Source organism: Ahaetulla prasina, chromosome 3 (genome assembly GCF_028640845.1).
Source record: "Ahaetulla prasina isolate Xishuangbanna chromosome 3, ASM2864084v1, whole genome shotgun sequence".
Taxonomy (NCBI): domain Eukaryota; kingdom Metazoa; phylum Chordata; class Lepidosauria; order Squamata; family Colubridae; genus Ahaetulla; species Ahaetulla prasina.
In genome coordinates this window covers 106,399,873-106,688,230 of record NC_080541.1, presented here as the reverse complement: position 1 = coordinate 106,688,230, position 288,358 = coordinate 106,399,873, and the positions used below count along the sequence as shown (strand labels likewise).

Here is a 288,358-nt window from a genome sequence, read left to right as displayed (position 1 = left end):
CCAAGGGCTCTGCATGCCACCTTTGGCATGCATGCCATAGGTTCACCATCATGGCTCTAGGGTGATACTGTTTCAGAAATTAGATGTCATTGTTTAATATATAGGATTCCGAGTTCATCCACTCTGCTCGATTGTATCAATGGGGCAGAAGCAGTTTGAATTGAGGGATCCCTCAAACAGCCAGGTCCTGTGCCATGAAAGGTTTTGTTTTTTTTATTGAAAAAGTTTTTACAAAATTTCCCCCCCTTTTTTTCCCCTCCCCCACTCCACCCCCTCCCCCCTCCCTCCAAAACCACCCTCCTGCCCCGACTTCCCAGAACAAACACAAGGTATAGTTCAAAAAACAATCATTCACTAAATTGTCCCTTTCCCAGAACACCCATAAGGTATAGTTCAAAAACAAACATAAGCTAAATTATTCCAAAACAATTATACAAATTTTTCCTCTCTGGCTCTGACTTCCCCCTTACATAACCAAAATCCTTCAAGAAATAACAATTAACATCGATAAAATATATTCAATACAGCAGATGAATCCTAAAGTATTTAAAACCAGATAATGCTTAAAAATCCAATCCAATTCAGAGAATATCTCCCTTGTAACTTCTATAAACCATATAATCAACCCATTTTTCCCCCAAATCTTTCTTACATAAAGTCTTTCGAAAGTATTCTATTTACAATTCAGTAAAACACATTACATAATTTCAGTACAGCAAATTACAATCTCTATTCAACTTTAGTCCTTCCTCCTCTGACCATCGCCATTTTTCTTAGTACACAAGCTTAAAAGAAAAGAAAAAAAAATCCAATATAATTCCAAATATCTAATCTTTTGTGATATATATCAAACATATAATCAACCCATTTCTTCCAGATCTTTCTTGCATATAGTCTTTCAGGAACACTGATATTTTTATCTGTTAATATTTCAAGAAAAACTTCTTTCAAGAATAATACTTTTGTCTCTTGCCGGTTTTGATGCATTAGTCTCTGTCTTTCCTTCATTACTCCTTTTAAAAAGTCAATCACAATATCTCCTAATGGTTCCTTTTGTCCAGCAATCCACAAATTACTACCATATATTCCATCAATCCGGAAGGAAAACTCTTGTAAAGCATTAGCCCTGTGTATTTTGTCGGTTCGGGAAACAACCTCTTGTAACGCAAATTCAGGTGTTTCATCCAAATCTTTTAAAGAAAGCCATTTTACATCATCTTGTTTATTCACGATCATATTTTCATTTTTATCCACTTTTGCTTGTATCTCCTCCATTCCATTTTCGAACTACTGATTGGATTGATTAGTTTCCTCCAAACTCTCATCCAAAACATCCCAATTTTTTATCAATTCATATTTTTGGATAATTACATTTTTTTTTAAATTTGCATTTATATCCCGCCCTTCTCCAAAGACTCAGGGCGGCTTACACTATGTCAAGCAATAGTCTTCATCCATTTGTATATTATATACAAAGTCAACTTATTGCCCCCAACGATCTGGGTCCTCATTTTACCTACCTTATAAAGGATGGAACCTTGGACCTGGTGGGACTTGAACCTGCAGTAATTGCAAGCAGCTGCTGTTAATAACAGACTGTCTTAGCAGTCTGAGCCACTCAAGGACCCTATATTTCTCTCTATATTCCTGTATAAAGTCACAAATCCATTCCTCTGAAAGAAACTTCATGGCCAAATTCTTACTGAGAGTCCTGTTCTCAAATACCTAAACAAACTGAAGTAATCCAGCAGTCTGTTTAAATCCAAATAAAAAAAGAAGAAATTAAAAATAAGCAAAATTCCAGTCTGCTCTGCTTACAGTCCAGCACGATACGATAGTTTCCATTCACTTTCACTTTCTCAACAACTAACGAGGCCATTTTGTTTCAATGTTGATTGTAAGCGGAAAAAAGTTTTAAAGAAAAAATAGAAATCAGATTTAATACTTGCAGTTTAAATGACTGATCTCTTGTGTTTATTCCGTCTGCTTATTAAAATCCATAACAATCATTTGAAGCAGAGATGGTCGCTTTCTTCTCTTTCTGCCGAAGCAGAGACACGCTGGGTCTGGAGCTGCTGCAGAGGCATTTCCAGGGAACTTTCCCCTTTGAGTTCCCCGCTTTCAAATCAAGAAAGCGGGGCCTCTAGGGAGTTCTTCCTATCCCTCCTCTGCTCTTTCCTTTACCCAAGGAAAGTACTTTCAGCTGGCGAACAGCTGATATTCGCTGTTTTCGCCGGCTTTTTAAAGAATCCCAACGCGGGCACCTTTCAGGCATCCGTTGAAGAGAGCGGAGCCACCAGAAGTCCCAAAGGTTTTAAATGTGATAGCTAGCATCGAGAATTGCATCTAATAATCTGTGCAGCTCAGTTTTTAAATTGATTTTTTTTTATTTAACTTTCAGATTTTACAAAAATATTCCAGAAGCTTCATAGGCAAAATGGCACCCACTTGGTGTTTTGTATTGTTTGACTTTATGACATTTGCTGCAACCCTATATTGAAAAATCTGCAGGCTCATCATGGCTACTGATGACTCTCTAGCTCTCTTGCTCATAAGACTTTCTTGTGCTATACATAAACCTATCATTAGAATTATAATCATGCTACAGTTTGTAAAAAAAGTTTTAAAACTTTGTATGCATTTTTTCTGATCAGGAGGAGAGCTTGCTTATTTACTAAATGATTATTCATTAATCCTGTTCTTCACTTTATGTCCTGCAGTAGTGAAATGCTCCCAGATCGGACCGGATTGCGCAATCCGGTAGCGATCGTGGCCGGTGATTCAGTGATCCTGTAGCGATGATAGAGCAAAGCTCTGCCCACCCGCCCGGGTGTCATTACTTCCTGTTTTTGACATACATGATATTTTATACACTTTTAATAATACCATTATTCAACCATATCATTCTAATTTTAATATAATTATTACCATATAATCATGACTTTAACTCTTTTTCTCCCCTTAACCATTATCTCTTATCCACATCCCTTTCTTTAAACCTACCTTTTTTTAACTTGTCTACCCTGTTTTCCTCTTAAGTCTTTAGTTCCATCTACTTCAAGTTTATATTCTGAATCCATAATTTAATTTTTCCTCCTTGCCCTGTCTTTCCCTATTGTTTAATTTGAGAGCTTTCCTATTATTTTCCCCCAAGCCTCTTCTTGTTCCTCCCATTTCTTTTTTAAATCTTTTAAAATGTTTCCCCCCATTTTAATTCCTCCATCCTATTAATTTTAATACTGTCTCCTCCTTGTTATCTTCTGTTTGCTGGTTTCTTAGTTCTAATTCTCCTTCTATTCCAGTTGATAATTCCATTTTTTCCTTCTTATCCTGATCTTTGCTCTTCATCTCTTGTATACAGTTTTCAGTCTTCTATCTATATGATCCAATATTTCCACCATCTTTTTGTGCAGTTCCAGGATAAGGTCCTTAATATCTTTGTTATTTTGAGTTATTAACACCATTTCATTTAGGTCTCCTCAATCATCCATTCAGAAACCAGACCTCCTAATCAAGTTTAAATATCTCATCAGTGTCCAATCAAACCAGTTAGTTACTTCAGGGATCCTTCACTCCTCAAGTCGTTTTTGTATTCTCAATAGTATTTAGGGGTCCAGATACCAATTCTTTTTTAATATTCCAGTCTCCACTGTTTAGAAAGTAAATATACATCGTTCAACAATTATTTCCCTCCATTTCAATATTTGCTCCCAAGTCACAAAAATTTACTATCATCATCAGATGACACTCTTTACTTCATTCTGCTTCATCTCTGCTTTTATTGTGACTCTGCTGCTGTTCTACTTTTATTTTGACATACCCAGTTTATTTCTCTTGCTTGATTTATCTTGTAGCTCCATTATTTGAAGAAAAGGTAGGTCTATAGTTCCAGCATCTTAACATGCCTTTTTAATATCATGCCTTTTATTTTGGGGATTCCATCTCCCACATAATTTTCTTTTTAAACAGTTAGTTACTTCTTTAAATTTCCAATATGCTTTTTTTCCACAATAGTTGTACGCCGTTGTAGCAAATTGTTCTAAAAGGTATTCCCCTTAAATTTTTTGTGGGGTCCAACTTCAGCTGTAAATCTTTTCTTACCCAGATGACACACCATTCAGCATTTCTCTACTCCTGCACAAACTTATGGTTCTGGCTGTTCCCTGGCTTTATGGCAGCCATTTTTGATGAGGGGATTTTCTGAGTCAGGGAGGGAAGATTTGGCTCCCCTTGCCTTGCAAGGCAGTCCCCCTTTGCTTCACCACCCCTCCAAAGTGGCTATGGCTTCTAGTGAAGCCCCCCGACAGGGAGAGCTTTGAATGGACTCACAGAGGTCACAGATCTTGCACCCAAAGTGTTGGAAGTTCAACCAGGGAAGCCACTCCTATCATTTCTAAGGTGATAGACTATTCTTCTATGTATTTAGAGAGAGTATCAAACACCAAAACAATACTGTATGCATAAATATACTGTAAACATGTGTGAGACTTTGTGGCATAGTTTTATGACTCTCCTGTTTAAAATATGTTTTCTTAAACAAATACTTTCAGGAAAAGAAAACAAAAATAAATAGAAGGAAAAAATGTCTGAACACTCTTAAATAAAACTTGCCTGCAGAAGTTGTAAATGCTCCAACACTGGAAATTTTAAAGAAAATGTTGGATAGCCATTTGTCTGAAATGGTGTAGGGTTTCCTGCCTGGGCAGGGGGTTGGACTAGAAGACCTCCAAGGTCCCTTCCAACTCTGTTGTTGTTGTTGTTGTTATTATTATTATTATTATTATTGTTATTATAAAAAATAGGGAAGTAAATAGACAGATGTTAGCTCCCTGCTTTTGTTTTTGTTTTCATTCCATTTAGGAGTTTATATAAAAGGAAAAAAAATAAGAATATTATCCAGTATAATGTAAAAAATATTTTCATTAAATGGTTTTATAAACAGGATATTCAAGGATATTCTGAACATTACAATGTTCATATAAATATATTTACGTAAAATATCTTTATAAACAGGATATTCAAACAAAATAAAACCTGGATGAATGTTGACTATGAAGTCTAAACATATTTTCAAAATGTCAAGGCCACTTTAATCGCCGTACACAAGTCGGTGAAATATAGTCCTGTAGTATTTTTGTGTGCACACATTCAAAAGGGTTATGGCTTCATAGTCCAGTTTTTCTTGCAAATTTCTTTAAGTCTGTCATCAGTTTTCTTTTCTGACAAAAACAAAAAAGGATGTGAGCATGACTAGATGTGTCTAATGCTACTCAGTAGACTTTGAACTCTAATTAGGATAACGAGATGTTCATTTTGAAGAAAAAAGCCAGAATAAAAAGAATATATAAAAGCTATAAGAGCTTTCCTTTTCTGGACAAATCAAATGCCAACCTTGAAATGTATTATTAAAAGTAGACTTCTATAATAGATCAATATAAATAGCAAAGAAACACTAACAAGCATTAGAGATATCACTCTTATATTACATTACTGGATTTTTAAATGAACAACTATACTCCTAATGAGCAATAGCTCAGTTTAGAAATCAGGGGATTAAAAAGCAGCTGTGTGGCTTTCTTATGTTGAAAATGGATTATACTTCATTCAATAAAGTTTTGAAAATGACTAAGACTTGAGGCACAGTCATGAGCAAAAAGCTGTAGGGCAGAAGTAGTAGGTTCAATTTTGATAAAGTTAATCATTCTTTCCCCCACTGATTAGAGTGACATTTCAATTAGCCATGACTAACTAGTCTTAATGATTTAGGTAGGACCAAAGCATGACTAACTGAATTTAGAGCCAAATCATAATTTACCAAATAAATTTTCTTTAGAGATTTTTGCATAATAATTAGTTTTGCTGGTTTTTATAATATGCATGCTGGAATTTTAAGGGCTTAACTTTAGCTTGATTGTGTCTATTAAACAAAATATTTCACAACTATATCAACGTACTGTATAGAGGTGCTTCAAAATTTTAAACTCTAATTCTTGCATCTCTAAAAATCAATATAACTCATGTTGTTTGATGTAATAATACAATACATATAGAAGCAGTCATTCACATAAGGAGATGGAAGCTCTACAGATAGTTCTCAATTAATGATATCTTGTTCAATAACTATTTGGACTTATGATGGCACCAAGTGATTATTACTTTTGACTGACTGGTTCCCAAAGTTCTGGCAATCACAGCAACTCCATCAACATATGATCGGCAACTGGCTTATATTTCTGACTATCACCGAGTCTGCAGTTCCGTGATCACAATTTGCAACCTTCACTACTTGTTTCCCATAAGCAAAATCAATGGGGAAGCTAGTAGGAAGTCAAAAGTCAGTCATATAAAGTACACACTTGGTGACCTGTGGTGATTCGCTTAAACCCAGTAGCCAGAGACTGCTGGAACTGCCATTGCTAAACAGCATGGTTACTTGAAATTATGCTTTACAATTGTATCACTTAGCAACCAAAATCCAAATTACAGCTGTTAAGTGAGGACTACCTGTATCACTATCCCCCATTTTTATTAATACAAAAGAGAATTCTGCTGTGAGATCTACTAATATGTGTTCCATTCCCATTGGACCTTCCTTGCCGTTAATGTCAGCATCAAAGAAAATATACCAGTACTTTTATCTCTTCAAAAATAAACAAAAAACTAAGGAAATGAAACTGCTGAAAATTGTAAATCATCAATAATAATTACAATTTTTATTTTAAAATTCACATTTCAAAGCCCCGTATGATAGCTTACCTGTTAATGACTGAAAATCAGGTGTGTTATAATTTTTAAAGGGTTGAAGCAAGTCCTTCCATAACTTTCAGTGGTTTACAATATAACTTTAATACTAGAGAAGAGATTACAAGATAATATAAAAGGGATAAGCAAGAGAGTAAGCTTGACCTTGTCATTATTAGACTTTTGCATACATCATTAAATTTCCCAACAATCAGCTGTCAACCAGGGTGGCTGATCAAATCCCTATTTTAAATACTATAAATTTGTTGTTAGTTGCGAAGTCATGTCTGACCCATCACAACGCCATAGACAACGTTCCTCCAGGCCTTCCTATCCTCTACCATCCTCTGGAGTCCATTTAAGCTCATGCCTACTGCTTCAGTGACTCCATCCAGCCACCTCAGTCTCTGTTGTCCCTTTCTTCTTTTGCCCTCAATCTTTCCCAGCATTAGGCTCTTCTCCAGTGAGTCCTTCCTTCTCATTAGATGGCCAAAGTATTTCAGTTTCATCTTCAGGATCTGGCCTTCTAAAGAGCAGTCAGGGTTGATCTCCTCTAGGACTGACTTGTTTGTTCACCTTGCAGTCCAAGGGACTCGCAGGAGTTTTCTCCAGCACCAGAGTTCAAAGGCCTCAATTCTTTGGCGCTCAGCCTTTCTTATGGTCCAACTTTCACAGCCATACATTGTAACTGGGAAAACCATAGCCTTGACTATACGCACTTTTGTTGGCAGGGTGATGTCTCTGCTTTTTAGTACGCTGTCTAGATTTGCCATAGCTTTTCTCCCCAGGAGAAAGTGTCTTTTAATTTCTTGACTGCAGTCCCCATCTGCGGTGATCTTGGAGCCCAGGAAAATAAAATCTGTCACTACCTCCATTTCTTCCCCTTCTATCTGCCAGGAATTGAGAGGGCCAGATGCCATGATCTTAGTTTTCTTAATGTTGAGTTTCAAGTCTGAATACTGGAATGGATTACCATTTCCTTCTCCAGTGGATCATGTTTTGTCAGAACTCTCTGCTATGACCTATCCGTCTTGGGTGTCCCTGCATGGTATAGCTCATAGCATCATTGAGCTACGCAAGCCCCTTCGCCACGACAAGGCAGTAATCCATGAAGGGAATATTGTAAATACTGTAAGTTCTCTGTGGGGATTTTGAAGTTATTTGAATTCTTGCCTTCTGCATTTCAGTTCTTCTCATTTTTTATTGCAAAATCAGCAGATTGGATTGTTAATTCACCTTCAGTTGGGTTTCCATAGCTTCGTTTTATTGATACAATCTATGATTTTTATTTAACTTTGGAATTTCATTAAAAGTATACAATACTTCTTTATTGAATCACATTATTATAGAATAGAATAGAATTTTTTATCGGCCAAGTGTGATTAAACACACAAGGAATTTGTCTTGGTGCATATGCTCTCAGTGTACATAAAAGAAAAGATACCTTCATCACTTATAACACTTAATGATAGTCATAGCATACAAATTTAACACTTACTGATACAACCCTTAGTGATAGTCATAGGCTACAATTAAGCAATCAGGAAACAATCACTTACAGTAAAAATCATAAGGCTACAAGCAACAAAGTTACAGTCATAAGTGGAAGGAGATGGGTGATGGGAATGATGAGAAGATTAATAGTAGTGCAGATTTAGTAAATAGTTTGATAGTGTTAAGGGAATTATTTGTTTAGCAGAGTGATGGCATTTAGGAAAAAACTGTTCTGGTGTCTAGTTGTTCTGGTGTGCAGTGCTCTATAAGCGTCATTTTGAGGGTAGAAGTTGAAACAGTTTATGTCCAGGATGTGAGGGATCTGTAAGTATTTTCACAGCCCTCTTTTTGATTCGTGCAGTATACAGGTCCTCAATGGAAGGCAGGTTGGTAGCAATTGCTTTTTCTACAGTTCTAATTATCCTCTGAAGCCTGTGTCTGTCTTGTTGAGTTGCAGAACCAAACCAGACAGTTATAGAGGTGCAGGTGACAGATTCAATAATTCCTCTGTAGAACATGAAGTTGGGTTTAATAATAATCTTATTTCTAAGTCTTCTATCAAGCATTATTTTAAATGTACCAACTAATAAAGAATAAAAGACAATAACTGATAAAACAGCTTATTTTAGAAAAGTGTGCCAGAATCCATAATTTACATGCTTGTATACTTTATATGCTTTCAAAAGGTTTCTAAAGCTGGTTCTATTGTTGAACTGCTGTTATCATTAGGATTTTTTTTCTGTTTTTTGAAACCAACATTCCTATAATTTAAGATTATTATTGTTTCCTACACACCTTATTCTCTTTTTTGTCATCTTTTTGATAAATGGAATTGAAGCCCATTTTCTGTTTTATAAGGACATAATTTATCTCACTGCATTTATTTTCAAAATATTAATCTAGTAAAATATTATTTTTAATTTAAACTGTGTACTTCAGGGAATTAGCTGTCCACATCTCCGTCAGAAAGTACAGAGAATGATAATAAGCTTTCAAATCATTTTCATTATCAGTATCATAAGCATATTGGCAGATTATTGATGTTTTTTCCCTCAATTTTACTGATACTCATATTCTTGTAAGTTTCCCCCAGTATTTGTTCATCATATAGGTTAATTAAACAACATTAGCCTTGTTTCTCCCATTCGTCAATTTGAAGCCAGTTTTGTTATGCTATATGTGGGCTATGGCTGCCTGTCCTGAATGTAAGTTTCCTAAGAGCACAATTCTGGAACTGGTATTTTCCTAAGTGTATTTCACAGCTTAGCACAACCAACAGAATTGAAGGCCTTTCTATAATTAATGAAGCAACAGATTTCATCTTCTAGACATCTTCTAGTGTCAGATATTCTTTTTTTAATTTTCTATTTTTATTTTATTCAAAAGAAAGTTAAATACAAAACTCCCCCAAAAAATTAAAAACAAACAAACCACAAAACAATCAAGACATTAAAAATGTAACACATATGCACATATTATCCCCTAGTTGAATATGAATTAATATATTACTATAATATTGGTTTCTACCCAGGGGTGAAATCTAAAAATTTTCCCCACTGGTTCTGTGGGCATGGCTTAATTGGTGGGTATGGCTTGGTGGTCAGGTGACCTGGTGGGCATGGCCAATTAATAATAATAATGATGATGATGATGATGTACACAAAACATTAAGAGGTACCAAAAATCAACTTTCACACTTTACACACAAACAACACAACACAATTGACTCACACACAATGTAAAAGCAGCTGCACTTGACCCAAAATGGCTCCTGTAACAAGCAGGAACCTCACAGAGGCACAAAAAGCTCAAAAACCAACTTTCACACTTTACACACACACAACACAACACAATTGACTTACACACAATGTAAAAGCAGCTGCACTTGACCCAAAATGGCCCCTGCAACAAGCAGGAACCTCACACAGCCACAAAAAACTCAAAAACCAACTTTCACACTTTTTTCTCGCAAAATGCCACATACAGCTTTGTGAGATTTTGTGTGTTTGTGTAGTTAGAGTGAAACACTACAGAAACACACCAAATCTTAGAAAGCTGCATAAATATTTTATTTTATTATTTTATTTTATTTATATTTTTAGATAAAAGCAGCTAAATTTAAAACTTCCTTAACTTTAAATTGCTATGTCTAAAAAAAAAAACTCCTAAAAAAAGCCCCAATTAACTATTTTTTTAAAGTCACCCCCCCAAAAAACCCCCAGTTATTTACCAAATTAAAGACACAAGGCACGCAGGCAGGCAGATTCAGTTGCTCACTGAAGAGATTGATTGCAGGCAGACAGATTCAGTTGCTAGCTGATGCAATTGATTGCAGGGATTGCAGCAGGCAAAGCAAGGCAGAAAAGCGAGCGAGCCGGAAAGAAGCAGCAAGTGGGCGACCGGGCGATTGGGTGGGCAAGGGCAAGGGGGCCAGGGATTTTTGCTACTGGTTCTCCGAACCACCTGCCGTCATTGCTACTGGATCGACTGATCCAGTCCAAACCAGGAGCATTTCACCCCTGTTCCTACCTCTTGCAAAACAGCCCTCCCCCAAATTTTTAAACTTATAAATCTGTTTGCAAATTATTGACCTGTCATATATATTAATGACAAAATAGTTCACAGGAAGAACAATGTTAATAAAAACACAAAGTTAAAGTTTCAAAATGCTCTGTTAATAAATTGTTATTGTAATCAACCCATAGAACTCATAAAATCATAGAAAATTTGCCATGGAATCTTATCTATCCCAAATTCTCCCAAAAGCTAAGTGTAATTCATCCTGGATCAAATATCTATATCTGTTTCTTAATTATCAATTGTTGTCTAATTAAATATAATAAATTCAACCCCCACAATCTATCTATCTTTCCAACAAAGTCCAAATAGAAGTGGTTTCTAGTTAAGCGTAATCAATCCATTCTCCAATATCCTCAATCCTCATAGGGGGAAAAATGTCACTTTTCCATTCAGGCTGGTTTCTATTATTGTAAAAGAATGCAGGCTTGAACTTCAAAGAGATGTATGTGATCAGCTCAGTTAGTTCTCCATCTTAGAGTTCATACTTCTTTGGTCTGCAACTTTCAAATCAGATTCCTTTTGTGAATCTAACTTATCCAAAGCCTACATGCCTCTGAATATTTTACACGGCTATTATCAACTCATCAAACTTAAAAAAAAACTTTCAAAATTGCATGTTACCAAAAAGTCTTTTCTCAGATTTCAGCCCCCCCACCCGTTGCTTATCTGTAACCTAACACATTATTGCTCTGTGTAACTTAATCAGGGAACAAAGCAGAAACAGGAAATATATTTTCTGGATATTTCTATTGAAATTATTTCTTTATTTCAAAAGAAATAAATTCCAAATATTTTGCAAAGACAAAAAATGCCATAACCCTGCGATAAGAGTCCAATATTAATGTAAATCAAATGAAAGCATTTCACCATTAAAAAACACACCATGTTTCCTTGCAGGGAAAATGAAAGTTATTCAAAATAACAACAGAAATGAAATGGGAAAAGAAAAAAAGAGCAGCCAGATAGGTTCACGTCTGTCCAAAAGTTGTCTGGGGACATTCCTAAGTATTCCCATTCAAATCCAGTGAATAGCACTGCTAGAGAACCAGCTTTGGCAGCAAGATCAACAGATCGTTAGCAAGAGAGAAAAAAGCCTCTTATTGAAGAGTTTCTTAGATATTCTTATAAATAAGGAATATTTTCTAAAATGCAATTCTACTGTACAGAATTTCAGACTATTCCTTCCAACTTGGTTTGGTTTTTTTCCCCTCCCCCTCCACTAGGGTTCTTTAGCGTAACAGTTTGGATTTGGAACTTCCTTCTGAGGTTGAAAATCTTTTGAAAGATTTTCCTTGTTTTACCATGTCTCTTTTCATCTATAATGTTTTTGCAATCTTATATAATTCTTTTTTACACCTTTCTGAAATTCTTCCTAAGATCTTTGTCTTTCTTGGCTTCTCTTCTTTTTGCCATTTTCCACACTTTATTCTTACATCCAAATTGCTTTTTTCTATATCTTTTTTCTTTACCTCTTCATATGCATTCCTAACATGTCAATGATTTCATTTCATTGTTCCTCTGGTTTGCTATCACTGAGGTTTAGGACTTAAAGTGATTCCTGATATTCTCCTTATGCATGATGGATATTTGTTTGAGATTACATCAATGGTTGGCTTTGTTCTTCTCTAGTTTGATTATAAACTTGCACATGAACAGTTTTTGAGCTGATCCACAGTCAGTCTTTAGATATCTGCTATCATAACTGAGCTCTTCCATCTCCCTCTACCATTAATATAATTAATTTGGTTTCTGTGGACTCCAACTTTTCTTCTTCTCATCGTTTGAAGCATAAACTTGGATAAACCTCATGCTAAAAAGTTGTCTGCAAAGACTATTTGGTATTGACTTCCCTATACCCAAATATTCTCTTTACCATATTTTTAGTGACTATGAAAACAGCACCATATCCTCTTTGTTTTTCATGACATGTTTTACCTTGATGAAGGTATCTTTTCTTTTATGTACACTGAGAGCATATGCACCAAGACAATTTTCTTGTGTGTCCAACCACACTTGGCCAATAAAAATTCTATTCTATTCTATTCTATTCTATTCTAGTCTAGTCTAGTCTAGTCTAGTCTAGTCTAGTCTAGTCTAGTCTAGTCTAGTCTAGTCTAGTCTAGTCTATGTCCTTAATGGTATAAATAGTATAATCTTCTAAGCAAAAGTCTCCTATTCCAGTCTCTTACAAATCACTGATATCCAAGATTCAATGCATAGTCAATTCATTTCATATTTCTCTGCCTTGTTCATGCTTCTTGTTGTACATATTCCTACTGTAATTCAGTGATTGAAGGTTTGGATTTTCTTTTCCTGCATCATCAGCAACTAAGTGTCCCAAAAGCTTTAATCTAGCCATTAATAAACACCATTAGTACTTCAAAAGATTCTCAGCACTTTCTCAATAGCATGTTGATTACCTTCTGACCTGAGAGGCCCATTATCTGACACTGTATCATCAGTCACTTTATAATATAGATGCCTGCTCTGTTTAGCTGGCAGTTGAAATGATTTTTACTCTGTGAGTGACTCTGCTGCACCCTGCTAGGACTGTATACTTTTGTGATATACTCCTGACATTTTTTGCTCATCTCTACCAAGAACTCCATGTGACATAGCAAGACTTGATATATAACTGTTATATAATTCAAAATTAAAATTAATAAAACTAGTCTGACATTAATTAAACTTAACAAATTTATGTTGTCACTAAATAATTGGTGCATTCTTTTTAAGGTGTTTCACATACTGAATTTTATTATCTGTCCCAATGGACAATCACTTAAATATGAGTCAGCAGTGTGCTGCAGCTGCCAAAAAAACCAATGCACTCCTAGGCTGCATTAACAGAGGGATAGGATCAAGATCACATGAAGTGTTAATACCACTTTATAATGCCTTGGTAAGACCACACTTGCATCCAGTTTTGGTCGCCATGATATAGAAAAAATGTTGAGACTCTAGAAAGAGTGTAGAGAAGAGCAACAATTAGGGGATTAGGATTAGGGGAATAGAAGCTAAAACATTTGAAGAACAGTTGCAAGAATAAGGTATGTCTAGTTTAAGGTATGAGTCCTTCGGGAGAAGGGCGGTATAGAAATCTAATAAATAATAATAATAATAATGAAAAGAAGGACAAGGGGTAATATAATAGCAATGTTCTAGGGCAGTGATGGCTAACCTTTTTGCCGTCACGTGCCCGGAGGGGGGGTTCGCATGCGCGCATGTCCGCATCCATAATTTTATGTGTCCCGCGCATGCACACACACACCCGCTCCTTGCATGTGAGGGCCTGGTAGGCCCGTTTTTCTTTCTCACCTGGCTCTAGGGCCTCTCTAGGACTTTGGGGAGGGCGAAAATAGCTTTCCCCCCCCGGAGGTCTTCTGGAGGCCAAAAATGGCCCATTTAACAACTTCCGGTGGGACCAGAAGCCCATTTTTTGCTGTCCCCATCCTCCAGGGCCTCTCTAGAAATCTGGGGAGGGCAAAAACGGCCTTCCCTACCCACCAGAAGTTGCCGAAAGGGCCATTTTCAGCCTCTGGAGAACCTCCGGGGAGAGGGAAGGCCGTTTTTGCCCTCCCCAGACTCCTAGAGAGGCCCTGGAGCCAGGTGAGAGAGAAAACTGGGTTTTACTCACCCACCCACCCACCCACCCAGGCCCTCCAGAGGCAGGAAACATCCTGTTTCCCTACTTCTGGTGGGCCCAGAAGACCTGAAAATCAGCTGGCGGAGCTGAGGCTGTATGCCCACTGATATGGCTATGTGTGCCACCTGTGGCACGAGTGCCATAGGTTCGCCATCACGGTTCTAGGGGCTGTCAGAATGAAGAGGGAGTCAACATATTTTACAAAGCATCTGAAGGCAGGACAAGAAGCAATAGATGGGATCTAATCAAGGAAAGAAGCAACCTAGAACTAAGGAGAAATTTCCTGACAATGAGAACAATTAACCAGTGGAATGACTTGCCTCCAGAAGTTGTGGGTGCTCCAACATTGGAGGCTTTTAAGAAGAGATTGGACAGCCATTTGTCTGAAATGGCATGAGATCTCGTGGGGGTTGGACTAGAAGACCTACAGTGAGCCTTTCCAACTCTGTTATTTTTTTATTTTGTTATTGAATATAGATAATAGATTGACTGGATACACCTGGTAATTTCCTGGATCCTTCATGTTTAATTTTTTGTGAATAAAATGTTTATCCTCAGTTAGCAAGAACACCTATACTATATTTTAGAAGTTAAAATAATACAGAAGCAAATTCTTTTAGCAGACTGAGAAATTGCTCATCAGCATCTGGAGTAAAGTAACTTCAACTTCAAAGCACTCTATAACCATCTTTCCATCCACTTTAACTGCATTCATGTCTCTTCAACTCATTATATTTGCTTTCTGAGAAAAGGGTGATCAAAAATAGGAACTGAGCAGCTCCGCCTTTGTTTCCAAACATTGACCAATTTCTCTAAATTGTAATAATTATCCTCTTTTTAAAAAAAAACTATCATAGCATTTATAACATCTCACACCATCCTCAGTTCCTCTTGAGGTTTAGCTTTCTTCATAATTTCTTGATTATTTTCTTGTCCTCATTCTTAGTGGCTGGTGTCACCTCCTTTAATTGTCCTTTTTATTTTCAAATTGTCGCATACTTTTTTTTTGTAACAAATTGGCTGTATTTGTGTGTTATAAATTACCCAACCATCTCTACTCACTCCATCATTAGCCTCACCTTTCTATACCCAAAGTACGTAATACAGATTGGCTGTCATTTTTAATTCATCCACCACATTTTTGTAAGGCCTCGCTACAATGTTGTTTAAATCTATCAATTCATTTCCAAGTAAGTAATTTGCATGACATGGGTGGATCCAGTTGATTGTGAAAGTTAGGTTGGCTCCAAATATACATGAGGTTTTTGGAGGCTAATCTGTCATTCACAGTATGAGTCAAGTGGGTCATCTGTACATCTTGTTCTGGAACATTAAGCTTTTTTTAACTCCTTTTCTGTAAAATGTTAATTGTAAAGTTATGCTCCATTGCTATCTTCACAATCAATTCAGGTAGCTGCTGTAGCACTGTTAACCCTTCCAGCCATGACCTATCATTAATAGGTTGTCAAATGCCAAATTCTGATGTCCACACACAAGATGATTATCCAATGTCACTGAAGGGAGAATAAAAATAGCTTTCTCAGAATAACAGAATAACAGAGTTGGAAGGGACCTTGTAGGTCATCCCGTCCAAACAGGAGACCCTACCCCATTTCTGACAGATGGCAGTCCAGTCTCTTCTTGAAAGTTTCCAGTGATGAAGTTCCCACAACTTCTGAGGGCAAGCTGTTCCATTGGTTAATTGTTCTGTCAGAAAATTTCTCCTAATTTCTAGATTGAATCTCTCCTTGATCAGTTTCCATCTATTATTCCTTGTCTGGTCTTCAGGTGCTTTGTAAAATAGGTTGACCCTCTCATGTGACAGTCCCTCAAATATTGGAACACTGCTATCTTGTCTCTCCGGTCCTTCTCTTCATTAGACTATCCATGCCCGGTTCCTGTAATTGTTCTTCATATATTTTAGTCCCCTAATCATCTTTGCTGCTCTTCTCTACACTCTTTCTAGAGTCTCAACATCTTTTTTATAGTGTGGTGACCAAAACTAGATGCAGTATTGTAGATATGGTCTTGCTAAGGCTTGCTAAGAGTGGTATTAGTACCTCACTTGATTTTGATTGTATCCCTCTGTTAATGCAATTTAGGATTGCATTGGCTTTTTTGGCTGCCACTGCACACTGCTGGCTCATATTTAGTTGGTTTTCCACTAAGACTCCAAGATCCCTCTCACAGTTGCTGCTATTAAGCCTGGTTTCTCCCAATCTATATATATGCTTTTGGTATTTCTTGACTAAATGTAAGATTTTACTTTTCTCTATATTGAATTTCATCTTGTTAGTTAGGGCCCGGTGTTCAAAACTGATCCATCTAGGATGTTGGCTATTCCTGCCAGCTTAATATCATCTGCAAATTAGATAAGTTCCCCTTCTATTCCCTCATCTAAGTCATTTATGAAGATATTGAAAAGTATTGGGCCTAAGATGGAACCTTGTGGCACTGCACTGCTTATTTCCCTGCATGTAGATGTAGTACCATTAAGGACTATTCACTGAATACGTTTGTCAGCCAGTTACAAATCTATCTGATGGTGATGCTATTTCTCCCACTTTTTTCTAGCTTACCAAGAAGTAGGTTGTGTTCTACCTTGTCAAATGCCTTGCTGAAATCTTAGTATACTATAGCCACAGCATATCACTAGTCTACTAATTTAGTCACTATGTCACAGAATAAAATAAGATTGGTTTGGCATGATCCATTTTTAATAAACATGTGCTGACTTCTAGTTATTACTTTACTCGTTTCTAGATATAAATAAATAAGATCCAAATAAACTGATCCAAACTAGACTGCAGAAAATATGACTTCAGTAACAGAGTTGTCAATGCCTGGAATGCACTACCGGACGCTGTGGTTTCTTCCCCAAATCCCCAAAACTTTAACCTTAGACTATTTACTGTAGACCTCACCAGTGTTCTAACTGGTGTTACCAACGGTTCACTTCCCGCGCACGCGTTGTGCACAATCGAGTGCACGTGCTTGTGTCACCTGCCCGTGCTCATGTTGCCTGCACATGCCAAACTTGTGCTTCGCGCAAGCGCATTGACTGGCTGAACAGCTCAGGCTGTTCATATTTTTCAGAATTTCCCAAGCTTCTTGTGTTTGTTTTCCACCTTTAGGAATTTCATCTAAGGAATCTTTCCCAAATGCTCTGAGTTTGTTAAAAGCAGCTCTTTTTAAATCTAAAGACTCTGGTATCATAGTGTTCTATTGCTTATGTTTGCATTAGGTTGAATTCCAGTATGACATAGTCACTCTCACCCAAGGTTCCTGTAGTTTCAACTCCCTCTATCACTTCTCTATTCGCGAGAATTAAGTCCACTATGGCTGTCCCTCTAGTTCCCTCCTCTACCTCCTCAGACCAAGTCTGAGGTGAAATCAGAATGAAGGAAGGAAGGAATGGACAAATCCACAAGAGTGCACCTAATGATCAAACTATGATTTAATAATGTTTCTATATTTGAAAAACTACAAAAATGTTTTGTATAGAGAATTGACATCTGACAGGTCAGCAAGACAGAAAAAAATGTAACATTGTAGATTGAATACTGAATTAAAAACTCAAATGGATTTGAGAAACAAGTAGAAAAAAGATTAAAATTAAAATCAAGCTAACAATATCAATAAAAACAATAATGTTAATGACAACCACCATACATGGAACAAATATGTGTTTTCTAGCAACTAATAAAATAACATTTGATTATTTCATCATATATAAAAAGTAGGGGACCTAGATAAACAAACTAAACACAAAATTGGGGGGGAAAACCTATTTCTTTTTTTAATCTCCAAATCCCATATTTTCCTCATGCTTCTCATTTTGGAACTATCAGTTTGAAGCAACAGTATTGAATCTTTCCTAGCCTGAGGACTGAAAACTAGAACTAATTAAAGCTAATTAAGTACAAGAATGGCCTACATGGCAGAATGAAGCGAGCAAACCTAACCCTCACAGATACAGTATCTGTCCATAAATTACATACTATTGAACCATGAAGAAAATCTAAAGTTGCTGATTCTTGTTAAATAATTGGCTTTTTTTTTTTTAGCCCTATCTAGTTATGCTTCCATTATCAAGTCCTTTTTAGGATTTATAACTTTAGCTGCAGCATTTTTGCTTTTCATTATGTAAGTTATTTAAAACAACAATTGCCAGTTCTACAAAAAAATCAAAGTCACTTATTTACCATGATGCTATTAGGTTTTCAAAGGCAACTATTTCATCCTGAGTAACTCAGTGGTCTATATTTTTAAATTTGTATCATTTAGGTGTATAATGGAACTTACTGTTGTAGAAGGGCTTCTCAAGAATCAAAATTTAAATTATCTGTTATTTTAAAAATGTATTCAGTTTTAGTCTTTGCCTTATCATACAATGTAGGGTCATTTACATAAATATCTATCTGCACATTATTGTTTTCCATAAGTTTTTTTTTAAATTTTGAGACTAGACCTACTGAGGATTTCCTTGTTTGACAGATTAATTTAGCTGCAGTGCACTAGTGCAAGGAACATATTGCAACATGATTATGGCCTGTTTTCTGGCTTTATTAATCCAGAAACCTAAATGATAAACAACACTTGTGTCATTGTCTACACAAATGTAATTTGTTTATGCAGAAGTTCAGTTAATCCTACCATCTGCTTTTCTCAAATGAGAACAGATAATGGAGACACAGCTCCTCACAGGTCTTCAGGCTTTTAAATTCTGATAAAATCAGGATTCTTCACTGGCTCTTGCCACAGCTCTGAATTAAGCCACTTTAAATGTAATTACTGAAGCTGGCTGTACATCAGGAACATCCATTAAAAGAATTGATTGACCATGCTGTTATGGCAGGCATTTTATGAACAAACTATCATGATGGGTCCAGAACTGTAATTTATGAAAGCAAAAAAGCAGGTAAACACTTTATTAGCCGTTAATGAGAGGCACATTGGGTAACTAAATTTTGTCTTTTTTAACCAGCTACTTTAAGGAACCTTGGGCCTTGGCCATCTATCACGATCGTTTTAGTGATCTGAAGAAGGAACTACGTCAGATCTTAGTATCTGCCCAGGTAAAAAAAATCCCTCCTATATGCATTTAATACTAGCATTTGTTATTGCTGATTATTTGCTTTCGTATTTCAACAAACTGGAAGTTTGTTGTTTCTTCTTTACTCTTAAACTATAAAGATTCAGAATATTATCAGAGCCAGGTTGGTCTAGTAGTTAAGGCACCAGGCTAAAAAGCAGGAGACCGTGAGTTCTAGCCATGATAGCCAGATGAGCACCTTGGGCAAGTCACTCTGTTTCAGCCCAATTCACCTCACCGGGTTGTTGTTGTGGGAAAAATAGGATGAGGGTTTTGGATATTTCTGCCACTTTGAGTTATTTGTTAAAATAATAAAGGTGGTATACAAGCAAACAAACAAACAATTAATTATGAACTTTAGGAAAAGTTTTATACACAGTTCATATCAATTTCAGTGCCCTGATGTTTCTGTTCCTGTACGTGCATTGCATTCTTTTGAATGGATTAATTGCTTTAATTTTCTTAGAGTAATTACTTAAGAACATAAGAGGCCTACAGGATCAGTTCAACAGTTTATTAATGCAAAGTCCTGTTTCCATAGCTGGCACCTAGAAAGCCCATAGCCAAGCTGTGAAGGTAATTGTTAATAGAGCTGCGTAAAGCATTCAAATGAGGTACTTCTCCACGCATGGGAACAAGAAGGAAACAGGAAACATATCTTATTAACTCACAAAGTAGTGTCTCATAGTCTAGTGTGATTGTTTGGAAAGTTGCTCCCACATGCCTCTACCTGAATGTCCATGCATAGTTATACCTGCTTTTCAGCAACTACTCATTATATTTGATATACACTCCCCAGAGTCACTTGTTCAGATGTACAGCTATAGAAATAAAATAAAAATGGTTTTTGCATTTACTGAATTTTACAAGAAGTAGAGTTATTTTGCTTGCAGGTGTTTCATTACCTGACTAGGTAACATCATCGGTGCTTGTAAGTGTGGGGTTTGCTCTCTGTTTATATACAGTAGCTTGCTCTACCAGTGTTGGTGGGGATGCCGTTTTCTCCTTCGTGGTTCCTTGATTATTGATTACCCCTCCCCTGGATCCCTGCAGGCCTTTTCTCCCCCATGCCAGGTCCCCTCAGGCAGAGGTGGGATTCAGCCAGTTCGCACCACTTCAGGAGAACCGGTTGTTAACTTTCTGAGCAATTTGGCAAACTGGTTGTTGGAAGAAATCATTAGGGCAGAGAACTGGTTGCTAAATTACTTGAATCCCAGCACTGCCCTCAGGCCTTTTCACCCTTACTTGGTCCCCACAGGGTTTGGGCCTCCATCCCACCCTCATTACCCATAGCGCACTTACCTTTTGAAGATCTCTGGAACTCCAGACCTTTCTGCAGCGCTGCATAAAGTGGTTTAGGAAAATAGAATGGAGTGGCCCATCCTAGAAGTGGCCACCATTTCAGCATAATCACAAGTAATTGTGGGCACACTAAAAATGGTGGCTACTTCCAGTAGTCAGCCATGTGGCCTGGAAAAAGTAGTCTGCTCTCCTTTCCCAATGTGAGGTTCTGTGATCTTCAAAAGATAAGTGTGCAATGGGTGATGGGAGGTGGGGAGCAGGCCTGGTAAATTGGGATGAGGGTGAGAGAGATGGGGGTGCTGCAACATTCCTGCAGTTAGTTGTAAAGGCGAATGACTACTGGGGCATTGCAGAAGCTGTAACTTCAAAACAATATCATAAGTAGTTTTTGAGGGGCCCCGTTTTTAAGAGAGGATAATCTGTGCTTGTTTATACAAAGTCTACATCTACAGGCAATATGCTTATAAGTGGCAAGTGCAATCAGATCTTCAATCCATTGAATAAATGGAACCATGCATTTATTCTCCCAATACTACAATATCAGTCTTTTAGTCATAAAAGGAAATGGAGAATCCATTTACATCCGAGTCTCAAATATCATGTATTAGGTACAGATAGTCCTAGACTTATAACAGTTCATTCAGTGACCATTTAAAGTTACCGTGGTACTGAAAAAAGTTACTTATGACCATTTTTCACACTTATGACTGTTGCAGCATCACCAAGGTCATATGATCAAAATTTGAATGCTTGGCAACTGACAGTTGCAGTGTCCTGGAGTCATGTGATCACCTTTTGCAACTTTCTGACAAGCAAGGTCAATGGGGAAGCGAGATTCACTTAACAAACGTGTTAATAACAATTGCATTGAATCACTTAACTATGGCAAGAAAAGTAATAAAATGGGGCAAATTTCACTTAATATCTTGTTTAACAATATAAATTTTGGGCTCAAATGTAAGTCGAGGACTACCTGTATATAGTTCAAAAGAATATTATCCTCTGAAAATGTCCAATAAGTTTTAAATATTGTTTTTTGTTGTGCAAGTAATAATTTGAAATCCATTGACACTTGCTATAAAAGTTAAACACCCTTGTCTAGGCAATATTGGAACCACTAATACTTTATTTCACTCACTACTAAACATCTGTATATCACATTAATTTCTTGATAACAAATATATATATAAACTAATAGGTATTTTAGTTTTAAAGGATTTAATAGTTGTTCTAGTATCCCAAGTATTTCAGAAGCTATAATGCTACTGGTCCAAACAATGTGGCTAATAAATGTTGTCATTGTAAATATTGCTATTGGGTTATATCTGATAGATCAGGAGTGTTAAACTGGTGGCCCGCGGGCCAGATGTGTCACATCTGTCTGAGATGGTGTAGGGTTTCCTGCTTGGGCAGAGGGTTGGACTAGAAGGCCTCCAAGGTCCTCTGTTGTAATTACTATTTTTACATGCAGGCCACGCCCACCCCAGCTCCACAAAGGCAAAAAACATTGTGATACATTGCAATATGTCACAGGATGCGATCAAGTTTGGCACCCGTGTGATAGATGATATTTGTCTCTTAACACAGAGTATTTTGTGGTGGCACAGTGGTTAGAATGCAGTACTGCAGGCTAATTCTGCTGACTGTCAGCTGCCAGCACTTTGGCAGTTTGAGTCTCACTGGCTCAAGGCTCCCGTCCTTACGAGGTTGGAAAAATGAGGACCCAGATTGTTGGGGGCAATATGCTGACTCTGTAAACCGCTTAGAGAAGGCTATAAAGCACTGTGAAGCGGTATATAAGTCTAAAGGCTATTGCTACTGCTATGTTCAAAATTATTTTTCAATATCTATCAGTTGCTCTAAAGACAGTATCACAGTTTCTATTCAATTTTTCTAAACCACCATCTTTTTCCTAATTTTTGAAGTTCGATTTTCCCATAAAGTCAAATTGGTATGAGAAAAAGGGTCAGATATTTTTTATTACACATTCATAGTTTTCTAATTGACATAATCGTTTCCAGAGATAGTAGATTTTTAGTATATTTAGATGCTAATACTATCCATCCAACCAAAGGTGTTATATGTGTATGTTCCAAAGTTGTCCCAATTGGAAAATTAACACTGATTATTGACTTCCAATATTTAATACTTGACAATAGGTAATATAGCTCCAGATTTGGAAAGCTGAACCCTTTCTCATTAACTGGTAACTGCATTTTCTATTAAGTTATTCTCTGAATTGAAAAATTGATAAAAAAATTTCTAAACAGGAAATATGATTTCTCAAAATGTTTTCCAGGTATATAAACTGGAATTTCTTTCAGTATATAATTAATCTGTGAATAATATTTATTTTGACAGCATTTACCTTTCCCCCGAAAGGATTTAATTACTTCTGTCGATCAATTTCTGAAGAAACCTCTTTATATATTTTATTTATTTAACGGTAAAAATGCAGATTAATATTCCTTAAATGGATGGGTAACTTAACTTATTGGCATCAATTCTGATTTGTAGAGTAGAGTAATCTGTTATTTTGCTAAAAGCATATATCTTTTGCATCAACACTGGGATAGTAGAGTGAGGTTTAGAAAATGGGTGTTCTAGATTAAGAGAAATTTAAAAAAAATGCAATTCAGTGTTTGCCTTCTTTAATTAATCATGATTTTTTTTAAAAAGGAGGCAATATAAAATCATAAATACAGATGAAAATAACTGATATCTGGACCACTCTCCATGAAACTTCTAATTTCAAAATATTTGTGAAGTTTCTGAATCTGAAAGCTCCTGGTAGCTTTCATGACTAATAATTCTGAATAAATCCATCTGTATTGCAGTCCTAGTTCAAAGTACACAAATGTAATCTAAAACAGTGGTCACCAACTGGTGGTCTGTAGACCACTAGTGGTCCATGAGAAAATTTTGGTGGTCCCCAGAAAAATTATTTGCATTTTTTTATATTGCACTAAATCAGGGTTCCTCAAACTAAGGCCCCTGGGCTGGATACATGCAATGAACATTTGTATTGCTGCAAAGAGTCTCCCCCTTTGGGGTCTTTTTGTGCGGGTCAGAGGGGGGGAGAAATTCTGACTTGGGGTCTGCTTCAGCCTCCTAGTGCGGGGCTTTGAGCAGAGGCTGGAGGGAAGCACCGTTGGTGGCGAAGAGCCAGAGGGCTTGTTCCAGTGGGACTTGCATCGTGGCCTGGAACTGGCTGACCATCTCAGCCCACTGAGCCGCCAGGTGCTGGTACCTGGCCTTGCACTCTCGCAGGTCTTCCCTCTGCTTGGAAAGCCTATGCTCATAGTCCTCAGTGAGGTGCTTTCCTGAGCTCCTTCTCAGTCAGATCAAATTTGAACTGAGCTGTTTTTCCAACTCTTTCTCGTGGTGACTGCTTTCCGTTAGGGCCCTAAAGAGCCCAGGCGGGCAGGCAAGGAGTGGCGAGTAGAGGCTGGCAAGGTGCCACTTGACATAAGTTGGCCACACCCACCCAGTCACATGACCATCTTGCCACGCCCACCCAGCCGGTCATTAGGCAGATTATATTAGTGGTCCACAGGATTTGAAATTATGTATTTAGTGGTCCCTGAGGTCTGAAAGGTTGGTGACCCCTGATCTAAAATATACTTAGTACAGCATCTCTGTCATACTTTGAAGAGCAGTGATGGGTTTCTAACAGTTCACCTTGGTTCGGTCAAACCAGTAGTGGCGGGAGGCTCCACCCACCCACCCAGATGTCATCATGGATGCTCTGCACATGCACAGAGGGTTCTGCGCATGTGCAGAAGTGCCACCCACTCGCACTCACAGTTCCAAACCAGTAGCGAAGATAAATAGAACCCACTATTGGGGAACAGGGATTTCTGTGCTAATCATTTTTAGCAAAAGCAGCAATAGAAATTTGGATAAAGATTAATAAATTGTTTTCTAATGGGTAGTTTGGCTATAATGGAATAACCTCTACATTTTGAGGCAAAAATTCTGTAAGTAAATTAAAGGTTCCATTAATAATTTTTTTTCTGTTGATCTTGAATTGACTGTCTTATCAGTTTTATAGTATAAGACAAAGTTCTGGTCTCCGTTCTTTCAAAGTAGGGGACAGGAGCTAATACGTTATTTTTAAACGTGCACATATTCTAGATTAAACCAAGATTTAGATCTTGGTTGCCTGGGTCCTAGGATGTGAGCTCTTTACTCTAACTTCCAGCAGGGGGCTCTACAGACTTCAAGTCAAAAATTTAAACTTTGGTAAATTAGTGTTCCCTCATTCATTACAATAGTTTAAATGAAATTTGTTATATCTGGTGTGAATAGAACAAATGCATAACTTTTATTCAACCTATTAATTTATTTGATCCTCATTGCAATGCATCCCTTCTGAATGGTGAAATTTGTCAAGATGTATGCAGATGTGAGAAAACTATAAATCCAGGGTCAATGGAAGGTGACCACCATCTGGCCTGTTCATTATCACCTAAAATGAGTCCAATAAGTTAAACTCATTGGTTGAAATTATGATGTAATCAATTGTGTTGATACCCAATTCCCAAAAAGTGTTATATAACTATTACAATTAACAATTAATTTAGGCCCAGTATTCTTCAATATCTTCATAAATTATTTAGATGAGGGAATAGAAGGGAAACTCATCAAATTTGCAGAAGACACTAAGCTGGCAGGAATAGCCAACAGCCCAGAACAGCGGTCACCAACTGGTAGTCCTGGACCACTGGTGGTGCGTGAGAAAATTTTGGTGGTCTGCAGAAAAATTATTTGCATTTTTTATATTGCACTAAATCAGGGGTCCTCAAACTACGGCCACTGAGCCAGATACATGCAGTGAACGTTTGTGTTGCTACAGAGAGTCTCCCCCTTTGGGGTCTTTTTGCACGGGTCGGAGTGGGGGAGAAATTCCGACTTGGGGTCTGCTTCAGCCACCTGGTGCAGGGCTTTGGGCGAAGGCTGGAGGGAAGTGCCTCTGGTGGCGAAGAACCAGTGGGACTACATCATGGCCTGGAACTGGCTGACCATCTCAGCCCGCTAAGCCTCCAAGCGCCGATACCTGGCTTTGCACTCCCTCTGCTTAGAAAGCCTATGCTCATAGTCCTCAGTGAGGTGCTTCTGCTGAGCCCCCTTCTCGGTCAGATCCAATTTGAACTCTTTCTCATGGTGGCTGCTTAGCTCCAACAACTGCTTTTCGTTGGCACCCTAAAGAGCCCAGTCAGCCAGGCGAGGAGTGGTTGGAAGGGGAGGGGCAAGTAGACCTGGTGAGGCTCCCCTTGACGTGAGTGACATTGAGTTGGCCATGCCCATGCAGTCACATGACCACCTAGCCACGCCCACCCAGCTAGTCATTAGGCAGATCATATTAGTGGTCCATGGGATTTAAAATTATGAATTTAGTGGTCCCTGAGGTCCGAAAGGTTGGAGACCCCTGCCCCAGAAGACAGGCTCAGGATCAAAAAGATCTTGACATACTTGAACAATAGGCTCTATCCAACAAAATGAAATTCAGTGGTGAGGGGGGGAAAGCAAGATTTTACACCTGGGCAGGAAAAAAACAAAGGTACAAGTACAGACTAGGTAAAACCTGGCTCAAAAACAGTAACTGTGAGAGGGACCTTGGAGTCCTAGTGGATGATCACTTAAATATGAGACAGCAGTGTGCAGCAGCTGCCAAAAAAAAAATTAATACAATCCTTGGTTGTATAAACAGAGGCATAGAATCAAAATCACGTGAAGTACACCACTGCTTTATAAATCCTTAGTAAGACCACACCTGGAATACTTATTTTATTTATTTATTTATTTATTTTGTCACACAGTATATATAAGCATAAGCATGAAATAACTATACAATATATAAGCATATATATAAGCATGAGTATGTAATAACTATATTAATTGGATATAATGAAAGAAAACAATAGGACAGGAACGGTAGGCACACTTGTGCTCTTATGCACGCCCCTTACAGACCTCTTAGGAATGGGGCGAGGTCAATAGTAGACAGTTTTTGGTTGAAGCTTTGGGATTTTGGAAAGAGGCCACAGAGTCAGGTAGTGTATTCCAAGTATTAACAGCTCTGTTACTGAAGTCATATTTTCTGCAATCAAGATTGGAGCAGTTAACATTAAGCTTAAATCTATTGTGTGCTTGTGTATTGTTGCAATTGAAGCTGAAGTAGTCTTTGACAGGAAGGACATTGTAATAGATGATTCTATGAGTTAAACTCAGGTCGTCACCACATTACAAAAAAGATGTTGAGACTTTGGAAAAAGTGCAAAGAAGATCAACTAAGATGATTAAAGGCCTGGGGGCAAAAACATATGAAGAACAATTGCAGGATTTGGATATGGCTAGTCTAGAAAAAAGGACTAGGGGGTAACATGATAGCACTATTCCAGTATTTGAGAGGCTACCACAAAGAGGGGGGGCAAATTATTTTCCAAGCATCAGAAGGCAAGACAAGAAACAGTGGATAGAAACTAATCAAGGAGAGAACCAACTTGGAATTAAGGAGAAACTTCCATATAATGACAACAATTAACCAGTGAAACAGCTTGCCTTCAGAAGTTGTACAGTAGGTGCTTCATCTCTGGAGGTTTTTAAGAAAAGATTGGACCTGTCTGAAATGATATAGGGTCTCCCCAGGGGTGGGTTCTACTTACCTTTACTACTGGTTCACAACAGGAGGGTGTGCGTGCGCTTGCTTTGCTCGCATGCATTTCTGCACAGGTGCAGATCATCACATATGATATCAGGGCAGTTGGGCAGAACCTCCCACCGCTTTTACTACTGATTCGTCAGAACCGGAGAGAACCAGGAGCAACCCATCACTGGGTCTCCTGCTTGAGCAGGGTGTCAAACTAGAAGATCTCCAAGGTCCCTTTCCAGCTCTATTCTGATTGAACTTCTAACCCCCCCACCACCACCCCTGCATATTACCAAATTTCTCTAACTTTTACTATCCAACCCAACAGGAGGCTGATAACAACATTGGGACTGCTCTTTACTTTTATTTATCCATCCATCAATTGACATAGCAATTCTGGCCTGGCAAAATCTATTGTTTGCTCTTACTTTTTCTCTCTTTGCATGTTTGAGATAAACACACATACATACATTGATAGATTTAATCTGCATGTATTAGCAAGATAACTGTTCAAAACATCTTTTAAAAATGTAAAAATCAAATTAGAAATAAGCTTTATGAAATGATATAAGCTTTTGCCTTTATTATTTCCTTCCTTTTTTCTTGTTTCATTTTTTTAAGTTTAGTGGTGCTCAGTCATAGCTACTGTTTATAGAGAAAACTTGGATTTCTGAGTGGTTTTAAATGGGGAGCTCACATTTTCTAACTTGGAAGATTACCAAAGTAAATAAATGGTAATTTTTAAAATAATCCTAGAATTTCTTTCTCCAGACAATACAGGTAGTCCTCAAGTTACAAAAATTTGTTTAGTGACCATTCAAATTCAAATGGCACTTGAAAAAATGACTTAACACAATTTTTCAGACTTACAATTGTTGCAGCCTCCTCATGGCCATATGATCGCAATTCAGATACTTGGCAACTGACTCATATTTATGATGGTTGCAGTGTCCCAAGATCGTGTTATCCCCTTTTGCAACCTTCTGACAAGAAAAATCAATGGGGAAGCCAGATTCACTTAACAACTGTTTGACTAACTTAACACCAGTAGTAATTCACTTAAAACTGTGGCACGAAATGTAATTAAATGGGACAAAATTCCTTAACAAATGTCTCATTTACCAACAGAAATTTTGGGCTCAGTTGTGGTTGTAAGTCGAGGACTACTTGTATGTAGGTCAATTATTGGGACTGTTCATTTGTTAGCTAAAAATACTGAAAATTTGGTATCAGCCTTGCAGAACACTACGCTTAGCTGACGACCTAAAAACCAAACTACACACTCTCACTAACGTACTAACATCCAATGGATTCCAAAGAAATAAAATTACCAAATTAATCCATAAAGAAACCCCCACTAAAATCCAAGACAGAGAACAAGAAAACAACAAAGCCGTCCTCCTATATATAAAAGGTACCACAGACAGAATCAGCAAGATCCTCCACAAAAACAACATCAAGACAGAATTCTGCACAAACCGAAAAATATCCACCATCCTAAGAAACCCCAAAGACAAAATTAAGTTAGAAAATCAAGGAGTATATGAAATCCCATGCACCGCCTGCAGCACCACATACATCGGACAAACCAACAGAAGAATAAGTGCACGCACTGAAGAACATAAGAACTCAATCAAAAAAGAGGAACCAAGTTCTTCCCTGATCCAACACCTTAAAGCCACAGGACATAAAATTGACTTTAAAAATACCAGAACTATCGCCAAAACTGAACACTTTAACAAGAAAATAATCAGAAAAGCCATCGAGATAGAAAAACGCCCACACAGCATGAATAAACGAGATGATACCTCCCGCCTACCAGCCATTTGGAAACCCGTCCTTATCGACAAACAAGTCCCTAACATGAAGAATGACACAAGACCCACACTCACGAGTGCCACACAGCATGTCACCACCACACATCCACACGGAAAGCAAACTCAAACCCACACCGATGATGAAGCACGACCATGGACCAGAAGCCAGACCGTAGCTGCATCATTAGCCATTTCAAAACCCTCCAATCCATACATGCAGCAGACTGACACCCACCATGAAGATGTAGCACGACCACGAAGCCAAACAAAAGCAATGCAGCTCACCAACTCAAATCCCCCTGCATCTCAGACCAACCTGAGCACAACCAAGCTCCCCCCCAAACAGAACACACCCCCATCCAATCAGAGCACAGCCAACCCCACCATCCAATCAGAGCACAGCCAAACTCCCAACCAATCAGAACACACCTCCACCCAATCAGAACACAGCCAAGCTCCCAACCAAACAGTTCAAACCCCCACTAGCAGTTAAAAGGAAGAAACAACTGCGATCACACATTTCTCCTAGAAGCACGAAGCTGTAAACACCCAGCCTGAAGATGACGAATGGGATTTCGTCGAAACGTTGCCAAGACACCTCCAATTTTACGCGGGAGAAAACCCGAATAACCAAAGACCTACACACAAACACCTGCGAAAACCTCAGAAAACACACACACACACATATATAGTTTTATGGGCTTTTCTCCAAATATTTTACTTAACATTCAAAACACAGGCTGCTTCATTTGTGTTGTCTGGAAAAGGTGCTACCTTTAATGTAAAATGGTTTGAGAGTTATCTGGAATATCTGGCCTTAACATATTCATACTTTTGTTTGGTAGCCTTAATTTACTTACTGAGGATTTTACTGCATATTGTCTTTACTCTTGATGCTTTGGTATTAGCAGCTTTCTCCAACTAAATATAATGCAGCAACTTAATCCATTTTCACAGAGTGCAATTTTATGAGATACCTTTATTACAACTCATCTGTAATATATATATATATATGATCTCTTTATCCTTGATAAATACATGTTTTATTTTCTGAGAAACTATTTTCTATGTCACTATTTTCTGAGTACTTTCTATACTATTCAATATAGTCTAGTGTTAATGTATGGTTATTAGGCATTTCATTTTATTTTCTCCTTACTCTTTGTACTTGAGAACTGCAATTTTTCTCTGTGTGTGAATTTTTCTACTAATATTAAATCCCATTGTGTTTATATTCTTAATCCTCCCATTAAACCCACTGGCGTTCCTGTTTCCTTAGTTTTCCTTAGTCTGGAAACTACTATACAATTATCATCATCATCATCATTTTCATCATCATGAGATTCAGCCTGATTGGCTGCTGTACCAATATTGCACCATCCAAGATGAAATGAAATGGAACCTGTGCCAACAAAGTTGCATTGCTGAACCTCACCTCCACTTATTTCCACAGCTTAGAGACAATATGAACTCTTGTCAGACAAACCCAAATCAATAATCTGGGCAAGTTTTGAGCCCCAGTACAAGGGTAGCCTAGAGGATTTTAACATATGTTAATGGTAAATAAAGCACTGTGAGCCCACTGTCAAACATAAGGTGAAATTCTGTCAGTGTAATTGCATTAGCTTCTGTGGATCAAATTCCTTTTCTATCTTGATCAGTGGATCAAGAGTGGATCAAGATAAAGGATATCAATACACTGGATGTTTTACAGAAGCATGTTGTTAGTCTCAATCATTCATATATATATATATATATATATATATATATATATATATATATATATATATATATATATATATATATATAAATAATTCATATATATATATGATATATATATCATTCATATATATATATATATATGATATATATATATCATTCATATATATATATATATATATATATATATATATATATATATATATGAATGATTGAGACTAACAACATGCTTCTGTAAAACATCCAGTGTATTGATATCCTTTAGCGTCATTATATATATAATATGTAATTATATATATATAATTAATTTCAATACAATGACACGTCTTTAATTTTTTCTCAGTTATAATTCAAATGGTTCTTTTGAAGAAAGCAAGTACATCTGGGCATTAATGCTATATGTGTGTGTGTGTGTGTATGTGTGTATATATATATATATATATATACACACTTCCAATTTTACGCGGGAGAAAACCCGAATAACCAAAGACCTACATACAAACACCCGCGAAAACCTCAGAAAACATATATATATATATATATGTAGGTCTTTGAAATGATATATATATAATTTCAGTCTGTCCTATTAATATGGTTTGAAACAGAAAATATTGATTTTTGGTGTATGTTATATGGTATTGGCATTGGCATCCTTCAGTCTCAAAAGACTATGGTATCGTGCTCTGGAAAGAGGTCCTAAAACAACATCTAGGATGACTAAAAAGGCCAATTCGAGAGTGGCAATCCCTTCCACACTGAGGGCAGATACATTCTGTCCCCTGCCCAGCCCCCAGATTTCATTGGTTCCGGGATTTCCTCTTTGCCTCAGCCGACCAAACAAGTGTCTCTTCAAATTGGAGAAGGCCATGCTGTGTCTTTAGCCTCCAAGCTGAACAATCAGAGGTCAAGGTTTCCCAGTTGCTAATGTCCATTCCCAAGGCCTTTAGATCCCTCTTGCAGATATCTTTATATCACAGCTGTGGTCTCCTTCTGAGGCGCTTTCCCTGAACTAATTCTTCATACAGGAGATCTTTCAGAATCCTACCATCAGCCATTCTCACAACATGCCCAAGCCAGCATAGACATCGCTATTTCAATAGTGTATACATGCTAGAAATTCCAGCACGTTCCAAGCTGCGCTATTTGGAACTCTGTCATGCCAGGTAATGCCAAAAATTAATCGGAGACAGTGCATATGAAAGGTGTTCAACTTTCTCTCCTGCCATACGTAAAGGGTCCAAGACTTTGCAGTTCAAGAGTGTGCTCAAGACGCAGGATCTATGGATCTTTGTATGTTTTGTCAGCTTCTTATTAAGCCATACTCTCTTTGTAAGTCTGGAAAATGTGGTGGCCACTTTACCAATACATTTATTCAGCTCAGTATCTAAGAGAGAGATTGTCAGAGATAGTTGAGCCGAGGTACACAAAGTCATGGACAACCTCCAGTTCTTTTGCAGAGATTGTAATAGAGGGAGGTGAATCCACGTCCTGACCCATGACTTGTTTTTTTTTCATGCTGATTGTTAGTCCAAAGTCTTGTCAGGCCTTGCTAAAACAGTCCATAAGTTGTTCCATGTCTTCGGCAGAGTGAGCAATAATGGCAGTACAGCCTTCATTAATGGTGCTTTACAAAATACCTTAAAAGTAAACCTTGTGATTTTGAATAGGTGATATAATTGATAAAGGATTGGGAAAGAAAATTGGGGATGGAAAAACAGTAATAAGAATGTAGTATGTGTACATTTTCCTTTCTCATTATAGATTAATGAGAAATTATCCTCTCACACTCACGGTTTATCACACACTTATGCGATAAACTCTGCACTTTCACTGGTGTCAGGCTTCCCTAAATGTGAGTAATAAAAGTGTTCTGTCAACAGCGATTCTATTGAAATGAACATGGCATGTGCTAGGCAGCACTTTGAGGATCAACTGGCATGTCTGCCTGCGTTCCGGGGAATGTGGTGAGCAGCTGCTTCTCTGAATTTGTTGTCAGGGCTTTGGGAATAAGTGATGGTGAAAGAGAGGCTTAAGAGGGAGCCTGTGGCTAAAGACACAAAGCAATAAATCCCAGGTTGACTTTGGTTTTAGATTAGAATTCTCTTTTTGGTGCAGCATTTTACTAATGTGTGCTAAATTTATTTATCTGTGGGTTATTTGGAAATCCTTGTGCATTACTCTTATTAGACTGATGGAAGATGGTGATGCTGCACTTCAATCCAGCTAATGATTATCTTCAGACATTTACTTTTCTCATTTGTTGCTTGTAGGAAGAAGATATACCTTCAATGCAAGAACTTGTGCGTCAAATAGTAGAAGGTGAAATTTCATTACTTGAAAGGCCAAAGACATACCTCAAACAATCCTTTAAACAAAGTATATGCAATAACATGGTACAAAAAAGCATTCTCAATTTTCTGAATTATAATAATTATCATTTACCAATGTTTGCCTGGCCAGGAATAGTTTAAGTATAAATGACTAAATATGACAATTGTTGCAATGAATATACAATTCAGCAAAGTGTTTAGAAGTGAAGTGTAAATAGTTAAGTGCTAACTTTATATGATTAGCCAATGAATAAGATAGATTCAAGTATCCATGCTATTTGTACATATTAATTAAAAATAAAAACAAAACCACCAAACTATACTGTTAGACAATGGTACATAACAATGCATGCAGATATATTAAAATAATAAAATCAAATATAATGCTATTTATGTGATCTGAGGTCAACAACATCAGTAAATAAGATATGTCTCAGTGCTACAGATTCAATGATAAAGTAAAATAAAGTATTTTATTTCATCAATCTGACTCTGTTTCTAAATTTTGCTGCTTTTAAATCCTGTAGCCTCCTGGGCAGTGCTGGGGACTCCCTCCCAAGCAAACTTGACAGATGGCTAGTGAGATTTGCATATTGCATTTTAGCTTTTTAATTGTTCATTCAAAATGCGAACTTTGTATCTCTCTGTCTTCCTGGACAGAAGGTACATTGTAGTAGGAGGAAGGTCAGTTTTCTAATGTACTGGTTAGTGACCTGGCAGCTGCAGGGTTAACTCTCTTTCAAGGGGCAGCTCAGAAACTCTGACCAATTGCAGCTTAGTTGCTGAAAGTAGTGGATTGTTTCAGCCAATAGGAAGGGAAAAACCACCAAAGTAAGGAAAATAAAGTGAATAAAGTGACGTCTATGTATACCAAATGGTGAAAATGAATTGGTATAGTCAAGTGCAGAACTAAAGAGTTATCAAGAATTCTGGCATAAACTAAAATCTTTTAAAAGAGATGGGGTAATAGTATGAAGAGATAATCAAAGACGGAAGGTGGAGATTATAAATCAAAGTCTATGAAGTATCTGCAGGCATTTTCCCATTAACTGCTGTATTCAGTTAGAAAGTATAATCTTATATATATCCAGTCACAAAGCAATCCCTTAACATCAGTGGGGTTTATGAGGAATAGGATTATTTCTTGAATTATCTGAGGTCATATCATGTAATGTGAAAAGGTGTGTATTGTCTCATTTTAGCACTAAAACAAAAGTACACAGAAAGCTTTAGAGAAGTAAAAAAGGTTGCATATACTGTTTAACAAATTGTACAATTTATTTGTTTGATTTAAACAATTTCTCTGTACTTGCCATATCAGTGACATCACAAAGCAGTGTATAATAAATTTAAAAATGAAACTAGTCAAAACTATTAAAATAATAGTTAAATTTTTTATTTTTAAAAAATTACAAATAAAAAAATACCTCAGCCTTTGGAACTAAGTAAATTGGTTTAAAAAGCATGGATAACTTTCCTTGAATTAACACTCAGACACAGTACCCAATAGTTGCATCAAAACATTATACAAAACTCAACAAAAATTTAAATTCTGAGTTTGCACCTAAATCTGTCTTCATTAAAATTATTTACCAATACTTTTTTTAAAAAAATATTTTTTCATTTGAATTTTATTACAACATAAAATGTAAAAATGTAAACAAAAATAAAAAAAAGGGAAAGGGAAAAGAAAAAAAGAAGTGGAAAAAGAAAAAAACACAGAAAGTTGACTTCCACCCTTGAAAATTATGTACTAATTCCAAAGGATGGCTGCTAATGAGAGAGATATCTTATAATTTTGGGTATTGATTCAAACTACGCCAAGAAAAGTGAACTTCGGTTTAGTTACTCTCTGAAAAACTGATTGAAGGCAATGAGCTTAAGTGTTCCAAATTCTATGCAAGTCTATACAATTTATTCAATTCAGGTAAACATATTTAGTCTGATTCAGTGTGATTATGGTTGATATTAAATTATTTGAGAACCTGTTCTATTTGCTAGGAAGAAAATTAGTTTTCCTTGCCTAAGGTATTTTTCTGCTTAAACCTGGAGATGATTGAAAATGGATTACAAAATAGTTTTAATATTTTTTTCAAAATTATATACATTTAAATAAAAAGTAATGGGTCTGTGCTTGAAAATAAATCAAGAAGTAAATGACATAAAAGAAAGGTTTTATCAATATAGTTAAGTTTTAGCTTTTAGAAGTCCATAAAATAATTAAATAATAAAAATAAAAATAAAACTTTGGAAATTATAAGAAATTGATAGTATTAGATCAAGAAAAACTTATTTTACATGACATCTGCATTTTGAGCTTTCCGTGATCTTATTTCTGAAATTATAACTTATATTTGTAAAAGGCATATTGTCTTCATTTTAACACTATATTGATGTCTTCTTTTGTTTTCTATATTTGCCTATCTATTTTTCCTAAATTGGCAAAAATAAAGAGATGCTAATTCCTTAGAGTTCAATAGCTTTTGTTCCTTTTGTAATAAAAATAAAAAATAATAAAGTCATTATTGTTTGAATAAACTATATTTACTAAAATGGGGTTTATTCTATCGCTTTAAATTTTTCAAGTGTTATATTCCTAGTCCAATTTCATTCAATAGAACATACTTGTCTATATTCAGCTGAGTTTGGGGAGGGCGTACAAAGAGAATTTCTGCTTGCATTACTTCAGTTTCTTAGACTTAGATCAGGGGTGTCCAACTCGATTTCATTGAGGGCCGCATCCGGGTTCTGTTTGATCTCAGAGGGCCAAGGTAGTGGTGTATGGCTGGGGGTGGTGTGGCCATGTGGAACATTTGACACAGGCTCAAGATGCATTTTTTCCCCTTCTCTTCTTTCTTTCCATAGTTCTTTACTATAACCATTTTCCTATCTCTTCTACCAGATATTACTGGCAAACATTTATCACTTATTCTTCATGCTCCACTAAACTTTTTATTTCCAAATTTATACCCCATTGTTTAATAGTAAATTATTTTTCCAGGCAGAAAAGGTATTTATATTATTGTATTTTTATTATTCAACTAATAATAAAAATACAATACCATAAATAACATAATACACGATCTAACAGCAGAGGTAAATTTCCAGGATAGTAAATAGAAATGGCTGTCAATTATAGATTATTGATGGTAGATTAAAAGGACCTACAGTATGTAAAATCTGGCATTAAACTGTAGTATTAATATAGGATGTTGCTTGTTTTCTATCCAGATCAGGCACTTACTTGAGGCCACATAATTGTATTCCAATCCAGTCCTCTTGCTGCACTCTGCCAGCCAAAATTGGGCTGCATGGGAGCCTCGCGGGACCTCCATATGGCCCGTTTTTGGCTGGCAGAGTGCTGCTGGAGGCTGGGGAGACCAAAAACAGGCCATGCTCTAGATGGCACTACAGACCGGTCCTTTGATATTTCCAGGCATCCCGCAAGCCAGATCCGGCCTTATCTGCAGTCCTTGTGTTTGACACCCCTGACTTAAATAATTATTATTTTGGTTTGGAGTGTTAGTAAAATGCTTATTATCTACTGAAAGAGCTTCAATTTCTTTCAGAAGAAAGAAATTTCTCTTGCTTATTGTTCCCTATTCTCTACAAGTTTTCTTATAATATGCTTTTTGGTCTTTGTGTACATAAAACCACTGTCTTCATTAGTAGTGTATGTTGACATAACTGTACATCATCTGGGTATGCATGCCATGAAGCTTCTGAGGTCTCCAGAGTGTGTTAAGGAATGCTTGGTGTGCTGATTTATCAGTCCTGCTACCATCACATTCTTCCTAGATTTAGTATCTTCTCCTTTTACCTACTCTTCAAATGCTTCTTGTCCATCAGTTCCAGTATTTTCAATACAGTGCCATAGGCGCCATTCTGCTCATGAACGTATTGAGGTTCCTGCTAAACTATTTATCTCATATATGTGGTCAAAGGAAAATATCCATTTATTTGAATGGAGAGGAAGCATCCCAATTAACTCTGGGAAGTTAGAATTCCACTGCAGCAAGGATTCTCCCTTAGTAGGAAGCAACCCTATGACACTCAGCTGTACTTTTCCACCCCAGGCCACCCCAACGAAGCTGTTGAAGTGATGTCCCGGTGTTTGGAAGCCGTACGGGTCTGGATGGGGAGGAACAGGCTCAAGCTCAATCCCTCCAAGACGGAGTGGCTGTGGATGCCGGCACCCCGATTCAGTCAGCTGCAGCCGCGGCTGACTGTGGGAGGCGAGTTATTGGCCCCAAAGGATAGGGTGCGCAACTTGGGTGTTCTCCTGGATGAACGGCTGTCGTTCGAAGATCATTTGACGGCCGTCTCCAGGAGAGCCTTTCACCAGTTGCACCCTTTCCTTGATCGGGATGCCCTGTGCACAGTCACTCATGCGCTCGTTACCTCCCGCTTGGATTATTGTAATGCTCTCTACATGGGGCTCCCCTTGAGGTGCACCCGGAGGCTTCAGTTAGCCCAGAACGCGGCTGCGCGGGTTATAGAGGGAGCTTCACGTAGCTCCCACGTAACACCACTCCTGCGCAGACTGCACTGGCTACCTGTGGTCTTTAGGGTGCACTTTAAGGTTTTGGTTACTACCTTTAAAGCGCTCCATGGCTTAGGGCCTGGGTACTTACGGGACCGCCTGCTGTTACCTCATGCCTCCCACCGACCCGTACGCTCTCACAGAGAGGGACTTCTCAGGGTGCCGTCCGCCAAACAATGTCGGCTAGCGGCCCCCAGGGGAAGAGCCTTCTGTGTGGGGGGCCCTACCCTCTGGAACGAGCTTCCCCCGGGTTTACGCCAAATACCTGACCTTCGGACCTTCCGCTGCGAACTGAAAACATACTTATTTATTCACGCAGGGCTGGCTTAAATTTTATTGGTTTTTTAAATTTTAAATTTTTATTATGAATTTTAATGGGTTTTAGTTTAATATATTTTAAATTTTTTAGGCCAATTATGTAATAAGTTTTTTAATTTGTTTTTAATTGTATATTGCACTGTTTGTTTTATTTTGGCTGTACACCACCCTGAGTCCTTCGGGAGAAGGGCGGTATAAAAATCAAATAAATAATAATAATAATAATAATAATAATAATAATAATAATAATAATAATAATAATAATAATAATAATAATAATAATAATAATAACCCTTTCCTACCAGACATCAACTGAGGAGTTAGTTGCATACACATGCTATCTTCAATGGGAGGCGGCTTTAAATTATAGAATTGTTAAATATAATAAGTAAAAGTGAATCAATGTGGTGTAGTGGTTAAGATTCTGGACTAAGACCATGGAGACCCAGACTCTAGTTCTCTTGTAGGTATGAAAGCCAACTGGGTGACCTTGAGCAAATCACTTCCTTTCATTCCAAATTAAGGTCAGTCTGCAAGAAACTAATTAATCACATCAAGAATAACATCAAGCAAAATCAAAATTCATTATAAGAAGTAGGCAAGCAAAATGCAAAAACATGTGAGATAGATACTAACAACAACAATATAAATAATTGTTTCTCAACCATGGCAATTTTAAGATGTGTGGACTTCAACTCTCAGAATTCCCCAGTCAACATGCAAGCTAGGAACTTCTGGGAATTGAAGTCTACACATCATAAAATTGCTAAAGTTGAGAAATACTGGTGTAAAGAAACAAAAATTATTGGGAAGCCAGAGATAATCTTGAAAGTATTATAAGAGAGCACTTACAAAAGCACATTAAGATCAAGAAATGAAGAGAACCCTAAACTATCCATCTTAACTATCTGGATATAAGAATGAGTGAAGGAAAAACAAAGTCAGGTTTTCAAGACTGAAGTTAGACCCATGATGGCGAACCTATAGCACAGGTGCCACAAGTGGCACGTGGAGCCACATCTGTGCGCACACGAGCATTGCCCTAGCTAATCTCCAGTGCACATGCGTGCACCGGCCAGCTGATTTTCGAGCATTCTGGACCCACTGGAAGTCAGGAAATGGGCTGTTTCTTGCCTCTGGAGGGCTTCTGGGGGTGTGGGGAAGGCCGTTTTTGCCCTCCCCAGGCCTTTGGAAAGCCTCTGGAGCCTGGGGAGAGCAAAAAACAGGCCTACTGGGCCCACTATGCCATCGCGTGCCAAAAGGGGAGAGAGCATAGGGAGGTCACGCGCAGATGTGTGGGGGCAGGTGGGGCACATTTAATTATGGGTGTGCGCACACACGTGACCCCCCTGCACTTCCCCCACTTTTGGCACGTGATGGCAAAAAGGTTAGCCATCACTGAGTTAGACCCTATCAGGAAACAGACTCCACAGGAATGCTGAAACTCTATTGATATAGGGCAAGCTATACTGTACATGAAACAGAATCTTGAAAGAGGATTTTAGGTTTTTTTAACCCTTCCCCGTGGATCCCAATCTATAAGTTTGTCTTTCTGAATGTATGTGTTTCACTGTGCTTGCTCTTCACTGGCTGGATTATAGAATAGAATAGAATAGAATAGAATAGAATACAAATAGAATAGAATAGAATAGAATAGAATAGAATAGAATAGAATAGAATAGAATAGAATTCTTTATTGGCCAAGTGTGATTGGACACACAAGGAATTTGTCTTGGTGCATACACTTTCATTGTACATAAAAGAAAAGATACATTCATCAAGAATCAAAATGAACTATTAAATTCTTAGCTACAAAAAAGACAAAACAAAGACCACAAGTTCAACTTTTTATTGACTTGTTCAATGCCATTTCGCAAACTAGCCTGTCATTCTTTTTCTCAATGTGTCCCTATTTGCCTATCTGATCTTTTATGTCTATGTGTGGCCCTTGGGCTCTTGCCATTATACGTAAAATAATTATACTTTTGTATTTCAGTCTGTTAGGCTTCCATAAAGGGAACTAAGTCTCATAGAGGTTACAAAGAGATCTTCCCTTGAATAATGCCCCTCAACCTCTAAGACTAAGAGGTATATAGCGAAAGCATTCTTCACTTTTAGTGGTTGACCATACTCCTGTCCATTATTTTATCAGCGGTGATGATCTTTCACATGGCCTTTTTAAAAAGTATCACATAGCAGACCGATGTCCACAATACAAACATAAAGACACCTTCACAATCACTCTTCAAAACAATTTCTACTGAGAATGCAACTGGCGGTAACACATATAGCTATTTTTAAAACTGCCTATTAACAATCTAATCCCCATAAATTATTCTAATAATCTTGCAAAGATAAGCAGATTTGTACTTTTGCTGTATCTAGTATATTTCACAGGATAACCACTATTAGAAAATATGTTATCTGAACTTAATTTCTCACAGAGTTTTATTTAAAGGTTCTATATTTTAATATTCAAGTCTTTTTTTCACTGCATTTTTAAAAGATTTTTTCTATGTTTTTTCTGTTTTTCCATTGTAAGCTTCCCAGAGTAATTTGGGAGTCAGTCGGCTCTAAATCCAAAAAATAAATGAATGTATAAATAAAATGCTTTAATATATGCAGAACATTTTCCATATCTACTTTCTCAGAGCATGCAGCTATTCTTTGTCCCTATTAGTTGCTTAATTATTTTGTGAAGGCAAAAATCGCAAATTTGCTGCTCAATTCTCACTCTAGAAAATTAACAAGCAGGTAAAATTATTAATTCCAATACAGAGCCTTATTCATTTATTTAATCAATTGATATAGCTGCTCAATTAACATGCAGGTCAGGACAGTTTACAGAATTGAAAAGAGCAAAGGCATTAAAATTCAGTAAAACACATTGCACAAAAAGCACTTTTAAGCAACCAAATACAATTAAAACCAATTAAAAATTAGTCAAGACCAACATAAAAACTCTCAACTTGGTGGAAAGAAAAAGGTCTTTGGGCCCCCATAAATCAGTCAGGCCTAATGCTTAAGTGGGCTGTGCATGCTTCAAATCTATTTTAGTTTTTAGATTTCACATGAGCACAGCACTTGGAAAAAGATGCATCTGGTTTAAGTAATCAAATCTATTAAAATTAGTGTGATTTTTTAAAGCAGCTATGTAGAAACCTGAAAAAATATGGATTGCTTTATTTAGTAGTAATGAGGCGCTGTGCACAAGAACAAAAGCATTTTTCCAAATCTTCATACTTAATCATTTGTTTTGCAGTAGCTTCACTAAACAACCACTACTAAGCTAACTATCTAGTAATTTCCTGGGTTCTGCGTTCACAAATTAATTTTCTGAACAAAAAAAGCATGTGTTTGTAATGTTCATTCTCTAAGAGTGTACATGAGACAATTCCCTTATGAGATGGGCAAGACTGAGGTCAGATTTAGCTACATTTAGTGAAAGAATCCTTCTTCACTGCTGAGTTAAAAGTTCTATCCACACATTCCTGAATCATTAGAAACTATTTTGGCATGTAATTTGCTGTTTTCATTGCTGATTTCAATTTTGGTCTGTTTCAAGTCAGCACAATAGATAGAATTTTATTGGCCAAGTGTGATTGGACACACAAGGAATTTGTCTTGGTGCATATGCTCTCAGTGTACATAAAAGAAAAGATACGTTCATCAAGGTACAACATTTACAACACAATTGATGATCAATATATCAATATAAATCAATATAAATCAATATAAATCAATATAAATATATCAATATAAATCAATATAAATAGCCAGACTTCCATCTAAGGAGGTCAATGACAAAACCAAAATGAAGGTTGCACATCTTCAAGCTGCCTATGGACAGTGCCAGAATGGGGGCACTAATACCAATACAGCTAAGGGTGACTTAAGCCTATCTTATTGATGAGCCAGCAGCAAAATTAAGATCAACCATGAGTGCATGGAGGAAGAAAGAAACATGTTGCCAATGCCAGGGCTTGTCTAATTGTATGTTGTACCAAAGAGCAAGACAGAAAAGGGCCCAGCAATTTGCATTTTGTAAGAAAAGCCTATTTTATATCACTTTCCCAACTGGAGTAGTGCAATGGATTGGATTTGGTTCTATGTTTGCCGGTATCTGCAAGGCCTGAATCTAAAGAGAGCCCAGCCTTAGAGTGATCCCCAGTAGATTGGGATTGTGGGGATATATGAAGCAGAACCACAAAATGCCTCTTTTCTGAAAAGCGGTCACAGGTCACAAACTTAGCCAATCTTTTCCAACTGTGAATCTCCAACCAGGAATCTTCTCCACCTCTGGCACAAAATCGGCGCCTGAGGTGCTTACAGCTCTTCCTTCCCAGCAAGTAAGAAGGAAAGTTCGGAAGAAGATGTAAACCTTGCTTACGTTATTTTCCGACTGGGGGGGGGGAGGCAAAACAAGAGAAAGGAGGCGGGATGAGGGCAGAGCTGGGAATGGGCTCAGTCATGTGTGAGAAGCTGTTGATTGTTCTAGATGAGGAAAGAGATGATAAGGCCGGATAAAGTGTGCTTCGCCCATAAGGGAGGAGGAGGAGGGACCGCAGCTGTATGCTAATGGAACACGAAGCGACGGCCTCCCTCATTAAGTAGAGACTAGGCAGGGAAGGCACACATCGCTGAGCAAACACATTTGCGCCGGACAAATGAAACACGCGCGCCCTTGACGCACCGCACTCCCGCACACGCCGCCACAGAGCAAAGGACAAAGAGCCCGCGAAGTAGAGGGCCAGAGATTTGGGAGGGGCGCCCAAAGCCTCGCTGCATCTCCTGCCGCGGGGGCGGGCAGCTGGCGCCTGACCTTTCCGCTGCAATTGCCTGTAACTGTCTGTCTTTAAGCAGCTTCACTCGAAAGTTAGCGCAGAGGTGGCTTGAGCTGCAACTCCACCAGCACCACCACCCCCCGCCCCTTCTGAGCGATTTTTTTCCAGGTTTCTCGAAATAGTTTCTTCAGGCTGAAAAGGGCGATGGAAATAAGGCTCCGCCTATCGGGAAAGTCTTTGGCTTCGTAGAGGTGGGAAATACGGCCCAATGTATTTGCCTGCGGCCAACTGGGCTGTTTCTTCTCCTTATCTTCAGGACGCTTGACTCTGGCCCTTCCCGGGGTGACGGGGCGGCTTCAACCTCATTTGCCACCAAAACAGTCAAATGTCTCCTCAGGGTCACCTAAATTAGAGTGGGACCCAAGCTGGCCCCGGCATTCAATGGGCGGACGTTAAGATGGAACAAGAAAAAACAGATCCCTTCCTCCCTCCCTTCCTCTGCGGGTTTTGTTTTTTCTTGTGTTCGTTCTTTCATATCTCCCCCTTCTTTACGGCGTAATTATTTAAACGGGAGATCCGTGGCAGCTTTATGCTAATAGCGGCGAACAAAGCGGGAGCGGGGGGGGAGGTTGACAAGGGAGGGAGGGCGCGCAGCTTAGAAGGAAAATAAAGGCCGAAGCCGGGCACGGGGAGGCGGGCGGAGGACGTTCGCGTGTCCCTCGCGTGTCCCTCGGGCTGGCACAACAATCGCTAATTCCTGTGAACACAAAGGCCTCTCTCCCGAGGCCCCGCTTGGCCCGGGTCAAATAGTACTCAGCAATGCCACCATTGTTTCTGCCGCGCAGGGAGTAAGAGCAGTGGTTCCAAAGCCGAAGAAGGTGCACGACTAGCCCGCCGAAGAACAGCAGGGAGGAGGGGGAGGACAGAAAAGATGCCGAAGGCTGCTCGGATCAAGGGGTAGGCAAATGCGGCCTTCCAAGTCTACCCAGCGAGGTGCTGTTTGCCCCTCAATCTGTACTGCATGGTTTCTTTCCAGAGCCGAAGGCTGCTCCCCAATACACATAGATGTTGCTTGCTTTTCTTTTTCTTTAGCACATCTAATACAAATATTAAGTGTGACTAACAAGGTAATGACTCTTTCGATTTCTGAGATTTATTGTAATTATACTAAAACATAGCAGCCCAACTGGCAGTCAACCGGCATGTAAGAGGAATTGTGAGGAGGGTTGGGAGAGCACCTTTCCATTTAATCACCCTCCATTCATTAGGCAACTTTTCAGAAAAGTTCTGTTCTTTCTACTTTAAATTATCCTCCTCCTGAACCCATATAAAGGAGAATGGTGGACGTCTTTCCATCCAGCAGGTGGATCTTGATGGAAGGAAAAACAAAGCCAGGGAATCAACAATCACTCTCCTTCAATTGCTTGGGCTACAACAATGAGTAAGGGGAAGACCATTTGCCAACCTCATTACTATGACAGAACAAGGTCTGGCAACATGAGGAAGCAAAATTTTTGCCAGCAAATATTCTGATCCTCATGTATTGGTGGAGAACAGTTTAACTTGGCTGTCAGGAACAATCCAGAGATAGAAGTCATTAGCAATGATTTGCACTATATTTTCAGGTGAATGAAAATACTAAGCTGAGCTTCTTGCAAAGCAAGAATTAGTGGGAATAATGAGCATTTTTGATAGTGATAGCATAGATTGATCCTCAGTCATTGAACAGAAGTTTCCCTTGACTTAAATGGAAGACTAGCTCAAATATGCTACTTTATATTAACTCTACTAAGTGCCTTCCTATCTAGTGATTGTCAGTCTCAGCTTCAGTTAAATTCTGAGTGTTAGCCTATGTGCATGAAACCTTTTGCACTTTTCAAGCTCCTTCATTGTGTACTATAATGGCCATTTCTTTTCTACTGATTTAACCAACTCTTATTGTAGCAATTTAATCCTGTCCTCATTACTGATGTAATCAACATAGTGATGAAGTCATAAAGCACTCAACATATGCCTGATGCTGGAAACAAGATAGGAACAGTGTGCTAGGCCAGAACATAGGAGATGCCAGGACATTCTGATGCTGATATCAGTTTTAAGTGAAAGTCTCAAAGGCATTACAGGGCCCTATACTTTGTTTATTGTGATCTTGCTGGAGGTGGCAGAGATATTTGTGATATGGTAGAGAATTCTGATCTACCCCATTTTCCCATTTTAATGTTTCTACCACATACCAGACTTGTTTTAGTCCTGTTTAACCAGTGCCTAAGAAAATTAAGCCTCAAGCATGAACATGGTGCATCCTATTACAACTCTAGTCATTCTTTCTCTGGTCACATCATGCTTCTTTTTGTGGCTGCAGAAAGTCTAGGCAACATTTTTTTCTGCTAAACCAAACACTTCCCATTTTGATAGGAAGTAATCATAAAATCTGCTGCAATAGGACCACAATCAGACCACAGGGACTCTTAGCTAGAGAGTTTATAGACTACAAATATTGTGTGTGCACTAAGGATGGAGCAAGAGTGGGCAAACTGAGAGAAAATGCCAAGAACCTAAACATTTACAGCCTCCTCTGTTGGAAAGGACTTCGTGGCATTAAATAATATTTTGACTTCTATTAGTTAGCAATGCCAGTTGGCCATAATGCTGGAAGGCAAGCATAACAGATCAGATTTATGCCTTGCTGAACATTCAGATGAAATACTGCCAGTCTGATTTCCTGGTACTTCTACAAATAAGAGAGCCAGAAGCCTTAAAAATGGCAATAATTCTGAAAAGGAGCTTGGAGTCCTGGAGTCTTATTGAACTCCAATACATGATTTGGTTTTATAAAGAGTATGATTTGTGCAAGTATGATTTTTTAAAGGCATATGATGTTAGTAAGGGGAAATTCATGTAAGACATGAGAGAGAAAGATCTAATCTGTTCTGCACCTTCAATGGAGTGCCTGAAGGAAGCCTTCAGGTGGCACCAATCTTTGTATTTACTCAGAGAGACAGTGTTTTCTGCTTTAAAGATCCCAAGTAGTCTTTTCCTGTTAATCCTCCTATTCCTATTTGAATAACATACAAGTAAGCAATTTAGCTAAAAGTTGTCAGTGACTCATTTAATAATATCTAGGTTCAAACAGCACACTGTTGAAATGGTGTTGGATAATGTTCAACATATTGCAAGAAATTATATGATTGTCTTAAGCATATTGAGCGATCCAGATTACTGTATTGAGCATAGCATGTGTTATAATCATAGCTATTGCATTTAGTTAACCTGGTTTAGGGCCAATTGTACTGTGTGAATCCAGCCAACCAATATTTCTTTTTAGCACTTGGTTTGCAAAGTATTGTAAATCTTCCATTAATGAGAGTGACTGAGTCACAATTCAAGCCAAGCTCAAAGCACTTCATGGTGCAATGCTGTACAAGTTTACTTAAGGCTGGCTGACTCCAAATGATGCTTAATTTCCAGGTAAATTGATTTAGAAAGTCTCATCTATTTTAGTGGGAGAAAGAGAAAATTTAGTATTTCTCATTGGAATCTTTTAGTGGTGGATTCTATTCTTTCTTAATCATGTATACATATGCTCAACCTGGTGCTTCTCATGTTTTAGCCTAAATTGATGGGATCTACATTCCAATAGACCAGACTGAAAATTCTCCAACAAGCTTTTTCCCATTAGAAATTAACTATCTTTAGCATTATTTCAAAGCACCACTGTGGCATTCTGAAGCCCATTCTCAGGATTATTGCATGGTTGGATGAGCTAGATGATGTCATAAATCACTACTGGGAATCACTCTGTTTGCATATTTTGGGGGCTTTGTGCTTGACTGTAATGGCACAGGAAACACCATTTTTCCTCCTCTAAGAGCCTTAAAATCCTTAGAAACCAACAGAATTTTACTTCATAAATAAACAATTTATGAAATACAACATCTCTAGCCCTAATCTCTGGTATTTGCATTAGAGGCATTCCTCACTGTTGTTGCTGTTCCACCTATTTTATAAGCTGCAGAAAAAATTGCTAATCCATCTGCTGCTCCTACTGCCAAGCTTCTGACTAGTGGCTGAGTAGTCTTGTTCTACATGGGCAGCATAGGAGAGGCAAAGCTGTTGGTTAAGATCTCTGAATCTACTGCCTCCTCTTTCAGTATAACACCATCCAGCAAGAAAAACAGTCAACCTAGCACAGGTGTCTACTTATGGATTCCTCTGTGCTGTTTGGGAGACAAGGATATCTGACCTTCGGACCTTTCGCCGGGAATTAAAAACTCACTTATTTATTCAAGCGGGACTGGACTGATTTTTTAAACTTTTAAATTTTTAATTTTTAATTTTTAATCCTTGTAATTTTACATGGGGTATTTTAGGTTAGGTCAATCTGACGGTTTTAATTCGGCCATTATTGAATAGGTATTTTAAATTATTTTAACTCTGTATACTTACTGTTTTTATTCTTGGCTGTACACCGCCCTGAGTCCTTCGGGAGAAGGGCGGTATAAAAATTTAATAAAATAAAAATAAATAAAAAATAAAAGGAGAGGGGGAGGGGTTGTACCATCCCATCAGTTTTATGCTATTACAATATTCTATTATACAATTTCACTGTTAGTCTACTTCAAGCCCAGACAGGTAGTTGTGTTTCATGTGCTGCAGTGTCCAGTTCCCTAGGAAGACAGCAGCAGAATGGTGGCTGGCAAGGTCAAGTAGGGACCAGGGAAGAGGGTGTGCCCTATTAGCCTGAAATGGCCAATAAGCACCTCTCTGGCCCCATTGGTTGCTGGTCACCTGACTTTGTCTTTGATGTAATGGGTGGAGCTTTGACTCACAAAGGGGGAAAAGGCAATTTTTAACAACAGTCCAGCTGAGTTCATCTTATCTTAGGGGAGCAGAGAGTTTCAGAGTATGTTCCCAAAAGGGTTACATGCAAGTGAAGGAAGGCCTTAGATTGCAAGGCATCCTAAGAAGCTTGCTTGCAAAAATGAGAGAAACTGGTTCTCACTGACTAGTTGCACACATTTCTGCGAGAGCTGCTTGCACTTGCTTTGAAAAATGGTGCTTCCCATGTTTCTACTTTTTCTCCCTTCTCATTGCAAAACAGACTATTCTTTTCAAATACTTTTGAAAGGACAAGATCTTAAACTAAGGGGATTCATGTTTACTTTCATGTGGCATTGAATAAAAGGCAAAAAATCCCAAGCGTAATCAAGAGTTAACACTGTGTGTGTGTGTGTGTGTGAAAACCTCTTAAATCTTTTGAGTCCCCAGTGATTTAAATTAAAATAACCCACTTTGTGTTTTAAATCCATCTAAAATTTAATGACAACTGTATAGTACAGTACAGGGATCAAATTTAATTGGGACAAATTACCAGTGCATTTAACCCTGGCAATTGGAAAGCTCCCTAAATCTAAATGAAGAGACTAATTATATTTATATTAGTGGTGTGTGTTGAGGGAGAAGAGAGAAAGTATCTGAGTCACTACGGAGAATGGTTGAGAGAATACTTGGAATCCATACCCAAACAACATACTGAACGTTGATAACTTGGGTTTAATATAGAAGAACAGAATACTTTTGAAGGACTTTCGATACTTTTTCCTGCTATACAATTAAAGAAGAGTTATTTCTCGTTTATTCTTTATTTTTTTTACCAGCTTTAAGTGAGTGAAAGGGTCCTTTTTGGGGAAACAAGATCTCCGAAAACGATTCTGTTCACCTCTTCGAGGTTTTGGGGAGAGATTGGGAAATTGACCTGCCTGCGTAGAGCTGAGAGAGATTTCGCAGCCAGTGTTTGAAGAGGTTGCTGATTGACTGATGAGCGGAGGGTGTCATTTATAGCGGGAAGTAGCGGGTTAGGTGGCTCTTATTCCTTTTCTTCGGCCTATTGCCCTAGTCGGCCCTGAACAAATCCATGTTCTGGTTAACTTCACAGCAGTCAGCAAAACGAAACACGCGGGCCTCGAATGCTGCTCATGAAAGCCCTTGAAAGGCTGCTTTTAGAGGATCGAGGCAGCATCGGTAAAGCGGGAAGAGACCGCGCTTCTACGCCCTCTCCCGCTCTTCTTTTCCCGATTACGCCGCCCGGTTTGCTTTATTTTTTTAAATAAACGGGCCAAGCATAATATCTGAAGGGAGAAACTTCTTGTTGCTAAGGCCTCCCAGCGCCGGAAGATCAGAACCGGCTAGTAGTGGGTTTGGGCTTGCCGTCCGCTGAGGAAGCTTAGCACGGAGTCTCTCCAGTCGCTGCACCACCACCACCCCCGCCGCCGCCCCCCAGCAGCACGCGCCTCTTGCTGCTCCAGATTGGCCGCGGTTCCCTTTCAATACCCAGAGGTTAATTTCCTTGACAAAGGTGGCGGGGCAGACAGAGGAAGACCTCCTTGGGCAGACAGACCCTTTCTCTCTCTCCCGCTTTGGCTACTTGATTAGACCCCTTGATTTAGCATCAGATGTCAAACAGCAAAATGCCCTCACTGGATTAAAATGCATGAGCCCCCTCCGGCTCCGTCCTTTCTCTCGCTCCCTCCCTGAGCCGCCAAGGGCGCCTTCATCAACTTTAAAGAGTCTGTATCAGAATGGCGACCCACCATCAGCCCACTTAAACCGAATGAATTCGGTTTTGAACCATCTGGTGCTTTGAGGAGGAGGGGGCGATTCTCTGCCCCTTTTGAAATGCAGCTCAGCTCCTCCTCGAAGATTGCTCAGGAGAATATCGGATCAAGGCCAGAAGGTGGAAAGAGACAATCCTATCTACCGACAGGAAGCCGAAATAAACGGGCACGGTTTCCAAAGAATTCGGCTCACTGTAATTACACGTTACAGGAGGGCAAAGCGGTTAGAAAATAGAATTTCGAACCTGGCAGGCAGAAGGCAGAAGAGTCCAGACGCGGCAGATGGGAGAGGTCCTCGGGTGTTGCTTGGGGGCCCCCGAGAGCCTCTGATTGCAAGAGTAGGGAAAATGGTGTCGCTGCTTCTCTAGCCTGGTGGAAAGCTGGCCAGGAGGGGAATTTAAGCCGCGGAGCTGCACAGTCGCTGTTGTTCCAGAAAGCCCCTAGGTTTTGAGTCGGACTTGTTGCAAAGACTTGTAGTCAGATCCTGTCCCTAACTAGGGTCCAAAGATGGCTGGAAGAGACGGAGCCCTCCTCCCACCCCCACCCCGATGGTCTTAGAAAAGCAAGTAAAACTTCATTGCTCAGGATACTCTTAGGCCCAAGGTGTTACCTGTATTTACAGCACAATTCTATATCAAAATGTCACCGAGTCAAGGCACAAAAGCTCATTCCACTCTGCTCGATATGGCCTTTACACGTTTATAAATAAATGCATTAATGCTTGAACGTGGTAAACAGTTGAAGCAGCAGTGACAGGACATGCGCACCCCTCAAGGCAGCGGCGGTTCCTTCCTGAGCTACAGCGCACATCTTAGCTGTCTGAAACAGCCACAGGTCTCCCCGGCTGTCCGGCAAGTGCTGCAATCCTCTGCTTGCGGTTCTTCGCCCGGGTTAGAACTGGAAAAGAAATCGCCTGTGAGCGCCTGGGATTTCGTTTCCTCACCACCAACACCAACACCATCCCGGTTGGCCTGATAAATTAAACATGGCAATACCGCACTGAACTTTATGGTTTACTGTTGAATAGGTTTGCACAGGATTAAGCTGGACAGCAGGGAAGAGAGTTGCGAGAGGAGGGGGATTTTTTTCCTCAAAAGCTCCAGCGCAGCCGCAGTGCTTTCTGCGGACAAAGCTCTTCGCCGCGAGCCTTTGCCTTGGCAAAGACAACAAGCGGCTGGAGGCGAGGCCGGGCTACCGCGCGTCGCCTTGTCCTTCTTTCCTCCCCTCCTCTCCTCTCCCCTCCCCACCTCCCTCCCAACCCCCGCCGCCCCCCATGTGTGGCGCTGGACTGCTTCTGTTCCGCCACTAGAAGCTCGCGCGCCCCACGATTTCTATAGCCGTCCCTTTCCTTAGGATTTTCCTGGCCCCGGAGGGCTTTTAAACAATTGCCGTCCTTCTCTTGCTCCGCACCGTTCGCGGCTCCCTCCTTTTCTCCCGCCTGCATTTTGCCCTCCTCGACATATTTCGACTCATTCTTCTCTTTTGTTGCTATTTTGCTCGCGGAGGTGTGGGCAGCTCTCTCTCTCCCCCCCCCAACTGCCAACACACTCGTCCTCCCCATCCGTTATTGTCATGCTGATGGATATTTCGATTTGGCAGCTCTTGTGCCCCGCCTGGAGAAAAGACACAAAAGGGAGGCACGTGCGCCTTCCCATAGAAAAGCAGCAGACCGTGAAAGGAGGCGGAGCTGGGCGTGTGCCTTTTGGGGGACGAGGAGGGGAGGGGGAAGCGAGGCCTAAGAAAAGAAAAGGAGGGGGAGGAAAAAGAAAAGAGAAGCGCCGAACCCCTCAGGTACATCTGCTGCGCTCTACCTAGCTCAGCCACTCGCTCGGCGGGCGCCTGCCCCCTTTCTGCCTCAAAGCCAATGGAGCAGCCGCGGGAAGCGCTGATTGGCTCCGGGGAGGAGCAGGAGGCCAGAACAATGCTATCCTCCCCCCTTAAAAAGCGGGCGGTGAGGCTGGGCGACTGGGGGGGCAACATCACCGAGACTCGGCGGCCGAGGCACTCTGGCGGGGACGCCCGGGGAGTCCGCCGCAGTACAGACTGCGAGCGTGCGAAGTGAGGAGGCGAAGCGAAGCCTCCTCCTCCTCCTCCTCCTCTGTTTCTCTCTCTCTCTTTCTCCGGTTTGACTCGGCTGACGAAGGGAAGGCGGGCTGGTCGAAGAAGGACCCAGCTGGATGCTAGCACCGCGCTTGCCGCTCAGAGACTGAGGCAGTAGCATCACCAGCCGCAGACGCCTTCCGGAGCTGCCCGAGGATGCCCCGGGGCTTTTTGGTGAAGAGGAGTCGCAGACCTACGCCCATCTCTTACCGGACGCGTTGCTCCTGCTACCCGGCCGCTGGGCTGGAAGGAGGCGATCCGGTGCAGCTCTTGGTTCCTCCACCTTTTCCCGCCCCTCAGTTCCCCAGCGCGGCTTCTGCCTCGGAATCCGTAGAAGCGGCGCTTCTGCCTGAGCCCGCGGTGCCGCAGTTTGGGACGCCGGAGGGCCCCTCTTCGCCGGCGCCGCTGCACAGTCCAGCGCGAGCGGTGAGCGAGGAGCGTAGCCTCCACCTGGCCTCGCCCGTCTCAGCCGAGTCTTTTCCGGCGCCGGAACCGTTACTCTTGGGCCCTGGAGGAGAGCTCAAGCTTTGGGCAGTCGCGGCCGCCGCCGCCGCCGCCCTCGCTTCTGGCCCGCAGCCTGCCCCTCAGCGCAGCCATGGGCCGAGCCCAGGAGTGTCGAAGCGGTCTCAGGGCAGAAAGGCCAAGGCGGCCCGCAAGTTGCACTTCGAGGACGAGGTGACCACGTCGCCGGTGCTGGGGCTGCGGATCAAAGAAGGGCCGCCGGAGCCTGCTCTAGCGACGCAGCAACTGCAGCAGCAGCAGCCGCCAACCGGCTCGGCCGCAGGGCTGAGAGCGGGGAGCGCGCAGCCTCTGGGCGAATTCATCTGCCAGCTGTGCAAGGAACGCTACCCGGACCCGCTGGCTCTGGCTCAGCACAAGTGCTCGCGTATCGTGCGCGTCGAGTACCGCTGTCCCGAGTGCGACAAGCTCTTCAGCTGTCCGGCCAACCTGGCCTCGCATCGCCGATGGCACAAACCGCGGCCAGTCAACGGCCCGCCGACCAAGGCCAAGCCTGTTCCGGAAGAGTCTGCCAAGGGAGGGGGCGGCGGCGGCGGCAACAGTAGTAGCAGCAGCGAGCGGGATACGCCGAGTCCCGGGAGCGGTGGGGGCGGCAGCAGCGGAGAACCGGAGGCCGGCGGAGCCGAGGAATTCGCCTGCCCGCGTTGCGCCAAGCGCTTCCGACGCCAGAGTGCCCTCCGTAAGCACCTGCCGCTCCACCACGAGCCCCTTGACGGCTTGTCCCAGGCTCGGCCTCCTCCCGAGGCCTGTCTGGAAGAGGCGGCGGCCAGCCACAGCCCTCTGAGTTTGTCCGGGGAATGCCACCTCTGCCCAGTGTGCGGGGAGACCTTTCCCAGTAAGAGCGGTCAGGAACGTCACCTCCGCGTGCTCCATGCTGCCCAGGCTTTCCCCTGCAAATACTGCCCAGCGACGTTTTACAGCTCGCCAGGCCTCACCCGACACATCAACAAATGCCATCCCTCGGAGAATCGACAGGTCATCTTGCTCCAGGTCCCCGTGCGCCCAGCCTGCTAGAGGGAGTCCCGCAGTGCCTTGCCTCCAGCACCAACACCGCCCCCCCTCTCCCCCCCAGCTCGCTAGCCCGACCTGCGCAACGGCAAGGACTGTTAGACTTGGCTGGCCCTTCCTGCGGGAATCTGGCCGGGTCAGTTTGCCAACCAGCGACGATCCTTCTTCAGCTGCTGCTGCTGTTTCGTAGGGCTTTCCCCCCCACCCGACCCCTGCCAGCCACTGAGCATCTGTGTGATGCTGGGGTTTAAAGCGTCTTTCTATGCCGCTCAGAGGGCGCGCTCTGGAGCAGCCCCTTCCCTCTTTTCCCTGCACCCGGGAGCTGCTCCAAGGTCCGAGCTATTTTAATGGGGAAAAAAATCCCCGTTCTCTCTCCCGCTGCCCCAAGTGAATCTTAAGGAATGATGATGGATGCCTTTACATTTCACAGGCTGTGAACTGAACATTTTACCTACTTGATTAGCTTTATTATGGCTTGTGAACTGCTGGGATCTGGCTTTATCTTTTCGTTGTTGTTGGTTGGTTCGTTTCCTTAAATTTTATTTTGTATGTGAACAAAATGAAACCGCTTAAAGATATAACTTTGGTTAGTATAGCCACAATTGCCTTGACTTTATTGTTGTTGAAAAATGTTGTAGACGCTGCCTTAATATTATAAAATGCCAACCGTTCCGGTTTCTTTCTTTTTTGAACTAGAGATATTTGTTGACACTCTGTGTATATGTTGATTTATGCGCAATGGTTATTTATTGGTTATTTATTAATTATGGTGTTTATATCATTTTTGATGTGCTTTGCCTTTCTCTTACCATTTCACTGTGCTCTTAAGTGCTGCAGTCCCAAACTCACTTCCCTGGACATAAGTCCTTCTGAAATCTGTGGGGCTCATTTCTAGGTAAATATACATGGGGTTGCACGATTACCTTCTTTTTTTAAAAAAAAATCTGCTGAAAGGGATTTAACTTTTATATCTAGAATAAACATACAACTGCAACTCTTATTCTTGCTTGGAGAGCTCTCAAACAGCTCAGCTTACTTTTAGATGCAATCTCTTTTCTACACACATTATTTTCTTAACTGTTAGCTATTTATAGAATGCTTCAATAGAACTGTTTTAACTGTATAATTATTTATTATTCAAATAAAATATTTTCAAATTCAGATGTACATTGTTTTTGTTTTTTCATTTTTCTGTGCTTTATCCATTCCTACAGAATGGCCATTAACCATTCTGGTTGGCCAAGTTTACTCCATTGGGATTGCTGAGGCTGCAATTGAAAAAGAAAAGTTTTGTGCTTTTTAGCAGTTAAATAAATCTGAGTTGGCAATCATGAATTATCTGCAATTTGAGGGGAGCATCTATTTCTTCGACCTAAGGGCAAATGCCTAATAAATATAAGAGCTCATCATGTTCATTCCCGATTTCTTATTTCAGTGTCTGAGCTCAGTCCCAGAAGCAGAAAGAGGAGGTAAAAAAATACTCTCGAAATAAATGCAGTGTGACCTTAATGACAGCACTACCCTGGTGGCCACCCTTTGAGTTAGAGACTAAGGAAGCATTTCTGTAATAATAATAATAATAATAATAATAATAATAATAATAATAATAATAATAATAATAATAATAATAATAATAATAATAATAATAATAATAATAATAATAATAATAATAAATTTTTATACCGCCCTTCTCCCGAAAGACACTAAAAACAATTAACAGGGTGCTTTTTAGAAAAGCCCTCTAGAGCCTTCAAGCTCTCTCTCCTGCTTCAGCTCACCATTCAGAGACCTTTTCCACCGGCACCTAGATTTCATTTTCCTCTTATCGCTTTATTGTACTGGATGCAAGAAACCACTCCAAAGCCCTGAATTTATTAGTATATTTTACTGCAGAAAAACTTATTTTCGGCAGGTTTTCCAAATGGTTTGGAAGTTCTTTGTTGGAAAACTAGGGGTTTTCTTCTGGATGCTGTGGAGCATGGAGGGAGAGGAAATGTCTTCCAGAACAATTTGTTGGGCACAACACTCTAGCGGGAGTCCACCAGTTCCAGGGAAAGAAAACCCGACCAGGCTCCATAGAATTCAATGGTGAGTACTGAACTACAGCCCAGTCCTTTGCCCAGTTGGTTCCAGGTGAGTCTCATTCGTTTTGATGGAGTTTCCTGGCTGGATGTGAGCGTCAGAGCAAACAAAGCAAGGGGAAAACTCCTTTTGGCTTGAACCTTCATTCATTCCCCCAAAAATACCCCCCTCCTTGCAGACGAGCCTCCCTTCCATGGAAGCCTGCAGAAAGCCGCCTTCTCTTAGCTGGTGCCCCTTCCAAAGCAAGGGACTGTAGTGGCCAGAGCCGGCGCCCAAGGAAGCCTTGCCTGTACAGGCATTGACCAGGGAGTTAAGGCTGCCCTCCAAAGAGCGAGGCGGGAACTGCGCGGAAGGGGACCCGCGCAGGTTGTGCCAGGCCAGGTGACCCCGAGGACCACGCTCTGGGTTTTCATACAGCGTCAACCATTTCCGGCCTGGCCACCGCCCCCTTCGCTACAGGCAGCTGCAGCTCCACAGCAGGGAGGCGCGTCGTGGAAGGCGCGCCTCAGAAGGAAGGCCACGCGCGAAGGGCGGGGACTCTTAGTAATTCCTCCCAGATATTTCAGAGGCAGGGGATGCTGGAGGCGCAACAGCAAAACGGCAGGGCTTGGCTTGTTCTAAGAAATACTTCCCCCCCCCCACTCCCCAACGCTCCTGCCCGACCTCCCCGCTTTGTCTGCGGCCTTCAGGAGCCCTTCCGCTTCCCTGAAGGCGAGGCCGGTCTCCAGGGCAGCAATTCTAGGAGTCCCATCCTGAGGCGCTCTCGAGCTCAGCGCGGGCTGCCTGGCTGTAAAATCTTTCCCGGGCGTTCTGACGTGAAAGGTGAGGATTGTTTCGTCATCCGACGCTGTCTCTGGCCTAGGGCTGCTTTCCTTGCTTGACGTTAAATTTCGGAGAAAAAAACAGAGAGGTCTACAACAGTTTTCTCTTGGAACTATTTTGTATTTTACCAATACTATGCCTTGTCCGAGAGGATTTTAGTTTTTTCAGCGGGCACTGAGTAATTTCTATGTCATCTCCAGACATTTCTCTCCTGGGCAGAGAGTTTAGAAATTCTGCTCCAGATGGCTGCTAGAATGCCAGCAGGTGTGCTTTTCTCACCTTGCACCCACAAGGGCGGGGGTGGGTGGGGAAGGTGTCTGAAAAGTCAAATGGGTGGCCACTGCTACACAACTGAAGCCTCACCCCTTTTCACAATTTATAATTTTTGATAATTATTTCTATGCCACTGACTTGGATGACTCCAAAAGACTTATAATTAGAATGAAAACTTTCATTAGGGTATTGGAATAGTTTGAGAGAAAGTGATAAATTACTGCATTAAAAGGAAAGGAATGTAAAACTGACTTTTTGGGTTAAGGTTAAAATATATAGGTTATTATATCTAGTAATGGACTTTTATTGATCAGATTGAATGATGAGGCTATTTCAAACATATTACTTGCACTCAAAATTATAATAAAAGAATGACTTCTGCTGTGACACCTTTAAGACAAACCTATTTAATGTTGCTTAAGTAACCATGGATCCATTTTAAGCAGGTGTATGTCATCCAGAGAATGAATTATATGTTATATATACAGTTTACATCAACTTGGGGATGAGAAAAGGAATGTTCTTGCATTGTTGATTCTTGTGTTGGGCAGAAATCCTTGCATTAATGAGCTGGTTAAATGTAAAAAAGAAGAACCAAGAGAAGTGTTAAATCTTCCAATATCTCTTTTGTAGTGACACCGGTCCTATAATTATTTTTCTCAAGGTTGGCTTCTTTGAGGTCAATAATGGATATGCAGGATTTTGTCTTCATTCAGAAAGAGGAAACAAACCAACCCGCAAATGGCAAAAAAGTTGGATTTTTTTTTTTTTAAATCCCTTTCCCCCCTAGAACTATGTTCCATTTTCTGAAAAGTTACAAAAATGGAAAGACTTGATACTCAAAATTCAGGCCATAGCAGCGAACCTATAGTCACGTGATATTAATTTGGGCCTACCCACATTTACAATAATGCTCATTAAAATGTACAAATATAAAGATAAAAACTAATACAAACTAAGAAGAATATAAAAAGTAAAAATAAAGTGCAGAAAAAGAAAATTATGAAGAAAAAAGATAAAGAAATTACTTCTTCCTCCACCAAAGCAAATATAAAATTCAGTAACTTACCTTCTCTGATATTTCAACAGAAAAGACCTTCTTTAATCTTTAAAGCCTCATCATTCAATCTGATCAATAAAAGTCCATTAAGAGTTACTAGATATAATAACCTATATATTTTAACCTTAACCCAAAAAGTCAGTTTTACATTCCTTTCCTTTTAATGCAGTAATTTATCACTTTCTCTCAAAAGATGGAAACCCCCCTCCTTCTTCCAATATTTTATCTATCTATTCACATACTACCAAAACTCTTGTGTTGGTAACGTAACCTTTAACTGGATGAAATGGGGCATCATAAGGCAAAACAGAAAAAAAAGCAGAGACATCAACCTGCCAACAAAAGTATGTATAGTCAAGGTTTTCCCAGTTGCAATGTATGACTGTGAAAGGTAGACCATAAGGAAGGCTGAGCACCAAAGAATTGAGGAACTATGGTGCTGGAGAAGACTCCTGCGAGTCCCTTGGACCGCAAGGCGATCAAACCAGTCAGTCCTAGAGGAGATCAATCCTGACTGCTCTTTAGAAGGCCAGATCCTGAAGATGAAATTTGAATACTTTGGCCACCTAATGAGAAGGAAGGACTCACTAGAGAAGTGCCTAATGCTGGAAAAGATTGAAGGCAAAAGAAGAAGGGAACAACAGAGAATGAGGTGGCTGGATGGAGTCACTGAAGCAGTCGGTGTAAGCTTAAATGGACTCCAGGGGATGGTAGAGGACAGGAAGGTCTGGAGGAACCTTGTCCACGGGGTCACGATGGGTCGAACACAACTTCATGACTAACAGCAACAACAAAAGCAAAATATTTTCAACCAAGGTATTTCAAATGGGGTATTACAGAATGCAACCAAAATCTGGGACCTATGATTCCTGTGGAATTGAAATTTGGCAAATTCTATAAAATATGACATAAAAATTATTGGAAAGCATTTTATTATTTCATACAAAATGCCATAAAACATTTCCTGTGGTCACCTCCTGAAGTTTGACTATACCAGTGGTAGTCAACCTGGTCCTTACCATCCACTAGTGGGCGTTCCAGCTTTCATGGTGGGCGGTAGGGGTCTTGTCCGATACTGAAGCACTTTCCTTTTTTTTTTATTTAATTGACTTCTTAAAAAATTTTCATAGCATTATTTAAAAACATTTTTATTAGGTTTCATAAAATTCCCCATGGCAATTTAAATTTCTGAAAATATGCCATTTGTATCGCCCGTGCATAAGTTTAGTTCATGTTACGTTAATGAAACTAAATGGTGCTATAGTGCGACCGCAAACAAAAGAGTCTCGTCCCAGAATAGCTCGCGCGTCTCCCCCCACACCACCTAGCTGTAACAGACAAGCAGAGCTGGTAGCCGGCACCCAACCCAACCCAATCCACGATGCGCGAGAGGCATGCACAGACAACGATACATGGTGCATTACTGTGGAACTGGTGAGCGGTTAGAAAATTTTACTACTAACAGAGATACAAAAGTGGGTGGTAGGTATAAAAAGGTTGACTACCCTTGGGCTATTCAACATGAGCTACTTTCAAGGTAGATACCTCTCTGAATATTTCACTGAATTTTTAAGAACTTCTCCAGTGAATGCAGTACATTAGAAGCCCTGAAAGCATCATTTTCTGTCTCCTCTCAGAAACTCCTTTACAAGTTTAACACCCCTCTTTTGTAAACGTAATATAAGAAAGCTATCCAAATCATTCTTCTAATGTATCACTTGTGGGTCCCCTTTAACTATTAAAGTATCAGCCGGCTTCATTTATAAATTTAGTGTAACATTGTTTTCCGTTTCATTCTTGTAGCCTGACATTTTAAAATCCATTTTCAGATCCACATTTTTTTTTAGTAAAAAAGTTTTATTTCCATTTTCCAACAACCTATTCAATATACAGTCTCTTATTCAACATTAGTCATTAACTTTCATTTGTTACTTATTCAGACCTGCCCAGCTACCACTTCCTTCCTTAACAAACCTTTCCTCCTCCCTTCTCTACTTTCTTCTACTTTCTTCATCCTTCCTCTCCTTCGCTTTTCTACATCCTCTCCTCCTTCCCTACTCTTCTCTTCCACCCTTTCTAACCCTCTTTCTTTCCCCTTTCTTCTTCCTCTCCTTTCCCCCTTTTCTACCTCTCTCTTTCCTACCTACTTTCTTCCTTCACTCTCCTCTCCTTTCCATTCCTTCTGAAATGGCAGCTGAGCAGCCCCGATTTCATTTCAAATTATTTCTATTTCTTAATTACATATCTTCAATCATTCCTTTACATTGATCCTTCATCTCCCCCCCTCTCCCCCCGTCCCCTCCCTCCCCCCTCCCACTCCCCGAGACTTTCCAGAACAAAGTACAGGGTATAAGATTAACAATCATAAATTAAAATACAACATAAGTCATAATCCATAGTCACTCCTCTCTCTAAGACCTTAACTCCCCTTGCAGAAACAAAAAAGTACATTCTTCTTCCAGTCCATTATATATCAGTCCATTCCACTCCTAAAATCTTCAGAATCTTCCAATTAAATTAGTATTTCCAGTTCATCAATAAAATACATAGTTTTTAATATCCAATCTTCATCAATTAACACCAAATATATATCAATCCATTCCACTCCTGAAGTCTTCAGAATCTTATAGTTTTTAATATCCAATCTTCATCGATCAAGACCAAGACGATATTCCATCTTCCAGTATTCATCAGAAATTCTTTTATAATATACGTTTCTTCCTTAAACAGTCTCCCAAATATAATTTATATTTCCAGCTTAAATTCTTAAATTTTTATCCAATCTCCAAAAATAAACAATATTCTATCTTCTCATATCTTTAATATCACTTACATAAATCAAATAACATTGCTAATATTAATATTTCTTCAATTTACCTTACATCTGTCAAATAACTTTATTAAAATTATAACTTATATCCAAAATATATCAATTATAACAATTAAATTCTATTTAATCAAATACCAACATTACATCCATAAATTTTTCTATCTGTCCTCCAAAAGTTAAACAATATTCCATCTTCCCATTCCTTTATACCTCACATATATCAAATAATAACACCTTATACCCAAAATAAGTCAGTTGTAAAAATTAAACCCTATATATATATATATATATAAAATACCATCATAATCGCATCTTAAGCATTCTCCTTCCCCTTGTCTTCTATCTTACACATTTTCACCATCTGCTCACCAATCAGCTTAACATCTAACAATAAAGAATTTCCAATCTTTAATATATTGGTGTAAAAATCTCTTGTTTAAAAACTTATTAAGAAAAGATAAGCCTCCAAAAGTTCCTATAAAAAAATAATAATTCCATATTTGAAGTGAAGAAGTTTCCAAGATTTTAGTAGTTAGTTCTGTTTGCTTAAGAGCCATTCTTAAACTGTAAAATCTGCCAAAAAGAGGGAAAAAAATTCAATAAACTTTTCTTCTTAAACATTGTGATAAAGAAAAAGGTAAAAAGAAAAAAAATCATTAACAGTTCTTATTCATTCCATTTAAAAAATAGCTTGTTATGTTCTTCTCTTCCTTTTATAGTTTCACTTTCCTTTGTATATTGCAAACGCCATTTTAAATCCACTCAAGTTGAAAGTTAGTTCAAAGGAAAGCTATTTAAGAGCTGAAGTTAAGATTTATTACTTGCAAATTCTTGCTAGTCCTCCTACTTTGTTCTGTCTGTGTTGAGTTCTCTTTAAAAATAAATCTTGGCACAGAGATGGTTGCGGCTTTTCGTTCTGTATAAACAGAAGCACCCTGGGCACGGAGCTTCGTCAGGCTAAAGGGGAGCTCTCACCCTTCGATCCCCTGGTTAAATTCCAGGGGTTCCCGGGGAGCTCTACCCAACCTGACCACTCTTCCCTCCCCCTTCTCCCGGGGGAGAGAATTCCAAACCGTTTGACAGCCCATTTACGCTGTCAGGGACGGTTTGACGAAACCCAGGGCAGACGATCCCAAAGGAACGTCCTCAAAGCCTGCGTTGCCAGCGGAAGTCTTCAGATCCACATTTAAACCAGTATCAATCTCTGTTTTATCCAGTAAAAGAGAACTCAACACAGACAGAACAAAGTAGGAGGTGTGTTGAAGCATTGGGTAAGTAGCTGTTTCTGTTGGTGTGGACGCAAGTCTTCTATCCATCCATAGTTCCCATATGTTTCATGTAACTCCCTTCATTAGATATGCTGTTATAGTAACATTACGTCACTACTAGGTTCTCTTATCCCCTCCATGAATGATTTGTTCCAGTAGCCTACTTACCATCAGGTTGTCTTAGTTCTTCAATATTTGATGCACGTATCTGAATTGGCATGACTCTCCTAGTTCATGTCACTCTCATACATTGAGGTAGGCAGGTGAAGCATTAGGGAGTCTTTGCTTAAGGTCTCAGGACCCCTACTAGGCAACATGATTCTCTCTCTGGCTCCAAGAGCTCTAATCCCTGCCAGAGACCACTGTTTTCCAGTCGCCTCATGGAGACCCTTGTGGGTGATCCTAGTTTTCTCCTTGTTCTGAAGAGGAGCTGAGGAGCTGATCCATTCACCAACTATTCTTTCTTTTAGTTAGTTCAACCTTCCACCTGTTATTTTCTTTAAATTCTTATTCCCAGTTCAATAATTGTTTTTTTCTTTCATTAGCATTCATCATTTACTAACATTTTGATTTTGTTCAATTTTATATCTCACTTTCAATTATTTTCACCTATAAACCATTCTATCTTTCACATTTCATCTGCTGGTCTATTTTTCTTAAACAGTATACTTCTTTTTTACTTCTTGCATATATTTCATTTCATCCTTACTTATATCATTTTCAGTTTTATATCTTAATTTCAATTAATTTCTTTGTTCTTTTCAATATTTAAAGAATATTTAATTTCTTTGTTCTTTTCAATATATTTATAACATATTTCTTTACCATCCACTATTGTTCTCTCCAATCCATACATCCTCAGGCAACAAGGATGTATCTTTCACATTTCATCTACTTCTCCATTTTACATTAAACAATATATTTCTTCTTATATACACTTCATTTCATCCTTGCTTATTTCCCTTTTACAATAATTTATGTATTTCTTCTAATTTACTTTTTACATAAGTTTCTACTACTAATATCCTTCCCTTAAATCAACCTATTGATTTTTTAATTTCCTTTCTGCTATCCATTTTTCTTCTCCTGTTAACCATTTTCTTTCGGTCTCTCCAAAATTCCATTTCTTAATGTTTTCGTCCCTTTCTCCCTTTCTCTTCTCTTTTTCTTTTTCTTGTGTGTTCTTTTCTGCCTCCTTTCTCTAATTTTTTACTCTTTTAATTTTTCCCCTCAATCTTTTCCCATTTCCTTCTCTTCTCTTCTTTTTTGAGCGATACTTCCCCCTATCCATTTTTATTCTGTCACTGTCAATCCCAGTGTAATCATCTATGTTTTTATCTTCAGTTATTTCCTTTTCAATATTGTATTCTTGCTCCTCTTGCTTCTCACTCATATTTTCTTTTTCCTTTTTTTGCATTCTAACCAGTTGTCCGCTTCTTTATTCCCCTTAAATACTTCTCGCTCCTTTTGAAACATCTCCCTTAGTTCCTCATACTCTCCATATTATCAATTTAAAGAGAAAGGATTTTTGAATTTATTATTTTAGCTTATGTATAATTCAAATTCAAGTCCATGTAATGTCTCTGTTTTCTTTTTTCTTTCCAAATAATGTCCAGTTCAAATGTTCATTTAAACCGTTCCAGTTTGAATCTTTATTCTTTTCACTCCATTTTGAAATCATGCTCCAGCTGTTTAAACAAATACTCCTCCAGTAGTTTCCCATGGTAGTCTGAGTAATGCAATGCTTCCTTTCCACTAGCAGATGTCTCTCTCCAATTCACAAATCCCCCGGCAACAAAATGTCAATTTTTTAATCCACAAAGATAATTACTTCCTCTTCAATTAAATCCTTTTGTTGTTAAAGAATGCTTTTCCTCAATTTTCTTTTTTTTAATTATTTTTAGTTTCTTTCAAGTCCAATTTTAAATTCAGATGAAAAGTTTCCCTTTAAGGGCTTTAATCTTAAAGTTCCTCTTTGTTTTTTGTTTTCCTTCACTTTGCATTCCCATGTGCCAATTAGCCACTAATTTCGGGTTGGGACTTCTTTAAAGCTTTAAATATGTTTCCTTCTTACCTGTGAATTGGCCAATCGCTCACCCGGTAACAATACTCCATTCAATCACTGCTCCTGCTCAAATTTTAGCCTGCTTGCCCCAGATTGTAGTGGCCATTTCAATGGCCGCTGCCCCTGCCGCCGGGTCAAAGAGCTGCCTCCTACCTATCGAGGAACTTGCCTGTTCCTCTTGGTCTTCCGAGGCACCTCTCTTTCTCCCCCGTCCCTCCAAGAAGGTTCTGGTCCGAAGACACCCCCCCCGACAGTGGTTTGTCTGGTTGCAAAGCTCATCAGAACTTCGCTATTTCCCAACCAGTATCGCCATGACGCTTCCGGTCAGATTTGTTACCGCCTGTTCCCTCCAACTACTCTTTCTGCTGTGGTCTTCAGTTTGCCATTGCTTCCTCAGAAGTGAGGAACACTCCCTGGTGCAGTGGTTGAGATGGCACTCTGGCTGGTGCTGGGCTTGAAGTAGAGGAGGAAGTGGCAGCAGGCTTAGATGTCACTCTCCCGAGGACTCCCGAGGACATGGACAGGTTGCTGTGGAGGTTGAATGCCACCACATGTTTACTGGACCCGTGCCCCTCCTGGTTGGTGCTGGCCATGCAGCAGGTGACACGAGGCTGGCTCCGGGGGATTACAAATGCTTCCTTGCGGGAGGGTGTCTTTCCTGCTGCCTTGAAAGAGGCGGTGGTGAGACCCCTCCTCAAGAAGCCTTCCCTGGACCCAGCTGTTTTAGGAAATTATTGTCCGGTCTCTAACCTTCACTTTACGGCGAAGGTTGTAGAGAGTGCGGAGGCATGTCAACTACCCCAGTACCTGGATGAAACTGTCTATCTAGACCCGTTCCAGTCTGGCTTCCGACCCGGTTATAGTACGGAGATGGCTTTGGTCGCGTTGGTGGATGATCTCTGGAGGGCCAGGGACAAGGGTTATTCATCTGCCCTGGTCCTATTCGACCTCTCAGTGGCTTTTGATACCATCGATCATGGTATCCTGCTGCGCCAGCTGGGGAGTTTGGGAGTGGGAGGCACTGTTTTTCGATGGTTCTCCTCCTATCTCTCTGGCCGGACGCAGACGGTGTTGGCAGGGGGGGCAGAGATCGACCCCGAGGCGCCTCATGTGTGGGGTGCCGCAAGGGTCGATTCTCTCGCCTCTCCTGTTCAACATCTATATGAAGCCGCTGGGTGAGATCATCAGTGGCTTTGGGGTGAGGTACCAATTGTATGCTGATGATACGCAGCTGTACTTTTCTACCCCAGGACACCCCAACGAAGCCGTCGAAGTACTATCTCGATGTCTTGAAGCCGTACGGGTCTGGATGGGGAGGAACAGGCTCAAGCTTAATCCCTCCAAGACGGAGTGGCTGTGGATGCCAGCACCCCAGTACAGTCAGCTGCAGCCGCGGCTGACTGTTGGGGGCAAATCATTGGCCCCGATGGAAAGGGTGCGCAACTTGGGCTTTCTCCTGGATGGGTGGCTGTCTTTCGAAGATCATTTGACGGCCGTCTCCAGGAGAGCTTTTTATCAGGTTCGCCTGATTCGCCAGTTGCGCCCCTTTCTGGACTGGGATGCCTTATGCACGGTCACTCATGCTCTTGTTACCTCTCGCTTGGACTACTGCAATGCTCTCTACATGGGGCTCCCCTTGAAGAGCACCCAGAGGCTCCAGTTGGTCCAGAATGCAGCTGCGCGGGTGATAGAAGGAGTGGTTCCACCCTGTGGAACGAACTTCCCTCTGGACTTTGACAACTACCTGACCTTCGGACCTTTCGCCGCAAACTTAAGACTTATTTATTGTGTCTTGCTGGACTGGCTTGATTTTTTAAAAAATTTTTTAGATGATTTTATGGATTTGTAATCTTTATTAATTTTAAAGGGTTGATCATATTTTAATATTCGGCCAAATTGAATAAGTTTTTTAATGTTTGTTTTTAATACTGTATGTGTTGTTGTTGTATTTTATTCTGGCTGTAAACCGCACTGAGTCCTTCGGGAGAAGGGCTGTATACAAATTAAAATATTATTATTATTATTATTGTTGTTGTTGTTGTTGTTGTTGTTGTTGAAGACTACCATTGCAGAGTGCTGCTTCAACCATCACACACCCATACGCTCTGGTGCTTGCCTACAGCACCCACCTTCCAGCCTGTAGCTGTCACCTGCCGGCTGGCCTGCTTGTCTTGGACTCTTGTCTTTTCCTCGAAGGAGTCACATGAGAGCCACATTTAACAACCCATGCAGTTCTGGGTTTAGGACAGCAACTGTCACTGCCAGCATTTCAACTGCTAAGTGATGTGGTTATGTGACATCACACTTTATGACCATATTGCTTAGCGACACATTGAGGAAATTAGCTAGGGCCTAGGTGTTGAGAGGTATCCTAGGGAAAAAAAGAATTTATCTGAAATTATTTTTTTTCTTTGTCTTGCAAACAATCCTTCAAAATCTGTCTCTAGTCAAGAGTAAAAATTCATATCAAATGAACATGTAAGTTTTCCAGTAAATTAGGATTATATTTTTTTCCAAGATGGAATGTTTCATTTTTGATTTGGTACTAAGATATTATCTAGCCTTTGATTTTTATCATTTTGAAGAGCTAATTTTTGTTGGAACCTATTGTTACCTTATTTATCTATTTAGATAAATACCAATGCTGGTATTATATGATATATAATCTAGGACTTGAAATAATAGATATTTATAAAGGTATTTTAGAAAGTGGGATGGGGGGGGGGAATCCAAAACAAGGACCCAACAAAGTAACTGTACACAGCTTGGTGGTAGATTTCATTTTAAATCTGTACTGTTGCGCCTGGAAAACATCAAAGTATGTTTTCCTGGTAAAATGTCATAGTAACAGCAACTATCCTATTTTCTTGCCTATTTAGTATGTAAATGGTACAGCAGTGGATCTGTCACTAACATTTGAGAAGTTCCTATTCATCAAAATCTATTATTAATATTCAAATTGTGTTTCACAACATTGAAGACTCCAAAGCCTGATATACCATACAATGTTAGTATTTAGAAGTACCCAAATTATGTTTGATATTCTGTTCCTGCATAATAAACCTACAGATCACAGACGCTGTATGTGGCCTTGAACACATAAGAGTGACTGATGATATTACAAATGTAACCCACAAAAGAAATTATTCATATGCTATAATTTCATATTATAAATTAATGCATACCTGGAAAGAATGCACTCATAGTAGTTACAAATCAAAGTGACATATAATTTGAACATGTATCCAGGAATTCCCATCTTCCCCACTGGGTCAAATGCAGGCTGCTCCCCAGCCCTTTTCCATTGTATGTCTCTGTTTTTCTTATTAAATGGCAAAAACCTATAGGTACGTATTTAGGATACTAGCTTCATAGAAATGAAGTCAGGGATATTTACTATTCTAGAATACTTCATTTCTCCATTGCAATCTAGAAGTATACTAGAGGAGCTTGCTCCTGACTGCTACCCATTGTCTCTTAGAAATTCTGGAGAAATTTTTAAACACCAGATGACAGAGAGTAGAAATACTGTCCCCTGTTTTCAGAACAGGAAAAAAAAGGTGTTAAGAAACTATAGACCAAACATGATACTTTCAAAGTCATTGGCTTCATTCTCAGACTGTCGGAAAATTTTTTGTGGTGCCCCTCAAACATCATCATCCTCAATGGGAAAATGAAGTTTCAGAATAACTGCATAGTTCTCCTAGACAAGCAATATACCTTGGATAAAAGAAATTCTTTTTACTCTTAAAATTGGCGAACGGCTTAGAATATTCTAATTCTAACAATTCTATAATGAGAGACTCGTTGTGGAAAAAAACAGATTTTCTTGATAGAGTTAAATTCAACAAATTCCAAAAGAGCAAAGATTGAAGTAATGGAAGAGGTCAATCTTGTAACAGGAGCAAATTTAGGGTAGCAGGTTGAAATGTAGCTCTGCCAGGGGAGCATTCTAATCACCTAGACAAGGAGAGTTCAGGAATCTTAGCGTGTAGATGAGTTGGTGATGCTAGCTGAAGAGCTCTGGATTTTTTGGACACGGGGAACTTTTTGGACAAGCCAAACCACTAACTGAGAGACAAGCTCCAGGTGTAATGAAACCGAATGAAATACTGGCATGTAATGTGGGAAAACATGTTCTAAACTAGTCTCTGAGGAAATCCAATAAATGCTGAACTAGCATAGGATAAGAGCAATGTTGAATTAATACACCAATAATCAGGAGATGGAAAGGAGATAATAAGATGACAAATGCTCATGTCAACAATATTGTTAACAATAATGGCCATGTTAATGTAATAAGAGGCAAGATGGGGTCATTGTAATAGTTAGATGGCCATATAAACTTGTTAAATAAACTAACTAACTAACTAACTAACTAACTAACTAACTAACTAACTAACTAACTAACTAACACATTAACACACACACTGGTGAATCTGGGTGACTTACAACATTAAAGACCCACAACATAAAACCCATAAAATTTCCCACACCTCATGGCATAGTTATTCTAAATAGCCTGTTTAGGGTTACCCAGACCCTTCCCAGTAAGGGGCAACATGAGGTTCATCTTCAGGCCTCTGCTGAGAAATTTTCAATACACCTGGCAAATAAAATTGCTCAGATCCATTCTCAGTTGGAGATCAAGCACGGTACAGGGGCTTTGTAGATGCCTGGGGTACAGAATTTCTCAAGCAGAGGTGTCAAACTCAAGGCCTGGAGGCCAGATCCGGCCCATGGGGTGTTTAAATCTGGCCCACGCGGCTGGCCCTGGAAACATCAAAGGACCAGCCTGTGGTGCCTCTACCAGCAAAAATGGAGCTCATGGGGGCTCAGTGAGGCCCTCACGAGCTCCATTTTTGCTGGCAGAGGGTTGCAGAAGGCCGTCGTAGCCAAAAAGGAGCTCAGGGGCCTGTTTTCACTGGCAGAGCACTCGAGGCTACCACAGGTGCCACCCACATGAGTGATGTCGAGCTGGCCATTCCCCCCCCCTGCGGTCAAACACAACCCTGATACGGCCCTCAATGAAATCGAGTTTGACACCCCTCGTGTAGATGAGACTAAACTATTGTGTGTAAAAAATGAAAATGATTATGAAAATCTCCAAAGGATCTCTTTAAATCAGAGGACCAACAAAATTTGAAATATAATTCAATTTAAATGTGTGCAAAGTACATTGGGGCACTTCCCTGACCTCCCCATCGTCTTATATATATATATGAAAAATGGCCAACATTGTAGTGCCCTTATATATATTTGTGGTATTTCCATATCTAGAATAGTATGTATAGTTCTTGTCAGCACAGGGATATAATAAAGTTTGAAAAATGCAGAGGAGGGCAACCAAGTGATCAGTGAGAATGAACTTTTTAATAGAAAGAACTAAACAATCTAGCACTGCTCAGCTTGGTAAAGAGAAGACAGAAAGGTGACAGGATTGAAATATATAAAAGAAAAAGAGTAAGAAATGAACACAGAGAATGTCCCTCTCCCTCCCATTTTATAAAACACTAAGAACCAGAGGACAGCCAATGAAGCTGATTGGATGAGGATTTAGACCAGACATAAAGAAATACTTCTTTACACATTGCATTCTTAATTTCAGATAATAGCCATCAACCTGAATAGCATTAAAAGTAATTTGCTACAGCCACCAAAAGAGCTACTTTTACTAGTACTTTCTTAGTTCGACGGTCAGTTAATTGGTATAAGTAAAGTTCTATAACCCTGCAAATTAACAGCATAACTTTCAATTAACCAAAATTAACAGAAATACCTATTCTTCTAACATCAGGGAATTGTATTGAAGTGTTCAGGTAGCCCTGTTCCTGGTCAGTGGAATTTCTTGAATGTCAGGCTTAGCAGTAAAACATAAATCTCTTGATTAACTACAGCTGAACTTGGCCCTTAGGCTAGAACTTGGCAGAAATCTCCAGACTGCACCTTGACTATGTAACAATCTCAATTGTAAAGAAGAATTAATAAAACAGTTGATTGCCTCTTGCCAGTATAAGGACACAGCATGATTTACACTCATTGCTTTTCTCTCTTGCTCTTTCCATGAATTAATAGCTACTTTACTTAGTCCTTGGTGGCCCTGAAGCTAATGGGTTATTGAATGTTTACATAATTGCAATTTTTGCCTAAGTATTTTTGTTTGTCTTTCTTTAACTCTTACAAATGACCATTTGTTCTGGCCTTCCACTGCCTACCTTACATTTCTTTGAAAGGAATGTCTCTGCAAAATTACATCAGGCTACTGGGACCCATGTAACATTATGTGGCCTCCTACACTTTCTAATTCCAACTAGAATTCTTCATGATTGCTGCCTGTATACTTCCAGGCAAACCTCTATCAATGTATCAGCATTCTTCATAGGTGAGCAACGTTCAGTTAGAATGTTATTAGATGTCCACTGGATTTAACCTCCGAATGAGAACAATCAATATTTCACTTCTGGCCATCTTATTTATTAATCAATGTGAGAGATGAACTGGACTGATCCAAAGGTATCTAAACTTTAATGCTCCATGTACTGTCTCATGTAAGGCAGGTAAAATTATAATAGTTTACAAGGTAGTTCCTAGATTAGAGGTCCTACCTTGCATAAATAGGATGCTTGTAGTAAATTTGTTGTACATAAAAGTATATTGTCCAAAACATGCCCCAGCTGCCTAGCATTCTCTTTACTATTAGCAGAAATACAAAGGGCACTTACTCTTTGGGGGAAAGTCCTTAAGATGTGGTTCTGTTCCAGGCCAGAGGTTAATATGAGCGTGATCTGTTGGTGGGGCCTCTCTTGTACTTTTTTTTAATTATGTGGTCTATGGTTGCTTTAGAAGGGACGTGGTGGCTGAGGGACTAGGCCGTTGAGCTTGTCGATCGAAAGGTCGGCAGTTCAGCGGTTCAAATCCCTAGTGCTGCCATGTAATGGGGTGAGCTCCCATTACTTGTCCCAGCTTCTGCCAACCTAGCAGTTTCGAAAGCACGTAAAAATGAAAGTTAAAAAAAAAATAGGGACCACCTTTGGTGGGAAGGTAACAGCGTTCCGTGCGCCTTTGGCGTTGAGTCATGCCGGCCACATGACCAGAAAGATGTCTTCGGACAGTGCTGGCTCGTCGGCTTTGAAACGGAGATGAGCACCGCCCCCTAGAGTCGGCAACGACTAGCACATATGTGCGAGGGGAACCTTTACCGTTACCTTTTATGGTTGCTTTAATTGGGGCTGCTGGTCTTTGTGGATTTTCATTGTTTTATCTATTTTAGTGTTTCTTATGGATTTTGTAGGCAGTCTTCTGAAGAAGGCTGCCATATCACTTTGAATAAATTAAATTAAAAACAGGGAATGCTGCATGTGGCATTAGTATGATTAAGGCTGACAACTTATGAATAAAAGAAAAATAGATATGATTTATGTCTATAAAACTAGGAGAAATGAGATGGTAGAATATATCTGAACATAGAATCATAGAACTAGAAGGGACCTTGGAAATCTTCTGATTCAACTCCTTGCTCAAGGCAAGAATCCTCATACCATATTGGATAAATCAAGGGTCTCCAACCTTGGTCCCTTTAAGATGTGTGGACTTCAACTCCCAGAGTCCCTCAGCCAGCAAAATTGGCTGAGGAACTCTGGGAGTTGAAGTCCACAAGTCTTAAAGGGACCAAGGTTGGAGACTCCTGGGATAAATGGTTGTCCAATCTTTTCTTGAAAACCTCCAGTAATGGAGCATTTTCAACTCCAGGAGGCAAGCTATTCCATTGCTTAATAGTTCTTACTGTCAGAAAATTCTTCCTTATTTCCAGATTGCATTTCCCCTTGATGAGGTTCCACCCATTGTTTCTTGTACTACCTTCAAGTGGTATGGAGAATAAATAGATGCCATCTCCCCTGTGGCAGCCCTTTAAGGATTGGGAAACTGCTATCATATTTCCCCTCAGTTTTCTATTTGTTAAGCTAAACATACTTAGTTCTTTTAGCCCTTCTTCATAAGATTTAGCCTCTAGGCTACTTATAATCTTTGTTGCTCCTCTCTGCACTCTTCCTAGGGCCTTTTGGTATTGTGGTGCCAGGACTGGATGGAGTCTTCCAAATATGGCTTTACTGGTGAGGTACAGAGCAGTACTATCATTTTATGTGCTCATGATGCTATCTCTCTGTTGATGTAACCTAGGACTGCATTGCCTCTTTTGGCAACTACAGAATATTAATGACTCATACTTACGTGGTGGTCCATTAGGACATCTAGAGCTCTCTTTGAGGGAGATAGAATAGAATATAATAGATTTTTTTTATTGGCCAAGTGTGATTGGACACACAAGGAATTTGTCTTGGTGCATATGCTTTCAGTGTACATAAAAGAAAAGATACCTTCATCAAGGTACAACACTTACAACACTTAATGATAATCATAGGGTACAAATAAGCAATCAGGAAACAATCAATATCAATATAAATCATAAGGATTACCAGCAACAAAGTTACAGTCATACAGTCATAAGTGGAAGGATATGGGTGATGGGAACGATGAGAAAATTAATAGTGCAGATTTAGTAAATAGTTTGACAGTGTTGAGGGAATTATTTGTTTAGCAGAGTGATGGCGTTCGGGAAAAAACTGTTCTTGTGTCTAGTTGTTCTGGTGTGCAGAGTTCTATAGTGTCGTTTTGAGGGTAGGAGTTGAAACAGTTTATGTCCAGGATGTGAGGGATCTGTAAATATTTTCACGGTCCTCTTCTTGATTCGTGCAGTATACAGGTCCTCAAATGGAAGGCAGGTTGGTAGCAATTATTTTTTCTGCAGTTCTAATTATCCTCTGAAGTCTGTGTCTGTCTTGTTGGGTTGCAGAACCAAACCAGACAGTTTTAGAGATGCAAATGACAGACCAATAATTCCTCTGTAGAACTGGATCAGCAGCTCCTTGGGCAATTTGAGCTTTCTGAGATGGGCAGTAAAGAAATGTGATTGATAAATAAATAGATGATAGATGATAGGTAGGTAGGTAGGTGGATAATTTCTGTTGAGCTAAGTAGCTGTATGACTGTTTTTTCTTGCCTAAGTATAGGACCATAATTTTCTCATCACTGAACTTATATCTGTTATCTATCAAGATCCTTCTGAATTTGAATCTATCTTCTAATACGTTAGAAATTCCTCCCAACTTTATGACAAATTTTATGAGCATCACTTCAGTCCATTAGGATCTATAATCTAGATAATTTATGAAGATGTTGAAGTACAGTGGGCTGAAGACGTACCTCACTGCATGCTTCTCTTCTCATAGAAGCAATTCCATTGAGGGCCACATTCTGAGTGTGATTGGTCAGACAACTGCAGATCTATTTTATCAAATGCCTTACTGATATAAAATACTATAAGATTTGTTATATTTGTTTATAATTATTTGTTATAATAAGATTTGTTTGGAATGACCTGTTCTTAATAAACCAGTCCTGGCCAATTATTAGTCATTTTGTTCTTTTCTAGGTGCTCACAAATCTGCTGCTGCCTTTGACAGGATTTTCCCAGGGATTGGTGTCAAAGTAGTTTCCTGGATCCATTCCCACCGTCCTTTTAAAAAAATTTGCAACCACATTATGGATGCCAGTTCCTTCCATCTCCAGGACATCTCAAAGATTTCATTCATTGATTTCAAAATCACATCTACCAGCTATCTCAGCAACCTGGGATATAAACCATCTGATCGAGGAAACTTGAACTCATTCAAAGCAACTACAGGTTCTCTTACCAATTGCTTACCTACAGTATATCTGACATAAAATGGTTTGATCTTGTAGAGCGCAATTGATGAATACTGACTGGGAAAGTAAGATGTAATTAGGAATGAAAGGCCCAAAATATAATTGCATATTATGAACTGGTGTTATCTAAATTTTTGTGACTGTATAAAACAGAAATTTATAGGTTGGTGATAGGTGCTTTTTACACTCAAGCGAATATTAACAATGATAGGACATGGAATGAGTTTTGGGAAAAGTTTTAGAATTTTTTGAATGAATGCAATTTGGGGAAATATTCTGTTATATGATATAAATGGGGAGAAATGAGATGAGAGAGTACAGAAAATGTTGGAGACCCCAGAATAAATAAAGAAGGCATCTGTTTAGGGAAAGATATTTGTTTCAACTATGTAGTTTAAATAAAAGTGTATTTGAATAGCTACAGAGACATGGCAAACAATGAACATTACTTCAAAAGTATTATTGATTTACTTATTTATGATGAAAGTTTGAAAAAATGTTGAAGGATACAAAGATGATGTGAGATTCATAATTTATTTATTTTTTATGGTATCAAAAATAGATCCTGGGAAAAACATAACATGGAATAAAAATGAGAGAAAGAAGAGTGGAAGAATTATTGGAGGAAGATAAAATATAAGCCCAATGGAAAAATGGTAGAAGATAATCTCCCAACATGAAAAAAAGGAAATTGGACATAAGGAAAGAGGATGTGGAAACAGTTTATTAGAATAATTTACTTTCCCACCCACATACACTTAAAGGTCAGGATGTTTTATATAAGTCATCAGTGATGCTTATTCTCTTATATTTAATTTGACTTTGAAACTTTACTTCTGTCTGATTTGAAATTTCAACTATACTTTTTATGTGAAAAAAGGCTGGTGTTGAACATTAATTATTGCAATAAGCTAGTGATGTTCTACTCTTTATTGGCAAATGTCTTAAGTTTTCTACTAAAATTTAAGAATAAAGTACAATAGATCGATAAACTATCAAATTATCCAGTTAACTGATTCAGTCACCCAGAGTCACCTTGTGTGGGAGATGGGTGGCATGAAAATTTAATAAAATAAAGTAAATTGGACTTGATGCTATATACTTTTCACAAAATATAAGGTATATATAGTAAAGTATAAAGATTGGAATGTTATATATTTGAATTCCATTCCATTTTAATTATTGTTATTGATATTAATGGATGGTAAAATGCTTCTGAGTTTATGATGGTCATGTGGTTAAAACAAATTTTACTCTAATATTGAAATATAAAGAATATATTCTCTCTGTATAATTTTAAGTATAACTTCCTTGTAAAGAAATTCTTATTTTATTTAGATTTGTTTTATGGCAGGACATGTTTTGATAGTTCCTTCTTTCCAGAATGTAACTGATTTAAAAAAAAATCTTTAGATGTATTTACAGTATCTGGTAGGGGATTGCCTTTGTTTTTACTAAAAAGCCCCAGTTGTTTAGGTATTTTCTCCAATAAAAATTGCAACCTATATTTGGAATATATTGGGAAGTTCAAATTTGATCTTTATTCCCATGGCAGATTCAAATTTGGGGACAATCTTCAGAATTATGCAAAATTGTCCAAAAGAAAAGAATAAATGCTTTAGAACAGGGGTGTCAAACTCAATTTCATTGAGGGCCGCATCAGGGTTGTATTTGACCTTGGAGGGCCGAGGAAGGGGCATGCCCAGGGGATATGGCCATGGTGGGTATGGCACAGGACTTGGAGGGACACCTGTGGCACCCAAGTGCTAAGGCGGGACTTCCCTGAGACCCTCCCTCACTCTCATTATACAGGTAAACCTCGAGTTACGAATGTAATAGAGCTGCTAATTACATTCGTAACCCAAGGATTTGTTTGAATCACGTTAAATGTACGTGATCACTCCCTGCTTTCCCCAATGCATTTGTTAATCGAATGCACAGTTCACTAAATGCACACAAGGTATCTCAGAGTGGGGAAGAGCATGCGGGGCCTAGTGCTGCAGCAGGCCATCCAAGGTCTCCCCCAATCCACTGAGATACCTCATGCTCCCCTGGGGTCCCCAAAATTGCTTTCCCCCCATCCTGCTCTGCCGGGTTCCACAGACTGGGCCTGCTTTGCTAGCATCCCAGATTCCACTTACTCCTCTCCACCCCATTTCTCATGGATTACTTATTTTTTGAAAATCTCCAGAGCTCCAGAAGAGGCTGACCCACTGGCAGAGAAGCCAAAGCGTTTTATTTGGATGATGGCAAAGCTGTAAGAACTTGAAATCTAAGGAAAACATTTTTACCAGCTTCTGAATTAAAGACTTCGGCTGGAGCAGGCTTAGGCCTGGACTGAGCCACAGCAGCTTCCTGCTTCAGGGATTGAGGCAGCAGCCAATCAACAAGGATTGGCTGTCTCATCTTCCTTTGTCTCATCGGGCTGAACTGCAAGCTCCTCATTGATTGGCTGCTGCTGCAGCCTCAATCCCTGAAGCTTCTCATTTGAAAATGCAAGTCAGCAGCAAGCAGGAGACTGCTCATCACCAGCCAGACTGGGCCCAAACTAAACCTGCAGGCCCTCATGGCAGAAAAGCCATTCTTTTATTTAGACGGGGAAGCTGTTTTCCTTACATCTCACCTTCTTTGCAGGGTCCTGCAGGGCTCGGTATTCCCTCTGCTCCTGTTCAACATTTATATGAAGCCGCTGGGTGAGATCATCCATCACCATGGACTGAGGTATCACCAATATGCTGATGAAACTCAGCTGTATGTCTTGGCCCATGGTAAGTTAAACGATGCTGTGTCCTCCCTCTCGCAGTGCCTGGAGGCTGTTAGGAGCTGGATGGGGAGCAACGGGTTGAACTAAACCCTTGCAAGACTGAGTGGCTCTGGGTTTGGGGTTCGTTGGCTCAGGGAGAATTGCCATCTCTTGTCCTGTATGGGGTGGCACTACCCCAAACAGACCCTGTGCATAATCTTGGAGTTCTCCTGGACTCATGACTCCTGCTCAAAGAGCAAGTGGCAGTCATGGCCAGGAGGGCCTTTGCGCAATTGTGGGTTATGTGCCAGTTACATCCTTTCCTGGACCAGCAATCCCTACTCAGTCACTCATGCCCTAGTCACTTCCTGTCTTTGACTATTGCAACACGTTCTACGTGGGGTTGCCCTTGAAGAGCATCCAGAAGTTCCAGGTGGTGCAAAATGCAGCAGCCTTTATGGTTTTATGCAGACCCCAGTGTCCTGTAGGAGCTACATTGGCTGCCGATTTGCTTCTGGGTGCAATTCAAGGTGCTAGTTACCACCTTTAAAGCCCTTCATGGCTTGGGACCAGGTTATCTTGCAGATCACATCTACCCAACCCATCAGAGCAGAAAGGCAGGGAATGCTGTGGGTCCCATCTCCAAGGGAGCTACACCTGGTGGGACCCAGAAGGGCTTTCTCTGTGATGGCTCCCTCTCTGGAACATCATCCTCCCAGAGATTAGAATGGCCCTCACTCTAGCACTCTTCTGGAAAGCACTGAAGACTTGGTTCTGCCAGCAGGCCTGGGGAACCCAGAGTGGGATGGAGCCCATTAAATGACTTGTGTGAGGTGCTTTTGCTGGGGTGCGGGGTTATTTTATTATATGACTCTTATTAGTTTTATTGTTTTTGTATGAGGTTTTATATTCTGTGTAAGCCCCCTTGAGTCACCATATGTGAATAGGTGGCAATATAAATTCAATAAAAAAATAAATAAAAAAACATGACCAGTGATGTAGCTGAGGCTAGATTTTTCAACCCATTTTTGAATTTCTGTATAGGTATTAAAAGCTTAAGACCCTAATTTAGCGCCCACAAAAGGAAAAATCTGGATTGAAGGTGTCTTGAAATATAACTGCCTCAAGCATTTTTCTTCACCACCCCAAAATGAAGGGATCCAAAATGTTCAGCCTCACTTGCTGTAGGGAGCTCGGTGGTGTTTGTGTCCATCTGGAATGCCTAGAGTTGGATGCCACTCACTGTCTCTGGCATATCTACTGTATCCCTGCCCTAAAGACAGACTTTGGAGCTAAAAGATTCCAGAAATGTTGATTGAAGAGTCACATGTCTTCTAAGAAAGATGCCCTACAGCAACCTGCTAACGAATGAGTCAGGTCAATACGACTGTGGGCAACTGTCAGGGAAGTGCACTCAAATAGATAAATTCAAATATCTGTAAACAAACTGGTTACGATTTGTCTTCCCAAATATCTACCGGTTTATTCAGAATAATAAAGGGATCATTTCCCTCCCAAAGTGAATCTTAACTTTTTACTCCACTAGCATCTTAACCCCAGTGAAAGCCATACAGTCCAAGTTATAAAGTTACCAGCTCAATACTGGATAGCTTTTGAAGACATTGGCAACTTTGCAAAATGGCAAAGTTGCCAATGTCTTCAAAAGCTATCCAGTATTGAGCTGGTAACTTTATAACTTGGACTCTATGGCCTTCACTGGGGTTAAGATGCTAGTGGAGTAAAAGTTAAGATGTTCCTCTATGGATTTAACTAAAAGAATTTTATAACTCTGTAAATACATATCATTGCTGTCATTTTAAAATGTATGAATGGACAGAATGTTTACAAATCAATTAATTTTAATATAAATATTTAAGGTATTATCTACCATGAGCTGCAAGGTGAAATAATTTATGATTGATAAGAGTAATAATTTCCTGCTTTAGTAGGGCAGATGAGTCAGTGTTTAAATGAGTTCAACAATACCGCACATTTCTTTCTTTCTTAAGCACTTTATTTTTTATGATTTTGTACTTTCTCATTTGTTGAGTCAAGTGGCATACAAATATAATAAAATATTACTTATTTGTAAATGGTTATTACTTGGAAAAAAGTTGAGTAGTTTGGAGAAAATATGTCTACAATCAGTGGCATCCCTTACAAGCTGCAGTGATGTCAATATGTGATGACGTATGTGTCATGATGAGATTGTGGAAGGAACTTGGAAGTAAATGCCAGTAAGTAAATTAAATAATTTTCATCATAAAATAATGCAGCTGCTGTGCTTTGCTCCCCTCCCCCAATCTCTTTAGGCATGTCTAAGGTTCAAGTCCTGCTAATGTCATTCTGGTCCGCTAAGTATTTGTAAACTGCCTAGTCACAGGTGAGATGGGTGGTGTAGAATTTTGATAAATAAATAGTACATGTAACTAATAATACTATATTGTGTTTTTGAAAACAATAATCTTATCTACTTGTAATTATAATTTATCACATTACTTTATTTATTAATTATATCAAAAATAAATTATTTTCTCAAGAAAAATTAATTCTAGGCTATTTTGTTTAGTAATGAAAGACTTTATTAATCATTAAACATATTTGGTTGCTTTTAAGTAACTTTGTCCCTGAAGCCAACCTATGATTTGCTTTTTATCCCCTTATGTAGTTATAGTCAGTAAGCTACAATGAACATATGAGAAGTTTTAGAGTATCCCAAATATCATTGCATGCCTACAGTTTGCTGGAAGGATGTTTCTTAACCAGTTAAACCTTAAACTGCTGTTAGTAGATTGTTGCAGTTTGATTCTTTGGTTTAACATATATGCAAAACAGTCACAATTCTACCTCTTCTTTTACATGCCAAGCAACTTTCATAATATGGTAATATATTTCAAAGATGCAATGCATAATTGAAAAAGTATTTTTGGAACAACCATGACCTGGATGACTGAGAATCTCCATAGATTATGTTATATTCATGATAATTGGCCCAATTCAAACCTCAGTCTATGACTACAACTTAGTACAGTAATGAATTAGGTTTGCTACATCCAGTTCTATGTCAGGAAAAGGGCTGCATTAATTGCAAATAGTACCAGAAATAAAATAAATTAAAGCTATACCTTCAAATAATTTTTTTTCCACTCGGCCCATTCCCACCAACATTGTTCCCAAATACTGTTGCTTCATTTATAAGCTTTTTTTGCCCGTTACCAATTATATAGATTAAAAACTACATGCTGGATTTTGATCTTATTGTAGATTTATCGAAATTAATGGGTATTTGGGTGACTCATGTTCCTTCTCCTATCTTTATGGTGTTTTCCTTAAATCTGCTCTGAAACTCATTTAAAGAAAGAGCAGAGAGAAACGATTTGGAGGGATCAAGAAAAGAAGTATCCATTCTATCAGATTCTGTGATATTGATATTGTGTAGACCCTTAAGAGGTAATCTGTAGCAAACAAACTGATAAAATGACTGAAAAAAAGAGAGTACAGTACCTTAAAAACTATTACTGCAGTCATAGGGAGCCTTTTCATGCGACTGCAGTGTTTTGAAAACAGGATTCTCATAAGTGAGACCAAAAGAAAAGATTTTACAGATAAATATTTGTAGCTCAGGGTTGAATTGTGGGGTTCTTGTGTTCTGCCCTCCAAATTGCTCTCTAAGCTTGTGATACTACCAAGTTCAGAAAACACCAAGACTCCACAGCACAAATTTTTGCTACTCTCTTGCATTTGTGTAATAAATCTAGCTGTCTTCATTGTAGCTATACATGGTTGGGACTGATTGCTATTTGAATAGGAAACAATCAAGAAGTCCTGGGTTTGTAAGCTCTGCTGGGAAGTCAAAAACCAGCCTGGCAGAAGGGAAGAGTCAGTTAACCTTCTAATCAGATAATAAAAAACAAATCCTGCATGGATGTTATCAGTAAAGTCCTCAGATTTCAAATTCAGTTTGGAGACTTTCTCTAGTTTGGCAACTATATCCAGCAAATTACTAACAGTGTCTATTGTGCAAGGGCTTCGTTAGTTTGCACCAATATCCCAAACAACACTTTGTATACAAACAGGCTTTGTATACCTGAATCAGATTGATTCCTCTTCATATAGAAATTATTCTGCTTGTAAATTCTGAACTGTTTCAAACAAGCTGCCAGGAAATGTGTCTTGCACAAACCCCAGACATATCATGAGTTTATGATTCAGTGTACTGCATGAATCCAGGCAGATGGATTGAGCAAATTTAAGTAGTGTGCAGTATGAAATGAATCATTATATTGATCCATATTTCCCCAGGTGATCAGTTAAGTAGCTGTTCTGTGTTGATAAAGTAGCCAGTATTCATAATAACAATGGATTAAAGGATTTACTTTGTAGTTTTGTTAAACAGAAATAGGAACCTTGAATTGGCACGAGACGCTAAACTACTCACTGTAAGATTTAAATGCCATAATAGGCTCACACTATACATCTTGCATATGAAATAGTATTTTACAAGGCAATTTAAGTGTAGGCTTTACTACTGTTGTATTTATTTAACTCTATAAATATTTAGAAGTGCTATTGATTGTTAAGTAGGCATTCTCGGTTATGTGCACAACAATAAAGTTTGGAAATAAGTAATATAAAATGATGGTATATTGGAAAAGATATTGTAAAGGCATAATCACTTTTCATCTATATACTATGTAGCTTGTATTTTACAGCATTTTTATTTAATATAAAAAAGAAGTTACTAGTCAAAAGTCCTTCATTTTGGCTAAATGTGGCTCTCCATCAATAAAATAAAACAGTATTTTCTTCTAGTAAATTTTAGGGGAACAATGGCTCAGTGGTTAACATTGCTGGAGCTGGCCAGCTTTACCTTTACACTAAGATTATTAACGTTACATTTAAGAGATTTTCGAGAGGAAGGGCTTTCAGTGACTGTTCTGAATCCTCCTTTAGATGACATATAATCAGCAAACTAAAATTAGATAAAGCAAGTATTTCAGCACAGAAAGATAGACTTCAATTTTTCATAGCAGCAAGTTATTAAGTGAGCGTCAAGAAATAATATAGGAAATTATGAAATATTTAACTTTGAAATTTAAGGAATAAAGATTTCATAGCAAAAACAGAAAATAAAAAAACCCTTCATTATCCAGTCTTCAAAATTACCACCTGGCAAGAGAGAGCAGATGAGTATGTAGGTTTCGTCTATTATTTCAAATTTCCAAAATGTTTATAACTTGAAGATTTACTGAGAGTACTGGTCAATGAGTACAACCTCCCAGAAACTATTTTTTTTTTTACAGTTGCTGGTATAGGTGAAATCTGCTTTGTTTATTCGGTCCTTACAGGTGCAGTAAAGTCATCAGTCAAACATGTAGTAATGTCTGCAAAAATGAAAAATATCATATTAAAATATTTGTTAAAGAACTTACAACATAGGCAACTATACATTTATTGGTCAAAAAGATTCTACAATGCATGGAAGTTCCAGGGGCTGAAATAGAAGCCACACAAGATTTAAAGCTGATCAGCTTGCTTTCATATACCACCTTTTATCTCCAGCTTCTCTCTCTACAAGCAGATGGAAAGGGCTTTCAGGGAAGTGGCATAAGACAAATCTGCACAAGCACTGCTCTTGTCAAATGATACCTAAACCTGTTGCCCAGCTGGCAGTGGTGGGATTCAGGTAATTTAACAACCGGTTCTCTGCCCTGATGATTTCTTCCAACAACCACTTTGCCAAACTGCTCAGAAATTTAACAACCGGCTCTCCCGAAGTGGTGCGAACTGGCTGAATCCCACCACTGCCAGCTGGCACATCACTTGCCCTCACTTTGCAGACTTTCAAACTGTCACCAAGGCTGCCAACTGAGGACATAAAAACTTGACGCCCCAATTGTACACCTCCATGGAGAAAATGCCAGATATTTTCTCTCCTACAGAGCCTTCACAAAAATAAGGTTTGTGCTTCCACTGGCAGTCCTAGAGGTCAGATTTCAAAACATCTTTTATAATAAATGAAATTATCCTAATGGATTAGGAATAATAGAAAATGCTATTTTATTCATAAGACTTTCTGTGAGGTTATGAGAGCCAATGCTTCCATTTTTTGCAGAGACATTATAGCTGAAATTGGCAGCTAAATGTGATATGAAGGAGATTGGCAAAATTCTCTCTGGAAGAAAGACAGACCTGGAAGTTGTCCATTTTTATTTTAGACAGCATTTTTGTGAGCAGACAGCAGAAACATTTATTTTGCACCCACTGGAAGTCGCAGTCCCATCATACTCTGAATTGTAAATGTAGCCTTTCAGGATTAAAGATTTGACAAAACTTCATCTTTTTATCTTTAAAAATTTGGAAATTTATCTTTCTTTAACATTGAAAAGCCTTCAGAACCACGAGTCTACCAATTGCTGGATGGAATTTTTCATCCCATCAGTTTAAAAAGAAAGAACATCAGCTTTGTAAGATGTTGATATTTTTAAATTTCGTCTAATATATAGCAAAAAGGTTCTATCAAGAGTTGTTCTTGGGAAGCTTTATAAATGCTAAGGCTTGTGAAACTGACTTAAAGACTATGTTAATTAGAAAATATATCTTGTTTACAAAACAAGATTTGAAAGTTGATTACTAGAGTGCAAGATGGCTTCATCTAAAGGAAATGTTTGATTTAAGGGCCTATGAAGTACCATATTTTTTGCACTATAATACGCACTGGATCATAAGATGCACATTAGCTTTAGAGGAGGAAAACAAGAAAAAAAAATCTGCCTCTGCCTCCCAGCATCCATCTGGTATTCATCTGCAGCTTCAGCACATTATTGTAACCCCAATATGTAGCTCGTCAGGGCTCCACTCCATTGTGCCCACCACTGGTCAACTGAGCTGCTGCCACTGGTGGGGAACACTGGATGTTGTGACTCTGGCTCCTGAGCCTGTCCTCATGGAGGAGGATGACTCTGAGAGTGAGGGGGAGGAGCTGACAAGGTCTCCCTCTCCAGGTCCCTCCTTTCTGGCAACGCCTCAGGTGCCAGCTGAAGGCCAGGAAGAAGGCGTGTCGGAGCCCCCACAGACAGAGGGTGAGGAGGATCAATTCTGGATTGATCCCAGGCAGCGTCGGAAGAAGCATGCACAGCAAAGGAAGAGGTATGGCAGGCCCAGAGAATGCTGAGTCACTGAGCCACACCCCACGGGATAAAAGTGGGTGGAGTTGCTCTGTAGCCCCTGTGACGGACAAAAACTGCAAAGCATGAACTTTGGATCAGTTGTTTTTGAGTTAAGCCCTAGACTGTGTGAAGGAATTATTCTGTGTACTCTTGGCTGCCCCGGCAACGGCCTATGGACAAGTGGACTCCCGTCTCTGACAGAGATAAGGAACTTGGCAGGCATTTGAACTATAGCTGCCAAGTCTTTTATCCACAAAGGAAATTCAGGTCGGTTGTAGAATAAATGACTGTTAGACGCTTGCTCCTGCGTTCTTCTATGTGAGGTGGGGACGGGGACAGAACACTGGAGCCTTCCCTGCCAAGCAGCTGACTGGCGGTTGAATCGGCCTCCCGGAATACCAATCAGCTGTTCTAGGCGGCGGGGATTGCCACTGCTGATCGCTGCCACCGTTCACCGCCCCTGTCAGTAGTGGGTTCCACTTACCTTTGCTACCAGTTCAGAACTGTGAGTGCACGTGTGCGCTTGCTTTGCTCGCACGTGGCGCTTCTGCGCATGCGCAGAACCTTCTTTGCATACACAGCGTGTCCGTGGTGACGTCCGGGTGGGTGGGTGGAGTCTCCTGCTACCGCCATTACTGGTTCGTCCAAGCCAGAGAGAACTAGTGGAAACCCACCACTGCCGCTGCCTAGAATAGCTGATCAATGGTATTCCAGGAGGCCGATCCAACCGCTGATCAGTTGCTCAGCAGTGAAGGCTCCAGGGTTCCCCAGTGGTGGCGAACAGTGGCAGCAGTGACAGGTGGCGAACAGCGCCGCAACACCAACTGCTCCCACTGCAATATTCACTCTATAAAATGCCCAGATATTTCCACCCACTTTTTTGGGGAAAAGAGTGCAAAAAATATGGTACTAGAATGTTTTTACAGGAACCAAAAGTTACCACTGAAGATGAACAAATTCTTCTGGACATAACTGAGACGGATCTAGGGTGAATTTAAAATTAAAACTTGTAAGACAAAGATAGAGATACTGGATTTACAAATGTAATTGAGTGATCATTTAAAAACCGAGTAATGCATTAAAAACTATCCTGTTAAACTGAAATATAACAGAATTACTGGAGTCGATTTATTGAAATTAAAAGTGGACTTGAAAGTTAATAAGAATTTTGAGAAAAAAGGAAAAGATAGAAGAAAACAAGGCTTAGGATTTTATTTCTGTGATCAAAGAGTGGCTGGAGGAAGGTGTGTGTGTGTGTGTGTGTGTGTGTTTGTGTATGTATTGCTTTTTGATTAAATGAGTTCTTATTTCTGATAATGCTTAATGGTTATTTGGATTGAATTTGTCTTTTGAAAATGTTTAATGGTATAATGGATCAGTTTTTAATATCTAAATAAAGAGCTATTATTTTGGTAAAGTTTAATAGTTTTTAATCTATTTCTGTATGGTTAATTTTTAAAAGAGGGATGAGGGGAAGTTAAATTAAATGAAAAGGAAGATTATATACCTCCATTATTTTTCTTAATTTTTATTGGATATTTGCTGATTTGTAAAGAGAATTGAAAATTTAGATACGTTTTTTTAGAAATTAGGGTGAGGTATGGAATGAAGAGGTATTTGACTGTGTTTTGAGAGGCATTGATAAGTTATTAATGTTGAATATATATTTGTTGGGTGTAAAATGGAAATTTCTTCTTATTTTTTATTTCTTTTCTTTTTTAAAGTGGGTTCTGTGCTATTTTTTTCTTTTATGAATTATTTTTGTATTCTTTTTATATTTGTCTTGTCTGTTTAATATAATCCATAATAAAATTATGTTGAGAAAATGCTACTTTATGGTACCTTTTACAGAGACTGAATTACACTCAGTCTTTTGAGATTTCCAGGTTAATCAAAGCAATTTTGTAAATTCTGACAAAAATCTCATTACATATAATGTCACAAAATTCTGTGCAATAGCACATAGAGCCTGACATGAGATACAACGCCACTATGTGAATTTAATTTTGTCATATCAGTCTTGGAGCATTTTAGATTTTAAATGTTTTTGTTTACGTAGTCAATTCTCTAACAAATGAGTTACTGTACAGACTTACAAACAACACAATTGCTTAGTCATTATTCATTCTATCTTGCTTGCTTTAATTTATTTCTCTTTCCACTCTTCCTTCTCTGTAGACTAAATAGTGACAAGCAATTTGTGTTAATTCAGAGCTAGAATCTTCCTGAATGACTTCCTTGCAGGGAAGTGCAGATTTTAATAAAGTCTACAGCTGGTGTGATGGAATACTGAAGTAGAAGTGTGGTGACTTCTACTTCAGTGTTCTATATCATGTCTGTGCTATGGCTGGGCCGCCTTCCTCTGATTCTTGGGGGAAAGTGTGCTCTCCTAAGACTTACTTATTTAAAAATGTCATCCATTTTCCTACTTTAAAAGCATTAGTGAATTTTGGACTTCCTGTGGCTCTGCTGGGCATTGAGGACGGTCTTTTTAGACCACCAGCCCTGGATTGCATAGAGCCGCTAAGACAGTGAAATTCAGCTGTCTAGCGGCTTGGAAACCTTTCCCCCGGGTGAAGAGGGAAAGGTGAGCGATCGGGTGGAGGTAGAGCTCCCTCAAAAGCACCAGGAATGATCCTGGAGGCTTGAAGGGAAGAGCTCCCTTGGGAACCCAGGATGCCTCTGTCTTTTTTTTTTTGCAGAGCAAAATGCCGCGACCACATCTGAGATCAATATTGAGTTTAAATGGATTTTTGACTTAACCAGACAGAGCAATGTCAGGAGGCAAGGTAGATGTAAATACTAGACCTCAACCCCGTGTGTGGATTCCGTTTGAGAAGAAAGGAAATGGCGTCTGAGTATAATGGGCTTGAAAGTGAAAGTCAAAGAGGTGTTTATTAACACTGTTAACATTACCGTTAACTTTGCTTAAACTTGCTGGATTTTACGTTTATATGAAGAAACTATAAAGTGAAAGCTGGAAGGATTATACAACTGACTTATTCAACTTAAATACTGTGTTTATGAAAAGATTTGACTTTGTTCCAAATTATAAAATCAAAGTAAGATGGCTTTTGTACAAATACAGCCTGCTGTCTTCAAGGAAGTTGGAGCCCCGTTAGTTCAAATATATAAATTACAAGAGGAACTGAAGGAATTTCTGAAGGCTCAAATTTCTGTTCAGGATAAAAAAATAAAGGAAATTGAGGAGAAAATATTGAAAATTAAAGATTCTGTTGCAGCTGAGAATGAAGAGATAAGAGAAGAAGTAGTGGCAGCATTTAAGACTCTGGTTGAATATATAAAACAATTGGGTGAAAAAGTGGAAGAAATTCATCAAGTTAATTTGAACTTAAAAAGCAAAAAAAGAAGTTTCAGACCAAGGCGGAGAATATAAAGCAGTTGGATGATAGAGTTGAAGAAATTAATCAAGTTAATGTGAACTTAAAAAATAAATAGAGGTGCCCCAGATCAAGGCGGAGAGAGCAGAAGAAGCGCGGATTTTATTGCAATACAGAGTTATGGAATTGGCATTGAGAGTAAGAGGTCTGAAAGAAAATAAATGAGAGGACTTAAAAAAGATTTTTGCAGAGGCTTTTGCACAGCTGATTGGACAGAAACCAGTAGACTTTGAAATCCAAATTGAAAAAAATCACCGTGTTAATTCATGGGTTGCAAAGCAGAGACATTTGCCAAGAGATGTAGTAATTTATTTTACATCTAGGAAGATTAGGAATGAAATTTCACAAGTTTCTTATAAAAACAAAATTCAAATATTGGGACAAGATGTATTGGTATTGAAAGAAATTCCTTCTAAAATGTTAAGAAATAGAAAAGAATAAGTTTTTTTTGGTGGATCAGCTTAGAAACCTCCAGATACAGTATAGATGGAATGTACCAGCTGGATTAACATTAAACTACAAGGGAGGGGAATATTGTCTTAATACAGTTTTTAAAGCAAGAGATTTTTATACTAAAGTATTGAAGCTTGGAAGTTTGCCATTGTTAGAAGTTAAGATGGAAGGAGAGGTGGGAATGGTTAAAAAAGGGGGAAAGAAAGCAAAGCAAATGCAACTTAAAATTGGGGCTGTAAATTTGGGAGAAGAAAAACAAAAAACCGCAGGGGAGGATCAAAGTATGATTGTAACTATTAAGCATAAAGAGCAAGGAGTAAAGAAGTAATATTTTCAAATGAAAAGACTTTCCTTTCATGGGATAGGAATTATAAGGGATATTTTTGAATATAAAAAGTAGAGAGAATAAGATATATTGAAACCCTTTGATAGTGTAATATTGTGTAGGGATAAGAAATATAATTAGTTATGGATTGTATGATAAATGGGGTGTAAAATGTTTAGAAATTTATAGTATGGGGAATATGGGGAAGAATATGAGGTAAATGTTAAATTTATATAAGCTAAAAAGATGACGTTTATTATTATGTATGATGGATATACAAATATGATGGATTATAAGGTATGCTGAGGAATAATTTTTGATATTACAATATCGGAAGATGGGATATTGTTTATTACAGAAGATTGGACTTTAAACTTAATGGAATTAGATGAGAAGGTAGAATTATCAGTATATTTGAAAGATTACTTTTGAAAGATATACATAATGGAGATGATTTGTTTTCTTTTTTTAAAAAAAATATTGGATTGAAATAACAAAATACTAAATAGCTTTTAACTGAATAGAATGTAATTGTATTAGTATTAATATTTTCCTTTTTCTTCTTTTTTATGGAAAAGGGGAGTTGACGTTCAAGAAGAGGGATGGGAGTTTCTGTTAATTAGCATATTTTAGCTTATGATTGTTAGATACGATACCCTGTATTTGCTCTGGGAAGTCGGGAGGGGGGGAGAGGGGATGGGGGAAGGAAGGAGGAGGGAGGGAAAAGGTTAGGGTTGGGGGAAGCGGGGATGTATGGGGGGAAAAATTTTGTAAAACTTTTTCAATAAAAAAAAAGCATTAGTGAATTTTATGCTATGATCTTGGAGTGGTGTTGGAAAATATGCAGATATAATTAATATTTTAATAATGAAATATGTAACTATTTATTCAACATCACCTTGCAAGGCTATTTATGTTAAAGATAATTTAGAAATCTTTTAATAAAGCAAGGTTCCTTGGCTTCAGATATTGATAGGAAAGTTCAAAAACTGGAGTGGTGTCTCATTGGTAACAAACATAGCAAAGGGGTTTTGGTATAAGACAGGTGTCCTCAAACTTTTTAAACAGAGGGCCAATTCACAGTCCTCAGGCTGTTGAGGCCCCAGACTGGCTGGGTGGGCATGGCCAATTTAGCAGTCCATTAAACAATACACACAAATTAAACTTTAATTTATTTTGCTCCTGGGGTGTTTTATTTGCTTTTGTTTGCATGTTGCTCTTTTGGTTGACTTTTCTTTTTACTAGTTTGTTTTTTAAGTTGTTTAGGAGTCTAGTGGTCCACTTCAGGAAACTCAGTTTTGCAGCAATTCTTCTCAGCCCCAAGGAGCTTACAATCAACAAGTCCCTGTCTCTCTGTCTCTGTGTGTCTCTCTTGCATGGTCTGGATTAATGGCTTCGGCGGGTAAGACAAAGAGACGAATGCCATCCGTTTTATATTTTTGTATCAAAAACATAACTGGCAATAGTCCTCAGATAGCTTAGCAAATTATATTGGCAGCTGTTCCAGACAAACATAAAAACGTTAGGAAGAAAAAAGGAAACTAGCTGCTACCACATGATGCAATTCCTAGAAGAGTAACATGCCCACACTAACATAACAGAGACAGCATCACCAGCAAAATTAACAGTTTACCTGTGATGTGTGTCTCTAGTCTGCCAGCTTAAAAATGTTTGGATTCAGGTGAGCAGTAGTAAATTGATACTTCTGAGTTGGATTTTTTAAACAAATACTTTGGAAGGGAAACTCCAGGGAAATATAAAGTAGCTATGATACTTCTAATAGTTATGCTTCCCATCTAAAGCTTTTAGTTTCTATTTTCACTATATTGTTGATCCAAAAAAATCTGTTATTTACTGTTTATATGAACATTATCTAAAGTCAAATAAACTTACAGTCATATAAACAATTTGCGCTGCTGTAAGACCAAGTTTATAATCTTGGGATGGATGTGTATATTGGGAGGTTGAATGTGTACATTATGGAATAACAATTGTACCTTATGTTCTATTTAAGATGTAATTTCCTCTATGTAGAAACAGTTCATTTTTATATAATACTCTAATTTCCTGAAAGAGATAAAGCAGTTTCTGTTTAAATTGATATTTCTCTTGTACAGACATAATAATTTACAATGTCTATTTATTTAGAAATACATTCTAGGCTATTTAAAATGGCTGAATTTTTGTATGTAGAATTTCAGCTAAAATTGCATCTCGTCTAACTGAAGAGAAAAAGTTACTTAATTCAAAGGCAATCAAATTTATTTAAAGTGTAAATATACATATGTACATAAGACAATGAGGATGCAAGACCTCTAGTTAGTTCCTTAGCATAATTATAATCAATGCTCCCAGGAACAGAGAAATGCATGTTGCAATCAAGCACAGTTGTTGCTACAGTGTCTTTAATCTGTCCCATGAGACTTCTGTAAATGCAAATACCATTTCATCAGCTCTCTCCTAGTAAAAAACTTTTAAACAACGTTATCCATCTTCTGCAACGTCATGTGTATGCCAAACGCAATATACACATTCCTTTGAGAATGGAGTTAATTGTATGACTCCCATAAACAGAATAAAAAGATGGACATATTTGTATCTAATATTGCTAGTTCCTCTGGTTTTTTTAAATTATACACAGGAAAATGCATTCTTAAATGAAAATGTTTGCATTGTATAAAATGCTTCATCTTGATAGAATGATAAAAGGGAATTTGTTATCAGAGCAGAATAGTCTTCAAAGTGGCCTTGCATGTTCTCTGATATCACTTTAAGCAGAAGGGGCTGAATCATTTAAACAGAACTGCCCATCCAGCTCTCTGGGGATGTGACAATCCACATAATCCATGGCAATCCACACATAAGCCCATTTCCAGATAAGCCAATCCTCATACTGTTGGTATTTTGGTTAAAAATTTGGAAGTCAGTTTATCTACAGATGGATTATATATCAGTATATATGGGGTATATGGGTATTTCAAAATTATTATCGTATATACTTGGAGATAAGCCCATATGTAGATAAGCCAAACTCCTCACCTAAAATTCTATAGACTTATCTGCAAGTATATACATTAATTATATCTTGGGATTCTTTATCACCCACAAAATAAATGTTAATAAATAATTCTAGCCATGTTCAATTGAATTTGTTTTTCATTCTTTTCCAGGATACCGTATGCATCTCTTCTGCTACTTTATCTTCTGGAGTGCCTCTGAAAACCTGGAAGCTTGCCAGGATCCACATGTAATGGGGGTCTGCACAACTGTGATGTGACTTGAGCCCATCATCACCTCTGCATTCTATAGACAGCAACTAAGGCCTCTGTTGATTTGTCATCAAAAACGGGAATAATCCCAAATTCCATTTGGAAGTGAGCAAACCATCAAGCACCTGAGATAAACTGATTTAATAGGACATTCCTCTATTAGAGGAATCTGCTCTCCCAAAACACCAACTCTCCCCCACTTTTACCCATCACATACTCATGTCAAAAGTCTCCATCACACAATCATGGAGAAAATCTATCTAAATAAGGCCAGCAATCTACCGACATACTAAGAGAGGAGCAGTTTTGCTCCCAACACTCTCTCTCAAAAGTGGCACTTATTGCCACTATAGCTGAATCCAGCTGGTTTGCTGCTGGCCATCCTCTTCTCTTTCTTTACATTTTTCCCAGCATCAGAGCCTTCTCTAGGGATCTAAGTCTTTATATAATGTGTCTGAAGTAGGATAATTTGAGCCTGACCATTTGTACCTTGACTAAGAATCTGGGTTAATTTGTTAAATAATTATAACGTAATTGCTAAGAGTCAATATGAATTCAATAGCACATAATCAACCAATTATTGGTATTATTGATTCTTATCTATCTTATGGTATTAAATTTTATCTTGATATTTAAATTATTGATTATATATTGCTGCCTCTTTAATTATTTGTTGTTTGACAAATTATTGTGAATCGATAGGTAAAGATGAAGGTTTCCCTTGTTCAACTCTAGGGGTGGTGCTCATCTCTGTTTCTTAGCCAAGGGAGCCAGCATTGTTTGAAGACACTTCCATGTCACACAGACAGCATGACTATATGTCAAAGATGCATGGAACACTGTTACCTTCCCACTAAAGTGGTACCTATTTATCTACTCACATTTTCGTGCTTTCGAACTCCTAGGTTGGCAAGAGCTGAGGCAAGTAATGGGAATTCACCCTGTCATGCAGCACTAGGGTCTGAAACCTGGGCTGTCAGCTTTCCATTTGACAAGCTAAGCATCTTTAGCTATTGCATGATTTGTGAATCCATACTAGCTGTCTAATAGTATATACCCCTCAACCATTAAGAAGGAGAGAAGGTGCCACTCAATATACACCTCTGAATGACTGAAAAATTATAATTGATAATTCAAGGCATCCACTCAAAGTAAAATCTAAGACAAGGTGCTGTGTTGCTTTGTTTGTTGATTTAATGACAACTTGAGACAGCCTCCTGATTGTCATGGATTTTATTAAATTTGGGTTTGCCTTCTAAAGTATCTTCAGCGTTGATGTTAAAATTTTCTAAGAACCATAGTCCTGCAATTCTGCACCATTAGATTAGCTCCAGATAACACAGATCCAGTGCATTATGTACTAAAAGTATATCTGTCATGCTTCTCTATGCATGGCGCTTTGCTTGGATATAGTTTTTTTAATGAAAGTGATGGTTGATTTTGAACAAGCCTATTATCGATCTCCATGAAGGGCAATGTTGCAGGTATCTAGTTTTATGTCAAAACTAATATTTTCCTGACAAAAACAATTTATGATGTAGATTGGCAGGCAGTACATTATTCATCAAATCACCTAGGTAGATTGAATGTAGTGTTGAACTTAGGTTTCCATTATCTTAACTATTATGTCACATTTGCTGTCAACTGTAGGTTTGACATTGTTTATGGCATTCTGACTGCCTGGTTACAACCTAAATATTTCAATTTCAGATATGGCTTTTAGATAAATAAGCAGGGAAGTGTTTTTGTTATTATTGCTCTTTATACATGTGTGAGGAACAGAGATTGTGAAGAAATACTAAAACAGACTATTTAATTCTGCTCCTTTGAGGATTCATCTCCAACCTATTCTACTTACTTATCAGATGTATTACAGTTAAAGTACCTTTATTTCAGTTACTATGAAAGCAAATAGAATGGAGATTTATGTTGTGGCATGTTTGCTGGTGAAGAAATTGGGTTATTTCCACCAAAAAATTATTTTGGGACAAAGTTCTCTGTAAGTGTACAAATACAAATCTGAGAATGCGTAAATGAATATTTGAAGCACAATTCAAGGCTAGCAGTCTGCTGATATTTCTTTTGCTAATTTTTTTTATCCTGAAACCTCTTTGTTGCAGATGTACTAATTTAAGCAATTTAACATGGAATACATTTAAATATTTCATAGATTAAAAAGATAATTTCAATTTGATCTAGGAAATTTAAGATGAGTGGTAGAGAGTTAAACAATACTCTTCCCCCTCCAAGTAAGGAAATGCAAGCAAAGCTCATTCAAAAATCTGGCAAGAACAGTTCAACTAGTATGGAAAATATTGCAGGACAAATAAGGAAAGATGAGACATTCCATTCAGTCACAAAACAGGTCAGTCGCATGATTTCATGATCTTTTCTTTGGAGCAGTTGTTAAGTGACTGCTCGGTCATTAAGTGAACCAATGCTTTGCACTGGGTGCAATTTTTGTTGAAAACCAGAAATAAATGCTGGGTTTTGGCAAAACCATCATAAAAAGCAGGTCATGTGACAGTGGGACCCTGCAAATGGCTGTAAACTCAGCTCAGTTGCTGAGTGCACATGGTCACATGGTTACAGGGAAAGGGGGACTATTGGAACTTAGAATCTCAGTCGTAAGTAGACCCAGGTAGGTCCACTGCAGGTCAAGGACTGCTTGTATTTCAAAAGCATATATTTAATCAGTCAGCATTTTCTTGTGTCATGTTAATAGGGAGGAGTAGATTAATCTGTTGAATTTGATTTTGCCTAGTTTCTCATTTTTTCAAACTTAAAGCCACAGTCTTGTGTTCAATTCCACTACCCTTTTTAAAAGGTTCTCATACACACTTACATATCACCATATTTTTTCCTAATGAACACGCTTGCACATCATACTTTCCTTTCATAATGCAATCTTGTACTGTTTTCACTGATATAAACAGTTTCCACACATTTTTGGTTTTGAAAAATGACTGTATTGAAATGTTACTTCATTTTGGTTTGGAAAATGCAAATACATTTTCTCATTTGATTGATGTGTATGAAAAAGTTGCAGAATTAAAAAATAAATGCAAATAATGCAGTCCTGTTATATAAATATTTCACCTATAAGTCATATGGCACAGTTCTCAGGTTTTTTTCTCATCATTAGGAATAAGAATATGAATCTTATTCATATTCTTATGTCACTATGCAGAAAAGTACAGTGGAAATACTATTCCCATAAAATAATTCAAATGTTATAGTGAGAGATTATTACAATAAGAGGCAGATAGAATGCATTTTTGCCTAGTGCAAATTATGTAAACCATTAAAAACATATTTGGTTGGAAAGTATGTCTCAACATCATTCATCTTTGAATAATAAAAGAGACAGTCTCCAAATAAAATATTAGGAAATTGTCTGATTTAAATGGAATCACTTCCAAGGACAGCGAGCAAAGTTAAATTGATGAAACTTTTATAACTAATTGATTTGTTACTCTCTGAAACATAAATGGCTTCATCATAGAAATTTGCTAACTGATTATGTAACTTTGATACAGAAGGCTAGTTTTCAGTTGATGCAGGGATATAATGCAGACTCATTGACCAACCTGAAGAGCTGGCCATTTAGGCAAGCTGTTCTTTGAAAAGTCCTCAGTTCTCTTTATCTGCAGGCTGGTTTTGCAAGAGTTAAATCAGTGTCCCAGCAACCCAGTGAGTGCATCTATCCAGCAATGCTCTGCTGCCCAGCAGCTTCCTTCTTCCTTTTCAGGATTGCACTGGAAATTGCCCAAACAAGCAGAACCAAGCAGACTGCAAAGGTCACACCTGGCGTGTGGCCAGCTTGCTCTCTGGCTCCAAAACTGCACCCCCAATTGCCAGGTTCAGGGCAGCCTATGTTTTCCCTCTTTTGTTTCCCTTTTCTTCCCCCAGCTGTTCCATTCATAGGCCCAAGCTCAGCAATCTGCCCTTCCCAGAAAAAGAGCCCCTTATTAAGCTGAGCTAACTCAAAGGGCCAGCACAGCACGTGCCACTCCTTATCGGCACCATCTCAAGATCCTATTCCATGGTGCTTAGGCAACAAAAAAAGTAAATGGTTTTAACTCCCATTGGCTCCCCTGCAGCAATTCAAACAAAAGTGCAAAGCAACAAAGACATTTTCCACTATGGCAGGTGTTGGTGTCAAATTCTGCCTGAAGCAAACAGGCACAAGAAAAAGAAAGAAGAAAGAGAGAAAGAGAAAAAGAGAGAGAAAGAAAGAAAAGAAGGAAGGGAGAGGGTTTTCTAACAAAGCTTAGACATTCAGGGCCAGAGGGCTACCAATAATATTCTTCCTAGTGCTCCTTAGCGAACCAGACATAAACAAGGACCGTTTGATCTCAGAGCAAACTCAGTGGAAAAGCAAGAGACCAATCAAAATTAAATGACAGCTATTTCAGCTTCATGCAAGCAACAGAAGGAATCTAGTTAGTAAATTGAGAATGATGCCATGTGAGCAAACTCTTACCTTTCTCAATTACCGTAACGAGATCATTACATATTTTAATCTAAAGGGAAAGAACACAAATGTATGTAAATATGGGAATAGTGCACCTGCTGCTCTGATGACAGTCTTACACACACATTATTACAGAGTTATTAGAGGAGAAGAGGACACAAGTTGGAAATAAACCTAATGAGCATCAGCAACATTATGAAATAAGATATAGATTACTAATAATTCTACAATGCTGTTATCATTTATTTGAATACATTGTCTAATATAGTTTATTAAAAACTTGAAAATTGTACCTGGAGTTATCATGCAGATAGAATAGAATATTGGTATATTCAACTTTATTACAATCTTCCCCCAAAACTCAGAGTAATGTTTCTCTTTATACAGTTGTAAATAAATATTCAGAAATGGATATCACCCAATTAAACAAATAAATCCCTCTTTACTGTTTTGTTTTTACAGCATGGTGGAAGTTTGTATTTTTGGCAAATATGATAGAATATTGTTGCACTTTAATTTTCCCATTCACTCAATTTTTAAAGGTTTTACAGGTAATCCCCGAGTTACGAATGTAATGGAGCCTGCCCATTCCATTCGTAACCCGAGGATTCGTAGGATTGAATCTCATACCTTGAAGGTGATCACTCCCTTTTGCTCTTGTATTCACTAATCGACTGCATGGCTTGTTACGTGCACATGAGATATCTTCGGGTGGGGAAGGCCATGGGGGGTGCTAGTGATGGAGCAGGCCACATGCTTTAGACCATCCAAGGCCTCCCCTGACCCATAGATACCTCATTCTCCCTCCCTGGGGTCCCCACAATTGCTCCCCCACCCATCCTGCCATGCCAGGTCACTTACCTGATGAAGATCTGTCTCCACCCAGCCTGTTTCTTTGCCTGCTCTCTCCTTTTCCATTCCCAAAACCTTCCTCAAGCAGTTTGGCGGCACGAAAGGAGGCCCGGAAGGGCACACACGGCCTTCCGAGCCTCCTTTCTCGTCACTGAACCACTGGAGGATGGCTTCAGTGATGAAAAAGGAGGCTCGGAAGGGTGCGCATGCCCTTCCAGGCCTCCTTTCTCACCACCGAACTGCTTGAGGACAGCTTCGGTGATGAAAAAGGAGGCCCGGAAGGAGACCTGGTGGGAGGCTGAATAGGCAGGATGAATGTTGCAGAGCCTCTGCGGTTGTTCATAAGGGTGAACTGCCGTAGTGCTACAAAATTCATAATTTCAGGACTTGTTCATAAACGCTAGGGGGTGCTTATCATGTAACTTCGAACGTTCACTAAGGGAACAGTCGTAACCAAGGGATTATTTGTATAAACTAGTTTTATACTAAAAAATCAGAATGAAGTATTTCTTTACCACTTAATTTTTGAACATGGCCCATGACAAGCAATAACTTTTAAGATGCTGAATTTTGATGAGCTAACAAATAATTCAAGGGACGTAGCTTGGCCCTCTGTGATAATTTTATGATAATATTAGCTATATATAGCATCTAAGAGGTTAATAAAATACGTACTATAGCACACAATCACATTTCCCATACTTTCTATTTCTCTGGCTCATCATTTTCAATCTTTTGGGTTATTAGCAAATCTACCCTTCAGAGCACAGATGGCAAAACATTACAGTGTGTCAAAATGATTACTCCTTTGCTCATGGACATGATGTTATAAACACGATGTTATAAAGCTATCAAGGCAGGAGCGAGACATTTTTAACTCTCAAAGGAATGAAGTATGAGGGGAACTGGTTGATATCCTTTTGTAATTCAATAATCCTAATATATTGACTGAAGAACCATTTGGCACTATCAAATCCCATCAACAACATTACAGAAGATGCAAGGCTGCAACAGGTTAAAGCATAATGTAAACATTTTCTTTGGACCATTTTATCATTGTAGCCTGTACTAAGTATTTTTGAGCATTCCAGGAGCCTGAGACTTGAAAAATAACTCCAGAATATATGAAGATCTAAAATTTCCTCTTTTGCTATTTTGTCACTTGGTCTCTTTGCAAACACTCCACTGGTGGAGGATAGTTAATAACCAGGTTCTCATTTACACAGTGGGAATTAATAGCTCCCAAAGTTCTTCTTAATCCAATACTACAAACTGCATTTCAGCAACAGTACAACAAAAGATTTACTTATCTGGTTTTGCAGATGAAATTCCTTTATCATGAGTCTCTGCACCAAATCATTAATAAAAACTGGGTAACAATGGATCTGGAATACAAGCTTTAAGACAGGAAGGAGGCTAGGCAACTGCCCATTGCTATTGTTGCATATAGGTATCTTCATGCAACATCTAAAATTAACACCAGAATCCTCTTTTCTATGATCTTTCTTCTTCAGAAGCTTATTCCATGAAAGAATTGTAGAACTGAAAGCTGATTCAGAGTTTACATTTAAGATTTTTCAAGGTGTATGTGTTTGTGTGTGTGTGTGTGTGTGTGTGTGTGTGTGTGTGTGTGTAAACAGAGTATATACGGTATACTGTATGCTGTAAACCTGAAGTATTCTATGTTACATATTATTCCTTTACAAAAGTTATATTAGTCAGTTATCTCATATTACCAAGCAGCCTGTTTGGTGAGACCCTATTGTAAACGTCAGGCTGACTGTAATAAATTCTATTATTTGTGCCTGTATTATGCAGGCACATAATACAATTCAGATTCTATCAACGGATCTGCAAATATCTAGAACAGGGGTGTCAAACTCGCAGCCCCTGGCCGGATGCGTCATGCGCCGACTATGCCCATCGACATGGTGTGGAACAATATTGTAATAAATGTTAATAGGGACTAGTGATGGCAGGATCAGGGTGGGGCTGGATTTTGTCTAAAAATGATACCAAGACTGTTCTAATCACTTTGTGGGGGATATATATTGAAAATTAGATGGGTGATATCTTGCTATATCTCATGAATCTCTTGGTAGCTTTCAATACCATTAACCACAGCATCCTGGCTTGTCTTATGGGCACAGGGCTTTGAGGGAGGGCATCCTTTCAGAAGATGGTGGTGGAGGATGTCTCTCTGATACTTGGGCATCTCGAGATTCTGTCTTGTCTGCTTTGCTTTTTAACTTCTACATGAAACCAATAAGGCAGGTCATTTAGGGCTTTGATACAAAATGCCATCAATATACTGATGCAGTTCTATTGTTTCTTAAATCTAATTCTGAGAAAACAATCAGTATCCTTGAATGTTGCATAGATTTAATAATGTTCTGGGTAAGGGAGAATAAGCTGAAAATAAATTCAAGTAAGATTAGACAACCCATGACCTGTTCAGTCATTATTTCAGAGATATTTCCTTTCCAGATTCCTCAATGCCTTCAATAATGGCATTGCTTCTAATGCACTTTAAAAATAAAAAAAAACAGCCCTTAAAAATTCAAGGACATATTCAGAGATATGTCTGTCTTGAAAGTCGGAATGGGACAACTTGCTGCTGCCACCTTGCCACCACCTCACCTCCCTCATCTAGCCATTGCCACCTCACCATGGGACATCTCAGCCCAACCAACTCACTCTGGGGACAACTTGCTGCGATCCTGGCTCTTCCACTCTGGTTTCCAAACCCGGCTCGGTTTAAGGGAGGCAAAAGTTCCGGCCAGATCGCACCGGGGTGAAATGCTCCCGGTTCGGACCGGCTCGCCCGATCCGGTAGCGATGGCGGCTGGTGGTTCGGAGAACCAGTGGCAAAAATCCCTGGCCCCGCCCCCCCGCCTCTGCTGAGCCGCACCATCAGCAGAGGTTTTTTTTTCCTTTTAAAAGCAGTTCTTCAGCCGAAAACATGCCTTTAAAGTAAAAAAAAAAAAAGCCTTTGAGGATCCCGCGGCTCAGCTGAGATCGTCAGAACCCTTTAAATTCTTTTTTTTAACAACCTCTTCAGCCGAAAAGGTTGTAAAAAAAAAAAGTTTTAAAAGGCTCCTCTGGCGATTGCAGCTGAGTTCCTCATCAGCAGAACCTTAAAAAACATGTTTTCTACAAGCTCTTCTAACCTCCTTTTAAGAAATTCTAAGGCACTTACCTAATTACTGAACTAAAGAATGGCTTTCCCAGCCCGAAAGGAGCAGTTTCAGCATGTAGGCAGAATCAGTTGCTAGCTAATTCATTTCCTCAGTGAGCAAGTAATATGCCTGCTTTGCTGGCTGAGGAACTCTGGGAATTGAAGTCCACAAACCTTAAAGTTACTAAGGTTGGAGACCCCTGATCTAAAAAATATAAATAAAATAAAATAATAAAATATTTGTGCAGCTTTCTGAGATTTGGTGAGTTTCTGTAGTGTTTCACTCTAAGCTGTATGTGGCATTTGTGTGTGTGTGTGTGTGTGTGTGAGTCAGTTGTGTTGTGTGTGTGTAAAGTGTGAAAGTTGGTTTTTGAGCTTTTTGTGGCTGTGTGAAGTTCCTGCTTGTTGCAAGGGCCATTTTGGGTGAAGTGCAGCTGCGTTTACATTGTGTATGTGTGTCAGTTGTGTTGTGTTTTGTTGTGTGTGTGTAAAGTGTGAACGATGGTTTTTGGTACCACTTATTGTTTTATATACTTTATTATTTTTATTATTTGTTATTGGCCATGCCCACCCAGTCATCTGACCACCAAGCCACGCCCACCAATTAAGCCACGCCCACAGAACCGGTAGGGAAAATTTTTAGATTTCACCCCTGGACCGCACTCCTCTAAAGGCTCACTTTCCAGCACCCACCAACAAATGGCAGGCTAAGTGCGAGTTATTGTTCCATGGATATGCACACACATACACACACACACCATTCCGAGCTTGGGGCCTTTTATCCACATCCAAGCTGAATCCTGACGGCTCCTGGGCAGGGAAAGGGGTAAACAAGGACAGTGGGACCACTGTACCTGAAACAAGACTCCCGGTTAGTCAGGAGTACCGCTCAGGCTCCAGCCCAGCATGCTGAAGGAGAGGTCCTTTTTCCCAAGCCCAGGTGCAATTGGCAGCTTGCCAGCTTGGATGCTGATAAAAGTCCCCAAGCTTGGAATGGTGGGTGTCTGTGTGTATGCGCAGAACAATGAGTCCCACATAATAGGCAAATTAACCTATTTGAGGCAAAAAGATTAAAAAGGTTTTACATTATAGTGCACCATTTCACCCTGTTAAAGAATACAGACTACAGACAAGGTTTCAGTAATATACAGATAGATATGCTGTTGGTAAGGAGACTAGACTCAGAGATTGAGATAACCCCTGAGTTGATGAGGTTACATTCTTGTAAGTACAAGTTTATCGTTTGGGGCCACTCTAAACTTGCAACTTATTCCTCCTCCCGCTTTTCTCTTTCTATTTTTTTTTATTCTCTCTATTGCATTTTTAAAATGTACTTATTTCAAGTTTGCTAAACTTGTTTTGTTTTAGTCCTTTTTTCTTCCTTTATCAACATGTATAAAACACATATATCCATATTCATTCATACATATACCGCACCCCCAGTAATAACACAATGTAGATGAAAATAAAGGTATTTCAATTAGGACATTTTTATTGGAAAATAAATACCTTGATATATGTTTTTTCCTTAATTTCTAAATTTCATTGCCAATGTTCTACTTAATTTTGAAAAAGTCAAATAATCATAATATGTGTAATATTAATATCCACAATTATAATATTGGTAGAAAAACTGCTTTCTCTCATCTGTATATATTATTCTAAGGCACATAATTGAACATTAAGAATCTAAGTATATAAGTATCACTGTGTTGAAATAACAATTCATTCAATTTGAATCATGTACTTCCAACATTTACTCTTTATTATTGTTGTCAGCCAATCTTCAACTCCATATTAATCAAGGCATTCCATTATTCAATTCAATTCAACCCAAGTTTATTATATCTTTTTTTGAATCAACAATTGTAAAATAACCTTTCATTGTAACGTTCATGCAAATTCAGTAACCCATTGAAGAGCAAAAGCTAGTCTGACATCCTCTGCCCAGCATAAAACTGCACTGACCTTCCTGAATGTTATCCTTTCTAGTACTTGTACTTCTTCAACCAAATTCTATCACACATCTTCCCAGCTACACTTAATAGGTTTCTCTGTAGTTTTAGCATTTTTCTAGTACAAGGGAATACAGCATGGACACACCATAAGTACACTTGATCTTAGCCAAGAGGCTGAGGACCAATGACATGCTGTATTCTGTATGTAATTGGAAAAATGTTAAAATATGGATAAAAAAAACATATTTTAACTTTTTTCCAATTACATCACCTGTACCTGCAGTCTTACCATTAAGCATGTTGAATATTCTCTCACTGTATTTAGCAATGCTGGTTGAAAGGTAGAGATTTGATTGGCTCATTAATTTGAGTTTTATGAGATTTGCTGCCCTCTATTTAAACTGACTAATTAACTTTCATATCTAAATTGCTGGGAATGTTTTCCCCCCTCTTCATTACATGCATGAATTCCAGAATAGCGAAATAGAATTACATATAAATCACATGTATGTGATTTGTATATACATTTCAGCTAGATGTAGGCTGAATCTCAGTTCCCCATAATCTAGGTACACTGTTTCATAAAATTTAACTTTCATGAATGGATTTTTATAATGTATTCTTTTTAATCATTCTACTACTATTGTTATATAAACAGTTCAGTTGTTCCCAATGCACAAATCATAAACTGTTCTATAAAATTATGAAACTCTTTCATAAGACAATAACAAATAATCTGTGTTTGATAGAATATATAAATAATATATACAAATCAATTCACAGCTGCACATTTTAATAGAGAAAAGATTAATCAAAGCTTTATTTATAAGCTTGCCTAGTGTTGTTTAGTATTCCAGTTCAACAAAGATCAATAGAGGCCATTCCCGTCTCTTGACGCCTCTCCAGGAAACAGAGGTGCGATTATGTAAATAGCACTAGTTCCTCTATACTTCTGCCAGCTTGCTTATCTCCAAAGCCTTCTGCCTGCTGCCATTGGCGACCAATACAGTATGTGCATCTATCCCATATCTCTTAACAAAGCTCGAGAAGTACAGCCAGTCATGTTAAACCGTGATGCATGTCTGGTTTTATTTGTAAAGTGATTCATTTCAATACCTTTAATCTCTGTTGTATTTAGTTCATATATAAAAAATAGCTGATCAGTTAGAATAAGAAAGAAAACAGATGCATCCAGACATTCACTGGTGCTAGGGATAATCCATTGACTTAACAATGCAACACAGCATTGCAATATAATTAGGAAATGTCAGTGTCAGAAGATGGACATTGCCTATACGGAATAAAGGAATGTTCTTCTAGAAAGGCACCTGGTTGGTTTGCTGGTCTTTTGCAAGGCAGCAGTAAATCATAAATTCAAAATAAAACAATTATGTTTTAAACATTACACAATAATTAAATAAATGTATCTCATAATAAAAACAGGTTTGCAATAAATCAAACATCTAAGCACTGATATTGCCTGACAAAACAGTGCATTTATCTTGCACTCTCCTAGCCTAATCTCCATTTAACATTACTAGCAATGGCTCCTACTGTGAGGAAGTATTTTTATAAGAATGCAGTGATTCACAAACAGCTTTTGCACAACATATTCTCAGCTCAGCAAGAAGTCTACACTCTTGAATGAACCAGAACACATTAGTGAGAGAAAGTTCATTAACCTTGCTAGATTTGGAGGGTTAACAGGGTACTGAAAAAAGGAATTGAGTGAAAAGCTCTGTTGCAAAACAAATTAAAAATGAATGTCATCATTCCTTTTGATATTCATTAGCTAATTCACAGGGAAAGTGGGTTTTTAAAAAAATTTGCAGCTATTTATCAGTGAAAAACAGGTGTACACCTGCTGTTCAAGTCGTTCTTAGTGATGATGATGATAATAGTAATAGTAGTAACTGCAGTACTAATAAATACAATACAGAGACTTACCGCATCCACTACGGGAATAACTGGGAGAGGGAGAGAAAACCTGAGCAGCAAAATCTTCAAATGACAGTAGTTCTTTATGATTCCGGATTATTTCATCAAGATATATTGCTCTTTCCTCATAACTGTTGGAAATAGGCTAAGGAAATACATTCTGATACCAAGCTTTATCTATTCAATTTTGTATTTAATATATAATATACAGAAAGAAAAGTGTGTCACAGTTGCTATGGTATATTTCCAAAGCCACAGAATTCTAAGTGTTGCAGTAATTAACAGTTAGACTTTTCCACATAAATGTAATATTTTCAGTGCTAAGCAAATTATAGTATTAAAAACACTGGTTTTCAAATTAAATGTAATGGATCTTCGTCAGTGATAAATTGATAAATTAAAATTGTATAATAATGAGGAAAAGTGTTACAATAGATATATACATGCAGACGTATATCTTAATATGAATATGGACATGCACATACATTTGAGATATTATGACAGATAAAGAATGTTAATTATTTCATTTAAAATAAGAATATGCTGGACTATAAGCCGCACTTTCCCCTCCCCTAAAAGTGGGTGGAAATGTCTGTGTGTCTTATAGAGCGAATATGGTGGGGGGGAGGGGGATTGGTTCGGTGCCAATCAGCTGTTCTAGGCAGTGGGGATTGCCACCTATTGCCCCTGCCGCCCGTTCGTGCCAATCGCCGGCAAATGGGCGGTGGTGGGGAACGGGCCATGGCAAACGGGCTGCAGCGGCGGCGAATGGGCCATGGCGAATGGGCTGTGGCAAAGGCAAATGGGCGATGGAGGCAGAGGCAGATTTTTTCCCCTTGTTTTCCTCCTCTAAAGCTAATGTTTGTCTTATAGTCCGGAATGTCTTATAGTCCGAAAAATAGGGTATATAGCTATCAATTATATTCTTAAGACATGCTAATGTTTCATGCCTGAGTCTTTCCAGAAATATTGGCAATTTCTTGAGCTAGTCAAAATTTAAAAATAGAACATATGTACACTTTAGCCTTAAGCATCTAAAATTAGATGTTGCCTTTAATTAAAGATCAGCAACCTGGAACACATATCATATAAATGCATAATCAAAAGCCAGTCACCAATAAAGCTTACAAGCATAACAAGCAGAAGCAACTTTCCAGCTGTCTTAACAGGACCCCTGCTTGTGATATCTTTTCATAGGGAAGACAGCAAATCTCTCTCTTTGCAGCTTTTAATTTCTTTGATGATGATGAGTATAGTGTTTTGTACATATCTAGTGTAGACAAATTTATCTTATATTGGATTTTATGACTTCAGTGGTCAGTCATTATGCGGTCAATCAATAATCATACATATTGTTATTCAGATTGAAAATAGATTTTCAGTTGTATCCAATGTTTTTTTAAATATGAGAAAATTGCTTACTTTTGTAAGACTCTTTCAGGGGTTGGAACAAATGGTAAATTCTTTACTACACTTTTATCTGTGTATTTGTTACTCCTTCATATTTTACAAATGTGTTACTTACATAGCAAGTTTCGCTTTAAAAATACAACAGAAGCAACTTGTAAACCATTTCTAAAAGGATGAATAACTTCTTTCTTGGTCATTATTATTGAAATCAACTGATTATTACATAAAGCAAAATAAGGTCAACGTGGTTTTTAAAGGTTTTTTTTCCACATCTCTGTGTCATTATTGCGCAGTGATAGAAACTAACAGGGTATTTCACACTACATACCTGTTTATTTTTATCCCATTCCTCTGGTTTATTTATATCCCATTCCTAGGTATAGTTAGATACGCATTTCTGTTATACACTGAATTGCTGATGACTCGATGCCAAACTTCCTAGGAGAGCGAGCCATACGCCTAGAACCTATTCTAAAGGGACTGACGGATGCCATTCACTTCTCATTATGAACATGCTTATTCTGCCTGGTGCTTGGCTGTTGCTAGGGATCTCAATTCCACACTGACACAGCAAGTGCTGGTCCTGAACAGCAGGATGTTAGGCCTGAGTGGCCGTCTGGTGCACAGACTTTCTGACACTAAGCTGGCACGTGCTGGCGCAGCAGGGGAAAGCCAAGGCGTGACAAATTACTGAAAGAGCTAAGCTAAACTTATGGTTGAAAACCACCTGAGCCTGTGGACCTCTGTGGGCTTGCCATCTCTTCTCAATTCCTTTTCCCCCTCATCCTTTAAGTCCATGGTTTGCATGCAGCCTCACTTTTGTGGAAGCAGTTAAAATAAACTTGTTTCCCTGCTATGTCGTGCTATAAACATAATAAATGGAAGAGAAGACATAACAATTTGGGGTTGCATTGTAAATCAATAATAGTACTTCAGAGGAGGATAAACATTCACCCAATAGTAACTGCCAATGATTAGCAACACCACCTGGAAATTCTTATAGATTTGCAAAATAATACCCTCTCCCCTACTCTGGACATACACTGGGATAGGCAAAGATCCCCTTCAGTGGAGCTAATCTCATAATACCACCAAGTACTCTTCCAAGTAGTTTTCTTGGTAGCTATGTGGAAGGGTTATTGCTACTGTCCTTTGATTTACATTTAGCTTAAATTTCTCAGTCTAGCATACAACGATTGTATTTCCTAGTTAACTTTCATCAAACTAAATTCTGCTCTGTTTAGGCAGTTTCAAAATCTTCTACAATCAGCTAAGTAGCTAATAATAAAGATAATATATTTTAAAAGTTTCTTTAAGTGTAATACAGGGAAACTTTCTAATTAGAAAGTAATTAGAGAATGTTTAAATCAGTATTTCCTGCATATCGAAAAGGTAAGAATGTAAAAAAGCAGCTACATTCACTAGCAGTGAAGCCAACAAATTTTTAAATTCCTGTTCATTTTTAATCCTAATTTTAGATAATTTTTATACTCTTAGATTATTCTAGATGAAGTAATCACTAGGTATTAAGTAAGACATAGCATAATAAAGTTTAGCTTACTTTCATTTTAATTAAGTCAATGAATGTTAAAAATTTAAGGGACAGTAAGATTTCAGTGTATTTGGTGTAGTAGTTAAGGTACCAGTCTAGAAATCAGGAGACTGGGAGTTCTAGTCCTGCCTTGGCCACAAAGACAGCTGGGTGATCTGGGCGAAGATTTCAAGGCTCCTCCTAAAATTATACCCAATTTGGCTAAGTTATTTTTTGAGTGCAAATCACGCATAGTGATTTAGAATTGGCTAGAGTATGGATGCTGCCTGGCCAAGCGTATCTTTTAGTCTAATGTATCTGAGAACTGTACTTGGAAATTACTATCTGTATTTTGGACCCACATCCTTTCTGGTTATTAAAAGCTGTTAAAAGAATTGTCTGTGCCAGGGATGGAGAACATTTTTTGGGCCATATTTTTTTAGTTGCATTCACATGTGTGTAACATCCTAGGAGCTACGTGCTAGGAATGATTAGTATCTAAGCAACGTTCTGAGTGGCCCTCTCTTTCTCTGTCAGCATTAGCCATTCACAATTTCCCTGGTATTATTTGCTGCCTGCCAGGAAAAGAAGTGGAGGGGTTTGATCATAGGAGTATTCTAAAACAAAAATGGGCAACCTTTTTTAGCTACTGCAGCTGAATCAGTTGACAGATTGATGACAGTACACATGTATGTGCATCCATTTTCTCTCTCACTCATTCACCACTGCATTGCCCTCTCTTCCCAACAATCTTGATAAGGGCCATTAGGAGGAAGTGGGAAGCGTTATGTAGTTTTTTATTTATTAGATGTATAACCTATGTTTCGTTTGGAAGTCAAGGCAGCCAGCACCTTAATCACTACACCATGCTCCACTGGTTCTCAGTGGTGAATAAGGAAGAATTCTTGCCCACTGCAACTACATAGCAAAAAAGGCTCTAAGTGTTGTAAACCTAATCTTGAGTAGCTTCTTTTCCAAAAACACTACACTACTAACCAGAGCATATAAAACATTTGCTAGACCAATTCTAGAATATAGCTCACCTGTCTGGAACCCTCACCACATTTCTGACATCAATACAATTGAACGTGTCCAGAAATATTTTACAAGAAGAGTTCTCCATTCCTCTGAAAACAACAAAATACCTTATCCCACCAGACTTGAAATCCTAGGCTTGGAAAACTTGGAACGCCGTCGCCTTCGACAAGACCTAAGTTTAACTCATAGAATCATCTATTGTAATGTCCTTCCTGTTAAAGACTACTTCAGCTTTAATTGCAATAATACAAGAGCAACCAATAGATTTAAACTTAATGTTAACCGCTTTAATCTAGATTGCAGAAAATATGACTTCTGTAACAGAATCACCAGTGCTTGGAACACTTTACCTGACTCTGTGGTCTCTTCCCATAATCCCAAAAGCTTTAACCAAAAACTTTCTACTATTGACCTCACCCCATTCCTAAAATAAATAAATCTTGCTGTAGAAAACCAGTGATTATAAGCCGGATAGCTGGAAGGAGGATGAAATTCTTTTTTCTCGATCTGTGAACATTTGCTCAAAATATACTTCCCATATCAGTAGCAGCAGGAATCAACATTCCTGCACAAGGATACAATGGGGGGAAGCAACAAGTTTTCCCCTAACATCCTAGTTAACATTTCCTGTTGTCAATAGCAATAGAAAATGAATGATCTATCCTTTACTGGCACCTATATTGTTGGATTACAATATTATTTTTAATGTTTTAAAAAGAAGATTGACATAGATAGAAGGGTTAATGTTAATGTCATTAATGTAAACATAATACACATCATGCATAACAAAACAAAACAAAAGCATACAACTGTGAAGTTTTTGCTTTATTGTTTTGTGATAGTCTCTACCATCTTAAGCAGCATCTGCCCTGGGCACCTTTCCACGTGGCAGTGTTTTTTCCCAAAACAGCTTTTTACTAGGCTTATGATAAACAATGCTATATGATAGCTGCAATATTCAAAATATGAGCACAAGTTATACATTTGTAATTGCAATATTATTCGTATTTTGCTGTAGGAAACTAGTGTTTTTTTCTGAAGGTTTTTTCTGGGGAACAAGAAAATATTGTTAGTGATTAGCACTGTGGTTGCAAACCCTCATTATTGTTATCTCTGAACATGAGTAGATTCTGAAAAATCACTTCAGGTAATTTAAATTTTACAAGCATATATTACCTGCAAACTCAGTAGCTTCCATAATGTTTTTCAATGATTGTGCTCAGATAACTTAGTTAACCCATTTTCTGTATTTGTGCAATACTCGGAATTATAAACAAGTCAGATGAACTTGGCTTGGAAAACAAAGTGTTACAAACAACAACAACCCTAAGGTTAATACCATCAAAACTTAATCTATACAAATCTAGCTGCTAGGTTTAAATTGATCTGCTTAGCATGTTGTGCAAACATAGCCAATGTCTACAGAAAATTTCCTATAAAGACAATAATAAATCTTTATAAAAATCAAAACGTTGAAGGCATGGGAAAAAATATTGTGGAAGGAAAACACTGCTACAATGACTGGTTAGAACATGTATTGCTCTAAGTGTGAAGTAATCCTAACACTGGCACTATTACTCCCTATAGATTTAATCGATATAGCTAATCATCAAACCACAAATATTATTGATCACAATAACTTTTTTGATGATAACTCATCAAATTTGCAGATGACACTAAACAGGAATCGCTAATACCCCAGAAGAAGCTCAGTATCCAAAAGGATCTTGACAGACTTGAACAATGGGCTCTATCCAACAAAATGAATTTCAATGTGGAGAAAAGCAAAGTTTTAAATTTAGGCAGGAAAAATCAAAGGTATAAGTACAGATTAGGTGCGACCTGGCTCAAAAACAGTAACTGTGAGAGGGACCCTGTAGTCCTAATGAGTGATCACTTGAAGAGGAGCCAGCATTGTGCAGCAGCAGCCCCAAAAGCTAATACAATCCTGGGCTGTATAAACAGGAGCATACAAGATCACATAAAGTACTAGTACCACTTTATAAAACCATAGTAAGACCACACCTGGAATACTGCTACCAGTTTTGGTCACCATACTACAAAAAATGTTGATACTTTGGAAAAAGTTCAGAGAAGAGCAGCTAAATTCATCAAAGGCCTGGAGAACGGCTGCAGGATTTGGGTTTGACTAGTCTAAAGAAAAGAGAATTAGGGGTAACATGATAGCAGTATTTCAGTATTTGAGGGGCTGCCACAAAGAAGAGGGGGGCAAATTATTCTTCAAAGTGCCAGAAGGCAGGACAAGAAACAATAGTTGGAAACTAACCAAAGAGAGAAGCAACCTGGAATTAAGGAGAAACTTCCTAACAGTGAGAACAATTAGCCAGTGTGTTCTGACCCAGCTCCCCAAACATGAAAAGCCTTCTGAAGTGAACTCAAAAGATTTATTAGGAGTGCTGGCAGCCCTGGCAAAAAGTTCCTCTCTCAACGCAGGCTAGCAAGTCCGTCCGTCCGGCCAGATTAATAGTTGTCTGCCATATTTATTCATCTCTGCCCCCTACCTTCTATCCCCAGAACTAAGGTGGTCCTCACTAGCGGCGGTGGCTCTTCTTTCCCCAGGATCGGCCCACGGCTTTCCAGTGCTCTCTTCTTCTCTGCGCAGCTGCATGTCAGGCATTGGACTCCTCTTCTTCATCAGCCACTTCCAGACCTGGGGGCTGTTGACTCTCCATCTGAGGGCTGACAGCCGGCTCAGGCTCCGCCTCTGTTTCTCACTCTGCCAGCTCCATTCCCCCTTCCCACCTGGAGCTCTCGGGTTGCCTTGATGCTGACCCTGACTCCCATGCCGCCTCCTCCTCTGATTCAGCTGCTGGAGGGGCTGACGGCTGACAGGCCACAATACAGTGGAACAACTTGCCTCCAGAAACTGTGGGTGCTCCATCACTGGATGTTTTTAAGAAGAATCTAGACAGTCACTTATCTAAACTGATAGAGGTTCTCCTGCTTGAGCAGGGGGGTTGACTAGAAGACCTCCAAGGTCCCTTCCAGCTTATTCTATTCTAAAGAACGATGCCAGAGTGTCGACATTATTTTTATATTGTATTGTAGCTAATCAGAGATTTTACTACACCTTGAAAATAAATATAACATGTCATACCCTTAAAAGTATGATCTCATAGGTAGTTGAGATTATAGCCACCAAAAACTATACCTATATAATTTTTTTAAATGGTGTAAACAGAATTCTTTTTACTGCAAAGCAACTATTACTTAACTGTTACATTTCCAAAGAAGTCTGCAAAAGAGCTACTGATCAAAAATCTCAATTTATATAATTACATCAGACATTAAATATGTACAAGCAGCATTAACATCATGAAGTTACTGAACATGTCAGCATTTTGCTATAATTTGTTGCAGATATCTGTAGGTATGTCTCAAGTGACTTAATAGCTGCAATGGCACCTGGCATTGAGATCATGCTTTAAAATGCTTTCAACCAATTACTATAAATCAATAGCACAAGACTAATACATGAAAATTTATAATCCATTTCCATTACCTGGTTTTAGATTTTTCTGTTGGTACTGTATATGCTCCTAAAGTACACTGATGCAGGCCTACTACTGCAGGAAATAATCATGTGAAGATGCTAAAAGGTGTGCATGATTTTAGAAGCTGTGAATGACATGGATATACAAGTAGTCCTTGACTGATAACAGTTCATTTAGTGACCGAAATTGGCACTGAAAAAAGTGATTTATGACCATTTTTCATATGATCATTGCAGCATCCCCATGGTCACATGATCAAAATTCAGACACTTGGCAATTGACTCATATTTATGATGGTTCAATGTCCTGGGATCATGTGATCACCTTTTGTGAGCTTCTGACAAGCAAAGTCAATGAGAAAACCATATCCACTTAACAACTGTGTTACTAACTTAATAACTACAGTGATTCACTTAACAACTGTGGCAAGAAAGATTGTATAATGGAGCAAAATTTACTTAACAAATACCTCACTTAACAAGAGAAATTTTGGGGTCAATTGATGTGGTGAGTTGAGAACTATCTGTATAAACAATTATTTGTTAATTTGGTATAGTTCCACTTAATGGGTTTGGTGAACTTGACTTTCTTCTATTATTTGGCTCTAAAAGCATAGAAAACTTTCTTTTTCTGTTTAGTACGTACCAAAACATCTGCACGTTTCTTTTGCTAACTTCTAACTGAAAACTGAAAGGTATAATCTTGCTATATAAATTCTGTTTTTGCGTGGCTGAAATTTGGTAATGTTTATACAAATACAAAATAGCAACTCAAATTCTGAATCTAAACTAGGTTAAGATTTGAAGCGCTTGCCTAAAATTCTCCTATATGTGCAGTATGTCTCAGATGTTGTGCTAAGTTTAATCACTAGAGGGTTTTAAATTGTTCAAAAGAAACAGACCTAGTAAAAGAGGAGATGGAGTTGCATTTTAATAATAATAATAATAATAATAATAATAATAATAATAATAATAATAATAATAATAATAATAATAATAATATTTTAATTTGTATACCGCCCTTCTCCCGAAGGACTTTTTAAGAAATAACTACATAACTACTTTTTAAGAAATAACTACATCTGTATAAAAATACAAAAAAAAAAAAGCATGAAAATCTTGTGTGCATTTGGTTAATATAAAAGGAAAAGGAATGATGTCGCTGTAGGTTTATACTGCAGGTCACCCAACCAACCAAACAAAAAAAAATAGATGAACTCTTTGCTAATGAGTTAGTTAAGGTGTGCAGGAAGCAGACTACAATAGTAATGGGGGAATTTGACTACCCTGACATCAACTGGAAAATAATCAGTTTTGGTCACCATCATACCCCAAAAAAATGTTGCGACTCTAAAAGAGTAGAGAGAAGAGCAACAAAATTGATTAGAGGATTCGAGGATGAAACATACTATGAATGATTGCGGGAAGTGAAGGGTGACTTGATAGCAATCTTCCAATATTTCAGGGATTGGCACAAAAGGGTTGACCTATTCTAGAGGTTTTTAAGAAGAGATTGGACAGCCATTTGTCTAAAATGGCATAAGGTTTCCTGCTTCAGCAGGGGGTTGGACTAGACCTCCAAGATCCCTTCCAACTCTGGCATATTGTTACATGTTTAGAAAACAGGATGGTAAGGTTCATAATGTCCTCACTTACAGATTCCAACAGGGAGTGGCAACTCCATTGCTAAACAGCATGGTAGTTAAGAGTGATGTCATATGACCACGTTGACTTATGTTAGTTCTGTCAATTCTGGTGTCGTCATGAAGCAAATCATTGCAGGTTGTTAAGCATGATGTCATGTGACCACAACATATGACTTCCTACTAGCTTCCCTACTGACTTTGCATGTTGGAAGCTAGCTGTGAAAGTTGCAAATGGTGATTATAATCACCTGATTGCTGGATACTACAACTATTGTAAATGTAAGCTGGTTGTTAAGTGCTCACATCATGATTAAGTGACTGCAGGATGTTGTGATGGCTGCAAATTCAACGACTGGTTTTATGTTTTGTTTTTCAGTAGTCACTGTAAATGATCACTAAACAATGGTTGGTAAGAGAGGACTACCTGTATTGAAGTACTCTAAGCATGAATTTCCTGTTAATTCTTGTTAACTAGTTTGTTGCTCTTATAGGTAGATCTTGACTTACAATTAGGAATGGAGCTTCTCTCATTATGGTCAGAAGTTGAGTCATCACATGACTGTACCCAATTTTACAACAATTTTTATGGCAGTTATAAGTTGAGTCACTGTGATCCTAAATTGAGTTGTATAGTCCTAAGTGTGAATCCAGCTTAATCAAGGGTGTGCTTTTCTGGAAACTAGCAAAAAAAAAAACCTTTGCAAATTGTGATTGTATGACCATAGGACAAAGGATGTATACGTTAGCCAGTTGCCAAGTACCTGAATTGCGATTATGTGACCGTGGGAATGGAGTAATGGTTGTAATTTTTATGTAAGTTGTAAGTGACCTTTTCCTTGATTAATTTAAACTGCCATCAGTAAACAGTCATAGGTCGAAGGCCATGTAATTTTATCCCAAATATCGGCAATGAGCTAACTGAATTCAAAAGCCCATTTCATTCACTGCAATCATAATTTATTTATACAGTAAGTAAATAAGGGACAATATAGATTACAGTGTGATTAGGATTAACACCCCTCCCCCAATTATCTAATTAATATCCTATTTGTAAATAATGCCTTCAGCAGAAAGTACTATTAATTATAGGTAAGATAGTCATGGAGCTAAGAGAAGACAACTTCTATACCCGAGAGGAAGAAAAAATAGGAGGAATGAACAAATGTTTACATGTGAGCATCACCACAAGGGATCTTTGGATAATCTTGTAGATAGACAAGGATTTCTATTTTATATTTTTTAGTAATACTAGTGGTAGAATAGTGAGTTCCCCTCTCTATATTGCTGAATTAATGAAAGCAGGGATGACAGGTAACAAAAATGCTTTTGTTTTGTTTTTGTTCTTCTATGGAACACTTGTATGCTCTACTCAGTTAAAACAGCATAGCTTTTGCACTAGGGCCCTGTTTGATGAGATTCATGGTTGTTCCAACAAAGTTGATCCTGTGATCCATAAGATTGCCTACTATTGATAAATGGTTAAGACTGCCGTCCTTCTCATGGTAACATCATAGATAGGTAATTACTAAAATAGCATGGACTTCTCTAATCTTTACCAAGCAGATGTTGATTCCCAACTAGGGCTTGAAAGGATTCCATTGTTATAAAGAGGCTCTAAGTGACTTCATCTAGATAATGTAAAATAAAAGCAGACTAAATATAAATCAATGTATTTACAGCAGCTGCTGCTTGTGTTCTGCAATTACAGACAAATCAAACTAAGTAATTATAATTGTATAATTGCATAAAGAGAGAAAGCATATCACACAGTAGCCAATATTTATTCCTTGACTGAAAAAAAAATCTGATCCATTGAACTCCTGGTGAGGTAAGGCAAGCTACTGCCCACATTTTCTCTGCTCCATGCGGATTGCAGAGGCATTTCAATCAAAAAGGCAACTGGATGTAAGATCCACATTGCTGAAATTCTCTCTGGGGGAAGAGAGATCTGGAGATTGCCCACATGTACTTCAGACAGTTGATTTTTATGAGCAGACAACAGAAGCCGTCATTTTTACAGCCGCTTGTGATCAGTCAGTAGTCGCAGGTTCCATTATGCTCTGAGCCATAGATGCAGCCTTCATGGACACTCTGAAGTTTGTTTTTTGTAGTGCATGTTTAAGATTGGCAAAAATTTAGGAATTACAAGCCTACATATCACTGGATGTGGTTCCCTTTAGTCCATTTAAAATAAGAAAACTATGTCTTTTCAGTTTTGTAAGGTGTTTTGGGGTAACTTTTTGCAATATACAGCAAAGAAATGATTTTAGAGTTATTTCTAAACAGTTTAAATACTAAGGCTCTGTGAAACTGATTTAGAGATTTAAACAAAGATTTTGAAATTAATTAGAGATCCCCTCATGTAAGAAAAATCTGTTTTGTTTACATTTCAATGCAAAACAAGATGCTGAAGTTCAGTTCCAAGGCAATACTCTATGATGGCTATCTTAAAGGAAATTTTTGATCTATGGGTATATGAAGTGCTTGAGGGTTTTTTTTAACTTTACTGGAACTAAACATTCTAATGGAACATGAACAAACTCTTTTGAAAACGACTAAAATGGAGTAAGGTGGACTCCATCTCCATCTGTCTTTGAGTTCACAGGAAATAATGCTGGTAAGAAATCTGCTGCCCAACAGATCAACTTCTTTCTGTCATAACACAAGTTTAATATTGTTTTTAAAAATAATGAAATCAGAATAATAAAATGAATTGAGTTCCTTGTGATATATCGTAAGAATGTTTTTTGTCACATCATTTCACTGTTCAGCCTTGCACAAAACTAGTAAGGGCAAAGAAAAAGTACTCACAATTCCAGTCTTGCACATTTGTCCCAAAATAAATAATTCTAAAGTTCTCTCAAATAAGGTACGGTATATGTCAGACCACAGAACTGCATTCTAATGACCAAAAGGATGCACCCTGATAGTTAGATTAAGGACATGTTTGGGAATGGAGGAAGAAATAGTGATCCAAGATTAGTAATCTCCCTGACAACAAACAGACACATATTAAGCCCTTAACCTTTGATCTATACCATACTGCCCTTACACTCAATTGATTATGAGATGCTGATGAATCAGTGCTGAAGTCACACTTTCAACTAATCCGTAATTTGCTGTATTTGCAGCATTACATCATGTCATACTGTATTTTGTCAGTTGCCTCTGCAGATGCCCATGATGCTATATAGACATCCTACCCCCCAAAAACCCCTTGATTTTGCCAGGGCATAGATGTGCCAGGAACTATTTAAGGGCATAGCTTTAATATATGAAGCAATTTCATCTGTACTCAGGTAATAGATGGACTATTATATCTAAGAATAGCAACTAAGGAGAAGAAAAAAAATATTTCACACATGGTTGCAACTTTCATTTCAAAGTGGGAAACCCACATCTGCTCTACAATAGAAAATAAAACAACTCCTAAGACTGCAAAAGTAGCATGTTTACTTCCCTGTAACATTCAGTGAGGCCTAGGAGAACACTTGTACTCTCACATTTAATGGCTTTTTGCCTGTGATTGCATTTTAATTGTATCTGCTACTCATATTCAAAATAACAAGAATGTTTCATGTTAACTTTTATTGAATACTTTAAACTATTGCTACTCATTTGATAGTATGATTGCTAATAGGTATAAATAACTATCACAATGTAGCCAATCCTTACTGTAATCAGATTTGAAAAGTTAATGTTTTATGGATTTGCTTATGGATAAGGGATGGAAATGTGGGATGAAGAGATAGTGATAACCTTATACAGGCTGAAGAGTTAATAACTTTGCTTATATTTGTTATAATGAAGGTTGGAAGTCACTTCTTTAAAATTCCAAATAAAAATTATAAATAGAAACTCTCTACAGCCAAAATGTCTGGGGGGCATGGGGTTTCCTTCTAAGTTACTTCCCACTCTCTCTCCATGCAAAAGGGAAATTAAACTATTAAAAATAAACATACATTTGATTGCTATGCATTGGCTGCCTGTAACATTACAAATTAAATGAGAATTGCTGCTATATCTTTGATTCATATTTGACATACATCAACACTTTCTGAAAATAGTACTAAAATAATTTTGTTTTGGGTTTAAGAAGGTTTTTCTGAATTAATTTCCTAGCATGAAGCACATTGGTAAGATGTTATGTGCTGTATTATCTATAGCAGTGATGGTGAACCTTTTCAGTACCGAGTGCCCAAACCAGAATGTGTGCGTGCGTGCCGGAGCCCCGGAAATTCGAAGACCACAGCTCTCTGTGGGCACGTGCCCTGTTGCCACCAGGTCTTTTGGTTTCCGGCATGTGCATGCGTGCCATCCAGCTGATCTTCGCGCGTGCTGGAGCCCTGGAAACCTGAAGATCTGCTGGCTGGTGCGCATGTGCTCACTGGAAACCAGAAGACCAGATGGCGACAGCCACAGAGGGCTCTGTGTGCCACCTCTGGCATGCATGCCATAGGTTCGCCATCACGGATCTATAGCCTGGTCAACATGATCTTAGTTTATATAGCAGGCAAGGATGATAGTTTTATGTGCAACTGTGCAAAAAAACCCCAAACATTTGTCATTGCTGTAACAATACTTATTCTTGTTTTGTTGGTAGTAAAAGCCATATGTTTTATCCAAAAAATTAATACACAAAAGATAAGCCATGCCCATAGCAATTCTCTCTTGCACAGATTCACTTTCTTCTCCCCCACCCCCATAAACACATAAATCACTGAAAGAGATGAAGAGAACCAAAAACAATAAGAAGGCCATGTGGAAGGAGGGCTGACAAAAAAGCATCCGTGTCCAGGATGAACTACAAGAATGCCTCCCATCTTTCACCAAATGCTTTAGGACAACTGTTACTATTAAACCAGTGTACTTCAGAGGTCTGTTGTGAGAATGGAAATGAAGGAGAGCTTTTGTTTCCCAAGAAGATGCTGGATACAAGTATAATAAATAAATACACTATGTTACTGAAGTTCAAAGTTGGACTGATTGGCATTTAAATTACTAACTATATAAATCTGATGTTTAGAAATAGCAGCTTGAGAAACACCTAGTTATAGAATTTGGCTTTGGAACATCCATCACTTTCCTTTGGGAAGCTGTCAGCTGTTTTCACTTTCTCAGAGCAATCACCATTGTGCTGCGCTTGCTTGATAGCAAGGAAAAGCAGTTGCACATGGAACATTTCTGTTAGGGATGAAATGGGAGGGAGGGGTAAAGATTCCTCCATGTTCACCAGGTGACACAGGAGGAGTCAGAAACAGGGAATAAGGGATAGGCTAGATAGGCTAAAGTAAGATGAGGAAGCAACAGGTCTGGTTGGATATATATCATGTGGCGGTTTATTTATTTTATTTGAAGAGATTTGGATAGCCACTGGCTTTACCCCCATTAGTATTAGAGACAGAAACCACCAGAACAAAGCTGGCTTCCATTTTCACATTTCATTCTATAACTGACAGAATGCAAATCACATGGCTTCAACATCAACCACCCCCTCATTAGCTTATCTCATCCATCTCATTCTGTGAAAACAATTCCAACACCTGCACATTATTTTCTGACACTCTGATTAAGCTTAATATGGAAATAAGCAACCTGAGTTTTAAAAAGCTATACAGGTTTTTTTTGTAATATAATATAATCATTCAAAATTTACAATATAAAGAAAGGTATTTGTAATTTATAACATTTTCAATTTTCTTGACATTTCAAAGCTCAGACAGCATTGCTTCCAACAACATCCCTATTGAGGATGTTCTTTGATCTGTACTTTTTTGTTCTGGCTATTATTTAGTGCTAACGTATTCAAAAATTAACTAGGATCATGCATTCATATTTTGCCAAGCTCAAGCAAGAACTATTAAAACTAGAGCAACATTTCTATATGGAGAGACAATCTTCAGATCAAAACAACGATGGGCAGTTATCAATGAAAAGAGTAAAAGTGAACATTAACACATCAAAGACACTTGTCTGTAAAAATAAGACATGGCACACAGTTTAATCTTTTTTGACAACCTATTCATGAATGGAGACACTTCTGACACAACTGTGAATACAAGAGAATCTTTGCCAAAATAAAAGATGTGCAGAGTCCTACAACTTTCAAACAATTAACCACAGCTTGCAAATACCCCAAATTAAAATGTATTTAATTGCAAACATTATCAGAAATTTCAGTTTCCTTAATAAAAATATGCAAAATACTGGCATACTGTTAAGACACAGAAAAACACACACACACACGTATCACAACTGCATTACTGAGATTACAATAGCTCCAATACATGGAATCAAAAGCTCAGCAATAGATTTCCTTTCTGTGTTGCCAGGACTGATTATTGTACACTGATTGTAAACACAAGATCCCTCCTGCCCATAGTATGCCTGGTCATTTCCCAGAAAATTATTGCCCTGTGACCTGCTCAAAGAACAATACTTGCTAGACAAGAATAGGAAAAGAAGGTATTTATTCTTAGTATTCACTTTTTTATTTCAGTCATGGTTGACTTAGCGCTTTTATAAATTGTTACATTTTCTTATTTTTTAAATTATATTGCCATACTTTGATTCTTATATTACTGCTATCATGGAAGAAGGTAAAGTTTATTGATAAGTCTTCAAAATTATTTGTTGTTGGTTCTTCTAGTAATACGAGAATTTTTATTGTGCTTATGGCACATATACTGACATCTAATATTTTTGCAAAAGAAGCAAAGTTATTCATTATTTTGTGTTTAAATGGTTAGTTTTATATTTACCGTAACTGGTACTAATAGCAAGTGGAGAGTCTTTGTTTTTTATTGAAACTTTGTGTAATAATAGCTTTGGAGATAATTTCTATTTTTATATATTTAGGATTTACAAGATGAAAGCTTACACTGAAGCAGAGTGGATGCCTGTTTTTTTTTTAATCCAAATTACAATATGTAACCCAAATTCACAAGTGCTTCATTTTTTTCTTAGATCTCTGAATTGTCATGTAGGGTGGTATCATAGAACATGGGTAAGCTGCCCCCCCCCCACATTAACTTCAGTTGGAAACTACGGTCACTGCTGCTATGAGGAACTCCAAAGACAGAGCCAGATGTAGAAGCACTATGGTATTTATGAAATTAACCAACATTGATTGCATAAATATATCTAAAAGAGTGCTTCTTTATCTGTATTAAAGTAAGGATTTTCCAATTAAATCCCTGTAATATTAGCAGACTTTGACACAATACTTGGCATTTATTTATTTGATTTTTTATCCTACCTTTATTTCTTTATAAGTAGCTCAAAGTGAGAAACATACCTAATATCTTCTTCCTCCTATCGTCCCTATAACAATCCTGTCAGATGCTTGGACTGAGAGTGAGTGCGTGAGTGACCCAAAGTCACTCAGCTGCCTTTCATGCTTAAAGTGGGCCTATAATTCAGTCTCCATGTTTCTCAGCCAGCACTTTAACCATTATGCAAAACTGGCTCTCTTCCCAAGAACCTAGAATGTTCTAACATATTGGCGTAATATGTGTGTGGATTCAAGCACTGTGAACTAACAGGTGGAAACTTTGCCAATGTGAATAGTTCCTGGGTGCCATCCAAGGGATATAAATGTAAATAAATAAAATAAAATAATAAATATCTGTTTTCAGATCTTAATACTTTTATGTCCTTCTCCAAAATTTTGTCTGCTATTCCACTACCTCTCGGCATTATGTTTATCTAGTAAGGATTTTGTCTGTTTTATCACAAGCAGACTTAGCTGAATTATGATATAAAGGCAACTAATGCCTTTAGGTTTGCATGCAATGGAAGCCATCTTAGAGAGTGCAAGGTATTGTTTCTTACTGACCTTTAAGACCCAATGTAATGGTTGGGATAAGAATCAATATAACAGATGAATCCCAATTAACGGAGATGTGACTTGTAGTTTTTGAAAAAAGAGGGAGGGGGGAGAGAATTAGGAAAAAATCACCAGATGTAGACCAAGTAGGAAATATCAGCAGAATACTGAATTGAGCAGAGTTCTCTCAAGACCACTGTCACACAATGGACCAGGAAGATGAAAGGGATTATTGGACACTATTGTTCTGGAGGGCCATTTCTGACCAGAGGGAGCCCAGAATGCTTCCTATTTTTTGAGAAGATATGTGCAGCGAAGCAAACTGATAGATGATTAGAGTGCAGGTGGCATAAATCATGCAGCAAATACAACTGAGCAGAAGTGGGAGTGCATAATCATATCTGCCACATGGCAGTGGAAATACTTAAGAGGGCTGACTTCTATAGTATTACTGCATGCTCAGTGAACTGCCCAGTAGTGCTTTCTTTAGTGGTGGATAGCTAATCAAGATTAGGTTAATCCAAAAGCAGCTGTCCACTTAATTAAAAATGCAATAGACAGAATGCCTACATTCACACCAAATCAATTGGCACAGTTCATACAGAACATGTGGAGATCATGGAGATACTACTAGATTTGACTTTGGAACAGTTCGTTACTGCAGCTTAAAGAACAGGACAAGATATTGGGACTGGTGGTCAGAACTATTACCTGATCCTTTGACCAGCTTTTCCCAATCTGGGTATCATTCAGATGATTGCCTATAAACTTCAACGCCCATAATTTTCTTTAATGCCCATTCTGGCAAGGAAATTCTTGAAGTTGAAATCCACAAGTCTGGAGGGCTCTAGGTTGGGGGGTGGGCAGCTACTTCAACTCTTACTAATGAAGGGTAGTAAAATGAAACAGAAAGGGTTTAACTGTATGGATTTAGATAGATTAGGCATTGGCTGGTCAGTAATGTCTTTAAAAGAAGCCAATTTGTAGTTTTATTTCTATGTGCTAGAGGGAAAGTGTTATCTACAATTAAAACAAACAAACAAACAGACAGACATAAACATAATAATAATGCTCCAGAATGATATTCATCTATCATTGCCAAGATTAATTTCACTAATATTGACTTACATCTAATGAATTAATGAATTTCAGAAAGTAGCTCATCATCTCCAGAGAATTAAATGAAATGGAAACCCAGATGTGAATTTTCTCCAAGATGATACCACAAACTTCCCTCCATCTGAAAATCAACTATAAAGCCTCTTAAAGGTTCAACTCTGGATAATGTTACAATGGTACAAACCCTCAATGATGGCAAAGATACTTGGAGAACTATGAATGATACCTGCTAGTGTTTGTAGAAATTGGTGAGGGAACATATGCCTACATAATTTGTTTGTAATTTTTAAAACACAGAATTATAACATATTCAAGTCTATTTTTAACATGATGCAACTTTACCATATCATCCTCATTTTTCTACGATGTAGCCAGTTAACCATAAACAAGATTAATATTCCTCTTTCTCTTTTGGAAAGAGACTATCAAGATATAAAAGGGAAAAATGTATATAAATTTGAATCTTCAGTATGTATCAGAACAATTCTCTGACAGTAATCATATATTTCAATTTTCATTCATGCCTCTCTTTCTCAGTAATGACAATTTATTGCACTCAATGTCAGATTATCATAAAGACAAAAATAAGAATTTATAAGAATTTACATTGATAGATTCATGCTAGAAAGACACTAATACGATTGCTTTTTCAGCAGAATGTGCAGCAAAATATGACTGTAAGAATTTAAAAAAACCTGTATAAATGTTCGCAAGCAGGTTCTGTTTAACAGTTGGGAAGAATTATATGCCTTTTACAGTGCTCAGGAACATTTAAGAATTCGTTAATCAAACTGCTTGTGGAACAGATGGAATGGTTATTTGGGATCTAATTATGTTAAGTTGTCCAGAGTTTGCAGATTTTAACAAGCTCAATAAAATGAATGATTACGTATCAATCACAATTAGAGATACCAATAAGATAGACTGAATAATAATGGTAACATGTCAAGCATGGAAACACAAAGAACAACAGGCACTGGAAACTCTAATTAGGAATTAAACAACCCATCTTTACCCCTGGGAAAAAAGATTGAGGATATTTGCACAATTTCTTTCATTTCATGTACCGGTACATGGATCAATTCTTGCATTTTCCTTCTCCCATTATTTTGTCCATAACCTGAATCCACCTACAGAAATGAACAGACTGTCAAATTTTTAATCAGCATTAAACATACTGAATATGCTGGCTAGTAATGGCATTGCCATCTGACTTCTTAAAAGATTATGTTTCAGTCATAGATCTAAAAAGACCAGTGTCAGTCAATTATCACTTTTACTCTTGGGTATTCTGTTATATGTTTAGATATGCTAAACTCAAACTAATCTGCTTTAATAAAAGTTTTTGATATCTGGAAACAATGTGAATAAAAAAATATGACTGACAATCACCTCATTGAAGACAGGTAAATCCAATTTCTATTTTAAAAAAATGTAATTTTGAAAAATTGTATGCAATAAAATTTAATGTATTTAATTTAAGTTCCATCTGATTTAAGACAAGTCTGGGTAGCTCAACATGTAACAAAAATAAAAACACAATATGAATAATCAGTGACAAAAGAAATAAATATAAGTAAATAAACAAAACACATTAGGAACAAAATGGTGACTGGCAGCCACACACAAAATACACACAAGGGCTCCATCTACTGCAGCTCAATACTGGGAAAACAGCCAGGCGTTTAAGGCCTTCTGGAACACCATCAGGGTGGGATCTACACAAATTTCCAGTATAGTTTCCAATTCTATTGTTATAATCAAAAACTAAAAATAACTTTACAGCAAGTTTCAAAAAAAGTCTTATAGTATTATGGTATGTGCTGTTTGTGAAGGGTTAATATAGTTTTAAAAAATTATTCTATAAGCCACAGGCTTGAATATCTAATATCACAACAGTGCTGCATTTCTTTATTCCAGCCATTAAGCAACATGGCTTTAAAATAGAGCTTGATTTGCTACTTTACATGAATGAGACCTATATTGTCTTAATGCTACATTATGTTGGGCCTTATGATTGGAATTCGACATTGCATTAACTGGTTTCCACTAATGCTGATTGTTGTCTTTCTTTTCTTCCATCTTGCGCACTCTCAATACTGAAAGTGCAAGAGAGTATGTGTGGGGTGTGAGTGTGTCAAGGTGGTAAGGGGCACTGCCCCCTCCTTTCTGTCAGTTTAAACCTTCACCATTACTGGAAACATAGTATTAGATTTTATTTTTAATGTTTAAACATCACAACAAAATTTCGTAAAATTTTTCTTTGTGTCCTCCACTTTTTTTTAAACCTTTCTCCTCTCTAAACTGTGTCTATTCTCTATTGTGTCTCAGGAATTAACATGCATATCCCCAGATTAAAAAAACTGTTAAACTGCCTCTGTATCCCTACTTCAAAACACCAAAATGCAGGCAGTGCTGCTTGTCCTTCCTAAGATATGTACATAGCCCAAGGCTTTGAGGAACCTTTGCCCTCCCTCTTACTTCGCCAATTCTTTTGTAGGAAGCCCTTAGAAATTCTTTCTCTCTGTGTTTAGGGCTACCGGTAGTTATACGATTTTTTTAAAAAAACAACATCCAAGGCATATTTCAGATATATGGTTAAACTATGCATTTTGAATTAATTTGGTTATATATAGTCCTCAGTTAAAGATCATTCATTCAGCAAGTGTTCATATTTCTTAAGGTGCTTATGACTGTCAAGTCCTCAAGAGTTCCAGTCGTCCGAGCAACCCATCACATGATCACAATCTGGGAGTTTTGCAAACAGATGCACTTAACAACGGTTGCAACATCCAATGGTCAAAGGTTTGTCATTTGTGACTTTCCCTGCCAACTTCCCACAATCAAAGGCAATGGAGAAGAACAGCAGGAAAGATTGCAAGTGCTTTGTTAAGTCACACTCCTGCAGCCTCTTCTCCTGAGCAGCTCCGCTATAGAGTACAAGATCAGCACACATACCACAGCACCTTTCTACCTGCAGCAGCCACCTGTGCACCCTCCCTCACTTGGCAGCAGCCATCCCTGGCTCCACTGCACCGATGCCACGGCAGCCATTTAGCTGTCATCGGCTTGCTTGGGAGCTCCTATCACTAAGTGATGTGATCACGAGATTTAGTGCTTTATAACCGGATTGCTTAACAACAGAAATTCTGGTCTCAATTATCATTAAGCAAAGACTATCTGTATTGTTTATGTTGCATATTTTAGTTGTTAATGATAAAATGGTTTGCTTTCTTCCACTTTAAGAATAGATATTGAGCAATGATGGCAAAGTATGATAAATGGCACAGACTTAAGATTTTCATGGCTTTCTTCTACACTATTTGGAAGCATTTGATTGACTGCAGGGAGTTAGTACTTTCTAAATGTATTGTTTATTTACTAATCTGTCCTAAAACAATTTTATTCTAGAACTGGTTATTTTTCAATGCTGAATTTAGCATGTCACATAAGACTGAACAACCTCGCGTTGGCTTAAAAGGGCTAGGCACCCATCATGTAACTGAAACAAGAACCTAACATTCTGGTTTTGCAACTATTGATAATGACAATATTTCATTTCATATTGATTATGCTTTTGTGTATTCACCATTGTTCCGATGCAATTTTCAATGGCGGAATACTTGAACTACTGCAGACATAAAAACAAGGATTTTAGTATACATTCACATATTGATCTGAAGGCTGTTTTAACCAAATCCAAATTAGTTCTTCATTACTTTGTATCGCACGTTTGCAAAGCCTCTTCCTATTAATCAGAACATAATCATTTTAGATAAGCATAAGGCTGCAATATATAAGAATTCAACTAATTACCTAAGTCTAACTAATTGTTTAAAACCAGACTTCTAACAAATGTATTTTCAAATTTATTTTCATTAATATATTATTTCACTCAATGAAATTTATGGTAAAATATTTCTCATACATTTTAATCCACATTTTGTCTAAGAAGTTATTCTTTAGATTTCCAAAGATCTGTGACTGAAGCGAAAGATTTTCTCCCCGAGGGGCTAAAAGTGTGGGTGTGGAAGAGGGCTTTTGTTTGAAAAATTAGCAATGCTATGAGTCATTGTGCATTAGTGCTAGAATAGTTTTGCATCTTGTATGAACCCAGACACCATATGTCATGCGAGGACCTATTACTTTATTCGGTGCTGTTGCTGACAGGCAGACACGTGGATATCCCCAATGGAAAGACTGTCTCTTCTCTGTAGTGAGTACAGGAACCCAGTGATCTGAACACATCAGACATTGTAACTAGCAGCAGGAACAGCTGGTAAGCTAGGAAGAAGCAATGGCAATACCGAACTAGAATGTTAATGAGAATGTATGAGCTAAACCATAGTGCTAGCCTCAAAGGGGGAAAAGTCAAATTCATTTTATGTTACTTGTTCATGTAACATATCATTTAGATTTCTTTCTTTTTGAAAAAATACTATTTCATTCTGATTAAAGCATTAGTTCATATAAAGTTATAAAACAGGTAATTATTAATGGGTTTCAAGGCATCTTTAGATTTACTTAAGTTGCACTTTCCTCTAAAAATAGGAAGGTACTTTTTGAATTGAAGAACATAATTTATTTGTTTTCAATATCACAAAACCAACACTATTTTAACTTTGTTAAGTAAATATCAACATGACGCTAAAGGCTACTACAAATAGGAATGCAATTCAAAATACATTTATGTACCTGGCTATATATAATTAATATAATTATTCATTTGGAACAGCATGATAAATCCTTACTATTACTAACTTTATAAAAACCAAAGGATAATTACTTCCTTTATATATGTTCCTGTAGATGTGTATATATGTGAGTATGAGCTACTTGCTTTTAAAAAATAAGTCTACCAGTGTTTTCTCAATAATTTGAGGTGGAAGAACTTGAACCTGGAGTTTCCAGTAGAGAAACCAGTGGCTCAGAGACAGAAAAAATATTAATTCAAAAACACTGTACAATACAAGAGTAGTATATTTCAAGCCAGGGACATTGTATATGACAAGCAACGGCCCCTGCATTTTATATGGCATTGCCATTGAGAAAGAGAAGTTGCAGCAGACCTTCTTGAGAAACACTGGGAAACTGAAGTCCTCAAACAGTAGTTGAAAGTGCAGGGGTGTAGAAAAGAACAAAAAAAAGAACAGCAGCCAAAATAGACAGCAATGTTTAGGTGACACAGGCTGGAAAGCATTACATTAAACTTGGAGCAGGAAAACATAGGTGGAAGCCTGGAACTGAATAGAAAACAGCAGGACCAATTCCTGTCCTCAAGAATGTTGGGGAGGGCATGATGGAGCAACCTAGCAATGTGTGGATATGCTTTGCTGTAGGAACACTGAAGCCCAATATTTATTCCATTTTTCCTATTGGTCTTTTAAGGGAAAAAGAGTAGTTGAAAAAAACAAGCCTCACTATTACATAACTGACTGCTATGGCCTGGCAGGAATGCATCTCCCAACCATGACTGACTGTAGCAGCCAAGCTCTAACTAATGGTGCCTGACTGATTAATGGGGAAAGGGGGTTTGTAATATCACAAAGCCTTGCCAGTATTCCCCTGGTGCAAAGACTCATTGGGTACTAGGCACTTCCCTCATAATCCTCTCTATTATGAGAGTCTATGCCCTGCTGCCTTTGCTGCTCTTCCATCTGTACTCAACAGAAGTAGCAGCAAAAAATGGGCATTTGAGGAGTAAGGCTGAAATTTTCCATCTGCTGAAGCTCTGCCCTCAACATGTCACTGGAAGTGGAAAAAAGAGCCTGTTTAACAAACTTTTAGTAATTCATTCTAAATTAGCTTGTTTTGACTTTAATCATTATATAAACAAACCTAATTTGTTTCATGCTGAAGTATTGACTGTTCACTATATAATTCCTGACTGGATAGCATTATAACATTATTGCTAATGTTAATGTTAAAAAAACACCAAAATGGCACTGAAGCAGCAGCAAGAAAATAAAAATTTAAAAACATGAACAATTGCTCAACTTATTTTTTCTTTTCTGAAAAAATCTGTGGTTGGACATGAAGATCCACATACAGCCATGATAAAAATGCCTTAATATCAGGGGAAGACAATGTCACTTATTGGGGAGAGTTCTACTACTGGACCTAGGTTTTCTTTTCCTGGGTCTAAACAAGTGATCCCCAACCTTTCCGGCTTGGTGGCCTGAGGGGAAGGAAGAGGGGATGGTTCCATGTGAGTAGTAGACACTCGCACAAATGAAACTGTGTGTGTGAGTGCACATGTTCACTGCTTGCACAAGTGGGGCTGTGTGTATGCTTGCCCGCCACTTCCACAGCCCAGTTCCTAATGGGCTGCTGCTCTTGCTGAAAGGAATGACAAAGTTTTGGTGCCTAACTGCAAAACTGGATAGTTGACACACTGTTGCAAAATTTCACAGAATATCTGGATGCCCCAATGTTCTACATGCAATGGGAGTGGGCATGGATGTCATGAACTTTGGCAGTGATGTCTGCAGTAACTTCCAATTCTGGCTCCAGCTGGTACACTCTATAGTCCTGTCTTAGGATCTAATTATCATAGTTTAAAAATTACTCTGAAAATATTACAGAAAAATATTCTCATGGAAGCTTGACAACTTGGCATAAACTTTTCAGATTGCTCATGGCAACAGATTTCTAAAGCAACTGAAATTGAGAAGCAAATTATACATAATTCTAATCATATGGCTGACTCCCTGGAGTGCAGTATTTTCTTTTTTTCTTTTTCTTTTTGCCAATAATGAAAGCAGCCTCACTATCTGGAGGACCACATTTTTCTACCTTTCAAGAAGAAAATAAATTTTTTCCTCTGTCATTCTCCTTTGAGCACATTAACAGTTTGTACCTTTTAGTCATCCAGAGAAAGAATCCAGGCAATTGATTCAGCCAATGCAGCACTGGGCTGGATTAGATAGCTGAGATGAATTGATGGGAGATTGCATGGAAATGAATGGGAAGAATGTTTGAGATGAGATAGATGTAGCAAAAGAGGGAAAGAGAACATAAACAGAAGGAGTGGAAGACATCCACAGGTGGTAGAGATGCTGACAGACTTATAAGAGTAAAGAGAATGAGATGAGGATGAGGATGAAAAGTTAGAAGACTGATACCAAACATGAAGTCACAACATGCAAAACGATGAGGACTAACAGAAAAGCTGGGAATAACTGCTATTGCTACAATTTGGTGGAAAACTGTTGCACGATTAAAGTAGAGTGAAGTCTATGTTAATATGGGCCACGAGAGTCAACATGGGTCATTCATGCTTGTTTCAAGCCCTGAACTCCTGTCACAGGTTCCACATGAGGGATTTGGCATCACAGGACCTGGCTAAACAATGTAAGAAGTATGTACCAATCTTCCTTAGAGGTTGGGGACAGGGTTACCGTGTGATGAAGACAAGGAGACCTACTTGTGGAGAATGGGAGAGGGTAGCCTGGGCTCACTTGTACTTCAGTGAGGAAGGAACAGTTGCTGGGAGAAATAGGAATAAGAAAAAGTAATTGGGATGATGGGTGAGGATGAGAAGCCAGACACAGAGGAAAGTGATAGAATGATTATGACAGACACTGTGTCTGAGTGTCTAAGAGGTGGTACAGATGACAAAAGGATGTGATAGGAATGATTATAAGCTATAAGATCTGGGTGCCAAACCTGGAACAAGAGTGCCAGAGATAGGATAGTTATTCATTTATTCATTGCTTTTATTATTTTTTAAAATAAATAACTCAAAAGTGGCAAAAATACTCCTTCCTCCTCCTTTTTCCCCCTCAACAACCTTATGAGATGTGTCATACTGTTTAGGGCAAACCTACTGATGTGAGAAGTTGGACAGGCCATTCCAGAGAAAAGAGCTTGACTATTTGATTCCTATCTCCTCTTCCTGGTCAATTATTTCAACGCAACAGCATTACTGGCATCAAATTACTGCTGTTAAATGCTAGATTAATGTGAAATAAGATCAACTAGTGTCCACAATTTGGCCATTATCCTTAATGGGAGAGGGTGGCATATGTCCTCTTTCAAATTCAAATTCAAATTCAATTCAAATGAACAATGCAGGATCCCAAAATGATTCTGCATCAGCCATAATGCAGGTAGGGAAAGTAGGTATTACTGCCTGAGATGATTTTGCAGTGACCAGAGATTATGCCCTACAGATGACAAGGTGTAAATGTCTGTGATATTGGGCCACAAGCATAGCCTTGGGATCCTCCTTGGGTACTCTTATTTTCCTAGACCTCCTCTTGGGAGTGGTGGTGGTGTATTCTTTATACTCTGGGGGAACAGTTTCCAAAGAAAAAAAGAAAAACTATATAGATAGCACATATACAATGAGAGTTATTCTAACATAACACAAACTCTAAAAATTCTACTGTACTTTCAGCATGATGCCCTCAAAAGAAAAAAAAATACCCATCCATGACCTACTCGTTTTTGAAATTTCTCATATTTTTCTTTATGAGAACTTTGAAATACATACAGAAACAAAATCCTGTGGGCACATGGTACCATAATTTCAGAATTTCACAATTAAGAACATGTAACTAAGGAGAAAAACCTAAATAAATTTTGTAAAGGTTATAATTCGGCTGCATGAGATTCCAAAGTCCAAAATGGAACAAAACTTAAAATAAGAGCAACTAACATGTATAATAAAATGGCTTCATATCTCTGATGGATATTAATTTATTTATAGTACCTATGAAATATATTAATTCTTTGCAAACCTATGTCGCTCACAAATAATAACCCAATGTTAATACTGCTCTGAAAGCTTCCCATGTTATATTACAGCTATTGATTACTGCCTAGAGAATGTTCTTTCTGTGAGAAGAGAGGCACATGGAAGTGACAGTCAGCTGAGCTATTGATCTACTCCAACAAAGAAACCGCACTCCAAAAGAAGGACAGTACTTCTTCACACCATTTATTAAACCTTCAATAATACTTATCAAGACACTACAGAGATTGGTATGATAGGACTGATCAATCATAAGCCTAGTAGCTTATAAGTACCATTCAGAGTTTTGGGCTGACAAGTTATATTTCTTTCCCTTTGGTGAGATAAAGCTAATAATTTTGAAAGACAAAAAAGTGAGGCCATTTCAATTTGCTGTACAGGAAAGGTAAATGCAAAATTTTACAAGTCTGAAAAGGATTATTTTTTTATTGACTCACTATGTTAATGTATTTTTGCCATATAATTTATATTTCATAATTTCAATCAATTCAATCCTTGAAGCACAAAAGTCTACATGGACCATTTATTATAATGAAATTCTATAGAACCAACCTAACTCAGAGCCTTCCCAGAAAGAGATCAGGGAGACCAGGGGAAGATGTTCATGTAACCACACCCTAGATTCTAGGGCCTAGAACCTCAGGATATATATAGTAGGTAAGGTTATAACTACAGTTTGGCAAGATTCTGTCCATTAGGTGAAATCAAATAAAGGGTTAAACTCCTCTGCCTAAAGACAGTGGATCTCACTGTCTGCTCTCTGAGCTTGGGCCTGACAGTATCCCATTCTTCCTTTTTTCCTCCATACATTGGACCTTGGAAGGCCTCTCATTATCAAATCCCTGTTGAAAACTTACTTCTCCTCTTCTTCTTATGTTGAATTGCCTACTCAAGGCCTTTTCCAGTCTTGTCCACTCCAGAGAGGTCATTTCATTCTCAATCTTTTTATTATTTTGTAGTTTTTCTTTTTGTTCAGTAAAAATACAGTACCCGGGTGAAAAAGATTGCTTACATTTTTGCAGCGTAGTATTGGCAAAAACCTCTAAGGCAGGGTGGCCCACGGATCGGATGTGTCATGCGCAGGCCACGCCCACCCCAGCTCTATGAAGGGAAAAAAGTCGTGAAACGTCACGTGATGGCAACGTGATGCCGTGAGTTTGACACCCATGGTCTAAGATCAGGAACCTCAATATGAACTACAGGAAGTGTTGCTTTTTTGTTGTGGCAAAGGGATCCATATTTTTGTGGCCTTTGAAACATTTAGGATCCATTTAATATTCAATTCATGAATGGCTCTCTTCCCCAGTTCCCCATATTATAGTTTCCTTGCTGGACAAGTGATAACTTTTTGCCTATTTCATGTTTCCTTGTTCAAGAAACTGGATTTATTTTGTCCTAATGATCGACATTCACAGAAATACTGTATATCTGAAGGAAGACAGCTCAGAACTGACTTTAATGGAACTTTAAAACAAATTCATCTCTTTACAGCCAGACATATTACATCCCCGGTTCTGAAAGTGCTGACATGATTACTAGGTAATCTTTAGAAAAACCTACAGATAAGATGAAGTGCCAGAAAATTGCAGAAAAGTGAACATAGTTTCAATATTCCAAAAAAGAGAAGAGAAAAAACACAGGAAATTATAGACCAGTTTTAAAAGAAATAACCAAGTAGAATGCCTGCAACCGTTACCAGGAGCCAACATGAATCTGTCAAGAAGCTATGCCAGAGCAATGGTATTTATGACAGAATGACAGAATAAACACTTAGGAGAAAGAGAAAGTTATAGATATAAATATCTTGATCTCAATAAAATTACTATGTTTTTCATAGTATCCTTGTCGACAACATGGATAAAAGTGGGCTAAAAGATAGTGTGGTCCACTGGATTTTCAACTGCTTGAATAAATGGCTCTACATTGACAAGGATGCAGTACTGAGTGAGCTCCCCAGTTCTCTGTCCTTAGTCCTTGTTATTTAATATTTTCCCTAGCGAAGTGACATAGCTATATATGAATGTACATGTTGAGACAACTGAGAGTACTGAAATGGCTTTGCATACGTAAGGAGTCAGGTGGAACTGTTGAAGCTCTCTGCGTGAATCCAGAAAAACCTGTGGCTGCTTTAACAGTTTGAAATGTTATTCGTGGAAATACACTATGCAATGCAGCAGCTAAAAAGATCAATGCAATTTTGTGCTTTATTAACAGAAGCACAACATTCAGCTCATGGGAGATAAGAGCCGGACTGTACTCAGTTACAACACAGTTGTATCTAGTTCTAATTACCGGACTAAAAGTGACATGGGAAAGCTAGAGTACGTTCAGAAGAGAGCTACCAGGATAAATAAGGGACACAGAAATCAATCCCTTTGAGAAGTGATTAGAAGAGCTGAGCCTATTTAACCTGCATATTAGAAGACTGAGGAACCATAGCAATTTACAAATATCTAAACTGTTTTCATGTATAAAAGGAGGCTGGTTCCTTGTTGAAATTGAAGATATTCAAAGCTCTGAGAGTCTGAAATTAAAAAGTTTAAAATTAAATTTAGAATTAAAAATTAAAAGGACAAGTTTAAAGCTGAATATTAGGAGGAATTCTCTGATGGTAAAAGTTTCTTTTTTTCCTTTACACCAGCAATGGATTCATTCTATCTGGAGGTTTTCAAGTGGGCCGGATGACCACTAGGGATGGTTTAGTATATTCCTTAAGTAAAAATGACTTTCAAGATCCCTTCTGACTCATTTCTATGATTTGATCATGACAGATTGCTCTATTTAATTTTTAATAGTTTCTACAGCTAACCCAATGGCTCAAAAGTTTAGACATTTTCTGGAATTCATGTACTATATGTGCCAGCGTAGAGAATCAATGGTACCCTTAGAGAAACTAATCAAGAGCTTATAGCCAAACATCTGGATCATTTTGTTTCAGAGGAAAATTCATTATTTAAAAGATTTTGGCATCCAGCTGTAATCATCATCCACTTGTGAGCTACGATGAACAAATACAAACATCACTGTAGCTCCTGCATGATTATAACTGGATTTGAAGAGAGCAGTGATATACTATTTTTCCTGATAGGGAAAAAGACATTAAGTCATCAAGATGATGGCTTTTCACAAGGTTTTATAGATCCAAAATGTTCTCATTGAATTGGAGGAAAATAGGCTAAGAATCCTTTTTGAGCAAAACTCTAAACCAAAAAGTGTCCAGAATTATTTTCATTTGTTGGGGAAAAAATCTGTGTATTTATGGTAACTTATTTCAATGTTTAAACAATGAACTATATACTATCATGGCATATTATTCAAACAAAGTTTTGATCAATATATTAATCAAATATGAATTATGAAAATTCTCTGCAATGATAGGTAAGCCCCCAATCAGCTACCCAATAACCTAACACCAGACCAAACGGTGTGCCCATATATTGTTTCTTTACTGATGAGAGGTTTCATAGCCTGGAGAAATTGAAGGCTGTTGTTTCCTGAGTTTGTTGGATACCAAATGAACCTCAAAGCAACACACACACACACACACACACACACACTGTTCCTCATCTTCCACTCGGGTTATTTGATTCAAATAAAAATATGGAAAAGTTCTATTTAATGGGATTAAAACAAGCATTTGAAAGAATTTTAATCACTTTCACTGAGTTTTGCCCCATTAGGCTTTACATCAAAGCCATTCTCCTCCACCTAGGATCCAAACTTTTCCAGCTCTCTGCATCAATGGTGTGTCATCATCCTTGAAGTGAAAGACTGAACATTTTCTCCCCTTCTAGTGAAGGAGGGAAGGCAAATGAAATAATTTTGTTTTACAAGTATCAGGACAAATTAGTGTTGAGGCCTTTGGCTTGCTACCTGATTTTCAGAGGCCCATGCCAAATTCTGGCTCACTAACAGTTATTAGGGGATGCAAACAGGGATATATTAAACTGAGAAACTCCCAATGCTGTTAATAGCCTTTCGAGTCTTAACTAAGTTTCACTTTTTATTGTTTGTATATTTGACATACAGTCGTTGTCAAATATACAAACAACTGTTACGTTGTCACTTAAAGTGACTCATATACAAATTTGCACTGTGATTTTGCCAGATTTTTTCCTTCCACATATCACATACATATTTTTCAATATCAGCTTACCAGTTTTGAGGAAACCGTGTAATCTTGAATGCAGCTATGTTTATGCACTCTTCATCCTATATGCATTAAATGTATCAGTAGGTTGAAACTTGAATGAATCTAAAAATGCTGTTATAAAAGAGATTGAGATATACCATGTTTTTCAGCACAAGTACTCCAAAGACAGATGAATTTTTCAATCCTGATACAGAAACAAATGAAAAAGGATACAAGCTCTGATAGAGAGTTATAAGAGATTTCACAGCTCTGCTGGCATTGATACATGTGGCCCGTATAAGATTTGGCAACAGTTTTCCAGTCACAATTGCTCCATTAAACAAAGGACCAAAAAATGGGACCTGTCAATAAACAAACAACATGAATATAAAGCATTAAAGAAGGGAAAGAAATTCCTGTGGAAGAATTTGTACATTTGAGTTTTTAGCGGCAAAAGTGTAACACTATGTGCACACATACTACTACTGTAAAAGTTTAATTTCTGTATTTTTGGTGGAAATCTTTGCTAAACTTGACTGCTATTACATAAATCAGCCAATATTTACAGCATTTGAAAATAATCTGTAATAGTCTCAACAGAGTTGCCTCTATGTACTTGGTTTTAAAACAAAATCATGATGTCAGAAACAATGAATATAATTATATATTATGGTAAATACATAGCCCATTAAACATGAATTCTGAATTTAGATGAAACTACATCCCTTAATAATCATTGTCAACTTTTAATATACATGCTAGATCAATGAGAAAAATGTAAAAATAGTTTCTTGTAACTGAAGACAGCCCCTTCCCTCCTTAACTTTTCTATAATGTTCCATAATTTATTTGGGAGGAATTTGAGATGGTTTTTCTTTGCTACTTTTGAAACTAAAGCAACCTCATTGTATGGCATATATTACAAGACTTTTTTTGCGGAATGTTTCCATTCTCAAAATGATAGGAAAGTCATCTTTCCTATCTTTGTTTTTTTGGGGTTTATTCATAATATGTGAAAATAACTTTTTAGGTGCGATTGGTAATGAATTTAATGAGCTAGGATATTTGGTGATTCCAAAGGTAGTGCTTCTAGCTGCCAATATGTACAGATATTTGAGTTTTCTTCAACATATTCTTTCTGTTTACATGTGCACGTGCTTATATGAAAAGCGGAACCCAAAACCTGTGGTGACAAACCACCTGAGGGCTACAAGCAGATGATAATGGTGTCAAAACTGCCCTCTAAGTTCTAGGGATGAAGTCACAGATATTAAAATAACTATGAGATTTCAGTTTGACAATCCATCAAATAAAATGGATCATGTTTAATAAAAAGATACTTTAGTCCATTAAAACATATATGGAAAGCATGAGAATGTCCTATAGGTTTTCAAAATTCTTGTGATTGTAAAGCAATATTACCTTTATTTATGTTTTTGCTTATTTGGTAATTATCGAGCAAAATGAAGTAGTGCTATAACTCAATTAAAATACAGCTAAGTTTAAACAAACCATTTTAGTTCAGAGACCTATCTTTGATAGTAAGCAACATAGTTTAAAAGCTTGTGAATGAGAAAATTATTGTACCAAATGGCTGAGCATTAATCTCTGATGACTAGCTTCAATATAACGAGGCATCTGTGTCCCAGGGACCTCTCAGTGTGTCCCTGGCGGTATGCACACTGTATGAGTCTCTATGGCATTCTTTGTCTGCTTTTACAGGCAGCTTTTCCCCTCATTGTTTAGAATATCTTAATGCATCTGTGATGGGTGGTATGCATTCATACTAAAAGACTTACTATTGTCTTCTCTCAGAGGCTTTGTTGAGCAAAAGACTGAATCATAGTTCCCAATAATTATATTGGTTAATTAAACAGACAAAAAAGTTTGTCAATCATTGCATGGTTACCAAGCAGGAAGATAAAAGTGAAAACAATAAAGCTGTAGCAATAACAAAAGTAACAGCTATCGCATCAGAGATTCTTATATCATGAAGCTATTAACACAAAATTGGTAAATGTTAACATTACTCCAGGTGTCTCTACTTTGATGCAAACAAAAAGGCTAACATTATGAATGTAAAAGGCCAAATGTTACCATGGTTCCTGAAACCTGAAAAAGAAGTGACAGCTTTTTCATTTGATTAGAGAACGCAATTTAAATACCAAGAATTGCAACCAATTACTCATTTATCTCTACAAGACACTTTCATTCATTCCATGGTCAGTAGCTGATTGACCAAAGGTTGGTCACATTTGCCCTGAAATGTGTTGAATAGTTGAGTGTATCATTATATTTTTAATGGACAGTAAATTCCATTTTGGTCTTATTTTTCCCGGAGGACTTTTTTAATGCTTAATGCATAACTTAAACAAGCTTCTTCCTATCATATATTTGCAAATATATTTTAGATTGCACTTAATAGTTGCTTTAAGAAAGTTTTCTGGAAATTAAATAACAGCAATCACTTTTAATATAAGCATTACAAAAGACATGGTGTTAGAGGGGGAGAATCTAATATTGAAATATTATCTTCCAATTGGTTCCTTCCAAGAGTGAGAAATCCCAATGTTGGAATATTAATATTGAGGGGTGCTTGGTGCTCTCTGAGGTTGATTGTTTTCTTTCATTACCCAAACTAGATAACATCATAATCAGATTCCGAAACATCTACAAGAAAACAATCAAGCTCAGAGAGCATCAGGACCCCTCATTTCAACTCTCAGCTAAAAATATTCTCCTTTATTGATATTGATAAAATATTGGAATGAGATGGGAAAGAAGAAATTAGATTCCGAGAATCTATACGTCTCACAACCCTATACAAATAGTCTCCACTTAGTGACTGGCCTTATACAACAGCCATTTGCAGTTATAAATGTGATTAAAAAATAACTTACAACTGGTCCTAGGACTGACAACCTTCGCAGGTCTATAAAGGAAAGCTGAAGGAAGATTGCAAGCCCAGTTGCAGTTCACTTAGGCAACTAATTACTTAACGATCAAGTTGCCAATCCTAAATGTGGTCGATAAATGAGGACTACTCAGGGGTGAAATGCTACCGGTTCACACCAGTTCGGGCGAACCGGTAGTTAAAAAAAAGCTACTGGTTCATCCGAACCAGTATTTCTGACAATCAGCTGTGTCGCATGATTTATATCAGCTAGAAAGCAGGAAATCCTGCTTTATAAATCGTGCAGCACAGTTGTTCCCCCCCCTGCTGTTCTACTTACCTTCAAAAAGCTACTTTTCCCATGCGAAGTGTGCATTTGGTGCACACTGTGCATGTGTGCGCGCAGCGTTTGGTGTGTTCTGTGCATGCAGCATGAATTCAGTGCGCATTGTGCATGCACGTACTCCGCCTGCATTTGGCACATACTGCACATGCAGGGGCAGCGAACCGGTGGCAACCCGCAGAGGATTTCACCATTGGGACTACCTATATTAAATTACTGGTTTATAGAGAGATTAGCTCCAATAAAAGGAAATACATATGCTCTGGCAGGGCAAGCTACTATGTGTAGGGAGCAAAACCTACACTAATTTGCACTGATGATTTATCTAACTGAGTAATGGATGTCTACAAGCAACTAACCAAGCTCAGAAAGCACCTAGGTAAGCTGTTACACTGGCGGAAATCTCCTGAAAACTCTTCACAAAGAGGTCATCAACAAAATTTTCAGCTGGTTAAAATTGAAATTTGATTCTTCTGCTTAAAAGCACAGTGTTCGTTCTCTTCTCTTTTTTAGTGCTAGACTTTTCATTGGTCAAACCCTATCTTTTTAATCAAATTATACATCTGAATTTTAATAACATAAAAGAGGCTCTGGAAACCCCCTGCTTGAAAACAGGGCAAGAGGTTCAGTTTAAAAACCCACATGACAAATTGATAGACTTTAATATTAATAAACTTAATCTAAAAGTGTTATGTAAATACATTTCAATGAAAGAGATTTCATTACAGACTGCCAAAACAGATGCTTGATTTCAACAAAATTCACTATGTCAGATATTACTACTCTTCATTCTGATGCAAATTTCTAACTGCAAAATGTCTTTTAATTCTCTACACATCATCTGCTTCTGAATCTGAACTCCTTTTCTTTTTTTCTCTGAGTGCTTCAGTGCCTCAGGGTAACAGCAAGAACTATCCCAGAAGGCTGACTCAGTGTGCCATTCTGACATCATCTTAAAATGAATTTATTAAGCAGCTGAACATTTCCCCCACACCAAACAGTGCCACAGGGTGACATTAACAAACACACACTGAAAAATCTGTGTAAACTGTGAAAAATTACAGCAGCTGAACAGGTGAAAATTAAATTCATCAATTTTGCTACTGGATATGATTGAAGGCACTAAAGAGTAAAGTAAGAGAAGGGAAAATAAGAGCACATGATCATTTTTGCTCATCGTCATTTGATATGAATTCTTATATCAGATCCTTCTAAGAATATAAGCAGGCATTTTGAGGTTATATAACCATATTTTTTATTTTCAATCAAAAATAAAACTAAATAAAAGTGCAAGTTTTTCTCTGAACGTTACCCTCAAACTATAGAATGTTCTTCATTTTTTATTCTTTTTTATTGAAAATTAAGATAAAAATGAATAAAGAATTAAAGAGAAAATAAAAAAGCAAAGGCAACTCCCCCACAAAAAGAAAAAAAGAAAGAAAATAAAAAGAAAATATCTTGAATTTATTTTTGGGATTCATTATGGAGTGTGAAAGGCTTTTTCAAAACCTTTTGATCAGAATGAATAATTAACTGGGCGATGATATGCTATGTAAATTTGCTTACTGCCAACACATTGTAGAAAGGTTCAATTTAAAGCACTTTAATGCCACATTTGGATTATTTTCATAGTTTTTAATGACTTAATGAATCAATTAAAAACAACACTATGCCTCAGAGAGTTCCAGAGAGATAGATTGAGTTTAAATCCCATGCTCTCAGTTTTTTCAAGATTTCCAGAAGAACCTGTCATAATAGATATATGAATTTTATGTAATACTGAAAAGATTTTCTTAATTTTAAAAGAACTAGATGTGTATAACTCTTCAAAACACATTAATGGCTATAAATTATGAGTTTTAGCAAGCTTAAAAAAGGAATGATAGAACTTGACTCATCTGAAATAAAGCTGAAACATGACTAATCCTTTTGCAGAACAGATTTAACAATATAAATTTTCATAAATAATTAAACATTTAATTCTATTTAACTGTTCTTTGTATTACATACATCTGCCTTTGTTAGAAAATGATTAAAAAACAGGAACAGAAATCAGGAAAGCCTTCATTTTTCAGTTGTTAAAATTTTAACTATCAATTTGAAATGATTGCCTAAAAATAGTAGTTTTTTATTACTAAAAGGTTCGTGAATATTTTTATTTCATTAGATTTTTGAGGCTTTAAGGAACCCATGAATACCATGATTTTTTAATTGTTTATTCAATTTATTTTTATACATTAAATACATTTATTTATATATATATATAGTATATATTTGTATTGTATTTAAACTGCCAGACTTTAAATGATACTGTGTTATAACACACAGCAGTACTGAAGGACAATAGAAGGAATATTAAATCATAAGACAAAATGTAGCTAGCACAAATCAGCAATAAATGGTATAGTTCTTATTCTTCAAAAACTGCTGGAACAATTCAGTCTTTAAAAATTTCTAGAAAGCCAGTAATGAGGGCACCATTCTAACTTCAGGGGGGGAGGCCATTTCATAGTACAGTACATAGCACAACTGAAAAGCATTGATGTCTCCCCCCTCCCCTTTACTTACTTCATGGATTAGGGGTCATAAGCCATTCTGAAGAGGTATTTGCATTTTACATGGGTTAAATGGGCTGCTTCCTTACAGAGAAGGCAGCCTGTAAGCATCTACATGTCAGGGGAGGAAGGCAGGCAGGTAGATGCCAGATTCCCAAAAGGAAACTCAATGTAGAAGCCAGCAGAAAGTCAGAATTTGCTCCTGCTTTTATTGCTGCTTTTCTGTCTGCCCTTGGTCATTCTGTTTCTCTATTTAGGTAAGGAAATATCTCTGAAACAATGATTCAACAGGTTATGGATTGTCTAGGTTTTTTAAAATAACAAATCAAAGATACTTCACATCCTCTCTTAAAGCAGCTCCTGCTATGTCCATAGTTTTATTTATTTTGTGACCATGACTTTGATTGTCCTGCGTTTTCTGTGAAAGATATGCCAGAAACGTTCATCTTAAGCTCCCGTTTCTGCTATCCTTAACTACATGGGAATTAGATTGGGGTGAGGTACCAACTGTACGCTGATGATACGCAGCTGTACTTCTCCACCCCAGGCCACCCCAACGAAGCGGTTGAAGTACTGTCCCGGTGTCTGAAAGCCGTACGGGTCTGGATGGGGAGAAACAGGTTCAAGCTCAATCCCTCCAAGACGGAGTGGCTGTGGATGCCGGCACCCCGGTACAGTCAACTGCAGCCGCGGCTGACTGTTGGGGGCGAGTCATTGGCCCCGATGGAAAGGGTGCGCAACTTGGGCATTCTCCTGGATGGGCAGTTGTCTTTTGAAGATCACTTGACGACCATTTCCAGGAGAGCATTTTATCAGGTTCGCCTGATTCGCCAGTTGTGCCCCTTCCTGGACCGGGATGCCCTATGCACAGTCACTCATGCTCTGGTTACCTCTCGCTTGGATTACTGCAATGCTCTCTACATGGGGCTCCCCTTGAAGAGCACCCGGAGGCTCCAGTTGGTTCAGAATGCAGCTGCGCGGGTGATAGAGGGAGCCGTTCATGACTCCCATGTAACACCGCTCCTGCGCAGACTGCACTGGCTACCTGTGGTCTTTCGGGTGCACTTCAAGGTTTTGGTTACTACTTTCAAAGCGCTCCATGGCTTACAACCGGGTTACTTACGGGACCGCCTACTGCTACCGATTACCTCCCACCGACCCGTGCGCTCTCACAGAGAGGGACTCCTCAGGGTGCTGTCCGCCAAACAATGTCGGCTGGCAGCCCCCAGGGGAAGGGCCTTCTCTGTGGGGGCTCCCACCCTCTGGAATGAACTTCCCCCAGGACTACGACAACTACCTGACCTTTCGGACCTTTCGCTGCGAGTTGAAGACCTACCTATTTATTCACGCAGGACTGGCATAAAAAATTTTAAATAAATTTTTTAGCAGTTTTAATATTCTGATTTAATTTGGGGTCTTTATGTTCTTAATAGTTTTAATCTGGCCTGATGTTTAATAAGATTTTTATAATTGTTTTTACTATGTACATTGTATTATTTTTATTATGGCTGTGAACCGCCCTGAGTCCTTCGGGAGAAGGGCGGTATAAAAATCTAAATAAACTAAACTAAACTAAACTAATAAACTAGATATACAACCCAATCTCCATTTTCATCAACTATACCTGGTCCTCTACAGCCAGAGTAATGATATTATCCTTTCACCTCATCATCAAAGAGGTGAGAATATTACCAGTACTATCTTGGACAGTTGGCCGTGAAGCCACTTCTTAGAATTTTAGCTGGCTTTTTTGTCCCAATAGCTAGGGTTTCGTTGAGTTAAATCACTCTACACATCTCCATTATATAATTTCTATTTTAATTTCTTAATTTGTCTCCACGTTCCAGTATATCTTCAGCATATATTGATTAGATGTCTTCAAGTCAATGTCAACTGCATAGATAATACTTTAAAATTTAAATTCATTTTGTAAATATTTCTAAGCATTTGTGAGTAAAAAAAACCCTGCTGCTTTAACTCTAATGAACATGTCTATGCACAGGGGAAATAATAATATGGGAGGCAGAATTGCCCTACAAATCTATTCCAGAAACTCTAATAGAAGAAAAACTTACTTAACTTTATGTCTAAGAAGTTAACCAACCTTTTTCAACCCTGGAAGCTACAACAGAGCCATTACTTTCTCTAGGCTGGCATTTGCAATTACTGAAGCAGACTGTATCTTTCTCCTAGGTAGCACATCATAGCAGAATTAATCACACAAACTGCAATTGCTCTAGATTTTGTTCATCAGACCAGCCTAAGCTTTGCAGGGAGCTATCCAGGGTGCTATCTGATTTTCTTGACTTTGCTTTACTGGTTCTGTGCTTTACTTATTTTTGATTTTTAATGACAGTTTTACACCTTTTCAAGCATATTATCAGGACAGTTTTCAACAAAATGTCAAAAGTATGATAAATATATAATATATATAATAATATACAGAATGATCGCAGTTCGAATTAATGGCAAACCATTCAATATCACAGTAGTCCAAGTCTATGCCCCAACCACTGGTGTTGAAGAGGATGAAATTGATCCTATGAAGCCCTATGGCACCTTATAGAATTAACACCAAAAAATTTAGGCTTAAATTGAAGAAAGTAGGGAAAAGGCCCAGGCCACTCAGGTATGAACTAAATCATATCCCCGATGAATATACAGTAGAGGTGACAAATCGATTTAAGGAATTAAATCTGATAGACAGAGTGCCTGAAGAACTATGGACGGAGGTTTGCAACATTGTACAAGAGGTAGCAATTAAAACCATCCCAAAGAAAAAGAAAGGCAAGAAAGCAAAATGGCTTTCCGAGGAAGCTTGCAAATAGCTGAGGAAAGAAGGGAAGCAAAAGGTAAGGGAGAAAGAGAAAGATACATCCAGAATTCCAGAGAATAGCTAGAAGAGATAAGAATACATTCTTAAATGTACAGTGCAAAGAAATAGAAGAAAACAATAGAACAGGGAGGACCAGAGATCTCTTCAAGAAAATTGGAGATATGAAGGGAACATTTTTTGCAAAGATGGGCATGATAAAGGACCAAAGTGACAGGGACCTAACAGAGGCAGAAGAGATTAAAAAGAGGTGGCAAAATTACACAGAAGAACTATACAAGAACGAGTTTAACATCCCTGATAACCACGATGGGGTGGTCACTGACCTTGAGCCAGACATCCTAGAATGTAAAGTCAAATGGGCCTTAGGAAATCTGAGCAACAACAAAGCTAGTGGAGGAGACAGTATTCCAGCTGAGCTATTCAAAATCTTAAAAAACGATGCAGTAAAAGTGCTACACTCAATTTGTCAGCAAATTTGGAAAACTCAACAATGGCCACAGGATTGGAAAAGGTCAGTTTACATTCCAATTCCAAAGAAAGGTAATGCCAAAGAATGTTCAAATATTGCACCATAGCACTCATTTCACATGAGTTATGCTTAAAATCCTGAAAGCTGGGCTCCAGCAGTATGTGGATCGAGAACTACCAGAAGTACAGGCAGGACTTCGAAGAGGCAGAGGAACTAAAGATCAAATTGCCAACATACGCTGGATCATGGAGAAAGCTAGGGAGTTCCAGAAAAACATCTACTTCTGCTTCATTGACTATGCTAAAGCCTTTAATTGTGTGGATCACAACAAATTGTGTCAAGTTCTTAAAGAGATGGGTGTACCAGACCATCTTATTTGCCTCTTGAGAAACCTATATGTGGGTCAAGAAGCAACAGTGAGAACTGGACATGGAACCCCTGATTGGTTCAAAATTGGGAAAGGAGTCCGGCAAGGCTGTATACTATCACCCTGCCTATTTAACTTATATGCAGAGCACATCATGAGAAAGGCGGGGATGGATGAATCAAAAGTTGGAATTAAGATTGCTGGGAGAAATATCAACAATCGCAGATATGCAGATGATACCATCTAATGGCAGAAAGCAAAGAGGAACTAAAAAGCCTCTTGATGCGGGTGAAGGAGGAGAGTGCAAAAGTTGGCTTGAAACGCAACATTAAGAAAACTAAGATCATGGCATCCAGCCCTCTCAATTCCTGGCAGATAGATGGGGAAGAAATGGAGGTAGTGACAGATTTTATTTTCCTCGGCTCCAAGATCACTGCAGATGGGGACTGCAGCCAAGAAATTAAAAGACGCTTGCTCCTGGGGAGGAAAGCTATGGCAAATCTAGACAGCGTACTAAAAAGCAGCGACATCCCCTGTCAACAAAAGTGCGTATAGTCAAGGCTATGGTTTTCCCAGTTGGAATGTATGGTTGTGAAAGTTGGACCATAAGAAAGGCTGAGCATCAAAGAATTGAGGCCTTTGAACTCTGGTGCTGGAGAAGACTCCTGCGAGTCCCTTGGACTGCAAGGCGAACAAACAAGTCAGTCCTAGAGGAGATCAACCCCGACTGCTCTTTAGAAGGCCTGATCCTGAAGATGAAATTTGAATACTTTGCCACCTAATAAGAAGGAAGGACTCAATGGAGAAGAGCCTAATGCTGGGAAAGATTGAGGGCAAAAGAAGAAGGGGACGACAGAGATTGAGATGGCTGGATGGAGTCCCTGAAGCAGTAGACGTGAGCTTAAATGGACTCCAGGGGATGGTAGAGGATAGGAAGGTCTGGAGGAACGTTGTCCATGGGGTCGCGATGGGTCGGACACAACTTTGCAATTAACAACAACAGTAGGTTCAAGTAGCCAAATTCTAATTCCAATTAGAAATTTGCTAAACAGGCCTGAGGACTGTGTGCAGCCCTCACAAACTCCATTTTTGTTGGCAGAGGGTTGCAGAGGCCATTGCAGCCGAAAACGGAGCTCAGGAGCCTGTTTTCACTGGCAGAGCACTTGGACCACCACAGCCTCCCCCCCCCCGACATGAGTGATGTCGAGCTGGCCATGCCCACTCTGGCCACACACAACCCCTGCCCCCACCGAGGTCAAACACAACCTTTATGCGGTCCTCAATGAAATCAAGTTTGACATCCCTGGTCTAAAGGGTGGTTCACCACAAGCAATGTGAAATGTCTTGCTATATGCAGGAGGATTACTGAATAAAACAACCCCAAATATCTTATTCTGAAGGAACTTTTTTTTTCTGGTAAATATAAAGTGGCATGCTAATTACAGGAGCTGAAAACCAACGCAAATAGAAGGCAATATTTGATTTAGTTACAGTACTTACAAGAGTAGTAAGAATATTTTCAAGAAGTACAGTATAAAGACGATGGAAAAAATACCATGCATCAATACTAGTATAAATGTAAAAAAATGCCATGAGATTATATCAATGTTAGTTTCAACTATGGAAAGAATTCAACATCATTTCAAACTCATTTTAACATAAACCCTAACTTTTGATTTTTTTATTTTTATCTGATTCTACTTTTGTAGTTGCTTTAGATTCATCTTGATGGGGGGAAAAGCAGGAACATGTTATTAATTTAAATTTTAAATTTTGAACTTCTTTATTTTTTGTACATTTTGAAGCTATGTGTGCACATTAAAGGAAATAATTTTATTTTACTTTCTCTCATTTTTCTACAGTTCCTGAATGACCTTGTAATAAATAAAAGAATATGTGTGTATATGCATGTGTGTATAACACATGCTTTTTCTGCAAAGTTACTAAAGAGGTACAGGCTACACCTCTGTCAGTAATTAAATCAATTCACCTCCACTCATAAATATAAGTCAGACTACTTAACATTAAATTTTCCATTTCATTAAGGGAAAAAACATTTTTTTTAAGAATCATTTTTCTTTAGAATTAAGAATGATTCTACTATTATAAGAACCTGACCGTGTTGTATTGAACTTCAAGACCTACCTGTGGTTTCTTCATAATCTCGATGTAGAACATATGATTCCTCATTGGATAAATAATAATTAAAACATCACCAAAATCTGTTGGTATAATGCCCCTGCGATAATTTCTGGTGTGTTCAGACCAGATAACATGAACTTCATCATTTCCCAAGTGACGAAGCTGTAACAGCAAATAGATTTGCTATTAATCAGAATGATAGAAGAGTTTGAGGAGCTAGGCTATAGGAATGAAATTACAATCCCAACAGTGTATCTGCTTCATCAGAGAAAATTGTATAAAAATTATTTTCTGAATGTTAACTGACTTCCTTTTTTCAAATATTATGGAATCTCACATGGATTATTATTCTGTGATAAACGAGTAATAATATATGAATGACTGGAACATCAGGAAGATGGGATGAGCTAATAAGAGATAATTCACAATAGATTGCATTGTATCCATTGCAATTCAATAATATTCATTCAATTTTTAGTAACCACATTCAATTAATCTAAGATGAAATTACCAAAGTGAATATTACAAAAACAGTTTACAATTTCAAAAGCTGTGGCAAAACCAGTGTCCTCTAAGACTTAGGTTAAAATGAAAGTTGTGTTCTTTATGAAAATTATTTATTTATTTATTTATTTATAAGTGTGGCTGCAATCTATTTTTCACTTACTTAAAATTAGTCTTACACAATGGGACTTAATGTAAGTAATCATATATAGCCTTGCATAATGACAACAGCAAGTAAAAAACCTACAATCAATATTCAATTATTAACTTGATATACCTCAATTATATTAAATCATCAATTTTGGGAATATTAAAAGATATTATTAAAATTCAGATTACTATTGTAATTTTAACAAAAGGCACAAAGAAAGCAAATAGAAAAAATACAATTTGTTAGTCCAATATTGCCAAACAGTATACAAGATAATTTTTTATTTCTAAGTTTTTCTATGTATATAAACATTTTAATGCTTATTACTGTGTAAGTATGCAAAGTTAGTACAGATAGTCCTCAATTTAGAACCACAATTGGGACTGGAATGTCAGTCATTCAGCAAAGTGGTCATTAATCATCCCCATGACTGCTGCATGCAATGACTGCAATCCTGGCACTCCTGCTTACTGTCATCAAATAATCTCTTAGGTCATTAAGGGGATCTAGCGAAACAACTGCATGTCGAGTTCAGCTCTCCTGTGTGCCTGGAAAGGAACTGTTCTAATGACCTGCAGGAATGATGCTGGGATCTTTGGGATCTGACCTCTATTTCTGCAGCCTTACAGAGGAGTTAACACCCCACCCCGACCCCACCCCCTACCCCGTGCGTGGAAGAGAACAGCTCCGGCAGGCTGCAGGAATGGAGTTCTTTCCTGCAAGTTTGTTTCTGCAGCCCTTTGAAGAAGTTCATGAGTGGAGAATTCCATTGAAGGCCTTAGAAACAGAGGTCAGCTCTCTGAGATCTGAGTTCCGTTTCTGTAGTCTACCAGAGGAGGTCTGCTCCCCTTAGCAGGCAATCCTTTCATTCGCGAAAGCTGCCTACCAGGGCGGAAGCTTAAGTTTCATGGCAGGTGGCAGCAGCTTTCAACCTTCTCTGTTGTTTTCCCCATTAACTTTCTGGGGAAGCTGGGAGAGAAGATTGAAAAAGGTGATCACATGATCACATGGGCACTTAGAAACTGGTTGTGAGAAAAGATTGTTAAGCATCCAAATCATAATCACTCTATGATACCTGAAAGTGCATTATGGGTCGACAAGCACCCTTTTCAAGGCCATTGTAACTTCAAATGGTTGTTAAACTGCCTGTCCTAAATCAAAGATTATCTGTATTAAAAATGGCCCAAGCTGTTAATGTTTAAGAAAGCAACAAATGCTTATACTGGAAATAAATGAACTTAAAAAAACTGTTAGTTTATAATAAATTACAGATTATATATAAACATTTTCTGGGTGTGGATTAAAATACCGAGGGTTTAAAAAACAGGTTTTTTTGTTTTTTTTTTCAATAAAAAAGCTTTATTTTTACATTCAAGCAAGTCTGTTTTTGATAAGTATTGAGTTCTAAAATGCAGAGATTAAAATTAGAAACGGGATCCATATATTAAATGATCCCAAATAGAAGGACATCTTCAAAGAACAAAAGTTAGTAAAGAGTCTAACTTAAATTTTGCTATCAACCCTATCCAGAATTATTACATTTCTTCAGTGTATTTGCATAATAAGATACCCTGTAGTTTTTGAACATTTGCTATTTTCAAGCCTTTTAACAAGAACTGCATGTTTGGGCATGCAAGTCTATGTGTCATTCAGCAACTACTGCTTAATAAATAGTGATAAAGGATCTTTAGCTATTCTCCTTGTCTGCCAGGCTTGCACACTAATGCTGACTGTGGTCATGGTATAGACACCTAATAGTCTGACCTCTTTTCCCTATTAATTGTATTATGGAGCCAGCTGGCTTCAGAAAGGAGTTGTCTGCATGATTGAAGAACTTCTGCTAGGGTTAGGCATGGGTGCTACTTTTACTGAGTAATAGCCCATTCTGACATCCCCATTGTCTGCCTGACAGAGTGCCCATCCTAAAATCGAAGTTTTATTTGTAAATTAACCAAGAAACTTCCTGCCAGAACAGTGCTGCCTGGAGACTGATAATGTGTGCCTTTCATTCCCTTTCACTCTTACTGTATTCACTGCCAATTTGTTTTCTGCTGCCAGCCAGCCTTAGGCTATAAAAAGCCTTGTAAGACATAAGTGCAATTATAGTCCTGGAGTCAAATGAATTGAACAAATCCAATAGCGCAGCTCTGTCTCCACTTTGCAAACCCCTACAGCAGTTAGATTAGCTGCTAAAAATCTAATCTAGCTATAACTAATGAATTTCTTGAGTAAAGAGCAAAAGTTCATTGGGGGGGGTGGCAGCCGTGCTTCTCAGCTGAGTGGCTTTCTGTCACTAATTGATTTTTTAAATAAAAAAGCTACATATAAGTTTGACAAGGAGCTGTTAGTTAGCTATGGTGCATGCACCTCTACTGTGGTTACAAGATGACTGGATTGAAAACAAAAATAAAAGACTGTACATAATGACAAATCCTTAAGACCAAAAAAATACCATCAAATGGTTATTTCACAAATCTGTCAGCAATTGCAATTACGGTACTTTACTGTTTTTTTCACCAGACTATGAAGAAAATAGAAAACTGAGTTGTCCTCTTTCAGTATTAAGGAAACATGTCTTTAATTATTTTATTCTAAACCAACTAGTAATATTCCTCAATAGTTGTCAAATTTATGGTACTAGTTTTAGATGTTATGTGCAGGTGCAACTATTTTACGTACAAAAAAGACTCTCTTATCATTAAATATTTCTGTGACATCTGTCTTATTCTGTGGGTCAAAAAAATATACTGCCTGCCGCAGAATGGTCATATTTACAGGCAGTTTTTCTGGCAGCAGGTGGTATGACCTTCTGCCATGCTATTGAGTTTGTCAGCTAAGCAAGTTATTCAGCTTTCTCCTTCCAATGCTTGGAAATTGGCAAATTAAAAGGAAGGGGGAATAATAATAGCAGGAATACAAGTATCATCTAAATAGCTGAAGAGGCAAAATGTATTGTTAAATAGAGAAGCAATCTTAAATGTGTTAACTTTTAAATCTCTAACAAGAGGTTTAAAAAACAAGTCTCAGGTTTTTTTGTTTTTTTTTTCAATAAAAAAGCTTTATTTTTACATTCAAGCAAGTCTGTTTTTGATAAGTATTGAGTTTTTAAGGGGTGGGAGGGTAAGGGCGGGTAATGGGGGTAACCCGTCGGGTAGGGGGCCAGTTCCTGCACATGCTCGCGGCGGTTAATGGGGGTAACCCGTCGGGTAGGGGGCCAGTTCCTGCACATGCTCGCGGCGGGTTTTCTCTACCAGGTTCGGAGGGTAGGGGAGGAGTGTGTTCCTATCTGTGAGGGTGGTTCTATTGACACGGTAAGTGGGAGGCAGGTATGGCGGGCGAGGGGTCATATCAAGTTCCGGGCGCGTGCTCGATGTCTGAAAGCGATCACGCTCCGACCCTGGACTTTTCCGTTCCCGGATGGTCAGGATCCTCAGAGCTCGGGCCTCGGTTGATGTTGTGCAATGCCGGTCCGTGGTGAACAAAGCCCCTTGTCTGTGATCTTATACAGGGGTTCGCGGACCTTATGGGCATCACGGAGACCTGGTTGGGCACTGAAGGCGTGCCCTTATTGAGATGTGCCCACGGGTTTCCGTGCATTCCATCAGCCGAGGGCCCAGGGTAGGGGTGGGGGTGGCGGTTGTGATTAGAGAGTCTAGAGCCGAGGAGACCACTGTACCTCAGATTGCGGGTGCGAATCCCTCTTTGTGAGATGGGGTCGTAGGTGTCAGATGGGTTTGCTGATCACGTACCTGGCTCCTTGCTGCGTGACAGCCGCCCTGCCCGAGCTTCTGGAGATGCTGGCTGGGGTGGCAGTTGAGACCCCCAGACTTTTAGTCATGGGGGACTTTAACTTGCCATCTTCCCGCCCGCCATCGACGGCAGCTCGGGAGTTCATGGCTTCCATGACGGCCTTGGACCTGACTCAAGTAGTTGATGGCCCTACTCACATTGGGGGTGGCACTCTGGATTTGATTTTTCTCTCTAGTCAGTGGTTGAGAGATCTGGACTTAAAGGAAATAGTCATTGAACCTTTGTCATGGTCAGATCACTCTCTTCTTCGCCTGGACTTTCTGACCGCCATTCACCACCGCAGGGAGGCGGAGCCGTCGTTGGTTCCGTCCCAGGCGCCTGATGGACCCGGATGGGTTCGGACGGAGCTTGGGCCATTTCCTGAGGGTCTGGCTCACGGCTCGGCTGAGGAACTTGTTGCGGCCTGGGAGCGGGCGCGGCGGGGCCTTAGACCGTGTCGTGCCTTTGCGGCCTCTGACCCGGCGCAGGTCCCAACCGGCTCCTTGGTTCTCCGAGGAGCTGAGAGGATGAAACGCCGGAGAAGGCGCCTAGAGAGTTCCTGGAGGTCTAGCCGTTCGAAGCTGATCGGACACTAGTGAAGTCCTATACTAGGACTTACCTAGTGGCATTGAGGAAGCGTAGCTCGCCTCCTCCCTCATTGCATCGGCAGATAACCGCCCAGCCGCCCTGTTTGGGTGACTCGCTCCCTCCTACACCAGGGGAGCGGGATGACCCGCTGCAGGGACGTGCTGAGGAGTTTAACGGTTATCTATACGATAAAATCGTTCAGCTTCGGGATGGTCTGGACCAAGATTGCGTGATGCGGGTGAGATGCTCGAGGCGGTCTTGGTGACATTGTTTGGGATGAGTTTGACCCTGTGGCTCCGAGGACATGGACAGGTTGTTGGGTAGGTTGAATGCCACCACGTGTTTACTGGACCCGTGCCCTCTTGGCTGGTGCTGGCCACTCGAGAGGTGACACGAGGCTGGCTCCAGGCGATTACGACCGCTTCTTTGGTGGAGGGTGTCTTCCGCCTGCCTTGAAAGAGGCGGTGGTGAGGCCCTCCTCAAGAAGCCGTCCCTGGACCCGGCTGTTTTAGGTAATTATCGTCGGTCTCCAACCCGCTCGCGAAGGTTGTAGAGAGTATGGTGGCATATCAATTTCCCTTGCACCTGGATGAAACTGTCTATCTAGACCCGCTCCAGTCCGGTTTCGGCCCGGTTACAGCACGGAGACGGCTTTGGTCGCGTTGGTGGATGATCTCTGGAGGGCCAGGATAGGGGTTGCTCCTCTGCCCTGGTCCTATTAGACCTCTCAGCGGCTTTCGATACCATCGACCATGGTATCCTGCTGCGCGGTTGGAGGGATTGGGAGTGGGAGGCACCGTTTATCGGTGGTTCTCCTCCTATCTCTCCGACCGTCGCAGTCGGTGTTGACGGGGGCAGAGGTCGGCCCCGAGGCGCCTCACTTGTGGGGTGCCGCGGGGTCGATCCTCTCGCCTCCTGTTCAACATCTACATGAAGCCGCTGGGTGAGATCATCAGTGGTTTCGTGTGAAGTACCAGCTGTATGCGGATGACACCCAGCTGTACTTTTCTACACCGGACCACCCCAACGGCTTATCAAGTGCTGTCCCGGTGCCTGGAGGCCGTGCGGGTCTGGATGGGGAGAAATAGGCTCAAGCTCAATCCTCCAAGACAGAGTGGCTGTGGATGCCGCATCCCGCACAGTCAGCTAACCGCGGCTGACCATCGGTGGCGAGTCATTGGCCCCGATGGAAAGGGTCCGCAACTTAGGCGCCCTCCTGGATGAACGGCTGTCTCTAGAAGATCATTTGACGGCCGCTCCAGGGAGCGTTCTACCAGGTTCGCCTGGTACGCCAGTTGCGCCTTTCTGGACCGGGATGCCCTATGCACGGTCACCACGCACTCGTGACGCCGCGCCTGGATTACTGCAATGCTCTCTACATGGGGCTCCCCTTGAAGGGCATCCGGAGGCTGCAGTTAGTCCAGAATGCGGCTGCGGGTGATAGATGGAGCCCCCCGTGGCTCCCGTATAACACCCATCCTGCGCAGGCTGCACTGGCTACCTGTGGCTTTCCGGGTGCGCTTCAAGGTGCTGGTGACCACCTTTAAAGCGCTCCATGGCATTGGGCCGGGTTACTTACGGGACCGCCTACTGCTACCGAATATCTCTCACCGACCCGTGCGCTCTCACAGAGAGGGTCTCCTCAGGGTGCCGTCAGCGCGGCAATGTCGTCTGGCGACGCCCAGGGGAAGGGCCTTCTCTGTGGGGGCCCCCACCCTCTGGAATGAACTACCCCGGTCTCGCCAGCTGGACCTCCGGACCTTCCACATGGCTTAAAACACATTTATTTAATTGTGCAGGGCTGAGCTAAATTTTAAATTTTAAATTACTGGTTTTTAAATTGGCTTTTATTTTATATTTTTAATTTTAAATTAATAGGCGTTTAGAATAAGTTTTTTAACTGTTTTTATATTTCTTACATTGTATTTATGTGTTTTAAATGCCTGTACACCGCCCTGAGTCCTTCGGGAGATAGGGCGGTATATAAATTTGATAAATAAATAAATAAATAAATAAGTTCTAAAATGCAGAGATTAAAATTAGAAACGGGATCCATATATTAAATGATCCCAAATAGAAGGACATCTTCAAAGAACAAAAGTTAGTAAAGAGTCTAACTTAAATTTTGCTATCAACCCTATCCAGAATTATTACATTTCTTCAGTGTATTTGCATAATAAGATACCCTGTAGTTTTTGAACATTTGCTATTTTCAAGCCTTTTAACAAGAACTGCATGTTTGGGCATGCAAGTCTATGTGTCATTCAGCAACTACTGCTTAATAAATAGTGATAAAGGATCTTTAGCTATTCTCCTTGTCTGCCAGGCTTGCACACTAATGCTGACTGTGGTCATGGTATAGACACCTAATAGTCTGACCTCTTTTCCCTATTAATTGTATTATGGAGCCAGCTGGCTTCAGAAAGGAGTTGTCTGCATGATTGAAGAACTTCTGCTAGGGTTAGGCATGGGTGCTACTTTTACTGAGTAATAGCCCATTCTGACATCCCCATTGTCTGCCTGACAGAGTGCCCATCCTAAAATCGAAGTTTTATTTGTAAATTAACCAAGAAACTTCCTGCCAGAACAGTGCTGCCTGGAGACTGATAATGTGTGCCTTTCATTCCCTTTCACTCTTACTGTATTCACTGCCAATTTGTTTTCTGCTGCCAGCCAGCCTTAGGCTATAAAAAGCCTTGTAAGACATAAGTGCAATTATAGTCCTGGAGTCAAATGAATTGAACAAATCCAATAGCGTAGCTCTGTCTCCACTTTGCAAACCCCTACAGCAGTTAGATTAGCTGCTAAAAATCTAATCTAGCTATAACTAATGAATTTCTTGAGTAAAGAGCAAAAGTTCATTGGGGGGGGTGGCAGCCGTGCTTCTCAGCTGAGTGGCTTTCTGTCACTAATTGATTTTTTAAATAAAAAAGCTACATATAAGTTTGACAAGGAGCTGTTAGTTAGCTATGGTGCATGCACCTCTACTGTGGTTACAAGATGACTGGATTGAAAACAAAAATAAAAGACTGTACATAATGACAAATCCTTAAGACCAAAAAAATACCATCAAATGGTTATTTCACAAATCTGTCAGCAATTGCAATTACGGTACTTTACTGTTTTTTTCACCAGACTATGAAGAAAATAGAAAACTGAGTTGTCCTCTTGGCTCGTATTAAGGAAACATGTCTTTAATTATTTTATTCTAAATCAACTAGTAATATTCCTCAATAGTTGTCAAATTTATGGTACTAGTTTTAGATGTTATGTGCAGGTGCAACTATTTTACGTACAAAAAAGACTCTCTTATCATTAAATATTTCTGTGACATCTGTCTTATTCTGTGGGTCAAAAAAATATACTGCCTGCCGCAGAATGGTCATATTTACAGGCAGTTTTTCTGGGCAGCAGGTGGTATGACCTTCTGTCATGCTATTGAGTTTGTCAGCTAAGCAAGTTATTCAGCTTTCTCCTTCCAATGCTTGGAAATTGGCAAATTAAAAGGAAGGGGGAATAATAATAGCAGGAATACAAGTATCATCTAAATAGCTGAAGAGGCAAAATGTATTGTTAAATAGAGAAGCAATCTTAAAATGTGTTAACTTTTTAAATCTCTAACAAGAGGTTTAAAAATACAAATTTATATAAAACATAATCTAGAATATAAATATTAAAAATGTCTGCCTCTATAGATAGACTATTAAAAGATGGAACAGAATTTATTCCTACCACACAAGATCAAGACTGATTTCACAGTGGATTTAAAAATGATAAGGCTACAAGAATGACACAGAAAAAGATGTTACATTGGACATGCAAAACAAACCAGGTGATGTCTTAATAATTAAAAGGGATATGCAAATAACAAAGCAAGTAAGTGATTGTAATTGTAATCTTTTATAAAATTACTTCACGAAACCCCCAAACACAATAAACAATCATGCTGCTAACAGGAGGCAACAGGCACTTCTGAAAAGATAATATTATATTATTTGATATTTAGGTTTATATTTTACCTTTTTGGTCAGTGAGTCATCTGAGTCAGATGGCATTCGTGTAGATACATGAAAAATTACTTCTACTGTTGAAGTAGCATAATATGGGGCTGTTTGTCCTGTGCTACCATTACGTTGAAGACCGCCCATAAACCCACAGTGAGTTGAAAGATCAACCTTAAGCAAGCAAAAAATAAAGATGTTAGCCTTAATCTATAATTCTAAACAAAGATAAAAGAAATATCCTCTGAATTTACTGAACACTTTTACTAAACAAACTTAAAATTAATGTTTTGTTTTGGTTATTTTAGCTGATTTGTAAGTCACTCTAATTGAAGTCCCCTTTGATGACATATATCTCAGTCTTCATAAATTGGTATAAAATAAGATCTTAAAATAAAATACACGAACCTTAAAGTAACACTAAAGCAAAACACATAGCACTAGGCACATAAATTAGTTTGTTTTATAATTATTCCTACACAGAACACTTCAGATTAGATATCAAATATACTACAGATATCAGGTATCATACATGTTATATTATAATATATGATATACCATTCAGATGTATTAGAAAAGTAAAAGGTTTCAGTGACAACTAAATAATGAGGTCTGGAATCAGTGACTATCAGTGCATTAACTAATGGGTTGTAAAATATCCAGAAGGGTACATAAAGTTCTCCTTACAAACATTTTATGGTAGATTTTCTGAATGAGGGTAACTAAATGCTCAGAACTAAAGTTCTTGTAGTAGCCATTGGTACTATATTATTTAGTAACACGATGGACATTATGTTGGGGTTTGTAGATGTTCTGAGTAAAGAAAAAATATAGGATTAGCTTTCCTGGCTTCTTTGCTTAGTAGTAACCTAAGAGATTGGACATGTCTGTTGAGAACATGTAGGAGTTGCACTCAGGCTCAGTAACAAAACTGGATTAAATGGATTGGACTAGATCAGATAATCTAAAATGTGGAGAAATTAATGTTACCAGCTCAAATATTCCATTACCACCATTAATATTATTATTTGAAATGACATTTAGGCAATATTTACCTCCCAACCCAATCCAGCAATAAAATCTTCATATGCTTGGCTTCCTTGTGGATTGGACAATATTGAGCATTTATCTTCTTGTCCTTCTGCAATGTAAACTACTGCAATCTTGTGAGTTTCACGACTGCAAAACAAACAAAAAATATTGTGTTACCTTTATATATTTCTGTTCTGAAGAGTTACATGCAGTGTAAAATAGGTTTCAACAAAAATAATGAAGAATGTGTAATTAAAAATACACAAACTATAATTTTGTTGACAACTGAAGAAAATATTTACCCCCAAGTTTAATTATTGGCACTTCACATTTTTCTTAAAAATAAACAATTTTTAAAAATTTAGACATTTCTCCCTGCATGGATTGTATTCTTCTCTTTTACTCATTAAACTGACCGTCTGGAGCTCACATGACTTTTTTCTTTTACTGTTTTCCTTTTGTGAATTTGACATGTATGCAAGCTATGAAAAATAATGTTACAAATATTCCTACAACTACTGAATTCTACTCCATTTGGCATTACTTTAATCGTGGCTAGGAATGTAAACCAAAGATCATTGCAAACCAACCATTCAAAAAATCACAAATTTGTTTCCCAGCATTCTGAAATAAAGCAATACAATGATTCAAATATGTGTTTTTAGAAAACATTAAAAAATGTTGCAGCTTTAAGCATATTCACGAATTGTAAGTAATTAGAACGTTTTACTTACCATTGTCTAGAGTCTAAATTTTTCAGCTCTCTCAGTAACTTAGAATTTTTCTTCAAAACATTAAAACTTTTTCTAAAATAAATAGAATAAAATTATGGTAGAATATCTCATAATACATAACTGGTATATTTTGTAACTAACAAACTGGTGTATTTTGTTAATTTAGCTACTCTGAAGTCCTCCTATCTGACTGCTTTTGGCTCCCAATAATCCCTCCCTCCAAACCTATTAACTTGTGTTCAATGGTCTAATACCAGGATCTAGAGACCATTTAGTATAATACCTAAAACAACCTTCTATAACGATTTACGCAACTTAGTCTGAATGGAAGTAGATTAGTTACTTGATTTTTCTATAAGCATGTTATCTAGTAAATGAATTTTCTATTTTCAAATTATATTTTCTATCTCACCTATAAAATTTCAACTAGGGAAATTCATTAAAACTGAAATATTTCCTGCCAAAATAATGTGTGTACGTATTTATGGATGCACACGTGCACACACACAAACTTATCTGAAAGCAAAAATGAGCAAATTTCAATTAGGTGATATCTGGAAAAATAATACAAATAATTAAGAAAATTGTGACACTTAAAGAATAACATACATCTTACAGTATAAATTCTTAAGATCAGAGGTTCTTGGGTTGTTACTGTTGTTTTCCTGAAGGCTAAAGTGGCAGTGCTTATACCTCTGAAACTGAGAGTGAAAATCTAGGATCTACATTTAAAGATTTATTATAGGAATGGTGACCTGGTTCAAATGTGAAAATTTAACTTTTGGGTACTCTGGTTCTTATAGGAGCTAGACATCAGAATAAACATTTTTCAATAAATACCTTTTTATACTGTATTGGAGTAGGGAAATCCTTACCATTGAAGAATAAATTGGAAAATAATTATTTCTTATCCATCCCATACTCCATACTTACCATACTTATCCATACTCATAAATACTGAATGCTGAAGCCAAATGACAACTATAGTTCATATCAGAATTTTAATTAGTAAATAGCAACTTAAGCATGGCCCATTAATTTGCCTATAATAAAAATTTAATCCATTTAGGTTGAATGCTATGCCAAACTGAATTCAGGGGAGACACTGAGATTATTTTTAGAAGCCCTTATTATCACCCTTTAACCAAATGGATAAAAGTAGCAATCTCACTTGAATTACACTAATTATTGCAATTTATTTCCCACTTTTGTGATCTTTGCTCAGATCTGTCCTTTATTAAGGAGGTCAAGAAAATATTAAATTGGAGGGGACGGAATGACCTTACTGTTTATTTTTATTCTTGAATTACCCAGGAGGCATTTTCCACCTTGTGATAGCATTCCTTTTTGTGTTTAAAGACTCCAATCTTTAAAACCTCCTCAGAGGGAGGAGCTAGCTGTCTCCCAAACCAGACTGAGAAAGGAAGATTGGCCCTCAGCCTCAAGAGCATATTTTTTTAAAAACTGTAATTTACTTCAGTGAAATGCAGAGTCTCAGGATGCATACAGTTAAACTATGAAATTCACTGTCAGAAGTTGTGGTAATGGTAGTCAAATAGGTTTGTAGGGGGTCAAACTATCAATACCTATTAATATTTGATATTTATTTACTATCTTCTAGTAGGCAGAAAGCCTTAGATACAGGCTGGGAGAAGCAATCTAGAATAGAATAGAGCTGGAAAGGAGCTTGGCAGTCTTCTAGTCCAGCCCCCTGCTCAAGCAGGAAACCCTATACCACTTCAGACAAGTGGCTGTCCAGTGGCTGTTCTTAAAAACCTCCAGTGATGAAGCGCCTACGATTTCTGAAGGCAAGCTATTCCACTGGTTAATTCTTCTCACTGTTAGGCAGTTTATGCTTAATTCCAGATTGCTTCCCTCTTTGATTAGTTTCCATCCATTGTTTCTTGTCCTGCCCTCTGGTACTTTCATCATTTAGGTATTTCTAATCTCTAGCCAATTCCCTATTTTTACATTTTCTAGCAATTTCCTGTAATCCTTTTTGATGTGGACCTCCTGTAAACATATTACATCTGCTTCTATTTTTTTAAAATTTGTTGAAGGTTTGTGCTCTTTCTTAGTATGTTTAAACCATTAATGTTTACTAAAATGGACATTGGTCCTACCTGAATGTCCTTTCTCTGTTGGCGGGACCAGCAGCCAGGCATGGGAGTGACTCGGTCTGTATCCAATGGGATCGAGTCTGCTAGTTGAAAAGCACCTCCTCCTCCTGGTGCCTTCCAGCTTTCGGACGAGGATGATGCGGCAGACCGACGCACTGAGCTGTAAAACAGGAACTGCAAGAATATGCTATTATGCCCTCCCCCCCCCCGGCATATGACCATGAGAGCCCGAATGACCTCTATAGAAGACAGGAACCGGGCGTTCAGGAGGGCTGGCTGCTGGTCCCGCCAACAGAGAAAGGACATTCAGGTAGGACCAATGTCCATTCTCCAGCAGGGCGGGACCAGCAGCCAGGCATGGGACATACCAAAGCAAGTCCTATCGGGAGGGATCCGCCCGGTCCGGGTTAGAACCCCCTTCTAGGACCCTTTGGAGAACCCTGCGGCCGAACGCCGCATCAGCAGATGCATAGGAATCGATCTTGTAATGGCGTATGAATGGATTCGGAGAAGACCATGTGGCTGCTTTGCAGATTTCCTCTAACGGAGCCTGAGTGGCCCACGCAGCTGAAGTAGCCGCGCTTCTAGTAGAATGCGTAGTGATGCGACTTGGAACAGGAATTCCCTGAATCTGATATGCTCTGGCAATGCATGCCTTAAGCCATCTACCGATGGTAGAGGAAGATACCTTAAGGCCGATGGTGGTTGGTTGAAAGGACACAAAGAGAGCCTCCGTCCTCCTGAGAGAGGCGGTACGCTTGATATAAATACGGAGGGCTCTCCGGACATCTAGGGTATGCCAGGACCTTTCCAGCCGGTGTACCGGATCTGGAGAAAAGTCGGGAAGAATGAGCTCTTGTGATCTATGGAACAGTGAGTTAACTTTAGGCAGGAAGGTAGGATCTAGCCGGAGGACCACCCTATCTGAGTGAAAAACGCAGAGATCCGCCCTGGTGGAAAGGGCAGCAAGTTCAGAAATTCTGCGAGCTGAAGTAATGGCTACTAGAAAGGCCACCTTATATGTCAAATATTGCAGGCCACACTCCCGCAAAGGTTCGAAGGGGCCCTTGGTGAGGGATGTTAGAACCTTCGTGAGGTCCCAAGATGGATACCTGTGGACTACCGGAGGACAAAGGTTGGTTGCTCCCCTCAGAAATTGACGGATGAGGGGCCGGTGGGCTAGGGAGCGTTTAGCACCGCAAGTTAAAATAGAAGAGAGAGCAGCTACCTGTCGTCGAAGCGTGTTCGCTGCCAAACCTTGTTCCAATCCGTGTTGAAGGAAGATCAGGATAGTGATCGTAGAAGCGGTGGTAGGGTCTATGTTCTTGCTTGAACACCAGGTGTAGAAGGTGCGCCACGTCGAGCCGTGAGATGCGAATGGTGGAACTACGACGAGACGCCTGGATGGTGTTGGCGACGTTGGCAGGTACATGTCTCTTCCTCAGGAGGCTCCGCTCAAGCGCCAGGCGGTCAGCTTGAACCACTGAGGGTCCGGATGAGTCAGCTGCCCTTGGCTGAGCGAGATCTTGGTCTGAGGAAGTTTCCACGGGGGAGCCACTGAGAGAGCCACCAGGTCCGCAAACCACGGGCGCCGAGGCCAGTGTGGAGCCAGCAAGATGAGTTCCGCCTGTTCCCTCAGCATCTTCCTGATAACCTTGGGTATTGTCGGAATGGGAGGGAAGGCATAAAGGAGGCCGGGGGGCCAAGGGCTGCGCAGGGCGTCTATGCCCCCCCCCCCCTGGACTGGGTACCTTGAGAAGAACCGATCCAGTTGACGATTGTCTCGAGTGGCAAAGAGGTCTACCAGCGGGTTCCCGAAGCGGAGTGTGATCTCGAGGAACATATCCGGATTCAGTCGCCACTCCCCCTGGTCGACTGAGACTCGGCTGAGCCAGTCGGCCTGTGTGTTTGCCACCCCTGATATATGAGAGGCCCGTATGGACCTCAGGTGAGCCTCCGCCCAGAGACCCAGTTGCACTGCCTCTTGCAAGAGAGGCTGAGAATGGGTTCCCCCCAGGCGGTTCACATGAGCCTTTGCGCCACATTGTCCGTTAATACTAGAATGTCTTGATTGAGAACAATGTCCTGAACGATAGTAAGGCCAGATGAATGGCCCTGAGTTCTAACCAGTTTATGTTGTGGGTCAGGTCCCTTGGGGACCACTGACCCTGAGCCATGTTTGATCCCAGATGGGCGCCCAGCCATGAAGACTGGCATCTGTTGTCAAGATTAGGCGTTGGGGTTCCTGAACTCTCTGCCCTTTGACAGGGCTGGGGAGATCCACCATAAAAGAGAGTGTCTGACTTGTTGTGGAAGTTGGACAAGTATTGGTGACGCAGCTGTGTGTGCCTTTTGATAGGGGACTAGAAACCACTGCAGTGCCCTGCAGTGGAGACGAGCCCAAGGTACAATGCCGATGCAGGAGACCAGTTTCCCAAGAGTTGGGAAAGGGTCTTTAAAGGAATAAGGCGCCTCGTGGTTACCCCCGTGACTAGATTCTGTAAATTGGTGAGACGCTCCTGTGACAGATAGACCCGGCCCTCTATCGTGTCTATGATGGCCCCTAAGTGTTGGATTCGATTCGTAGGATGTAAGTGACTTTTGGCCTTGTTGATCGAGAAGCCGTGGGCTTCTAGAACCTGAATGGTTGTGGACAAATCCGCTGCCGCCAGGGTCTCTGATCGAGATTGAATAAGGAGATCGTCCAGATAAGCCTGGATTCTGATTGAATAGCCCGGAGATGCGCTGTGAGAGCGGCCATTAGCTTTGAGAAGACCCTGGGGCCGAGGAGAGCCCGAATGGAAGGGCACAATATTGGTAATGGAGACCCCGTGCCAGAAGGGGAGGAACCGCCTGTGAGCCGGAAGGATAGGGACGTGTAAGTATGCCTCCGCCAGGTCTACTGACGTGAGGAAGTCCCCCTCCCTGATGCTCTCCAAGATGGACTGGAGTGACTGCATCTTGAACCGCCTGTAGACTATGTGGCGGTTCAGAGCCTTCAGGTCGAGGATTGCTCTCCATCCCCCCGAGGGCTTTGGAACTATGAACAGTCGGGAGTAAAACCCCGACCGTGCTGATCTCGTGGCACCGCTTTGGATGGCCTGAATTGAGAGAAGATGTTTTATGGCCGATGCCACGAGCAGCCGCTTGCCGGGTTGCAAGATAACGGGCACCTGACGAAATGGCCCGGGGTGGAGAGGAATTCCAGGATAGACCGAACCTGATTGTCTCCTGACCCAGGAGTCCGAGGTGGACTCCTCCCATTGGCTGGCGAAGAGCGCCAGTCTGCCCCCAATGGGAGGGACGGGCAAGCAGTCAACGTGAGCGCCTGAATGGGCGACCTCTCCCCGAAAGGGCCGCTTGAAGGAACCTCTGACCTTGACCTGCCTGTCTATCCTGCCTATCCTGTCTACCCTGTCTGGGGAGAAGGGTCTTTGGGTTCTGGAGTTTCCAAAGTTAGAATCAGCCGCCTGAAGGGACGAAAATATGGGGTTGGTCTGGAGTCTGAACGCGGGACATGCTTGGAAGGATTTTGCGCTTGTCCTTGGTCTCTATAAGTAAAGGATCCAAGGCTGCTCCAAAGAGTGAGGTCCCCGAATAAGGGGCTGAGGCCAACCTCCATTTGTTTTTGGCGTCGGCTTGCCAACGCCTAAGCCAGAGTAGGCGGCGTGAGGGTACTGTGGAACCAATCGATTTGGCAGCAAATCGAGAAGCATTCAGGGTGGCAACGGCTGAGTATTCGATGGCAGGTATAATCTTGTGTTAGTCCTGATGTGACCGAGTCAGTGACTGGTAAACGGTCCCGCAACTGTTTTAACCATAAAAGGGCCGCTCTATTAAAGAAAGAGGCCGAGGAAGAGGCCCAAACGGCCCAGGCAGCCGCCTGATGACTCTTAATCAGGGTTTGTTCGGCCCGCTTGTCTTCCGGGCGAAGGGTTTCCTCTGAGGACCTGTGACCACAGATGGCCCTGCTAATGCAACTACTGGGGCATCAACTGTGGGGATTTGCAGTAATTTAAGGAAGTTAGGTTCCAAATTATACAAGCGACGGTCCAAGGCATTAGGATTAGGACCAGTTATAGGAGTGTTCCATTGCCTATCGACTACTTCCACAAAGAGCTTGGGGGCAGGCACCTCTTCTGACTCGACCACCGGAACTGAAAACAAGTCCATGGGTGGATCAGTGGTCTCTGAGGTGGGAATTGGGGCCGGTCGGGCCACTCCCAGCCGGGAGTGGCCTTGGCCTTGTGTAGCAAAGATCAAATAATTGTGGGTTGAAGAGACCCACAAAGGAGGGTTGGTCTGGAACCAAATCCTCATCCTCAGAGAGGTTCTCATCCCTAAGGTCCCCTTCATCCCCCAGTGAGGCCCGAGATGGAGAATGAGCCTGGAAATCTTCAGCTTGAGGTGTGGAGTAGTCCTGCACCAAATCGTGACTAGTTTGGGATGCTACATATTCTGAAACCCATGAATGGGTTCTTGTCTGCCTGGAAGCAGTAATACCCTCTGAACAGCAGCTGCAATCATTTCTGCCATAACTGCAGGGTCATTAGCCACTGGGGCAACTGCCTGGTGACTCACAGGCCCCATTGGAATAGTGGCACTAGAAGGAACCTCTGCTGACTCAAGTACTGGCGGGCTGCAGGTAAAACCTCCATTTCAGATACAGAAATAGGACAGAATAAATCAGAATTGGGCAGAGGTTGGGATGAGTCTACAGATATATCAGGAGATAAAGTTAATGGAGCCCCAGGAGACTGCACAGGAGGCTGGACTGGTAAGGAGGTGGATTGCTGTTCCTGTATAGTATCAGCAGATTCCCTCACTGCCCTAGCAATGGCCCTATCCATAGGCTTCTGGCGTTGGAGGGCCTTCTTTCAGAAGTCTTAGAAATAGCCTTTTGGGGCTTAGAAATGGAGGATTGAAGTGTCTCTGACCTTGTGGGTGCATGAGAGCTCAAGCACTAGGCCCTGGGCTTGGACTGGTCTGATGTTGCTTCTCTTTACTAGGCCGGCCTGGAGGAAGGGCGGCCATCTTGAAAGCCCTAACCGATAGTTAGGCCCCAAACCCCAGGTGGACAAGGCCTGGATGCGAGGCCTATGAGCCTTTAGAGGCCCAAGCCAAGGCCTATTACAGAAATGACCTAGGACAAATTATAATTAAATTACCATTTAAATAAAAATTCAGTGGGAAATTTTTCCATTCTCTAGGGCCTACTAGGTATTTTGCCACGTGGCTAGTAAAACCGGAGGTGGCTAAAGGGTAATCATACTCACAGACTGAAGGCCTCAGTGAGTGGCCGGAGAGCCAGTCAAGATCGATGCAGAGGCCCTGCTGAGTCACCAAGCGATCGGGAATGAAGCCCGGAGCGCCCACGAAGATCCGTGACTGGAAAATAGGCCCATCAATGGCCTGATTAAAGACGCCCAGAGCTCAGGTAAGGGCAGGCTGGCCGGCCTAGACCCTTTATGGGTAGGCCGAGGCGATCGGGAAGCACCCGGAGCGCCCAAACTTAATATTAATTAAAGCCGCCACGCGGCTGTGTTTTAAATTCGGCAGCCGCCGAATTTGCCAGCCACGGGGAGGCGTAATTGAGGCCTAACAGCCTCCCCGTTCTTCCAGCAGCTTCTTATGCTGTCCCCAGCGGGATCGGGCTGAATCGCCCTTTCTCGCTGGGGAGGGGGAGTGCTCACCTACAATGGGAGCCTCAACCCCTATACCAGCAGCTGGGAAGGAATAAATAGGGCTGAATCGCCTCCCAATTACTTAAGAAAAGCTTACTATGCGTAGAATTCAAAGAGGAGTAGCGCCGATGCGCGTCTGTTCCCAATCAGATCGAGTCTGAAAGCTGGAAGGCACCAGGAGGAGGAGGTGCTTTTCAACTAGCAGACTCGATCCCATTGGATACAGACCGAGTCACTCCCATGCCTGGCTGCTGGTCCCGCCCTGCTGGAGAAACACCTTAATTGCCTCTCCCTTTTTTATTTGTTCTGCCTTTTTTGTGCTTCGTCTCTCTTACTAGCCTTCCTCCTTCTCCTTCTCTTTCTGTCCGCTCTTTTTCTTGTCTCTTTTGTGTTTCTCTTTCTTGTTCTATTTCCACTAGTATCTCTTCGTCTTGACTTCTGCTCTCAAGTTCCTCCTTATTTTCCTGTTCTTCCCGTGCAAAGTGTTGTTCAAAGAAATCCTGCGCTTTTTCAATTGTGTCTACCTTATATTTTTTTGCTTGCCGTATTATGAGTATGCCTTCTGGTACTAACCATCTAAACCTGACCTTGTATCTTGTTAATTGTATTGTGAGAAATTGGTATCGTTGTCTCTGGTCCCTTATTCTGCGTGGTATTTGTTTTAATACTATAATTTCTTTACCTTTGTATATTATAGGTTCCTATCTTGTTTGTATATTTCATCTCTTGTTGCTCTTTTAATAAACCTTATATGTACCTCTCTCGCCTTTCTCTGTCTTCTCACATATTTTGTGTATACTCAGTAAACTTTGTCCAATTCTCTTCTTGTTTCTAGTTTGTTTTTTCCTAAGGCTTCTGCTAATATCTCTGCTATTTTCTCTTCCAAGTCTTCATCCTTTTCTTCTGGAATGTTTTGAAATCTTAAAAATAACAAAACTTTTTCCATTTACAGATGTGCAATTGACTCACTTAACTCATTATTTAATTGTAGGGCTTTCTGCTCCATCTTTTCTATTTTATTATCAACTTGCTCTAGTTTAGATTCCACTTTTTGAATTCTTTGTTCATTTTCTAGCATTACTTGTTGAATATCACAAATTTTATCTTTCATGTTTTTAATTTACTCCTTCATTTCACCAATTTCAGTCTTTAATTCTTTGTGTAGCGTTTTTGTTTCTTCGTGGTTGTTGGCTATTGCATCTTGAGTTTTATTCATTATTTCCTGTATGGTTTGTAATATTATTTGCGTATTTTGCAGGTTCATTACCGGATCTGATTTATCTTTGCCAAGTGTGGTCGTTGTTGATTTTTGACTTGTAGATGAAGCTATAATAGGTGAAGAGATTTTTGCTATTTTTTTACCTACTTTAGTGATAGTTGCTGTAGTTGTCATCTTTATCGTTTGGGCAAAATTCTCCCACCTTTGCATATGAGAAAGTATATCTAGGTATTCTCTTTTTTAAATATTTTTCACACAGAGTATTCTATATTTAAATACACAAATATATCTTATTTTTTACAATCTTTGTATCTCTATTGTTCTTTATGCACTTGTCCCCTTTCTTCTCCCACACTTGTCTAATATACTGTGTATTATTCTTAACACTTTCTTATGTATGTTATACTTATATTTTTTTATAATTCTTAATCACCCTAATACATATATTTATATGTAATACATATATTTATATGTAATACATATATTTATACAGTTCTATTTTTTTTATATTCCTCTTAATTTCTTAAATTACCTTTAACTATATTTGTTTACTAAACCTAGATATAAATATATGGAGTTGTCAATATAAATCCAATATTATTCCAGTTAATCCAAGAGTCAACTTAATCAACTTAATTCAGTTCGATAATTCATTCAGTTCCATTTGGTTTATAATCTGTACCCTTTTTTAAAAAAATCCTAGATGTTGCAATATTACATTAGTCTTACTTCCAATTTCCTCTTCAAATTCAGCTTTTAATATATCCACAATTCCACCAGATGGCTCTTGTTTCTTGTTTCTTCTTCTGCTTCTTCTCCTCTTTTTGTTTTTCCCTCCTTTTCTATAAGTCCAATCAATCCACTATTCCGTTTTACACAAGTGTTTGTCCATCGAAGTTCAAATTTCACAAATCCTTTGTCTTGCCAAATTATATTTCATTAGCCAATATTTTTAGTCTCTATTTTCCGGTTCAAATTTAAATCTTTAAGTCCTTATTTATGTTTTCAAATTCTCTTCATCTCCTTTTATTATCTCAGCTCATTTTTCTTTAAGTCTCTCACTCACCAATCGTTGCAATTTGTGGATTTCAGTCTGGGCCCCAAACTGCTGTGCGCTGTTCTCAATCTATTTTATCTCTCCGATCTGCAGTTTACTTCATTTTAGCTGCCTTCCCAGACTCCCTGTGTCACTCTCTCTCTGCCTTTTCTCTTCCGCACCTTCTCTTTATCACACGCCTCTCATCTTCTTCTGGGGTTTTTCCTCTGCCGAACATTGCTGTTGCTTTTCACTCCTTGCTTCACACTTATGCAGCAGTCATCACTCCAGGCCAGCCATAAAGATCAACTTCCTCTCTGTCAGTTTAAGAGTGCTGCTCCTGACTACTCGGGTGGTTGCTTTCCACCCCCAGCGCCTACGGAGCTTCCTCTTTAGTTTATTGATCTCTCCAGGATAGATAATGCCCTAAAAGCGGGCTCTTAGCAAATATTTTTCAGGGTTTAGGGACAGAGGACCGTTCCCTCACTCTGCTCCACGATAATGTCACTGCCGGAAGCCTAGTCTCCAGGCCTTTAAACATCTTAATTGCTCTTAGTTACTATTCTCTGGACTTTTTCCAAAGTTTGAAAATCTTTTTTGTAGTGTGGTGACTAAAATTGGTTGCAATATTCTAGGTGTGGTTTTACTAAGGTTTTATAAAGTACTAATACTTCATGGCATTTTGATTCTATGCCTATTTATACAACCCAGGATTGTATTAGCTTTTTTTGGCTGCCACAGAACACTGCTGGTTCATATTCAAGGACTCCAAGGTCCCTCTCACAATTACTATTTTTGAGCCAGGTCTTGCCTAAAACCTTTGGTTTTTCCTATCTAAATTAAAACTTTGCTTTTTTTCATATTAAAATTCATAGTGTTGGATAGGGTTCATTGTTCAACTCTGTCAAGATCTTTTTGCCTCTTGAGCTTGTCTTCTGGGGCGCTGGCTATGCCTGCCATCTTAGTGTCATCTGCAAATTTGATGAGTTCTTCTAATCTCTCATCTAAGTCATTTATGAAGATATTGAAGAATACTGGGCCTAAGACAGAACCTTGGGTACCCTAATGCTTACTTCTCTCCATGTAAGGTAAAGGTAAAGGTTCCCCTCGCACATATGTGCTAGTCATTGCCGACTCTAGGGGTGGTGCTCATCTCCATTTCAAAGCCAAAGAGCCAGTGCTGTCCAAAGACGTCTCCATGGTCATGTGGACGGCATGACTCAACGCCAAAGGCACATGGAATGCTGTTACCTTCCCACCAAAGGTGGTCCCTATTTTTTCTACTTGCATTTTTACGTGCTTTCGAAACTGCTAGGTTGGCAGAAGCTGGGACAAGTAACGGGAGCTCACCCCGTTACACAGTAGCACTAGGGATTTGAACCGCCGAGCTGCCGACCTTTCGATCGACAAGCTCAACGTCCTAGCCCCTGAGCCACCGCATCCCTTGTAGCACTTTTCTAATCCTAAAGGACTTCCCTGATGCTCTGGGATTTTTGAAAGATATGGTACAATGGTTCTGAGATAGTATCTATTTAGATTGTCCAAAAATAGGTATAAAAACTGGCCCCTCAGCCCCTCCAGTTGAATTCAGTCATTTTACTTGTCCCAAGGATTTTGCTTTTAGACATTCCTGTTCTTAGCTGTCCTACAGAACCCTTCTTTTAAGACAGAGCTTGCCTGTAAGTTCCAGGACGAGATATCATTCCAAGGTGGAAAAATGTTTCCTGCACAACTCAGGAAAATAAACAGGTGACCAGGGACCCAAAGAAAGAAAAAGGAAACAGCAGCAGCAACAAATAAAAAAGAAATGTTACAGAGAGCTCTGAAAAACTCCACAAACTTAGTAGTTGGTACTAGCTGATGAATTATGTTTAGTTGAATTGCGAAAGGGAAATAGATTTTTCCTTTTCTTTTACAGGGAGTAGAAGATCTGATTGGAATTCTGGAAAGGCACCAACCATATTTTCCTCCTTTCCTCAATAGAGAGCTCCCTATACCCTGTTCTGCAAGTGATGGGAGAGCAATCCTAGTACTTCTTTCATAATAGATACTGAATGCCTGACCATTTAGAGGCAGCTTTTAAAAAATAATAAACCATCCCCCGCGCTGTACAAACTGAGTTGGAAGAGGAGGCTAATTTGGTTCTTCTCTAAATTAAAAAAAAGGCTTAGCTTTCCTCCTCCTTTCTTCAGAAATACATATCACCTGAAGATCCAACCTTACCTAAGATAATTGTTTACTAAGGAAGAATAGGGAAACCTTTAGGAAACTTGTGACTAAACTTTGGGCTATCTTAAAAGAGAAAGAGAGTGAGAATTTAAACAAGGGTAGAATGACCTCTCCTTCTCCTTGGATGCTAATTAGAAGTTGCACCTTAACTTAGTAAAAATTGCTCTCTCCCATTGGGTAAGGAAAAGTAAATAATTTTTTAGTCCATTACTACTGGGAAAGGCACTAATATTCCTCCCCACTCCCTCAAAATCCTTAGAATGCTGTGAATGCTTACCTTTTTTCCCATGAATTCATTCCTAAGCCATTTAGCAAAAGCCTACATAAATGAAATGGTGACTGTAGCGTAGTAGATCTTGGCATCTTCTGATTTTCGCTTTTTGTATTATGATTCAGATGGTATCCATGAACATATTCATTTTCTATGCAACTTTGCTGCATTATTGCTTCAATGATATCATTAGCTTGGGCATGACTCATGACAGAGGGGGATGGGGATGGCTCATTTAATTTTATTTGTGGATGTAAAAGACACTCAGGACTACTACTGCCAATCTTTTCTAGCAACCTATCAAGAGCATCTTCTCCATCATCTATCTGAATAAAATCAGTTGGAGACTCAAAGTTCTGCTTATTTTTTTCCATAACCACAGACAATTTTCTGTTCATCTGATCTACTGAACAAGCAGCTAATGGTCCATACATCAATTGTCCATCCCATGAATATTTTCCAGAGATATCCCTAACAATTACTCTTACTTCTGAGAAAGATTCTTCCAATTCATCATCCATCCCCGTTTTTGAGGGAATCTGGAGGTAAGAAATGACAGCATTGTCATTAAATTCAAAGATCTGTAAATTGGGGCTTCGAAAGACTTCAGGTGAGAGTTCAGAAGATTCCATACAAGAATTGTTGTGATTTTCACTAATAAGACTATGCAGAACAGCAGGTCCTTCAGTCAGTGGATAATGGCCCAAATTGTTAACTAGATGTGCCATAATCATTCGTGCTGTCAGTGGTATTAACTCCAAGCTCCTCCGCTTCATTTCTGAAAATAGTTAATCATAGAATTAAAAAAAAATAAAACAGCCGACAAACACACACAAACACACACACGCCTTTCTCAATTTTGAAACTTAGGACAAGATATATTCTCAATTTTTATATGTTTCTAAAATGAGAAAGGTACAAGATGTACAGTCTGACAAGAAATTAACTATTAATATAATTTTAAGAATAATATCTAAAGATATGCTAGTTGTGGATTTGAAACTAGAGATAGGTTTGCTCCAAGTATATTTAAAGGTACCACATTATTTAACCATAAATTGAAGGCTGAAGAATATTAGAAACAGTTTTTCATAAATCTACATAAGAGAGCAAAAGATCAATATTTCAAATCATCTGCAATAACTGTTTAATTTGCTCCTATCTGTGATGCTGTGATACTTTGGCAACAATATGCAAGGTGTATGGTCCAGACTGAAGTCTACTACAGCAGTTCCCAGCCTTTCCAGCTTGGCAGCCTGGCCCAATGTGAGGGCGGATGACTGGCAGGCACATGCACACACACACAGAGCTCCATTTATGCAAATGGCAGGCACGGGCATCCTTCGCTAATGCAAATTGAGTTTTGCACTTAAGCAGATGGTGTTTGTGCTTGCACATGAAGTTCCACTCACACAAGCAGAGGGCGCTTTTGCTCACATGCAAAACTCCACTCTTGTGAGTGGATGGCACTGGCACAAGAAGCTCCATTCACATGAATGGAGCTTTGTGCATGAGCGCAAACGCTCTAGTCTCGCATGAGTGGAGTTTTGTAAGTGAGCACAAGCATGCTATGCTATGCTCTGTAAGCGGGTGAGAGGAGCTTCACGCATATGGGCTTCCCATCTCTCCTGTGGCCCAGTTTCGAACAGGCTGCTGCCTGGTAATGGGCCCATTGGAGAGTTACCTTATTGCTTCCCACCTTTATGTTCCAAGAAAGCGACAGCCAATTATTTTCCTTCCTGTAGACAAAGCTTAATGCACAAAAATATTTGATTTTTTAAAAAATGTTTAAATTTATTTATATAAATTTATTATGTAAATTTAAATTTATTTACATAAGAAAAAAGAATGGAGATGAAGCAATCAAATGATAAACTTGATTATATTGTTGCTGCCATGGAAGTAAGTGGGAAGGAAGGAAGGAAGGAAGGGAAAAGAAAGAAAGAGAGAAAGAAAAGGAATCAGCTGGTCAGTTGGTCTTACAAGTCACATTATACTGGGATACATATAAAGATAATCATAGAACTGTTTGGCACTTTAAGAAGTAATATTAGAAGCAGATCAGAATTTGACAAAAACAGCCAAAGTAATAAGAATAAACAGTCGAAATAACAAAAATGTGAAAAAGTCCACCCTTAACTTTATGGCCTGTCAGAAAAAAAAAATCTAAAGGCTATGCGCAAAATTATAGATTTGGTTTCCATATATCATATAAAAAGTTGATATGAGACTTATTTTTAAGGTATAAAGTTATAATTGATGTTGATGCATAAAACTTAATCTGCCAAAACTTCAAATGTTGGGATTGAATGTAATTTTCAATGAAAAGCATAGAGTATCATAGCAGTATTTATCATCTATAAAGCCAAATTCTCATACTCCATAGGAATCTAGGGTTTGATTATATTTAAGAAGAAAAAAGAACTGGCAATAAAGCATAAGTAAGTATTTAAAATTTGTTTAAACTTATGATGAACTGATTTCTAAAGCTGTGAGCTTTGTACATTGCCACCAGATAGGAAATAACAATCAAATCTGATCGTTATATTTCCAACAGTGTTTTGATCATGTATCTTTGATGATCAACACTGGATAATATACTAACTAAAGAATTCTCATGCCATTTTTTCCTAACTATAAAATTCACAGTAAATTTAATATCTACCTTCCACCAATATTTCCTTTATTGCATACCAATTTTCCTGTAATCATGTAGCCTTTGACTTTTTTGAATCACTTTTCAATAAACACACACACACACACATATATACACACACACACCCCTTAATGTAATATGGGTATATTCTATGTGTTAGAAGCATTTCAAATTCAGATAAATTTCTTAATATGTCACCCTATATATCCTTTTTCATATATGGAAAATTTGTACAGTACATATGTATAAGGGGCATATACCCAAACACACAACTATGTAATTATAAAAAGTTATATATATCAAAATGCACCACAACTGCTTTTAAAATAAAAAAACTGTGAACCATTTGCTCTGTAATAATTTCTATCTTCCCTTTAACATCAAAAGTAAAACAGCACAGAAGCTAACGGCTTCACCTAGTAAGAGCTTATTAATTCAGAGAGAAATGTTATTCTATCAACTATTAATCTCTCCCTGCTGCTTCTTTAACTGCAAGCTCTCTACATTGATTTAAGATTAATAAGCAAACTGTTAAGATATCAGTTAGCAATTGTTTACTTTAAAAGTTGAGTTTAAAAAATCCCTGCACCATTTCAACTGCATTTGTAGGAAGGGAAAGTTAACAGATCTGACTATTTTAAAAAAGAAATACATTGACACAAAGGAAGACTAAAAAGAAATGAACTTTATGAGGTGGCAAAATTTTAATATGTATTTTATATTAATAAGAAAAATATATATGAACTGTACTGTGAATTGTCAAAGTAATGCCATCTTTTATACATGATAATTGAGTTTATCTATTAAAAAACTGGATATATTTTATTTATAGAACAATAATAACCAAATTATTTCTGTTATTTGTTCCAGATAACAGTTTCATTTATGAAATCTGGTTACAAAGAAAAAATCTTCAAATTTACAGAGATATGAGAAGCCTGTTGTTTCTATTTTTTTATTTTTATGCAGATATTATCATCTTGCAAAAATATTTGAAAACCACTACATAAGCTAGAAATTAGTTAGCAGTGCAGCAGTTATGTATAGGATGATACACGTCTTCCCAATATGTGCAAATTCTCCAACTTAAATAAAAGTGAAGTGCACGCGCACGCACATACGTTACTTAAATCTCGTAAGATTGACAAACCTCATGGTGCTCTCATCTTAAGCCTTAATTATTTATTCATACATTTTCTATTACACCTTCTTCTCTGGGAACTCCTCCCCCCTCAGATTATCCCCAGTTAGATTGGGCTTTAAGTGACTTGCCAAAGGTCACTTAATGAGCTCCACATTGGTTGATCTAAACCAATACACCACACTGGCCTTCTGGAGATATGGGACAAAGAATACCACAACTTAGTGAGGTTTGATGATTCTATAATATTTTGATTATTTTAAACACAGCTTTGATACCATACTAAGAACCATCTGCAGTTTTCTAGTAGGGCACAAATGTCCCTGGAGGAGAGACTGAATGTCACCATGATCTGGGTTATTATAAACCATGAACCTCAGCACAAACACAACTAAAATTACTGGGTTCTAGATTATTATTGGAAAAGCCCCCTATAAAACTTTGTTGCAAAATATTATAACGAAAGAATGATTAGGTTTCCTGTGTTTGCATATGTCAGCACACAATTTTATCTAATTATGAAAACTATTCCAAAAGTAATATTTATTGAAAAGGAAGCTCCCCCCCCACTTGTCTTGTTGTAGCTCTTTGAGAAAGTATTGCATGATGGTCCTGAAGAAAGATTTGAAATGTGGAGACAAAATTATAGTGACAGAAGAGAAAGAAGTCAGGTGGAAGCAACTTGCATTAGTACAGTACATACTCCAACATGCTGCCTCCAAATTAAAGATTTATCATATCTTTAACATAATGCTTACAGTTATTAGGCCTCAGTTCTCGTAAAATATGTATTTTTCTTTTCCAGAGAGTTTTTCAATGAAAAGCAAAAGATGCTGTTCCCTTTCAAATTATTTGTTACCTTCAGCAACAGTGAGCAAATTATTCAGGTCTGCAGAAGACTGAACCAGAATCACTTCAGAATTCCTAACATTTCCTAAGGGCATAAAGGGATCATATATCTCACTGGAGAGGTCGGCAAGACTTAAAAGATAATGGCTTTGCTGGGTGTACAGGCTTGAACCATAAACACAACAATTCAGGATCTGCAATAAAACAAAACAAAAAACATATATAAAATGAAACACCACAAAGTTATTCAAGAGAAAGGACATTAGGAATGTTAAATCATTCTAACTTGAGCTTCTAATAATTATGAACACTACTAAACTAAACCTGAAACTACTTGAGTAATTCCTAAAACAATATCTTTTAAAATGGAAGATATAGATATAAGGAAATAGCCATAATCCCAAATGGGGTACTGAAATGATACTGAAACCTGTTCTTTCACATTTGAAATACATCATGAATATAGAAAATAAATGGGACAATGATACATTTGAAAACATATCTAATACAAGAGCAATCAAAAAGAATTAATAATGCTCAAAGCACACGTGTTAAAGACAAAACTGGTATTAACAGTAAAGGCAGGATCTCAGAGAGCTGTACACAAAGTCTGACGTAGTTCATCAATCAAAACTATGGCTTTTTTATAATTTTGTTTCGATTCAGTATGCTGCTATTCATATACACAGGTATTAGGAAATGAAGTATTTAGGAATGACCATTCATGCTTACCCTATAAATATAACCCAGCAATGGAGTATTAGAAGAATACTGATTTTCAAAACTGGAAGTAAATACAGGCTCTAACAGTGTCTTCACTGGCAATGTCATGCACCAATCCAATAAACAAAGTAACAATGAGACTATAAACTAAAACAGAAAAAATGTCCAAATATTAGTTACACTTAGAAAGTTGGAAAACCTGATTAAACAAAATAAAATTTACCAGGAAATATATGATATGCAATCAAAAGAATATGACCTGAAAAATCTATGAACAAATACCACCCATTCATCAGCAGTAAAGTTATTACCAGTAATCTATTTGAACTCTAAAGCTGAAATTTGCTCTCTTCCCTCAAATCAGCAATTATCAATTATACAAGCCAAATTACCCAATTTAAACATTAGCTCTTCATGTTAACTATGCAATATTGAGACAAAATGAAGGCAGCTAATCATTACACACCTTTTTATCACTTTCCACAGAAGAGTATTCTGCACTTGGTAACAGAAATGCAATAGTGGCAACAAGGACCTGTGACAAAACAATTTTAAAATAAATTTACAGAAATGTTTAATTTCCCAATCAGTCAAAGCATAGGGCAGCTCAAAAATATCAGTGGAATATGAATTATTACTTTGCAATTATTTACCTTTACCTTTTTTCTTCAATTCTATTGCCTAAAATGATTACCAAAGTTTCTAAGAAGAAAAAGAAAATTTTGCAGCAATGTGGTTTTCTTCTCCTTCAGTCAGCTAAATCTCTTGAATTTGCAAAGATGAATTTCAGCAATCAGCAGCTTAATGCCCTAGAACATCCTGCAGAAGCTTTTTATCAATGTTGCAGAAGCTGATGATATGTTTATAATGAATAATGTTTGTGTGAATGGACATATGAGTAGCTAAAATAGAAAAGGCCGTCCCAAAGATAGCAGACTATCTCATCCCTGGCTAAAGAAATGAGTAAAGATTCCCCTGAAACTTAATTTCTGATGCTTTGATATACTTTGAATGTTTGCAAATGATGGACTTACATAAATTTGTCCAACATTTTCCTGTTAAATGAAAGCAGGCAAAGATTTATACAATCTGAAGAGAAGTCAGAGTAAGAAACAAGTCCCCAACTTTCTAAATTCAGGTATTCTGATTTACATAAATCTATGTCCAACATATCAGCACTGGTCCTTAGAATGAACTAAATTCATTGTCCTCCAGAAGGAGAGAGGCAAAGTTTGGGATGACAAAAAACCAAATTAACTTTTGGAAGAAACAAATGATTTGGATGCAATTTCATTGTCATGAAAGAGCAACCCTCAGACAGAAATGCAACTTTAAAAATCTGTAAGTAGATACAACTGCCACTAAAATGAGAATGAACTGTTTCTACAAATGACTAAAGGCTACAAAGAGCTAGCACTATTAAAATCTTGGAATTAAAAGTTCCAAGCAGAGAACTAATTAATGTAATAATCATTTACAATGTTTTAAATATTAAGATATAAAAGGAAACTTTAAAAACTCCATTGCAACTCCTGAAATAGGTATATTTAAAAATGGAACCAGCAAAATATTGGTTCCTGCACCATATTTTGTGGGTTATTAGAAAGAGAATAAACACTAATTAGCTTATATGTTTTGTAGTAAATTGCAGCCAGATGGCTTTGGCAGCAGAGGGAGAGAGGACTCAAATACACCACTACAGAATTACTAGGGCTATATTTGTTGAGAGGGACATAGAATATGAAGTGGTTTGTGTTTTCTAAAAACATTTTATAATTATTTTAAACAGCTATTGAAGTGCACAACATCTCCATTAGCACAGGAGGATTAAAATGTGTCTGCTCCAAAAAAGGCATTACATTTCGCTTAAAAAGCAAGCATTATAAACAAATATCAATTTCCATATATAACTATTTTGAAAATGAAACATACTTCAATAATTTTTTGAGGTAGAGAAATGTTGTATTTCTGTAGTTTTTCCCAGTAAGATGTCAATAACTGAAAGATATCACAGGCTGCTTGTGCAATCTGCTTGTTAGAAAACTGCAAAAATGAAAAACAAATTAATAAGAAATAAAGGACCAACACCATTACAAGTGGATTGTTGTATGTCTAAAAATTTCTTTCTATCATTACATAAATTAACATTAATAAATAAAGTAACATTGTGTTTCCCCAAAAATAAGACTGGGTCTTATTTTCTTTTGACCCCCGAAAAAACAGGTAGGGCTTCTTTTCGGGAGGGTCTTATTTCCCCCCTCCCATTTACCAGTATGAGGCCGGGGGCCGAGTGGGCCCTTGTGCCAGCTTCCCAAAGGGTTGCAGGCCATCCAACCATCCACGAAACGGCTGCTTTCAGGTCGCCTCCTCCAGCAAGTGTGGCCACTTTTGCAGCCACAAAAGCAGCAGGAGGCCAAGCGATGCGCCCCTCGCGTCCTCCTTACCTAAAGGTGTGATGGTTGCAGCAGACCATCCCACCATCCATGAAGCAGCTGCTTCATGGGTGCTGCTCAGGTCACCACCTCCAGCAAGCGTGGCTGCTTTTGCAGCTGCAAAGGCAGCAGGAGGCCAAGCGATGTGCCCCATGCATCACTTGGCCTCCTCATTGCTTGCTGTGCAGAAAACAGGAGGTGAGGAGAGGCCTGGGGGCGGGGAAATGGAAGGGGAACTTGCCCCCGCGCCCTTACCTATGTCATATTTGACAGTTATAGCCTGGGGTCTTGTGATCCCCTTTTCAGACCTCCTGACAGGCAAAGTCAATGGGGAAATCCAGATTGACTTAACATCCGTGTTGTAATTTAACAATTCAGGAAAAAATGGTTGCTGACTTAATCCACACCTGCACTTCTTAGCGTTTCCCTTGTGCACCTGTTGACTGAGGTTATCATACTCTGCTCTCCATTTTTGGACTATACGGTGATCCAACATCTTCTCTTTGAAGAAAGCTGTCAGATTCTTGCCCTGAGAATCCTCCACAATTCCTTTCTTGAATTCCATAGAGTAGCTCTTTCTTTTTGAACTCATCTTGTCCAGGGGTCAAAATATAGATCATTTTAGATCATTAAATCCATTAATCCAAAACCCTGGGTGTGGTGGTGTTTGGGATTTGGCATTGCAGTTGCCCTGGGGTATGTGTGTGTATGTTGGGATTTGCAATTTTTGCAATGAGGTAAAAAATGAGTTTTACCTCATTTTACAACCTTTCCTGCCAGTTGTCAAGAGAATCGCTGCACTTGTTAAGCTACAACACGGATCGAACGACTAGCCTTGTGGTGCAACCAAAACAATCTGGAACTGAACACACTCAAAATGGTGGTAGACTTTAGGAGAAACCTTCCATACTTCCACCTCTCACAATACTTGACAACACAGTATCAACAGTAGAAACCTTCAAATTTCTGGGTTCTATCATATCGCAAGATCTCAAATGGACAGCTAACATCAAAAACATCATTAAAAAAGGACAACAAAGAATGTTCTTTCTGCGCCAACTCAGTAAGCTCAAACTGCCCAAGGAGCTGCTGATCCAATTCTACAGAGGAATTATTGAGTCTGTCATTTGCACCTCTATAACTGTCTGGTTCGGTTCTGCAACCCAACAAGAAAAACACAGACTTCAGAGGATAATTAGAACTGCAGGAAAAATAATTGCTACCAACCTGCCTTCCATTGAGGACCTGTATACTGCACGAATCAAGAAGAGGGCCGTGAAAATATTTGCAGATCCCTCGCATCCTGGACATAAACTGTTTCAACTCCTACCCTCAAAACGACGCTATAGAGCACTGCACACCAGAACAACTAGACACAAGAACAGTTTTTTCCCGAAGGCCATCACTCTGCTAAACAAATAATTCCATCAACACTGTCAGACTATTTACTGAATCTGTACTACTATTAATCGTTTCATAGTTCCCATCACCAATCTCTTTCCACTATAACTTGTTGCTGGCAATCCTTATGATTTATATTGATATATTGACCATCAATTGTGTTGTAAATGTTGTATCTTGATGAACGTATCTTTTCTTTTATGTACACTGAGAGCATATGCACCAAGACAAATTCCTTGTGTGTCCAATCACACTTGGCCAATAAAAAATTCTATTCTATTCTATGTTAAGTCAATCTGGATTTCCCCATTGACTTTGCCAGACAGGAGATCACAAAAGGGGAACACAAGATTCAAGGTTATAACTGTCATAAATATGACATAGGTAAGGGCGTATGGGGCATGTTCCTCCCCCCTTCTCCTCCCCCTCCGGCCTCACCTCGTGTTGTCTGCACAGCAAGCAACAAGGAGGCCAAGCATATCACTTGGCCTCCTGCCATTTTTGCGGCTGCAAAAGCAGCCACACTTGCTGGAGGCAGTGGCCTGAGCGGCACCTGTGAAGCAGCTGCTTCATGGACGATAGGATGGCCTGCTGCGACCATCACAGTATTAGGTAAGGAGGGCACGAAGTGCGTCTCTTGGCCTACCGCTCTTTTTGTGGCCGCCATTAACAGAAGGGGCAAGTGCTAGGGTTGTGGGAGTGGCCGCCGTGAGGCTGTTCCATGTGGATGGCAGGTGTGACCGTTAGATAAGGGCGTGTGGGGTATGTTCCTTCCCACCTTCCTCCCCCAGCCTTGCCTCCTCTCCTTGTGTTGTCTGCACAGCAAACAACTAGAGGAAATGGCAGTGACTGGCTGCGTAGGCGCTTAAATATGGCTTAAAGAACTATGAAGCAGTATATAAAGGCTATTGCTCAGTGCTATTTTCCTTAGAATATCTTAAGATCCCTTAAGAAGGAATGGGGTTAACAATTCTCAAAACAGTTGTGTTCCTAACAAAATATTATGCTAAACCCATTTGCTAAGAAAGAGAAATCTCAGTCACAGAGGGCAAGAAACTTTTTTGCTTTGTTTTTAAGCATGAAAAGCTGAAATTAAGTTATTATTTCAATAGAATTACACAATTCTTTTTGCAATGCTGTAACTCAGCATCTACAAAAGCTTGAATTGTAACAGCTTTGTTTAGATATCAGAAGATTTGTTGCTCTAAAAGCTTATTCATAGTAAATAATTTGTAAATACGTAATTCACTGTCTCTAATAAATGACAAGTGTTTCTGATATTTTCAAAAACATAACAATAGACCAAATAAAAGAACCTTCTGAAAAACTTAATTCTAAGTGAATACTCTTCGTTTGTGGTCAGCCCACACAGTTGAACACACTTAAAATCATTTGCTATGCTTGTACCTTTAGTGTCACACCAAAAACATTTATTGCATCTTTTACTTGAGGATGGTTGGTACAGTGCACAAGTTCTTCACATATCCAAAGCCCAAGACAGCCAAGGGCTAGATATCTTAAAAAAGAAAATTTACTTTGATAAGTCACAAAGTCATCTATATTTTCTAATACTAGTAGGGTTTTTAAATTGAATTATAAACAATCACCATGCATAAAGTTCAGATTGTCTCTGTTTTAGGGTAAATGTTTTTTTTAGTGCTAAATGCAAGTCCTAACATTTCTGCCATAAAAAGCAAGGTTTGGTTTTTTGCCAAAGTTGAATTCATTTTTTTAATTATAGTCTAGCTTTACAATGTGAAGGGTCTTATTCTACATGTAAGCACAATGAAATTACAATTATTTTTTGCCTTCTTCTGTGAACCATTGGATTTACTTTTTTTGTCTGTAATTTACTTTGAGCTAAAATAATTTTTATCTTGGACAGCAGACATCTCTTTCTTTCACCAATATTTCACCAATATACTTATATTTTGTAATTTTTTTTGTTTCATTCAGGATTTTACCTTGAAGCTTCACTTGGTTCCTCTGTGGCATTCTTTAAAAGAATATTTATGAGGCAAAACTAGAAGAAGAAAAAATACAAGAATAAAATGTTTCTTTGGACAGACGTATTACAGATTTTTGCTTATCTTTCAATAAAATTAAGTAGCAAAACTTAAAGATAAATAAAGTTAATAAACTCATTATAAATCAACAAATGAACAACAGTATTCAATATCAATTCTGAAAACTGCTACTTAATAAATAATTACAAAATAGAAAATATTATTCTATTTAAAACACGTTAATATTGGTTTTTGTGGGGAGATAGCAACATTGACCCTCAAATAGCACATCTGACCTCACCGTAACTATCCTTTCTCTGCAAAGGTGTAAACTCTTCTGAAAGCTACTAACGGCTTATTTAAAAGTATTTTTTTTCAAATTCAGGGATACATAAGTGTTATCCATTAGAAATTCATTATGCCTGTTATAAATGACAATACATATTTTTAAAAATACCATTTCCTTAAAAAATCAGGAAAAAGTAGAACTTCCAGGTGGATACTGGTGATGTTACCAAATAAATACATTGTGCAGCTCTTTCAAAGTTCTTCCACTTTTCTGAGCCAATGGATAAACTTAAAATTTTGAGATGATGGTTTGAGTAACTTCACACAAGTGCTGCCATAGGAAAATAGCATACACCTGCAGGCAAACAAGGCATCAGTGTATACATTCATCATCTTATTTTCTAAGATAAAATTCAGCAGTACTATTGGCAATGAAATTATGCTGGAAGCTGTACTTCGAATGCTATGCAAAACATTTAAAGGAAAACTTGTGGGAATATTATTGAAACATCTCTATGATATTACTAAACTTGTCTGTATCATGAAAAACTGTCCCCACCAAAACAAAAAGGTTGTGCAGAAGTAAGTCACCATGTGGATGAGGCAGAGCAACTATCTGATTAAAGCTTTGGAAGTATTTGAGTATATCTATACTCACACCCTAACGCTAACTTTAACCTGATTTAAGAAAATCTTGTTTGGACTATGACATCATGGCAATAATGTGTAAGATATTTAGTCTGAACCATAGGCTTCCATATCCTTCCTTGTGGCTATTCCACTGTTGCTGTGCTCTCCCATCTTTCTGGTTCAGGAAAGCAATAGCCAATCAATTTCCTCTCAATGGACAGGTCTTTCTACATACACATGTATGTACAGTATGTGTGTATGTGAAGACAGAAAAGTGAGTACAGACACATATATACATGCACTCCATCCATCCAACCATCCTTCCTTTAAGGCCATTTAAATAGAGGATAATTACCATTCCTGGTGACAGAGAATTCTATAGTTTACCTATATAATAGATTCACTTTATTTCAGTTATTAACCAGCCCAAAAGAATCCAAAACTAAATTGACAATGTCAGTAAAGTTAAGAAAAACACACACTGCCAAAAAAGATTGGCTGAACGACAATATTTAATCACAATATACTAAATGACTTGCTTGGGCTATACATATACAACAAGAATAAATTAAAATTATAAATCTGGATAATATAAACTTGGAATAGAAGTAAAAAGGGCCGGTTTAGCTCTGCCTGGTAAGGCCTGTTATTAAGAACACAAAGCCTGCAATTACTGCAGGTTCGAGCCCGGCCCAAGGTTGACTCAGCCTTCCATCCTTTATAAGGTAGGTAAAATGAGGACCCAGATTGTTGGGGGGGCAATAAGTTGACTTTGTAAATATATACAAATAGAATGAGACTATTGCCCTATACATTGTAAGCCGCCCTGAGTCTTCGGAGAAGGGCGGGGTATAAATGTAAACCAAAAAAAAAAAAAATACAAACATTAAACAAATGCATATACAAACATATGAATATATGCAGATATAAATAGCAATAGCACTTAGACTTATATGCTTTACAGCCCTCTCTTAAGCGATTTACAGAATCAGCGTATTGCCCCCAACAATTTGGGTCCTCATTTCATCCACCTCAGAAGAATGGAAGGCTAAGTCAACCTTGAGCCTGGTAAGATTTGAACTGCCAAATTGCAGTCAGTGGGCAGTGAGCAGAAGTAGCCTGCAGTAGTGTACTCTAACCACTGCGCCACCGCACCTTTTATACATATACATTCATAATTAAAACAATTAAATTATCCAAAAAGCACTTAAGAATTACAAACTTTTCTTATAGATCCCTGTCAAACCTGGCAGAAATATAATAAAATATCTGACATGGCAGGTATATCCCAAATCCACTGGTTAATGCTAAGCCTGAGGTTAATGTTAAGCCTTAATTATATATTATATTGAGAAATATTTTATTTGTCTTATAATTTCATTCAACTAATTTCAGTGGATAAAACTAAACACCAAAGGATGATATGTATACACACAAAACCATTTTTCTTTAATTCCCTCCCCCCCCACCCATACTATTCATGATTCAATTTCATTCAAAAAAAATCTTTAAATTCTTTGGCATTTCCTCATGGGGAGCTGTTTCTAAGCCTTAATCATTTTGGTTCTCCTTTGCTCCATCTTTTCCCTCTCTAAAATATCCTTTAAGATATCGCTACTCTGGTTCTAAGTTGCCAATAAACTGTTTATCACCTGTGCATTAAGATCTGAATCCCTTTTTGTACCTCAACACAAATAATTTTTTTAAAATGTCTTTTCTATATCATTTAAGAGAATAGCACAAGTTAAATTTGCATAGCACCCTAACACACACTATACAGTGTATTAAATACAACACTAATTTCAGGAAGGCAGCCTGACTGCCTGTTATCGTATAGCACAGCTCACACAGAAAAAAAATTACTTTGACATCTGCAGTTCCTGTTGTGATTCCTGCTTCAGTAACAGATGATAACAATGAGATGTCTTGGTAAAGGTTAGGGAAGCAAATCAGAGATCCAAGAATAGTATTTGCTTCTAAGCGAGGAGCCTGTAATAAACAAACAAATGCATATGTTTATATTGATATATTAATAAAAAATAGATCCTGAAAATATCAAAACAGAAGCCAGTGGTTAAGGCCCCAGTCTAGAAACAGGGAGACTGTGAAGTCTAGTACTGCCTTAGGCATTACAGGCAGCTGGGTGACTTTGGGCCAGTCACTCACTCTCAGCCCAAACCACCCTCACAGAGTTGTTGTGGGGAAAATAGGAAGAACTTTAACACTAAAGCTTTGATGTGTTTCTTATATCAAAATGGCAAAAATTTGATAGTATAACTAGAAGAACTTCCAAAGGTCACAAAAGGAAGGATTGGGGTCCATAAATTCCTTTCCCTTGAACAATTTCAACAACAGTCAATATACCATAGAGGGAAGAACCCACAATTTCCATGAAGAGTTTGATACCATTTTATTCACTCATCAATGTTTTGCTTCTCTAATGAAATTGGTTTGAATTAAAGAAAGTTTCAGTAATTAACAAAATCCCTAATTGCATTTTGGAATATTTAATCTTTGATGATTGAGGACATCCACAGTACATTGAATTCCGCTGCCAATTTCTGATATCACAAACAGTCTTTGACTTAGGACCACAATTGGGACCAGATGTTCCACCATAAATAAGTGCAATCATAAAGTGAATCATCATGTAAACTGGACCTGATTTTATGACAATTTTTAAAGTGGCTGTTAAGTGAATCTGATTTCCCAATTGTCTTTGCTTGTGGGAAGCCAGTTAGTAAGGTTGCAATATTCAATTACATGAGTACAAGATGCTACAATCATCGTAAATGCAAGCTAGTTGCCAAGTACTCAAAGTCATTTTTTCAAATCATCATAACTTTGAACCATTGTTAAATTATCAGTTGTAAGTTGTAAGTTGTGGACTTCCGGTACCCAGAGCCCAGTGCACACCTTTGCTATATAGCTCATGCTGTTCTGGTAAGTCGCTGATTACTCAGAAAAACAATTCAGAGAACAAATGTAATTAGAAAAAAAATGTTACCACAAAATAACTTTCAATTGAGCAATTTTTGAATTCCTTATATGTTTGATTAAACTGCATGATACAGAAGAAAAAATAAGTACCGTATATACTCGAGTATAAGCCGATCCGAATATAAGCCGAGGCACCTAATTTTACCACAAAAAACTGGGAAAAACTATTGACTCGAGTATAAGCCGAGGGTGGGAAATGAGGCAGCTACTGGTCAATGTAAAAAATAAAGATAGAGCCAAGTAAAATAACATGAATATTTATTTGAACGAAAAACAATAAAAGTGCAAAAGGGGGAAGGAGGATTCCCAGCTTTAGAAAATTTAGAACTACGCCGCCTTTGGTATGACCTGAGCATAGCTCATAAAATTATCTGCTACAATGTACTTCCTATCAATGACTACTATAGCTTCAACCACATCAACATTCGTGAACACAATAGATTCAAACTTAAAAGTGAACTACTCCAATCTAGATTGCAGAAAATGAGACTACAGTAACTGTGTTGTTAATGCCGTGAATGTGCTACCTGACTCTGTGGTCTCTTCCCAAAATCCCCAAAGCCTTAACCAAAGACTATCTAGTATTGACCTCACCCCATTCCTAAGAGGTCTGTAAGGGGCGTGCATAAGAGCACCAGCGTGCCTACCGTCCCTGTCCTAATGTTCCCTTTAGTTGTATTCCCTTTATGTATTCAATTCATGCTTATATTTATATAATTATTTAATATGTATTTGACAAAATAAAATGAATGAATGAATGAATAGAATAGAATAGAATAGAATTTTTATTGGCTAAGTGTGATTGGACACACAAGGAATGAATGAATGAATGAATGAATGAGTGAGTGAGTTACTTCAACAACATTGTCTCACAGAAATTGACAATACAACTGCAAGCATGAAAATGAGTCCTCCTTTAGCTTCCAAGGGACCAGGGTGCCTCTGAAGGTCAGTGCTCTAAGCACTAAGAACCCAGCACAAATCTAAGCCTGTATGCACACCAATAGTGAAAATACCCTGCACAGTGTCTCTTGGCAGAGAAGGTTAATTTTCATAGACGTTGGGGTGGCTTTTTTTTTTTTTTTGGCAGGGCAATAAGGGTCTCTAATATCATTAAACCCAAGTGTGAGGAAAAAGACAGCAGCTAAAATGTTAAGGCCAGTTGTGTGACCTTCTCCAATACAGTTGGCCTGGCTGTTTGCCAAAACTTAAAACACCCTCCCATCCCCCCCTCCCTGCTAAAGCTTCTTTCTTAAAACAATTGTGGTCTTTGCCTTTCATGTCGCTCAACCTTTCACCTGCCAGGTTCCTAGCCCTTCACCCTTGACCCACTGCTGTGTTTGCTTAGCATTGTGCCAATCGACTTTAGAAGTCTGTGTGTGTGTGTGTGTGTGTGAGAGAGAGAGAGAGAGAGAGGGAGGGAGGGAGGGAGTGCAAAAGGGGGAAGGAGGATTCCCAGCTCTAAACAAAGGGAAATCCCGGAATGCCAGCGCGAAAGGCGGTGCTCGCGTTCCTCCTCCCTTGCTCAAAAGCCCCAATAACCTTCACCAGCAAGGCAGACCCCCACGGGAAGGAAGGGGACGGGCTGACTCACCGAGCATCTGGCTGAAGAGCAGCTGCCCCAGGTCGCCCAGCACGGTGAAGCACGGAGGGAGAAGAAAGAATGAAAGAAGGGGAGGAACGGCCCCTCCTTTCTCTCTCTCTCTCTCTTCCAGCGCCGCGGAAGGGGGACTGGGAACACAGGCGTGCACACACACGCCCAGCTTCTGAAGCACGGAGGAGAAGAAAGAATGAAAGAAGGAGGAACGGCCCTCCTTTCTCTCTCTCTCTCTCTCTTCCAGCGCGGAAGGGGACTAGGGAACACAGGCGTGCACACACGCCCAGCTTCTGAAGCACGGAGGAGAAGAAAGAATGAAAGAAGGGAGGAACGGCCCTCCTTTCTCTCTCTCTCTCTCTTCCAGCGCGGAAGGGGACTAGGAACACAGGCGTGCACACACACGCCCAGCTTCTGAAGCACGGAGGAGAAGAAAGAATGAAAGAAGGGAGGAACGGCCTCCTTTCTCTCTCTCTCTCTTCCAGCGCGGAAGGGGACTAGGAACACAGGCGTGCACACACGCCCAGCTTCTGAAGCACGGAGGAGAAGAAAGAATGAAAGAAGGGAGGAACGGCCTCCTTTCTCTCTCTCTCTCTCTTCCAGCGCGGAAGGGGACTAGGAACACAGGCGTGCACACACGCCCAGCTTCTGAAGCACGGAGGAGAAGAAAGAATGAAAGAAGGGAGGAACGGCCCTCCTTTCTCTCTCTCTCTCTCTTCCAGCGCGGAAGGGGACTAGGAACACAGGCGTGCACACACACGCCCAGCTTCTGAAGCACGGAGGAGAAGAAAGAATGAAAGAAGGGAGGAACGGCCCTCCTTTCTCTCTCTCTCTCTCTCTCTCTCTCTCTCTCTCTCTCTCTTCCAGCGCGGAAGGGGACTAGGAACACAGGCGTGCACACACACGCCCAGCTTCTGAAGCACGGAGGAGAAGAAAGAATGAAAGGCTTATTTCAGGTTTTGAAGGTTAGTCTTCTAGCTTCTGTCACATCTAGATGACATGTGACATGTTATGTCAAATGGAAGTGCAGAAATACATATGGCTTTTCCAACTCTGCTTTTCCCACAATCATGTCTTGGTCTGTTGAATTAAATTTTAATACTTTGGGTTTGTTACTAGAAAGCTGATCAGATCCTGCCTCAACAAGAGTGACTGTTGGAAATAATCTAATAATCTGGCTGTACAAGATTTTTTCCACTTCTGTTCTGCATTTATGCTGTAACCATTCTCAAGGTAAGTTCTTCAAATGGAAAAGGGAATGCTACTTCTTCTAACCCTACAGGCAAAAGAAAATAACAACATTAGACAAAAAGGTAGAAAAAAACGTAATATACAGGAGGCAAACTTCATAGTTAAACCTTCAAATAATTTAAATCAAAGAAAAAATTAAAATATTTTTTAAATTTAAAATCCATTCTTCCTTCTCTATGTTATGCTTCCACTCTGGATTTGTAAAAGCCCTACAGTTTTGTGGGTTTTTTTCTCCTAACAAGACTGACATTCAGGAAATATTAGATCAAAAATGTTACTCCATATGACTAAATCTTTACTGTTTTATGCACTGATAATAACCACGAAACAGATTTTTCTCAAATATTGACTAAAAGGTAAATAAATGTTAGCATCACAACACACAGCATTTCCCCACTGAAACATCACTTCAGTTAATGTTCAAACTGGTTTTAATCACTTCCCATGTTACAATTTAAAAGCAGTATCAGTCAATGCAAACATTCTAAAAGAATGAGCAGATGGAGACTGGAGTCATGAAGTGGCTGGTAAACTCCTGTTCTGAAGGCAGAACAAAAGACCCACCTTTTCCATAATTACTGGACTGATTAATGCATTGCGTTTTCTCACAGCACACCTGTAATTATTGAGAGGTAAGCATTGTGCTGTGTGCCTAGTGTCTGAACCAGCTCTATAGCAGCAGATGGGGCTACATCTCTGTTGACATATGTTACAATAAAATGACTCATGAATCTTGGCATGAAAGGCAGAGTGCAGCATTTTAAAAGATTAGTAAATTCTAATTGTTAATCTTGCTGGGTTTTTTTCATTATAGCCATGTGTCCATAAAAAGATTCCAGAGTATTTTTCAAGTAGAGACTAAAGCCACACTACATGAATGCACTAAAACTTCACTTTGCTTCTAAAGTGAGAGGTGTTTGGATCTGGGCCCTTTGGGAGTCTATGAAACAAAGAGCACAAGACACTGTAAAGTTCTCCTATGCAAGTCTTAATTAAATGAATGGAACTTGAGCAAACACATTCATGGCACATTGCAGCAAGTTGCTTCTGTAGTGAACCCAGTTATCATCTAGGCTGTGTATGTTTAAAATCGTTCACTGGTTGCATAGAGGTATAATTATTTTAAAAATAAATCATAATAAATCATTGTAAGCTTTTTAATTTCTATGGTTCAATATATTGACTTTCTTGAATTGCAATATTAATTGTGCTAAATATGATAATAGAACTGATTATATAAAATTTAAGAACAACAATATACCCACTTGTGAATCTCCTCAAAATCTCTTCTTTGAGATTAAATTGAAGGACTAAATAACAAGATAATGAACATGAACATGATATTCCTATCAATGTAGTTGAAGGACAATATTGCTGATATATACAAATCAGTTAAGTCATTAGGGTGTCACAGGATCTTAAAAATATTTGTTACTCATTTGTTCAGTTCTGATTCTTCAAGACTGAACAAGCATTAATTATCTAGTTTCATTTGTGAGTAATTGTTTAGATTCTTGTAAGCTCATGTTTGTTTCATCAGTAATAGTTTGTAATCACTTCATCTTCCGTCAAGGTTTTTTTACTTGCTGTTGATATTAACAAGTGTTAGGGTCATCTTCAATAACTCGTTTTCACATTAAATGTCCAAAATACTTAAGCTAGCTTCAATATTCATGCTTCCAGTGAAAACACTGCTTTTATTTAATCTAGTATTAAATTACTTATTCATCTAGTAGTCCAAGGTGTTCTCAATGATTTTTTCTAGCACTAGAATCCCTCATCAAGCTTTATTTTGGATTTTCTGTTACTATATGCACAGAGAAATATGTATGAACAGCAATGTGAAGAGTGAATCCAATTTATAAGACTACCCTCAGGGCTCACATCTCTGTTGAATTTGCATTTGATAAAACAGAAGCACTGCTTTAAAAAAATAAATGATGTTGAAGAGAAAAGTGTGTGTTTAAAAGTTTGTAAGCCCTTTTGAATTTTTACATACACACACACATTTTTTACTCATTTAATTGGGTTCTTTATCCAGTTTTAAGACATGTGTATCACCAATTGTTTATGCCTGGAGGCTTTTATATTACATTATATATTAAAAAGCTGAAAGAAAGAAATTTAAAAATAAGTCCCACTAAATTCAGTAGGACTTATCCCTGATACAACTTCCCCAAAGATACAGTACTGAAATCAGTGCCGATCTATAGCTGTTTAGAGGGGGTAGGATGTTACTGCTTGAAAGCTTGATTATTCTTTATGGAAGATTCCCTTAGATCTGCTCTCTCTAAGGTACAGAGAAATATTCCTCTGGGACTAAATGATTAACTAAATTACTGACCAAATCCAGAGGGTATAGGAAACAGAGAATTTAAACCCAGAAAATGGTTAGGTGAACTAATGTTAGCTTAAACATACACTGGTACTTGTGGATGAAGATCTAGCCAGAAATAAGAGTAGAAATATGTAACAGTAGAAACTATGTAAGAACTTCTACAAAGCTTCTGTGAACTGGGATCCCTAATCATTGGAAATTATGCCATTCTATAACTCTCTGATCTTGCTATGCTCCTACGGTAGTTAACGAAAGGAAACAATAGGACAGGAACGGTAGGCACGCTTTTGCTCTTATGCACGCCCCTTACAGACCTCTTAGAAATGGGGTGAGGTCAGTAATAGACAGTTTTTGGTTGAAGCTTTTGAGATTTTGGGAAGAGACCACAGAGTCAGGTAGTTTATTCTAGGCATTAACAACTCTGTTACTGAAGTCATATTTTCTGCAATCAAGATTGGAGCGGTTAACATTAAGCTTAAATCTGTTGTGTGCTCGTGTATTGTTGCAATTGAAGCTGAAGTAGTCTTCGACAGGAAGGACATTGTAATACATGATTCTATGAGTTAAACTTGGGTCATGTCGAAGGCGGTGTAGTTCTAAATTTTCTAAACCCAGGATTTTGTTGTTCTGCATTTAAAAACAAATTCTATAGCTCAATCCTCTGTTTGAAGTGGATAACCTCAATAAAGATGGATTACATAAATGAACCTTGGCCTGCCTACTGACAGCATATGAGTAACTGACCTTCTGAATACCTTTGCTAATTACTGTTTCAACTTATGTTTTAGATAGAACTACCTTTCAACAAACTTGAAAAATAGCTGTCTATAATATCAACTTAATATCCATGTCTGATCTTGTCTCTTATACTGAAAATTAGAGCCTTGTTTATAACACTGGATTCATCTACTGGAAAGTACCTTAATTTTTCTTCTATGATAAATACAGTATATTTTTCAATGACAATAGACTTGTCAAAATTATTTCCAAACAGTCTGCAACATTTACTAACTTAAAATGAAAAAAAACAACCCCTAGCTACAAATATAGGATCCTATTATATCTTACTTTATATTTATCATCTTGTTACCTTTTCAGTTCAAAAATATCTTTCATTTTGTTTTTTAAATCATAACTGCCAATACTTTCTTGAACAACCTTCTCTAATATGGTGCCAGTGGTGTTGGATTTCATCTCCAGTAATGCTGAATGAGGAGCATAAGGCTGGATGAGCCAAAGCAAACTATGCTCTGTCGTCAAAGTTAAGTGTTAGAAAAAAGAAACACTATAACTGTGGTTTTGCCATCTTTTCCATAGCAGTATGATGCCAAATATAAAAACAATTCAAGGAAGCATGGGAAAACTGCATTAGATAACAAATTGTGTAAGAAAATGTCTTTTTTCCATTTTTTTTTTGGGAGGGGGGGAGAATGCAACTCTACATATTCCAAGTTTTATGTCTGGTTACAGCATTAACTGCCAAAATCAACAAAACAATGTAAGACAAACATATTACTGAAATATTCTTACAATAATCAAACTGGGTAAAATGAAACCACAAAGAGAATTGAACATCAGATGCAGCTAGTTATTTCCAGCATGGTTTATTAAATACCTAATCAGAATGTTTTTTTCTCTTCAGTTGTCATATCCAATTATCAGAGATTGCCCAGAGAAGTCTCTTGAAGTGTTTTGGCTTCTTTTCAGAAGTGATTTGACATTGTCTCTTTCTTAAAGCTGAGAATGAGTGGCTGGCCCAGAGTCACTCAGCTGGTTTTATATCTAAGGTGAGACTACAAATGAGAATCTCCTGATCTAGCCCACTCAAAGACTGCCTATACTGCTAAAAACAAGATGTATAATAAGTTTCTGCATTCAACTGGGCGTATCTTTCTCTTTCTCCCTTGCTTTTCGCTTCCCTTCTTTCCTCAGCTATTTGCAGAGCTTCCTCAGACAGCCATTTTGCTTTCTTGCATTTCTTTTTCTTTGGAATGATTTTAGTTGCTACCTCTTGTACAATGTTGCGAACCTCCATCCATAGTTCTTCAGGCACTCTGTCTATCAGATCTAATTCTTTAAATCTATTTGTCACCTCTACTGTATATTCATCAGGGATATGATTTAGTTCATACCTGAGTGGCCTGGTGCTTTCCCCTACTTTCTTTAGTTTAAGCCTAAATTTTGCAAGAAGAAGCTCATGATCTGAGCCACAGTCAGCTCCTGGTCTTGTTTTTACTGACTGTATAGAGCTTCTCCATCTTTGGCTGCAGAGCACATAGTCAATCTGATTTCTGTGTTGACCATCTGGTGATGTCCATGTGTAGAGTCGTCTCTTAGGTTGTTGGAAAAGAGTGTTTGCTATGACCATCGTTGCTTGATAGAATTCTATCAGCCTGTGCCCTGCTTCATTTTGTACTCCAAGGCCATACTTGCCTGTTATTCCGGTTATCTTTTGGCTTCCTACTTTAGCATTCCAATCTCCCATGATGATAAGGACATCATTTTTTGGTGTTAATTCTATCAGGTGCTGTAGGGCTTCATAGAACTGGTCAATTTCATCTTCTTCAGCACCAGTGGTTGGGGCATAGACTTGAACTACTGTGATATTGAATGGTTTGCCTTGGATTCGGACTGAGATCATTCTGTCATTTTGGGGATTGTATCCCAGTATTGCTTTTCCTACTTTTTTATTGATTATGAAGGCCACTCCATTTCTTCTGAGGGATTCTTGCCCACAGTAGTATACCTGATAGTCATCTGAATTAAATTCACCCATTCCTGTCCACTTCTATTGTCCAGATCTATTCAAGAAAATTATATTATATTTATTATATTATATTATATTATATTATATTATATTATATTATATTATATTATATTATATTATATTATATTATATTATATTATATTATATTATATTATAATATTATAATATAATAAAATAAAATAAAATAAAAATAATATAATATAATATAATATAATATAATATAATATAATATAATTACAATAAAATTATTATATTTTCCAGATTTTTCAAGAAAATTGGAGATATGAAGGGAACGTTTCATGCAAAGATGGGCATGATAAAGGACCAAAATGGCAGGGACCTAACAGAGGCAGAAGAGATTAAGAAGAGGTGGCAAAATTACACAGAAGAACTATACAAGAATGAACTTAACATCCCTGATAACCATGATGGGGTGGTCACTAACCTTGAGCCAGACATCCTAGAATGTGAAGTCAAATGGGCCTTAGGAAATCTGAGCAACAACAAAGCTAGTGGAGGAAACTACCAGAAGTACAGGCAGGATTTCGTAGAGGCAGAGGAACTAGAGATCAAATTGCCAACATACGCTGGATCATGGAGAAAGCTAGGGAGTTCCAGAAAAACATCTACTTCTGCTTCATTGACTATGCTAAAGCCTTTAATTGTGTGGATCACAACAAATTGTGTCAAGTTCTTAAAGAAATGGGAGTACCAGACCATCTTATTTGTCTCTTGAGAAACCTGTATGCGGGTCAAGAAGCCACAGTGAGAACTGGACAGGAACCACTGATTAGTTCAAAATTGGGAAAGGAGTCCGGCAAGGCTGTATACTATCACCCTGCCTATTTAGCTTATATGCAGAACACATCATGAGAAAGGCGGGACTAGATGGAATTAAGATTGCCAGAAGAAATATCAACAACCTCAGATATGCAGATGATACCACTCTAATGGCAGAAAGCAAAGAGGAACTAAAGAGTCTCATGATGCGGGTGAAGGAGGAGAGTGCAAAAGTTGGCTTGAAACTCAACATTAAGAAAACTAAAATCATGGCATCCGTCCCTTTCAATTCCTGGCAGATAGATGGGGAAGAAATGGAGGTAGTGACAGATTTTATTTTCCTGGGCTCCAAGATCACCGCAGATGGGGACTGCAGCCAAGAAATTAAAAGACGCTTGCTCCTGGGGATGAAAGCTATGGCAAATCTAGACAGCGTACTAAAAAGCAGAGACATCACCCTGTCAACAAAAGTGCGTATAGTGAAAGCTATGGTTTTCCCAGTTGCAATGTATGGCTGTGAAGGTTGGACCATAAGAAAGGCTGAGCGCCTAAGAATTGAGGCCTTTGAACTCTGGTGCTGGAGAAGACTCCTGCGAGTCCCTTGGACTGCAAGGCGAACAAAAAAGTCAGTTCTAGAGGAGATCAACCCTGACTGCTCTTTAGAAGGTCAGATCCTGAAGATGAAACTGAAATACTTTGGCCACCTAATGGAGAAAGAAGGACTCACTGGAGAAGAGCCTAATGCTGAGAAAGATTGAGGGCAAAAGAAGAAAGGGACGACAGAGAATGAGGTGGCTCGATGGAGTCACTGAAGCAGTAGGCATGAGTTTAAATGGACTCCAGAGGATGGTAGAGGACAGGAAGACCTGGAGGAATGTTGTCCATGGGGTCGCGATTAGTTGGACACGACTTCGCAACTAACAACAACAACAAGTTTTTAGTACTATATTCTTAAGTATCATGAATCATATTACTGGTTTTCAGATTTTTTTTAGAATTTTATGAAACTATATTTGCATTCCCATCTTAGCTTAGAGAATCTTTATTCTTCTCAAGGTTGTAGGTTGAATATAATACAGAGGTATCAAACTGGCTGCCTGCGGGCTGGATGCGTCACACGCAGACCATGCCCATCCCAACTTCATGAAGGCAAAAAAAGTCATGATACATCACATGACATCAACGTGTCGCGGCAAGTTTGACACCCATGATCTAATACATATTGCTTCTGAAGTGTATGGTTAATCAGTAATTCTTTAAAAATTCATTTTGCTGAATTTGAATTCCCTCATATTTTGGTACGTTTTGAATTCATCCCATTTGGATTAACCTTGATAAAATACTTGTAAATATGACCTTGTTGATGGATAAAGCCTACTGGTGAGCCAAATTTAAGCAAATTGCTATTGGTAGTAATCCATTTTTTTTTACAACTAATTATCCAAAGGTTTGTACTAATAATTTCTGAGTGTCAAAGGCAAATATCACCCACATGTCATCCTTCACTGGAACCTTTTCAAAAATAATCCCTTATGGTTTAGATTTATGTAGCTTTTTCACACTGTGCCTAGCTGGGATGAATTCAAGGTAACCAAATATTTTTGACAAGCTGTTGCTGCCAAATGTTTCAAATCTTCCCTTTTATAAAACAATACACAAAACTGCCAATTTAAGAAGAGAATTCATCTCCAAGGAAATTGCAACATAAGAACTTCTGTGTAATGTCAGTGAGCTTACAAATACAAAAATAAATAAGGTAGTCCAAACATACTAGGTTGTTTCTTTCCTTCAAAGTACAGTTCTGTAAATGTAAATAGCATTCAGCAGTCTGCAGCCTAGCAAATCAATCATTTTAATTGAATGCTAAGTACACAGAAAGAATAAAACCACAACCAATAAGAAAAGCACAGAACAACAGCAACATAAATAGGTTTATAACTAATCCTGCCACATACATCCTTTACCACGTTTATAGCTGATCTATAAACATGCAAAATGATTTTGGATTATTATACTTCCAAATCATTCTACAATTACCAAAATGAAAATTTCAGATGAGAGATTGGTTCTGGAAGTGCTTTCATTGTTTGCATAATTGCAGAATATAATTTAGTGTCAGTGCTGTTATAGAAAAAAATAGAAAAAAGCACTGCAAACCATTGCTATACAAAATGTTGTAGAATCAGAACAGGAAGAAGAGAGAGTTGTGCTCATGATTAAATATCATAATTTATGTTGATACATTTTCATTTTCAAAGCAATACACACACACACACATACACACACTGCATATTTATTTAAATATCTTCTTTCACCTCTTTCAAATTTACTGAAAGGTTATAAAATACCTTTTTCTTATATTCATTATTGACTATTGACATTTATACATGTAATGTGATAGTCTGCCATATGTCTTCAGAAAGATTCTGAGTTGTTTCTAACCAGAAAGAAGTTAACAGATTAATTCCTGCCTTTAATTATGTAGAGTAGGTTTGAGGTAATAAAAAGAGATATTTAAATAATAAACTATAATATTGTGGAAGGCAGCTAAGCAACATCATTATTTAATGAATTATTTTGGTAAAATACTCAGCTAAACCCAATTCAAATATTTTTTAAAAGACTACTGAAAGGTTTATTAAGAACAGTTATATAGCACTAATGAACTAATGAACTGATGGCGAAACTATGGCACACGTGCCAGAGGTGGCACCCAGAGTCCTGTGGGCACGTGCGCCATTAACAGCTGCTCTTCTGGGTTCCGTCGCACACATGCGCCGACCACCTGGTCCTGCACACATGCGCACTGGCCAGCTGCTCTCTTCCGGGTTCTGGCGCTCTGGCACGCAGGCACATGCTCAAGTTTTGGCACTTGATGCTGAAAAAGTTCACCGTCACTGAACTAGGTTATAAGTGTTTGCACTAAGAGTTTAGAAACTTCCCTGCATATCCTCTTAATTGTTTTCAGCCATTAGGTTTTTCTCTGCATTCCAGTTTAGTATTTAAATTAGGCTTTCTATATAAAAAATCAAAACTGCAAACTCCATGCCCAAACCCCCATTAATTGCATGTTACTGTTTCTAATGGAAAGACAAATAATTAAAAGGTTTATAGGAAATTACATTGATGAAGTATTTTTGGACTTTGTCAGCTACATTATTTTCCTCTCTGGACATAAGAATAATAAGTATGTAATTTCAGGAATGCTTTTTCTAAAACAGGGCCTCTAATTCTAATTGCATCTAGAGTGGAGCACTCTACTAGATGCACAAAAAAAGAAATTAAATGATGCAACTGTTGCATGATGTTGCTCTTTTAACTGGGAGATGTTGCTAGAATAAACTAAGGGAAAAGAAGAATCCAAGACACAGTGAAAAAGAAATCATTCTCAATTCTTACCAAACATCAGAACCCAGAAAATTCCTAAAGGATAACAAGAAAGTAATACCAACTTTGAATTTATAACAAATGACTACTTTATGAATTACATCAACATGAAGTCTGGAATAATGAAAGTGAACATTTTATTTCAAGTCAATGGCACTGAATTCCCAGTGTATTCCCTTGCAACCATACAATGATTTCATTTCAAGCTTATTCCTACAGCAAAATAGTAACACATTTTTTTAACTTCAATTAGCAAAACCAGCAAAACTTGTGTGCTCAGATGTCTTCCCACACTGATGGGGTATATCCTCCTCCCACTTTGTTTTTCCAGGTAGTGGCAATGGCACCTTGTCATGCTTGGTCTCTGATACTTCTAGGCAAGTCCCTTCACCAGGGCTGAGTTACTGCCCCTCTGCTCCTCTGACCACATATCTGAGGAAGGCCAAGCAGAAAGTTGCCCTGTGCTTTATAAATAACATGGACAAAATTAGAACCTGTTAAAGGACATGAATAATGCAGAATGCTGTCTTCCACTGCTTGTACAAAAAAAATAGCTAAGAGTATTTTCCTATAAAGGAATCTATTCAACAAAGGGCTATAATCAAGTGAAGCTCGTGCTGTGCAGTGACTATGAAGTTGGACTAGAGGTTGAGAGATGCAGATAATAATTGTAAACTTTGCTGCTGACCCTTACGTTTTTTTGCGGGAGCCTTAAAAGTTGATTTTCAGAAGAGGACATTAGTCTCACACATATCAATATACATATACAGCAGCATCTTTTAATCGCAGCTATTTCTGACTGGTGCCATAGAACAGCTAGGTCATAGGGTAGAACCTAAACTAATAAATTTACAGTGTTATCCAAATATTTTGTGAAGATACTTTTGATACATTTACTTTTACTAATATGAAAATAAATATTCATGAATGCAAACCACTGATGTTAAGTGCAATATAATAATTTATATGAAAATACCACTAAACAACAGACAGCTGTAACAAGGTATAAATTAACATTTCTTTCCAAAGAAGCAGAGCCTCCTTTTCCATTTAGGGACAATTAAATGGCTAAAATAAAATACCTGAAAGAATTCAATTAGATACACTTTCCCTCTTTTGACAATGAAATGTACACCTCCTAAATTTACTCAGGAGTAGCTGACACTTTTTACAACTGTCACTACAGGAAGAAAATCATATTTGGTACGGCATTCTTACAATCCAGAATACATCCAGGCTAACCCTAAATGGCAGACTTTGATTCTGAGAAAATTCAGCCTCGGAAGACATCCTTCATTGCGGATGGTAGACAGAGTATAACATAATACATATAGTCCTCGAGTTACAACCACAATTGGGCCCCAAATTTATGTTGCTAAGTGAAACAATTGTTAAATGAATTTGCTCCATTATATGACTTTTTTGCCACAGTTTTTAAGTGAATCATTGCATTTGTTAAATTAGTAACAGGGTTGTTAAGTGAATTGACTTAACAATTGGCTTCCCCAATTGACTTTGCTTGTCAGAAATCATAAAAACTGATCATATGACCCTAGGACATTGCAACCATAATAAATATGAACCAATTGCCAAGCATCTGAATTTTGATCATGTGACCATGGGGATGCTGCAACAGTGATAAGTGTGAAAAACAGTCATAGGTCATTTTTTTCAGTGCCATTGTAACTTTGAACAGTCACTAAATGAACTGTTGTAAGCCGAGGACTACCTGTATATCATGAAAATAACAGGAAGGTCAACCTGAAGAAAATGCAAAGGGCCTATGATAAAAGGTATAATGGTACTGAGAGCACTATTTGCTGAAGGGATTACTGTATGATCTTATATCTGTTAAATGGTAATGCTAAGATTTTAACAGCTATGCTGATGAGAAGTTTATGGAAGATATTACAATAATTTGTTTTGCATAATCTACTTTTACAAAAGTATGTCAATACTTTAGATAATAAAAGAATTCTGATTTATATAATAGCTTTATGTATTAATATAAATGAACCTGTAAGGACACTTTCCTTAGATATAGAAAAATCTTGTAAAAAGTTTTTTACTTTGAGTGTTGTGGAAATGTAGGTTATGTAGAAAATTTATTTCTGGGATTACAATTTACTCTTCTTAATACTTCCATCTGATAATCAATTAGACAATCAATGAGATTTCACTAGCAATTAAAATGAAATATAGAACTTGTCAAGGATGTTTCCTCTATTTTTAAATTTGGAATTGGAACTCCTGACATGCCTGATAATTTTATGAAATCAAAGGAATTTTTTGTTTATTTAAAGTTAAACTGTTATTCACTGACATATGTGATTACCAATGGAAAAAATGAGACAGTATCAGATTTAGATGATCACTTCAATTCCTGAGAACACTGAAGTCCCAGATTGCATTTATAAGAAGTCAAGCAACATGTTTTTCATCTAGATTTTGCAGGATAGTAGAGGAATTTTTGACATTGACAAAGGCATTGGCCTTTGAAACAAGTCTTTTGTTACTCTTAAATATATATAATACATAACTTTCTGCCTGTTTCATATAGGTGATCATTTATTATCACCAAGTCTCAATGCTTTACTTTCAAGTAGTAACCTCCTATTGCCAATTAGATCTGTCACTGCCTGGAGGATGCAGTTGAATCAATATGACCTGTTTCACTGAGCTGTCCACAGTACTTTTCATTGCAATCTGGATTACTATCAACCCCCATCCCACTGTAAATCATTCCAGCATGCTCTGGAAGAGAATACTTTTTCTTAGCTCCTAAGAATCCACAAAAAGGATATATATATATATGTATGTGTATATATATTGTCATAGTGGCAACTCTATGTAGAATTTCAGTAGCAGATCTGTATTTATGCATGGGGGAGGATTGCCACTGTTGGTCTTCTGCAAATACTTTACTCTGACATATATTTACTCAGTGAAAAGGTATATTTCTCCTCTGCAAACAAATAGCATTTAAGCATGCAGAAATTTGCTTTGCATGGAGTATAGTGAATGTTTTGATTTCAGGGCCAAAAGTAATGCTTTAGGAATTTAAATATTCCAACAAAGGCTTGTTACCAGCAATGCTTTACTGTTCTATGCTTATTTATAGTGGTCAGATCCCCATATCTGCTGATTCTGATTATTAATGAAAAATGAATGCTTACATTTTAGTATGAATCCTTTGCTTTTTTATATATGATGTTATCGGTAAGGGGAAATAAAGTTGATTTATCATAAAGACTATGCTTCCTAAACTGATTAGGTTCAACATGTGACCTCTCACAAATATAATACATAGGAATTATCTGAAGCATTTTTTTCTTTTGAATCAGATGTAATTCATGTGCACTGTTCCAAAATGTCATTGAAGTATATGTTGGTTGAGAAGACCCTTTAATTATTGTCAAATAATTAAATCCCTTCTTTAAATCCCTTACTTTTATCTAACCCTTACAGGTAAACATGTTGTAACTTTCCAGAACGTTTACATATATAGTCTTAAAAGTCTCACTAGCTTTGTTCAGATTTAGATAAAACACGGTGTATTCAGAATGGAAAATAATACACGAAGAATCACAAAAGCAATTCTGTCTCAGAATTGCATGTTCGGTTTACTGAAAAATCTGAAGCTAAGTCTGCCACCAAGAGGAATAAAAGAGAATTATATTTATGTTGCTTACTAGAAAATTTAGAAATACTGATTTAACTTCTTATTCTGGTTATGTATGGTTTAAGGTACAATAAAACACTTTGCCATCAAATATTTGATAGCATGTATTTTGCATGCTTATAAGCTATGTAAATTTATTTGAAAATAGAAGCCATGTTAATAGTTGAACTTGGAATTTTCATGTTTGGACAAAAGTAGAGTTATTACATTTAATATTTGACACAGTCAATCGACTTAATAAAATTATCTTCTTCTATTTTACCTTATACTATTTTATTATACTTTTTATCTACACTTTATCTCATCTATATTTTATTTTATCTCACTTCACTATCTTATCTCATTTTGTTGTATTTTATTATAGCTGATGCCATAATACTGTCTTCCAAAACTGACACATGTTTGATATGATCAATTCTAATTGACTAATTAATAAAGTATATCTTATATTATGTTTAATAATAATTTTACAATAAAATACAAATATACCTTTTAGTACTGATTTTTACTGTTGCATTCATTTTGTCATAATAAACAAAAAGCCAATATGCAGCTGAGCAAATTTCTATTTAGGAAGATCTTCAAAATGCAAGATGTCAACCTACACTATAGGTTATATAAGATATAACCTACACCAGTGGTTCCCAACCTTTTCTTGTTTGAGGCACAACCTTTTCTTGTTTGAGGCACCCTTGGAAAGCCTTTCAAAAGTTCCCGGCACCCTTATAAGGAAATAGATATTTAAAATCTCCGTAGCTCAAAAGTTCCCGGCACCCTCAAAAGATCTCACGGCACCCCTTAGTGCCGCGGCACACTGGTTGGGAACCACTGACCTACACTATATCATGAGTGGCTACCATTTCAGAGTTAACTGATAATAGTATAATTCACATCATATAGGTAAAAAAAACCAAACGGAGCACATATAGCAAGCAAGAAGATAAAAAAAAATCCAAGAAAGACTATCGCACTGACATCTCTATAAGAGAAACCAAGTGGACTGTATAGAAGTAGAGACAGATTTTTTAAAAGTTTATTTTGTTTATATTTCAATCTTTTTCTGCATGAGTCATACTTTATGAATAATATTCAGGATCTAGTCTTCCCAATAAGACAGTTATTGCAAGGAAAATTTCAGAGATATTGTATATGCTAACTTGTTGGGCTAGAACAGAGAAGAGCCATTTTCAGGTGAAGCCCCTCAGAGAAACCAGCATGGCTGCACAAAGATCTCTCTGATAAACTAAAGGACAAAAAGGACAGGTACAAAAAATGGAAAGAGGGACAAATAACTAAGGCAGAATATCAGCAGATAGCCAGAATCTGCAAAGACAAAGTCAGGAAAGCAAAGGCTCAGAATGAACAAAGACTTGCAACAGAAGTCAAAGATAACAAAAAAAAAGTTTCTTTCAACATATAAATAACAAGAAAAAAAAATCAAGGAAACAGTTCACTAAAGAGTGAAAATGGCAAGAAAGTAACAGGCAGCAGAGAGAAAGCAAAACTGCTTAACTCATTCTTTGCATTGGTCTTCACACAAAAAGAAACTATAGCCCAAACTACCAAAAAAACAATGGTAAAAGACAGACTAGAAATAAAATTAAACTAAAGAAAAAAATGGTAGGAGAATGCCTATCTGATCTTGATAAATATGAATCATCGGGATCTGACGGATTACATGCCAGAGTTCTAAAGGACTGGCAGATGTCATCTCAGAACCATTGTACCATATCTTTCAAAAATTCTGGAGCACTGGGAAACTACCAAAAGACTGAAAAAGACTTGATGTAGTTTCCTTTTTCAAAAAAGGAAAAAAAGCAGACCCAAGAAACTACAGACCAATCAGCCTAACATCAATATCTGGGAAGATACTGGAAAAAATAATCACAAAACAGATCTATGAACAGCTAGAAACAAATAACTAGTAGCCATCACAGGTTTGTTAAAAACAGATCACGCCAAACCAATCATATTTCATTCTTTGACAAAGTGACTAAATTAGTAGACCAGCAAAATGTTGTGGACATTTAGACTTCAGAAAGGCATTTGACAAGGTAGACCAGAACCTACTTCTTGGTAAGCTAGAAAAAGTGGGATAGATAGCATCATCATCAGAAGGATTTATAACTGGCTGACCAACTGTACTCAATGAATAGTCCTTAATAGTACTACATCTACATGGAGAGAAGTAAGCAATGGAGTACTACAAGGTTCTCTCTTAGCCCCAGTACTCTTCAATATCTTCATAAACAACTTAGATGAGGGACTAAAAGGGGAATTTATCAAATTTGCAGATTATACTAAACTGGCAGAAATAGCCAACACCCTAGAAAATAGGTTCAAGATCCAGATGGATCCTACAGATTTGAACACTGGGCCCTAACGAACAAAATGAAATTCAATGTAGAGAAAAGTAAAGTCTTACACTCAGGTAAGAAAAATGAAAAGTACAAATATAGATTGGGAGAAACCAGGCTCAATTGCAATAACTGTGAGAGGGATCTTAGAGTCTTAGTGGACAACCAATTAAATATGAGCCGCGATAGCACACTAGTTAGAGTGCAGTACTGCAGCCTACACCTACAGACTCCCGACTACCTGCAATTTGTGGTATATAAATCTAAGTGCTATTGCTAACAGTGTGCAGCGGCAGCCAAAAAAGTAAATGCAACCCTAAATTGCGTTAACAGAGGGATTCAATCAAGACCACACCTAGAATACTGCATCCAGTTTTGGTCACCATACTATAAAAAACATGTTGAGATTCTAGAAAGAATGCAGAGAAGAGCAACAAAGATGATTAGGAGACTGGAGGCTAAAACAAATGAAGAATGGTTATAGAAATTGGGCATGGCTAGTCTACTGAAGAGAAGGACCAGAGGAGATATGATAGCAGTGTTCCAATATTTGAGGGGCTGTCACAGAGAGGAGGGGGTCAATCTGTTTTCCAAAGCATCGGAAGGTCAAACAAGGAATAATTGATGGAAACTGCTCAAAAAGAGATTCAAGCTAGAAATAAGGAGAAATTTCCTGATAGTGAGAACAATCAATCAATGGAACAGCTTGCCTTCAGAAGTTGTGGGAGCTTCATTATGCACCCTCTGCAAAACCCGCCTGCCGAAAGCAGCATCTGCCGAGGCGTAGGTATTGAGCTTGTAGTGCCTGATGAAAGGTATAGGCGTAGACCAGGTAGCCGCCCTGCATACTTCTTCCAAAGGCGCCTGGGTAGATCAAGCTGCCAATGTGGCGGCGCTCCTGGTGGAGTGTGCCGTGATGTGTTGTGGCCTGGGCAGAGCTTGTGTGTCATAGACCGTTGCTATGGTAGCACCGATCCATCTGCCAATGGTAGGTCCAGATCACCTAATGAGGTTGGTTGGAAGGAGACGAAAAGTGCCTCCATTCTCCGGAAGGTAGAAGTGCGATGTAGGTAAATTTTAAGAGCCCGACGGACATCCAAGGTGTGCCATTCGAGCTCTCTCCGGTGAATAGGAGAGGGACAGAAGTTTGGGAGGACCAGTTCCTGAGATCTGTGAAAAAGCGAATTAATTTTTGGAACGAAGGTAGGGTCAAGGCATAGGACTACCCTATCCAGGTGGAAAATGCAAAGGTCCTTACGGGTCGAGAGGGCTGCCAATTCCGATATGCGGCGGGCCGACGTGATGGCAATGAGAAATGCCACTTTGAAAGTTAGAAATCGTAGAGGCACTTCCCGAAGGGGTTCAAATGAAGATTTCGTTAGAGCCATGAGAACGGTGTTCAGGTTCAAGGAAGGATACCTGTGGACAATGGGGGGGTATAAGTTGGTAGCTCCCCTTAGGAATAGTCGAATGACTGGGTTTCTGGCCAGGGACTCTGAAGAGCCATAGTTAAGAACTGCCGAAATGGCCGTGACTTGACGTCGAAGAGTATTGGGAGTGAGACCTGAGGCCAAGCCCTCATGTAAGAAACCAATGATGTGGGCTAACTCTGGTTCCATGGGAAGAATGGAATGTTTGGTGCACCAGGTAGAAAAAACTTGCCAAGTGGCTTGATATATGCGGTTTGTGGATGGGCGGCGAGATGCCTGAATAGTGTGTATGGCTTCGGGAGGAATGTTGAGTCCAGCTAAGATACACCGCTCAACCTCCAAATGGTGAGCTGTAACCACTGGGGCTCTGGGTGAACGAGAGTGCCCTGGGTGAGAACAATCTGGTCGTCCGATATTTGCCAAGGCTTTGCCACCGAGAGAGACAGGAGGTCCGCAAACCAGGGCCTCCGGGGCCAATGAGGAGCTAGAAGTATGAGTTCGGTTGATTCTTCCAGGAGTTTCCGGATGACCTTGGGGATCAGTGGAAGGGGATGGAATGTGTAGAGTAGGCCCGGGGTCCAGGGGGATCTTAGAGCATTCACCACTTCTGCTCCCGGGGAAGGGAACCTCGTGAAGTATCTGGGAAGTTGATGATTTGTCACTGACGCAAACAGGTCCACCTTGGGGGGACCGTAATGGAGGGAAATTTCCTGAAAAAGAGCAGGAGATAGCCTCCATTCTGTGTGATCCAGCTGATATCGGCTGAGGGCATCCACCCGAATGTTTGCCGTGCCCGAGATGTGAGCAGCTCGAAGAGATCGAAAGTTGAGTTCGGCCCAGTGACCCAGCTCGAACATCTCTGTCATGAGGGACTTGGAGTGTGTGCCTCCCCATCTATTTATATGGGCTTTTGCTGAGGTGTTGTCCGTGAGGACCAGAATGTTGCGCCCCTTCATCAGGTCATGGAAATGGAGAAGGGCCCTGTGAACAGCTCGTAACTCCAATAGATTTACGCTGAGCCTCCGTTCCTGTGGGGACCAGAGGCCTTGCGCCATGTTGGGACCTAGGTGAGCACCCCAACCTGTGAGGCTGGTGTCGGTCGTGAGTGTAAGTCTGCTGGGCTCCCGGAAGTGACTGCCCTTGGTGAGAGCCTCTGAAGTCCACCATTGGAGGGATGATAAAGTCGTAGAGGAAAGACAAATGCGGGAGAGAGAAGTGGACTGTCCGCTTCGCTAGTGTGGAAGTAGGGTCCATTGCAGATCCCTGCTGTGAAGGCGAGACCAGGGTATAATACCAAATGTAGACACCATTTTGCCTAGCAACTGGGAGAGAGTCCTCAAGGGTGTGGATCGAGAATTAATGACCTGCGTGGTTAGGACTTTGAGACTGGATTGACGTTCTGGGAAGAGATACACCATGGACTGTTCTGAATCTATGGTCACTCCCAGGTGGAAAATCCTTGTGGTAGGTAAAAAGTGGCTTTTGGATCAATTTATGGAAAACCCATGGTCCTGGATAATTTGGATAGTAGTGGCTAGGTCCCGACGAGCTGTAGGCTCTGAATGAGACATGATGAGAATATCTTCTAGGTAGAATTGAATGCGGATGGGTTGAGATCGGATGTGGCCCATCAGCGCTCCTATGACTTTAAAAAATACTCTAGGAGCCGAAGACAGGCCAAAGGGTAGAGCCCTGTACTGGAAATGTTGGCCATTTTAACAGAAACAGAGAAATTTTCTATGACCAGAAGCAATGGGAACACGGAGATAAGCTTCTGATAAATCTATGGATGATAAAAAACCTCCGGGATGAATGGATTCTAAAATTGAAAGTAGAGACTGCATTTTGAATTTGCGGTATGAAATATATCGATTCAAGGATTTGAGGTCCAGAATTGCCCTCCATCCCCCCGAGGATTTTAACACTACAAATAGGCGGGAATAAAACCCCATACCGCGTTGAGATAACGACACGGACTGAATAGCCTTAATTTGGAGAAGGTGGGCTATAGCCCCCTCCATAACTGATTGGTTAAACCCGTTGCGAGAAATAGGGCATGTAATGAAAACCTTCGGGGGCAGGGAGAGGAATTCTAAAAAGAGACCTTCACGGACCGTTTGAAGTACCCATGCATCAGAGATAGAAGATTCCCATTGAGCGTAGAATTTGGAGAGACATCCGCCAATGGGAGGGGAAAGGTGAGTTCTATTTGGATCTGCGGAAACCTCTGCCCCTCCCCCCGCGAAAGGGCCTACAGGAAGAGAATTTGGAAGAAGATCTGACCTGAGTATCTTGTTGGAAGGCTCCTCTGGATTGAATTGGCAGGTGTTGGCGTGGGTGGTAGAAGCTGGAATCAGACCCTCGAAAGGACTGATGATGGGGATATGGAGTGTAACAAATATCAGCTCTCCCGGATAGAGATGGAAGGATCTTCCTGTTGTGTCTTGTTCGCTTTCCCCGCAGCCGGGCCCCTCTTATCTCCTTCCGGACGCTGAGGAATGTCCTGGCATGCCTCCAGGCCCCAGCCCTGGCACCATGCCCAGACAGGCCGAGGAAGAAGAAGTGCTTCCAGCCCCCAGCCCTGGCTCCATGCCCAGGCAAACGGAGCAACTAGACCCCTCCCCCTCCCCCACAGCATGTGAGCCTGAGGAAGGTCAATTACCAACAGCTGGAGCTTGGAGCAACCCTCGCTTCAGGAGAATTGATAGGCGGCATCAACAGAAGGAAGGGAGGGGCAGGCCTGGATAAGTGCTGAGTCATGGAGCCACACCCCATGGCCTATATAAAGGATCTGCTTTCTGGCATTCTCTGAGTCAGGCAAAGTCTACCTTATATTGCTGAAGTCACTTCCTGGTCTCCTGCCTGCCTTGAGAACTTTGCTAGGACTTTGGCAGAGCTGCAGAGGCACGCCTGATTCAGATTTCCCTGACCCGGCCGTCAGCGGAGGAGTGGGACACGACACTTCCGTTTATCTCTGGTTTCAATCAGAAGTGGCTCGAGGGGCTCACCAAACTATTATCCTCCTGAGAAGGGTGCTGAAGCTAGTCTCCACTTGTTTTTGACATCCGCCTGCCAGTGGCGAAGCCAGAGAAGTCTGCGTGACGTGATTGAAGACCCTCTGGCCTTGGAGGCAAAGTGAGCCGCATTGAGTATAGCATCGGCCAAATATTCGAGAGCTGTGATTATCTTGTTAAGGTCTTGGTGATACCTCGTATCGGCGGAAGGTGTCCTCGCCTGTAGTTGTTTCAACCATAGAATAGTGGTGTTGTGACTCGTCCTCCCTCCTCTCCTCAGCCGGGCCCCTCCCATCTCCAACCGGGCCTTTTATCAGACTCCGAGTCTGATAATGAAGATGAACGGCCTGTCATGCCTCCAGCCCCCGGCCCTGGCCCCATGCCTGGAGAGGATGCCAGGAGTGAACGAACAAGCCTGATAAACTTCACTCATACAGCCTGTGAGCAGGAAGCCAGCCAGGTGCTGGAATTACTGACAGCAGATCCAACTGAAGACAATTCAAAGTGGGAAGACCCTCACTTCCGGAGATCTGAGAGGCGACGCCAGCAGAAGGAGGGGTGGGGCAGGCCTGGATAAATGCTGAGTCATGGAGCCACACCCCACAGCCTATATAACGGACCTGCTTTTGGCATTCCAACCTTGAGTCAAGCAAAGTCTTATCGAGTTTGCTGATACTGGACCCTATCGCTGAAGTCACAACTTGGATTCCTGCCTGCCCTGATAAACCTCGAAGGGACTTGGCAAGCTGCAGAGGCTTTGTTGCCAAGTTTGTCACAGACTTCCTTGACTCGCTGGTCAGAGTGGGTGGGTGGGACACGACAAGTGGCTTTGTTGGAAAATGATGCCAAAGCAGCTGCCTTCATGGACCATGCAGCCACTTGATGTCCTTTGATCAAAACTTTCTCAGTTCTCTTGTCCTCGGGCTGGAGATATTCTTCTGGGGGTCCTGTGATGTGAGAAGAAGAAGAGACAGAAACTATAGGACCGTCAACTGATGGAACTTGTAATAGATTAGACATTTCCGGAGCTATATTGTAGAGACGTTTGTCTAGGCTGTTGGGGTAAGGTCCCGAGCCTGGAACCCCCCATTGTCTTTGGATCACGTCCATGAAAAGTTGAGGAGCAGGAACAGTATCTGTAGTCACCGCTGGTTCAGAGAATAATGAACTAGAGGGACCATCCTCCGAAATCCTGCGGCTTTTGGATGTAGCAACCACACCAAGGTGGGTAAACATTTGAGCCTTGTAGAGAAGTGATTTGAAGATTTGAGGCTTAAAAAGGCCAATGAAAGGTGGTTGATCTAGTTCAAGACCCTCATCCTCCGATAGGGCCTCATTCCAGAGAAGTTCTTCCTCCGATAAGTATTCGTGATCAGAGTGGTCAGGTGAATTAGTCTGTTCATGTTCAGATAAAGCATATTCAGAGCCCTGAGTTTCCTAGTGAGTCTGGGTAGTAAAGGCTGAAAACCTAGGAACTTGTTGGAAACATTGCACCATGCCAGAGCAGATAGCGTCAGCGATAAGTGCTCCAAACTCTGGGGGCAATTGAAATCCCTCCAGATTCTGAGGAGGAGAAGAGATAGGTTCCGGTGGTGTGGCTTCAGGATTTGAACTAGGAACCGATTCCAGAGGAGCCTCAGGCAAAGATTGAAACAGGGGACCACTGTCCATTGGGGCCTGTGGAGACCCTGTAGTAGGGTGATCAGGGGACCAATTAGGAGGAGAAGGGGTAGGAGAAGATACCCTTTGAGGAACAGGGGATGTGTTTTGTTCAGGATGCAAAAGAGATGATCTCTCTGTGGCTTGTGGTTTGGGTGCTAGAGGGGCCTGTTGTTGGGCTTTGGTTACAGCTTTTTCCAAGGCTTTATGCCTCCTTTTTTCTACCACTGTGGAGGTGGTTAGTTGGGAGCTAGTCCTCTGGATCCTAGAAGATCGATGGGTAGCTCCTGATGTGCCCTCCCCTGGATCATCCCTACTAGAGGAACAGGAGTTGGAAGCCTTATCCTTGCCTGATTGTTGCTCCTGGTGTCAGCCATTATTGGTGTTAAAGAGTGAGGCAGCAAGAAGCTCAGGCTGTGTCCTTTTGAATCGCTGGGGCTTGAAATGAGGGCTGGATTGGATCCTTGCTGATCGCTATGCCGTCCAGCTAAAAACAATCCAAAATGGCGGCCGGATTTATTTTCGCGCCAAAACAGCAGCCGCTATGCCCAAGAGTTTATGCAAGCTGAAGAGACAAAGCTCTGATTGCTGCAATTTCAGCCTCCCTCTTCCCCCCCACCAGCCGGTGACTTATAGGGAACTGAGGCTTTCTTAACGAGGTGCTAATAGCTTAATCTTCCCCTGAGACTCCAGCTGTGATCGGAGAGCTAAGGAGCTGCGCGGCAATCTAAAGCACTGTTTAAGCTGCTCAGCAAATGCTTTTAAACGCAGCCAGACTCTACCCGATTTTGAGCAATCGGGAGTAAAGCAGACCTCCCCAATGTCCTGGGAGGCTGCAGAATCGGGAATATGCCAGCTGGCAACCTGAACGCCATTTAATCGGCCCTCAGCAGTATTGGACTCGTGGTCCTTCACGCTGGAAGAATTTGTTGAAATAAAATGCTGTGTACTGAGAGATGAAAGCAGGAGACAAGGAAAGACACGTTTGTCCAGCTAGGGACCGAGTCAAAAACTGGAGAGCCCAACAGGATGAGGCGGGGCTTGAAATGTTTGCAGACTCAGTCCTACAAGTTAGACAGAAGAGTTAACCCTGACTGCCGTTTTCCCACCTAACTGGAGAATTGTGAACAATCAACCATAAAGGAGAGACAAGGAATAATGGATGGAACCTGATCTAGGAAAGATTCAACCTAGAAATGAGAAATTTTCTGACAGTGAGGACTATCAACCAATGGAACAGCTTGCTTTCAGAAACTTGGGTGCTTCATCACTGGAAGCTTTCAAGAAGAGACTGCACAGCCATCTGTCAGAAATGGTATAGGGTCTCCTGCTTGACCAGGTTGGACTAGATGACCTACAAGTTAGCTTCCCACTCTGCTATTCTAATTCTTGGTTTCTAGCCTGATGCCTTAATTATTAGACCAAATGGGGTTAAGAATGTTCAAATCCATATATGTATGTTTGATCATGAGATTGTCAACAAAGGAAGCTTAAGTAAGAAATTTAAACATTCAGAAATGTTCAGGATTCAGAAATTGAAGGAGTTAATCCAAATTGTAAGAGCAGCAATTAGTTTTGCTGGTTTACAAAGAGTATTCTCTTCCTCTGGAATAATTCACTGAAAACTGCAAAGCAATTTGGAAACTGAAAAAGCAAGACAATTTGTCTTTCTTTTGCCAGACTCTGGAAAAAAAGGAACAGATGAACACTTTATTTGCCATTCACCAAAGTTTTCAATATCTTGTGGTGACTTGATTGAAATTGCCTATTCTTTATTTTTAACAAAATGTACTTTAAATCAGAAGAGCACGTTTTAAGTAATAATCTATTTTTATTGTTTGCTGAAGAAAATTAGTCAGAACAAGCCAATTTAAAAGCAGCTGGTGGTTATGCTGTTATAACATGACAAATGTATCTCTCAAATACCCACAAATAATTCAACTGAAGCTGGTTCATCTCCTAATGTCTTTACAACTACATAACTACATAACTGCTAATTTGCTATTAATATTCTAATTTTATATAATTTATATAATCTAATATATATTTTCTAGTTAGAAAATCAAGGAGTATATGAAATCCCATGCACCGCCTGCCCCACCACATACATTGGACAAACCAACAGAAGAATAAGTGCACGCATTGAAGAACACAAGAATTCATTCAAAAAAGAGGAACCAACTTCTTCCCTGGTCCAACACTTTAAAGTCACAGGACATGATATTGACTTTAAAAAGACCAGAACTATCGCCAAAACTGAACACTTTAACAACAGAATAATCAGAGAAGCCATTGAGATAGAAAAACGCCCACACAGCATGAACAAACGAGATGACACCTCCCGCCTACCAGCCATTTGGAAACCCGCTCTTATTGACAAACGAGTCCCTAACACGAGGAATGACACCAGACCCACACTCACAAGGTCCACACAGGATGTCACCACCGCACATCCACCCAGAAAGCAGACCCAAACCCACACTGATCATGAAGCACGACCAAGGACCAGAAGCCAGACCGCAGCTGCAACATTAGCCATTTCAAACCCCTCCAATCCATTCATGCAGCAGACTGACACCCACTATGAAGATGTAGCACGACCACAAAGCCAAACAACAGCTATGCAGCTCACCAGCTCAAATCCCCCTGCAGCACAGACTAGACTGAGCACAACCAAGCCCCCACCAACACAGGACACACCCCAGCCAATCAGAGCACAGAAAACCCCATCCAATCAGAGCACAGCCAAGCTCCCACCCAATCAGTTCAAACCCCACTAGCAGTTAAAAGGAAGAAACAGCTGCGATCACACATTGCTCCCAGAAGCACAAGCTGAAGCCTGAAGATGACGAATGAGACTTAAACGCCGCCAAGACACTTCCAATTTTACACGGAGAAAACCCAACAACCAAAGACCTATATACAAACACCGTGAAAACCTCAGAAAACATATATGTATATGTATATGTATATGTATATATGTATATATGTATATGTATATGTATATATATATGTATATATATATATATATGTATAAAATCCCTGAATAAACCATTGTATTCATACTGTATCAAACAAGCACTTTTACTAGAAATGATTATTACAAAATATTCCTGATAAGTGAAATGATTTAAAACATTAAATTCAACTGACTAGTGAATTAAATTATGAATTGAATCGATTTAAATCAAATCCATCCTATTTATAATTATTCAGAACTTCAGGATCCATTTTTTTAGGAATGCTCTCATGGGATCTCTCATAATGAAGCTAAGATCATTCTCTGTAAGACCAAATTTATAACTTCCAGATGTTCTGATGTACGTTAGGGGAGGCAACCTGAAATGATATGTTCTATTGGATGGTTCCAACTGATTCTGCTTCTTTCCTATATGTTGGCCCTCTTCCCTGAACTTCTCATATTAGCTCTTGCTTTCTTTTGCATGAATAGAAGACTGTATTTTTTTAAAGAAAATGGATTGATCAACTGGTTAACAGAAAGTGCAAACCTTTGAAATTAACCACCCTGAGTCTGTAATTGGAACCATTATGGTGCTCCCAGGGAGAAACCCTGTAAAATTTCCCACAACCACAAATTACAATTGGTTTTAATGAACAGAGATATTTAGCTATATACTACATCTGATATATTCAAATATCTTATATCTGAATAAGGCAGAATAAGGTAAAGAATAACTGGAAAGGTCTTTTGCCCTTACAAAAATTCTTATGATCCAAATTATGCAAATTGTATTAATTAGTGCAATTCAGTTTTAAAATTAGAACTATCTCATTAATACCTGATCTTTATTAGTTAAGCCAATGTGCATGATAAGATAAAAATGCACCAGGTAGTCAGGATTTGGCATAAAATCTTGACGTCTTGTCATCATAGCGCATATCAGTTTGTAGGCACGAATCTTTCCTTCTTTATATTCATCGCATAAAGTTGTAGCCTAAAAAAAAATTTGGTTAAATCATTTGTGAACTCTGAAATAACCAGACTATTATATATTAAAAATGTAAATAGCCTCACCAGGATGGTTTGGATTCCATTTCTGATGCTAGTCCGAATTAAACACTCAAAATATTTTTTTTATCTTACATTGTTAATTCATAAATGGATAAGTTTTTAAATCTAGTGCAACCTCCAGTAATGCAAAGTGTGATGATGTAAGTTTTATATATTCCTTCTCAACAAGTAGGTTTCAGCAAATCTGTCCAAGTCCCCACAATTTCTAACTAGCTGTGGCCCACTGCCATTCAGACAGGGCAATGGCTAAGCCTCAATCATTGACTTGCCTGGGTAAGCAGGATCCATTGCCTCTGAAGTCACACCACGCAAAACATGCTGCACTATTTCTTTATAGGTGATTCTGGATAACCAACCTTAGGCTACACATAGTAAGAAAAATGCTCACAGGTTCCTTTTTAAAACTTTTGCTATGGAGAAAGTAGGATTTATGGCTTATATGCACATATACGTTGGGTTCTATAGTATATCTTCTTGCACACAAAGATAGACATTGTAAAATACAAAGTTACATGTATGCAGTAGCTATACAGGTAGTCCTCATCTTACAACAGTTCATTAAGTGACCGTTTGGAGTTATAGTGGCACTGGAAAAAGTGACATATGGCCGTATTACACACTTGCAGCATCCCCACGGTTACGTGATCATAATTCAGACCTTCTGACAAGTAAAATCAATGGGGAAACCACATTCACTTAACAACTGTGTTACTAACCTAACAGCTGCAGTGATTCAATTAACAACTGTGGCAAGAAAAGTCATAAAATGGGGCAAAATTCACTTAACAAATGTCTTGCTTAGCAACAGAAATTTTGGGCTCAACTATGGTCATAAATTGAGGACTACTTGTACTTACTACGTTGGCTTTTTTAACTTTTGGTTTGAGTACAGACTATAATCTTCATGCTACAGTGGTTAGCAGTATGTTTTCATTGGAGCTAGCATAAGGAAATAATTGATCTTTTTATTTTTTTTAATTATACCTAATACAAATAGATTAGTTTCTGGATTTGTATTAAGTAGACCACTTTTTTATTTAAAAAAACCCCAATGTATTATAATTGCTGCTTCCATTGGGTGTTAAGAGACATTTTAATTTATTTGTATTATTTTAACCAAATATGCCCTTCATTTATTTTTTTTAGATTGCATGGTAGGAGCAGTCAGCATGCAGTATCATCCCAACTATTTTGGGAGGTCTTTGTGGTCTGTAGATTCAGAAAGTTTTCAGGCGTTTTCTATCTGGAATATGGATAACTCAATATGTCAGAGTGGTATCTTTATTAGGATACAGCTAACGTAGAACATGCTGAGTAAGGGTACTTTACCCAGTTTAAAACAGAAACACATTTTCTCTGTCATGCACACCTCTTGGTGAATATTCAAAATGTTTCTGACTTTCTTCACCTGGAACACAAGATACTAAAAGCATTCTGAGGGCAAATTCCAAGTAGGGCATCTTGTTTGGCAATAAAAAACTTTTCCTCTGTTCCATCCATGAACTGTTTAAAAAGCAAATGAACAACTTACCTTGAACAACCATGATGCAAATATTCTAAGTGGTGGAATTAAAACAGGAGGGGATGGAGTAGACTGGTTATCCAGACTTATTGCCAGATTGTCTCTTATCTAAAACAAATAAACAAGAAATAATTTAAGTGTTTTAAATTTCATCAGCCTTATAAAGTTAGTTACTTTCTTCTTAAAGATTTACATGCAAAATATTGGTTCTCAAAGTTATTTTCTAGTTGATTTGAATAAATTTAGCTGGTGAGATGGTCTATGCATGTTCTTTCTTTTCTTCATTTTAAAGAAGGAAGGAAATCAATGGAATATTAAATATGTATTTCTCCTATGGCCTTTTTTCATCATTATTCTGTGATGAACAGGGTTCTAAAACTGGAACAGTTGTTTGGGAATGTCTCCATTTTCTATGGAACAAGATCCATTAGCATGCCACAAAGAAATATACATTAAAACTGCCCTAAACACATTAGTGGAATGATGGAGAATCCATCGCTTCCTAGATATTGCTGGATGTTAGTTCATTTATTTCTTATTTAGTCCAGTTTATTTCTTTAGCGAATATCTGCTATTGGAGACCATAATTCTTCAACAACATTTTGTTTCCTAATTATATCATCACACTAGCTAAAATACAGGGTTCCAAAATGTTTGGCCTAGGGACCACATATAGCTCTGTTTTTTAATGTGTGTGGGGCAAAATATGTGGGTACTTTCGTGCATTTTGGGTGGCCCACTGCAGATAGTCAAGACATTCATTTGACAGCTTGAAACTTTCTAAATTTGTGCCCATTTTGGGAATATGGCCTTCATCATGCCATGAACATTAATTTGTGGCTAAGTAGCAAATGTTTAATATAAGAGGAGAACATTATGAAGTTATGAGTAATCTTAACAATAACCTGAATCCACCATTATCCCTTAATATTACATATCTACTATAATTTATTAATTTCAACACATCACTTTCATATCATTATTTCTATCATTAATTATACTGTTAATTATTTTTCAGGAACTATAAGTAAGATAAATCAGATCAGCTAAAATATTTATTTCATTCCAACAGAATTCCAGCGGCCTAAACAACTGTTGAAGTCTTAATAAATTGGGTTAGCAAGGTTATTTTAAAATATTGAAAATTTCATTTGATTTTAATATACTATACCAGGGGTGTCAAACCTTGGCATAGGACCGGGTTATCTACAGACCGCCTGCTGCTACCAATAGCCTCCCATCGACCCGTGCGCTCCCATAGAGGGGGTCTCCTCAGGGTGCCATCGGTCAAACAATGTAGACTGGCGACCCCCAGGGGGAGAGCCTTCTCTGTGGGGGCTCCTGCCCTCTGGAATGAACTGCCTCCGAGGATACGTCAACTTCCTGATCTCCGGACCTTTCACTGCGAGCTAAAGACCTTTCTGTTTCATCGTGCAGGGCTGGCTTAATGAAGTTTTCTATTGGGGTTTTAACATAGTTTTTATTATAATTGCTTCAGCCTTTAATTTAATTAGTTTTTAAATGTTTAAATACTTTTTAACTTTCCGATCTGTGCTTTTTACCTTGGCTGTAAACCGCCCTGAGTCCTTCGGGAGAAGGGCGGTATATAAATTAATTAAATAAATAAATAAATAAACTTTAAGCCTGGAGGACTTCAACTCTCAGCAAAGATGGCTGGGGAATTCTGGAGTTGAAGTCCTCCAGGCTTAAAGTTGCCAAGGTTGGAGACCCCTGTACTATACAATGTTTATTTTAGCGGTTTACCTCACAGTAAATTCATCATAACATTTAACCTTACCTTTGCTAATTTGTGCCATAACTCAAAGAGATATTCAACAACTCTGGCATGTATTTTAGGAGATTGGATATTGTTCACATCTCCAAGAATTCCTAATGTTCTTCTCCACAGTACAGCTGCAGAGTCAGGATGCCATCCAGTAAGAGTGCCACCAGCAATTATGCTACAATCATCAGCAAGGAATTCACTGCTGTCTAAAAGAAAGAATGGTTTGCATTAGCCTTTTTAACGTATGTGCCAAATTTAGAACCCAAGATACAAAGATATAAATTTCATTTTTCCCTATCTTTAAAGGTGTAAAGATAGACCTTTATAACATCAACAATGCTTAAATAGCACTTTATTGAAATCATATACATGTCTTATAATGATGATATAAAGTATTTTTTTAAAAAGAAACCAGGTTTCCCATTTAGTTATACTGTAGTAAAATCATACAAATTTCTAGAGCAACTGAAATGTATAATACAATATAATAAGAAAAAGGTAGATGATAAAGACAATAAAAAACTCAGCAGCTTGAATAAAATATTTTTGAACATCAGCATGTTAAAAATTTACACAATGATTAAAATTCCCAGGAGAAAAAAACACATTGGTTTTGTATCTAAAAACCAATCAAGGTATGCCAGCTATTTCTCACTTTGGAGGATATTATTGTATCAATGGAAAAGTATATGCAAAAATAAAAGTTTACACATATACAGACATACACTCTTCTATTACATATATTAAAATTAATAGAGTTTTAGGCACTTAAGAAATATGACAATACCATATTCCCATGTCTGGGAAGAAGTGAAAGGACTAATCACTAGGGAAGGCAAAGCAGAAGAGCTGGTACAAGCCTCTGAGCATGGAATGAATGAATGATGTCATGTCCTTTGTTTTATCTACAAACAAGATGGTAGAAAGCTCAACCATTTCATAGCTCAGTTTCCTTAGCTGAAGTGTAATGTTATGATTAGTACCAACTCAGTTTATCTTTCCCTTTTAACACTGCATACCTGAGAAATTAGTAGCCAACCACTGATGGGCATCTGGATCAACGGAAATTTCAGCGTGCATGGATATATCATTATTTTCTTCACAGGTTTGCCAGGTAGCCAAACTCATGCCCATTTCATTGTTGTATCCAATAGAAGTATCACTGCTAATACTTTCACCTAAATAAAAAAGTGATATATAAAATAGGCTATAGTAATACAATCTGAAAATATGACTGACATAATTAAAACATAAAATGTTATTATATGAATCTGGTGACATCAGTATACAGTATTCTATTTCACCAATCATTTCAATAAAGTGCTTTTTCTGAAACACTCACACTTTTCTTTCTCTTTCTGATTTCCATGTAACTGCTGTACTTCTGTCTTGAGATTTAATTCAGATGGAGTGTTGCTTGCCTGCATGATTTTGTGAAAAAAATGTGTTTTATACATTAATACAATAATTACAGTATAGCTTCATAATTTGTCTCCTTCAAAGCACTGATCAATTTCACACACTATTACAGTATAAGCTTCACGATATTAGACATCATTCCTTAATTATTTGATTTCATTTATTTGTTCTATGGTCGGTGATGAAAAGGACAGTAAAACTTCTTAAAATAATTAACAGGGATAAAAAAGAAAAGAAAAAAGGACATGTGAATGTCTGTTTATGTAAAAAAATTGATAACACTATGTTAGCTCCTGTAAGGTGTCAAATTCTATTCTTGTCAAACCCAAAATTATCTAATTGTAATTGCAATGAGTTTTAAAACTTTTTGTATACTTTTCACAGCACTGATTTTTTAATAGGAAAGGCATGAATTCTTACTGGGGCCAGTCCAGATATATGCTGATAAGGGGCTCTGACTTTGATATAGCAGTCTAAAAGTGAACCATTAAAGAGGTGCGTATTTCATTCACATGGTTTGCTACCTAACCTGGCAAGCATTCCGTTTTAAAATTGCAAACTATGCCTTCAACAGTGATTGAGGATAGATAGCTTCACATTCCTGTTCTTCCCTTTTCAGACTCAACATTTGCCCAATAAGCTGAACAGCCATGAGGTCACCACGCTCACCGCCTCCTGCACCTCAAGAAAATTAAGACACCCCTGAAAAGAAACCCTAGTTATTTGGGGTGGGTGGGTCAAAAGGAAATAAGACCAGGTCTAATTTTTGAGGAAACACAGTATAGCCATAGCCCATAACATACATTAACATTACAAATACTTAAAGTAGAATTAAAACAGAACTTAATACAACACTGGCCCATACCTACCTCTGTTCAACTTCCATTTATTTAGATAAACCTTTCTGCAGTTAATGCAAGTAGGGTTACATCCTGTAGTTGTTAAAATAAGATGAAAGGATAACAAAATATATACATTGTGATCCTATTTATTTGTACTTACTTCTTGTAGTGTATTTTCCTTGTTCATGGTCTCCTTATTTTTTTCAACAGATCTGGATCCTGAAGTTAAATTTTGTGAACTCTCTGTTTTTCTGACTGTGAAGCATGAGTGAAATGGTATGGATTACAAAATTAATAAATTGATTTGAATATAATGTTTATTTTATTATTTAAAATATACAATTTTATAAGTTATGAAAATATATATGTGCGTATTTACATTTACATAATAAAATATTAAATCCGTATCATAAGTATTATTAAACATATTAATTATTTAATTAGTTATTGGATATATTAATTATCATAAATGTATAAATAAAATGTGGTGTACAAAAATTAGTAGGTTGAGGTTAGTTACTTGCAAACTGCAAAATCACATTAAGTATTTAGGAAAAGAGCTGGCTTTGAAACACAACAGTTTTTGCCTTCTCGTGATTAAAAAATACTACCTAAAATACATGATCACTGAATATCGAGATCCTGCATAATGTAATGGTTTCCAAATGACTGCAAATCTGCTACATATGAAAGATGCCCCATTTATAAAAAGTCATTTATAACATGGTTGATTAAAATGTTTCTTCTGTTTTTGCATTCTTTTCACAGTCAGTTTGACGTAGACATGAAGTTGTTCTAGTCCACCCTTAGGCAGGAAAGCAAGATGCATAACTTTGGATCAGACACACTCTCTCAGCCGAATCCATCTCATAGGATTGTTGTTTGCCATCTTCAGTTGTACGGTATATAAAAAAGTGAGATAAAAATCTAATATATATGTTCATTTATGATTGCAATAAAGATTTGATTTGTTTTGTTTTTTTATGTCTGGGGTTGTTGCCTTGTAAACTGGGACATTTCTACTCCAACCAGGAAAGCTGTTTAAATATGAGTAACCTGATTCATGTTTATTCAAAATAAATTCTACTGAATTGACTGGGCTTTATTTTTGCTACATTAGTGTATGTTTTACATAAATGGGCTATAATTAAAAATTGCTATCAGTCTTACTGAAGTATAGATGTAAAAAAATGAACTTTTAAACCATTATTATAAAAATTAATAATGAATTGTATTTTTAAAATGCTTGGATGGAACTGTAAATAATATAAGACAGAAAATGGCATAGTAAATAAATTAGCACATGGTATGAATAATGTTTCAGATGTTGTTACATACAGTGATTGCATATGAAAATAATTCTTTCTCAAAGTATTTCTAGATTACCTTGGAAAATATCGGAACTGCATTGATCTCTAATATCAGAGGTACTACTGCTTCGAGTTAATTGATCCAGGTCTGAAAAAGGTCTGTTATATTCTGCTCCCAATAAGTTTACTGGTTGTTGATTCACAATTCCTGTTCCATTTTCTGATAGTTCATGTTGTTCACTTTCTATAGGGATTGATATAAAAGTTTTATCAATTACATTTTTAAAATGTCCAAATCTATTTTTAATAAAGGTCTTTGACATTAAAATATTTACATACTTATTATCAATTAACATATAAAACATTGTCACTTAGTACAAAGTAAACATATAATACAGTTTAAGCCATTGTGATGAGTATTGACTTGTGATGGGAATGTCCTATGATCTGAAGGAATGTCCTATGTTCTGAAGTATGAAGGGATATCTAAAACTATTAAGAACTTATCAGAACACTATTTCTTCGTAGCAAAATTAATTTTTTCCAACAAAATGAATTCCCTTATGTAAGAAATATGGTAGCTGTAAAGAAATTTCAAATATCCGCTTTTGTTTCATTTACCTTTTTTAAAAAAAATGTATCATGTTTTGAACTTTGTGTGCAAGAAATACTTGTACATTGATTGATATAGAAACATTTCTAATTATGAATCTGATATCCCTGTATATGATTGGAAGTATAGTCTGGCCATTTTCTGCAAGAATAGCTGGAATACCATAATGGAAAAACAAAGGCTGACCAACTGCTACTGACATATATTTGTTTGATTGTCTGAGATATGAACTAAAAATTATGCTATCATGAGAATACAGACAGAGTATGTCTCAATATTACCCAGAGCTATCCATAATTCAAAATAAACCTACTGGCAGCTTTTATAAAGAAGTACGCTTAAAAGTACTAACTACATTGACTTCTGCATTTATACACATTGTTAACTGTTCTTTGCTGTGTTATCTTTGATTTACTTTACCCATAAAGTGAAAACACATAAGAATACATTAAACTGATATATAATATACAATTGTAATATAACATTGACGTCCAATTTTTTATTTTTACTTAGTATATCTAGTTACAAATTTATTTTTGCATTGGTTTAATCTTCATATCTCTGTTCAATTATAATTACACAAAAATAAGTAGGAGTACATCTGCAAGGCTTTCCTCCTGAAATATTCACACCCAATATTTCAGTGCAGCATTATATCTTACTATGTGCAGTCATAAAACCCAGAGACATGAGTTTTTTTGGGAAATGCATTAATTCTGGACCTCAAGATAAGGAGGAACAGTTTTTTATATATAACAAATATATATTTTGAATTCATCAGATGTCAAAACGTTATGTGGACAAATGAACAAGCTGATTTGTGAAACCAGCTTAAGCCCATTTTTCCCCATATTTTTCATAACAAAATGTGAGTTTCAAATTATTTAATAAAATGTTCCTTGGGAAAGTGGTATTCTGGTTGTGATCAGGCTCCAAAAACATGACTCCTCTTATTGTTGCCATGCTTCCAATACCCCTAAATTTAAATGGGAACACCTGGCACTTGTAGTTGTGCCTAAAAACTGTATCAATCCGGGAAAGACAGGAATCCTAGCAGACCTGCATCCTAACTGATTTTTAACTATCAGTCCACAGGAAGAGCAAGACAGCCTCATAACCTCTCCATCTATGACAAGTGTGGAAGAGGCAATAATGGACTTGGCAGCTTTTCTATTGAACAGCAGAATTTCTAAAGGGGAAGGTATTAATGGAAAAATAAAATCACATCAATGAACTCAGTGCTTTTGCCATATCACTCAACAAAAGCACTCTCAAGTCCACCAGCAGGTAGCATCCCTGAAAGGAGGACAGACAGTGGAGATGGCAGCAAGAGCTGGATGATTTAACAATGGAAGCAGAATTTAAGGGCGCAACGAGGACTTACAATATCAGCCATCTTTTGATAGATCTCTGGTATCATTTGATTGCTGTTTGTGGTAGAGCTTAGAAATCTTACAGTGAGGACTTGCATCCAAAAGAAACAGAACAAATAAAGTATGTGCATTTCCCGTTTGCCCTTCCTCTTAAAATAAATTCATCTTGTTAAAATGATTGACCTCTGGTTGACAAACATGGGTTCATCAGTGGACATTGCCAACATTCTCTTAGCAGGCTATCTATCCAACTCCAATTCTATAAAAAATTGTATCAAGATTAGGAACTAGAATCATAGTTACTTATCTTTCCTCATTTTCTCTAGTACAGCTGGCTAAATTGGAAAAGAAACTTAAAGATATAAGGGAATTGGAATAGATATGTGCCCATGATGTGATATCCTGTGAGCTGGGAAAAATCAGCTGCTGATTTAGCTACAATTAGCTATCTAGCTACAGAAAAGAGAGGTGTCAAGAATAGGTAGTATAGGTAGTGTGAAGATTTATCTCATTCAAACTGTACTTCCCAACTATTATTAACAACTTGAGAATGTTGTACAAGTCTAAGAAACTGCTATATTTAAAACTAAATAATCAGTCTCTCAAAACATAAAAGCATATACTACGTATACATACATATATGTGTATATATTCACTGACAATTGCATTGTTCAAGGGAAATTTGTGTATGTCTAGAAAAGATTTTGGTTTCAGTCTCAAAAAACTTGGGAATCTGAAGCTGCTTTATGTAAACAAGATTTCAGATTGTTAAGGCTTACTTTCTGACATAATTGGAAAAACACCAATGTTTTCAATCAAAATACAATATTATGTAATATTAGGATGTTGTATGTAAGATATAGGGTAAATTAAAGCTGAATACAATCTTGCTAAATTATAACAACTGTATAATATCATACCTGAAAAAGCGCAAGAGTAAGAAGTGTAAGAGATATCAGGCAAGAGAGAGCTCACAGTATGAAGCAGAAGAGGCACACTTTTAGTGGCTGGCAAAGCCTCACAGAGATGAGCACAATTGTTGATAGACAGACTTCGCTTCGCTTACAGGGAAAAATAAATTAATAGAAGTAAAAGAGTAATTTTATTTTACTTAGTTAGCAGAATGATGTTTTTTCCACATAAAACAGAAAATAACAGGTTTAGAATCTCATAAACGTGAATGCTGTGCATATACAATTCATTAAGGTAAAAAAGCAGTACAGAAGAAATTCAGTAGAGTGTATCTATCTCCAAGGTTATCCAATATTCAAGATGTTTTTTTTTTAGAAAACCAGTTTCTAGAACTAGAGGACAGAGAGAAAATCTTGCTTTTGGAGCTTCTGTAGCATCATCATCCTCATTTCTCTGTGTTACTGATTCTGTAGAGGGCTGCGGTGGCTCATGTGGTAAGATGATGGGCCTGCACACCGCTGAGGTCAGCAGCTCGATTCCCGTGAGCGAATAAACCATGTAGGGACAAGAAAGGAGGCTCCCCCGATTGCTACCGGCCTTCAGGCGTCCCATGGATAAAAGTAACACCACCCGAAAAATTCCTTTCACAGAGGCAGCCAGCCACCTTGGTGATCCCTGGCTAACATGTGCCATACACTTAAAAAAAATCAACCCTGATTCTATAAAAAGCACATCTTATGATTGCACATTTTATTACTGCAGAGAAAATGGCTAGATCATCATCTAGGAATCTGTTAAGAAGATGCAACAGAACAGTTATGGCATAAAAGGTAAATATAGTTTCCCTGATGATATCAGCATTGACAAAAATCACCATCAGTCAATTAGAGCTGTACTTGGAACAGCTTTCATCCTGCAACAATTTAATACTTAACACCATCAAATAATCTATCCCAGATCCTTGAGAAAGATGGGTAAAAATGCCAAATCGAGTAAACATTTGGCTGACTTTGCAACAAACAATAATTCATGAGAAACAACATCAGTCTATCCCAGGTCCTTGGGAAGCACTCGATAAGGGGGTTAAAATGCCATATCCAATCTAAACACCTGACTGATAAACTGTAATTATCATCATAATCATCATGTTATCTTTGCCAGAGCCAAAAAATGCATTGGCAGTGGTGCAAAATAATTAGACTTTAAATGGCAGTTTTGAGTATTCTGAACATAAAACAACATTGGGAATTTTGATCCTTGTTAGTTCAAATTTCTCAGTGTTCCAAAATTGTTTTTTTTAAAGAATGAACTGTTCTAAGCTACAGAAATGTGGAGATATGTGGAGATATATTATCTAATAAAATAACAAGCACTAATCATCTACTGCAATATCCTTCCTGTAAAAGACTACTTCAGCTTCAATCGTAATAATACAAGAGCAAACAATAGATTTAAACTTAATGTCAACCACTTCAAACTTGACTGCAGAAAATATGACTTCTGTAACAGAGTTGTTAACGCTTGGAACTCATTACCTGACTCCATAGTCTCTATTCAAAATCCCAAAATCTTCAACCAAAAACTGTCTACTATTGACCTCACCCCATTCCTAAGAGGACTATAAGGGGCGTGCATAAGAGCACAAAAGTGCCTACCGTTCCTGTCCTATTGTTCCCTTCATTATATCAAATTAACATAGCTGTTGCATACTTTTACTTATATATACATATTTTTCTTTCATGATATGTTGTTTTTATTTATGATGATGTTTGTGTATACTGTTGTGACAAAAATAAAATAATTCAGTCTTGATACTACCCATTGAAGGTAGCTGAAGGACAGAAAGAAAACAGGTTGAGGGGAAGCCAATTAAACACATAGACTAACAATCATTTTGGGTATAACAAACAGGCCGCGTTTTTAAAAAACAATTGCTATGAAGAAATGATGCTAATTATATAATTTTAATATAATATATTATCCCTACACATTCCCATGTGCTTTCATTTTCAAAGAAATGTTGCCAAATCTATACCGGTAATCTTGACTTACAACCATTTGCATAACAACTGTTCAGATTTATGACAGTGCTGGCAAAGCTAATGGGGGAAGTTGGATTCACTTAATGACAGCATGATTAACTTAACAACCACAAGAAAATGGTTGTAAAATCAGTTGCAATTCATTTAACAACCATATCGTTTAGTGATGAAAGTGCCAGTCCCAACTGTGGTTGTAATTTGAGAACTACATATGCACATACAATAGTAATGTGAAATGAAGGCTATGCAGCTGAGCCTTTAGACTGCTAAACGCAAGAATTGTTGTGGTTGATGAGCTTTGCATGTTAGACAAAAAAATACACTGCAAAATTCAAGTCAGTACATGGTTAAGCACATAGTTACTGTTCATTGTTCATGATTCATCCATTGCTGTTGTTACTTTAAAAAATGTTCAGCAGGTTTGACAGTAAACAGCATTCAGTGTGGAATACCACTCTATCTATCTAATCAATGAATTCAAGCAACTGTTGTAATTCAAGAGCAAGCACTATATACAGAAAGCATTCAAAATATTTGCCTCTCATTCCCATTGTATGAAATGAATGATCAAGCTCCTTCTTTATTTTGGAAGGTCCACTTTTTCACTAACTATAAGAAAATAAGAACTCTTTCTGTTCTGGGTGCCTTCCCTATAACAGAAATGCTGCCAAAAGGATTCTGAGTGAATGGGAAAAGATACATAAAAGGAGTCTCTCACAAATTAAATATTGTCCTTGCTACCAACAGATGCAGATCTACTTATAAGAGATCGAAGTGTGAAAACAGTCCCATTCAATCAGTCTTCTTGTTGCCAGACCCTAAGAGGTAGATAGCTACCATACAAATGTTATCCAATGGCAGAGGCATCAATCTCATCTGAAAAAGCTTAGACAATGCATGTTACATTATTTATTGATGTAGAAAACCATAATCATGTTGTTAGCAGTGACCTGATAATTTTGTTCCAAAGGATGAGTTTGAATGTAAGGCTTTGAAAATTGCAAAGGTCCAAATAATTAACTTCAAGTTTTCATTTGGAGAGGAACCATGTCTCATTTACTCTAATAACACTAAAGAGAGAAATCCAAATTCTATTAAAAGCATTTGTTGACACTGTCATAAAAAGAGGCTTGGATGTGGAGGGAAAGCCTTCTACCAAAATATTCACCACAGAAGAGTGGTGAGTTACCTGGAGGGTTTGCAAATTAGGTATTTACCAAGAAAAAGAATAGGAAGAACATGGGTCCCTTTGTTTCTTGAAATTGTTGGGAGCATGGGGACAGATGGAGAGTGGTTGTGCACAAGGACTCAATACAAGTAAGTCCTTAGTTAACAATGGCAATTAGAATCAGAACTGCTGTTGCTAAGCACTGTGGTCATAAAGCAACATGCCACGTGAAGGTCCTGCTTAGTGACAGCAATTCTAGCATTTCTGATTTCCATCGTTAAGTGAGACATTAAATGGTTGCCATTTGAAACCTCTTGCCAGACTCCCCATTAGCTTTGCTTGTTTGAAGTCAGCAAAAAAAAAAAGTCAACCACAGGCAACTGCGACATAACAATTGCAAGCCAGGATCATGTGAATGTGGAGTCTTACAGCAACTGAAACTCTTGAGAACTGGTTGCAAGTACCACTCATTCAATGCTATTCCAAGTCTGAATTGTCATTAAATGTGTGGTTGTTAACTACCTGTAGCATAGCTAAAGGAAACAATAGTAAAGAACCATGAATTTGATACAATGGTTTTCTAAGCTAAGCATAAGTGGTAAGTTCTTGTATCATGGTGGAGAACAAGAAAGAATTTGCTCCTGGACAAGTTTCACAGCTAAGATTAACCATATTTGTACAAAGGTGGTTGATAATAGAACTAATTCTTTCTGCTTAATAATACTTTTCAACTGTGTACCTTCTCCAAGGCACAATGTTTCTATACACTAAGCAAACTCTATCACATGGGAGATGCTAAGTTCTTGTCTTATCTTACTCCAACATCCCTATAGAACGGACGCAGGAGTAACTACAGAGGGAAATTAAGCCTACTAAGAGAGGTACCAGTGAATTTATCTTTTCAGTATAAAGCTGTTACTTTGAAACTGGAAAAAAAACACCCCAAAAAGAATACATGATGAGTTATAAAACCAACTATAAGTAGCTATACCTGGACATAAACTGTTTCAACTCCTACCTTCAAAACGACGCTTATAGAGCACTGCACACCAGAACAACCAGACACAAGAACAGTTTTTTCCCGAACGCCATCACTCTGCTAAACAAATATTTCCCTCAACACTGTCAAACTATTTACTAAATCTGCACTACTATTAAACTTCTCATCATTCCCATCACCCATCTCCTTCCACTTATGACTGTAACTTTGTTGCTTGTATCCTTACGATTTATACTGTAATTGATCATTTCCTGATTGCTTAATTGTAGCCTATGATTATCATTAAGTGTTAAATTTGTACCTATGACTATCATTGAGTGTTGTAAGTGTTGTACCTTGATGAAGGTATCTTTTCTTTTATGTACACTGAGTGCATATGCACCAAGACAAATTCCTTGTGTGTCCAATCACACTTGGCCAATAAAATTCTATTCTATTCTATTCTATTCTATTCCTAACAAAAATAGGAAAATAAGATAGAACTGAACCAGTGTATTTTGGATAATTGAAACAGTAGCTGCAGTTCATCTAAAGCCAAATGTTACCAATGTTTGAAAATCTTCATTCTAAAGGGCCTCTGGCTGCAGCCAGGACACTTTTTCAGGGAGTTGGTGTTAAGAAAAGTAATTCTTCCTAGCTCACTTTGCAAACTATTGCAATGAATACAATTTTGTACTACATGATAAAAGTGTGATGGGTAAGGAGAATGCCTGTCAGTAGCTGGCAATTTGTAACACACTTATTAAAGGCCTACAGAGTCATTTTGATGCTGTATGCCAGCACCCCCGACCTTTCTAGCACTAGGGATTGGTTTCGTGGAAGACAATTATTCCATGGATTGGTGGGTGGTGATGGTGGTGGTGGTGGTGGTATTTTCATATGCGACCTAGATCCTGGGCATGCACAGATAAAGTTTCACTCACTTGCCCACCATTTGCATGGTGTGGCTCCTAACAGGCCATGGACCAGTACCAATCTGCGGCCTGGGGGTTGGGGACCCCTGCTATAGACCATACCTCCATTACAAATAAAGAAAACTTTGCAAGAATTTATGAGTATCTGGAATTGATGCATAAAAGATATAACTAGGAAGTGGCCAACTAAATATAAATTCTCTGTGGAGACTAACCCTGGATTTTTCAAGAAACCATGATTAAAACAAGCCATGATTTAAATTAGTAAAGATGAATGAAAAAAAGTGGAAAAAAAACTGCAAAAAATGGAGTTGAAAATACCTTACTAGGAACCCAGAAAGCTTATAAAAGAAACTGGGAGGAAATCAGAGGAATATATTTTACAGTAGAGGTCATGTTACTAATCAAAGTTCCTGAAAAATTACAAGCATTTTTGAACACTGAAAGAATGCAAAAGTATTTGTTATGGATTTTACAGGAATTTTGTTTTTACTCTTAAAGCTCTAACTATTTAAAACTATATAATTTATAACAACATCGAACCTATCAGTCACAATAATCTTGCAATTTAATAGCAAAGGCCTTTACATTATGCACATACAATCTTTGAATCTTCCATGAAATTAAATAATCAAATTACATTCTTGAAAACGTGCACACATATATAGTAACTACAGGTTGAACCATACATATAGGAGTTTCAAAAGTTGTTTCAATCAATGCAATGCAACCCTCCACTGAATAACCAGAATCACAAACCAAGTAAAGTAAAGGTAAAGGTTCCCCTCACACATATGTGCTAGTTGTTCCCGACTCTAGAGAGTGTGCTCATCTCCATTTTAAAACCGAAGAGCCAGCGCTGTCCGAAGACGTCTCCGTGGTCATGTGGCTGGCATGACCAAACAAACGCCAAAGGCACACAGAACAGTTACCTTCCCACCAAAGGTGGTCCCTATTTTTCTACTTGCATTTTTTACGTGCTTTCAAACTGTTAGGTTGGCAGAAGCTGGGACAAGTAGCAGGAGCTCACCCCATTATGCGGCACTAGGGATTCGAACCACTGAACTGCCGATCTTTCAATCAACTAGTTCAGCGTCTTAGCCACTGAGCAGTATGTGCTGCCAAATTATGACATCATGATGATTGTATGAATGACTCAACTATTTTTAGACACAGATGTGTGAAATCTCAGTTTGCAATTCCAACTAATTTCTACCATCTTACAATTTAAAAATGCTTAATTTACAAATTGTTTAATTCTATATAATTAATAATGAATAACCAAAACCAAAAGTTCCCCTCCCTACCCACATCCAAGTTAAGTGTCTTATGCTAACTGGAGCAGAAACACGCATTCCAATATTTGGTTGACATACAAATTCTAAGCCAAAGTAGGGTTGCCATATCTTTAGAAGAGTCCTAGGGCAGGGGTCTGCAAACTTGGCTCTTTTAAGACGTGTGGAAAGAATGAACACTGAAAGAATGCAAAAGTATTCTTAAAAGAGCAAAGTATGAAAAAGTATTCTTAAAAGAGCCAAGTTTGCAGACCCCTGTCCTATGGCAATGAAAACAATTTATATGCAGAATTATATAAAAACCACAAAAAACAGATTGTTTAAAAAGCAATTCAACAAATCGAAAGGAATATGAAATGCTAGAAATTAATTAAAAAATATCACTGACATTTTTATTATTAGAACACTAAATTGTCTGTTTCTAACCTGTTGTTCTCTGACGCACTATATTTCTTGCTTTCTCAATTCCTGGTACTCCTGAGGTGGTAGCACTTCTAAATCTCATAGGTTCCGCAACATCAGGATGGTCTCTCCAGCTTAAAGAAAATGATCTTCCAACTGCTGCTCCTTTTTGAGATTCCAAAATGCCACCTTTCAATAATGGAATGTACAGCAAAATTAACCTTTATGTACTTAGAGAATTCAAGAAGATCTGATTGTAAATAAAAATCTAATTGACAAAACAATGTTAACCAATTGATTAGTTTCCAATACAAGTGGGTAAGCAGGAATTGTCATTTAAATCGTTTAAAATGAATTATAGCACCAAAACTGTAAACAAAATTCTGATTTCAGGAAGGTAATTAAAAAATAATTAGATAATAAACACAACCTATTGGAAGCTTCCCCAATAAATGAGTTTTTGTAAGACTTTGCTGAAGCAGGAAGTTAATATTAACCATGTCAATAAAAACAGTAAAAGCAAGAAGTGCATATAAGAATAAAGAGCCAGTAGCTAAACCAAAGCAGACCTTTGCCTACACATAGGCAAGAAAAAAACAATGCACTGATATAGAATAGGTGGTACCTGGCTCAACAGTTGCAATTGTGAGGTATCCTGACAGACCACCAATTAAGTATGATCCAGCAATGTGCTGCAGTTGCCAAAAAAACTAATGAGTCCTAGGACGCATCAACAGAAGGATAGTCTGAAGATCATGTTGTGAATTATAGTACTGCACTGATGAGACCACACCTAGAATACTACATTCATTTCTGATCACCACAATACAAAAAAGATGTACAGAACCTAGAAAGAGTGCAAAGGTGCAACAAAGATGATAAGAGGTCTGAAGTAACTCCCCACATCAAGAGTTACAAATAGTAAATGAAAAGATCTCATGTTTGAATTACTACAAAAAAACCAACAACCCAAGCATGCAACACACAATGCTATGCTGTTTCTGCATTAGAAAGCTGTTACAGAAGTCTTTGCCAGAACTACCAGTCAACTTGAAATTGATCTGCACAATCCAAGTCTCTCTCCTATATTTGACCAGCTCATCTTTATCAGTTCCCAACGGTCTACAGTTCGTGACAGAGACCCTGGCAGGCAGAGAAGTGGGAAGCTGGCTAGAGCAGCGATTACCAACCGGTGGTCCGCAGACCACTGGTGGTCCACAAGAAAATTTTGGTGGTCTGTGGAGAGATCTTCATATTTTTGTCAGTCCACCCTGGTGCAGGAGCTGCGGCACAAGCGGGTTGAAGTAGCAATTGCAATGGCTGGAAGCTGTGGGAGCGAAGCACTACTTGCATTTGCGCAGCATCAGCATTCTGCCTCGGTATTTGCCCAGCGGGTGGCGCAAAGCACCCGTCTCCTGCCGCTTGGGACTTGGAGCAGTAAATGGCAACTGGTCTGGGGAGCAGCCAGATTTTGCTCTCTATTGCTGATGCCAGATCGCCCCCCTGCAAGTTCTTGTCTCTTGAGGAACGCTCGCTGAAGCAGCGTAGGACACATCAGCCGGGCTCCTCGAGAGACAACAGCTTGCAGGGGGCTGATCTGGCATCCGCAATGGAGAGGAAAATCCGGTTGGGCCCCTGATCAGACACCGTTTACAGCTCCAAGTCCCAAGCAGCAGGAGATGAGGGCTGCTTTGCTCCACTGGCTGGGCAAATATACCAAGGCAGAATGCTGATGATGCGCAAAATGAAATAGAGAAAAAGAGACAAAATGCAAGAGAGAGAATGAGAAAGAGAATGAGAGAAAGAGAGAATCAGTGAGAGAGAGAGAGAATGAGAATGGGGAGAATGAGAGAGAATCAGAATGAGAGAGAATGAAAGAGAAAGAAAGAGAATGAGAGAGAATGAGAGAGAGACCACTGCTTTCTTGGAAGAAGTGGGGGGGGGAGACGAAGGGGATGTCTTGCATTAAGTATCAACCCTCCCCTCAATTTTGCAAGGTCGGCGCAGCAGGCAGCGGTCCTTTCCGGCGTGCCTTGTTTCTCTGGAGCACTCTGCCCCCACTCCTGCTTCTGCCCGCCTCCTCCTCCTCCTCCTCCCGGAGTCTCTGGGCTGCTTATTCAGCCGGAAGAAAAACTCAAAGGGCACTCCACCGCCCAGCTTTCCCTCCAAGAGCTCTCTTCGCAGCTCTTGCTCGAAGCTGCATGGATCTGAAAGGGACGCGCAGAGAATCAGAATCAGAGAGAGAGAGAGAGAGGGAGAGAGAGAGGGAGAGAGGGACAGACAGAATGAGAGAGAGACAGAATGAAATAGAACCAGAGAGAGAGAGAATCAGAATGAGAGAGAGAGAGAGTGGGGGGGAGAGAAAGAGAGAATGAGAGAGAATGGGAGAGGGAGAGAGAGAGGGGGGGGAGAGGGTGAGAGAGAAAAAGAGAATTAGAGAGAGAGACAATGGGGGAGAGAGAGAGAGGGGAGAGAGAGGAGAGAGAATGAGACAGAGAGTGGGAGAGAGAGAGAGAGAATGAATGGAGGGAGAGTGAAGAGAATGAGAGAGAATGTGGGAGAGAGTGGGAGAGAGAAGAGAGAATCAGTGAGAGAGAGAGAATGAGAATGAGAATGGGGAGAATGAGAGAATGAGAGAGAATGAAAGAGAAAGAAAGAGAATGAGAGAGAATGAGAGAGAGACCACTGCTTTCTTGGAAGAAGTGGGGGGGGGAGACGAAGGGGATGTCTTGCATTAAGTATCAACCCTCCCCTCAATTTTGCAAGGTCGGCACAGCAGGCAGCGGTCCTTTCCGGCGTGCCTTGTTTCTCTGGAGCACTCCGCCCCCACTCCCGCTTCTGCCCGCCTCCTCCTCCTCCTCCTCCCGGAGTCTCTGGGCTGCTTATTCAGCCGGAAGAAAAACTCAAAGGGCACTCCACCGCCCAGCTTTCCCTCCAAGAGCTCTCTTCGCAGCTCTTGCTCGAAGCTGCATGGATCTGAAAGGGACGCGCAGAGAATCAGAATCAGAGAGAGAGAGAGAGAGAGAGAGGGAGAGAGGGACAGACAGAATGAGAGAGAGACAGAATGAAATAGAATCAGAGAGAGAGAGAATCAGAATGAGAGAGAGAGAGAGTGGGGGGGAGAGAAAGAGAGAATGAGAGAGAGAGAGAGAGAGAAAGAGGGTGAGAGGGTGAGAGAGAAAAAGAGAATTAGAGAGAGAGAGACAATGGGGAGAGAGAGAGAGAGAGAGGGGAGAGGGGAGAGAGAGAGAGTGAGAGAGAGAGAGAATGTGGGAGAGGGGAGAGAGAGAGAGAGAGAATGTGGGAGAGGTGGGAGAGAGAGAGAATGAGAATGAGAGAGAGAATGTGGGAGAGAGGGGAGAGAGAAGAGAGAGAGAGAGAGAGAGAATGAGAGAGAGAGGGGAGAGAGAGAGAGAGAGAAAAGGGGAGAGAGAGAGAATGAATGGGGAGAGTGAAAGAGAATGAGAGAATGTGGGAGAGAGGGGGAGAGAGAATGAGAGAGAGTGAGAGAGAGAATGAGTGGGAGAGAGGGGGGAGAGAGAAAAAGGGGGGGAGAGAGAGTGGGGGAGAGAGAGAGAGAGAGAATGAGTGGGAGAGGGAGGAGAGAGAATGAAACAGAAAGTGTGGGAGAGAGAGGGGAGGGGGGAGAAAGAGAGAGGAGGGACAGTGCCTGAAGGATCCCATCCCTTCACTGAGAGTCCAGGTGCTTCAGCAAGTGGCGCGCTGGATTCGTATTAGTGGTCTGTGGGATTTATAATTATGAACTTCGTGGTCCCTGAGGTCCAAAAGGTTGGGGACCCCTGGGCTAGAGAGTAATAGAAGGCGAACACTGGATTCTCCAAAGGTATAGAGAACTTGCTAAAGAGAACAATAACAACCTCTTTAGCACTTCCGTAGTTCAGACCAAAATTCAAAATTCCCATTTAAAACAAAATGCCCCACCAAGGAGGTAAAAAGTTCTGGCAGTGGCATTTGGAAGCTTGTTATGTTCCTTTTAAATCAACAGTCTCAGTATGCCTGCCAGCTTAGCTCTGGATGTATAAGCAGCCCTTACTTAAATATGAGCCAGCAGTGTGCTGCAGCTGCCAGAAAAGCTAATGAAATTCTAGGTTGCATCAACAGAGGGATAGTTTCAAGATCATGTGAAATATTAGTGATGCTTTATAATGCAGGATGAGACCACACTTGGAATATTGCATCCAATTCTGATCACCATGATACAAAAATGGTATTGAGACTCTAGAAAGAGTGCAGAGAATAACAAAAAAGATGATAAGGGGTCTGGAGGCTAAACCATATGATGGATTGAGAGAACTAGGTATGTCTAGTCTAACAAAGAAAAGGACCAGGCTGAGTCAACCTTGGGCCGGGCTTGAACCTGCAGTAATTGCAGGCTCTGTGTTCTTAATAACAGGCTTTACCAGCCTGAGCTAAACCGGCCCCATTCTGATCACCATGATACAAAAATGGTATTGAGACTCTAGAAAGAGTGCAGAGAATAACAAAAAAGATGATAAGGGGTCTGGAGGCTAAACCATATGATGGATTGAGAGAACTAGGTATGTCTAGTCTAACAAAGAAAAGGACCAGGGATGATATAATAGCAGTCTTCCAGTATTTGAGGGGTTTTAGAAAAAGGAATCAAATTAATTCTCCAAAACAATTCAGTGCAGGATGAGAAGTAATGGAAGATTATCAAAAAGAGATCTAACCTAGAATTAAGGAGAAATTTCCTGACAGTGAGAACAATTTATCAGTGGAACAGCTTATTGCCAGAAGTTGTGAGTACTCCATCACAGGAGGTTTTCAAGAAGAGACTGGACAGCCATTTGTCTGGAATGGTATAGGGTCTCCCGCTTGAGCTGAGGGTTGGCCTAGACAACCTCCCAGATCACTTCCAACTCTATTATTCTATGTTCTAAACGTAGAACTGCTAATTCATGTCACATAATGCCCCAAATAACTTATAAACACCACAATGACTCAGTACATAAAATAAATATATTTGTGGAAATTACATTTTTGTTTATTCACTTCCCTACATTTTTGATGCATTAGAATATTTCTTTAAAAAGTTTTTGTTAGGAATTGTAGTTACAATAGTAAAAATTAAATTTAGGAAAAGAGAATAGAATAGAAATAATAGAACAGGCAGGGGGGAAAAGAAGAAAAAGAAAAGAAAGAATATAAAATAAATATATAAAGAAGTTACTACCAATGTTCATCACAACTATAAACAAATTTAGTAACATTTTAGACCCTATAAGGTTAAATAGATATATTTTCATCCCACATCTCATCATTTTCATACATTAAGAGTATTTCCAATGACACTGCTAAAATAGCTATTTTTTAAAAAATTTATCATTCCAGAATTATGCAAAAAAATAACTAATAAACATTTCTTACATTGCCATTGGGATTTGAACTGAAATAAAGTATTATCTGCTTTTGAATTTGATCATAAGTAAACTGCTTATACATGTTGGAGAATATCAAATTCCACTAAGTAGGTAAAATAGGTACTTTTTAGGGGAACTCATATATAGAGACCTCATGTAAACACATGATCTCCTTGCATGACCTTTCAAACAAGCCCTTTATATATTTAGAATAAGCTATAAAATTGCATTAGAGTGCATATTTGTTTTTAGTAAATAAATAGCATTAACTCTTTTTCTCATTTCATACAGATAATTTCATTCATTTCCTTATCATTTACCTCTTCCTTTTTGTATTTTCTCTTTTTGTTCACTTAGCTTATCTAGTGGCAAGTTGGTCATTTCAACACCGTATACTGTTCTTGCTAAAACAGATGTTAGAGAATCCATTATATTAGCCCATTCCATTATTAGTTCTTCCCAATCTGTAAGGGATGATAGCACACGTAGCAACTCGTCCCAGAGCTCACGAGAAATATAAACACTCAAATTTGCCCGGATCCAAGCCACAATGAGAGTCTGTGGTTAAAAGACAAGGAAGAAAGGAGAACAGATTGGATTCTTGTCTTGAAATGAATGACATTCAAATGAACTTATTTCTAGGTAATCCTTGACTTACAACCATTCATTTAATGACCATTCAAAAGTTACAATAATGGCGCTTAAAAAAGTGACTTATGACAGTTTTCATACTTATGAGAGCTGCAGCATTCCCCACTGTCACATGATCAAAATTTAGATGCTTGGCATTTATGACAATTGCAGTGTTTCAGGATCATGTGATCACCTTTTGTAATCTTCTGAGAAGCAAAGTGAATGGGGAAGCTCACAGCTGCAGTGATTCACTTAACAACTGTGGCAAGAAACATGGGGCAAAAATCATTTAACAACAGCCTTGCTTAGCAATGGAAATCTTGGGCTCAATTGTGGTCGTAAGTTAAGGACTATCTGTACATACTTCTAAAGAAAGGAAAAAATAGATACATTTATACCGGACTGAAGTGTTATTTCAGGTTGATCTCTAACTTGAATAAATATACACTCCATAAACCATTCTGTTGATATAATGTTCCCATTGTAAACCAATTTATTCTGACAACAGAAAGCCCTGTTGCAGAGTTGAGCCACTTCCAGAATTGTATCTCTGAATATATAATATGTAGTGAGATCAATACCTATAAGCCTATCCCTAATTTATTTAATGGGGAAGTAAAAGTGTTATTTCAAACAAATTCCTTCTAGTTTTGAGAAACTATTTCAGTCTTAAAGCATGAAGAGGCCTATATTCAGAACAACATGTATGTCATTTATTCCACCTCCATTTTCCTGTTCCCTATGCTAAAATCGTATGAATAAACATTGGTTATATTGCAGTATTAAAACTACAAATTTAGTTACAGGAAGTGACTGACAAAAGACAAGGTGTTTAATGACGATTCAAAATTATGTTGGTCTTGGAAAGGGTGCTTTAGGGCCTGTAAAGCACATCTAGCTTTCGTAAAATGTTGCACAGCACGCCCTGTAGACACATGATCTCAATCTGGGTATGTGGCAACCTGCTGCACTTACGAACATTTGCCAAACAGCCTGCAATCATGTGATCACCATTTGTAATCTTATCTGCCAGCTTCCCCAGAAAGTCAATGAGGAAGGTGGCAGGGAAGGTTACAAATTGCTCCTACCTTCGGAGAGGACTCCCTCTCATCTCTGTGGGCTGGCTGAAAGAGCTGCCTGCTGAGGAGAGTGAAACTCCTTTAGCGGGATGAAGAAATGGAGGTTAGATCCCAAAGAGCTGAGCTCCATTTCTCCATCCCACTGAAGATATCCCTTTCTGCGCAAGAATTGAACTCATTTAGCAGAAACAGAACTCAGATCCTAAGTTCATGCAAGGAAAGATGTTCCTTTCCTTATGTGGAGGGGAACTCAACCCCTTTGGCAGAGTGGAGAAACACAGCTCTGATCCTGATGATTTGAACTCCGTTTGTGTACTCCACATGATTCACATGACTTCCCTGTCAGGCGCAAAGGGGAGCTGGCATCCTTCAACAGGCAGCTCTTTTAGCAAGTCCCTAGAGATGAAAGGGAGGCAAGATCCAAGCAGGATTTTAAACTTCTGATCAGAGAGGGAGCATTATAAGGTAAGAGTGTGGGATGCCTCAGGCAGGGAGGCCCTGGGATGCCTGGCACACGCCATACACAAGTGTCTCTTTTCAGTCTCCTTTTCAGGGACTGAAAATTGTCCTTGCATTTAGACAGAGAACCTTTTCACCTTCTGAATGGAGCATCCCAGGGTCCCCTCCCCCCAGAAGCACCCTGCAACCCTGGCATGGGACTCCCTCCATTTAACAACCTCAACTGTGAGTACTGCGACTGCAGTCTTTGAGCAAATGTGGGTAGTGATATCACTTAATGACCACTTCACTCAACAACTGAGATTTCAATCTCAACTGTGGTCATTATGCAAGGAATAAGGAACATCATATATTACAGCATTTAATGTTCTTGTCATTTATATGCTTTTAAATTATGACAAATATATGATATTGCTGTATCTTGCTATATTATGCTATAAAATATAACTCTGCAATATAATTATTTTCTGTGTAGCTGAGACTAGGTAATGTATGAATTTAATTAATTAGCTATAGCACTTCAAATAATGTTTAAATTACTCTACAAAAATGAGACATACCCGAAATAGTGAACCCGCTAAACTTTGACCAAATGCATCCTTTATTTGATCATCTTTGGAGTTGCTCATGACAGCTTCTGTTATGCTAAGAAGCATTTGCAACATATGCTCCCTAGGATAAAATTAAATATATATATTATACATATGAAAAATGTAGAAATTTGCTAATGGTATTTATCTTAACATTCTCTCATAATGTTCTTGACACTATCATCATAGGTATGTCTAACAGCTCTGAAGATGTTACAAAGTAAGAGAAGCAAATATTTGGATTGTTCACATGTAAAAAATTAGTACAGGTAGCCTTCGACTTACAACACTTAGTTTAGTGACCGTTCAAAGTTACAAGGGCACTGAAAAATGTGACTTATGACCATTTTTCACAGTTATGACTTTGCAGCATCCTCATGACCATGTAATCAGAATTTAGATGCTTGGCAACTGGTTCATATTTATGATGGTTGCTGTGTCCCAGGGTCATGTGATCACCTTTTGTGACCTGCTGACAAGAAAAGTTAATAAAGAAGCCAGATTCAGTCACCAACCAGTTATCAACTGTAGTGTCTCACTTAACACTGTGGCAAGCAATGTATTTTGACCCAGCCTTAGCAGAAGCTAGAAATAGACTCCTTGCCACGAAAAATCCCTCTTTATTTACCTTTTTAGTTGCATTCACCCACCAAAAATTCCCAGCAATACTCCTTCAAAAAGTTAACTGCAGTAACAGACCTTATCAGTTCCTTGTGATAATTGCAAGGCTCCCAGCAGAACAGCTGCAAATTAAGTTCTGGCAAGCAGTCTTTGTGGCATGAAACACAATGAGCAAAATCTTCAGAAATATGAACTGTTGTCTCCTACGACAACCACTTCCCTTTCCTTCTATTTATTCCCCAGCCAGGGAGGGGCCATTCAGAATCCACATGTGCTTTGCTTCCCGAGTCAACTCCTTGTCCTTTGTTCCCTTCTCCTAACTGCTCTGCCCATAGGTGCATCTGGAACAAGCCCCAGCTGTTCTTCCTCCTCACTCATATCAGCCTCCAAAGGCAGCTGCCTCTCTGTGGCTGGGAAATGATGGATGGCCCTGGCTCTGTCTCTGTGTCCGACAGAGAGCATCCATCAGAACTTCCCCAGACTCCAGAACTGGCCCAAGTTCCTCCACAACCTCCTCATCTTCTGAGTCTGCTGCCAGCTCTGTTGGCAGCTGGCGGGCCACAACACAAGGTCATAAAATGGGGCAAAATTCACTTAACAAATCTCACTTAGCAACTGAGATTCTGGGCTCAACTGTGGTCATAAGTTGAGGACTACCTGTACTAAAAAGGGATTTGGGCCTTATATAAACACTACATCCCTTTACTAGTCATTAAAAAATCCTGTCTTGTTTTGAGGCATTACCAGCTTGAAAAAATATCTTATTGTTTTTAAGAAGCCTGCTCCTTAAAATTAGTGTAACTCTTAAAGCAGCATAATTAATCTTTCATTCAGACCCATATGGAAAGCACATATTTTAAATACTAGCAGAAAAATATTATAAGCACAAGCATTTTAAGTATTTCTTACTACTCATTTTCTAAGAATGCACAACCCCAAATAATATTTTACCCCAGGTTTCTCCCACTTAACTATCCTAAATATAGGCGATCTTCGTTTAACAACTATTTTTATTTGGCAACTATTCAAACTTACAATGGCATTGAATGAGTGGTACTTACAAGTGGACCTTGTACTTAACCAGCACAGTGTTCCACAATCATAGGATAGCAATTTGCTATTTTTCTTGCCAGTTCCCACAAGTAAAGTCAGTGGGGAAGCTGGTAGGAAATTGAAAATTTTGGTTATATGAAGTCCTGACTCAGTGACCTGTGTGGTCCTTGCTTAACTGTGGCAACCTGAACTGTAGGAACTGCTGTCACTAAGTGGCACAGTCACATGGTTTCTTGACTTATTACAGCACTCCTTAATGACAGAGTTCCCACTCCCAATTATTTTTTGGTAAGTGAGATTTATTTGGATTTAGTTTTTACCTTTTAGAATTCATAGTAATGGCAATGCCAGCTGGGAATTCTAGGAGGTAAAGTCTACATATTTGGACAACACCCAAGTTAGAGAATCTGTATGATTTTGTATTTAAAATATTTTCAATATGACATGTAATCATTTTACTAATAAAGGTAAACATAACAATCCCTTTATGAAAATATTAAGGTATCTATTTCTGTCAACCAAAGAAATAGTAACAATATGACAAATCATTTAGATTAAACACTATCAAAAGAGATTCCAATTGAAATACAATAGAAAAATGTAAGTCATTGCTGAATGTCAGAAGTGAAACTTAAGGCCAAAAGTGTATTATGCCTTTTATAGCAGGGGTCTCCAACTCCCGGTCTGTGGATTGGCATTGGTCAGCGGCATGCCAGCAAGCAAACAAACAAGCAAAGCCCCATCCACGGGATGCAGGCAGCATGCAAAATCACTACCTTCTGGTCCACAAAAAAACCTTTCTCCATGGAACCAGTCCCTGCTTCTGAAAAGGTTGGGAGCCACTGTTCTATAGGGTTCAGACCCTCTGAGGTCTTTTTATAGATGCTATGCTATAATAGCACTCAGAAATTAAAAAGAAGAAAAAGTAAAGCCAAGGTCTTCAATAAGAAACATGCTAATTACCCCTGGTTCCTGGCTTCTTTTCCTTATTTTTCTGATAGTTTTGGCCAGGAGAAGGCTACATAGAGATTTAGAACCCAAACAGGCAGAACTTGGTAGATGCAAAGATTATTTATATGGATAAATCAAAAGTTGTGTCACTCTAATATGCTCTATCTGTTAGTACTGTGATTTGCAAACCGCAAAACGCATTATAAAGCATTTGCTTTATTTTAAATATATTTATATTATCAAATCAGGTCTTATCTAAACCATGTAATAAAACATGTTTTATAAAACAAAGTATAATTGTTGAGTAAATTATTTTTATTTCTATAGCCACCCATCTCAAACAATGACAATGATTTCAACTATACTTTGATTTTTTAAAAATAATGTTCTAAAAACTAAGTCTTGAAAACAAATACAAAGTTTTTCATTCATTTCCCTATGGTTTGGAAAGATCACAGTATAATATTGTACTTGTTCCTTATGGGCAGAAAGGCACAATATAAATTAAAATAGAAGAGGTAATAATTGACAGCATTCTATTTGTTCAGCCATGAAAAACATATATTTCAAATCATCTTGCCTTATAACAATGTGTTTTTTCCCCCTAGAAAGCAAAGCAAATTATCAGTGGAATATCCACATTACATTTGTGCTCTCAGAATTAAAAGGTTTCTAACTTATCCACTGCCTGTCTTTTCAGATTTGTGGAAAATCTGGACATTCATTTTTATCCATTATGCACAGGGCAAGCAGTTGGAAATAATGGAGAAATACTTGCACATTACTACAAATAAGCATTTATTTTATTTTATTTTATTTATTTTAGCATTTCAGTTGAACTTTCAGATAGTGACATAAAAATAATGTAACATACTATTGATTCCATATGCCATATCTTCATAACTCAGATATACCAGTGAGAGGGGCAAGAGTCAGCCCTCCCAGGAAAACTAGATAGGAAACAGGACAAGATGAACTAATTCTACTATGTAAGGTTATATTAATAGAAACTTGCAAATATGAAGGCAAAAACTTCCTGTCTCCACTATTAACAAATTGATTCATTTGGGCAGGTCTTTCCTAAATTTCCTTCTCTGATCATTAAGCGACTGCCAGCTCCTACCTCTCTTGTATGATTGTTTCCTAGACAGCATTTCCTTTTTCCCCAAGATCATTCACACATTCCATTACAGATAAACATACCAGGTCTTTTTATTCATTGGAACTTCCATTATCATGCGCCTATATATACTCAAAACTGCTCTGCAAGAATTTATCTGCTCTTTAAGTAGTTCAGGGGCTTCACTGCATGGTTCCAATAAAAATATGTTTGCAGAGTTTGCCAAAAATACCTTTATATTTTGAAGGAAAGATAGGAGTGGGAAGAGGCAAAGAGGGAGGGAGGGAGGGAGGGAGGGAGAGAGAGAATGAATATGAATCTGTTCAGGTTATTTTGAATAATTTGAACAATATATTCTTTACAACATTTAGGATTAAATTAACCTATTCACAAACAAAACATCACCCTTACAATAAATTCATACTAAAAGTTATAAAGAGCACAGTCTCTTGCACATATTAAATAATATATTTAGATAACTCTGCCATTTTTTTATCATTCTGAGTTAAGAGAATTATAAATCCATTTTATAATAGTATTTTCCTTTCTAATAAAAATGGCAATTTACCCATTGAACTGTTTTAGATTAGATAACCTGACAGTCCTGAATTGAAATGAGAGCAAATATAGTCCTGGAATAGATATGTTATGGAGATGTGCATTAAATATCTTTTCTAAAAATCTATACATTAGGAAATTATCTGTTAATTCGAAAGTTAACAGAATTCACCCTAGTTGCAAACTAACTCACTATAAAAAGTCTCTGGTCACCCCAGTAACTCTAAAAAGCTTATATAGCCAGATTGTCCCTCTGTATAAAGTAAATTTCAAAAACATTCTAGAACTTCATTAAGAGCAGTGTGTGCCTTTCTGCTTAATTCAGACTGTTATAGTGATCTGAGAACAGGAGAACTGTTGGCAGTAAGGAAGGAAGATGTACAGGATTATAAACAAACAGCATAAATATCTCTGTGCAAACCAACATAAAGATGATTAGCAAGCTAACCTACCTAGTAGTGATATCAATTTTTTTTTTTAAAAAAGTTGGATCCAGAGCATTATGCAGTGAAACAATTGAAAATGGTAGCTTATGAACAGACTTTCATAGCACAGAATTTTACATAGGTGAACTGTGACCATGTGCCTTTCTTGCAAAAATTAGGAGAATGCTTGAAAAAGGACGTAATGATCATGGGAATAGGCCTTGATCAACTAAAAAGAGCCATCATAAGAGAATGTAATCATATAACAATACAGAGAAACAGTTGTTGCAGTGACTCATGGATAGTCTCAATCTTGGGTTACATAGAAAAACCTGATTCATTATTCCAGGATTTTAAATAGTGCATTTTCAAAATGTTTTGAGTATAAAATTTCTTGCCTCAAACATAAATTGATTATTTTCAGCAGCAAAATGGGCTGCATTTGAGTACTCTGGAGTGTACAGAAGATTTCTGTTTATCTTTTAAAAACCACCTCTTAGAAGTCTTTTGATCTTGGTTCCTTTGATTTTTGGCAGGGAGGAGAGATCACTTTGAGGAATGTGAAGGAGAAAGAGGACAAAATATGGATCCTGATCAAGAATCTTCAGATTTCTGGGGTCTTCTTTGCTTTTATGTTTTTTAAGTACTTCTGGAGCTATTTGCGTTTATTTTCTATTTCCTTTTAATTTTTTGCAGCTCAAATATGTCTCTGAATATTTTGATTTTCTGTACTTTTGATCTATTGCAGGAGTCCATCCCAAATTTAGAATAATTCTAGTTACAATTAAGGTAACATCAAATGTGTATTTTGTTTTACATTTATCAGTTCTAAAGAAGCAATATATTTCCTTTTGTCCAAAGCAAAATTTCAGTTTCAGTTTAATTATGGTAACAAATATAAATACAATTAACAAGTACAAAATATATTATACAAACTAAGAAAGCTATTTCTTTTGTATCATATATGTAATACCTGCAGTGTAGCTTGAAGACCTGCTTTAACATTCTTGTTTTCATCTTCTAATAAGCATCCTCTGGTAACAGCACTAGAGAAGGAGTAACTTCTTCCCCAACTTGAGGATCTTTTATGTCCAGACACAAGCTTTAGGAAAACGTATTAGTCAACATGTGCACCCAGAATATAATCCACAGTTTGCTCAGGGTAAATTTTAACAAAAGAATTAGCAGCTTTAATATCTTTCCAAAAATAAACAAGCACTTAATGGTTAAAATATTTAAATATTCTTTATACCATAAATTAGTGTGTGTGTGTGTGTGTGTGTGTATTGCTTGCAATATGTCACTACTAATTTACACATGCTTTTTACAATACAAAGTACCATTTCTACTTGAATACTACTATTGAGGAAAAGGTAAGGGGAGATAATCTCCCAAGTATATGGGCCCACAGGGTCTATAATGTCCACACAAACTTAGGGGGCTGTTAGAAGGAGAGGAACTGGTTCCATTTACAAAAATCTATACCAGATTAATAAAACTTTTACCAACAAAGAGGTGATGTTTGATACTATTTGAAATCACATAATAGAGAATAGAATAAAAACTGATGCAGCAAATTTTGAATGGGCTAAATTAGTGACCATGATATTAGAACTCCTTTCATTTTCTTTGGTGATATGATATTCACAGGTAATAAATACTTCTGGGGGGGCGGGGGGGGGAATGTCTGACAAAATATTTGTACAACTTGGAAAAAAAATTCTAATTTTGTATTGGAATCAGTTTTACTGATTCATTTACTATCAAAAGGTTTACACAGTTACCTATTAGTGATGAATTAATTTGATTTGAACTATGTGAATCTATTGGAAATACAGTTGCAATTTCTTGACACTTCCATATCAGTTTAACACTGTGGCCTGTGTATCATTATTTGAACACAATATAAGAATATTGAAGTAAATATTGGATTCCAAAATTGAATCACTCAACATAAAAGGAATAGAGGGAATAGAAGGGGAACTCATCAGATTTGCAGATGACACTAAACTGGCAGTACCCCTGAAGACAAGCTCAGGATCCAAAAAGATTTTGACAAGCTTAATGGGCCCTATCCAACAAAATAAATTTTAATGTGGAGAAAAGCAAAGGTTTACATTTAGGCAGGAAAAATCAAAAGTGTAAGTACAGATTTGGTGAGACCTGTTTCAAAACTAGCTGTGAGAGGGACCTTGGAGTCCTAGTGAATGATCACTTAAATATGAGCCAGCAGTGTGTAGCAGCAGCAAAAAAAATAATACAGTACAATCCTGGCTTGAATAAACAGAGGCACAGAATCAAGATCATGTGAAGCATTAGTATTGCTTTATAAAACCCTAGTAAGACCACACTTGGAATACTGCAATCAATTTTGGTCACCATACTACGAAAGAGATGTTGAGACTTTGGAAAAAGTTCAGAGAAGAGCAACTAAGATGATCAAAGGCCTGGAGACTAAAACATATGAAGAACGGCTGCAGGATTTGGGTTTGGCTAGTCTAAAGAAAAGAAGAATTAGGGGTGACATGATAGCAGTATTGCAGTATTTGAGGGGCTGCCACAAAGAAGAAGTGGTTAAATTATTCTACAAAGCACCAGAGGGCAGGACAAAGAATAATGGTTGGAAATTAACCAAAGAGAGAAGCAACCTGGAATTAAGGAGAAACTTCCTAACAGTGAGGACAATTACCATACTTTTCAGAGTACAAGACGCACTCCCCCGCCCAAAAAAATGGGTGGAAATGTCTGTGCGTCTTATACAGTGAATGTTGCTGAAGCCCCGTTCACCTGCCGGTCCCCACCCTTTGGTCTCTGCCTCCCAGTAATTTACCACTTTGCAGCAAACACTTTGGTCAGCCCACCAGCAGGTATAGGCGGTGGCAATCCCTGCTGCCTGGAATGGGCCAAAATATGGGATGCACAGAGGTCGAAAATGGGAGGCATGGAGGCGGCGATAGGTGACAGTGCCGATGGGTGCTGGCGATCCCCGCAGCCTGGAACAGCTGATAGGAGGTATTCCGGGAGGCATCTCCAACCACCGATTGGATCGTGCTAAATTAGGCTGTGCTGAAGCTGACCACGCTGTTTACTGCAAGGAGGCAATTTGCTGAGAGGCAGAGGCAGATTTTTTTTCTTGTTTTCCTCCCCAAAAGCTAGGTGTGTCTTATATTTCGGAGCATCTTATAGTCCGAAAAATACGGTCACCAGTGGAACAGCTTGCCTTCAGAAATCATGGGTGCTCCATCACTGGAGATTTTTAAGAAGAGTCTAGACCAGGGGTGTCAAACTGGATTTCTTTCAGAGACAGATCAGCATTTTAGTTCTCCTCCGAGGGCTGTTGGGAAGCGGGGGGTGGGGGGAAGACAGGATGGATGCTCCTGCAGCACTTTGCCAGCCAAAACATTTTTGCTTGGCAAAATGCTGCTGGAGGCTGTGGAAGCCGAAAACGGGGGCCTCCGTGGGCCCATTTTTGGCCAGCAGACTGCTGGAGGCGGCTGAAAACAGGCCAGTCCTTTAATATTTCCAGGCCTGCCCTGTGGGTCAGATCTGGCCCGCGGGCCTTGAGTTTGATACCCCTGGTCTAGACAGTCACTTATGTGAAATAATATAGGTTCTCTTGATTGAGCAGGGGGCTGGACTAGAAGAACTCCAAGGTCCCTTTCAGTTCTATTCTATTCTAAAATTCTGAATAGATGCTTTTGGAAAAATATAACAGGATATCTTAAACGTTACTTTTCTTAGACAAAAAAAATTATGCTATCAATTTTAATATATCAATCTTTCATTTGGGTAAAAGTGTATTTAAGGAAAAAAGAATGAACATAAACAAACATGTTTCTCCCAAATTAAAAATTAATGCAATCCTAAGAATGATTATGATTTAAGCCCAGTCATTTCAGATTTAAAGATCCAAAATTTTGTTCCCATACATTTTGATTTTTTGACAAAAGAAATCCTCTGAAATGTATAGTAATGATCAGGACAAAAAGAAAAATATTTACATCATTATAAAATAATTATTAAACAAAAGCTTTGGAAGAAAACTTTCAGATATATTCAACTTGTGCATGAATATGATACTAAGAACTGAAATGTTTTTAGGGAAAACAACACCTTGATTCTATTATACTTTTCATATGCAACCTTCCAACTTCTAAGCATATAATTAAAATTTTATGTTAATTTATTCTAATACTTATCTATGATAAATAACACAACTGATAATTGAGGGAATTCTGCTGAAGTTTGAAAGTGACTAAGAGAAAAATGAGTACCTGAGTAGCAACAGACTGTTAGGAGAAAAAAATGGAACCAGGTTTTCTATATATACTATTTACCTTAGTCTGAGCAACACCTCTGCTCAGATTATACAACTATTTACAAACCTCAATTGATTACATCACACAAACCCACTGCCTATTCATAAAGACTGGCAGCATACCTGTTTGCCATCCGTCTCTTCTGTTGAGTGTTCTGTGATGACATCATCATCTTGAATAGTCTCCTTTGCATCTGGTTCTTCCATAAAGACAGGTTTTTCATGTAGTATCCATTTCCTATAAACTTTCACAACCTTTTCAGTTAAGGATATCTCTGTTGGTGGCAGCAAAAAAGCCTAAAAGGGGAGTAATAGATATGAGGAGATTGAACTCAAACTTCTCCATTTACCTGCTTTAATCCATCAAGCTGTCATCCATAAAAGGAAAATCATTATGATGTCATACACAGTTAGGTAACAAAAGCACATCAAGAGTTTAGAGATGGCTAGACATATATATTAATACTTATTTAAACGTATAGCTTTTTTCAACTTTTTCCAATGTCTATGTGATGCCTATACGTTCATTACTCTATCATCAGAGGAGCTTTAATATTTTCAAAAGACATGATTTAGGACAATATTATAGGTTGAAAAACTAAGATAAATGAATTCAAATAATGTGGCATTAATTCTGGCAGAAGAGATATGTGGTACATTGTGTCTGTTAAGGAGCTACATATACATATATATGTAGCTCTTTAACTATATATTGTGTCTGTTAAGGAGCTACATATACATATATAGGTACATGTGGAGACAGGTCTTTTCTGCTGTAGCATCTGCCCCATGGAATAACATTTCCTCTAGAGATCAGACTTGACCCATTCATGTCGCCTTCCAGCAGTTCCTCAAAATGTAGCTCTGTCAATAGACTTGGGGTGGGGGTGGGGGTTCCTTAGGAAAATGGAGAATTAGTGGAATGGCTGTATTGTTTGTTTACGCTCTTTTCTAGTCTTTTAAAATAATATTGATATTTTTATTGTGGAATAGTTTGATGTTTATTTTTAATGGTTTTTTATAATATACATTTGTCAGATAGGTGGCACAAATAAATAAAGTCCTGAGATAAAATTCATAATACTATATTAAATTTAAGTACCTAAAATAAGCACTTATTACTGTACTATATCTTATTAGGTACTTTTTTAAGCTGTGCAATTTTTTAATACTTTCAACCAAAATGATTAAGTAGATATTGGTATCTGTTGTTATTATCTGATGGCAGAAGAGAGTACTTTCAATACAATCTAAAAATATTTGTATTGATATAAATGCAATTTTATGTTAAAATTCCTCAATAAATTTGTTTATTTATTCACTGAAAAATTGGTATTCAATAATTTCCACAAAGAGAAAGGTATGGAACATACAAACAACATACAAACAGATGTCAGTTTATACCAACCTGATGAAATACTTCATTAACAAAATTCACATAATCTCTTGTAGACAAAAATATTTGTTGCACCATTTCATATGCAGATCGGTGTTGCTCTTCAATGCTGCAAAAACTGGAATCACTGAGTGCCCCGCTGTGGTTGATATGATTTTTCTCCTGATCTGATGGGACATTGTTCTCCACTTCAGGATTTTTATCTTGTGCTGTATTACCCACTATCTTAAGAAGATATGAGGAAACAACTATGATAATTTATGGAAATTACTTGAGAGAATTTAGTCTAACTTATTATTAGCAACTAACCCCAGCACCCAAACCACAGAAACCATTGAATTAAAAGTTCAATAGAAAGTACACATACGTATATACACACACACACATATATACACAAACACACACACACATGTACCTATATACATATATGTACACATACACACACACAATTTTGCCTGGCAACCTTTTGGGATTATGCAATGATTACAGCGGTGGTCACTATTTTATCAACAGAAGCCTCTGGACAATTATAAATGATAGCCTGCAGTTAAGTGGCAATTGCCATAACCTGGCCACTAACCCTGCAACGTTCAGTGATTCCATTAGATCAGGGGTGTCAAACTCACATCATCACGTGATATATCAGGACTTTTTTCCTTTGCTAAACTGGGCATGGGTGTGGCCAGTGTGTGATGTATCTGACCTGTGGGGAGCAAAGTTGACAACCCTGCCTTAGAGTATGTAGCAAGCATCCCCCTTTCCTCTCAGTATGCTCAACTGGAACAACAGATACTTATTAATTAGACATATTCAGAATAGGTGGCTTCTTTATTGCAGCCAGTGAAATACATATGCACACAACTTAGACATTCAGGTGCTAATTTTCCATCTCCATTAGTTTAAGCTAACCTGAAATAAATGTTTAATAATAATGCTAAATATTAAAAGGATGTCATTCGATTACTAAAATTGATTACTAGATACATGATACTTATTTAAGTAGTATTTTTCTAAATGAAATTTCTCAAGCTCATGCAAAAGTTATAGTTTAACTAATGTAACTTGGTATTGATTCAATGTCAGAAATGCTAAACTAAGTAACACTTGCAACATACTTGAATGATTCTGGGTAGAACTTCCACACCATTTTTGAAAGTTTGTGGTGCCGCAAGGTATTTCTTTTCCAGAAAAAAATTTACAAGCCATTTTATAAAAGTTACACGAGCATCCAGGTATGGAATGTTTGTACTATAAACATTTCCACCATCGCAAGTTGTACTAACATATACTGATTTGGGGCGCAGGCCAGGGATCCCTGTAAAACACAAAACATTAAATTAAATCTTTAAAAGCCTTATAAATGGAAGTTTACATTCCAGACAGTGTAAATTGGGCTGTCAGGGCAAATGAGGAAAATATAAATGAAGATAATAATGTGCTTTCATAGGCAAAAAAGATCCAAAGGATGGTTGAAGCATACAATAAAGAACTGTACATAGTGAGGGTAATGTGAATTAAGAGAGGTAAAATAAGTTGCATGGGTGGGTTTGTAAAACAAACCTTGACCCTAAATATACTTTTTTTTAAAAAAAAATGTAACCTTAAAATAAATTTTATAAGATAGATCAATATTTTATTAACTTTAAGTTGCAGATCAGAAGCCATGATTTAAAAAATAAGCCTAGCTAGTAAGCCAGTTTCTGCAATTATCATTGTTCTCTACAAAGAGATCTATTTAGCAAAATAACAGAATTGAAAGGGACCTTGGAGGTCTTTTAGTACAATTCCCTGCCCATGGCAGGAGATCCTATACAATTCCAGACAAATTGCTGTTCATTCTTTTCTTAAAAACATCTAGTGATGGAACACCCACAACTTCGGGAGGCAGTCATTGCACTAATTAATTGTCACTGACAGGAAATTTTTCATTAGTTTTAAGTTGGATTTCTCGTTGATTACTTTTCATCAATTACTTCTTGTCCTGCCTTCAGGTGCTTTGGAGAATTATAACAGCCCATTAGATATTGGAAGACTACTATCATGTCAACCCTAGTCCTTCTCTTTGTTAGATTAGATATACCCAGTTCCTGCAACCACTCATCATATGTTTTAGCATCTAGTCCCCTAATCATTTTGTTGCTCTTCTCTTTCCAGAGTCTCAACATCATTTTTATATCAGTGACCAAAACTGGTTACAGTATTCCAAATGTGGTCTTACCAAAGCATTATACAGTGGGCCTAATACAGTACTTTACATAATCTTGAGTCTATCCCTGTTGATGTAGTCTAGGACTACATAGGCTTTCTTGCAGCTGGAGCACACTGCTGGTTCATATTTAAGTGATTGTCTACTAGGACTCCTAGACCCTTCTCACAGTTACTGCTATTGAACCAGGTAGTATCTATTCTATACCTGTGCATTTGGTTTTTTTTCTTGCCTAAGTATAAAATCTTACTTTTCTCACTATTGAATTGTATTTTAATGGATAGCCCCATTGTTGAAGTTTATGAAGATCTTTGTGGATCTTGAATCTATTTTCTAAAGATTTCAATCAATATTAGGGAAAAACTTTTATTCTAATGTTATTAAAATAACTGAGGTAAATAGTTACTTACCAAGCACAGGATTGTAGAGATTGGTTAGTTTTATAAAAGAAGGGAATAAATGAGGAAGATAATACTTTCTGAAGAGGGCAAAGAGAAACTTAAATCCTGTGTTAAGGTTTTCTTTATTCTTCCATTCCACCTTTGCAGCCTTTGCCAGAATTAAAAAAGAACTCAAGTTAAATAAAATAACACTGAAATATTTGTGTAATGAAATATCTACTATACTTTTTTAATGCAATATTTTTTCCTAAGCTTCAACTTATGTTAAATATTATGTAGGGGATAGGATAGGATAGGGCAGGGGAGCGCAGGAATTAGAATTAGAATAGGAATAGGAATAGGAATAGGAATAGAATTCTACATTGGCCAAGTGTGATCGGACACACAAGGAATTTTCTCCAGTGCATAAGTTCAAAGTGTACCTATAAACAGCAAGTAATAGTTCATAGTCATAATCATAGTTACAATCATTAATCGTAAGTTACAAACAATTGATAAATCATAAGAAACCAATAGAAGATAGTAGGAAAGATGAGAAGATGAGAAGATGAGAAAAGATGAGAAATGAGACAGTGCTGTGGGAATTACTACGTGGATACATGAATAAATTAAAGTGTGCTCACCTGAATTACCATGTATTTTAAGAGTATCTGAAGAAAGTAGCAAGTTGGGTCTTCAATCTTTTCACCAGTAGCATGTGGTAAAAGTGGTGTTATATCTTCAGGATATATTTTCCCTAAATAAGACATATAAAGATTTTAAATGATCACACCATAAAATTTGTACTCCCTGATATGACATACAGCTGGAATTATTAATTGGACACAAGCTAAACTGGACAGTTTGGACCAAAAATGAAGAAAGCTCATGACTATTCATTTTGCATTACATCCTTGTAGTGATATTATACTGGCTCCACAAAAATTGAGCCAGAGGTTTACTTTCAAGTCAAACAAACTATTGAAGAAGAAAACTAGGCACTGGCTGTAAAAGATCACCAAGACCAAGTACTGATGCAACTTAAAAATTGGAACTTGGACAGAATGTACAGGAAATAAAAACATGAATATCAAATTAATGTAATAAAAATACAGACTGCTATCAAGGAAAGCATTACATAATCAATTTCTACAAAAGACTGTGGTAAAAGTTTATACACATAAAACTAGGCACTGGCTTACAACTGGAATATTTTTTAAAAAAAGAAACTGAAGGGTCAATTTTGGCTGCTCAAGAGCAAGCTATTCGAACTAATACAATCCAGGTCAGAATTTTAAAAAACATCAAATGATTCAAAGTGTTGATTATACAAAGCTGCTGAAAAAACAATAGATCATATACTCAACTTGTACAAGAAGATTGAAGAAACTGACTATGAACAACAACATAATACAGTGCCCAAAACAATTCACTGGAACATCTGTAAGAATTATCATGTGCTAATAATAAAAAATTAATGGGAACATAGTGTTGAAAAAATAGTAGAAAATGAGCACGTTAAAATATTGTGGGCTTTCCAAATACAAATTAATAAACTCTTGGAGCATAACACACTGGATTTAACTGTGATTGAAAAGAAGAAAGTGAGGACAATTAATGTGGCAATACAAGGGGACAGAAGAGAAAGAACTGGAGAAATATCAAGAAACACAAATCAAAGTTAAAAGATTATGCCATAATTTTTTAATTTTGATTTCCGTATTTTGGTATTTCTCCAATTTCTCCAATTAGCAGCAGTGGTTCCAATGGTTATTTGCATATAGCCTTTAGTTAGATAACTCTTGGAAAATCTGTGCATTGACGAAATTTCCATCTTACATTTGCATATCCTTGCATATCCCACACATACTTTATGATATCCTAGGCTCTTGGGACAAACTCATTGCATATGAAGACCAATATTAGCTAATGAACTGGCAGCTGTGATTTCAGACTGGTGTGTATTTACTACTACTATTACAACTGACAAAAGCATCATCAGTCAATAGCAAAGGGCAACTTTTCTTGGAACAGCATACATCCAATGGCCTTTAACACCATCAAATAACATCTGCCTATCCCAGATCATTTGGGATGGATTTGATAGGTGGATAAAAATGCCAAATCCAGTCCAAACACCTCACTGACTTTGCGAACAATCATAACAACAACAACAACAACAACATTTTATAAATGTGTATGTCACCAACCCTAAATAACTCTGGGTGGTTCACAACAAAGAAATTACAATCAAATCAATAAAACATTAACGCATAAGGATAAAATATGGCAAGCATGATGAAGTAAGGGCCCTTACTCTTCCACATGGCTCTTCTAAACAAGCAATATCTAGCACTTCCCTTTGCATTAACGTACTTAACAGGAGATGTGTCTTTTAGCAGGGTGGATTTGATCTAAATCAAGTCGATTGAAATAAAAATTTAAATCATGATTTAAATCATGGCTTGATTTAAATCTATTTAAATGATAATTTTTAAAGAGCAACTATCATCTGTCCCAGAGCGGCTCCTCCTCTGACCCGCTGTTGACTCACCAACAGTCCCATTCACTTTAATGGGATGGCTGGTGATGCGGCAATGACACAACAAGATGAGGGATGTGGCAGGCAGCAGGTGAGTGGAAGTCCACTAACAGGCGCTGCCATGATGGGTATGAAATGACAGGTGCTCTTTAATATTATATTTATAAGCTGCTTAGAAGGTTTACTTTCATTTTTACTGCTTACCCTTCCCTCACACTTAGAGCCTGATGGTACAGATGCATTTCTCTTCAAACGATCATACAGTTTGCAGTGTACTCAGATTTGCAAAACAATGGGATAAAGGAATATTCCTGAACTTTGTTTTCTGCATGATTACTGTGAAATTGTGTAAATGCATCAATGCAATGCATGTTACCTCAGCTTGCAGAGTTTGGATTCATTGAATGAGTTTACCAAAAATGTAAATATTACAGAATATTCAGTCTCATGCTATATAACTAAGCTCCATTTCATGTTGAATAAATTAAATTATTAATGTATCTTAAATAACAAAATATCTTTGGATAGATTTTTACTCAAAAAGGTTTTATTAAAATAAATTCGATAAAAATAAAAAAAATCCTATTTAAATAAAAAAAATCATTGATTTTTAACCACCCTGCTTCTTCGTCCTCTCTATGCTTTCTTCTTAATCATGACTTTCCTCCTGATTTGGGAAAATCTACATTACTAATATACTACCGTAAACAGTTAAGTCAAAGATTCAATTATGCTATATATCAAGAAGAATTTTTTTCTAATTATATCAAAAACAAGATCCATTTTAATTTTTAATATAACATTTCATATATCAAAATTTATGTTATGTAACAAACCTGTGTTAGCAAGCTCTGATCCAGTCCAAACTTTAGCAGGTGGCATGATTCAATTTTCTACTTTAAGATTGAAAGGCAAATCAATTCAATTTAAGCAATTCTGAGTTTCAATTAAAAGCTTGGACCATAGAATGTAATGGGAAAACATCCTTTTAATGACTGCAGCTGCTTCATTTTTTGGCATAATAATGGAATGAAAATTACGGGACAGTAATTCCTGCCAAGTTTCAGCCAGACACCTTCAAGGATTTCACTACAATAAACGCATTCCCTGTTTAACTCTTTTAAGGCATTAGGAATGAGGAACAAATAGCACAGCAGCTTCAATTGTCCAGCAGAGCCTATAAAGAAACTGCATAGAATAAATGCATAAAGTACCTTACTGCAACATAAAAATAAATGCTTTGAAAAACTGTGAAAAAAAGCTATTGCTTTTCCACCTGCTTTTCTGGGCCAGTCCAGACATACTGGCATAACACATTGGCAAGGACACAAAGTAATACCAATTTACACTCATTGGACGAGTGTAACCTTTATATGCTCTACACACTGTCTTTTGTCATGGCCATAACTGGTTGGCAAGCTGGTTGGTAAGCTTAGTATCTTAAGTGTTTAATTCAGGCATTTCTCAAACTACAATAACCACTCAGTGAAATACAAAAAAGTAAGAGAGTTCCCAAGAGTAATCTTCTATAAGACACAAAGAACAGAATAGTGTTTGTTAATTTATTTATTATTTATTTATTTGATTTCTGTAGTCACCCATCTCATTAATGACTCGGAGCGGCCTGTATCATAAAAACATACAAATAATTTTATAAAATAAAATGATACAAAATAAATATATCTGATTGCTATGTAATTCACATTCCTTGGCTGATAAGACTTGTAACATACCCAACCTGTTGAACCAAACTGGACAGGTAGAAAGACCAGAGAACACAGTCTCTTATAGCTCCCAGCTAAAACCAGAAACATAATCAAAGGTGTATCACACATCCTGGACAATGATATTTCCCTTTCAAAAATGTTGCACAATTGACCAACTAGGTACTATAATCAGGCACCAATACTGTAACCAAACTCTATGGAAGATATACCGATAGCAATAGCACTTAGACTTATATACTGCTTCACAGTGCTTTACAGCCCTCTCTAAGTGGTTTACAGAGTCAACCTATTGCCCCCAACAAGTTGGGTCCTCATTTTACCGACCTCGGAAGGATGGAAGGCTGAGTCAACCTTGAGCCTGGGGAGATTCAAACTGCCAAACTGCTGGCAATTGGTAGTCAACAGAAGGTAATTCTGTCCACATAACTTGTTGCAACATTACATCAGGGCCTAATAATATCACCCACAAAATGAAAAGAAGAATATTTATTTTAAGGAAGTGAGAGGAACACAGATTTCCTAAATGAATAATTAAAAGTGTTTTAATTTCTGCTTAAAGCTTTTTTCTATAGACACATTAATTACAACTATTATTCAAAACTGCAATTCATGTCAATTGACTAATATTTCATTAGCATAGTAACTTTCACTATCTAGAAACCTAATTAAAAAATCAGAAGAATGTAATAACTAACCATTAGGAAGACTAGAAGGAGGGCTGATGAGTGTATCGAGTGTACATGGACCTTTTGAAGATATCACTGCAGGAAAACCAGGCACAAGACAAGCAAAAATTAACAGCTGCTCTTCTGCACAATTAGTCTGGAGAGCTTGCAGCCAAAGAAGAAATAATCGTATTCCTTCACATCTTATCTGAAAAGAAGGCATATTTTAAAAACCAGTATAAAAATAAATATTCACAAAACATGTATTAGAAACCATCACATTTTAAAACGAAAATGAAAATATTATAAACAGTTCATAATCAGACTTCAGATCTTAATGAAAATTCTATATGAGAAGGCTAATTATAATGTCAGTTTAGCAGATTTAAAAACTACACAATTCTCATATTATTATGTGTCATCAATTTTTTCAGTTGAAGAAACTGATTTCAGATTGATTTCTTCAATTTCCTAATTAATGTAATACGATTGTTTTTCTTCTTGTACACAACATATGTATATAATATACCTATATGCTGTATATAAAATTTAAGTAAATACCAAATCTTCCTTTTGTTTACCAACATATTTATTTGAAAAAATTGCAAAATCTTTTTGTTAATTACTATATTGTGGATCCTTTAATAGTGATATATGAAAATGTCAATTTACACCAGCTTAACATTTGTTACCAAAAATCATAAATAGTCATGATCAAGATAAAGAACACAGCACAATTCTTGATTTATTAACTATGAATCAAGAAAATAGTAAAAAATCCAAATCTGAACATTTGCCAGGGTAAGTTTTACAAGTATCTTGAGTCTTTTATCTCCTTATACAGACCAAACTAAATTTCTTAATAAATGTACTTTCAGCTTCTACTCAGTTTTTCTTAGTAATATTACAGTAATCTGAAGGCTCCAATACCAAATTAGAATTCCCAGTTAGAATTATATAGAACAGCTTCTAAACTAATGAAAAAAACAGAACCAAACAAAAACCAAACAATAATATATAATAGGCTTATCTCTCACTGGACCGTAAGTTCATGAAAAACACCTGACTACCACTATTTCAGAACTAAAAATTCAAAAAAGAATTTTAGAGATTATATTAAGTGAAGATGAAAATAAAGGTAATAACATAACAAACAATAGCTATAAGAAAATAAAGTCCTGGATTTAGTTTAGAATAACACTGAAATCTTATGTGGATTTCAGGCTGTACAAGTACAGCTTAATCTTTCAGTTTTTAGTCTACTAAACATTTCTCTACAAGAGCCACTAGAGGTTGCTCATTCTCTACACATATAAGGATATTCTGCAGAGGTAGTTTTGAATCTGTCCCAGCTGCTCTTAACAAGTTGCCAATTTTTTTCCCAATGTTATGCCTTTTGTTTCTGGTGCTGTGGTTTTTTTCTCACATGATTTAAACAGTTATTTTCCTAAGCTCTTTAGTTTCCTTCTGCACCAAATTAAAATTTATTTTAAGTATATCAATTTAACACATATTTTGTGAACCTTCTTATGGATCACATTAAAATAAGGAACTCAAAATTAGTTTTTTCTCTTGGCTCAATTCCACCAGGAAGTTTACGGGTTATATTTCTTTCTGAATTTTGCCAGCTGACATTCAATTGGATTATCAGCCAACTGCCTCTTCTAAATGCCTTTTCTGATGCAACCTAACTTTCAGGAAGAGAAATAAAGTTGTCTTTTTTTAATCCCATAAGTGAAGCATTTTAATGGGTGAAACTGAAGGGGAAGTCTGTTTTTTATATATTTACAAAGCATACTAGCTCCCCAAATGTTTTGACTAATGCTACTGCTCACCAATTCCTGTTAACAAGCAATTCAGATGTAGTTTTTATCAGCATACAGACAAGAAGAAACTGCAAATCACTATTTATTCATCTTTTATCAGAAATGCACAAAAAATCCTTGGACAGTCAACAGCCATAAAGTTGGGGCCATGACTTTGTAGGAGCAAGAAGGAATCTATCTATATACCTGAATCCATCTATCTATATGAATCCATCCCTCTATCCCTCCAATCATCCATCCACTACAGTATTGGGCAAAAGTGATTACTAAAAGTTATTTCTATTACTAAATTTGCAGATGATACAACAGTGGTGGGACATCTTGTGTGTGTGGGGGGGATGAGTCTGCCTATTGAGATGAGGTAGAACGTTTGTTTTCATGGTTTGGAGACAATAACTTGGTCCTTAACACAAATAAGACCAAGGAGTTTATAGTGGACTATAGAACGAATAGATCAGACATCCAGCCCTTGCTTATCAATGAAGACTGAGTGGAGCAAGTGGCCAGTTTTAAGTTTCTGGGTGTTATCATAAAAGAGGACCTGACCTGGGGCACTCACATTGCAGCACTGGTCAAAAGGGCCCAGCAGAGATCATACTACCTGAGACTTCTCAGGAAACAACAACTGAATGAAAAATTGCTGGTGGCCTTCTACCACTGCACCATATAGAATATTTTAATTTATTGCACCTATGTATAGTTTGCCAATTGCACAGTGGCAGATAGGACAGCACTCCAGAGGGTCAATGTCATTGTCCAGAGGATCATTGGTTGCCCTCTCCCCACTTTGGAAGAGCTTTATAGCTCCTGCTGCCTAACGAAAGTTCAAAACATTCTTAAAGATCCATCTCACCCTTTTTTGGAACTATTACCATCTGGCAGACGGTACAGGATAATAAAAACAATAGGCTGAAAAACAGGTTCTATCCCAGAACAATAACCATATTGAATTCTACGGTATAGTGCAATATCAGGTTTTCAATTTCAATTATATAGAATGTAAAGGATGTATGTTTGTGTTTTTACTTTTATAATTATAATGTACACTGAAGACAGCATTTAATTTTGTTGTGCCAGGTGCAATGACAATAAAGTAAACTAAACTAAAAGTCCTCTACCCACTTTCCAAAAACACCAATTGCAACTGATCACTCAGGAAGGATGTAAACAACCACAAAACAGTGAACTCTTAAATCTTAAAACCATTCTGAAGGATATCATTAAAAACTACCAAGTGATCCGGGAGAATCAGGACAGTGTCCAGAGATTATTCACAAGGGCAACTAACGTTGTCTCAGTACTATCACCCAACCCTGAAGTTGACTGAAAAGAGTCCAGATAATTTCCTTCATCAAAGACCCTTTGAAACTAAGTGCCTATCACCCTCAACAACCTTTTCTAAAAAGGGTAGACGGGATATTGAACACAACACTGTACAAGACTAGCCTACTGAGAAGGTGGCAAACCACTCTCAGTTTCAAGGCAGGTGAAACCACCTCTTCCTACAAAGAACCTATCTCAAATCCAACTCTGAGTGAAGCCAAGTGTCTTTATCTAACAGAGAACTTTTAGTCCAACCTAATGCCCAAGATAGGAATCCCTATTCCATCCCGGGTTAATGGTTATCCAAACTTTTCTTGAAAACCTCCTGCAATGGAGCACCTATGACTCTGAGAGGCAAGCTACTCCACTGACCAATTGTTCTTGTTGTGAGGAACTTTCTCCTGTTCCAGGTTGGATCTCCCTCTGATGAATTTCTACCCACTGCTTCTTGTCCTGCCCTCAGGTGCTTTAGAGAATAAATCAACCCCCTCTTCCCTGTGACAACCCTTATTCAGAAGTGGCACTCAAAACAGGACCATTTACCCAGCTATCTATCTAGTAATACATTAAAAGTGAAGTGAAATCATTATGTGTCTATAGAGATTCTCAGTCATCCAGATCATGGTTGTTCCCCAAGGTGTTTTTTCAAAAGGCAACTGGACTTTTCAAGACATTTCACTTCTCATCCAAGAAGCTTCTTCAGTTTGAAGAAGTTTCTTGGATGAGAAGTGAAACATCTTCAAGCAAAACAAAGAAAATCCAGTTGCCTTTTGAAAAAACACCTTGGGATGTGAAATCACTATGCTGTTCTAATCACCATAGTATAAATACCCTGCAGCCACCCAGAACACCAGAAAAACCATCTATATAACCTCATCCAACAAAAAGGCTACTCATATAACTTTACCAAAAAGTGACTGATTATGCAAATTATACAGGATAATCAACACAAGCTCTTCATCTTTTGCCAGCAGTGCTCTAGACATCTCTTCCATTGTTTCATTTTCCAGAGTTTCTTGGTAAAACAGGGAACTTGCAGCATCCATGATCATAGAAGTACACACACTCCAAGAGGGCTTTGTCTCATGTTCATTCCAAGCCATTACTAGAGCATTGACCAAACTGCGCATCAGAATTTCAAAAAAAAATATCTCTGATTTCCCTCTAAAAGCTCATTAGGTTCATTAGTCACTGGGCAGGCTGATTGAATAGGTCCCACCTCCCTGATATGTAGGGCAATTGCAGAGAGTTACAGGACCAAGGGGTATGATCCAGGGTCAAGGGACTAATATGAACCTGTGAACATGCGAACCTCAGATAATGATGCTATTGTCCCAATGGTTATTATGCAGAGTGAGTTGGGCTCTGAGTAAGTTGGACCACTTCTATAGGGACCATGAACTTCTGAGCCATCTCTGACTCTGGGGTCAGAGAAGGCTGGGTGAAGAACTACTGTATGAACTGGGGAACTCAACTGCTAAATTAATTACAGGTCAAGGAGTTTGGGCAAGGACACTGCTACGTTGCAAGAATGAAGGTGGAAGGAAAGTAATCCCAGCTAATCCCTGTGACCCAACCTCACAAATAGGGTCGCACATTGAGCTTTATCTGGAGCAGCATATTTAAAGGTCATCAGAGATCTAAGCAGAAGAAGCTTGAGGAGCAAAGGTGACAAAGAAGTAATGGATGAAGAAGATAGGAAGCTCAGAAAGAAAATGAGGCAAGGTTTATAATAAAAGGAGTAGTAGAGAGGCATGTCCAGGAGAGAATACATTGTCCAAATTCTTCTAGAAATCAAATTGGGACAATTTAAGTTTTTAATCAGATTTTAACCATATTATCTCATTAAAGAGAGAGTAACAGGGAGAAGTAATGTGAAAATATTCATAGTTGGAAAATGACAACCAAATGTTATTTATGATATTTTAATTACACCCTGTTTAAACCATTACAAATTAAGTTACACAACTTAATAGTCTTATAAATAGATCAGTTTGAAAATAAATACTGTTGACCAAATGTATAATAAATAAATAGATTTTAAGCTATGGAAATCTGAATATCCATAATTTAATATATAACAAGTAGTCATAGATAAATAAGTATGTCTAGAAATATATTTGGCTTGAAGAAGATGGTTCAGATATTGTTGCCATGGACAAAATTATCAGACTAGGCCCCCCTCAAAAATAGGGCCCATAAATCACCACTAATCAGCAGCCAGGTGTATGCATGACAAAAGAGGAAGATGGCAGCATTCATACAAACACAAATGGGGTATGTATGCTCAAATCACATTGCTGCGACTGCCATCTTACAATGTTTTTGAGCCTTCTCCCCCCCCCCCACATGGAGATTACTTCTACAAAGAAATACAACAAGATATGATAATCAAAAGGGCACAACTAGGACCAAAAAGCAGTGAAATATGTGAAAATAGCATATCACATGTTGCCTTGTATCTAACAAATCATTTTCTTCTCTAATAAACAAAATGTTATGAATATGTATTTAGAGAAACACAGAATTTAAAGCAAGCACTAAAATACCTTAAGGCAGTTTCCAGTGTGCAAAAGTTTCTTCAAAGTTGACCCTAAAATAAAGAAAAATGGATTAGCTCTTAATGCAGGAAATACAATAGAATTATGGCTAAAATTAAATTTCCTATCTTGTACACTAAACAAGTTTTTTTAAAAAAATCTAAGGGTTGTCCGTGCTATAAAAAGTTCTTAATATTTTATCAAACTGTTTAAAATAACTTTCATTTGGAGTAATTCAACAACAAGCTGGACCCCACTTCTACAAAGTCCTGTGTGCTGTAAAGCCAGGATATCTAGTGCACTGTCTTCTTCTGATTGTGCTCTACCTAGTATGAGGTCCCAGAGAGGGACCTAGAGGGTCATCTAGTGGGACCCAAGAAGCAAGTCTTTTCTGTCATTGCACTTGCCATTTGGAACACTATTCCCCCAAGGTTAGATTGACTGCACTACTGCTGCCTTTTGGTTGCTCTTCCAAGTGTAAAGATTGGGAGGTTAAGTGAGCCTGGGGCACAGTTAATTGTTGAGGACTATATAAATTGAACTAAATAAATAAATACTGTAAATAAGTTAAAATAGCTATGTCTTAAAAACACACTGATCTTGAAGCAATGTTCATTTAATTATCTGTTCTCATAAATTTATAACTCACATTTATTTTCATTTGTGATTTTAAAAAGATACCTTGTAGGGTTTTCCATACAGATATTAGAACCTATTGGAACCCAATAGAATTCATTCCAGTTAACTGGGCAACCATTTCAACACAAATACATTTCCAAACTGTTGATTAAAAACAATACATTTTGGTGTAGATGATGCATGTTATCATCACATTAACAGTTTAATAATTCAAATGCAATGATACCTGAACTACCACTGGTTTTTCTATTATAGCAAACCAATTGTTCAAATACCAAATTAAAGAGATAAAGACAAGAGATTATAAAGGTTACCTCAATATCTTCCATTCGACATTTTAGCATACAAAAAAGCAATCTAATATGCAAGTATGGTAGTGCAAAGCGTAAAATATCACATGTTGATCCAACTTATTGTTTCCCATTAAGGGACAACATCTTTTTACCTTAATTGCACTATAAGATAAAATGGGGAAACATACCAATCTGGATTTAAAAAGTATACATACCTATGCTATGAAAATGCCATCGACAGAAAATTCTCTCAGGTAATAACTGTAGTATCCTCTGGAGAAGTTAAGAAAATTAGTTGTTTTACATTTACATAAAGCAGCTTCTTAGATCTAGTGATTTAGTCTAATTTGTATAGCACACAGTATAAACCAATATACTCAGAACAGAAGCCACAGAATTTAACAGGGATTATTCTGAAGTAAAGAGCCACAGAACCCTCAACTGCAAAGACAGTTTAAAATTAGAGCTCAAGCTTACTGACATCTAGTTACAGAGTCACTGACTAGATTCACACATTATACTCCATGATAGTTTCATAAAGCACTATTTATTAAATAAGCCAAAACTGGTTTCACACATAGTTTAGATCTCTACATTATTTTTTATTTTTTTTTATTTACATTTATATCCCGCCCTTCTCCGAAGACTCAGGGCGGCTTACAGTGTATAAGGCAATAGTCTCATTCTATTTGTATATTTACAAAGTCAACTTATTGCCCCCCCAACAATCTGGGTCCTCATTTTACCTACCTTATAAAGGATGGAAGGCTGAGTCAACCTTGGGCCGGGCTTGAACCTGCAGTAATTGCAGGCTATTGTGTTCTAATAACAGGCTCCTTACAGCCTGAGCTATTCACAAACCACAAAGCTAGGATCACATAACATTCTAAGAAGTGCCAATTAACTTTATTATAATTAAACATGTAAATCAGTCTCCCAATCTGTATATAAATCAGTGGTACCCTAGACTTGATCAAAATCTGAAGCTTTAGGTAACCATAGGTAAGACTACTGGCATTTTCCTAGAATTCACGAGATGCTCTGATTTATTGCTGTTAACCTGATTCCTAAGAAAATATTACAATATTCCTTTTTTTAAAAAAACAAAAAGAGGAAATATTTATTGTTTACAGTTGTGTGTTGGCAACATTTCACAAAGGCAGCCAAGTGTCTAATTTGTCATATCTATTTTCTTGGCCAGATTTAGACGCAACTTCTAATTAATTAACCAATCCGTCTTGTCCTGGTTAGTTAGAGGCAAGAATTTTCACTTAACTTCTTCCATTTGTTCATGTCATTGCCTCATATTTTGACCATCTAGTTATCTACTTTAATAGGTATCTAGAACTTCTCACAGAGCTGGTTGACAACTTCATAAATGTTCTGACTAGAATCTGCAAAATGGAAATCTATGTTCTTAAAATAGTAAATTGTCTGCTTTTGTCTTTGCTTTCCCTCTTTGCATTACACATATTGTCTAACAGCAGTATGATCTAATTACATTGCCATATTTTTATCATTTATTTAAACAATTAAAAGAGAGGGACCCCACCTCCCCTACTTAGGATCATACCATTGTGCTTGTAAACAAAATATGAGTTTATTATTATAAAGAACTATATAACTATAATGCTCAGTGTATGTTGAAAATGGGTAACTTACTTCAAAAAGAAAAAGAATGGAATCCAACTCTTCCCTTTGGGATTTATTTCCTGAAGGGTAAAGAAAAAGAACATTCCTTCTCATTATCCATAAAGAGAATATCACTGATAATATAATTTCACAGAAGTACTCCATTTACTTGAAATAAGATTTTTTTTTTTTGCAGTTTAGCAGTAAAACAGGGGTGGCAGGCTGTTACATTCACTGAGATTAAAGTAAAGGAAGCAGATAAACATTTTTTCCTAAACTTCTCTTGATTCTTTAGGAGGTGAGACAGGACAGAGAAATACTTCAGAAATGCCACAAAGAGCTTTAAAGGTCAAAAACAGCACTTTGAATTGGACTTGGAAGCAAACTGGGAATCCATGGAATAGAGGTATAACATGTGCCATTCTAAGGGTACACATAGCTGCACATCCCACTGCATACTGCATAAGATGAAGCTTCCAGACACTTTTTAAGGACAGCCCTATGTTGTAAATTGCATTACAGTAGTACATCCAGGAGGTCACCAGGTGGTCATCAGGGCACGAGTGACCATGAGCAAAACTTCCCAATCCAAGAACAGATGTAACTGGTGCACCAAACAGAATCGTACAAACATATCCCAGCCACAACTGCCACCTATTCGTTGAACAGGAGTCATGAGTCTAGGACCACCCCAGATTGCACATTGGGTCTGTTTGGGGCAAGGTACCAAAGATGGCATAGTCCCTGAAGTGGAGGGCCCCAAAATCTATAGCTTTTCAGTCTTGCAATTCCAGGGTGGTGAGATAACATTAGCTGTGGTCTTCAATGCAGAGTAAGGTTCCTAACATCTTAGAGATTATATCTAACTCATTTTGTCACTCTACACCCAAAATTTGTAGTTTAAATATTACTCTAGCTTGCTCATAACTCATGGACAAAAAACGTATAGGTCCACACTTTGACCAATAGAGGCTTCTCTTCCAGACTGATGTTGGTCTGGATGTTCTATTTACCTTGGAGTTTGGGGAAATCATTATAATCGTCTGATAATTTTTTAGAAAACCCATTCCAACACAATATTGAACAAAGGCTAATCGGTGTCTATAAGAGGATCATAGCAACATAATTATATGTTCAGGAAGCTTATGGTACAATAGTTAACAAGCTCCACTCTACTCATTTAAAAAAAAATAGCCATGATGACTAGTAGCAATTTATATTTGTTCTTTTTGTTTTGTTTTCAAATATTCCTTTAAATTACTTATTATATTTATGCTTTCATTCTTTTGAGATGGCTAAACCTGAAAAGGACATTTCCTAGTTTTCCTCAGCAGTTTTAAATGTGAGAAAGGATTAAATTAAGGTCTAAAGGACTAAATTAAACACTTTAGCTACTAGTAAGTAAATATACAGTAGTAAATCTCCAATAAAAAGCATTTAGTCATACACAATGACAGAAAAGAGAAAGAGTTTCAAGGATAAAATTGACAAATTTGATAAAAAGCATCCTATATTCTTGTTCCCTAGAATTTGATATGAAATTAGAGTCAGCAATGCTGGTTATACAGTTATAAATCTACAGATTTCCGGAAAATGACAGAAAAATGTAAAAGAAAGCAACAGATGGGTATTTTAGACACTGGAAGTATCATGCAACCTGATACTGATACACTGTCTGTTCAAGCTTTGAGATAGAGACTTTCATCGCATAAATGCTATTCTTTTCTAATTTTATTTTAAATTTGTTTTAATGAAGCAGAAACGCCCCTCCCACCAGCCCAGAGCATGATTTAAAATACTGTATATCTAAGATCCTCACTTATTTCCAAGATAGCTTTGATGGTATACCTCAAAAACTGTATCCAGCAATTAATGAGAAAATGGCTATTAATATAATCTATAAATATAGACTTAGCTTCTCCCAAGACTTAAATCAAAACACCAATGTTATGTGGTTAATCGTGATATGCTCATGCTGAAACAGGTTGTGCACAATAACTCCTTACTATGTTTTTTTTTTTAAAAAACAAGCTTTCCTTAAACTAGACTGATTGAGCATATTAAACTACTATGCACATTACTTGCATCAGCAGGAAAGACTATTTTGAAGATTTTCCTATTGCTAGAAGTTTACTAATCTATACAAGTTCTTCACTTGGATGGAGTCCAGATAACAGAATGGATTCATCAGAGAGATGTGCATGGCTCTACACTACCAGCTCTAAGAAAAATGGTAGAAATTTCACCACGCTTTTAATTGTTAAGTAAAATTGATTTTAATGATATTGATATTTAATTTTTATACTTTTAATTGTAATAAAAAATGTTAAAAACTCATTGTTACTGCTGTAAGCTCCCTTGAGCATTATATGGATAGACAGGATAGAAATTTAATAAATAGTTAAATCACTTGTAAACAAACTCAAAGTCTATTTTTGAAATGTTAGATAGACATTCCTAATTTTTTTTTTTTGAATTTATATCCCGCCCTTCTCCGAAGACTCAGGGCGGCTTACACTGTGTTAAGCAATAGTCTTCATCCATTTGTATATTATATGCAAAGTCAACTTTTATTGCCCCCAACAATCTGGGTCCTCATTTTACCTATCTTATAAAGGATGGAAGGCTGAGTCAACCTTGGGCCTGGTGGGACTTGAACTTGCAGTAATTGCAAGCAGCTGTGTTAATAACAGACAGACTTAGTCTGCTGAGCCACCAGAGGCCCTAATTTCTAATGGTCTGCTGATTAATTACTAAAGTTATTTGAAATATACAGAGATTTATATAATACCAAAAATAAGGTAGTATTAAGCATCTTAAAAGACAACATACTTACCTTTTAGTTTCAAACTGGTTTCCAGTGTTACAAAACTTTCATAGAAGATAAGATAAATTTGAGAATAATTGATCTCAAAGAACTGTTTGAGTTCACTTCCATCCACAGCATCTATACAAGAAAAATTCAAACAAAAAGTTATTGCATGTGAAAGTTATAAGAATACATAAAATATTATTAAAATGCATAAACGAAATAATGTAACAGGAAGAAAATGCTGCAAACACAACTATGTGACACAAACACTAGCATTAAAGGACAGTATTTAGATTATCTGGAATTTTGGAATTATCTAGGTACGTCTACATTTATAAGTAAATTCCATTTTAAGGTAAAAAATTAAAATACTTGAAATTTCTGCTCATGCTACAAAGTTTGGGAACACAATTAACATACAGTAGAATCTCTGGTCACGACCATAATTTGTTCCATAACTTTGGTAGCAACCCGATTTGGTCATGACTCGAACCTAATTTTGGAAATTTGATACTTACAAAAAAAAAAAAAAAAGGCGCAGAAGGGGAAATCGGCTGCGGGGAAAAAAATTTGAATTTTTTGTCGGAACCCGATTTGGTCGTGATCAGAAGCGTTTGTGACCAGAGGTTCTACTGTATTTTAAATTTCATTTTATGATGGATTTAATTCACTTTTATATTGCTTTACAAGTTAGTTCCATGTATTCACAGTTTGCCTTGGTATTTCAGCTCAATAACAGTCTGCTGAATGAGGCATCCAACGAAATTTTGAATGGATCCAATTTATTTAAAGATCTGAGTCCTGCTTGAAGTATCTCTACAAGTGTGTACAGCTTCTTCAAAGTTCCACCTGTTATAGTGGTAGCTTTCATGTTCTTCCACACACTTCTATCAACAGAAAAAAGGAAAAAGAAAACTCACACTTTATTAAAGTTAGGGTTCCTACCCCAAGCAACTGGGATGAAAAGAGTCCTGGAACCATGCCAAGTGACCACTATCTGAGTCTTTTGATTCTTTAACAGAAAAGTTAAAAGAAAAAACAATGCTTCTCTTCATGTTTTTAAATCAGCTGAACTAGCTCCCAGAACAGGACACTTAAGGAGGAAACTGAGGCACTCGGTGTAGATCAAGACAGTATTGCCATGCTTGATAAGTTCTTTCATAGTTACTTGGAGGGATAATTTCAACCTCACCTCCTTCATTCCTCTCCTTGCCTGAACTAGCTTTCTATTTTCACAAGCCACAATTCCAATTTTAATTCCAATTTATTGAATCCTCTGACAACAAATAGAAACAAAAAATACAAGCAGAACTTAGAAATATATCCAGTATTCAGCCTTATTTTTCACTGTGGATCCCTTGCCTTAAAACTGGGTAACAAAGCCTTGCAACATTCTACGTTACATAAAATAACTTATCTGCCCAAAGTACCATAAATCAGGACAAAAGTTCTCTGAATGATCAGAAACTGCTGTTAAAAGAGGAAATAACTACAGCTATTGTGTGTCTTAACACTTTTAATATAAATAAATATTTAGTCATGTATATCTTCCCCTTCTATCATGTTAAACTTTTCAATTTGTTAACACGTAGATCTGCTGGAGGATGTAATCAAGAGTTGTGATTAGTAACAACTCAGGTCGTCTATTACCATAAACATAATTTAAAGAGCACACAGAATGAATAGGAAATTGCTGCAAATTATGTTCCTTAAAAGCAAAATGCACATTTTATTAATCAATCTATGTAATGGAGAGCCCCTAAGGACATGAAAGTATATCAAGGCAGAAGTAACACTGAAAGGAAAGGAAGTTCATGTTGACCTTGTTAATAAGATTCTGCATTTTTACACGATTCTATTTGTCTGAATAATTCATGACTGCTGACAAAAAAGGAAGTAGATAGTACTTCCTCTCATTTTACAGTAACTAAAAATGAATGGAATAAAGAGGGCCAACCAGTTTCATAAAGTTTGGGTGAAAACATACAAAAAATCTTGAGTGGGAATACCAAAATCTCACAAGATTTGCTGATCCTCTCAGATGTCAAATGTTACAATACAAGTGGCTACAATACAAAAAAGTTATGCACACATCTCTCTCTCTCTCTCTCTCTCTCTCTCCCTCCCTCTCTCTCTCTCCCTCATACACATATACATGCATAGACACAGACATACACACACGCAGTCAAACAACCATAATTTTATAATGTGAGCCTCAGATTACATTTTGGACCTATCGGAATAGAAAATAGCTAAAGAGTAATAAGAGAAAAGATTCTAATCATAAACATGTAGTTTTATCATCAGATTAAAATAATTTGGAATACAGTTAAATTCTTATAAATTATTTACCAGAATTTCTTTTTCAAATATCTGAACATAACGTTATCATCAGACAAATAAGAATTTTTATGATAATGCAAAAGGAAGGACAATCAAAATCTTTTTGCGGACAATTATTATTTCCAATTCTTTTACTATTCAAATTATTATACTACTTAATCTGCCTAAGATTTATTTTTCTTATTGGTTCATTATTTTCTGAACCACATGTTTTCTCAAAGGTAGGTAAAACTACACCATCAATAACTGAAATGTAATACTGTACAATAATTGCCTTTATCAAGGTAGAATTTATCCATAACTTCTTTCCCACTCATATACAATGAATTGGTACAGATAACATTTTTAGTACAAGTTAAAAATAATGGCACCAATAACAGGAACCACCATCTTATATTCAGGCAAACTTGTTTTCCAATATTCAGGATTAGAAGGAAATATGGATATATATTAATCACTGAGTTACATGGTAGGAATAAAGAATAAGATTTGAATTCTAAATGTTTTAAGCTCAAACACCCCAGATCTTTAGACTGAATAAAATTCTGAGCTTCAAACAGCCCATTTCAAGGTCAAAGTACCATTTTACAATTAAAAACAGAGGTTGAAATATTTTGCATGCCTCTCTGACATACCATATCTTAGTCAGCAGATAATAAACACTAATTACAGTTCAGTTACAAGTCCAGCCACTTTTAGTATGCACGGTTGTTGTTCTTAGCATTTATCTCATCTGACAGCAGTGGCGGCTTGTTTTTGCTCACTTTGAGCTTAGGGTGAATCTGTCTGCATACTTTATATGACAAGGAGTTTGTTTCTCATCCAGAAGATGATACTGATTAGAGATGAGGAGGAGTGACAGGCCAAAGATCACCAAGATGGCTTCCATTCCTCAGGAAAAACTAGAACCTGAATACTCATAGTCCAACACCTTAATCACTACATGATGAAGGCTCTCTCAGTAACATACAACATCTGTACTTGCTATTATACCAAAATAATACAATCTACATTTTAATGAACAGATCCCAGCATTTTACTAAAAGGATACAGCAGCTCTTAACTCATAAACGTGTATATATCTATGCTTCATAATGCTTCATTGTTTTGGGGATCTAAAAACAGCACAATGTTGCTTTTATGAGTCACATCTTTTACATCAACTCACTCTGAAAAGAGTATTAATCCAAAAATGGACAGATTTCAGGTTTATAGAGTTAATACTGCTTTTAAATCTTTAAGAAGTCAACAATTATAAGATTATTTATTCACTCATTTATAAATTTGATGCCCCTTGATTCCAACCAACTTCCTTTCCTGGCAATTTCCAGGACTTTGTAACTTTCAAGAGTATATACTTAATAGTGAGTGAAGACAGGGGTTCTGTTGGTCTATACGTCACCCTTATCACTTAGCAGAATGAACTTATATGAATAGTCAATGAAAATGAAAGTGGAGACCCCAAGATTTTTGGTCTTGGGGCTCTTCAACCATTTAATTCCAAGATTCTCCTGAAAAATGAAATTCAGACTCTTAAGAGCTGTCATGGGACTTTACTAAGATTGTTTTAGCATCTACCCATGAAGTAGATAATTTACTCGATGTGGTTTTCAACAAGGAAAGCAATAGTTTACATAGAGAAGAACTAGGAAAATTGTCTTTTACCAGGGGCTAACAGTAAGTTTAGAATTGTCCGTGCCTTCCTCTGCAGGCATGAAGACTAGATTAAATCGGTATACCCTAGGGATGGGTAGATCATGTAGATTTCAGAAAATTCTGAGGGATATTCTCTCAGGCATGGCCCTTTCAGCAGTCCCCCAGGCATTTTTGGATGCAGCATTTCCTAATTGCCCTGTGTCCAATGCTAAGCCCATACATTTTACAAGCTTCAAACAGACATCAACAAGCAATTTGGCCTTCTATATTTGGCCCATGTTATAAAATCAATTGCCCCTAGAGTTAAAGCAACTTCATTCCTTACAACTCAGACAGGGTAGCAAAATATATTTATTATTTCAGGTTTTTTGACACTACTACTATAATTTCTATTTTATATATTATGCTTTAATACTGTTTAATTGGTATTTTTCTCCAAAACTGTTAATGGAGTGGAATGGTAATAAATCTATCTAAATACTATAAATAAACATGAGCAAGATGCTAGATTTTACAGAAATGAGGCCATCATAATGACATTTCCAATGCATGTATGAAGTCAAAAGTAAGGAGACAGTGAGGCTTGTTCCTTGAAAAGATTTTAGTTTACTATTTAAAAGGATTTTCACAATGCAAATTTTAAAAAGTCAAAATTAAAATGTACAAAAATAAATAAACTGCAGCAATCCTTAGAAGCTGCTACTAAAAGGTAAAACTCTGTATCACTTCAGTGTTGAGATGAAGAACTCCCATGGTAGAATGTTATCTCACTGTACAAAGTATTACATTTTTGCTTCCTCTTTAATAGTATCTTGTGTAACTTCCTGGAAGATCACTGCTTTATTATTAGAAGGAGATAAGGTAGCTGAAAAATGCTGCTTTTTGCTGCTTTTAGTCATTAGAAGCATTTGTTTACAATGAGAGAAAATCCTCAAAACAAAATTAACACTAGTGCAAAAACCATTTTGTTCAGCTTTCAAGTATTGGAAATCGTATCAATCACCGTACTGATACTTCCAGACACAAATTATTTATTTGTCCAATATGGTCCCTGTTAAGAATGTGTGTGTGTGTGGGGGGGGATCACTAATAATCTCATACAATTCTTCATGAAACTATTTTCTATATTCTCCAATGATTCCCTACACCATTATGGTAAATATCCAGTCATCAGAGGACTGAGAAAATAAATGAAAATTCTGGTTTGAAGTTTAGAGACCATGGAGGATCCTATACTATGGCTTTTAAATTTTACATTGCTATCACTAACTTTGTAATCTGCACAGTTTGAACTGCATAAATAAAAATGTATCACCCATTCTCCAGGTTATTTTGCTGTATCTAACCTTAATATAGGGGTTTTTTTAAGCTGCAATGTAACAACTTCTGGAGCTGGGCATTTTTTTTTACACGAAGCTGGACAACAATCCAAAGTCACGGAGGGGGATGAGAGAGGGAACACAAGCGGCGCATTGAAAGAGATAAGGCAATGCTTCAGGCACGAAGCTTTTTTTGAACCTGCAGCAAATTTCACGCGACGATTGCTTGACTGCTACTGCTAAGGCTCTTGAACATTTAAAGCGCTTCCTGTAACCCCTACAGTACTATCGGTAAACTAGACCAGGGTAACTGCCAGCTGGTGCAGGAGGCGGGAGACACACGGTCGCACCTGAGACGGCCGCCTCCTACTCACGACCTATCTTTCAGGCCCCCTGCCCCTCCCTCCCTCCCTCCCTCTCCGTCTCCCGGGCTCGGAGCTCCTGGCGTTGCTACCGCCGCGCGCTCGCGCTCGCGCCACGCCACTCACCCATCAAAGCCCGAAGGTGCTTGAGGCGGGTCAGCGGTTCTTTCCGCGGGTCCAGCGCCTTCTGCGCAGACTTCTTGACATCCGCATGACCCCTCCGCGAGAACATCTCGAGGGCGCCTGAAGAAGGTGCAGCCGCAGCGGCGGCCTCCCGCCTTTGTCCTCGCTCGGCTTCTTCTGCACCGACCTGAGCTTCGCTCCCCTGGCCAGTCTCGGGGGCTGAGCCGGACGCGCAGCCACAGAGGGACAGCAAGGTTGCGGCCGGGGAGGGGGGAAGGAGGAGGAGCTAAGCCCCGTGAGGGGAAATAGGCGGGGCTTGCCGCCGTCGCTGGGCGGGGCATAAGGTAGCGGTCAGAGGAGCTCCGCTCGTTGCCTTTGTGAGAGGCGGCGCCTTTAAGGGACGGAGAGGAGTTTGTTCCTGTGTTGCTGGAATATGTGTCATTTATTTAATTTATTTATAAATAAGTGGTTCCTCCCCCAGGGCTGGAAGCTCTAGCCTCATTCGCATGACGTTTAGAACTACAAAGTCCAGAGGGCTGGATGGGCGGCCATTTTGGCGGCCGCGGGGTTGTCCAGAAGGCGCAGCCTCTTGTAGCAAGTCCAGGGAGCGCCTTGCGTGTTACGTTGCTCCTGCGGGCGCCGCCAACTTCTTATTGTGACCTTGATATGAACCCCGCAAACGAAGCCCTAATGAATAGTACTAAATTACAGGGAGTTTCTTAATGGTTAACCAGATATCATTAACTGTAAATTCAGAGTTCTGCGGAGGTTGTTGAAATGGATCTAAAATTGCACTTCGTTTGCTAGCTGTCTCTGTTGGGAATAAAGTGTGCAAAATCATTACACTCAATCAGATTCAGATAGACGTAGAAGCAGCTGAGCTCCAGGCCAGAAAATGTTTGCTTGAGAGGAAGCTTACACCATGTATTTTGGATTACAATTCCCATGATTCTCAATTGGTGTATCTGGAGAAAGTTGTTTTTCATTGCAAAGATGAACTGTACAGAACATTCTGAGACCTCTAAGGAATTTATAAGATTTTATAATCTATAAGAAAGAAAAGCTGATTTCATTTCTATAAATTACTGTATATACCATTCCTGTTTTTAAAAAATCAAATCCATTTTTTTTAAAAATTGTAATTTGAAAATCAGTAATGGTGAGAAACGCATCATAAATAAATGTTGAGTGACTCAGTTCCTAGCTTAAGGAGTGTAGGAAGTTAGCCCATCTTTCCAAGCAGTCTCCATGTTTCTAGTGTCTTTTTCCCCACTTGGAACTGAACCCAGATGGATATTTCTTCCAACAGGAGGAAGTTAGAATTAAAATTAGAATTTTTTTTTAATTGGCCAAGTGTGATTGGACATGCAAGGTACATATGCTCTCTGTACATAAAAGAAAAGTGGATCCAGTACAAACAGTTATAGTTACCAGACTGACTCCACAATTTCCTGCAGTATGATTGGCTTCCATGACAGAAGGCTGATGGATTCCTTAAATTGTTTTAAACTACCTGAGGTTAATTTTTAAATGCATTTTTCAGCGTTTGATGCCTGTTTGAGGAATAAATGTTGCTACAGTTATGACACTTAGGGGTGTCAAACTGGTGGCCCGCAGGCCGGATGCATCATGCACAGGCCACGCCCACTCCAGCTCTGCGAATGGGAAAAATGTAGCTAAACGTCATGTAACGGCAATGCGATGCCCTGACTTTGACACCTGTCCTGTACATCAAAGTCTCTTGGCTTCTTCCCCCCAACATAACATTTTTTTAAAAAAATATCATTATCCTTACTTGAAAGCAATCCTGTAGTGCCTCAGAGTTCATTCTATATGGTAGTATCCGTATTTCAGGATTACAAGTAGTCCTCGACTTACGACAATTATTGGGACCAAAACTTCCATCACTAAGAAAAATGGTTAAACTGGTCACATCCAATTTACCGTCTCTTGCTGCAATTATTAAGGAATCATGGGGTGATGACCCAGAGCACAGCACAGAGATAACAGGCAACTGGCAGTTCAGATCGCCCCTTTGTTGCTCCAAATTTCCCCAAATGCTGCTATGTTTCTGGCAAGTCCTAGAGCAAAGTGATGACAAACACCTACACACACCTCAAGCAGCCTCTGGCTGCAAATAGTCCAGCCCCATACTATACACCACCTCTGCATAGCAATAAATCCAGCAGGGCAAATCAAGAAGTTCAAGGAAGCAAAGGATCCACGTAATTAGTCCAGAAAGCCAGAAAGAATGCAAGGAATCCAGGAAAGTTTGTTCCTGACAAATGCCCCTCCCCATAGCGGCTCCTTAAGTCTCATTTCCCAGGTATGCCTTGTGAAGAGAGGCGGGGCACTCTTCTGAGTAACCTGCTCAGTTTGCGCCTGTTCTTGCCTTCTCTCCACTCTCTGTGCTCTCGGATCAGGAGGTGGTGGTCCTTGCTCATCGCCTGAACTCTGTCTCTCATGTTCACTGCTTAGCCTCATGGTCATCCTGCCCCTTGTTCCTCCCTGCCTACAAGCTGCCTTAATCCTGAAAGGTCCTGGTCTGACTGGCCCTTCCCTTCCCCATTTTCCTCTGAGTCAATGAAGCCCTCCCTCAATTTCTGTCTGCTCCAGTTCCAGCTCATCTTCCCCTGCAGAGTCAGGCTCCAACTGGGGCATGACACATGGTCACTAAATAAATCTGGCTTGCCCCATTGACTTTGCTTGCTAGAAACCAGCTGGGAAGGTCACAAATGGTCATCACATGAGCCCAGGATTCTGCATCCATCATAAATATATGCCAGTTGCCAAGTACCTGAATTTTGATCACATGACCATGGGCACGCTGTGACAATTGTAAGTATGAGGACTGGCCATAAGTCACTTTTTTCAATGCCGTTTAATTTCAAAAGGTCAGTAAAAGAACGGTTGTAAATCAAGTACTACCTGTGTATTCTAAGTAATATCAAGATTTCTTGTGATCTCTGCAAAATAATATCAATAAAAATATTTTGTATTTCTTTTGATTTCTAACAATTAAAAAAGGTATTAACAAAAAGGCTTAATGGACCTTCAATCAGTACACAGAACTCACTGGAAATAAATTCATGGTACTTTTTAAAACTGCCATGTGCGTATTATCTCATCACAAGACAGCTACAATAAATGTTTAGCAATAAATAGCATGCATGTGACCTGTATTTTTACAATATTCTCTGGTATTTCTTTAAACGTAAAACAAGTTTTACAACATTTAAAATATTTTGTTTTTCTACCATATGTAATAGTACAATCTCTCTAGTCTGCACACAGCTTTTTATTTCAGCAATATAGTTTACTTGTTGGTCATTTTCATCCTAATTTTAAATTGCAATTTTTTATTTTATTGTGCTTTAGAAACTTACTTGCTGGTTCTCTTCAATTTGTTTCTTTTTTTGTCCTCTTTGTTGTCTTTTATGTAATGTTAATAAAAGTTTGATTTTCCCCATGTTTAAGTGTGCCATAGAAGCATATCTCTATGCTTGCACTAGGAATGGAGACATCCAGGTTTTCTCATTCAGGTTTACTGTGTGACATAGGGTCAGTTAGTCTCAATCCAGCCTACCATACAGATTTCTGGTTGTAGGGAAAATGTGGGTTACCTTTTGCTCTGGAATGAAAAGTAAAACAGGAATCAAATAAATACATAAAACAAAAAAAATACATATTTTTGTATCTTGCAAAGTTCTAGTCTGGGATCTTAAGCTTTCTTGCAAATAAATTATGCATACTAAACTGTGACTTTCTGATAAACATTTATACAATTGTTAAATTAGTGATTTAAATATTTCTAAATAATAAATGTTAGCAAATGTATTTGCTAAATCTGAGAATTAGTTTGTGATTTGATATGGACTGCCAAGCTTTACATTTTCAAAGAAATATTCTTATTATTCATATTTTGATGTGGACATTTTTAAATTTGACAAGATGTTCTTACTTAAATCAGTTTTCCTTCTCAGTACAGGCCGAAGAACTGGAATATATGTTTGTTGACATTCTATATAAATAAGATCATTAATATTTGCTTCAGAGAGGAATTAGTTCAGCACATTTAAAAGGGGTTCCATTACAGCAAAGCATACCGCATGTGGCGTTTGGTCAAGATGGTGTTTTATGGAAATTGAGGTACTTCCACACATCATCGTTTCTATTTCCAGAACCATCCAAACCTTTCTGAAGCTATCCATGCAAATTGTCTTTACTGATGGCAATCGCAGAATGTTGAGATCAGAGAGGGAACATTATGACTCAATCTGTAGTCCTTCCAAATAGTTAATAGAAATTTAAAAAAAGAATAAATTATTCAGTGACCTGTGCTTGGGGCTAGGCAGCTCCTGTAGTAATAGTGGGGGTTTTCCAATAGCTGCAAGCATAATTATTTTTACATTAGGTTATAGCTAAAGCCTCTTGAATTGGAGGAAGAGAAGAAAGCCTTGGTTGAACCCAGAGCCTGGAAGAGCACACTGGTCACAGGAAAAAAACCCTCCCCATTTTCCTCCCATTTTCCAAAAGCCTCCATTCCAAATGCTGAAGGTCAGAATGGAGGCAACGGTGCATCCATGGCACATCCAGCTCACCGAATCTGGCACGCTGCACCTCAAAAAAAGTAAGACCACCTCAAAAATAAGCTTGTGCTTATTTTTAAGTCTAAAAGAAAATAAGACTTGATCTTATTTTCTGAGAAACAAGGTATGACCAGAGAAAATCAATCAGGCAGCTATTAAGGGGATATAAATTTGGACCCACCAACCACATTGTTGTTTTTTGATAATGATTTCTTCAGGCAGTCGGGTCAATTGTTTTCTATTATCCAATGCTGAATATATTGATTTGATTGTTTCCTGATTGCTTATTTGTACCCTATGACTATCATTAAGTGTTGTAGCTTATGATTCTTGATAAACGTATCTTTTCTTTTATGTACACTGAGAGTGTATGCACCAAGACAAATTCCTTGTGTGTCCAATCACACTTGGCCAATAACAAATTCTATTCTATTCTATTCTATTCTATTCTATTCTATTCTATTCTATTCTATTCTATTCTATTCTATCTTCGCAGAGCCTACAGCAGTTATTGAACTTCTTGTTTCACCCTACTTCCTGCTGCCTGAAAATTAGTGTGCTCAAGATCACGCCATTCTCTTTCAGGTATACATTGTTCCCCAAACATCCATTCACTTTCCCAAACTATTCAGCTACATTTCTGTATTTTCCCTTTCTGCCTTTTTCAACTAGGCAAAGGGCAATATTTTTCAGAGGTGGCATCATGCAATGAGATTAGGCAGCCTCTATAATAAAATCGTCAGTAACCATCCTTCTCCAAATTCTGCCTCCATCTAGGTAAGCTATACTTTCTTTTTTAACTGCTTTGCTGTTTTTAAAAAAGCAATTTATATGGGTTATTCATGGTAACACCCTAAGAAAATATTTAGGCAATGAGAAATATAAACATTAGTTTAAAACCTGGGTTATTCACTAATTTCCTCGTCCTGAATGTCCCTATCAAGAGAAGAGCTCTGACTGGTTGTTTTGCATGATTGGCCCTGGGGAAAAGACAGTAATACTAACAATCGTTCTTGAATTGTATGTGCTTAATTTGGCACCAAATGATCTGTGGACAGATTATATCTGTCAAAACTAGTGTAATATATTGATGGCATCTGATCTATCTATGTAATTTGTTCTAGAGATACACAAAGTGTCTCACTAACTTCCCCAACTGATGAGTATCAGTAATTATCTTAGCTGTATTTTGGGCCTTACCCCATGAAATCCTCATGGAGGATCCAATATATACTCTTAGGAGCATAGCTCATAGTCCTGGATCCCATTTTAGAATTTGAGGCTGCTTTTGCCTACTTGTGTGCTTTGATTTCCATTTAACAGGCTCCAAACTGCCATGTGACATGCATTCAGAGATGGACAGAAAGGAAAAGGGGACAAAGAATCTGAAATTGTGGTTGGACATTGGGTATTTAAGATGTGCCATCAGAAAACTAATTTAAAACAAAATGGAATGGTCCTTATCACATATTGTAGACCATCCTGCAGTAATCAAACGCTCAGGACTTTTGAGATAGAATAGATTCACCAGTCTCTGGAAATCATGAGAACCCTTCATTACACTTGCAGTTTATAACACTTGGACAGGTACTCTATTTGTGCACATGACAGAACCTTATTAAGAGTAGAGAACAGGCTTTCTAAATACCCAGTAGGACAAACTGTAGGAAGCATTATTGTAATATCGACATCCTTCCTAATGGAACAGAGAATTTAAAAAAGCCAGCTGTATTGATCCAAAAATATCTGTATTACTGTAATTGCCTTAGATTTCATTCCCTTAGCTCATGATGACTGCCGGATTTGAGTTTCTTCATAAATTGTATAGAGCCTTGTTCCAATGCTGATCACATCAGGATCATGCATTGAGATATGGTACGGCAGATATTATGGGCAGCACCTTTGAAAATATGACCAGGAAGGTTACAGACAGGAACAAACGGCACTCTGGGATAATTGCACTATTTAAACTTGAAGCCTCAAACAGGGTTCTTGGTCACCTCCAAAAGCACTCTGCCTCTCTGGGTGAAGCTGGCTGCCATAGACTATGTATGAGTAAGGGCCACAAAATATTATCAGGTAATCTGGAAGCAGATTGCATTTTGGGGTGTGACCTCTCTTTTCTATGATGAGACCTGTAGCCCTCAGCATTTGTGGTTTCCTAGAGATGTTGGAAAAATAATTTGAAAGAAAGAAAGCACTGTTGGTCTCAGTGAAGATGAGAATGTCTAAGATGATCTATTCAGGGGTGGGTTCTATTTTTTTTACTACCGTTTCTATGGGCGTGGCTTATTTTGTGGGCGTGACTTGATGATCATGTGACACTGGTCATAGCTTGGCAGTCATGTGACTGGGTGAGAGTGGCTTGGCAGTCATGTGACTGGGTGAGCGTGGCCAATAACAATAAATAATAAAAATAATAATCAAAGTATACAAAACAATAAGAGGTACCAAAAACCAACTTTCACACAGCCACAAAAAGCTCAAAAATCAACTTTCACACTTTACACACACACACAACACAACACAACACAACTGACACACACAATGTAAAAGCAGCTGCACCTCACCCAAAATGGCCCCTGCAACAAGCAGAAATTTCACACAGCCACAAAAAGCTCAAAAACCAACTTTCACACTTTACACACACACACAACACAACACAATATAACTGACACACACACACACACACACAAAATGCCACATACAGCTTTGTGAGATTTTATGTGTTTGTGTAGTTAGAGTGAAACACTACAGAAACACACCAAATCTCAGAAAGCTGCACAAATATTTTATTTTATTATTTTATTTTATTTATAGTTTTTAGATTAGGGGTCTCCAACCATAGTAACTTTAAGGTTTGTGGACTTCAACTCTGAGAGTTCCTCAGCCAGGAAAGCTGGCTAAGGAACTCTGGGAGTTTAAGTCCACAAGCCTTAAAGTTACTAAGGTTGGAGACCCGTTTTAGATAAAAGCAGCTAAATTTAAAACTTCCTTAACTTTTACTTGCTGTCTAAAAACCCAGCTCCTTTAAAAAAAACCAATTAACTATTTTTAATAGTTTACTTACCCAATTGAGGCAGGCAGATTCAGTTGCTAGCTGATGCAACTGATTGCAGAAGCCGAAGAAAGCATGGCTTTGCAAGCCTGAAAGGAGCAGTAATTAGGTAAGTGGGGGAGGGGCCGATTGGGTGGGCTTGGGTGGGGACTGTTGTAAGAGGTTGTAAAAAAGTGATTTTAAAAGCCTGTGATCAGGAAACTCATCTGGGATCGCCAGAGGAAAAAACTATTTTAAAAGGCTCCTCTGACGATCCCACGAGGCTTGCCTCATGGCAGCCCAGAACCTCTTAAAAGGATTTTTTCTATAAGCTCTTTGGCTGAAGAGCTTGTAGAAAACATGTTTTTTAAAGGTTTTGGTAATCAGGCAATTCAGCTGGGATCGCCAGACGAGCCTTTTAAAACCTTTTATTTTTACAACCTCTTCAGCCAAGGGAACCGGTTGGGGGCGTAGCCAGCTGGGCATCTTTATCGGTTCTGCAAACTTGGCCAGATCTTTGCCAGCGGTTCCTGAGAACTGGTCAGAACTGGTAGCAACCCACCACTGGATCTATTACTTGGAACACTGACAGTTGATATATTATCTTGCAGGTCCATGCTTGGGTGTATGAACTCCAGAAGTCAATTATTAATGTCTCTGTCAAGCTGGAGCTAGGTTTTTAGGCCACAGCTGATTTTATCCATATCTTTTAATACCCATTGGAAAATATAGGGCATATTGGCATCGACAACACAATGGCCCTGAATTATTTGCTGATATTGCAAGGTGGTGTTTGAAAGCTAATCAACTCATCCGGTTCTTTCTAAATAAATGGACATAAGCCTATAAAATCTGGTAGAATCCTCCATATGCAGACTTATCTGCTACATGGTTGAATCGCAAATGTTGGATAGTCATAAATTAATGTAACATGTTTTAGATTCTTGACCTTATGGATTTGTGTTAAAGGACTGCTTTTTGTTGGATTTGTTATTATAGCTATATACTTAGTAGCCTATCCCTGTTTGGCTTTTAGATCCACTTGGTGTGATAAATCCTTTGTAATACATGTTGTCAATACTGTAAGACTTCTTTTCCCAAGGTCCCACTCCCTTCTCCAATACATGTGTCAATTATTATGCTTGCTCATTTCCTCCTTACCCTCTTTAGGGAGAGAGGAAACAAGAATGGGGGTTATGTATGTATGTATGAATCTAACCAGTGTTTGATTTGTGTTTCACTAAGGTAGGCCTATTCTTTTCATATTAGGTTTCTATAAGGATGAATGAGGCTTTAGCTAGTTAAACTGATTGCAATAATCTCTCAGTGGAGTGATGCAGGTAATATTCCCAATATATATCTGAGAAGTGAATCGTTAAGCAGATAGATAACAAAGCCTAGGCATGGAATTTCCTGGGAGAAGTTTGAAAAAAGCTCATCTCCTCACTGTAGTAAAGACAAGTTTATTCTAGAATGCTTATAGAGTAGCATTCTATGGTTGATAATTAGCTTCTGTGTGATAGGAACCTTCTATGCAGACTTAAAGAATAATGAGGACTGTTTTACCCATGTTAACTAAGACAATTGTTGCCTGTGCATCTCGTAAATTGTCTGTGATATCTTTAACATTCTATTCTCACCGGCTCAAGGTTGACTCAGCCTTCTATCCTTCCAAAATTGGTAAAACGAGGACCCAGATTTTGGGAAGCAATATGCTGATTCTGTAAACACTTAGAGAGGACTGTAAAGCATTCTGAAGCGCTAAGTGCTATCAACACTGCTTGGATTCTTTGGCTGGGAGCCCAGCAATCACTGTATTTTTATTCATCCCGCTAAAGTTACTTTGTTATGAAATCTTCAAATACTAATATCAACCACTCTGTGATCCATTTAAGATGGTGCTTTACTCCATTGACATATCTTTGGAGGCTTACCTGGCTTCCAGTCCCAGTATGCTTTTAAAAATTAAATACAGTAATATAATTAAATGCATGGGAAATTAGAGTATTGCAAAGCAATATCATTATTTTTACTTTCAAAGTATAAGCCGTATGGTAGGACTTCCAGATCTGATCAGCAAAAATCTGGATGTTCCTTAAATACACAAAAACGCTTGTCATTCTTTGCTCCACCTAGTGGTCATTCTAATTTTTAGAGCCTGCTTCTTGTAAGCCTTACCCTATACCAGTGATCCCCAACCTTTTTGGCACCAGAAACTGGTTTTGTGGAAGACAATTTTTCCATGGACCAATGGAGGGGAGAATGGTTTTTGTTTCATTTGTTTGGTGCCATTCATCTCCAGCTGTGAGGCCAGTTCCTAACAGGCCATGGACTGGTATTAATTTGTGGCCTGGGTGTTAGGGACCCTTGCCCTATACAATAGTCATTCTTGGAGAATAAAAATTGTGCATGATTGTAGCCCGGCATTTTGTTTAAAATGTGTCTGCATACCAAGAAGAAAACCAAATAAACCAAGGCAAATTGAAAGGGAGAGTTAAAGAAATGTCAGAGAATAAATTTACCATTGCCTTTAATAAATGGATATTACAACTCATCATGCCAATTAGATACATAAATGCATATTTTTTTTCTTTTTGTGTAAGGACAGGTTTCACCCTCTGTGATGACCATTAAAGAATTGTATATATGTATGTATGTATGTATGTATGTATGTATGTATGTATCTATCTATCTATCTATCTATCTATCTATCTATCTATCTATCTATCTCTATCTATCTATCTATCTATCTATCTATCTATCTATCTATCTATCTATATGTAGGTCTTTGATTGTTCGGGTTTTCTCCCGTGTAAAATTGGAAGTGTCTTGGCGACGTTTCGACGAAGTCTCATCATCTTCAGGCTTCAGCTTCGTGCTTCTGGGAGCAATGTGTGATTGCAGCTGTTTCTTCCTTTTAACTGCTAGTGGGGGTTTGAACTGATTGGGTGGGAGCTTGGCTGTGCTCTGATTGGATGGAGGTTTTTTTGTGCTCTGATTGGCTGGGGGTGTATCCTGTTTGGGTGGGGGCTTGGTTGTGCTCAGATTAGTCTGAGTTGCAGGGGGATTTGAACTGGTGAGCTTCATTGCTGTTGTTTGGCTTCGTGTTTGTGGTCGTGCTACATCTTCATAGTGGTATCAGTCTGCTGCATGTATGGATTGGAGGGGTTTGAAGTGGCTAATGTTGCAGCTGCGGTCTGGCTTCTGGTCCTTGGTCGTGCTTCATGATCAGTGTGGGTTTGGGTCTGCTTTCTGGGTGGATGTGCAGTGGTGACATCCTGTGTGGACCTCATGAGTGTGGGTCTGGTGTCATTCCTCGTGTTAGGGACTCATTTGTCAATAAGGGCGGGTTTCCAAATGGCTGGTAGGCGGGAGGTATCATCTCGTTTGTTCATGCTGTGGGAGCATTTTTCTATCTCAATGGCTTCTCTGATTATTCTGTTGTTAAAGTGTTCAGTTTTGGCAATAGTTCTGGTCTTTTTAAAGTCAATATCATGTCCTGTGACTTTAAGATGTTGAACCAGGGAAGAAGTTGGTTCCTCTTTTTTGACTGAGTTCTTGTGTTCTTCAGTGCGTGCACTTATTCTTCTGTTGGTTTGTCTGATGTATGTGATGGGGCAGGCGGTGCATGGGATTTCATATACTCCTTGATTTTCTAACTCAATTTTGTCTTTGGGGTTTCTTAGGGTGGTGGATATTTTTCGGTTTGTGCAGAATGCTGTCTTGATGTTGTGTTTGTGGAGAATCTTGCTGATTCTTTCTGTGGTGCCTTTTATATATGGGAAGAGGGCTGAGCCATTTTCTTGTTCTCTCTCTTGGATTTTAGTGGGGGGGTTCTTTTTGGATTAGTTTGGTAATCTTATTTCTCTGGAATCCATTGGATGTTAGTACGTTAGTGAGAGTGTGTAGTTCGGTTTTTAGGTGTTGTTCGTCAGCTAAGCATTTTGTTCTGGAGATGAATGTCTTGGCTACGGAGTTGATCTATGCTGGGTGGTGGTGTGAGAGTGCGTGTAGGTAGCGGTTTGTGTGTGTTTTCTTCTGGTAGATGGTGTGTCCTAGGGAGCCATTGGGTTTCCTGTAGACTAAGACATCTAGGAAGGAAAGTTGGTTGTTAACTTCTGTTTCCATGGTGAACTGTATTTTGGGGTGTAGGCTATTGAGGTGTGTTAGGAAGTTTTCAAGTTTTTCTTTCCCGTGTGGCCAGATTATGAAGGTGTCGCTCACGATATCTGAGCCAGAGTTTGGGTTTGTGATCAGATTTTTCTAGTGCTTGGGTTTCAAAGTGTTCCATGTAGAGGTTGGCAATGACAGGTGAGAGGGTGATCCCATGGGTGCGCCTTCTATTTGTTTGTATTTTGTCCGTTATAGATGAAGTATGTGTTGGATAGGCAGTGGTTGGTCAGATCTAGTATGTGCTTGGGGGTTATATTTGTTTTGGATAGCTGTCAAGGCTTCTTTGATTGGCACTTGGGTGAAGAGGATATGACATCAAAGCTCACGAGTAGGTCGCTGGGCTGTAAGTTTTGTTTCTTTATGATCTCTATGAACTGGAATGAGTTTTTACGTGTGATGATGGATTCTGCATAGGGCTGTAGTTGTTTGGCGAGAAATTTGGCTAGGTTTTGTAGAGGTGAGCCTATCGAGCTGACTATGGGTCTGAGTGGGGGTTCCTTCTTTGTGTATCTTGGGTGGATGTAGAGCTTAGGGCATCTGGATGATTTCTCTCTGGGAATGATTCTTTGTTGGATTTCTTCGCTGATGGGGAGGCTTTTATTTTGGATCTAGTGGTTTTCTAGGTAGGTGGTGGGGTCTGTTTTAGGGCTTGTATGCAGGGTCTTGGAGTAGGTTGGTTAATTTGGTTTGGTAGTCAGATGTGTTCATAACCACCGTGGCGTTGCCCTTGTCTGCTGGTAGGATTATTATGCTGGTATCTTTTTTCAGGTTAAGTAGTGCTGTCTGTTCCTCTTTGGGTAAGTTGCTTTTGGGTGGCTTGCTGCTGCAGAGGATGTTGGTGATTTCGAGTCTGATTTTGTTAGCGTCATGGGGGTTGATTTTGGTCAGGCTGGTTTCAACTCCGCATATAATGGTCTCAGTGGGGATGTGTTTGGGAGTGACTGCAAAGTTGAATCCTTTGGAAAGGACATCGGTTTCAGCTTTGGTGAGGATCCTATCTGAGATGTTATGCACTGTTTGTTCATGTGTTGCTGTGAGGGTGGAGGGTTTGTTTCTGGCGTTCTTGTAGTCTTGGAGTTTGTTGGTGTGCGTGTCTGTCTTGAGGGTGGTCTGTGTAATCTTATTTCTCTGGAATCCATTGGATTTGTCCCAAAGTGCAGGGTGCATCTTGTTGCTGAGTTTGAGGTGAAGTGTGAGGAGATCTTTGTTGATTTGATCTAGGAGGAATCTTTTGTGTGAAGTTCATTTCTGATTAAGGCCAATTCTGTTCTTTTAGGATCGTTTGGTGGCTGCAGAGTTGGAGTGGAATTTCAATTGGAAGCATTTGGGGATTAAATTTGACGCAGTTTACATAAATGCGAGGTCACATAAAATGGAAGCTCTTTGGACTTCTAGTTTTCATAGGTCCTGGTCAGATGGTGGATTTCCTCCCGTAGAGGTGCAATATTTGTTTTCTGAGGTTTTCACGGTGTTTGTATATAGGTCTTTGGTTATTCGGGTTTTCTCCGTGTAAAATTGGAAGTGTCTTGGCGACGTTTGACGAAGTCTCATTCGTCATCTTCAGGCTTCAACCGTGCTTCTGGGGGCAATGTGTGACTGCAGCTGTTTCTTCCTTTTAACTGCTAGTGGGGTTTGAACTGATTGGGTGGGAGCTTGGCTGTGCTCTGATTGGATGGGGTTTTTGTGCTCTGATTGGCTGGGGTGTGTCCTGTGTTGGTGGGGGCTTGGTTGTGCTCAGTCTAGTCTGTGCTGCAGGGGATTTGAGCTGGTGAGCTGCACTGCTGTTGTTTGGCCGTGTTCGCGGTCGTGCCACATCTTCACAGTGGGTGTCAGTCTGCTGCATGTATGGATTGGAGGGGTTTGAAATGGTTAATGTTGCAGCTGCGGTCTGACTTCTGGTCCTTGGTCGTGCTTCATGATCAGTGTGGGTTTGGATCTGCTTTCTGGGTGGATGTGTGGTGGTGACATCCTGTGTGGACCTCATGAGTGTGGGTCTGGTGTCATTCCTCGTGTTAGGGACACGTTTGTCAATAAGGGCAGGTTTCCAAATGGCTGGTAGGCGGGAGGTATCATCTCGTTTGTTCATGCTGTGTGGGCGTTTTTCTATCTCGATGGCTTCTCTGATTATTCTGTTGTTAAAGTGTTCAGTTTTGGCGATAGTTCTGGTCTTTTTAAAGTCAGTATCATGTCCTGTGGCTTTAAGGTGTTGGACCAGGGAAGAAGTTGGTTCCTCCTTTTTGACTGAGTTCTTGTGTTCTTCAATGCGTGCACTTATTCTTCTGTTGGTTTGTCCAATGTATGTGGTGGGGCAGGCGGTGCATGGGATTTCATATACTCCTTGATTTTCCAACTCAATTTTGTCTTTGGGGTTTCTTAAGATGGTGGATATTTTTTGGTTTGTGCAGAATGTTGTCTTGATGTTGTGTTTGTGGAGGATCTTGCTGATTCTGTCTGTGGTGCCTTTTATATATGGGAGGAGGGCTGTGCCGTTTTCTTGTTCTCTGTCTTGGATTTTAGTGGGGGGTTCTTTTTGGATTAGTTTAGTAATCTTATTTCTCTGGAATCCATTGGATGTTAGTACGTTAGTGAGAGTGTGTAGTTCGGTTTTTAGGTGTTGTTCGTCAGCTAAGCATTTTGTTCTGGAGATGAGTGTCTTGGCTACGGAGTTGATCTGTGCTGGGTGGTGGTGTGAGAGTGCGTGCAGATAGCGGTTTGTGTGTGTTTTCTTCTGGTAGATGGTGTGTCCTAGGGAGCCATTGGGTTTCCTGTAGACTAAGACATCTAGGAAGGGAAGTTGGTTGTTAACTTCTGTTTCCATGGTGAACTGTATTTTGGGGTGTAGGCTATTGAAGTGTGTGAGGAAGTTTTCAAGTTTTTCTTTCCCGTGTGGCCAGATTATGAAGGTGTCATCTACGTATCTGAGCCAGAGTTTGGGTTTGTGATCAGATTTTTCTAGAGCTTGGGTTTCAAAGTGTTCCATGTAGAGGTTGGCAATGACAGGTGAGAGGGGTGATCCCATGGGTGCTCCTTCTATTTGTTTGTATTTTTGTCCATTATAGATGAAGTATGTGTTGGATAGGCAGTGGTTGGTCAGATCTAGGATGTGCTTGGGGGGGTTATATTTGTTTTGGATAGCTGTCAAGGCTTCTTTGATTGGCACTTGGGTGAAGAGGGATATGACATCAAAGCTCACGAGTAGGTCGCTGGGCTGTAAGTTTTGTTTCTTTATGATATCTATGAACTGGAATGAGTTTTGGACGTGTGAGGCGATGGATTCTGCATAGGGCTGTAGTTGTTTGGCGAGAAATTTGGCTAGGTTTTGGGTGAGCCTATGGAGCTGACTATGGGTCTGAGTGGGGTTCCTTCTTTGTGTATCTTGGGGAGACCATAGAGTTTAGGGCATCTGGATGATTTCTCCCTGCTATCCAAAACAAATATAACCCCCCCAAGCACATCCTAGATCTGACCAACCACTGCCTATCCAACACATACTTCATCTATAATGGACAAAAATACAAACAAATAGAAGGAGCACCCATGGGATCACCCCTCTCACCTGTCATTGCCAACCTCTACATGGAACACTTTGAAACCCAAGCTCTAGAAAAATCTGATCACAAACCCAAATCTCTGGCTCAGATACGTAGATGACACCTTCATAATCTGGCCACACGGGAAAGAAAAACTTGAAAACTTCCTCACACACCTCAATAGCCTACACCCCAAAATACAGTTCACCATGAAAACAGAAGTTAACAACCAACTTCCCTTCCTAGATGTCTTAGTCTACAGGAAACCCAATGGCTCCCTAGGACACACCATCTACCAGAAGAAAACACACACAAACCGCTATCTGCACGCACTCTCACACCACCACCCAGCACAGATCAACTCCGTAGCCAAGACACTCATCTCCAGAACAAAATGCTTAGCTGACGAACAACACCTAAAAACCGAACTAGACACTCTCACTAATGTACTAACATCCAATGGATTCCAAAGAAATAAGATTACCAAACTAATCCAAAAAGAACCCCCCACTAAAATCCAAGACAGAGAACAAGAAAACGGCACAGCCCTCCTCCCATATATAAAAGGCACCACAGACAGAATCAGCAAGATCCTCCACAAACACAACATCAAGACAGCATTCTGCACAAACCAAAAATATCCACCATCCTAAGAAACCCCAAAGACAAAATTGAGTTAGAAAATCAAGGAGTATATGAAATCCCATGCACCGCCTGCCCCACCACATACATTGGACAAACCAACAGAAGAATATGTGCACGCATTGAAGAACACAAGAACTCATTCAAAAAAGAGGAACCAACTTCTTCCCTGGTCCAACACTTTAAAGTCACAGGACATGATATTGACTTTAAAAAGACCAGAACTATCGCCAAAACTGAACACTTTAA

General features: G+C 38.4%; 3 protein-coding genes across 3 annotated transcripts in view; 2 read left to right on the top strand and 1 right to left on the bottom strand.

Moving 5' to 3' along the window:
- CFAP61 (cilia and flagella associated protein 61) overlaps positions 1–35,758 on the top strand; it is a 162,241-nt gene extending 126,483 nt beyond the window's left edge. Inside the window, exons 24-25 of the mRNA XM_058178325.1 lie at positions 19,449–19,539; positions 33,317–35,758. Coding sequence (XP_058034308.1) covers positions 19,449–19,539; positions 33,317–33,517 — 292 coding nt within the window. The 3' untranslated portion in view covers positions 33,518–35,758. The remainder of the gene's footprint in view (positions 1–19,448; positions 19,540–33,316) is intronic.
- A 16,133-nt stretch (positions 35,759–51,891) lies between these two features.
- Positions 51,892–53,268, top strand: INSM1 (INSM transcriptional repressor 1). The gene has a single exon (XM_058178338.1). It carries the CDS (start codon positions 51,892–51,894, stop codon positions 53,266–53,268), a length of 1,377 nt encoding a protein of 458 aa, XP_058034321.1.
- A 24,653-nt stretch (positions 53,269–77,921) lies between these two features.
- On the bottom strand, positions 77,922–272,402 carry RALGAPA2 (Ral GTPase activating protein catalytic subunit alpha 2). The gene is made up of 44 exons (XM_058176610.1): positions 272,142–272,402; positions 266,360–266,470; positions 263,554–263,603; positions 262,107–262,164; positions 260,969–261,012; positions 255,301–255,478; positions 250,981–251,093; positions 250,367–250,505; positions 248,866–249,065; positions 247,763–247,975; positions 246,478–246,651; positions 243,010–243,138; positions 241,137–241,285; positions 237,279–237,390; positions 234,868–235,105; positions 229,170–229,334; positions 222,333–222,473; positions 219,503–219,670; positions 218,277–218,371; positions 217,198–217,276; positions 216,875–217,033; positions 215,868–216,061; positions 214,079–214,177; positions 212,315–212,470; positions 208,350–208,877; positions 207,674–208,250; positions 203,670–204,551; positions 190,529–190,688; positions 187,665–187,716; positions 183,119–183,244; positions 180,296–180,354; positions 179,739–179,847; positions 176,431–176,541; positions 174,965–175,033; positions 174,508–174,645; positions 173,786–173,969; positions 169,136–169,907; positions 156,571–156,642; positions 155,860–155,983; positions 154,823–154,978; positions 145,775–145,933; positions 134,401–134,528; positions 103,200–103,321; positions 77,922–81,554 (listed from the first exon to the last, which is right to left on the bottom strand). The coding sequence occupies exons 1-44, from the start codon at positions 272,245–272,247 to the stop codon at positions 81,502–81,504; spliced, it is 7,851 nt and encodes a 2,616-aa protein (XP_058032593.1). The 5' UTR covers positions 272,248–272,402; the 3' UTR covers positions 77,922–81,501.
- Between the last annotated feature and the right edge of the window lie 15,956 nt (positions 272,403–288,358).

Bases quoted from the DNA above. Each gene is read 5' to 3' on its own strand.
- INSM1 (XM_058178338.1), top strand. From the start codon at position 51,892: ATGCCCCGGGGCTTTTTGGTGAAGAGGAGTCGCAGACCTACGCCCATC.
- RALGAPA2 (XM_058176610.1), bottom strand. From the start codon at position 272,247: ATGTTCTCGCGGAGGGGTCATGCGGATGTCAAGAAGTCTGCGCAGAAG. The intron at 249,066-250,366 runs GTAAGTAACTAT...TGTGTTTTACAG, and splicing joins TCTCTACAATCCTGTGCTTG to GGATCCCTGGCCTGCGCCCC. The intron at 204,552-207,673 runs GTGTCCCACCCA...GCTCTTTTTCAG, and splicing joins TTCCAACAAAGCCACTTGTC to GAAATTTCCCTCCATTACGG.